The sequence below is a fragment of the Euleptes europaea genome, chromosome 10 (assembly GCF_029931775.1).
Source record: "Euleptes europaea isolate rEulEur1 chromosome 10, rEulEur1.hap1, whole genome shotgun sequence".
NCBI lineage: Eukaryota > Metazoa > Chordata > Lepidosauria > Squamata > Sphaerodactylidae > Euleptes > Euleptes europaea.
This window is the reverse complement of record NC_079321.1, coordinates 66212885-66444021: the sequence shown is the minus strand read 5'-3', so window position 1 is coordinate 66444021 and position 231137 is coordinate 66212885. Positions and strand designations below refer to the sequence as shown.

Sequence of the window (231137 nt, the reverse complement as noted above, 5' to 3'; positions counted from 1 at the left end):
AGGCCAGGGAAGAAGAAAGGGTAGTAAAGGCACACCTAAGTCATAGAGCTTGAGAGAACAAATGGGGAAGACCATATCTTCCTCTTGGGACAGGAAAAGAAAGATAACCCTCAAGGGGTGGCCAATGCAAAAATTATAAAATCCTGGACAGGAGGCAGCAGCTCTCTTCCTCTCTGAACTCTCTTAGCCATCTTGCATTCTTACTGGAAACTATCTCACACCAGAGCTCCATTGCAATGGCTGGTCACGATCATGTACTGCTGAATAAAGGGGCGAAACCCAGCACTTTATGACACTAATGTAATAGATCATTTCTGCAATGTGCAGCTTCAAGAATAAACAACGTATCCTTATTCTAACCATTTTTTAGGATATGTACAGTGTTTAGGGTTAGAGGGTTGCATTTCAGTTGCTTTATTTTGTTCTTTGCTCATTCCATTGTGAATTTAAAATGCTTTGTGTGCTTGTTATTTCTTTATAAAAATTTCTTAACATTTTGACTATTGGTAGATTGATCTCTGTACATATATCAAGTCTTATTCAGTCATGTATGTCAAGGAAGAGTAAGGGGAAAGTGCTATGGTTGATTTCTTCATCACAGAGCACAGCTGCATTTGTTTGTCCCTGCATTAACTAGAGCTAGCAAAGTGGAAGACACAAAACTGAACCTTTAGGCGGCAACACAACTAAGAGTGCTGGAGTCCTAGTCCTTCAGCAGGAGATGCTCTTGAGGACTAGTTGGTGACAGTATGAGAGAAGCAGTTTACGCTGGGAGTAAGTAGAAGAGTAGCCTCATTGTGATGGCCACTGAACTTTCAAACTCCTACATGGGCAGAAATGGGGCCTGTGAGTCAGTTGCCCCACAATTAGCACAGAATGATCTTTGCTTATCTTCACCTTTATGTAAGATATGCTCTGTGGGGAGACACTTCTTTTTTTCCCTTTAGTACTAATAAGGCTCTGATCTGGATGGGCTAGGCTAGCCCAATCTCATCAAATCTCAGAAGCTGAGCAGGATCAGTCCTGGCTAGTACTTGGATGGAACCCCATCAAGGAAGTCCAGGGTTGCTACTTAGAGGCGGGCAATGGCAAACCACCTGTTTGTTTCTTGCTTTGAAAATTCTGTGTCACCATAATTTGGCTGCAACTTGGCAGCACTTTTGATCACCAGCACTATGAGGTCCACGGTGACTTTTTACTTAGATCCACATGGAAGAAGCTCACAAGCTGTCTAAATTTCTGTGAGTGGAATAATAGTAATATATACAATGTACAATCTATTGAGGTTTGTAAACTTGTAAGCAGTGTTACAATCCTCGTATTTTATGTTACTTTTACTGTTGCAACAGTAAGTATTCTTATTTATTACAAATGCTACCAAAACAGTACTGTATTCCTGGAATTGCAAAAATGGAGTTGGAACTTTCTTCCCACTTTTGGTGGTTTCATTAAACGTAAAGGCATTTTAGTTCATTCATAGACCTTGTTCTTGTTTGGAGGTTCTAGCAGGGGAGTGCAGCTATCGTATACCCTTGACCGAAGCACGGTACACTCCGTCTATCTAGGATGGTCGTCCTCTTCCACCGAGCGCACGGCTTTGGGAGGGACGCACATGGAGCGGTGAGGGAGGTAGGGGACACCCGCCTAGCCAGCCAGATCAGCCGAATCAACCCTGGTGATCAATGGGGTGACAGATGTCGCAGCCAGATCGCCCTCACATCCAGGCATTTTAGTTAAAAATAAATCTCACTACTTAAAGAGTTACTAGGTATCTTTTGACCCCTTGTTGTGCTTACTAACATATTCAGAAAATAAATAAAGATGTAAAGGACAGTGGCATCTAGCCTGTATTTTACTATACTTGAGGTAACACAGCCATGAGGCAAGACAGTTCAAAGACCACACTGGGTCATAATATGTTCTAATGGAGTGAAGGCAGAATACTTATAAGGAAATAATGAGACAGTGAAGTGTAACGGGATGTGTGTAAGGCCAAACTAATTCATTATACAAGAGCAAAGGAAGCAAGACCTTAAAAAGTAATGTGTTTAATTCAACCATATTTTTATTCCGTCCTTCCTCCAAGGAGCTCAGGGGAGCTCACACATTTCTCCCCTTCTCTTACCATATCCCCCCCTTCTCTACTGTAGCCTCACAACAACCTTATAAGGTAGGCTGAACAAGAGTGATTGGCATAAGCGAATTGGGTGAACTTCATGGCTAATAACCAAACCAGCCACGCACTGATAGTTCTATGTTCAGATCCCTGGCACTTTTTCTAATGTTTAGGTGTACAGGGATCCCAATTCAGATAGGGTTCATGGTGCACAGGGAAAGGTGGATTGAGCCATTTTCCTGATCAGACCTGACCCCAAGGAGCTTCTATTTGCCCTGCTGGACTAAACATTTTATTCTCCCTGTCTGTTTCAGTTCAGGAAAATGGCAGGGAGGAGACTTAACCTTTCCTCCCCATAGCATTCATCCACAGGACCCACATGCCTGAAAATTGTTTTTAAAATTGCTGGGAGCTCTGAACATAGAACTGCTTCTAAATATCTGATTTTGCACTGATTGGGGATTTGAACCCAGGTCTCACTCTGAAAGAATAGGACTAGGTGTATTTGGGTTACTGCTTCTTTGCAATATTTGGATACACTTACTTTTCACACTTCTGGTGTAACAAGAAAAAAAGGAAATTCACATTCCTTCTTTCCGCCCACCTGAACCCCAAAATGGAATTGGTGAGCTGCCTCCAGTTGAAGATGTTGTTTGTCTTTGCTCTTTGTCTATTGCATCAGAAGCATGAAAAGCAGGTGCATGAGTCACTGGCATATCGGCTCTCGTTGCTTCCTTCTAACATGGGAAGCCACCCAAGGGCACTTTTGCCCGTACAGGAAGTGCAAAAACGACGATATATGAGTCACTTGAGGCTTTTTCAGAAAGAGGAGATATGAAAGAAAGCTATTTATAGTGTTTGCACTCACCTCATTTTTGCATGGTTTTATATTGTTTCAAAAAAATAAAACCATGACAAGATCTGGATCAGACCAAAGATCAACTCCATTACACCCATGTCGGCAGCCCAGGTGTTCAAAGAGTCTGGCCCCAATCTAGATATCCTAGTAAGCAGACAACAAGCATACACATAGTAACCATGTTAATGCCATCCCTCAGAAATAGGTGATTGAAGTCACCAAAGAGATGGCATCAATCATATGTTTAGAAGGAAGAGGAGAGATCCTTGCAAGTACTAACATGCACGCAGCACACTCTTGTGCACGTGGGTATCTGGATTAAGGCTGATTCTTATTCCAGGCTGTTCCTAAACTCTCCAGGTGCTGCTGTGAGATTTTCCCACAAATGGCATCCTGCCTTGAATGCAATTCCCAGTTCAGAAAGACAAGAAACCTATACCCGCATGTGAACCATCCTTGCTAGACTGGAGCACTCTAGGTATATAATGTCTAATCTTGCATTAAACATCAGAATAGCTTTTCTTAATGTTTCGTGCCCTTCATTATAAGTGTGTGTGGGGGGGTCCCCCCGAAGCAGTATATTCCCTGCTGCCCCCTACCGCACCAGTGCAGCACCATCTTTCTTTACTCTTGAAGCATGATTTCTCAGCAAGTGTCTCTGTCCTATTGTTTATTTTGCTCTACTTAATTGTCAAGTGTCTGCTGAATAATTATCAATGAACAGCTAATTAAAAACAAGAGGGAATAAAGCAAGCATTAGTTCATTGCTGATCTTAATTAAAGAGATATGTATGGCTGTGGGGAAAACTTTAATAAATAGTGATAGGTTTTTTATCATTAACAGAGAATTAATTGGACGTTGCTTATAAATTAACATAGAGACACTGTGTTCACGCTTTTGTAGGTGTCTCGGCAGGATGCAATACAGACCCAGGGGCCTTAAGGACTAAAAATTAGGAGGGTTCCGCTCTCTAGGAGTTGCAGCCGAAACTGAAAGGTTTTGATTTGTTTATCGGTAGAAAAATTGTAAATGAGTGACAGAATACTTCCACTGAAAACAAAGCATGCTAAAGTCCTTGTTTATAGAGTGGTCTCCTCTTTTTACTATGCAGCTGATCACTAGAATACTTCCATGGATATGAAACTTGCACTGAAATGTGAGTGGAAATCATTTCCACGTAAGTAGATTCAGATTACAGTCTCTGTCCAGCATCCCCTGGAGTCTGAACATGGGTTCTAGCCAGACTGGGGCAAACAAGTGGGCCACACCTTGACCTTAAAATAAGTCAGAGTAGTGGCATCATCATTTACTTTTCTTTTTTATGAGAGGAGAAACAATCCTTCCCACAGTGGGGGTAAAAACAGACTGAAAGTAGTGAATTTTGGCAGGAAGGATGAAAGAGTCTCAACTCCAGGTTCTGCTCTTCCTTTAAGTGGAATCCCTGCTGGTGAGGTCAAGGTGAGGCCTGGAGTTCTCCCCAATTACAACTGATCTCCAGACTAGAGCGATCAGTTGCCCTGGAGAAAGAAAGAAAGAAAGAAAGAAAGAAAGAAAGAAAGAAAGAAAGAAAGAAAGAAAGAACGAACGAAAGAAAGAAAGAAAGAAAGAAAGAAAGAAAGAAAGAAAGAAAGAAAGAAAGAAAGAAAGAAAGAAAGCTGGCAAGAACAGGAAGCTGGCAAGAACAGGAAGCTGGCAACCCTAGTTAAAAGCCATTTCTCCTTGGTGCAATCATGCTAAAACTAGCATGAGGTTGAGTATTCTGTGACAGCTACACACACATGGCTAGCATATTCCACAGTAGTATAGGATCAGAGCAAGATTAAGACAAGTTGAGGCCCTAAACTATGTCAAGTTTAAGGGACCCTATAGCATTACCAGAAAAATGCCAATTTCATAATTTCAGCAATTTTCTGTATTTATAGTCTTTTTGTAATCTGAGGGCCTAAATTGTAGGCCGTTAACACATGGCGGTTTATTAGGGTTGCCAGGTGCCCAGTGGTGGCGGGCAAACCCCCGGCAATTCACCTCTCTGCCCGCCAACCATCTGAGAGTCAGTGGGCAAAAGTGCACAGGCCAGAAGTGCTGCCTCTCGAGGGGCGCAATCGCGCACACAGCCCCATAGCCTCCCGCCGGAGCAGAGGAGGGACCTGGTAAGCCTACCATTTATCCTGCTAAACTCCCTGGCTTGTGACGAATCTAATGAGCCTACACGGATGCCCTGCGTGATCGACCCACCCAATACCAGAACTTCCCTGGGTCTGCAAAGTGCTGGTTTGCAGCAACTTAAATGTAACACCTGCTGCAACCCCGAGAACGTTTCAGCATCCGGGTTGACTCCCTTACCAAAAGAAGCCTGGCAGGCCTGACAGCAGCACCAGCACCCCCCAACCCCGTGCCCCCCTCTCCCCCCTCCACCTGACGCCGGCTTCCTCTCACCTCCACCCAGCCACAGCAGCCTCCACTCCCACCGACTTCCCCTCGCCTCTGCCCGGGGATGGTGGGGTGGAGGCGCGCGGAGGTGCCGCAGCAGCCTCCACTCCCCACCAGCTTTCCCTCACCTCTGCCCGGCTTCCCCTCACCTCTGCCCAGAGACATCGGGGTGGAGGAGGGCAGAGTGGCGGCGGCTCCGGCTAGGCACTCCTTTTCGCCATGCATGCAGTTTTGGGGGGAAATTGTGCTATATTAGAGGGACAAATTAATCCGCACATGCCCATGCGTTAACGGCCATAGTTTCCTTGGCTTGTGCATAAATTCCATTGTGCATAGGATCACACCTCAGAGTAGTACCCATGACACAGCGTGAATTGTGAGAAGGGAGTCAGTCATAATAAAGACTGTACAGGGTGCCCTAATCTCACCTGCAGAATAACTAAAGGCTTTACCTCAAATGTCTAGGTTTATTGACCAGTGATTTCAGGTAGACTTTAAACCCACAAGCTGTTCTACTGCTGCATATTAAATATTGCCAAATTAGGCAAGGCACGTCATAAATACAGAAGGTGTAAGGATATTCCAGTCCCAAATCACTTGGACCATGTTATAATTACACGATCCCTTGCATTTCCCCCCTAAATCGTTTTTTCTTTTCCTCCCTCATCCAGCCTTCCCCTTTTCTTATCCCATCTTTCTATTTCTGTCTGTGCAGTTATGTTATGAAGCTCAGTTCTAGAACCATGATCACATCTTGCAAATTAAAGAGGTAAGACAAGTTGGAATGGATACAAGCACAAATGAAGCATGCTAATCTAACATGCCCAATTTGCATATTCATAATTTGCCTGACTTTTGCAGTCCCCATACTTTCTCTTCCATTTTGAACACCATTCAAGGGTGTGCCTTTCTGTTTCAATATGGATCCGAAAATTTATTTTCAATTTTCCTTGAGCACACTTTTAACCAGCATTTTTAAATCTGCATGCTGGGGTGGAAATCAACCAGCCTGGTTATTGTTTTTTTGCCTGCAGCCTGTGTAAATTCAGTACATTCCTTGTGCCTCTGGTATTTCAGATCATAACAGAGACTGTCAGCCTTTGCCATGTTGGAACACATTTTCTGCTTCATTCATTACCTTCCGGGCATTCAAAGCAGGCATGTGTTCAAGCAGCTTATGCAGTTGGGGGGTGGGGTGGAAATAAACTCCTGCTGCTGACGAGAAACTGCCTAGAAATGAAGCTGGTTAATAGTTCATGATTTCAACAAAAGTCACCGAAGGGAACAGTAGTGCGCTCATGCTTTCCCCCAGGCAGTCCTCCTAGGGGATCCTGACACTGTTTACTTATATTAGCAAGGGCATACAGTGAGGATTTTATCAGAGCTGTACAAGAAAAATTATTTTCTGTACCAGGAAATATATGAAATAATAAAGAGACAGGCCCTCTGAATATATACATGTGAAGTGTCTTTCTCCAATTAATGTGGCTTCAGACATTATATAATGAGAACAGGAAATTCAAGTAACATTTTTAGTAGTTGTTTATTTAAAATATGTTTACTCTGCAGTCTCAGTATGTTGACTCCTGGGGTGGCTAACAATAATCTCAAAACAATTTCTACAAAATACAGAAATACACATATAAACCTTTAAAAGTGAACATTGTAATAGCAGTGGAGTGAAGCTCAATGAATAGCACTTTCCTTTCATACCTAGTTAGCAAGATTTTCCTAACAACCAGTCTAACTTGGATGTGATTGGATTGTGTGACCAAATCATGATATACAACATTTGCATCTGCAACTGCCGCTGAACACACATAGTGAATTTCTCTGCATGGTTGTGGACATTCCTATGCAGTAGCAATGCAAATACACCACGCCGTAGATCCCAGAGAGGTAATGCACTTGCACAGTTAGGGTTGCCAACTTCAGCTTGGGAAATTCCTGGAGATTTGGGGACAGAGGCGGCGGGGGTGGGGGGACTCAGCAGGGAAGTGATGTCATGGAGCCCACCCTACAAAGCTGCCATAGTCTCCAGGGGAATTTATCTCTGTAGTCTGGAGGTCAGTTGTAATTCTGGGAGATTTCCAGGTCCCACCTGGAGGATGACAACCCTACCCACAGTGTTCCAGCCATGTCCCTGCCTTGTCTGTCTGCTCAGCTTTTCTCTCAGTCTCTTCCATAACCTAATCACTCCTTCACAGACACATCCCCCCACCCCATTCACAGAAACCAGACTCCAAACCCCCAATGGATCCCCTGAGAGAGGTGTTCCCTGCGTTGGTTCCAACAGCTCATATACTCTCAAATCCCTTGCAGAATACTCACAATAAATATGCTGTCACGTTTGGGCTCTATCTTGCAAGCAAAGCCCGTTTCCCCCCATTTGTGATCTTCCCCATTGGAAAGCCTGTGGAGTCATGAAACAGTCACAAGGTCAGTGACAGTGACCAGCATTCCCCTATCTGCTAGGCTATTTATTTATTTATTATATGTCCCGCCCTCCATTCCCGGCCAAGATTGGGCTTAGGGCAGCTAACAACATATAAAATCATACAAATTAATTAGATGCAATAACACAATCTCAATAAAAACATATAAATTCAAAAAAATTTAAAACCAGAAATTAGTCACCCACAGATGGCTCTGAATCCTAAATTAGCTCAGGCAGCCGGGGCCCCAGTTCTGTCAGTAATACAGAGATCAAATAAAGAATAAATTTAAAATTTTGGAGCTAATTTTCCATCCCTTTAAACACCTCTTGGCCAAAATATCACCTTGATCAAGGGCTGGTCTTCAAACAGGCAATAACCCTTGGTTTGATAGGGAGTGTCAATATGTGCTTACAGAAATCCATAGAATCTACTGAGCTTATAGACATACCAACTCTAGGAGATTTGTAAATTCTTTCCAGGAGATGATCTTTTTGTTTCATAAACATAATCAGTCCTACCCCTCCCCAAACCCCACCCTCCTCAGGCTCCACCCCAAAAATCTCCCACCAGGGGCGAAGAGGGACCTGGCAACCCTAAATATAAAACGTATATTGTCTTTCATTTGCCTTTTTGGTATAAACTCAGTTTGGTCTGGATGTATAACTTTGTTAGTACTCTTCTTAGGTCTTTCAGCCATTATGGCTGCAAAAAGCTTGTAATCCACATTCAAAAGTGAAATGGGCCTATAAAATTGTGGTAATAAGGAGTCATGTCCTTCTACATATATCAGTGAAAGATAAGCTTCTTGTCATTATGTAGGAATGTCTCCTTCCTTTGTTACTTTTTGTAGTTTCCGTGCTATTCCATCTTCAAAACATTTATAATACTTGGGAGTAAAACCATCTGGACCTGGTGCCTTCTCTATATTCAGGTTACCAATTACTTGTGTAATTTCTTGTACGGTTATACTTTGATTTAACAAATCCTTCTCCTCTGTTGTGAAGGACTCCAATTGGCCATCTTTAATATACTCCTCCATTTCTTCCTGATTAGTTAAATTATTTTTGTACAGTTTGGAGAAAAATTAATGAAATTGCTCTTTAATATCTTTTTCCATATAACTAATCACATTGGTCTTTTTTACTCCAATTATAGTTCTTTTCTCAATCAGTAAGAAAGATATCTTCCTGCTTTATTAGCATGTTCAAAAAACTTTTGTTTTGCGAATTTAATCTTATTTTACATTTCTTCTGTATCTAACATATCTAGTTTATTTTCCACTTTTTAACTTCCTTCATAGAATCATAGAGTTGGAAGGGACCACCAGGGTCATCTAGTCCAACCCCCTGCACAATCAGTATAGTCTTATTAAGCATTTTGTGGGGCTGCTACTAAGCTCTTCAACTCCTCTTTTAATCTTACCACTTTTCATGCAATTGAGCAGGTTAATAAATTTCGCTACCTTCCCAAGTTCCTGACTACAAAGAAGAGGGAAGGTTTACGTTGTTTCTGGAACCTGCCTGGATTTTACTAACTGAGTTTTAATAGACTTCTAGAAGGGCAACCATGGAACATTTGATTAAGCAGATGGAACAACTTTTGGTTTTGACGAGCACTTCATTTCAATGCCTTATTCAAAAAATGGACACTACCCTAAATGATGTTAAAGAATTAAAAACCCAACTTATTACAACTGGATCAGAGGAGACACCAAAGGGCCCTCCAGTTCTCAAGAAAAATGAAGAACAGAAGAATTTTGCAAAAGAAATGAGGAATTATAAAATGCAATCTACAACAGCCCTCTGGATAATAATGGAATTGAAAATGACTGATACCGACTTTTGCCACCTGGATCTCTCTGAGGAATTCTTCAAAGTGACTGATTTCGACTTTTGTCATTTGGAGCTGTCTGATGAACTTTTCAACAGCTGCTTGGAAGAACTGAGGAATAGGAAAACCAGGATTTCCAGAATTTTCCTTTCAGAATTTGGGATGGAAGACAACACAACATGGCTTTACTATGGTCCTTCTGCAGAAGAGTTTTTACCAACAGTCTTTAAGGATGCCCCTCGTCAATTACTGTTAATGTTGAGAAGAAGGAAATGCTGGAAATTCAGGATAAAGGGATTAATTTAAAAAGAGTCTATTTTCTTTACTGGTTATGATGGAAAAGCAATTGGTTAAAAGGATTGGCTGTAATGGAAATAGAATTATATATTATATCAATTTACTATAAAACAATATATGTTAAATGAGTGTTAGGGAGAAATGGAGGATTTATAAAACAATTAATTTTTAATGGAAATAATTAAAGGCTTTTTACTATACTAATCCACTTATATGTAAGGAGATTTACTATTTCTTTTCCCTTTCTTTTTACTTCTTTTTATTATTATTATTATTCTCTCCTTTATATGATATTATTAACTATAAAAATCTTATTTTTTCTTATTTTTCTTGTTCTGCTATGGAAAATACAATGATAAAGAGATTAATAAATATTAACAATAGTACTAGGATTAGAAATTTATGCAAAAGAGATTACCAATTTATTGTAAGACGTAGGGAGATGTAGGGGAAGTTCAATTTTTTATTATATATATATATTTTAACAAAGCTACCTATCTGTTACTGCTTCTTACTGTTTATATCTTTGTTAAACCCTGTGATTAATAATTTTGGAAAAATAAATTTTGTTTAAAAACTAAATAAATAAATTTCGCTACCTGGGTGTTTTTTTCTCTTATAATATGTCCTGGACAGGCCATATGACCACTGTCATGAAGCTAGCATCTCTACACTCAGCATCCCTCCTGAGATTTTTTTTTGAAACTCAGAAGGCAATTTATATACCAGCTGCTATCCAGGCATTCAAGGGTAAGGTAACCCCGCTATTATTATTTGGTGTACCTTTGGCTATTGCCAAAGTTAATGAAAAGTATGATTCCTGCTTAGTTTCTTTTTAACGCTCCATGTCCACCTTGCCAACATGTTTTTCTGGCCCAGCAATTCGTTTGGAATTTGCTAAACGTTCTTTGGATGCTAACGCTTGGATTGCAACATTTACCTTTACTTTAAAATGTCTTTATTCATAAGAGGGGTGCTATTTGCATTTACTAGCTAAAGATGGCTTTCAGAGTTCATGACAAAAATTAGTTGAGGATAGATTGCAGGGGTTGAATTTGTCCCTTGAGGTTATAAAGGAAATAGAATATCCCTCTGCATGTAAACTAGTCAGATCTAGAGTGTTGCACCTTGACAAATGAAGCACTGGCTGTAAAGCGCGCAGAGTATGCTCCTTGTACTATCTGGGCCTCCCCATTCCAATAATTCTACCTGCTTATTGTAAATTTTCAGCTGTTCCCCAAATATAGAGTGCTTTTCTCTGGGGCCAGATTAGATGCACTGCCATTGGGGGAGTTAGCAGGCAGGTTTTCGGGGGTTCCCTTTTTGGAGCGATTTTGTGATTGTGGATCAGGGAGTTTGGACACTGCTTGGCATTTTTTGTTAATTGTAAAAAGCATGATCTCACCAGAAATAAATGGATCATATTATACATTCAGAGGTGAGGACCTGCCCTAAAGCAAGAGATAGTTGTGAAGCTATTGGCTGATACCGATCCAAATGTAACCATTGCTGTGGCAAAAATTTTATCTATGTTTTTTAATGATACTTCCTTTTAACTGTACTCCTCAGATTTTGTATTTCTGTACGTTTGGTTATTTCTGTATTATTGAATTTATTGAATTTGTTTTGCTCATGAGCATAAAGAACCGGAATAAAGGAACAGAGGAAAAGTGAACAGCATTCCTCTTTGGATGACATATTCCTTCCCACGGAGCCTGGAAAGCTTCTGGGAACTATCAGGGAAGCAGCAGACAGCTCTCGGCTCATAGGGAGGACTCAGCCTTGTATCATACTCATTTTTATTGTTTGAGAAATTGCCTGAGAAATAAACATGCGACTTTTGCAAAATCCTGAGAGCATTTTTAACTCTAGAATGAGAACATTTCCCCAGTTTCAGTAGAAGAGGTAAATATAGCTCTCACATTGTAATTAATGGGACTTGTGTTTTGTGACCTTTTTATTAAGTAACGCTATTATTATATTTGCATAGAATTTGGCAGTGTGGTTTAAGAAGTGAAAGCCCATTAAGCTAGCCATCTCGCAAGACTTTGGGGGAATCTGAGGCTGCACTTGCAGCCTTGTTTTCTTTTCCCATTGCTCTGACTGGGCTAAACCTTAAAGGGCCCACACTCTGTTGTTGTTGTTGCAGCAATCCTCCTTGTTGCCACCTGTCACGGCAGCCTTCTCTGTTGTCATTACAGTGGGTTTCTGAGCAACCTTCCCACAGCTCCAGTATGAATCTGAGGTGGGGGTCTCATTTGCCCATTTATGGCAGGAGATGTGCAGGCAAGTGCTGCCTTTTCCTGCTGATGCTCAGCTGATTGGCGGGTGGAAACAGGGGTCAAAGGGGGAGGCGCAATCATCCGTGGGGTAAAAATCCAAAAGAAACATACGGCCTCATATACTTACAGGAAGTTTTGACCATAGAGTTCCTGCCGATTCCTAGAGCTACCTGGAAGTGACAAGTGTAGCTCTAAAAATTGCCGGAAATGCCATGGTAAGATCACTGTATTGTAAGATTGTCATAGAGTTTCTGGTGATTGCTAGACCTACCCTTGTCACTTTCTGGGTAGTTCTCGGAATCATCAGGAACTCTATGGTCAGAACTTCCTATAAGTAGACAAGGCCTTATTTTTCTCTTTAATTTTTCTCCTGGGATGCTGTACCACCACCACCACCACCACCCACACACACACACACACACACACAACTCTCCTGCTAGTTGCCAGGCTCATTTGCCTAGCTCTGGCAGCAGCTCTGGAGATAGGATCGGGCCCATCCTGGACAATTACCTTATAAATAGAATGGGTCAGCAGGACTCTGGACATTTCCCCAAATGCCGTAGGACTCTACGGCAAAGGCCACAAAGACAGCAACACAGACGCAGCGACTAGAAGTGATATTGTTACGCCTGTGACATCCAGCTCTCCCCCACCCCGTTTTCTTCCACCATTCAGTTGCACAAGAACAGACAACTGGAAGCCCTAATCATTCATGAGGAAGTTATTGTTATATTTCCAAATATATTATGGGCCTATTAAAAACAGATCTCTGCTAAGCAAGAGTAATTTAATTAGAAAGACTGTTGTAGCTTCTAGTTTACCAAACTGGTGTTGTTGTTTTTAAATTCCATTCAGTAGCCATACAAAAATACAGCAATTACTTTCCACTCAACTCATAGTTACTAATGTAATGCCTATAATCTTCATTAGTATTGGAAATATATGCTTTTATATTCAGTCCGCATATTCACACTTATAAAGCGGCTAAGCCCGGGGTATAAGGGTTAGCATCTAGCACAATACCATATTCGGCACACACATATATATAATGGCAATACCCCATGCATAAGGGGTCAAGTATTATTCTTTGGTTCCTATTCACGCCCTGTGTGAGCACTGAGTTAGCATAAACTAGCAGCCATTATGAATCAGGTGCCAGTGAGATCATCCTTGCAGGCCTGGTACTGCCAGCCACCTTAACAGGGCCTAAAGCTTTGATTTAAGACACCAAGAATGTTAAGTTTCATTTCTTCGTTCCAGATCATGTAGCCACCTAAATCCCTGCCTCAACCCACACTGATAGGCCTATGCTAATCCAAAGGTGTCCATCATTGGGTGTTTGAGTATCTATGCTCTATATTACGTATATTGTAACACCCCTGACCAGAGATTATAAATGTTGTGGCAATCCTTTGTTCTGGTGTGCGAGCTGTCCTGAGCTTTTGGGAAGCTCCCACCCGGTATGTATTATTAAGCTTAATAAACAAACTGCTTTGAATTATCAACCTCTTCCTGTGTTATGGTTATTGGGACTTAATACTATAACGCAGGCACTTCACTAATATACAGTACTTACTAGCACAAATCTGGCTACAATACATGACACTTTAACTTCCAACTCCTCCTTCCCCCACTGCTGGCAAAAGAAACTACAAAACCAGTATTTTTCCAAATGGAGAACCATACAAGATAGCAGAAACTTTACTAGTACCATCCTGGTTTTTTATGAGTGCTATCTACTAATTAAAATGTTTAGTTCATTAACCAACTGCCTTTTATGTGACTTAATGCATTAATGGATAAAATTGTAATAGATTTGCATATCACTAAAACATTATCAGGGCTTTTTGTAGGATGTTGAATTAAGTATGAGATACCTTAAAGTTTAATAAGCAAAAGCTCCCAGTCATTATTAGAAGCAAAGAACACCATTTTTTTTCTAATTCCCCGTTACAAATGCATACTAGGGCAAAATGGCTTTAAAAAACCCAACAATCAAGGATGCCTTTCATATTCATAGCCATGCCGCCTCCTGAGCTGCTTGCTGGCCCAAAAATGCAAGTCAAAAATGTAATTTTTTCAAAACCCTATGAAACTGCTTCATTCAGTTTCACAAGGCTGCACCACCACTTTTGCTGGCGCACGATCACACTGGCAAAAGGGGGCGCTCCCAGGTCGAAAGGGCTCAGGGAGCTGCACCAGGGAACACCCCCTTTGGCGCCAGCATGACCCCTTGCACTGGAGAAACGCTGCTGTGGCGGCTGTGCCAGTACCCATGCAGGGCACTGACCAGTGCTGCTCCCCAGTGCTGGAGTAAGTGGCTCTGCGCTGGCGTTAGTGCCCATTTAGCCAGCTCAAGTGGCATTAATATCGGCGCATGGGTCATTCCTATGGCTATTCAGTCCCTCCCTCCAAAATTGCTATGCCTGTTCTGCGAGATCCCAGTTTGAATCACCAGTCTGCCATGGAAGTTTACTGGATGACCTTGGGCCCATCATTATCTTAGGCTAACCTACCTCACGGTAATTGTGAGGATAAAATGGAGGTGAGGAGAATGACGTAATCTGCTTTGGGTCCTCACTGGGCAGAAAGGCAGGGGATGTAAATGAAATAAATTACTTAGATACATCATCACGGGATAATGGGTCAGAAATTTGCTTCTTTAACTGGAATCTGAAATTCTCAAGTTGTTTAGTCCTGCATGCTATAGTTAATTCCAAGCTTGTGCAATGTAGGTCATTTATGCATGGTTGCTGTAACCTCCTTTATTCCCTTTTTCAGCCAGGATCTAACTTTTCAGTATGCACAATATCCCATTCCTTGGTAGCTTGATTCTGTTTCGACGCAAAACCAACCCAAGTCTTCCCGTTCCTCTGTTAATCCAACTTTTCCCTCTCCCCTGAGCTCAGTCTGGCTCAAAGCAGAGTGCAGATGACTAAATAGGGGAAAACACAGAAGATTGACTTCTCGCACAGCCAATCATGAAGCAGTGTGTAAAGAGGCGGGGATTCAAATGCTTTCTGTTTCCTGCTACCTCAGAGCTCTTTCTGAGCAAAAGAAAGGCTTTTAAAAATGAGGCTTGGATTCCCCCCCCCCTTCTTTCAGATTGCTCCATTTTTTTTTGTTTGTTCTTAAAATGCTTTTTTTTGCAGCAGTTGTGTTTGAGGGGAAGGAAACCTTCTCTCACAGTGAGCACTGCGAAGTAAGCCAATTACAGAGCAGCATTTAAAGGGGTGGGACTTGATTTGAGCTTGGGAAACTGCTTTTCTGTATTCATGGCTCGATTAGCACAGTTTCGTCCCTGATCAATCAAGCCAATGCCTACAGTTTCCCCCAGATCAGGTTACATTAATGTGTAATGAACCCAGGTCCAACCAGGGAGATCCAACCCGTGCATAAAAGGCCGTAATCTGAGAGTTGAGATGTACAGCTTGAATGGCCATGTGGCATCTCTAAGGGTAAATCCATATGACAAGTTCAGAAACCACTTTAACTATCCCAGGTCTACTGCTCCAGTCCTATGGCAGCCAAGCCTCATAGAACTCTGAAGAGCACAACAGCTGCAGCTGTAGCCCACTCCCACCCACCCCCACCCCATTCTTTGGCTGTTTTGCCAGGGGGCTCAGCTACCTCCAATGCCCATGGTGCCTTAAAGGGGTTGGAACCTGGCCCCAGGGCCACCAGCAGGGCACAGCATGGCACCAGATGCTCAGCAGGGCCATAAATGGCCTGTAGATAGGATGTGACATGGGCAGGTAAGTCCAGGGCTAGTTCTGTACATTTTCCTATGGGCAGTAGTCATGGTCTCCAGACTCCTTTAAACTGTAGGAAATAAGTGGGGTGGGGGTGAGACCTGAGCTCCACAGTCCAGACTTTCCAGAGCAATAATAATACTCCCAATATTTTATTATTGAAATGATCCTCATGTCTTTCCTAATTTTCTGATATGAAATTAAAGTATTTTGTCATGTGCACATCCTAATGCTTGTTGCTGGGTTGTTGTTTTTTAATGGAAAGCAGTCTTGAGACAATATCACTTTGAGCAGAGGAGGGGAGTGTTGAAAATATATATTGGTTAATACTGTCCCCATTGGCAATTTTTCTACTAAAAATTGGCCCCTGCTGGCTGCTCCCCACCCCCCACAGGGATCCAGATATGGGTTCATGCACCTGAGACACCTTTGGGCAAAATACCTGGAAGAAGTATTGGTAAAGCAGGTTAAAACAAATGGCAATGAAACAGCAAGGAAAATTATAAGCACTTCTTACCCTGGGACTGGTCAGCTCCAAAGATCAGCTTCCCGAGGGTGTGGTTTCTAAATAATATATATTACCAGGGTTGACAAGGACGAGGCAGCATTCATTGTTTGTAATGGGCATCAGTGGGAACATTTCAGGTTCTAAAGGCTTTCTCCGTTCTTGAAGACTGGCAGCACTAAAATCCAGGTCATTTTTTTAAAACCATAGAATGTATACTGAAAGATATGTGACATATTGCTTGAGATCACAGGCTCCCAACCAAGGGCTGGAACACCCCGGCTATTTGGGCTTGTGGGGGAGGGCCCAAGCAAGGATGACTCTGGGAGGATGGGCCCAGCTTTTCTATAAGCCAGGTAGCTGTCAAACTGCTTCGGGCAGCCTGCCTCTATGGGTAGGGTTGCCAGGTGCCCGCTGGTGGCGGGCAAACCCCCGGCCATTTACCCCTCTACCCGCCGACCACCTGAGGATCGGTGGGCAAACGTGCACGTGTGCGTGCATACGGCACTCGGCACTTCCGGTTTAGAACCGGACGTTCCGCTTCGCCAGGGGCCTTTACCTCTTAGTTTGAGTGGTAAAGGGCCGCTTTACCACTCAAATGAAGAGGTATAAGGCCCCTTGTGAGGCGGCGCTTGTGCATCGGCGCGTGTGCGCGCACACACACAATTACAAAGAAAAGCCTCTCTCCAGAGGAGAAGAGGCACCTGGCAACCCTGTCTATGGGGCTGGCCCAGCATTGTGGGAGGGGGACGGTCCTGGAGCCCTGGTTTCCCTCTGGTCCACAGCTTGGGCTGAAAACGAACTCGCAGAGGGTAGGGTTGCCAATCTCGAGGTACTATTATAAGTAGAACTTGGATTGCAAATTTATAGTTATTAAACGATAAGCAATCACTATGGCTATGATTTCTTCAATTACATAAAACAAACCAATGATATCAGTATAGATGTAATACTGTATTAGTCTTTTGTTCCTTCACAAAGACATTGAAACAAAATATTATTAGGACCATTCACAGACAGGCTTCCGGTAAATGTCCTGTTTCATATAACTTTTCATCAGTTAATAAATAATAGTCCATAAATGATAATTAATCTTCTGTTCTTCTTCTTTTATTATTTTTTTCAGATTCCTAATCTCGAGGTACTAGCTGGAGATCTCCTGCTATTCCAACTGATCTCCAGCCGATAGAGATCAGATCACCTGGAGAAAATGGCTGCGTTGGCAATTGGACTCTATGGCATTGAAGTCCCTCCCCTCCCCAAACCCCACCCTCCTTAGACTCTGCCCCAAAAACCTCCTGCTGGTGGTGAAAAGGGACCTGGCAACCTTATCTGGGGGTGATGTGCCATTCTGAAACTCTTGGCAAAGAGCCGCCACCACCCCCCAGCCTATCTTTTCAGAGTTTATTTTTAGTGTGCTACTCTTCCTTTGCTATGCCTACAGGGGTCGCTGGTTAACAGGGCCGGAAAGAAATTTTACCCAAGAACGTTATGCAGGCTGGACTCCCTGTATGACCAAAAAGGGGATCCCCTTAAGGGGCTTTGGGGTGGGGGCAGAGTGCAAGACAGCCAGCGATGGTTAGAAATAGCCGTTTCTGCCGCTGCCAGCCCTCTGCCCTTGGCTATCCCAACAGGTGGGTTGGGGAAAGTGCTGAGGATGGTTGAGCTGTCAATCACACCTGTTGTCTCCAGCCTATGCTGCACCAGGATGCAAGGAACTGGAAATCAATACAGTTATGGCCTGATCCTCCCAACACAGTGGTCGGTGTTATCCTTCTATTCCCCCCCCCCACGCCCACATGGGCTGGTCCCCACCCCAGGAACAAATTTATAAAACCTGTGTCAGAGGAAAATTAGGCAATCTACAGCAATAAATGATTTGTTTATTTGTTTGCATTTTTAACTATACTCTTGCCCTGTACCATTTAAGCCATGCTCTTATATACAAAACAAACACATGAAAGATACAGTAAATGTCCCCTGGGTCCTGGTCTTAAAATTCTCCAAATAGATATTTCAGATTGTACACTATAGCGATAAATGTTACTACTATTGTTTGATGTACTTGCTTTACTTCTCTCGTCATATTTATTTCAAAGGTGGGGGGAGGTTCCCTCCCCCCACCTTTGAAATAAATATGACGAGAGAAGTAAAGCAAGTACATCAAACAATAGTAGTAACATTTATCACTATAGTGTACAATCTGAAATATCAGTGCACAATCTGAAATATCATGCATTTTGAGGTTCCAGAATCTAAAGTGGATTTCTCTTTCCCCTACAAGTGAAAGGGTAATCGCTTTGCCTCCTGAGACAATTTCCAGTCAATTTTTAACTTTCAGAATAGTTCTCCGCTATCGACTGCATTCACCAGGCTTCCCTGTTGTCTGTTCAAACGGAAGCCCAATCTGTATTGGTGTGATTTGCATACAAGTCCTACTTCCTGGTACAGAGCCTGTTCAGCAACTTACCTGACAAGGAGAAAGAAGCAGAGAGGAAGAGAGAAGAAGCCAAGAAAGGGGGGTGGAGGGGAGTGACAGCTCCAGGAGAAGAGGAGAGGCCAGACTGGAAAAGTCAGACTGTCTTCCCTGGTCTGCTTGGGAGGTCAAGGTAAGCTGCTAAAGGCCTTTCCATCCCACTCCCCTTGCTGGCGGTTGACCCACTTTCTCTTGCGCCGTTTGTTTTTCTCTGCTTGGGTGTGTTTCCTTTTTGACGGCTCATTCTCTCCAGCATTGAAGTGGTAGAGTTTAAGATCCTAGTCTCACCCGCCTTGATATTTTGCACTTACATCAGGTTATCTGTGGAGAAATCCAGACACTCTGCAGTATTTTTCTGCCCGTCAAAGCATTTACATAGTAATCTGAAACGTGCCAATGAGAGAGGCCTAGCTGGGTTGTTCTCGTATACTTGTTTGCTTTAGATCCACACTCAGGCAGCCACATGCGCATTGCTGGGGTCCACAAGTACATTGTACAGCTGAGTCACAAATTATTGTGGCATACCTCTGAAGTTGCCCTCAATTAAAATGTCTTGGAGTAGTACTTAAAACCGACAGATCTTGGAATTGTACACTAGTGAGATTACAGTAATCAACAGGGGAAAAAACCCTGTATATTAGGAGATTGCTAGGAAAACTGTATGGTCATAGCTTTTATTGACTTGGTGAAGTGTGTGCATACTTTTCTTTTCTTGAGGACTCTGAATCAGATGAAATGAAAAAGTATGTTTGGGCTGCAGTCCTAAACAAGTTAAGTCCTGTTGAACTACATGGGACTCATTCTACCGGTAATCATGCCTGTGAATCTCTGGCATAAAGAGAGCAAAAATGTGAAGGGTGTACATCCTGTATTGTGTTTAAAAACTGTCTAAAGATGCATTTTTTACATAGCTCAAGATTTTATTGCTACAGGGGATTTAAAAAGCTAGGTACACAGAAATGTCAATCTGTGCTCATAGATATGGATGGCATGTGCCTTCACTGAGGGCAGTATAGGTGGGTCTTAAAATTTTTTAGATGGAGGGATCTGCAGTTGGATTTATTAGTACTGTGTGCTGTGTGTTATACACTGCGCAAAGCATCCAAAACCGTGTGGCGGCAAACAGAACAGCAGATTAGGAGGACTGTTAGAAAATGGCTTTCACGAGAACCTCTGAATTCCACAAACGCTCTCCCCTCCTCCCGTGACACCACGTAGTCTGCTCCCTGCCTTTGCTCCTGAGCCAGTGCTCTAGCTATGAGCCTGCCTCTTAGCAGTATTAAATGGTATGAAATATAAGCTTTTTGAAGCTGGAATTTATCTAGAATGCCATTCGTCACAGTACATTCTTTCTACCTTTTCCTTTCCTTTTCCTTTCCTTTTATCCCTTAGAAGCTCCTTGATCAATTGATCTTGAGCAGCATATATCTAGTGTTGGAGGGATATAAGGATTGAAACAAATCTTGCCACTGACAATGTAGCCTTGGGGTCCCTATCGCTTAGTAAAAAAGGCATTATGTCAGTCACAGAGGCATTGGATTTGCATGCTAAAAGGGGGGAAATATAGTGCGATCGAAGTTCCTCGTAAAAGCGGCATTCCAAAAGGGCCTGGGCTAATGAGCCAATAGAGCCAGAAGAGCAAGGGCAGATCCTGTCTGAGTAGGGGATATTCAGAATTCTGCCCTGCATTACCATAGAAGGGTTAGCATTCAATCTAGCCAAGCAAAAAGCTCTACAGAGACGAGGAGTTGTCAGATAATATGTATAGGCAGGCAGACCACGTGGAGGGGGTATTCCGAAGAACTGGGATGAACAGACGCGTCGAGCACGAAAAGTAGTGCTGTGATAATCGAGCTCTTTAATGCGCTTTTTAATTTTGGTAAAAGCTTCAGTTTTCCCAAGATCTGATAACATATCCTGTGAGAAGCCCAACAACGACAGTTTCTCATCTAAGATTTTTTGCCATGAGGATTTAAAAGGGTCGTGCTTCAGAGAAGCTAGGAACCCCTCAGTGCTAAAGCACAGTTTAAGGTGTAGTTTAAAGGCGGCCAACCACGCCCTAGCTTCAAGTGACATTTGGCCAAACTCGGAACGAAGAGTAACGCCAGCAACACATCGAGGGGCATTTAGGAATTTTCGTAAGAACTGAAGCAGTGGACGATCTATAGATTCATTGATGACTGTTATCCAGATGGCAACACCAAAGAGGATAATTGGGGTAATTTTCTACCTTTCTACTGTCAGAAACAGTTTAGTCAGAAGCAGCCTAGTTTAGTCAGTCTTATTCTTTGGGGATCTGTATGTTGACACAAGTCTTTAAATGGGAATCTGCATAGAATTCTTCTCAGCTAGTCTGAAATCTGTTGAAAACTAAAAATGGCTTGAACACAGAAGCTGCTTTTAAGTTTTCTTGAATGCTAAAATCTATTACACGTTGAATTTCAGCTGTCAATCTGGACTCATTCAGGATAAATCAGATGTAGCACACTTTCTACTCTTCCTGCTCCTATGAAGAGCCCAAATGGCGGCTTTTTCGCTTTTATTGACCTAAAATCTGCCTTCGACTCCATTATCAGAGATAAACTCTGGTCAAAGCTGTCTAGTATGGGAATTGACCCTCGCCTTTTATTCCTTTTAAAAAAACTCCACTCATCCACAACATGCCAAGTAAAATATTCCTCAAATGGTGGCCTTACTGATAAGATCCCATTTAATAAGGGTGTGAAGCAAGGTTGTATACTTGCTCTCCTTCTTTTTAATCTGTTTCTGTCAGACCTGGCTGGTTCTTTAGAGCCTATTAATGGACACACACCCTAAATTGGGAGGCAAAGCCATTCCTATTCTTTTATATGCCGATGACACCGCTATTTTATCCTACTCTAAAATCAGACTCAAACGCTACTTAAGAGCATTTGAGGAATACTGTCATCTAAATCTTCTTAAAAGTAATTACTCTAAGACCAATGTCATGTTTTTTTCAAAAAAAAATGGTTGCCCACCAGCTGGTGTATTGGTCAGGCCAAAATCCAACAGGTGAAGAGTTTTAAATATCTTGGCATTACTTTTAATTATAACCTTAAATGGGCAGTTCATAGATCCAGGATTACCAAACTAGGGAGAATCTCTTCGAACCAACTGATGTCCTTCTTTCTTTATAAGGGTAACCAGTATGTCCCCACCGCAGTTAAGGTATTCAGCTCCAAAATCTTACCCCAGATTCTGTACGGTGTACCTATCTGGGCCAATGCGTTCAATCGGGACGTAGAATCCATTCAAGCTAACTTTTTTTAGAAAAATTCGTCTCCCTCGCTGTGTCTCTTATTATGCTATTACCTCTGAACTTGGTCAAAGCTTGTGTGAAACCAAGGCATGGCTGCTAACCATTCGTTATTGGCTTAAACTGTTTTTTAGAACAGAGCGTGGTTCTCTGATGTCTCTGCTGCTAAAAGAACTTTATAATACCTCCTGGGATTGTCTAATTCTGTCCAAAATAAGATCATCTGGAGTCTCTGTGGAAGACCTGGCTTTAACTACGGAGACCCATATTTTTAAAAATGTTAAACAGCGTTTCTTGGATATAGAGCGTCAGAAGTTACTCCCCACTCAATCCTTGGTCTGCTGAACTTCCGGTAAGGATTTGCTGATCGAGGTGTGTTGCCTCACTGGCTCTTCCAGTGAAGGACTGAATTTACGTCTAAATAGGGGCATACAGACCCCTGCCCGCTCCTAAAAAGTGGAGCTGGAAACAGGATTTCTTCTGCTAGCCAGCGAAGAGCGGTGTTGACTCCTGAGTTTTCCGAGAGTGCTTTTTTAAGACTCCCGGAATCTCAGATGCTGTCCCGCATTTGGCTGAGAGGATCAGATCGCCGCAGACGTTTATTTCGGAATTAGACCTCGATCTCCCTTACCCAACGCCATCTAAGCAACTAATTAAGGGAACAAAAGCCTCACCCTCCGAAAATCAACGTGAGTAACGAGAATCTCTTTGTTTACATGGGAAAATAAGCAACCAAAGGTTTCTTTTAAAATGATTACTGTTCCCTGACCTCCCGACTGGGAAAATGACTTTATAAGACTGCGTTCAGTTTTGAATTAGATCGGCAGAACGTTTTTAAAAGCTATGGGAGATAGACTAAACAAACTGAATTGAAAATGGACATACCTGCTACCCAATAGCACAGCCGATCATCTTGAGAGAGAAGGAGGAAGTTCCCACCTCTAGCAATGGCCCCTGAAAGTTGATCATATTCTGTTGGTCTGCCCTCTATATGAAACACCCTGTGGGAAATGGTTAAAAAATTGGCTTCTTTCCAAATATCACCTACCTACCCAAGTAAAACATCAATTTTTATTGAATGATTCTGATCCGGAGGTTACTGTAGATGTTGCCAATTTTCTAGTGGATGTGATAAAAGTTCAAAAAGCCCAACGTTTGTAATTTCTGTTATTGGAATTTACTGGCCTATGTTTTTATCTTAATGACTGCATATTTTATGTACCTTCTGTAACAATTGTAATATTACTTATGCCATTAAAGGTTTTTCACAAGCTCACAAGTGGTGGCTCATTCTATCATGAATGTTGCTGTATAATATAGGGAAAGGCTCCCTTGGCTCTGGTGCTGCTCCTTCAACTGCATTGCCAGGCCCAAGGGAAGACTGGGGTTGCTACAAGTCAAGGCTGGGAGAGCAGCTCCCAAGAGTGTGCTGCAAACAGCTCACTGGAGACCTGAAAGGTTACTCACAGAACCAATCTGTGTTATGTAACTTGATGCTTGAGACAGGGAAAGGGGGAGAAAGCAAAAGCGCCAAGGCTATTATCGGGGCATGGCTGGTTTCCCCTTCCTAATCATTTCCTGCCTGCCACTAGGACACAGCCCCTGTCTTATTCTGCTCTTGGCTTCTCATGAATTTCTCTATCACACATGGTTGCCTTAGATTCCTGATCTTCAGACCATGATTTATCATTTCATATCACATCTGAAACCTTTACTAAAATCAATTATTTTTCTTAGGCTTCAGACTGCTGCTTCTCTGACTCATCCATTATGTGTAACGATCTAATTCATTCCAGTCCCTTACACAGTCCCTGTACCTGAAAGATTTATAACAGAATTCACACCAAACCTCTCTCTGCCCCAACCTCTCCCTTCCCCCTCCCCTTCCATATTTTTTTTCTTATAACAATGTGAAAAATGATTTCCTTTTCATTGCATCTGAAGAGGCGAGCTCTGACTCATTCATGAAAGTTCATGCTGGAACAAATGTTGTTAGTCTTTAAGGTATAGGGTTTCCAACCTCCAGGTAGTAGCTGGAGATCTCCTGCTATTACAACTGATCTCCAGCCAATAGAGATAGTTCACCAGGAGAAAATGGCCGCTTTGGCAATTGGACTCTGTGGCATTGACTATGGTTTTACCATAGAGTTTCCACCAATTCCTTGAGTGGCGTGACATCACTTTCTGCAATACCCTGTGTACTTTGAAAAAATAGTTACACGGGTGGTTTCCACATGGTTACCTACTTGGGTGGTTTCCATATTGATAGTGCAGATGCTGCTAAAGTGCACTGTCAAGGGGGCTTCCATGTGGCAGGTTTCCCTGCCCCATTACCCAAGAGGCCACCATCTCTCCTTACCAGCCCACTGGAACGTTTTCAATTTTAATAAGATTGGCAATAGAATATCATTAATAATAATTATCTCCCTTCCAGTACCCCCCCAACCCAGAATACACTTCCCACAATTACTATGAATACAGTGAGAGAATAGCTTATGTTGGGCTAGTGATATCATCCTGAACAGGGTTAGACCCTTCTAAGCCCATTGACTTCAGTGCACTTAGAAGGCAGTAACTATACACAGGATGCCACTTTTAATCTTCCAGTCTCTGCATTTTTACAGATCAAACATAGCCACAAATATGAACCAACAAGGGAAGCAAACTTAATGCACGTGCCATTTGAAGATCTTTAGTCACAATGTTATTTGATCATGCTATTTGCTGCTACCAATGTTTTCTTCAGAGGTTGGGATTTAGTCCTGGAACCTTTTGTGAAAGGGGGGAATTCAGGCTAATCATTTAGAAGCTTAGAAAACAATGTGCACATTTTCCATACTAGTCATCATGTTTCCTATATGTTTTTACTTATGGAAGAATTTTTACCACACCTTTGTGCATTCAGACTGACAGTGCAATCCTTATGAGAGTTACTCCAGTCTAAACCCATTCATTTCAATGGGCTTCGACTGGAGTAATTCTGCATAGGATTGCATTGTGAGTCAAATATATTTTGAACTGACAAGTTCTGAAGATGTGTAGGTTTTTACAGTTGACATCTACAAGTCTCTTGATATATACAAACATTTTTCAGTGGTTTCTCCTTTGCAGAAACTGAAGAAGTTAAATTTGTTGTGGTTTATATTGAACTTTTCTCTTTATGCAACTGCAGAATGAGCAAGGCTGGAAGGGACACATCAAATCATCTGTGCTGGAACACATTGTTGTTCTTCTAAACTTGGCAAGAAAATTAACCATGAAGAACATGCATTTCCTCAAATTAAATGCACTGGTTGTTGGACCAGAGAGCTGAACAGGTCAGAATGGAGAAACAAACATTCACTTGTCAGAACTGTAGCTTTATGGGCTTGCCTACTCAATCAAGGATGTGAAAGGCTGAATCAGAAATTGTTAATTCAGGTTATCTGGATAACTGTTGTCAATAAATCTATAGATCGTCCAATGCTTCAGTTTTTACGAAAACTCTTAAAATGCCCCTCAATGTATTGCTGGCGTTACCCTTCACTCCGAGTATGGCCAAATGTCACTCAAAGCTAGGCCATGGTAGGCCGCCTTTAAGCTACAACTTAAGCTGAGCTTTAGCACTGAGGGGCTCCTAGCTTCTCTGAAGCATGACCCTTTTAAATCCTCATGGCAAAAAATCTTAGATGAGAAACTGTCATTGTTGGGCTTCTCACAGGATATGTTACTAGATCTTGGGAAAACTGAAGCTTTCACCAAATTAAAAAGCACATTAAAGAGCTTGATTATAACAGCACTACTTTTCGTGCTCGCCGCGTTTGTTCATCCCAGTTCTTCGGAATACCACCACCACATGGTTTGCCTGCTTATATTTATTATTTGACAACTCCTCGTCTTTCTAGAGCCTTCTGTTTAGCTAGACCAGGGGTGTCCAAACTTTTTTCAAAGAGAGCCAGATTTGATGAAGTGAACATGCCTGAGGGCCGACCATTTTGCCTGACATTCTTAATTAAATTAATTAAATGCAAATTAACTATTTGATGCAAAGTTTATTGCAAATGGCATACTTATTAAGCCCATAACCACAGACTGCACCACAAAAACCATGGCTACATTCCTTCCTTTCCCCAAAGCCCCTTTCAGCTCACCGGACGCCCCCCAGCTTCTAAATCTCCAACCTTCCTTCTGTAGGGAGGGAGCAGGAACTCTTTCTCCCCCCTCCCCCCCCCACTCATGTGCCTCTCTGGGACTGTCGACTCTCTCCCTTCAACCATGCCGGGGGTATTCTGTCCTCCCCTCATCTGAGCCAGGAAATAAACTGGTTTTCATTCTCATGGAGTCCAAGATTCAAACACTCTGACATCTCCCGTGCAGGGAGGAATGTGGAGTTTTTCTCCCCATGAGAGCCAGCGTGGTGTAGTGGTTAAGAGCGGTGGAGTCTGATCTGGAGAACCGGGTCTGATTTCCCCACTCCTCCACACGAGCGGTGGAGGTTGATCTGGTGAGCTGGATTTGTTTCTCCCGCTCCTACACACAAAGCCAGCTGGGTGACCTTGAGCTAGTCACAGCTCTTTCAGCCTTACCTACCTCACAGGGTATCTGTTGTGGGGAGGGGAAGGGGAGGGCGATTGTAAGCCACCCTTAAGTGGTAGAGAAAGTGGGCATATAAAAACCAACTTTTCTCTTCTTTCCTTCTGACCTCTTTGCTCTCTGCTCGGGGCTTTGACCTCCAGAATGAACACGGGTGTCCTCTGCAGACTCGGCCCCGTCTGAACACACCTCGTTTCCAAACACGATACATGCCAGGAGTCATTTATTTCCCCCACCCCATCCCTTCTTTCGAAACAGCCACTTACCTTGGAGAGAACCTGCTGGGGGGTCTGACTCTAAACACTCCCTGCCCCCAAATCCAGCCCCCTCTCTCCCCTGCCTTTCCTTGACTCACAATCCCCCACCCAAGACCCATCCAGTCTCTCCCCTCCTCCCTCCCACCCACCCTGCAAATCTGGATCCCCCCCCGAGACCTCTGCAATGCAGGGAAGGGGCTCATCTCCCCCATCCCACCCCAGCCTTCTGCAGAGAGGAAGGAGGAAAGAGGAGAGCCAGATGGAGCAGCCCCCCCCCACCCCCAGGCTTTTCGGTGTTTGTGTGTGTGTGTGGTGGGGGTGTCTTTCCTCTCCCAGATTGGGGCCAGCCTCTGACCTCCCTTGCATTTCCCTTCCCCACCACCACCTTTCCCACCCTCGAGTCCCCCCCAACCCACCCTCAGGATCCCCCTTGACTCACTCGGGAGAAGCTGCTGCTGCTTTTCCAAGCGTCAGAACAACACGCGGGCTCTGGGTAAGAAGGAAGTGGCCTCTCTAGGGTTTCAGACTCGCTGGCCTTCATTCCGGGAGGTGGGGCTGAGACAGCCAATCGAGGCGACCCTCCGCCCAAGCGTCGCCCCCTCGATCGGGGATGCAAAGCACAGGCGCAGCCCCCACGTGCCCCCTTTTCTCTCTCTGCAAAACGGGCTGGGGGGCCGTATTAAACCGGCCCGGGGGCCGCAATTGGCCCCCGGGCCGGACTTTGGACATGACTGAGCTAGACTGAATGCTAACCCCTCTATGGTTATGCAGGGCAGAATTTTGAATATACCATATCCAGACAGGACCTGTCCTTGCTCTTCTGGCTCTATCGATTCATTAGCTCATGCCCTCTTGGAATGCCGCTTTTATGAGGAACTTCGATCACATTATATCTCTCCCCTTTTAACATACAAATCTAATGCCTCTGTGTCTGACATAATGCCTTTTTAACTAAGTGACAGGGATCCCAAGGCTACATTGTCAGTGGCAAGATTTGTTTCAGTCCTTATATCCCTCAAACATTAGATATATGCTGTTCAAGATCAATGAATCAAGGAGCTTCTAAGGGATAAAGGAAAGGTTGTGATGTTAAATTAACAACTTCTATTTACATGGGCTGTGAAATTCAGAATATGTTTCCCAGAGATGGTTCCAACTTGATGAGGTGACACAGGCAATTGCTTTGGAGACCAATTGTTTCTAGACTTCAAGGTGAGACGCCTCTCACACAGGCCTCGCCTTTCATTGCGTGCCTTCTTGATATATCTCACACAAAAGTGGACAAGCACAAAAAAGCACATGGAGGATCTCTACTGGAGTTTTCAGAACTTCCCAGCTGCTAATTCATCTCCAGGTATTCCTGCTTCATGTTCTTACACTTCCCAGCATGCCATTTGCCACAACCATACTTTCCCCATCCTGTCTGGCACCACCTTCTCAGACTCAACCAAGATGTAGTTTTCTGTAGTTTCCATCCATTTCAAACCCTCCCTCTCATTTTTGTACATTTCCCTTCAGAAGTGAAGTAGGTGGCCATGAAGAAATGGGTCCTCTTTAGCAACTGCTCCCTCCTCCTCTGGAATGCCGTACGGCTCTCCTTGCACCTCACACCTTTATTGAGCATCAAGAATTATTTATTTTTTAAAATTTCAACTGGGTTTTCGTTAATTTGATTGATGTGTGTCCCCCTGTTGTTGTTGGTTTTTGTGTGTGTTTTCTTCCCCCCACCCCCACCCAGTTTCATCTGATTTCAAAAGTGCTGCTATTTTTGAGTTGATGCTTAAAATTTTTATAGTGTTTCTTGGTCTTAACTGATGTTATGCTGACATGTTGTGGGATTGTTTTGTTGTGGTTTTGTTGTTTATTACACTATATGCTGCCTTGTTCACATTACTGAGAGGGAGTGTTTACTTAATACAAAAATTATACTCCACCTTCCTCAAGCTTCCTTTCCTGCTTTTTTATATTCCCACCTATCTCTCCACCCCAAGTCTTCATTTCCTCTACTTTGCCTTTTAGCCCCATCTCTCCTTCCCAGTCAAAGAGGATGCATTCATTTCAGGCCATGATCTTAAGGCCATTGGCAAGCATCCTAACTAGAATGGCAAGCAAGTTTGCAGAGATAAAATGGTGCTGAGTGGAGCCAGCGTTGGGTTGCACTCCTTTGGCCTTCTGGGAAGAAGAAGCAAAAAATGGAATCATACAACTCAAAACCTAAACGCTGGTAACTGATTGAATGTCAAGACCACCCTGTTGATGTGTTCAGAAGAACTTGAAAGTTTGCATACAGTATTGTGTTATTTGGGTTGCTATTATATGGCTTTTATTTTTGGGTTTTGCTTTACACGAATGTGGCTAACTTCAACCTCTGGGTACTTTAGAAATATTTGACTTTAATTGACAAAGAGAGGGATTCTTCATGAATCTGGAATGGAATGGTGATTATACTGGTTCTCTTAACACTTGGTAACATGACCTAATGTGGCTCCTTTTAACTTTTCCCCAGCACATCAAGTAAAACTAATCTCCAGTATTATGAATATCACAACTACCCGGTTTTTCCTCTGTCTGCAGCCTTTTAAGGGACCCTTGTATTCCTTTTGGTGTTAGACATTTGATCAACTACTTGTTTTTATATTTTACTTGGCTGCTTCCAGTTTTGCTGCTTCTTCCAGAAGACCAAATGTGTGCAAACTGACACCTCTTTCACCCAGCACCATTGTCTAGCACAGAATGCTTAAAAAATCCATTAACATTCCTGGCCTGAAACATCTTCCTTCCCTCCTTTTTTTCCCTTTTAGTTCTGAACATTCTAATGTTTACTTACTGTTTTGGTTGGTCTTAATAAAAGGTCTTCAGGCTTTTATTTTACTATTTCAGGGATCTCATTTCTAAAGGATTGTTCTCCGTTGTCTCTAACGCAACCCACTGTTTGTTTTTATTGACTGCTCTTTGTAGTTTGGGGTAGGGGTTGCAACAGTTTTATTTATGAAATTGCCATTTTGATCTGTTTCATTCTGTCCTAGCTTTGTTTAAGGTATTGCTTGTTTATGTCTCTGGTATGGTGTGTTTTTGTTTAGTTTTAATGGTTTTTAACATACGTTATTATTATTATTATTCAATCTCTTAGCTGCATTGGTGGCCCTGATGAGGACAGAAAGGCAGGGTATAACTTTTTTAAATAAATATGACCAGCATTTCAGAAATACCAGTATTTTGAGAGCCAGCATGATAAATTTGGGACAGGGAGCAGCATGTGTCTCTGAAGATCTCAGTTTGTATGCATATAAGGGTAGGAGTTCATTAAATCTAATAATGGTTTATTATGTGCATTTGCACATGAAAGAATGGTCAGGGGAAAGAAAGCTGTGTTATTTAGCTTGTGTTGTGTAGGTTTTAAACTCTGTTCTGCTGAACACTGCTAGGTTTGTGTTCAACAGCATATGACAAGTAGGGTAGGCTGCAGAATTGTCTAAGGTAACAACATATGTTGAGCCTTCACTGCATACACTCTTACTATCTCGTATTACTGTGCCATGTTAATGTTGATGTAGCTACTTCTCTAAAATTGAACATGAATGGGATTAAAAGCTCCTGACTGGCTGAGGGTAGCTGGATCTTGTCAGATCTCAGAAACTAAGCAGGGTCAGCCCTGGTTAGTACTTGGATGGGAGACTACCAAGGAATACCAGGGTCACCTGCAGAGAACGGTAATGGCAAACCACCTCTGTTAGTCTCTTGCCTTTAAAACCCTACTGGGTTGCCATAAGTTAGCTGTGACTGGACGGTAAACTACACACACACAATTATTCAAGGGATCTTCATCACTTTCAGCTAACTTCAACCTCCAATAAAATTGATCACATGAATATATGATACAAAATACGGTAAACAACAAATACTTAAGAAAGTAGTCTAATGTATCCATTTGTATACCATTTCTATGGATACAGTCAAAGAAAGAATGTGTAACTGAACTGAGATCACAAGTCTTCTGATTCCACACTCTTGAAGATACAGTGGGATTAGGATGTTCTCTAAAAAGCATATTCCTTTTAGGACTGGGTCCAAAGTGAATTCCATTCTATTAACAACAGAGCCTTCTGTTGGAGGAACACATCTCTTCCTCTGTTGGAAGGTTTCTTGTACCAGCAGAACATTCATTTCCACTCCTAGCACAGTGGGATTTTAGATCCTAGGCACTATACTGAAGATCTGATTTTGAGAAAAACTTGATGCTCCATTTCCCCCCCTCCAATTTTTGCTGTTATCCTCTGTGATAATCTTGTTGTCTTTCTCTTCCTGTCCTTTCACCTTTTGCAGTTTGTACAGACTTTCCAGGATTTCTTCAGAATATTGAAATGGCCTCTTCCACAGGTGAGTCCTTTTGTTCCAGCATTTTGAAAAAAAAAAAATTCTTCAAAAGTCATTCAGCTTATGCTGATTGTACACATTGCATTTTTGATATCCCTTGTCTATCAAATCTTAAATCACATAACTATTCAGATATAAAGCTTTAGAAAGCAAATCAGAAAATTATATCATACCATATTTCTTTTCCTTTTTTAGGAAATATGATAGGTCGAAGCATACCAGTTGAAGTTGATGAAACTGGAACTTGGTCCCCATTTCCAGAACACTCTTTGGAAGAGGCACTGGAATCTTCTGGTGAAAATAGAGAGAACTTGGTACCCAGAGAATCTTGCCCATGGCAAGTATCTTCTCATTCAGTGTCTGGGCAGACACATTTTTACAGGTTCCCTAACCATGTAGATTGTCACAATATTGTGCTAGAAGAGTGTGACTATAATCTCCAGAAACAGTGCCAGGATTCTGGGAGGGGGATGCCCCCTGACCCATCCAGTGAATCGGCAACCTCATTGGCCTCCTCATCAGAAATTCAAATTTTATCTATAGACAAAACAAACAAGCTGCTAAGGTCTCAACTGTTATCTGAGTCTCCTGATGCTGGACACAATTCTAGTAGTGTGCACAGAGGTTCATCTGACATTTGTCAGAATTCATTTGGTGAAAGTCAAGAGACAACAAAATCAAGTCAGACCCAGGATAATAGACCACCACTAGATCTAACAACAGAAGATGCAGGATATGACTCTGAGCCTCTGGATGTAATGGGCATCAAACAGCTAGAACCTCCATTGCCACTTACGTCTGTGTTTAATCTGCAAGACTTTCCAAGACCACTGATGTCCACACAGTTTCCACAGGCGGGACATCAGCCATATCCTGTGCTCCCACCAATGCCTCATCCTAATGCTTCCCCACAAGCTCAGTGGCATTCTAGATGCATTCCGGGCGACATATGCTGCCAGAATCCATGTAAGTTAATTTGCCAGTGTGCTTTTTTCTGTTTAGCTCAGGCTTTTGCAAAAGATTCCTACTGCATTTTGTCATAGGCACCATGTGTTGCTGATTTCCATTATGTGTTGCTGGCCATCTTATGTTCCCAGATCTTCACTGTGTCACTGAGGCAGAACATTCAGTTCAATAAATGAGTGCCAGGTCTCAAAGCTAAGCCAAGACCCCCTGCTAATATACGTAGTCTTGCCATTTGGTGCTGCAGCAGTTGGCTTCCTCGCCTAGGACTTCCTCTCCTGCTAACAAGAATTCAGTAGCTTGCCTTCCTATTGTATCCTGTCAGTATTATGAGTCCATTGCGAAGTGCATAAGCACGAGTGTGTGGCAATACAGAATTTTACCAATTCACTTATAATAATTTATCCTTTTTCTGTATGGGGTTATCTATTGTTTATTACTGAGTTTAAGACTGCTATTAAAATAGAACATTGTAATGTTTGTTGTATTTTACTAACATGCATGTTGATAAAGTGATTATTGCCTAGCTTTGCTAGGTTGGACATTTTTCCCCCCTTGAGGTGAAAATGAGTTTTGATTTGTCCTGATGAATTTGGAAATAGCATTTAGATTTAATTCTGTAGGAAGAGAACGTGGTATCTCTTTTTCTTCTGTCACGCCCATCCCAGCCTGTATGTTAAGAAATGCTGTAGAAAAGAACCTCTTCCCACAGCAAGGGAGGACCATTATCAGATGGTTCTTGTAGGTTATCCGGGCTGTGTGACCGTGGTCTTGGTATTTTCTTTCCTGACGTTTCGCCAGCAGCTGTGGCAGGCATCTTCAGAGGAGTAACACTGAAGGACAGTGTCTCTCAGACTTTGGCTATTTATCAGACTTTGGCTATTTCCCAACAGAAACAGCATGTGAAATAGGATGCTGGACTGGATAGATCCTCTCCCTTCCACCACCACCCAGCTTGCTGGATTCCTCAAGCATGTTGCTTCTGGCTAAAAGCAGTCCTAGTCTGTGCAAAATGACTTGTAATGTAATCTGAAGTACATTACAGTTGCATGGGGAAAATACTCATTCAGGCAGGTCTCTTTGAAGAGGTATGAGCAGGTGATAACAAAATTTGTAAATTGGTAAATCCTGTATTGCCATGTAGGAGTACCTAATGTCTGTTAATTGCTAGGCTTAGTCACTTCTAAAGGACTACTGGAAGGCTGGGCCCACATAACACCAGACAGCCAGACTACATTCAAGTATCATGTTAAACCATGATTTATGTAACAAACTCTAGTTAGCCAACCAGATATAAGTAACAAATCCTGGTACATAAATCCTGGCTTGCTTCTCACCTCCTCTCTACCTCCCAGCAAGGAGGACCTCCTCTTAATATTAGAGTATCAATGGCTTACTGGCTGCAAGAGGCAGTTCTACTCAACAAACTGTGATTTTAAAAATCAGATATAACAACAAACTGCACTCAGTTCAAACTGTGGCTAACAAATCAGGTGCAAGTTTGGTGCCAACCAATTCCAGTTTGTTGTATTATTTGCATTCAGGTGTCACGACTGTCTAAGGCAAGAGTAGCCAACCTTTTTGGCCCCAATGCCAACAGTGCAACATCTACCTGTGAATATACTGGCAAAAACAGTGGGGGGAGAGAAAATGGGGGCTGTACTTGGCCAGATATGTTCAGAGCAAGCCGTGCTCCATTGGTGCTGCCACCATCTCAGGGATTTGCTTTGGACTTGGCTGGCGGATGTGCAGATCTGAGAGAGAATGACAGACATAAGTCATGCCTGAGGCCTTGCACTACTGGCCCCAGCGATGCTGCCATTGCCTGGGTTGCTTGGGCAGAAATCTGGCCTTGAGTGCCAAACAAAATGGCCTGGTATGTTGCTGTTGCCATGCATGCCATGAGTTACCTTCTCCTGATCTAGGGTTTTATCAAACCATGCTTTAGAAACCATGACCTTTTGTGACTCTTGAAGACAACCCTGGTTTGCAGTACAGACTTGAACGAACTGCTTTGTCATTCTAGCTAGTGAAATTTGCAACATACAAACAAACATTACCAAATCAGATCTACATTCATATAACCCCCCTTGCTTCTTTTCACCTCTTTAACATTTCCTGGTTTAACAGCACTGCTCTAACAAAGCTTTCTTTTAAACTAGTATGTAATCGGAGCCACATTTCACAAGACCCCAAAATAAACCAGATGGTTTGTTCAGAAAGTAGGCTGTATATTGCTTTCTAACTTCCCACCATCTACAGCAAGGCATAAAATTGCTTCCTGACAGCTTTTTATGTTTCCAGTGATTACTGGGCAATCATCACTCACAATAAGGTTTTGCACTTAGTGTGTTCTAATATGTACCTTCTAGACAGAAGCAATCTATTATGTGGTGCTCACAGTCAGCAATCTAGCTTTGTTTGCCTGCTCTCTGATATTCATAATAGACTTGCAGCTGAATTTCAAGGAAAATCTCTCAACAGTACTTTTTTGGAAATTAGTGTTATGGCTGCAAAGGGATTCCTGATATCAAATTCTCCGGTGTATGAGTACTGAAGCAGGGGAGGGAGAGAAACCAGAGTTTACTCCGATTAAAATGTTATGATTGTGGAAGTGCAGCTTTATCATATTTTGTGCTCTTATCGTGAGTCTTGTAACTTTCTAGTGTGTAATCTAGCCCAAGTTAAGCACTTTGAGTCTCAATTATTTCAATAGGGAGTTAATCGTGTGCTTAACTCTCTCCCATTACAATGAGTTGGACTGAAAAGTGCTAAACTGTCTGTGTCATTCCCATAGGGTTTTCTTGAATTAAAAAGCAATAGTAAAAGCATTTTTAATTGGGTTTATTTGTTCTTCATTTTATCCTAGATGGACAAACGCCCTACCAACATTTTGCACGTCACCCTCAACTACAGCATCCTATTCCTGGTCCTTGCATGAGAGGTGTCCATCCTGCTCGTCAAATAATCCCAAATTATTCCAGTCCTTATTCTCCCAAATGCAATGAAGAAAGACTTCCCCAGAGAGAAATATCTTCTCCAGAAGGTCACAGACCACAGTAAGTTTGTGCTACTGAGAAATCAAACAGTAATCTCTGGGAAGGTTGGGAATGTAATTCCACATATGTCAAGCAGGATATGATGACTGAAGTAATAATGTCGACAATTGCCTACTAATAGCAAGCAGCCTGGGAGTAATTAAGACTGTCCTATTAGGTACCTGTTTAAGTAGTTGTGTGTGAAGTCACCTTTCCCCCCAGAGTTCTTTGGGTAAATTTTTAAACTTCAGCCCAGATTGCATGAAGAGATTGGTCGCCCGTCTAGGAGAACTATTTGATGACATCAAAAACAACCATCCAACTATTCCAGTTCTTATGGCTGGTGACTTTAACGCACGAATAGGGATGATAATACTCTCTTCCAAAATTTTATAGGGAATTTTGATGAGTCTTTCCTGAGCTCCCTATGGTACACTAGAACTTCCAGAGACTTGGTAATTACCTCTTCCGGCTTAAGTCTGGCCCAGTTCGCTATCCAGAGAAACCTAATAATAGTAAATGGGCGATCGCGGGTCGACCCCAATGGAGACTTTACTTTTTTTAGCCAAAATGGTGCCAGTGTTATCGATTATTTTCTGGTTTCACTAGATCTCTTACCTTTAATCAGTAATATGGAAGTCTGTGATTACATGGGCAGTGACCATCTCCCTATTTCTCTTTCGGCCAACCTACCATGTGTTCAACATCTGACATCGTCCCACCATCAAACATTGCATCAATCCCAAAAAGCCCTAGCACAAGTTTACTGGAGTCCTGAGTTTGACTTCTTGGTGCATGGCAGAATGCAGCTTCTGGAGGTGACTTCGTTGAGAGCTGCCCTCCTTGGGCAAGAGTCTGCAGCTACTGTCCTAAATGTTTTTTTCAGATTAATTGATTTATTTAAACCCTTATTTACTAAGGAAATTACCTCAAGCACACATGCTTTATCCAAACAAAATTCTTGGTTTAACCGTGAGTGTAGACTCCTCAAATGAGCAATAACCAGGAAACACAGAGAATTTAAAAGAAACAGTACTATTTCAGTATTGAAGGAATTGTTAACCATTAAAAAGAACTACAAGGACTTGGTAAACTGGAGGAAAAAAGAGGCCTTATATAAAAATTGGAGAAGCTTGATTACAGCTATAAACAACAATGATAATTCAACCTTCTGGCAGACTGTGAATTCTCTAAGTAATGGCTATATCAGAGTCCCCGCATGTATCCCGTCATCGGCCTGGGTAGCTTACTTCAAGAGCCTTTTCTCCTACTCTGTGGAAAACCAGGGTCTTATACCTGTAGCACCTTCTATTTTGCTGAATTCCTGGCCAGATGTGTCTCCTAATGAAATTAAACCGCTCATTGATCGCTTACGCTCTGGGAAAGCCCCAGGTTCTGATCTAATTCCCTATGAACTTTTTAAAGTCATAGTAAATGATGGGCAGACATTCTTGCTCCTGAATTTACACAAATTAATGCATCAGGAGCCATTCCAAAATCTTGGAGACATACTATTATCGTTCCAATCTTCAAAAAGGGTCAGCGCTCTGACCCAAGCTGTTATCGTCCAATCAGCCTTTTGTCTTGCTTAGGCAAATTGTATTCCTCCTACTTATTAAAGAGACTGTTGGACTGGGTTGAGAGTAATGACATCCTTGGCTGGGAGCAGATTGGCTTCAGAAGGGGTTGGTCTATTATGGACCATTGTTTAGTGCTCTCTCACTTAGCCGAGAAATATTCCTCCCCCCAAAATGGCACCATTTACGCGGGTTTTATGGATCTTAAGGGAGCTTTTGATACCATCCCGAGGGAGAGGCTATGGTTGAAACTATCAAATTCTACTATGGATAGGAGATTACTATGGCTCATTCAACAATTTCATACTGACCTCACTGCTCAGGTTCGCTGTGGCGACCAAGGAGAACTAACTGAGCCCTTTGAACTGGCCAAGGGAGTTAGACAAGGTTGCCTCCTTGCTCCTCTCTTGTTTAATCTATACCTGAATGATATGGCAACCAATTTCTCAGAGTCTTGTCACCCCCCAAAGCTTGCAAGTCATCCCACCCCAATTCTACTCTATGCTGATGATGCAGTTCTCCTGTCCCGTACAAGAATTGGTTTGAAAAGATCTTTACAAACCTTCTCTGAGTACTGCTCTAGGGAAGATCTTAAAATAAACCATCATAAATCTAAGATTATGATCTTAGGAGAAAAATGCCTCTTTTTCGCTGGGTATTAGACGGCTTTGAGGTTGACCAAGTCAAGGAGTTTGTTTACCTTGGCATTCTTTTTTCCCATAACCTAAATTGGAATTCCCATCTATTGTCAACTTTTTCCACACCAAAGGTGGCAAATATATTACAGGGGCTATTCAGGTTTTTAATCTAAAAATTACCCCAATTATTCTCTTTGGTGTTGCCATCTGGATAACAGTTGTCAATGAATCTATAGATCGTCCACTGCTTCAATTCTTATGAAAACTCCTAAATGCCCCTCGATGTATTGCTGGCGTTACTCTTTGTACCGAGTTTGGCCAAATGTCACTCGAAGCTAGGGCATGGTTGGCCGCCTTTAAACTACACCTTAAACTGTGCTTTAGCACTGAGAGGTTCCTAGCTTCTCTGAAGCACGACCCTTTTAAATCCTCATGGCAAAAATTCGTAGATAAGAAACTGTCATTGTTGGGCTTCTCGCAGGATATGTTATTAGATCTTGGAAAAACTGAAGTTTTCACCAAAATTAAAAAGCGCATTAAACAGCACTACTATTCGTGCTCGCCGCGTTTGTTCATCCCAGTTCTTTGGAATACCACCACCACATGGTTTGCCTGCTTATACATATTATTTGACAACTCCTCGTCTTTCCAGAGCTTTTTGTTTAGCTAGATTGAATGCTAACCTCTCTGTGGTTATGCAGGGCAGAATTTTGAATATACCATATTCAGACAGGACCTGTCCTTGCTCTTCTGGCTCTATCGATTCACTAGCTCATGCCCTTTTGGAATGCCGCTTTTACGAGGAACTTCGATCACATTATATCTCCCCCCTTTTAACTTACAAATTTAATGCCTCTGTGTCTGACATAATGCCTTTTCTACTAAGCGATAGGGATCCCAAGGCTACATTGTCAGTGGCAAGATTTGTTTCAGTCCTTATATCCCTCATACACTAGTTATATGCTGCTCAAGATCAATGGATCAAGGAGCTTCTAAGGGATAAAAGGAAGAGATTTGTCAAAGAGTTTCAATTGCAGTGTAGCAGGGTTGTTGTTGTTTTTAAATGGTCATTCTGTTTACGAACCTTGTCCTCAGTTGTAATATTGTCAGCTGTCATCAGTGTTGCTTCCAGCCTGCGTCCCATCCCGAGACACGATGGTAGGAGAGCTAGGAATTACCCTCCTAGCCTCCTACCATTGTCTCTTGGGATGGGACGCAGGCCCTATCTGCCCCAGAGATCCCCGGAATTGAATGTGTGGGCCTGGTGTGGGAAGCCAGGGAGAGCTTGGCTATCTGGCTAGTGTACCGGCCGCCCAACGCACTGGCAGATACCCTGCTGAGCTTGTTAGAGGCTGTGGCTGGCTGTGCCTTGGAGGTGAATAGTACTGGGGGACTCCAACGTCCATGCCGACGCCACTTCTTCATTGGAGGCTTTGGACCTGGTGTCATCCATGGCGGCCCTGGGGCTCTCCCAATTTGTTTTGGGTCCCACACCTTAGGCAGGACACACGCTGGATCTGATCCTCTGGTCAGAGTCAGTCTGATGCCGAAACAGGAAGTTCCGTGGTCAGACCACCTAGTCCTGAAGGCCTGGATTGACTTCCCTCTTCCACCATGTTTGAGCAACTAGCTGATTTATGCTTGCCTACGGAGACTCATGGATCCAACTGGATTCCAGAGAGCTTTGCGGGAGCCTATCCCTCCTGGTGATTCTCTCGATGCGCTTGTGGAGGACTGGCATAGCCGACTCTCCTCAGCCACTGATGACATCACTCCCCGATGCCCTCTTTTGCCCTTGCAGAAACTGGGCCCCTTGGTATACTGAGGAGCTCAGGGATATGAAGTGAGAGCTTAGACAGCTAGAGCGAGTTTGGCGGCGTACTTGTGATGAAGCCGCAAGAACACCTTATAGGACGTTTATGAAAGCCTACGAGGTGGCAGTGAAGGCTGCTAAAAAGGAATACTATGCAGCTAGTGCTTGCCCAGCACAATTGTTTAGGCTTATTAGGTCATTAATGTCCCTAAGCAGTGGTGCATCCACTCTTAAGAAAAACCATCGTTAGATCCTAGAGATCTTGCCAACTATTGCCCAGTATTGAATCTTTCATACCTAGGTAAGGTAGTTGAGAGAGTGGCAGCCGAGCAGCTTCAGGTTTTTCTGGAGGAAGTGTCAGTTCTAGACCCATTTCATTCAGGCTTCTGCTCTGGGCATGAGACAGAGATGGCTCTGGTCGCCCTCATGGATTAGCTCCTTCGACAGCTGGATCGAGGTGGGTCAGGCTTGCTGATACTTCTAGATCTGTCAGCAGCCTAAGACATGGTCGATCATGATCTTTTGAACTACCGCCTCGCAAACATTGGGATCCGGGGTTCAGCCCTTCAGTGCCTGCGCTCCTTTCTCCAGGGTCAGAGACAGAGTTGTGGAGCTAAGGGAGGAAATATCACAGCGGTGCCCTTTGGTGTGTGGGGTACTGCAAGGAGCGATTCTCTCCCCCATGTTGTTTAACATCTATATGCACCATCTCACCCAGCTTGTCCAGAGTTTCAGGCTGGGTTGTCATCAGTTTACTGATGACACCTAGCTTTATCTGTTGATGGACGGCCATCCAGACTCTGTCCCAGACACATTGGCCAGGTGCTTGGATGCCATGTCTGAATGGTTGAGGCAAAGCCGGCTGAAACTGAATCCATCAAAGACGGGGGTCCTATGGCTCAGCCGGGTGTTCTGGGGTGGGGTGCTGGTTCCCGGCTCTTGACAGCATTAAATTAACACCTATTCCCACTGTCAGGATCCTGGGTGTGACCCTTGATGTCTCCTTGTCAGTGGAGGCAAGGGTCACAGCCGTAGCCCGGATGTTTTTTTACCATCTCCATGGGGCCTGGCAGTTGTGCCTTACCTCTCCCGTACTGATTTAGCCACAGTGATCCATGTGATGGTCACCTCCAGATTAGATTACTGCAACTCGCTCTACATAGGGCTGCCCTTGAAACTGATCCGAAACTCCAGCTGGGGACCCTGCAGTGATTTTTATTATCTTTGATAGGGCTTAAGTTTATGACATTTTATGATATATGTATTAATATATGAGCTTCCCTGAGCCCACCTGTCGCTGGGGAGAGCGGGATATAAAATTGAATTAATAATAAATAAATAAATAAATCCAACCTTTCCCTATCTCTGCACGGTACTAAGACCTCTTAGGTATTCTTCAGAAATGCTTTTTGTAGACTTCATTGTATTCTGCAGTGGGCATGTGTCAGTCCACCAGCTGTGTTGTAAAGCATGTACAGGAACCTGGTCCCATGAGCCACAACATCTCCCTTCCATACATTATAGCCCCATTACCCCCCAGCCCCAGCCTTGCTCCTCTTGCAATTTGGTCTTGTCCACCCTTGCTCTTATCATTTCCTCTTCCAGCCGACAACCTCTGTCTATGCAGCAAAGCAAATCCTGTGCATGTCTTCTCTACTGAGCTTGTCTTGCTTGCTTTCCATCTGGGTCCATTTCTTCTTTTTCTTCTCTCAGACCCCTGGACTTGCTTCCTCTAGTGCTTTCCCCTTACCACGCCATCTTAGACTTCTTACACCAAAGGAACCTTTGCTGGCTTGCTAACCATAAATGTGCCTTTGCCCTTCAAAAATGTGGCCTGATCATCTCACTTGGTGAAGTTGGTGTATACTTTATGTTTGCTGCTTGTGTCCAAAAGGTTAACCCTTTCAGGGAGTGTTGGTCCTGCAGGAAGATGCTAGACTCATCCAGTTACCGGTCAGGGAACAAGTACACAGTCCTCAATCCAGCAGCTTCTCATACTTGGGGGAGGATCTCTAGGAGTTCTGATGAGGGGCCCTATGGAGCTCACATGCCCCTTCACTTTACAGCTTCCCCTCCACAAAGAGTATATGCAGAGCTATTTCTCCACTGAAATTAATGTGAAAGGTAGACATAAGCAGTTTGGGGCGGTTATCATTTTTTTAAAATCAAAACCGTTTTTGTAAAGGTTTCAAAAGTCTAAGCTAAGTTGCATGGAGTTTTGTTGCATTTAAATCTCTTGTCCATCCATACATTCCAGGACTGAAGGTCATTAAGGAAAAACTCTTGAGAATCTGACATTGCTTTAAAATCCTAATGGCCCATTTCTGTTCCCTGCTCTGTCAGAACAACGGCACATGGCTGGTGCAAGGGCACAGCTTGTGGGTAGGGTCCTTTGGTCCCTGCCTCCTCTTCCTCTTGCATCATACAACAGCTGAATCTGGAATAGAAGAAAGTACAAAAGTATTAAAAGGCCAAAAATATAAAACTATGTATTGGTAATAATAATAAAAATGGACAGCGGGAGAGCCAGGGTATTTCTTTCTTTATTTACAGCCATCATTTCTGAGATGAGGCGGATAGTAGAATATAAAGTTATGCATTCGGACAGCATAGTAACCAATAAGCAATGCAATAAAGCTAGGATTATAGGATTAGAAAACAATGCGACCAACAAACCGCCTGAGGCAAGGTATACTATAAACAGTGCAGAAAGTGGAATTACAATGGTATAAGAGATGCACTAAAAACAAGATGATACTAATAGTAATAATTGCAGTAGATTACAATCCTGTTCCATTCTCAAGGTGCCCTCCTGGACTGTTCCATTCTAGTACAATTCTAATACCTTTTTTAAAATGCCCCCCTGAACACTTCTATTTTGCACATTCTGTGGAATGGTAGAAGTGTGGGGGCCTTCCTGATCTTATCAGATAGGCCATTCCACAAGGAGGGTGCCACCACAGAGACCATGTGAATGGGCAGTTGCTGATCTTACCCATTTGCAGTGTGGTACCTTCAGAAGGCTTTGCTTGGGGAAAACTACACAGCAAAAACAGGGAAATAATTCTCCCCTCCCCGCTCCAGTGATGTTTCAGCACTGGAAAACAGCTTGGGGAGCCAGGAGCCCTTCTGTCACCCATGGTGGCATTCTGAGCCCATTTGGACACAGCCAGGTTTAAGTGTATGAGTGTACCTCCATCGCACCTATGTCACAGTATGTTACAGTTGTAACATGATGTATTTCAATTCATGTATTTAACTCCTTTTTTAGTTGTGTATGTTTATATTTTGCAAGCCACCTTGAGCATTGTGGAAAGGTGGGATAAATATCTAAGCATTTATTTATAAATGTTATATTAGATATTTATTTAGATTATTTTAAAGACATCTTGTATGAGCTTTACTTTTGTCAATTTCATGACACTTTCCTGTTGGCCATGTGTTGAACTATAGGAACTTCTATTTTGTTTGGGTTCCCCCCTCGAAATCTGTCTCTCCGCTAAAGTGTTTTTCTATAAAAAGACAATTCTTATTTTTAAGAAGTAAACCCGTAGCCCATTTATTGAACATCCTCAGCTTTCAGTGTTTCCCAACTGACCATTCTCTTCCAGTGGCCAATTACAGAATCAGCTACTTGATGGAAGAGCATTATCCAACACGCACGGTGCCTATGAAGATATCAATAGGTATCTGCCTGATTGCATGGCTCGGGTTAATAACCCTCCATACCCAGGCATTATCCCAAGACCTCCAAGTAATTCTGCAGTCAGGGGAACACTGAGGACAAGTAACTTGCCAGAAGAGCTGCGTAAGTTGTCGCCAGTTTTTATTTTACATGTTTTGTTATGTTTAATCTTTGAAAACTGTACATGAAGTTATAGGATTTTAAAGAATGAGAAGATCTCCTATTCCATCCTCCTGGCAGGAAAATGGCAACACATCTGAACCACACCCAGTTGACCCCTTATGCTAGTTTTGGTTCAGCGTGGTGTAGTGGTTAAGAGTGGTGGTTTGGAGCGGTGGACTCTGATCTGGAGAACCGGGTTTGATTCCCCACTCCTCCCCATGAGCGGCGGAGGCTAATCTGGTTAACTGGATTTGTTTCCCCCACTCCTGCACATGAAGCAAGCTGGGTGACCATGGGCAAGTCACTCTCTCTCAGCCCTCACCCACCTCACAGGGTGGGGAGGGGAAGGGAAGGTTTGAGTCTCCCTTAAGTGGTAGAGAAAGTCAGCATATAAAAACCAACTCTTCTTCTTCTTCTTCTTCTTCTTCTTCTTCTTCTTCTTCTTCTTCTTCTTCTTCTTCTTGGCATTCCTCATTACAACATCTTTTAATAGTGGGACATCACTTGTGGTCAACTAAAGCTGATGTCTGCCAGTTGTCATTAGATTCATCCTACTATCTTTTTCCTGAAAGCAAACTGGGGGGGGGGGCAAGTCCAAATCAATCAAGAGTTTCCATGATTCACCTGGCACTCTTCCCAATGGGACCTGCCTGGAAGCAACTATTATAGGTTGGAGGGTTCTAGGTACTCCCCAGATTTTGAAACCCATCCAGTGCACGCTGACATTAAGGGATGGAGAGACAAGTGTGGTCTACAAAGTAACCTACAAGGTCTTCCTTTCTACTGCAACCTTGCCAATGGGCTGTTCCCTCACTTTTTTTAATAATAAAAGCTTGCATTTATATAGTGGTTTCAGTGTTCTTATAAGGTGATTGTCAGCCCTGTAGGATAGGTCAGTAATATTCCTATTTGGCAGAGCAGGGTCTGAGTCAGAGAGTGCCTGTCACAGCCTAAGGGGAGACAGGGTTTGAATGAGGGAACCCCTGAATCTTAGCTCATTTTCTTAGCCACTGTACTACACCAGATTTTCCTGGGAAGACATGGCAATGTAACAACTTGCACATGCAGCTCCAAAATGGGGCAAATAATGGCCCTTCGGAGCCTTTTCAGCCCAGGAAAAGAGCAAGGGGAGGCAAGAGCTCCTCCTTCCCCCAATTCTGAAGTCCTGAGCAGAGTTGGGCCCCTGCTACTCTTTGAAAAACAGTTCCCCACAACTGCTGTGTGGTTGCAAGGAATGTGTCAGGTCCATGTTTCTCAGTAAAAGTCATAACATCTAGTTTCAGCTTGATCCTCAGTCACTCTTTCTCCTACCTATCCAGCCTACCTATCTACATTTCCTAAATGTTGAAAACAACTTTTAGATTCAGTGCACTTCTGATATTTGCAAACGGGATTTGGATCACGTCATGAAGTTTTGACTTCACATCCCTGTTGTGTATCCTTTAAGAAATGGATATGAGTCTGAAGGACGAAGTGAATTTGTTATTCCACCAGACCATAATAACTCTCTTGTAGAAATTGCTTTAGATGCTAGATCTAGGAATCATTTAGCTGGTTAGAGAAACAGCAACACTTGTCCACCAAATGTGCTCTTGTGTTCCCAAGACTCACGGGAACAGGATGTGAGACACATTAAAGTGTAATCCAGTGGATCCCAATGGAGGTGCCTTGCCATAATCATAAGACCACCAAGCCAGCTCAGTTTCTTTATATAAATAATCAAATAAAGTAGAGTTTGTGGTCTTCACAGTAAAAGTAAAGCTGGGAAAGTTGGAGCTCTTTTTCTTTTTTCCTCCTAGGAAATTTTTTTTTACTCATCACTTTCATGTGAACATCTTTCCTAGGTAAAGTGTTTATAACTTATTCTGTGGACACAGCTGCGGACATCATGAAATTTGTGAACTTTCTGTTTGTAAATGGATTTCAGACTGCAGTAAGTAGTCCATCCTAGAAGAATGAATTGCAGCCAAGGAAACTGGTGGGAGTTGGGGAAAGAGAATGTATCAGATAGGTCACCTACATGTTGAAAGTTTATTTTCATTCTGGTTAATGTTTCTGCCTATATTACTGAATGTTGTATTTAAGAAATGTGGGGAGGAGCTGCTTTGAATAGGATGTTGAAATTCTGTTATTGCAATCTATATTTTAAATAGGTACATTGCAGCTCTTATAGCAAGAGGCTGAATTAACAACTCTTAAAAGCAGTAAACTATTTCTGTAACACTGTCCATGTACAGCATGCTTTGCAATTTGTTGTGTGGTATCACATATATCTACTACTGAGGTCGGGTGAGAGGGAGAGGCAACTACATGTTTGAACAGTGCTCTAAACTCTGGTATGCAGAACTTGAGAATATTAAAACCAGTTTGTCCCATGGTCACCTTTACATACTGGAAGACCCTGCAATTACCAAGAGGTGCTTGGGTGCTACCAAGGCAATGCAGATCCTGCATTTTGCTCATTCCATGGCAGCTGTGGCCTGACCTTTGGTTGGCAAGAGGGTTTTTGTCTCCACCCACCGCAGTGTCTCAGGTGACAAGAGGGGGAAGAAACAATTACCCCGAATTTTCCTTGTCAGCTGCAGTATTGCTGGTATCAAAGGACAAACTAAGCTCCTGAAATATACTCACTGTTTCCTAGGAACTGACGGGACAGCATTGTTAGTATATATACAGGATTATCAACATTTGGATTCTAAGGGCTAAGTGATGACAGAGGAATGCATGCACTTGTATTTACTTACATGACCAAACTGTTCACTTTGAAAATGGCAGCCAAGGGTCTGTTTGTTTTATACAAAATAGAGTGCACTTCTGAGGGGAGCTAAACCCTCCATTATTCTCCTTCCTTACATTGCTGCAGTCCATTGAACACACATGAAGCTGCCTTATACTGAATCAAACCCTTGGTCCATCAAGGGCAGTATTGTCTACTCAGAGTGGTAGCAGCTCTCCACAGTCTCAGGCAGAGCTCTGTCAACGTAACCTACTGCCTGGTTCTTTTAGGTTTAGATGCTGGGGATTGAACCTGGGACCTTCCACATGCCAAAGAGATGCTCTACCACTGAGCCCCAGCCCCTACCTTCTTGAAGCATTTTTTTCTGTCAGCCACCTCCAATACTGTAACTGAAGCAGGCTGAAAGAAAAACATTTTCAGCCACGAAGTACCATAACTTAAGGATGGGGAAGGGTTTAGCTCTCCTCACCTGTGTGCTTTAAAAAAAAACAAAAACATATGCCCCTTTCCCTACTTCACACATGAATATTAAGAAATGTGAATAAATATACCTGACTTTGCTCCCCCTGCATCATGTCTAGCTTGGCCCTAACTGGAGGGCAAATCAAGGCCAAACACCTTGATATTCTGACAAATTTCTACGGGCTACCCTTGTTGGTTTGTTACAGCCTAAATAAAGTATTGTGTTTCTTTAAAGACTAAATGTAAGCAAGGGAAAGATCATGTCTGGTTTTATTTCCTTATAGATTGATATATTTGAAGACACGGTTCGAGGTATTGACATTATTAAATGGATGGAACGATACCTAAGTGATGTAAGTAAAGATGAAATGTAATCTTGCATGCTTATTTTCCCACACTGGCAGCTGAAAGAAAACCTGTAAGGTTGCCAATTAGAATACCATGAACTAAAATAGAAACTGCCCTCCCCTGTGGGTTAATTATTCATGTTTTTCCTGCCCTTGTCTACTCCCCCCTTTCTAATTTAAAATGTGAGCCTTTGAGACAGAGACACAGCTTTCTTCTGTCACTAAAACACTAGGAGTCTCTACTTAAAAACAAAATAAATTACACATGAATAAACACATCCTCATGCAGTGATGTATATAATTTTGGCCCCAGTCCCAAAGTACTTATCTGAAGATACCTTATAGAATCATAGAATTGGAAGGTACCACCAGGGTCATCTAGTCCAACCCCCTGCCCAATGCAGGAAATTAACAACTACCTCCCTCCCACATCCCCAGTGACCCCAACCCTCCCCCCACCATGCAGGATCCCACAATCAAAGCACTCCCGACAGATGGCCATCCAGCCTCTGCTTAAAGACTTCCAAAGTCAGGGACTCCACCACCCTCCGAGGCAGTGCATTCCACCATCGAACAGCCCTCACCCTCAGGAAGTTCTTCCTAATGTTTAGGTGGAATCGCTTTTCTCTTAGTTTAAATCCATTACTCCGTGTCCTAGTCTCTGGAGCAACAGAGAACAAGCTAGTTCCTTCATCAACATGCCATCCCTTCAAATATTTAAACATGGCTATCATGTCTCCCCTCAACCTTCTCTTCTCCAAACTAAACAAACCCAACTCCCTAAGTCTCTCCTCATAGGGCATGGATTCCAGACCTTTCACCATTCTGGTCGCCCTCCTCTGGACACGCTCCAACTTGTCAACATCCTTCTTAAAATTGTGGAGCCCAACACTGGACACAGTAGTCCAAGTGAGGTCTGACCAATGCAGAATACAGTGGTAGTGTTACTTCCCTTGATCTAGACACAATACTCCTATTGATACAGCCCAGAATTGCATTGGCCTTCTTAGCCCCCATATCACACTGTTGACTCATGTTCAGTTTGTGGTCCACTAAGACTCCCAGATCTCTTTCACATGTACTGTTGTCAAGCCAACTCTCTCCCATCCTGTACCTGTGCCTTATGTTGTTTCTGCCTAGGTGAAGAACCTTACACTTCTCCCTACTGAAATCCATTTTATTACTTATGGCCCAGCTTTCCAGTCTATCAAGGTCATTCTGAACTCTGACCCTATCCTCTGGGGTATTAACTACCCCTCCTAACTTGGTGTCATCTGCAAATTTGATTAGCATGCTCTCTATCCCATCATCCAAGTCATTTATAAAAATATTAAATAGTACCGGTCCCAAGACAGACCCTGTGGCACCCCACTGGTCACTCCTCTCCAGGATGAAGTTGTGCCATTAACGAGCACCCTTTGGGTTCGGTTGGTCAACCAATTACCAATCCACCTAACAGTAGCAGTGTCCAGTCCACATTTTACTAGCTTTGTTTCAAGAAGTTCATGGGGGACTTTATCAAAGGCTTTACTGAAATCAAGGTACACTACATCTACCTCCTTCTCGTCCATTTGGTTAGCACTATCAGCATTAACTATACCAACTCATCAGCTGAGGAAGGAAAGCCATCCTCAAAGAAATGCTCAGCCCCATCAGGAGCATGTCGGTTGAAAACATGATGGCTGACTAGACAGAGCTTTGGCCTTACCCATTGGTGTTTTTCACATATTCTTAAAGCTGACAAGACTACCGAGAGCCACCACGGGCCTCCAGACAAAGATTCCACCCCCATGTGACCCTGATTGAAACTGTGTGTCTAATTTTGTAATTTTATATTTGTACACACATATGTGTGTGTACCAATATAGGATACACTTCTTAGATCTAGTTCACAAAAACTTCATGTCACAATAAATCTTTAGCAAGTAAATCAGTAAGAAATCTATTTCAGCTTACCCTTGTGCCTTTACCTAGCACAAAATTAGGGACAAATTGATTATGTAGTGGTGCTGGATGAGCAGTATTAGGATCATTGGGATTTATTTTGCTGATATATTGTTTTAAAAGATTAGGTCATTTGCCATATAACATGAAGTGTGATGTCTACAGTAGCGAAGTAGCATTTACAAAGGGATATTAGTTGGCCCATCAATACAACAACAACCCATTACCTGGTCAATGTTTAATATGTAATTAAATTTAATGCCTTCCCTGTGCCCCTAACAGCTGGAGTACAGAAATGCATTAGAAGTAAAATAAATTGGAAAGAATTTGCTGAATGCAGCATGATGATGCTTTCAGGGGCCCTCCAGCTGACTTGGGCCACAGGAATGTTTTTAATTTTTTAAAATTGTTTTATATATTAAATACAAAAGCACAACAAACTCACATACACACAACAAACATACAGAAGTTTCCCCCCTTCTAAAATGTGCCTATACCTAACATCACATATAACATGGCTCGCTTAATTGCTAATAACACCCATATTACAGAAACGATGCTAAAGAATCACTAATATCCTACTAATTCTATGCAACTGTTTTAATTTTCTAGTTTTATACTCGCTATTTTACCTCTTAATACTAATTCAATAACATTACTATATTTAACATCTCTACTTAGTACTTATATCTGCTTAACAATAAATTCCCCATAAAAAGGAAATTTTAAAAAATGTTTTAGTTTTCTAATTTTATACTTGTTATTTTGCCTCTTGGTACTGATTCAATAACATTCTACATAAAAAAACTGATCAGTAATGAAGTTATTATATTTAACATTTCTGCTCCATCAATACCTTATAAGATACTTATAACATATCTACATAGCAATAAGTTCCCCAAAATTGCAATTTTGCATACTCAAAATAGCATTTCTATTATTATTTTTTTGCAACTCTCCTAGAGGCCTTTGGTTCAGCAAATGCGTCAGCTTGGCCATCACCGCGCATTCTGCCATTTTCTCTTGCCACCTTTCAAAGAATTTTGGCCCCCACCCCCCACAGTGGTTTTGGTGTTTTTTGTTCCTGTCCTTGTACAGCATCCATGTGCAGTTCTGAGTCCTGTAAAGAACATGTGTGCAAAAGCCCTCTTTGTGCACAGTTGTCCTTTGTTTTATCAAGACCTTCTGAGAACGAAATTTAAAGGATGAGTCTGGCCCCATTTTCCCCAGACATAACTCCTGCAGTTGCCTTCTTTGTGTTCTTATGATATGTGCCTATGATATGCGTCTCTTCCAAAGCTGGAAATATTTTTCTGTGGCTAATTACCTTGTTTTTCTTACCTATCAACCATGACCAGTCCTGTCCCAGCTTCCATAACTGCATGAACAGTATTAGATGTGACAGTATTTTTCATCCTTCTGCTTGAAATTGTTTCATTTTGGTTACACGGGAGAGCTTTATGATGGGGGGGGGGCAGTCTGCTTGATACTGATTAAAAAGGCTTTCTGTGTGAAATAATATTGTTACAGCTACAGATTTGAAATGTAGCATAAATCTAACATTTTATTATTGGATCAAGCAAGGGTGTGCCTTTTTGTTTCCATTTACGACACTTCGTTCACTTTTGTCCATTATTACACATTCCCGTTGTGAATGGAGAAGAATCGCCACCTTCTTTCTCCCCTCCCCGTTCCATCGCACTTACTCTGCTGCAGCGATGGCTGTCATTAGTCTTACTGCTGCAACAAAGCAACTGAGATTCAAAGCAGTGGCTGCCCCGATCATGGCAGGCTGCCAGCGCTCTCTCTCTCGCGCTCTCTGTTTATTTCTCTCCCCCCACACACACCATCTCCCATCCTCTGCCTTCTTCTGGCACCTCCGTGTACCTTGGGAAGAGTAGTCTTCAGGGCACGTCTGACAGAACACCGTCCTCAGGGTGTGCCAGAGTGCCATTATAGGCAAGGTGGGAGAGAGCATCTGCCGGCTGGCCCAGCATTGTGGGGGGGAAGGGAAGGAGAAAGAAAGGAAGGAGTAAAAATGCATTTACGAATGGCATTTGTTTGTTCTTCGTTATTCCCTTTCATTGTTCAGACTAATGAAATCATTTTTTCCTCATTCATTTTGGAATGAATGCTGTGGCAAAAGAGGCCAGAAGCACCTCACTGTGCGATTTTCCTGTTTTTACCAGGGTGCTGTATCTCTAGGGTTGCCAGGTCCCTCTTCGCCACCGGAGATTTTTGGGGCGGAGCCTGAGGGTGGGGTTTGGGAAGGGGAGGGACTTCAATGCCATAGAGTTCAATTGCCGAAGCGGCCATTTTTCTCCAGGTGATCTGATCTCTATCGGCTGGAGATCAGTTGAATTAGCAGAACTCCTGCTACTACCTGGCAATTGGCAACCCTATGTATCCCCAAAGGGCACTTCGCTGACCCTCTGACCCTTTCACCTACCTGCTGCTACCTCCACTCAGAACCGTTTTTTGACTGCACCCCTGACTATGTAGTATCACCTCTTTCAAGCTTGTTGTGAAGTCCCAGTTTAAGAAAAAAATCTTCTATCCCCAGGTGGTAATAGATATGAGTTTACCCAGTTTCTTTTAAAAAGGAAAAATGAAGAAACACACAATATTAAATTTTATGAAGAAACACACAAAATTAAAATGTATATTACTATTAAAATCTGTTTTAGCAATCTGAGGAAGTAGGTTGATTGAGAAGTGTGCATCATGCATACTTCTCAGCCAGCTAGAGCAACTGTATCATATCTCAATACTCTTAACATATCCTAAATCTTTCACTGTTTAACTCCCTAGATAATGGAGAGAAAGCTACAAAGGAGAGGGAGGGAGAAAAATTGGGGGTGGGACAAGTAGGATTTCCCTCCTCTGCAAATATTGTGGTTCCCTTCTCATTCATTCTAAATATACATGTTAAAAAGCTAAACCACATATTTAAAATATCTAAAATGGTGCAAATGCACCATTTTACAAATGCATATCCCAAATTCAGTTTAAAATCCCTAAATCTCTTGCATCCATGAATATTATGAATGGTTTACTGTATTTCATTCTCCTGGTAGCTGTAATAAATGTAGTAAATAAACCTTTATTCCCATATTCTATTGACGACTGGTAATTGACAAGAAGTGCAGGGTGGTTTAGATGCTGCCACTCCCACAGAAGGAATGCTCAGCAAAAGTTTAACTGCTCCTTATCTTGTGCATCTTCTACTTGCATGATACCTTTGGATGCCAGAACTACTGTGGATAATGTGTCACTGGAATGTATGCTCTGCATGTTATCAGAGTCACTGACGTGTGGAACATTCTGGTCTGTAAATGTATGTTAGGATCGCAGACTAAAGTTTCCAAAGGGGTCTGTATAAAATAAGAATCACCGGTGTGTGTTTATCTTCTGCAGTGGCATTGGGTAGGCACAGAACTAGTTCTGAACACAGAGACCAGTACCCTGACAATCTCTTTTTTTTCCCCTTCATTTTTACAATAAGTATATCTCTAGGCCTTATGGTTCTGAAAATAGGCTTAAAAGTATATATGCAACATACATGGAAGTTTCAGAAAATGTTAAGCAGCTGAGCAGGGCCTTTCTTGAAGCTCTGCCACCACTATAAGGATTAGGTGGAGCAAATTAAATATACAAAAGCCAAGAAAGTATGCATATTTATTTGCATAATGTTTGTACCGGTCACAGAAGATTAGTTTAGCAGAAAATTCAGTGTATTGAAAAAAAACACAACCAAAATGCAGCGGATGTGCCATCCTGACTAGAATTGCTGTGTCCCACCAAGGTAGTGACAGAGGCTGGTTCCAGTGGAGGGTGGGCAGGAAAAGCTGCTCCTACTGTGCAAGCATCAATGAGCGGGATGAAGGTATGGGGGACAACATTCACACACCCCATCTCCGTACCATTTGCTGTTGGTGTTGCCCTCCCATCACAAAAGCACAGACTTGAGGAAAATCTTGCTGTGTCCTTTGCAGCTGGGCAGTCCTCCCTCTCCAGAACAGATGAGCTGCAGCACAGTTAAAGGTGGGAGGGGGAGAGAGAATCCTGTAAAAGGGCTAAAAGTGGAAAGGGAAACACTGGAGCTTAGTGTTGCCATTTTTAAGGTGGTGCCAAGTTCCTCTCCCTGCTTCCAGATTGGCTACAAGTAGGATTTTCATATGGAGGCTCTGCCTGCAGCTGTTGTGCCATTTCCCCTTTAAGTTGGAGCAAAGGAGGGTTTTCTTTGTTCTGGCTTAAAAGGGGCAGCCTTGGGAGCCCCACAAGCTGAACTTGGAAGGTATGATATGGAAGCTCCCAAATAAATCAGGGCATGTTTGAGGAAGCAGCCAGACTTTCCATCACTAAAGATGGATATGCAGAATTGTACCAGTGCAAGCTACAAAGCTTGTGCTGGTGTGATTTTGCATGTACATTTTGAAAAAACTTAATGTTATTAATTAGTAAGCTTTTGGGAATAACCTGGTCAACAGTGAAATACATTTTCTGTCCCTTTTTACATATCAGTAGTGTAGAATTTGTGACATACAGTATAGAGATTAGTGTTGCTTCATTGCCAAAATGAACTCTGTTGTCTTATGCTGCCAGAGAACATCAGATCACGTAAAAATGCAGACTGGCAGGTTTCCAAGTTGCTTTGCCTAACCATACTGCATTTTACAATTTCATAAAAGCATTTTTTTCCTTGACAGAAGACAGTGATGATAATCATAGCCATCAGTCCAAAATACAAACAGGATGTCGAAGGGGCTGAATCCCAGCTGGACAAGGATGAACATGGCTTACATACGAAGTACATCCACAGGATGGTAAGGACGTGTGTGTGCCATTTCAAAAGAGGGTCTGCCGCTTTCCCTCTCCTTTGTGTCTTGTGCTGAAGTCCAGGAGGCTGAAGTTCATTCCCAGCTTCTAGTTCGTTCCTAGTTCCTGAATCCAGACACAAATATTGAGGTCAATTTAAAAGCTCTACACCCCAAAAGAAGGTTTAGACCACCACACATCATACACCCCCTCATTTGGGGGTCTGTGCCCTCCAAGGGGGACATGTGCTGGATCCTGGTATAAAGTCCAGTTCTTGTGCCAGCTGCTCCAAAGTGGGGTGCCCCCAGGACCAATGCACATACAGACATTGGGGCCCTGATGCACCCCCCAAAAATATTTGGACCACCCCACATCCCCACACTCCAGAGACTGTCCCCTGCAAGAAGACATACAGTGGTGCCCGGTCCAAACTCTGGTTCTGGTACCACTGGCTTCTATTGGGGTTGACCCCTAGAAGCCTGTGTTGCAAAGAAGATTTGAATAAGGAACAGGAACACCTACATACTGGAACACATCATACATCCCCACATTCAGGGGAATGTGCCCTCTAAGGAGATGTAGGCTGGTTCCTGGTCAAATTAGCCAGCTGCACCAAAGTGGGTTCCCCCCAAACCAGTGTTTGGACCGGGCCCCACTGTACTTCTTCTTACAGGGGACAGCCTTTGGATTGTGGGGATATGTGGTTCAGGGTAGTACAAAGATTTTTGGGGGTAGTACAAAGATTTTTGGGGGCTCGTGTCTGTATGTGCATTGGTCCGGAAGGCAGAGCTTTTAAAATGACCTCAATATTTGTGGTTGGATTCAGGAACTAAGAAATGCGAACAAGGAATTGGGAACTGGGAACCAACTGGGAACTGGGAACCAACTTCAGCCTCCTGTCTTGTCCGCAGTAAATCCAACAGTTAAGCACCGATCTGTCAGTGCTAGACTCTGCTCCCTGTTAGTGTTGAATGTGTTTTATAAGCAGTTCTATTTGCTTGCTCCGAAGTTCAGGTTTAAAGTGACTGTGTGTAACTTGCTGCTTCACTTTCTTTATGGTTTTTAGCTTAAATGCCTTTAAACCATTCTCAAGACCTTTTATATTATCTCATGTCTGTACTTCCTCACATTGACTATAAAAAGACAGTAGAATCCACAGACAACAATAAATCTGTCAGACCTGGGAAATTAAACATGAGGCATGGAAGGACGAAAATTCATATCTGTGTAGTCTCATGCGCTTCTGGGCTGATGCGTTTCTGGACTATTTGAACTTGTCTCCCTCTGTCCTACTGATTGCCACAGAAACTCAGCTTGCTAATACTTTAAAGAATTCTCTCTGGGGTTTCTCTTTTGATCAGACCTAATAAGCTGGCACAAAGCTGGTTCTTCCTGCTGCTGGGAGATCAGCACAATGCTATGCCGGTCCCTAGGAGCTTCTGCCAGTTCAGGTGAATTTGAATTCTTTATGCAACACTCTTTAAAGTTTTACAAGTAAAACTGTAAAGTTTTACATGAGCTAGGTCACATTGTAAGAAGGCTCAAGAGCTGTAGAAGATGTGTGGCTTAAAGCACTGTCACAAAAACCTTTCCTACGGGGGGGGGGGAGCTGTCTGGCCCATACCAGTACTGATGGTGTATTTATTCTTCAATCTAAAATTGTATTGGGCTAGAAGCAAAAAACACAGTCCAGCACAATATATTGGGAGTTGCCCCATTCCACTGCCTTCAGTTTGATTTAGTTGGGGCTGATTTTTTTATAATCTCACATGAACTGGATTATTGACTCAGATGTTCAATCTAAATCCAGATTAGTATTTTCACAGTACAATCCATTTAGATTCACATCCTTCTAAATCCCTTGAAGTCACTGGAGTTAGAAGGGTGTAACTCTTCTTGGGGTTGCACTATTAGTGTCTGAAACGTCCTCCACCTAGGGCTGCTAACTCTGGGCTAGAAAGGTTCTGGTGATTTGGGGGGTGGAGCCTGGGTAAGGCTGGGTTTATGGAAGGAGGTACCTCAGTGGGTATAATGGCATAGAGTCCACCCTCCAAAGCTGTTTCCTCCAGGGAACTGATCTCCGTTACCTGGAGAGCAGTTGTAATTCTGGGTGATCTGTAGGCCCCTCCTGGAGATTAGCAACCCTGTGTTCAAGAACGCTGTGTCCTCATTCCTGCACAAAGAGGTCTGCAGATCTCAGGTGCTACTGCAAGCTCAAGGCTCCCTATCCTTGCTGCCCCTCTCTGACACAGAGGGAAGGGCTGGGAGGGCCTAGTTCAGGCTACATGCTTCACCAAGGCCTTAGAAGCTTTTGTGCATATATGTTACATCTGAGGTTTACTGTAAGTGCCACTTATCTGAATTCACTTCAGATGGGCCAATGACTTTTAATAGTCTGAAGTCTAATCTAAAATTAATTCAGGAGGAGGGGCAGGGCCACCAAATCCAGTCCGGGTTAATTTTGAATTCAAATGCAATTCTGCTTTTCATTACTTGTAAACAAAACATAATTCCATAGTAAGCAATCTGTTCTTTGAAAAGGGCTTAAAAAAGAACATTATCTTTGGAGACGGTATTTAATATATCTGACAACAGTGCAGATGTGAATATATGCATAGGCTACAATCCAGCACAGAGTCAGATGTCTGTGGATTTCACTCAACAGCCAGCTACATGCATCAGTTCCCTGCACACTACAGGGCATATGTTTCAATTCATATCTACATACCTCCTGGGGCTGATAGAATTCAGTACCTACATTTCCAAATAGCTGATTGGCATTAGGGCTGTGCATTCGGTAAAACCCAAACCGGAAAAAAGCTGAATAAATGCCATTTCGGCTTTTACAGGCTTGGGTTTTACCAGAGTAGAAAAAAGGTGGGAAATAGCGAAGCCAAAATGGGCGATTCCCAGATAAGCCGAACATATACTGCTTTTCTGGTTCGGCTATTTTCCTCCCTTCAGATCCACTGCCCAGCAAGGCGGGGTGGGGGGGCTTCTTTAAGATCCACCCTGCGAAGCCTGTCAGGGTAGATCTTAACAAAGCGCTCCCCGTCCGCCTTGCCGGGATTCCCAGCAAGGCGCGCGCGGGGTGTGTGTGCTTCCTTCAGATCCATGCCAGCGTGGAGCTCTTTGAAGTACACCTCGCCCGCCTTCTCAGGTGTCCCGGGTAGGCGGGCGGGGAGTGCTTCACTGGCAGCGTGGATCTGTGCCAAATTTTTCGGGTTTGGGTTTATTGAACCCGAACATTTTTTTAAAAAATTCACATTCAATAAACCCGAACCCAAAAAATACCAGAAAAAAATTGGTTGACACCCCTAATAGGCATTCTCAAAGTTGACTGCGCTGACCATCTGATAAGGGAAGGGCATATGGCTTTTGATCCAGTATCAAGTATGCATACATCACCATGGTGCTCGTGCAGTTCACAATCCAGTACAGCAGCACATAATTCTGATTCTGCATATAGAATGTTTAGTTGTAAGCATTATGCTTTTTTTTAGATGCAGATTGAGTTTATACAACAAGGAAGCATGAATTTTCGATTCATTCCTGTGCTTTTTCCAAATGCAAAAAAGGTAAAACAAAAATTGAATTTATCTTGTTTTATTTTTGATGAATGCACAAGTTGAGATACATACAGAAAGCTTTCAATCACCTTTTCTGACCATTAGATAAAATTCTGTTAGTATTCAGAGCAATATCTGACAGAAATGTTGTACAGTGTTTTAGATCAAAGTCTAGTTTGCATCAAGAATATGAATGCACTAAAGCATTTTAGGTGCTGACATATTAAGAGCTAGTGCTCATTTTCACAAGCCATTGGATAAAATTGGATTTGAGCCATCTTTTGTTTTGGCAAGTTTCCCCGTATCCCTTATTTACTTTTGATTTTAAAAATATTACAATGCAGAGATTAGTATGGGTGAAGGAAAGAGCCTGGCACAGTTTTCCTTATTGAAGAGTTAAAGGATGGGTAGCCAGGGATCTCCTTGGCCTAGCTAGGGTGTTGTATTCCCCACAGTCTTAAGATGACAGTTGGTAAGAGTAGGTCACCAACAATGGGTAAAGTAGAAGAGTCTTTTATAGCTGTCATTACAATACCAGGAAATTCCATTTAATCTTTTCTGTGTAGCTAATGTTTTGTCAAAAATGGCTACTAAAAAAATCAGCCTTCCTGCTGCCATAAGCCTTGCCTATCAAGTGTAAATGAATTAAAGTTACCTAAATACTTGTCTTCTCCTAAACTTGGTGAAAGTATTTTCTTTACATTAGGGTGACCTAATATAACTAACCTTTCTTAAGCATATCTAACTCTTAATTTGATTTAAGTGCATGCTTTACAGTACAGTCCTGAGCAGTTACACCTTCCTAAGCCCATTGACTTCAAAGGATTTAGAAGGGTACAGCTCCATTTAGGATTGCGCCGCTAAATCTCTGCTGTTAATATCTGTGGATACAGTTTAGCTAACGTTAAACCTATATTTTATCCATTGATTTTAGTGGGGAGTTGTAAACATGCTTTAATTTTTCCTCTGAAATCAGTGGGACTTTGGCTGACTGATGCCTATTGTGTTTTTCTTTCATGTGTGTGTGCGCGTGTGTGTTTGTCAGACTTTTTGAACATGGGGGCCAGGCCTTCTACCTTCTGCCTCATCTCAGCCTAGGTGCCCCATAGTTTTAGAACCATGGGAATTTGGAGCCATATAGTTTCTGCTGGATTTTGATGGTAGGTTTGGTTGGCGCATTTTAACCAAATTAAAAGGAATTACAACATGATGGTTAATACCACAATGTCCTGATAAAATGTTACAACCAAATGATTTCCACAATGAATTCTTCAAATTACACCATAAGCTCAGAGAGGCAATCTAATGCATGACTAATTGCATGTTGTGTTCAGGCAAAGGCCCATGAGAGAGGATGAATCTCTGACTTGGTAAGACCTTGAAGTTGCTGGGAAATGATGGTAATGAAATAAAGGAAATTTAAATCTCCCCCCCTTCGCAGGAACATGTACCAACATGGCTTCAGAACACTCACATCTACAACTGGCCCCAAAATAAAAAGAACATTCTGCTGCGGTTACTTAGAGAAGAGGAATACGTTGCTCCTCCGATAGGACCTTTGCCGACACTCCAGGTTGTGCCATTATGAACGTACATTAAAGTACACATGAAGCAATTGTTGTATGGCTCTAACGGCTGGCAGCCAGGATTTTCCTGGCTTTCCCTTCTGAGTGATGAAAAGCATGTGCTCTCTTTCTCTCTCTCCCTCCTACCCCTGCTCATAGAATTGTCTTGGGTAATGCAAACCCATGTGTTTTCCCTTATCCTGAATGTTTCCTTCTGTGACTGATCAGGCATGCTACTTCTCCCTCTATGTTTAAACAAACTACAAATGGAAAGAATGTCCAGTCATTTCTCTTCTGTTTCTAACAACCTGCTTTCCAAGTCTGCAGCAGAACAAGCAAATACTGTAAATGATGTTGCAATAAGCAAAAAAACTGTACTTTGTTGTTTGCTTTGGGTTTCTTTTGTTGTCAGCCAGATGTTCTTGCATTGTACAATGATCTTCAACAGTCACTTTATGTTCATAATAAAGTACTTGCCTTTCATGTTGGCTGCCATCTTTATCACTGTTGAGAAATACATGAGGGTTTAACAATTTCATTGTAGATAAACTGAACTCCAAGGTTAATTTTTGGTTATGCACTTTTATAAGCTTTCTCATACTGGAAATAGGCTTCTTTACAGCTGCTGTTTGAAAGCATAGCCTAGTTATTTTATACAGTTTGGACTGCACTGGCATAAGAGTGCTCTAGCTGGGTATCTTACTACTTCATCCTTCTTAGGATGGAACTACACAGGGGCTACTGCCCCAAATAGCACCCCCATACCAAGTTTCCCCTTGCAACCTGGGCTCACTAACCCTGTGATTGTAGCATTTGGAGAGGGGCCAAGGCTCAGTGGCAGAACATATCGCTTCTGTGCAAAAAAGTCCCAGGACCTTAGACTTCACATGGAGAAGCAGGTGGCAAGCTTTCAGAAAGGTGTGTGTACCCTGTTAATCCCTAAAATGACTATAATGATGTACCTTTGCTGATAACTGTCAGCTTCCCACTGTGTAGGCTTCTTTTTTAGCTAAGTCTGGCACCCTTTAAATAAGAAAGCCAAGACCTGTTACTGTACAGAAAGCAAGATAAACAATGAAGGTTTGCGCAAAGAGCAGCTTAAATGAAAAGGACCATTGTTCAAGGTCTAGCCTGCCTTATCTCTAGTAAGCAGAGCTGTGAGGGTAAAGCAGAATCGAGAATGTTAATAAAAGGACTAATACTAACCAGCGTAAGTTCAAAGGAAGACACAGTTTGTAGCTATGCAACATACAAATAAGACAGACTGTTGAAGGGGAAAGATAATTACTATAATTTATCACATATCCACATTAATGAAGCTTGGGTGACTACCTGGTTTTAAAAGAAACAAAGCTATATATCCTTGTACAACAATTTTACCATGGCAACAGACAGCAACTAACCTCTCTGTTTTCTATCTGGCGATGGAGCAGGTTTAACAATTGACAGTAAATATTAATGTACTCAAATCCTGCGGGATTACTGAAAAGTAATATTCATATCATCCTCCCTTCTCAACAGGCACAATCTATTAATTTATTCCAGAATTGTTCTTTGTAGTAAGCAGCAGGTTGCCTTGGGCTGTAATGTTCTGATATTATTAAGAGGTCCAGGTCACAGCAGAAGAGGACTCTTGCCTCAGACACCTACAGATGGTACTGCTGTCCATCTTGCTTACTTATGGGGGTTACATCTAGGTGTGGGGGGGGAGGGCTGGAAATCTCTCCCAGATATCAATAAACATTTGCAGCTGTTGAAAGGTTCCCTTGAATTTAACAGGAAAAGAAAAACAACAACAAAGTCAAATGTCTATTGTTCATTCATTTCTACTCGCTTTCTAGAATTGTGGAGGTTATGAACTGCACTGTAACTACACGTTTTGTAAGATAATATTTGTACAATTAAGAAGCAGTGATATAGCAAAGATTATCAGCACAGATAAAAAGCACCCACTGGCTGTTCAGAAAGAAAGGTCACTTTCACCCTTAATGCATAACAAAATTGTGTTCAAACCAGGTGAGCAACCTGGTCTGTTATTGCTACTTTGCTACTACTGTAATTGTTACTGTGATAATTGGCATTTGAACCAGATCTGTTTTGCATTGTGCCATGATTGCAGCTGAGTTTTACCCTTATATTACAACTGTGTAGCACAGCTGTACCCAGACCTTCTCCATCATTCCAGTTTCTCTATTCCAGAGAGAATAGGTCATCTTGTCTGAGACTCCATAATAATCATAATCTTCTCTATGAATTCTTGGGTATTTTTCTTAGTCTGTTCTAGATATAGCCTGGGAGAAACTTTATGAAACCAGAGTTAGATATCCGACTCAGATTCAGATCAGATATCAACAAATAGTTTATTAAAATGGACACAGATCTGAGAGGAAACACTATATTAAACTTTAATTACAGCTGAAATGGTTATGATCGATATCCAAGTTTTTAGCTAGACATTTAGCCTTCCTGAGCAGCTGTCTTCGCCTCTTCTTACTCCCTTCCACAGGAAAATCCCTGTCCAGGGGAACCCTTTGCCATTTAATTTGTATTTTTCCACTTAATGTATTCCTTGTTTGACAATTTCACTGCCTAGTCAGATGAGCCACCTTAGCTCAAGCTAGAACTACATTGAAGGTAATTGTTTAGGCTACAGTTTACGCCATCTATAGGGGCACAATCATAATATCTTCATGGCATTGCTTGACAGCAGATGTTGCTTGTATCCAAAGTCAGATTAGGCTGCTTCTGTTCTTATATTGCTTTAATGTTTCTAATTTTTGTTACCCAGATAAAAGGTTTTCTCTTTTAGTATCAAATTCTTTATAAAAATGTATAATTACTCACACAGCATCATGTTAGTTTAAGGAATGTCAGTGCATGAACTGAGTGTGAGAATTGCAACCCAATAGTGAAACTTGCTACACCAACACAATGTACCAAATGCTAAACCACAATAACATCACAATGCATATTGCTGAATAGATGCTACAAATTTTAAGAATTACAGAAAAAGACAGATGGATTTCTAGTATACGCTTCCTTAAAAGAGCCTTTTCAAGTTCTCTGTAGCTTCTTTGTTCAGTTCTCGTTCTTCAGGAGCTTCCTCTCTGTTCTGAATTAGGATGGAGGAGAATGAACTTCCTGCATCATTCACTTTGCTATAAAGGACTCATTGTATAAGCAAAACGATTGTACATCAGTATACAGTTTGTGCTGGAGCTCGGAAGACTCCTCTTAGAGAATAGCTTATTCTCCCAGATCCATTCGTCTAATGAAGTGGATCCTGTGATAAATGTACATAATGCATTTTCTCAGTTGCCTAGCAGACAAAATGCTGCATCTCACAGGCACCGCTGTATGCATAACAAGCTAATCATACAGAAGGCAACTCATTCAGCAAATACTTCCTTTTCTTAACTAGAATTAATAATAAATGGTTTGTTTTCCAACATTAACATTTATTAGGCATATTGCCCAAGTACATGCACTCTTTGTTATGTGGGTTCTCAGTGGGGTTTTCTTTCTAACATGTCACACTGGAAGTTGATTCTGAAAGGGTGTGCTGCTGCCCAGGCAAAAGGAACCAACACTCCTCTGACTGATTGTTTTAACTGGGCATCTTTCTTTTGTTGCTATGAAAAGCTATTTTTTCCTCCACCTCCCTCAGAAATTATGGATAGTTTCTTTACTATATTTTGAACATTATACTCCATCTAAGATGATGTTCTCTGCATTTTAAAATTGTGCACAAATACATATTGGAATTTAAGAAACCTGCATGTGACTGAAAGTTTACTTTTCTGTCCAAGAGTTAGAGTAGTGTATGGTGTTTTGTTTGCCCACCCTGCCCCCAGCATATCATACCACCATTGTGGTTGGTCATCTGGGATAGGCAGTCTCTCCTCTCTTTAGCAGCCCTCATCTTGCAAGAAGAATCTTCCTCCACTCCACTAGCTGAACATAGTAAGACTAAATTAAAGTCTTCAAGTGTTAGTGTCAGCAGTCTGCGAAAAGGTTGAAGTCCAGTCCATGTTGTTGCAGTTCGCCTGTATACGAATTTTGTAATACTGTATTTTTTAAAATGCCATTATTAAGGGTTTACATTTCACTGTGAACATGGAAGAAAACTAACTTAAAAGTGAATGCTTTCTGGGCAGCGGGGTCATTCTTCTTTTTATAAAGAAATTTGCATTATAAAATTAAAGCTTAACCAACATAGTTGGATAAGTTTCTGTTTCAATACAGGTATGTATTGTTTGGAAGAGGGGTGTTGCTAGCTTGATGTTTCTATTAATCAATATCATTTGCCATAGTCATCAAAGGTCAACAATAGCTTGCACCCCCTTCACTGAATTGGTCATTAGCCAGCCCCCTCCCAACCAAACATGCATCAAGGAATGATAATCACTACCCAATATAAAGAAAGAATGAACAAATGATCAAACATTTAACTCTCCAAACCTTACCCATTTGAGGCATAGTTGGGATTATCTGAGGCAGGGTAGGGTAGAAACAAACCGGAGACAGGAGAAATATATTGAACAAGCTAAGGCTACATGTTTAATTTGCAAAGTAAGAGCAGAAAAGGACCACAATACTAATGCTCGAACTCTCTTGTGAGCTTACATGGGAGAATAAAGGTCCCCACTGTACAGTTTTCTTTCATATCACCTATCCAAGCACCTAAGGGGAAAAAAGAACCCAGTGTACAAACACAGCAGTCTGGGTTCACCATCTCCCACAAGGCCACATTCAATGGAAACCTAGATAGATCTTTTAGGAAAAACAAACCACCACCCCTTACCTAGGAAAACTGTTGACTCATTAAGTAATTACCATTAAGCATATAGGTTACAAGATGCTAAAGAAGTTGCCCCCCCAGGTTATTCATATACTATGCACATATGGTGGGGAAACAATCATACCCATACACCCAACACACAATGCCTTTTCTGTATGCTACTAGGGAGGGGTGGGATCCTAAGTGAAATTATCATAGTAAGAAGGTGGGTAGAATAAATATATCACCACCATATTTGTGCTGCTGCTGCTTTGGCCCTGCAAAGCAACATAGTAGGTGGGCTATATACAGTGAAGGCATCCTCATCATTTCAGACATGAAAAAAGTCCAACAAAAAAGGTAAAAATGACAAAGTGTTGATACATGTAAAAAAATGGGAGAGGAGAAGAAAAACAGATATTCAAAATTCAGTACAATGATCCACTTTAGACGATGGAACACAAGAAAACAGATGTGTACATTAACAACTATTTTTCTACATTTACCTGTGAGCACAGGTGCAGCTTTGGTCCATATCTTAAGAGCACCCATGCAAATCAGCAAGGCATTCCAGCAAATGTGGAAAATTCACCCACATTTCTAAATAAACTTCACAGTCTCTTTTACAAATTCAATGTCATGTTAAATAACACCAGGCAGTAGGCAGAAATAAATATGGAAAAATGTAACCAGTGAACTCCTCTAAGAATCTTAACTGAAACCAGTGCTATTTAATTGGGCAGATATGTTTTCAGCCATGTTGGATGACAGGACTCAGACTAATTAATATAAATTACAGCAAAGGAGGTTTCATCTAAATTTGAGGAAGAACTTCCAGACAGTGAGGCGTGTTCGACACTGGAGCAGTCTCTCTCATAAGGTGGCGGATTCATTGTCATTGGAGGTTTTTTAGTATCGGTTGGATACCTACTTGTTGGGAACATTATAGCTGTAGTTCCTGCATTGATAGGAGGGTGGAATAGATGATCCTGGTGGTATCATTCAACTCTGAGATTAAACAAATAAACAGCATTCATAAAGGATCTGGAGTCGGCAATGAGCCATAAGGCAGTGAAGTTTGCAAACAAAACCAAATTATTATGGCTGGACAATTTAAAGATTATTTTTAATTCTTCTTTTATTCCCCTTTGTAAATTTCAAACAGAGAAAAATTTACAACATCTTAAGAACATATAATTCCATAATACGACCAACAGGTTTATATATATATATATATAAAACACCTCATTCAACATACTAATTATTCAGATTACACATTCAAGAATGGGTAAATCTTGGGTAAATCTTCAGATTACACAGCACAGATGAGATGCTGTAAGCAGGATCTGTATAGTTTTATCATAGGATGTATATTTTGTTGGAGTGAGAACGACTCAGCATGCATTGACATTGGGGGGCGCTAACTCCTTCTCCTCCTCTCTCAGTAGCCATTTTGTCTTTTTCTTTTCCACATGGTCTGCATGGAGGCAGACATTTCTACAGATCTCTCCTGTAAAAGCCAATGCAATCATACTTGCACTCACATGACACTGGATGAGCTAGCCACTTGTATAGGGAAATGTATTCTTTAGATGAGGCTTTCAATCTTTTATCAACTGCAACAAGAATGCTAACTTAAATGTAAGTTTTACTTTTTGCAATTTACTTTTTGGGAAGATTTATTTTATTGCTTCCATGACTGGGCAAATTCTGCCATATTAACCATATATAAAACCAAATATATTTTATATTTTATGATGGCCTTTGGCCATGATAAAGATGTATATATACATTCAAGAAAGATTGTAAAAAAGAAAAAAATCCAAAAGGTTCTCTCCAAACTGCTGAAATTATCCAAAAGACAAAAAAAAAAAAATTAAAAGAGAAAAAAGAATAACCAAAATGGTCTGATTAAGGATTGTGGATGATCCAGGAAGCATGTCAAGCCTGTTAAGAGCAGTCAAAAGTCAATCAAGGGGTAGGGAGGGAGATGGCTGCTCAAGTCTCTTAGACTAGAACTAACAGAATTAGAATTACTAAAAAAAACTGAAGAAGAGTAAGAGTTGGTTTTTATATGCCGACTTTCTCTACCACTTAAGGGAGACTCAAACCGGCTTACAATTATCTTCCCTTCCCCTCCCCGCAACAGACACCCTGTGTGTAGGAGTGGGGAAACAAATCCAGTTCACCAGATTAGCCTCTGCCGCTCATGTGGAGGAGTGGGGAACCCGGTTCTCCAGATCAGACTGCACCGCTCCAAACTACCGCTTTTAACCTCTATGCCATGCTGGTGTAGAAGGACTTATTAGTGTAGGAGGACTTATTCCCCCACTCCCATGTTTCCTCATGGGTCCCTAAACTTCTCCATTTATAAGATTATGAAATTGCTTTATGAGTCAAAAAGCAAATGAAAGTTTTGAGCTCCTGGGTAGAGAGCAAGTAAGACCCAAATAACTAAATGAAAATGGCTTCTTAGAAACAGGTCAAATGTAAATTTGATCCTCTGCTTATGCGTCCCCATTTGAACTTGCAGGTCTTGCAAAGCTGTAAAGGATTACAACTCTTGCTATAACTAGACCAATATGAGTGGCTATTTTTAGCATTTTAGAAGTAAAGAGACTCCTTAGTTAGCTCTGACAGAACAAAAGCGTTGTGCTTTCAACTGTTTGTGAAACAATACATAGCTTTTTCAGACTTTAAAGCAATGTGCAACTTAGGGTGAAAGACATTCCAGGAAACCACATGCAGAACAATTTATGAAAACTAAACAGTAATTAATTCCAGATGGTTCTCAACTACTTAACCACTGTCATGAAAAAAATTATGAAAACTACTATACTGCTAGAATTGTCGATCAATAGCCAGTCCATGTTACTCTGTTCAACCAGTTAAGAAAGGGAACTTCTAGCTAAATAAATAAGTCAGCATAGTGGAAAACTGGAGGACTTCTATTAATTAGCAAAAAGCCACCAAAATATTTTTGTCACTCAATGCAAAATTCATTGTGTTTGAGCTTAGATAGCGACGTTTATTTGCATTCTGTTGTGAGGAAGAATAGTTCTTAGCCAAGGTCAGTCACCAACCTAACTTACTTCACAGGATTGTTCGATAATCCCTATGTACACCACTATGATTTCTTTGGTGGATGAGTGGGATAGGGTTGCCAACCCCCAGGTACTAGCTGGAGATCTCCTGCTATTACAACGGATCTCCAGCCGATAGAGATCAGTTCACCTGGAGAAAATGGCCACTTTGGCAATTGGACGTTATGGCATTGAAGTCCCTCCCCTTCCCAAATCCCACCCTCCTCAGGCTCCGCCCCCAAAACCTCCCACAGGCGGTGAAGAGGGACCTGGCAACCCTAGGGTGGGTTGAGAAATAGTGACTTACTGAAGGCTAGTGAGCACAGGGCCAAGCTAAGTGATTAATTCAGGTCCCCAAAGCTAATGTCAAACATGTTTCTCACAAGAGCATTTAGTTTTGGAGTAAATGCAGTCCCCAAAATGAAGCAAGCTTAATTTCAGAGGCACTTTACATATAGAAATGCTCAAACTGGGACAATAACTGGACTATAAGAAACGGGGCCACAAGGACTTGCAGGAGGCATTTTATTTTCCCTCCTTCACTATTTCCCCTTTCCCTTCCCTGAGAACCCCTGTAACTTTTCCCCTTTTCCTGCTTCCTTCCTTCCTTCCCGCCCACTTGCCAACCTACCTTTATCTTCCCCCGTTCTCCCTGCTTCCTTCCTCCTGCAAAAACTGGGTCTGAGTGATAGGAAGTCACCTGGTGGTTGTTACCAGGCTTGGCCCCAATAAGTTCTCCCTCAAAGACCAAAATAGGTCTAGAAAGGGCCCTGCTCCTTCTACTCCCTGCCTTTTACTGACAGACACCAAAGCTTGAAGGCTGGCAATACTTGCAACAGCCACCAAGAGGGCGTTTGTTTCTTAAAGCTACAGGCATTGCTTCTATCATTTTGGAGAGTGTTAACCCTCCAATTTTTTTTAAGATTCCAGATTTTTCTGCAAACCTGGGTCTTTTCTGTCCATAGCCACAATCTCTGAATTTAAGCATCCACAGAGGGGGCCATGTTGAGAATTAGATATACTGATGATGATTCTACACACACACAAACATTGATGATTCATATGGACTAAACAAAGTCATTGCAGCAAAAAAAAAAAAAAACTCATAAATTTGGAAATTTTCTGTACAGTAAGTAATACCTATTGGCCTGGCTTTCAATGAGACAGTTCTGTGTATATACCGTGTATTGTATGATTAAAAACTGAACAATCTCCCAAGTGATCAAAGCACCTCACATATATTACCTGAATAAACCTCATAAACAGATTTTAAAAGTATGCATGCAGAGGGATGGATGGCTAGCTGCCTAAGGTCATCCAGGGACTTTGTGGCTGAAACAAGATTTTAAGAAGGGACTTCTAGCTCTTAAACATTTTTCTATACCAGCTGCAAAGCAAGCATACAGGATTCTTAAATGACAGGTGAAATTCAATCTCTTATGGACTATAAAGAAATGTATAAATAAGTTCATGATATCAAAAGAACAGCGGGCCCCTGATATATCAATGATGAGGGAAAACTTAAAGGCTATTTGTGTATTGCACAAGCACCTATTGGCAACTTTGGGTACCTGAAGCCTGGAAAAACCACTCACAAGCATAAAAATACAAGTTATTTGCTTGTACAGTAACCCATTTTCATGAGATTAGATTCTTTCATAAGTACTTGGGGGCAGCATAGTCTTGTGACGTTACGTGAAATAATTTTGCCTCTAATCTGACTCCTCCCTTTGGAGTCTATCCATAGTCATTTGTTAGAATGCTACAGTGAATATATATAAGTCTCAGTACTCCTCTCTGCAAGCCAGTTGCAATTTGTTGGCAGAACTGAAAAACAGATGCCTGTTTAACTGCAAAAAGACATGAGCATGAACATTATACCAAAACAGCATCCATTTGGGGAGGGGAAACATAACACTGAAAGGGTCTGCAGCACCACTGCAGCACTCTTAGTATTGAAATCCTCAACCCAGAGAAATCTTTATAAAAGAAAGAAAGGTGCTGGAAAACTGTTCTACCATTTTAAAAATTGGATATTGTTTTAGCAAACACAGATGGGCACACTTTTTTGTTTCTGCAATATGCTTTTAAACAAAATATTACAGCAGGCAAGAGCAGAAATCACAGAATATTTCAAGTGTAATGAAGACTGTGGGGTGATGCCCTCAGTAGTATGCATGCATTTAAATCAGTCTTGCCAGCTTTGTCCCTTAATCGTTCTATCTCATAGGATAAATACTTTAAACTGACATTATACAACTAGCCATTATTAATTCATTCTAAATGTCATATAATCTTACATTGACTTTTTTGTAAATGCTATTGTATTCTATAACCATATATTGATTGAATGTTTCGTTTCAGATTATACATGATTTAAGCAACATATCAATTATATAATTTCCAGTTTTTCTTGAACTCTTCGGTGGGTTTTCTATTAACATAATTCATCAGCCTGGCCATCACTGCATACTCTGCTAGTCTGTCTTTCCAGTCTTCTGTGTTTGGACATTCTTCCAGTTTTCACTTTATGGCAATAACCACTCTTGCTGCCGTAATCACATATCTGAACAGTTCTTTCATATGCTTTCCTATTACTGTTTTCAGATTTCTGTAATCCTAGTCCTGTTACTTCACCTGTCAACTGTTTTATTCTATTGATAATGCTGATTTACATTGTGTTTTCTGCCTTGAGTCTCTTTAAGGGAGACTATAAATTATGCAAATGAAACAAATTCAAATGCAAGCCTTAAGCTTAGTTTCACATGGAAATAAAAATACACAAAAACACGCTATCAATTTATCAGAAAAAAATCACTTCTCTACTGAATTTGATGGACCTGTCTCAGAAATCATGAAGAATGAAGGATTTTAGTTAGGCCAATGTAGGACCCATAAAAGAACAAGCCAGGCAAAATCAGCCACAGTAACAGTGACACTGACTGAATGTCTTCACTGTATCACGTATTTAACATGATCCAGACTCCTGCAATGAAACCTCTGCTATATCTGAAAACTACAATCACTTTCCTAGTTTAAAAAAATACTTTTTTTTATTTAAAAGGGGGAAGTGAACAGCAGGAATCATTCGATCCAAATCCATCTGAATCTTGCCTTAAAGAAATTCTCAATAATCTATGCAAATAACACTTTCATGTTCTCATGTTGATTTCAGATGCAAATGAAAAGGTTAGTGTGCCAGGCCATCCCCAATTCATATATTTCACTCGCAATAAAATAAAAGGCAAGCCATTCAACAGGAAAGCAACAAGGATGGAGGTTCAATTATATGAGCTGTTGCTAAATATATTTGCTAAAGAGAACACAATGCGATAAAAGAAACCACCTAATGGAAATAAAATTTGTTAAGGCTAGAACCTGAAATCTAAAATAGACAATGCTGATTTTCATAAATGTAAAGCTACCCTGCAAGTGGTATTCTTGACCTCCTGGGACATACACATAGTTTAATGAAAGTCTTTTACACTGGAAATCTGACTGCCTTGCGAACCATGATTACTCTGAGTGGCTAGGAACACATGAAGGAAAATGGAATCCTTGGCTGATACGTGAGGTTTTCTTTATCAGGAGAAGAGGATCAGAGTGTAAGGGCTTCCAGGGTCCATGAGTCATGATGGGATTAATCTTCTGTTTTAACACATGCACACCCAACAAGCACCATAAGAAGGATTCTCAGTTTTATTTCCATACATATCTGAAGAATTGATGACTCAAAAAAGTTCATATTTAAATACGTTATAGTCTTCTGTTTTCCTTGACCAAAAGTAGCCTAGGAGTTGCCATAGGCAGGAGACAAGGTTTGTTCAAGACAACAGTGTGCACATTTTTGTATACCTCTTAAAAAAAAAGAAAATAAAACATCCTTTTCACTCCTGATAGTTATCTCTATTACTGAGCACCAAAGGGTTCTTACTTCCTCAAGTTAGGCTCAGAAAGCCTGTAAAAGACATCTTGTGTTCTAAGATTTGCAAGATGTTGTAAAAATTTAGTGCAGAAACGGCCAACATGTAATGAAACATTTTATTTATTCGTGTCCGTACTATTTTACCTCCATTTGGTGTTGGAAATGTTCTGAAAGCATTTAACGTCCGTGTTATCAGCAAACACTTACGACGGTGTTTGAATATGACAAATCCAGGACGACTTCCCCAGAGGTGCAAACATTTTAAAAATGCAGTTAATTACTCCACCCCCTCCACCCCTGAACACACCCACTGCATTGCCCACATTTGCTCTTCCCAATTCCCCCCGCTCTCCTCTCGCTAACCATTTTCAGTGCTTATTAATTTTTTAATTGAATGCAATTGGACAAGCAAAGGATCGTTAAAGCAAAGGAATGCTACAGTGTTTGATCATTGCACTAACAGTTCCTCCCTTCCCTCTTCCCTTGAGAACCACAGAAGCATGATCAGTCTTTCTCGGAAGCCCCATGTGGAGCTGCTTTGGAATGTGCAGCGGCCTCCTGTCCCGGAGAGCCCCGCCAACCCCGCGCCAGCCTCTGGTGGCCTTTTGCCACCTCTGTGACCTCCACACTGGCTCTGCAGCACCCATCAGGGATAGGGAAAGTCAGGGTGCAAGACAAAACACACAAGAGATGGGGGGTGCTGGCATTTCAGGGGTTACTTTTAAAAAAGGGAAACTAGCCCAGTCAGACAGCAGCCAATCACAGTGCCATTGTTAGAGCACATGCAAAACAAAAGCAAAAACAAGAGGAGAAGAGGGGGGAGCGTCCTAAGACGTCATGAATGAAGGCAAGCTCTCCCGGAGCAGAAAAGTGCAGACAGGTTCTCTGGTAGAAGGAATACCACGGCGAAAGGGACAACATGCAGACAGAAATTTTGATCAACTTGCCAAACCTCGCAGATTGATCACAAGGATAATATGCTGTAAGTGCTTAGTGTGGAAATGGCCTTTGGAGACTACATCAAAGCTAGCACTGTTCCCTAACAGAATTTCTCCCAAAGCTTTTATGAAGACTATCACTTTCTTTATTCACATAACTGAGTTTTATTGCTGGGAACTTTCACCTCTCGGAAAAGAAAGTCTGCATAATCCCAGTCCCGGTAAAACATATTAAAATATCTCTGCCGACAACTATAACCCTAAAATATCTGTAGACAGCTGATGGGTTTTTTTTCCTGTGGCTTATTCTGTCCTGCCTATACCCATTAACAAACTGCTTGAAAGACTGGATCTATTCCTTCCATCCCTATCCTGGCTATAAAGACTTGTTTCTTGGATGATTAAACATCCAAAGATTAACTGAGCGGAGTGGTAGGATATAACCCAATGTACTGTTGCTTTTCTGTTTCATAAGAATATGTGTGTGTTACGTGCTGTCAAGTGGCTTCTCACTTATGGCAACCCTGTGGATTAATGACCACCAAAATGTCCTATTAATATGGCTTCCTTTATTGAGTCGATCCATCTCATGTTAGGTCTTCCACTTTTCCTTCAACCTTCAACTTCTCCTAGAATTATTGTCTTCTCCAGCGAGTCTTGTCTTTCTTGTCTTTCATAAGAATAGTACAAAAAAGCCTCCCACAACCACTTGCAAAGCTTTACCATTCCTGTTTACAGTACTGTGAAATAAAACCAATTTTTCTTGCAATGAAAGCCAAGTCTTATATCATGGAAACATACCTGGAGAGTTGGTGTGGTGAGTGATTAGAATGTCAAACTATGATTGATCTGAGACACCCAGGTTCTAATCTGTAGTCTGTAATGGAAGCCTGCTGGGTGACCTTGGGCCATCCACACAATCTCAGCATAACCTAACTCACAGGGTTGTTGAGAGGATAAAATGGAGGTGAGGAGGAGAAGAGGTGGTTTTTATATGCCGACTTTCTCTACCACTTAAGGGAGACTCCAACCAGCTTACAATCACCTTCCCTTCTCCTCCCCACAACAGACACCCCTCCCCACAACAGACACCCTGTGAGGTGAGGCTGAGAGAGTGTGACTTGCCCAAGGTCACCCAGCTGGCTTTGTGTGTAGGAGTGGGGAAACAAATCCAGTTCACCAGATTAGCCTCTGCCGCTCATGTGGAGGAGTGGGGAATCAAACCCAGTTCTCCAGATCAGAATCCACCACTCCAAACCACCATTCTTAACCACTACACCATACTGATGTAAGCCACTTTGCATACTCACTGGAAAGAAAAGTGGGGTATAAATCATTTTTTAAAAAACAAAATCGTTGGCATGCGTCCAATGATCTGCAGACCTAGCAGAACAGAAATTCTCCACTTCCCCCTCCCATAGCAGGCCATTAACCACCCCTGTTTTGTTCCTCGGGTCAGTGGACCTTCAGGAATGCAAAGGGAGCGAAGTGGGGTCTACAGTGAGATGGAGGAACTGGAGGAAATCACTATTCCACTTCCGAAGCCATAAGTCATTGGATACATGCTGTTCTGATACTGACACCTAAAAATGGAATGAATGTAATACTATAACGTCTCCTACTTCACAGCAGTCCTGTTGTAAGAAAATAGGATGAAGAAATGGAGTTGAGCCAGGGAAGGAAGCAACAAGTTGTCTAAGAGCATAAACCCAAACAGCAAACATTGTATATAATTCAGTGATCATATGAAGGATATCAGCTGTTCCTTGAACAGTCTTGTTTAAAGTCTAAAAATCAAAACATATGTAAGTTCTATATAAATTCTGAGCAGCATCTGTTTTTATTGGATTAAAGCTTACTAACATATTCATATAGTGCCTCATTTAGTACCAGCCATTCTGCTCATGTATATTACCGAAAAACAAATAGAACTCAATTGGTTCTTGTAGGTTATCCGGGCTGTGTAACCGTGGTCTTGGTATTTTCTTTCCTGACGTTTCGCCAGCAGCTGCGGCAGGCATCTTCAGAGGAGTAACACTGAAGGACAGTGTCTCTCAGTGTCAAGTGTGTAGGAAGAGTAATATATAGTCAGAAAGGGGTTGGGTTTGAACTGAATCATTGTCCTGCAAAAAGTATCAAAGGTAATGTGCTAATCATTGTCCTGTAAGTATCAAGATAACGTGCTAATGAGGGTGTGGTATGTTAATATGGAACCATTGTATCCTGAAGTGATCTGTAAATGTGTGAAATCCAAAGCTAATCTGCATGGCTATTGTTGACTGTAGTCTTTGTTAGTCTGGAGGTTTTCAGGACAGGAAGCCAAGCCTTATTCATTCTTAAACTCTCTTCTTTTCTGTTAAAGTTGTGCTGATGTTTATGAATTTCAATGGCTTCTCTGTGCAATCTGACAAAATAGTTGGTAGAATTGTCCAGTCTTTCAGTGTCTTGGAATAAGACCCTGTGTCCTGTTTGTGTCAGTCCATGTTCAGCCACTGCTGATTTCTCAGGCTGGCAGAGGACACTGGTTTCCTGCATCCTAGTAACGGAAATGCACCCAAGGGCAACACAGGTAAGACAACCTGGAAACATCAGCTGGTTCAGACCATAGCAGCATGATTGCTGTCAGGGGCTACCCAATAGAAACATACCTTGCCTGTCTTAAAATAGATCCATTGGCTGCCCAAGATGCTGGTTATGACCTTTAAAGCCTTTCATGGCCTAGGACTCACATACCTTAAGGACTGTCTCCTACAATCAGGGTCAGAACTTTCTCTATGGTACTGCCCTGTTTATGGATTTTTTTCCAGAGCAAATCAACTAGCACAAAATTAATTACCTTGTAGGATCCAACAAAGCATTTTTATTCTCTCAAGCAGTTGATGCCCAAGCAGTTTGGATTATAGCCTGTTTTTCACCTCAAGATGAAATTTTTGATCCCTGTTTGTAGCAACACAAAAACAAAAAGGGCTTTGTGAATATCAAAACAGACATCTACACAGTACAATGGACAAAAAACTGAATGAAAGCAGTCTAATTAACAAAAGTTTCCTTCCCTGATATACATAATTACCCTAAAATTATATACCACAGAATTAAAAGCACTTGTTTGTTAACAACAAGGAGGTCTTAAGGAAATCCTGAAGTAGGAATTTAGGAGTTACAACAAGCAGAGGTTTCTGGTGGGTACAGGGGGTTTCCAGACAGGTGAGAAGGCGTAGTTGCCTGAAAACTAAACTAAGTCCCCCCCATTCCATTACCAAGATCTTCTGTGTACTTTGCAGGAAAGGTAGGGGAAAACCCACTGTTTAATAACTGAGCCACTATGGAAGAGGATCCCCCAATGTTACAGCATAAAACACAATGTATAATGCAGTCCTGTTTCCTTGTTATCTAGGATCACATGTTCATTGGGCAGTAGATATGTAGTATGTGCAGTGTCTGTTCTCTATCAAAAGAAAAAATGTGCTTACACCTCTCCTGTTTGAACTTACATGATTACTAATATCAAAGTTATTCAGCTGAGATTCATTTGCCATCTTGCAAAGTGACCTGAAAGTCCCTGTGTGCTTGAAGTTAAATTTTAACTGCAAGCTCAAACAAGCTAATCACTTCATCTGCAAGGAAGAGTCTTGTTGGAGGAGGGAAGGTGTCAGATAACTATCCCATTAGTGAATTAACAGCAAGGTATCCTTGGCAATGCCAGCCTGCATTGTCTGTTGGCCACTGCAATAATGTACATTTTCTGGAAATGTTGAAGCCATGGGTGAAAAAAATCTTCTACTACCCCTTTTTTTCTTGAAAGAAAACAGAAATTTGAGGGTAATGAAATATATATATAATACTCATTTTCTCATCAAACCTAAACTTATTTTACTGGTGTAAGATTGTAAAAGGTACAATTCATTAATTACTACAGAATATTGTACTATTGGCCATATATAAAAGTATAAGAAGAGTTGGTTTTTATATGCCGACTTTCTCTACCGCTTAAGGGAGACTCAAACCGGCTTACAATCACCTTCCCTTCCCCACAACAGACACCCTGTGAGATAGGTGAGAGAATGTGACTTGCTCAAGGTCACCCAGCTGGCTTCGTGTGCAGGAGTGGGGAAACAAATCCAGTTCACCAGATTAGCGTCCGCCGCTCATGTGGAGGAGTGGGGAATCAAACCCGGTTCTCCAGATCAGACTCCACCGCTCCAAACCACCTCTCTTAACCACTACACCACGCTGACTCATAAATGCCTCAGAGACAGGTTCAAATTGTTGCACTCTATGTTATATAAGTATAAAGGGCTGTATCCAGCCAACAGTCTGTTAATGAAGTAATGTGATTATCAATTTCCCCTCTTCAATACAGTTCCCTCAACCTCTGCAGCTTTTTATCTACAAGGATCCCAAGATCCTTAGCATCAGTTTTACAAGGTTGCAAGGTTTTTGCTGTAGTTAAGGAGGAGAGTGGTCTACCTTCTGCTGGAAGGATCGAACTGATACATTTTAGTTTTTAGCATCTTTGAAGTAGGAAAAACAACAAATTGAAAACAGAAACCATAAATTTTGTAACAAACTAAGAAATTTTATTATATTGACTTCGAAACAGCCTTCACACAGTCATAGTATTAATGACTATCAGCACATTTGGATTCTGAGTTAACACTACAGAAAATGTTGACCATTTTGAATAGTGTATTTCATCACACACACTGTATGCAATTAATTGTGAACAAAATTAATAACTTTTAAACATTAAACTTATTCTTGAAAAGTATGTTTAGAGTATATACAGAAATTTCCTAGATTCTTTCCTTACATAAAATTCATCATACTATTCAGTTCTTAGAAAGCATTGTGAACATTTCACTCATTCTAAAAGAAAAAAAATCATGATTCCCCACATCATTTCCCAGACTCCAGTTTCTGCACTGGTTTTAAAAACAACATTTCCGGGGGGTGGGGAGGAGATCCCCTAGGTTTTTCACCTTAGTATTCCCAAGGTCACCCCTCTCGGGTTCTTCATGTTTCTTGCCCTCTGTGGTGATAGGAAGGGCCCTTTAGAGTAGCACTGTCATCTTCATCACACCTGCCTGCCTACTTCTCCAAAGCTTGGTGACAGCAGAGAGGACTAGCAGGCTGTTCTACAAATTAACCTATTTCTGCTGGTATCTCATTTTTTTCCTTGCTTGACTGCATGCACAAGAATTTTTATCTTCAGCTGCCATGCCCATCACAACTAAGGCATATGACTGCCAAAATATTTTCACAGTGAAGCCCATAGCCACATGAAGTGATCTTATATTGAGTCACACCATTGGTTCATCTAATTCCATCCATTTCAGTAGACAGCAACTCTCCAGACTTCGGGCACAGAAAGGTCACCTGTTGCTGGAAATGTCAGTAATTAAATGGAGAACATCCTGCATGTAAAGCATAGCCTCCGTCTCTGAGCTCCAGCTTTTTCTTTACTCAAAGGGTCTACTCTTACTGTGTTACAAAAATGAAATGAGCCATCCTATAATAGAATTCTCTATGACTGTTAGAGACTGGAAAAATTGGTGCCCATGCCCTAGAAGTTAAAAAACCAAAGTACAGAAGCTTGTAACCACTGATTCAGTGGTAACAGAATAAGCTAGCAATTCATATGTCAAAGCTATGTCACTTTATTATATAAACTGGTATTTATAGCACATCTATAGTGCAAGAAAAGGCACAAAACAAACTAAAGTTGCATAAACACACAAGGTGTCGAGAAGTGTTTATTTCATTACTTGTAGCTTTACAGCAGGGTTCCCCAACCTTTTTCAATCTGGTGGACGCAATGACAAAAAGCATGGCTGCCACAGGAGGCAGAGCCAACCACAAAATGACTGCCACAAGAGACAGAGACAATCCCAAAATGTCAGAGAGTACAATTACGCATAACTCTAATAGTAACTCTTCAATATTTCAGGCAGAAGCACTGTTTAACAGCAAATTTTAAAAATATTTTCTTGTATACCCCCCTTACCGGTCTTTTAAATCTGTGTAATACACAACCTGATGAAGAATTCTGGTGAGTCCAAAAGCTTGCACCAGGTTTTATGTCAATTTGGTTGGTTCTAATAAAAAGTACTGCATGGATTTTGTTATGGATTTTGTATAAAAAATATTTCTGTGTATAAGTTTGTTTTTTTTAACCTTCAGGGATACTATTCTCTGTTTCAAGTTTGAATCTTCAGCCCGGAACACTCTTATCGATTTCAAAGGGGCTGGATGGGTAGGCAGAAAATCCCCAGCGAGGTCTCTTGTCAGGTATGTTTTGGTACCGCACACATGACAATAAAAATAAAATCAGACAGAGCACTGCACGGGGGGGGGGGGGAGAGAAGGGGTTCAACTTCACCTCCTACCCGAACGCCCACCCTAAAGCCTAACAGGCCAGTCGTAGGCCATTTATGCCCGGGAGGTTTTGCCTCGGATTCGCCGCTCTCGAGATGCGCGTTGTCTCCATCCAAATTCTCAAAGGATGGAGAATCTGGGTGGGGAAAACGTGCATCCAGAGAGCGGCAAATCCAAGGCAAAACCTCCCGTGCATAAATGGCCACAGCGTCGAGGACTGAGCTTTGACAACACGCGGGGGCTCTACAGCCTCCCGCGAGAACAGGCGAGATCCAGAGAGGAAAGGGGAGGGGGGGAAAGGAGCGAGAATTCCGCCTTCTTCCGCAGCGCGCGTCACGGCGCGCCTCAGGCAGCAGCACGTCCACCAACGACACCGGCCGCCGCCCTTTTATAGGCTGGGCCCGGCTCTCCATCCATCCTCCTCTTTCCCGCCCTCTCGCTAGGGGGTTTGAGCCGAAGGGAACGCGCGCGGGAAGCGTGATCCCGTGAGGTCCTCGTCGGCTCCTTCTCCGGCATCTCGTGACCGCAAACGGCACGAGATTTCCCTTTCATTCCTCCCCCTCCACGGACCGCTCTCAGGACTCACCTTTCCACAGCTCTGCTTCCGAAATGGCGCCTAAACGGACGGGAGACAAATAACCAGCCTTAAGTGACTGGCGGTTGGGCGTTCCTCAGCCCCAAGAAACGGAAAGCCGAGCAATCGATAACACCGTTCGAAGCCCCCATAGGCGTTCAAACGCCGCCTCGGGTGAGGGCAGAAGCGAGGAGGATGAGGGCCGGCTTCCCTACCGTCCTCGACCAACCACCCCTTCCCGCGAGCGAACGCTGGTGGTTGAGCCCGTGACATCATCATCATGGCAACAACCGCTGCAGTGGAGACACGACCGCGATGGCGCTGAGGGGAGAGGGCGGTTTCCGACCGTGAGGCGCACGCAGCTCCGCCTGGTCTGGGGGCCCCGCCGCGGCCGTTGGTGTTTCAACGGCGCGCCCGCGCGCGCGCTCGGCCGCTCCCCCCCGCCCCCCTGCGTGCTCCGTCCGCTCCCGCCTGGGCGCGCGAGCGAGCGCGAGACGCGGCGAGCGAGGGCGGCTGCGCTCGTGCTGCGGCGACGGCAGCAGGCTGGGGCGCGAGGAGGAGGGAGAGCCTCGGCCGCGGGGTGTACCCTACGGCCGCCCTCGCCGGCGCCGGCTCTAGCAACGGCGAACATGTTCTCAGTGAGGGTCGTGACCGCCGATTACTACATGAGCAGCCCTCTGCCCGGCCTGGACCCCTGCCAGTCCCACTTCAGGGAGGCCCCGGTCAGGAGGGTGCCGGTGGTGAGAGTCTTCGGAGCCACGCCGTCAGGTAAGAAGCGACGAGGCGCTCCCAAGGGAGGGCGGCTCGCTGCGGCGGAGGGCCCCCTTTGCGACCCTCCGCCGGCCGGGTTGGCCGCTGGACTCCCGCAGCCCTTGGCTAAGGACTGGCTCTCCCTTGACTGACGGGCGGGCGCTGCCCTCGCCCTTCCTTCCTGGGGTGTTGGGCGCCTCCCCGACCCGCTGCCTCCTCTCCCCCCCCCCTTCCTCCCGCCGCTGCGGTTGAGCGAACTCCTCCGCCTGCCGTTAACGGACACCCGCGTGTCTGCTCTGTGTTTGTGAACGCTTGCAAGCAAGGGGAAGAGCGCCTTCCCTTGCGCGGGGGCCCGGCGCCGCCGGCCCCTGCCTGTGGCACGAACGAGCAGGGGGCGAGAGGATGCGGGGCTGTCTGTACTTGTCTGTGTTGCTGCGTCTGAAGAGTGTAATCCTTGGGCAGACGCTGCAGGAAGCGGACGATCGCTCTCCGCTCCCCCCACCCCGCCCCCGTGTATTATAAGCCATAATGAAATGCAGCTGTATAAACACTGCTTTTGTCCTAGTGGCTGTGCAGAGCCATAACTCTTCTTGTTTTTCATTTTAAGCATAAAACGTCCTCAGGTGTACCAGGTTTGTGAGCTATGCTTGAAGGTTCCCTTGAGGATACATGGCAAGGACATCCTAGATCACTGGCAAAACCTCCTTTTAAATTGGCATTCTCTAAAGCTTATATATTTTTCAGGAGTATGCATTTATTTCTTTTTTTGTTTGTTTGTTTCTACCCTGCATTTTAATCCTGGAAGATCCCCAGAAGGAATATCCTAAACACGTATTGATACCTTCTTGGGCTTTGCTGTATTTGTAGGTTTTTAAAATCTCTTTTTACGCTTTCGTGGACTTGGATTCTCTACAGTACACTCCCCTCCCAGTGAACACCTGTTACTAGTTACACTCCCCTTCAGTCAACCCCTCTGTATCCTTTGTTTTCCCTTATGATATTGATCTCTGTTAAATTAACAAACTAGTTAACCTGTGGTAAGCGTACAGTGACTTGGGGAACTACAACTTCTAGCTGGACCACGTAATATGTATAAAACATAGTATGTATGTAATATTGATGGCATGGCAAAACCCGAGTCATACAGAAAAGGACTACATGTCGCTACTAAAGGCTGCTTTTGAAACTGAGAAGATATTTTCGGAGGGTAGCAGTGTTTGCCTGCAGTAGAACAGCTAGATATGAATCCAGTAGTGCCTTAGAGACCAACTGGAATTTTGGGGGTATAAGGAGTCAATACTCCTTTTGTCTGATATGCTATATCTGTATTGCTGTATCTGATGAAGGGAGCTTTGATTCTTATTGCTGAGTAAGGTGCTACTGGATTCATATCTGGATATGCTGGTGTGGAACAGCAGTAACTTTTCTGTTTGCACATATTTCGTATAATACATGTTGACACACACAGAGCTGCTTTATACTGAATCAGACCACTGGTCTATCATAGTCAGTATTGTTTATTCAGACTGGCAGTGGCTTTCCAGGATCTCAGGCAGAGGTCTTTCATATTACCTCCTACCTAGTTTTTTTAGTTGGAGATATAGGCATTGAACCTGGGACCTTCTGCATTCTAAGCAAATGCTCAACCACTGAGCCAGAGCCCCTCCCCAATTCTACATAATTTCTAATTGTACGTATATCAGTAGTTTTCCAGTTACTTTTAGGAAAGGAAGGTGTTTGAGTGTTATATAATGCTCTGCTTAATTGTTTGTTTAGTTGTTTGCTTAATTGTTGCTTAGCTCCTTTGAGCCCGGCTTTGGCTGGGGAGGGTGGAGTAGAAATTCAATAAAACAGTTAACAAACTTGGAGTTTGATGTTCTATTTCTTGATCTTAAATGTTGCTTCTCCTGAGGAGATTATTTTTAATTGTAATGGTGACATTTTTTGATATGTACATTGTTCCTATATTTAATTACTAGCAGTAAGTATCCCCCCCCCCAAAAGCTCGAACTGTTAAACACAAAAAGGCCCTCTATTTGGTCAGTATGAGCTACGGAGAACCTGGGAGGAAAGGATGAAAGGTTTTTGCTTTCCCTTCTGTGATGCCTAATACAAAAGCAGAGAATCATGCCTTCTTTATTTTAGTTCACTTTAGTTCATGAATAACTAGGGGGAGGGAAGGGGTGTGGTCACCATTCCCACTGCTTTTACAAAAGGGAGAAATATTGCTACTCTGCCTTATGTGAAAGACTACTGTGAAAGCAGAGAAAGCTTCTCAGTTCTCTGCACGTATCACAGGTCTTGGGGGAGGGGTTAGTGTCAACCACAAAAAACGTCTGTCTGTGCCTACTGACTGATAAATTTACATAGTGCTTTTCTGATATGTGAGGTGGGTCCCAATGCAAATTAGAGATTGACACAACATTAAAACATACCATAAAACTTTAGAAACCACTAGCAAGGTTGGGACGGATAAGGGGTTAACCAGCAGCAAGAGCTGACAGGCCAAGAGTGGGCGGAGCCAGAGAGCTGACACTCTTGAGTTCTGAGAGACAGAAAGCATTGGAAGCTTGGGACCAGCCAGAGAAGGCTGTGATAGATTCAGGGCTTGGGTGAGGAGACGAAGAAGATTATACTCTGTGAACCTGAGGGGTTCTGTGAAAGCCAAAGCTATTGACACACACAACCTGTGGGAGTGACAGGAATGAGAACTGGGTTAGAGACCGAGGGCCCATTCTCAAGTCACAAGGGGAATTAGTCTCTGAGGTAGAGCTATTCCAGTAGCAGGAAGGTGTGGAGGATTACAACCACTAAGGTGGGGGTAGTCAGAGAGAGAGCTAGGCTGGGGACAGAGTTTTGAGAGTCTGAAGCTGAATGACAGACTGAGAGTCTGAACATCTGAATAATAGTTCTGTGAGGTAGAACTAAGCTTAAGAACTGAGAACTGAAAGTAACTTGAGTAAAGAGAACATCTAAGCTATTTCTCTAAAGCAATCTTGCTTGTATCAATCTAACTCTGAGTTTTCCCTCCAAAATTTCTGCCTTTTCCTGAAAACCAACCTCTGTGTGTTCTCTTTAATAAACTTCCCTGTTTCCTCTGTTTAAGTTGAAAAGCCTCTTGTCTCCTATTTCTCACTGAGGTAAATAAGGGTGTGGGACTGGAGGAGAAAGAAATAATCTCCTCATAAATATACGCAGGCCGACGCTTTTCCCCTCAGCATATAAGGCCGGGCTGAGTGAGTGGGATATTGAAGTGGTTGGAAGGGGGGGTGCGTCGTAAAGGTAAAAATAATAGTATCAAAAACAGCTGACAAAGCCAACATCTTAAACACTTGCAAATGCCCTGTGGAATAAAAAGAGCTTCACTATGCTTGTAACAGGGTGGAGGGAACTACACCCTTTGAACATACAAGATTTGTGTGAGATTTGCTTTTTACTAAAATAAGCATGGAGAGTACATTATATATGCCCACAAAAAAAAAAACTCCTAAAACTGAAGAATTAAGTACCCTGAGGTCAAGAAACCACATGCAAAAGGTGTATAATAGAAATATAGAGGCTATATTAAGGCCTTAAGTTGTGGATTTTATTGTAATAAATATATTAGATAAATTTTCATAAGATTATTCATACTTTTGGCCCTTTTGCGTGTGGTTTCTTGAGTACATTATATATCTCACTGAAATAAGTCAGAACAGTCTTTATGATTGGGGCTGAACAAAAGTATGTAAGTCTGTCACATCTCATTACAGTTTTGATACATTTGTACTCTGTTTCAAAATAAATTCTTCAGCTGGGGCTTTGTTAAGAAATAAGCTTCATGCCTCGTCAGCTTAGTCAACACAGGCTGTGTTCATACGACATTTCTCATGAGATCCAACATGAAAACTTTGACCAGCAGTATTGCAATTTAAAAAAAACCTCAATATTGCTAGGCCACAAAAGAATTGTTAGTCTTTTGAATGAAAGTTGGATACTTGTTTCTAGTAGAATAGTGGCCACAGATGGGGAAAAACACAGGATTTTTTTCAGTGCAATAAACATTTATCTGCGGGTCACCTGATCATTATCTTATGATAGATGACATTTACAAACTTGCATTATGATATAAATTGTCCTAGAAGCTTCTATATGGCATCTTCCCTCGCAGTATACAAATAATCCCACAGCAAAGTTAATTATCACACCGTATGAATTGATACTTGTGTGAACGAAGTCAGAGGCATCTACCTAAAACTACTCATCTACATACATTCTACCAAATACATTCCTGCTAATATTGAATCTCTTCCACTAGTTGCGAACTTTTTTAAGATTAAGGGGTATATTCTATTGTGGAAATTATAACCATGTTATGTTCAAACTGACATTGGAAGTTTTCACTTTGGTGAACTGTATTGCCTTTCAAAGAAATCACTGTTAAGCTAATGTTGCCAAGAACAAAAACAGCAAATCCGGCCAATCTGCAGACAATGTTGGAGTCTGTCCATATTTTTGGAGGGGGGAATCCAATGCATGTAGGAACATATGGCTTTACAAATTAACTAAAAGATTCCTCACCCTGCACCCCACCAAAGACTCTAGTCTATTGACAAATAAATATGCTTCAGGAGTTGTAAGCACTTGTCCCTGTGGTAATCCCATAAACAACATCCACAGACCAGTAGTCCAAAAGAGAGTTGATTTATTGGAAAACCTACAGGTGTACAGAGCTAACAGGTAAATTGGCACGAGTGGGAACTGGTAGCACAGTACAGGGCCTGTATGGGAAAGCATTAGTCACAACGGGTCATGGCAACCCCCCTCCCAACGAGGAGCCGTTCCCATGGGAGAGAGCGCTGGAACAGGAATTCAACAGTTAGCAGGCTCGGCCTTGAGATGCACCTGGTGGAACCGAAACCAAAACATTCTCAGTCTGACAGGCTGCTGAGAGCAGTGGAAAGCAGGCCTGACATCCTGCCCTCCTTTAGCCCCCCCCCCCCCCACTGTTCCATCTGGGGGCGGCGGTTTGTGAGGGTAGGCAGTATGGAATTGGCGGACCAAACGGGGTGCAGACATATCACGTGCGCGTACCCACTCATCGTGAGCGGAACCGAAATGTTTCCAACGAACTAGATATTGGAGAGACCCATGATGGATACGGGGCTCCAAGACCTTTGCAATCTCAAAATGTTCCTCCCCCCCAACCATCACCGGTATTTCAGGAAGTGGTTCAGGATCCCACTCGGGAGAAGGTACATGTGGTTTTAGCAAACTGACATGAAAGACAGGATGGATCCGCCTGAGTGATTTTGGGAGTGAAAGTTCCACAGTCACTGGGTTAATGATATGAGCAATGGGGAAGGGACCCACGTACTTGGCACTGAGTTTGTTACACGGGTGGTTGGACTGTAGATTTTTGGTGGACAAATAAACCATGTCCCCCGCCGAGTAGTCCTTGCCTGGTGAGTGATGTTTATCAGCTTGAGCCTTGTATTTACGTTTAGCTCGCTCCAGGTTTCGTACCAGCCAAGGCCAGGTTGTCTGAATCGTGTGTACCCAGTCAGCAACACTTTCACCCCCCTCCACCCTGGAGACATCGTTATGGCTTATGGGTCCGAAGTCTTGCCTATAAACGGCCCAAAAGGGGCTAAATCCAGTGGATTGATGCACAGCATTATTGTACGCATATTCAGCAAAGGGTAACAACTCAACCCAATCATCCTGATGATAGTTAACATAACAGCTCAAGTATCATTCTAGTACAGCATTCACTTGTTCTATCTGGCCATCGGTTTGGGGATGGAAAGCACTTGAGAGACCTTGTTCTACCCCCACTAATTTTAAGAAAGCTTTCCAAAATTTAGCCACGTAGTTACTTCCGCGGTTGCTTACCACCTTGTGCGGAAAGGAATGTAGACGGAAGACATGTGACACAAAGAGGCGGGCCAGTTTTGGGGCGGACGGGATACCTGCTCAAGGGATGAGATGTACCTGTTTAGGGAACAGGTCAGTGATTACCCAAAGTACAGTTTTTCCTTTGCTGAGGGGGAGGTCAGTCATAAAATCCATAGCAATTACTTCCCAAGGTCTGGTGGGGTCTCTAATGGTTGCAATAATCCGGGAGGTTTCCCTTGGGCCCTTTTAACAGTAGCGCAGACTGGGCAACTGCGGATGAACGAATCCACGTCAGTTCGCATGCCCGCCCACCAAGGCTGTCTTCGTAACAAATGTAACATTTTTAGAAATCCAAAGTGTTCCGCAGTCTTGGCTCCATGGACTAGCTGTAGTACTTCCTTCCGTAGCCTTTTAGGCACATGCAACTTAGAGTCTTTGTACCAAAAACTTCCACGTTCAGTCAGAGTGGAGGAAAGGGTTTGTGCAGAGAGTTCGGCTTGGCAATCGGAACGAAGTGAGGTAAAAAAAGGGTCTGTTAGATCCACCCCATCTGGCGGTGTGGGCTCCGTGCTGGAGGGAGGGGAAGCTGATGTTCCCGAGGGGGGTTGGATGGCTAGACTGTCAGGGTGACCGGGTGCCAGCGAAGCTAGCGAAGGAGGCGGGGGTGGCACGGTCGGGTCGACTGGCGTGGTTGGGCTTGAAGTGCCCCCCCCCCGCGAAGGCTGTGGCGAGAGCTGGGTTTGCGATCGAGTTTGGACTGCTAGAGTGGGCAGCAAACCTCTTTGAGCAGGAGTGAACAGGGACTCTGTGGGGCGTTCAACCTTGGTTGGGTATTGGGGAAGCCTGGATAGAGCATCAGCCAGGACATTCTGTTTTCCTGGTACATATTTTAATATGAAACGGAACTGAGCAAAGAAGTCCACCCAGTGTACCTGTTTCGCGGGCAGTTTACGGCCCCCCATGAGCGCCTCCAGGTTCTTGTGATCGCTCCATACTTCAAAAGGGACTTTAGAACCTTCCAAAAACTGCCTCCACACCGTGAGGGCATGGTGGACGGCGGCCGCTTCCTTTTCCCAGATCGGCCAGTTGAGCTGAGATTGCGCGAACTTCTTAGAGAAGTAAGCGCACGGATGCAGAAGACCGTCCCTCCCTTGCTGTAAAAGTGCACCCCCCATTGCCATGTCTGAGGCCTCAACCTGGACTATAAACATTTGCTCGGGATCAGGGTGCTTTAACACCGGTTCAGAGGTAAACAGTCGCTTGAGAGCAGTTTGGCACTGGGGGGTCCAATTGATTGTAGCCGAAGGCAATGCGGCGGCACTTCCTTTTCCCTTAGCCTTAAGGAGATCAGTGATGGGGAGTGCGATTTGAGCGAAGTTGGGGATGAACCCCCTGTAGAAATTAGCGAACCCAAGAAATTGCTGAACCTGCTTACGGTGGAGGGTGGTTCCCTACTGGTTACAGACTGCACCTTGTCAGGGTCCATAGTGAGACCGTGGTGTGAAATTATATAGCCCAGGAAGGTCAATTGTTTTTGGTGAAATTCGCACTTGGACACCGTAGCATAGAGCTGATTGTTTCTGAGGCGTTGCAATACTTCCCTCACCAGGGCAATGTGTTCGTCCATAGTTTTAGAGTAAATGAGAATATCATTCAAATAAACCACCACTTCTCTATACAACAAGTCATGTAGGATCTCATTAATGAATTGCATGAAGACCCCCGGGGCCCCTTTTAATCCAAAAGGCATCACTAAGAATTCATACATGCCAAAGCAACTGGAAAAGGCTGTTAGAGGTACATCGCCTTCCCGAATCCTGATTCTGTAATAGGCTTCCACCAAGTCTAGTTTAGTAATTGTCCCAAGAGATCCGAGATCAGAGGAATGGCATAGGTATTGGATTGGGTGACTGTATTGAGTTTTCGAAAGTCGACGCATAAGCGCAAGTCAATCGTTTTCTTGCACACAAAGAAAGAAGGGGCTGAAGAAGGGGCGGTAGACGGCCGGATGAAACCCCGAGCCAAATTCTTGTCCAAGAAATCATGTAGTACGGTACGTTCGGTAGCGCTCATGGGATAAATCTTACTTTTAGGTAGTTTATCATTTCCCACCACTTTAATAGCACAGTCTGTTCGGCGGTGGGGGGGCAGTACATCACATTCCTGCACATCAAAAACGTCTGTAAAGTCCAGATATTCAACAGCTAGTGGAGAGGACGAGGGGGTGTCTGAGACTAAAGCCGAAGTTGATGGAGGTACAATAGCTACCTCGTGATGGTGTTGGTCGCAGTTAGGATCAGAGAACTTTATAGTCCCAGCCCCCCAGTCAATATATGGGCTGTGCCCCTTGAGCCAGTTAATTCCCAACACCACTTCGTATCTGATAGGGGCTATGGTGAAGTGAATTTGCTCCCAGTGGTGGTCAATGCCCATCGCCATCCCGCGAGTGCGACGATCTACTGGCCCACCCTTGAAGTCACTGCCATCCATTTGGGCGAACTGGATGGGAGCTGGCAGGGTCTCTGACTTGACTTTGAGCGCTTTGAAAGTGGCTTCGTTGATCAGGGAGCGGGCACACCCGGAGTCTATGAGTGCTTTGACTTGTAACTGGGGGCCCCTTCTATGGTGCTGTAACACTACGTCCACATACACAGTATCTTCAATCTCACTCACCTTCACTGGAGCTTTGGGTTTTGCAGGAACAGCTGCGAGGGTCCGCGGTGTCGCTCCACTCACCGCAGACCCTGCCCATTTTTTGACAGATCTAAAGGAGATTCAACATTCAAAGCAGGAGGGTCCCAGTCTCTGTCCTCATCCAAAGACGGTGAACTGTCCCCTATTGGGGCACTTGTAATCCAGAACCCCGATGGGTCCACCGGTGCAGACTCGCGAGGCGCATCTCCGACATGGAGAGCCGACGGCGTGGTTCGTCCTGGAGCAGAGCTACGGTTGGCCGCAGTGCCTCTTCGCTGAGGTCGCCCCCGATTCCGGGGTGGTCCATCCAGTCGAGAAGGTACCAACCGGTCCGGTCGAAGTGGGCAGGCTGCAGCAAAGTGGTCTACGGTTCCGCAAACGAGACAGGCTCCCCTTTGAAACCAAGACATGCGGTCTTGCGAGGGTAGAGCAGGTCTCCGCGGTGTAGGAGCTGCAGCCTTAGGCGGGGTCTTTTGGTTGCCCCCCTCCCTGGCTCGACGTCGGGCCAGCGAAAGGAATTGGCGGCTCTCCACCTCCTCAGCTAGTAAAATCCATTCTTCAAGAGTGTCTGGGTCTCGTTGCATATAAGCCCAGTTCAATATCTCAGGATGTAAGGCTTCCCGGAAATAATGTATTCGGGTGGCCTCCGTCCAGTCCACTATTTTACTGGCGAGCTTTGGAATTTGTCCGCAAATTCCCGCACTGGTGTAGAGCCTTGTCGAAGTTGCAGGAGGGCTGCCTTGGCCTTCTCTCCCAGGAAAGGGTCCTCAAAACGTCGCCGTAACGCTCGCATGAACTCATTGAGTGAGCGTATGGATTGGTCCCGAGTGTCAAACTGGAGGACCATCCAGTCGGCGGCTTTTCTAGTCAATAGGGAGGCAGCGAACCGCACTCGGCTGTCTTCAGTTGGGAAGTGCTGCTCCGTTCCCTCATATAACTGTCCACTTGGTGTAGGAAACAGGGCAGAGCCTCAACTGAGCCGTCGTAAGTCACCCTTAACCGTGGTTGTTTCCACTGCACGGGAGGGGGCGCTGGAGGTAGCACTGGCGGTTGCCCTGGGGGCGGCAAAACTTGCTGCCCTGGGGGTGGCAGAACCGGTGCTCCTGGGACCGGCTGAGCCGGATGTCTTGGAGGCGGCTGGGCTGGTTGTCCCGGAGGGGGGAGAAGTGGTGCCCTCAGCGGCGGAACTTGTGGTCATGGAGCCGGCAGAGTTGGCTGAGTTGGTACTGGTTGGACTGGGGGAGCTTGAGCTCGTTGTAAACGTTCATTTTCTCGAAGTAGCAATGCCATTTGGTCCTGCAGACGGGCCACACAATCAGTCAAGTCCTGGTTCTGGCCCCACAAGAGATGCATTTCGTCCCCAGTTCCCCCCGAGCGTCGGGACTGGCTGACCCGGAGATCAGTAGCCCAGTGGGATTCCTCACCATACAAGTCCTCCTCATCCGAGTAGTCTGGCTCGATCAAGCGACCTGCGAGCCGTCGTGTGCGTTGCACGTCGCAAGACGGGCCATAAGTCGGGGAAAACAAGGGGATAAACCCGAATCATGTGCTGTCTTTAGGACGCACGTCCATGACCGTTGTCGCGCGGCCTCGAGCGGCGGCCAAACATTGCTCCTCATCTTTCTTAGCCCGCGCTCGAGCTGCAGCCGCCTCTGCTGCCCGCAACTGTTCTTCGGCTCGCTTTTGGTCAGCGAGCACTTGGTTGGCCTCGAGCTTGGCGGCCATCGCCGTGGTGACGATCGGGAGGGCTTTTTGCTCCCAAAGCAGAAGGAGTTCAGAGGAATCCTTTAGGTCCAATAATGGTTGAACCCGAACTGCCAGAGCAGCAGCGTCTGCTCCAAACTCAGGGGTTAAACGCTTCGTGAGTTCGGCCACCGTGGCAGAGGTCAGTCCTACAAACAGGCCGTCTGGGCCGCTATATCCCGTGCTTCCTTCAAGCACAAGTTGGGATCAGGAACAGTTGAGATCGGGACCTCTTCCGCCCGTGCTCCCGCCATGGATCGGGGTGGATTGGGGCCGCTGTCGGCTCCTGTTGCGCCTCACGTACAGTTAACCCCGCTAATAAGCGGGTCAAGGCTGCTAAATCCTCCTGCGCCAGTCAAACTTCTTCCAACAAACCATCCAGTGTACGGAGGTCGTGCTGGGCACTTTGATCTGCGTCGGGGGTCGTCCAGGGGGTCATGTCAGCCAGGCGACGCCACTGAACTCGAATAAGTACAATTAGGCGATTGATCTCCACATCCGTCCGCAGCGCCTCAGCAAGAATGTCATTCAGCAGAGAAGGGTCATCGGGGTACTCGTCCGACGGTCCCAACAGAGGGTACCAAGGTTCAAAACCCTCCAGGGGTTGCAGCCTGGATTTCAGCACTCTACCCCCTTCCATCATCCAGATGAGGCTCTGGAGGGATCCTCGATTGCGCCTATTGGCTCTGATGCCACCTCTGAGTCGTCTCCCAACAACATGGTCAGAGACCAAGAAAGTTCTTCTCCTACGAAGGACTCTGCTGCTGCCCTTGAACTGGACGTCACCACAGTTGACAACAAGCCAAAGGACAGAATTTTAAGTAGACTGCATGCTGACTCTGCTGATCTGGTTCTGTTCCCGGTTTTAGAGGGGCTTAAAGACATCCAAGCCCCTATTTTCAACAAACCGGCCTCTACCCCAGCTACTACACGGAGGGTAGAGAATTTATACAGGGTGAAACCGGAATCGTTCTTGTTGCTGACAGCCCACCCTACCCCCTCCTCTATAGTCACAGAGGAAATGCAATCCAAACAAAAGGTGGGCCATCACGTGTCTCCCTCTGACAAGGAGAGCAAGAGATTGGATTCCTTAGGCAGGAAGGTCTACTTGTCTGCAGCACTAAGCTTTCGGATAGACAACTACAAAGCCATCCTGGGTGGCTATGAGCTTTTCATGAGGAAAAAGATCTCACTTCACCTAGATGACATCCCGGAAGAGCCCAGGAAGGCGATCCAACAGGTTCAGTCAGAAGCCATGAAAGTCTCCCTACAAGAGATTGCTGCAGGGAAACACGCGGCCAATGCCGCCACTTGAACCTTAACCTTGGCCATCATGCTGCGAAGGCAATCCTGGCTCCGGAATACCGCACTTCCAATCGAGACCAGGAGTAGAAGACCTGCCCTTTGACAGAGAGACACTGTTCGCTTCTACCACTAATTATTTTCTCAAAGAAAAGAAAGCTGACCCGCAGGCGGCTAGGTGTTATGGAGTCCTCCCCTCTACTAGTGGGAACGGAGATCGTTTTCTGTCTCAGAGGAGGCAAGGGTACTACACCTCCTATTACCGGCCTCCCCAGCAGCGGCAACAGTATCCTTTCCAGTTCCAGCAGTATCCGCCCCAGGGGAACAGGAGGAAACCTAATAATTATGGTAGCAGTAAGAACCGCTCTGCCTCGGCCCCTCCACCTCAAAGGGACCAGCACCAACAGCGTCGTAAATTTTGACTGTTCCAGGTCCAGGAAGGAGACCACTTCTTCCTGGACAGACTTCACCAGTACTTCCCACATTGGCAGGCCATCTGTGAAGATAATTGGGTCCTTAAAACTGTTATGTTAGGTTATTTTTTGGAGTTCAAAGGTTTACCCGTGTTACACCACCCTTCCTCAGCCATCGATAACTCGATGGAGGAAGTAGTGACTCAGTTGGAAGAGTTGCTTTCCAAAGGGGCTGCTCAGTGTGTTCCCCTCTCTTCCCAAGATTGGGGTTTTTTGTATATATAAATTTTATTGGGTTTTATGATAGAAATTTTCCATTGCATTAAACAACATCTATAACAATATCGAATTTCAATTCTAACCTAAAGTTGTTATAATTCCATATCATATAATAAAAAAGAGAAAAGAAAAAAGAAAAAAAGAAATGGAAAATTTTTTGACTTCCCCATCACCTCTATCTGCCTCTTAATAAAAAGTTCCTCCCGTCATAGGTAATCTAATCTTGATAAAATATCAATACCATATATAAAAAACCATAATCTGTTAGTAAATATAATTATGCTTATTCAATATAAAAAAAAATCAAAAATAATCCTCTGGATCAGATTAGAAAATATTCTTCCATTCTTCCCAATTTTAACTCATATTCACAATAATGCATCCACGCCCCCCATTCCCCCAAAAACCGAACGTCATTTTCTTCATTTAGAATAGCTGTGAGTTTTGCCATTTCTGCCACTTCAAACATTTTAACAATCCAGTCTTTTTTCTCTGGAGTTTCTAGCCCTTTCCATTTCGCTGCATAAAGCAGTCTCGCAGCTGTTGTGGCATATATCAAAAAGGTTCTTTGTGTTGCTAAGTCGTCTGGAATCATACTCAATAACATCATTTCTGGTGTTTTGGATATATTCTTTTGTAGTATTAATCTCAGTTCGTTATAAATCATGTCCCAGAAGTCTTTGGCTTTGTCACAGGTCCACCACATGTGATAAAAGGAACCAATTTCTTTGTTACATTTCCAACAAGTAGGGGACATCGTTTTATAAATCTTTGCAATTTTCTTGGGTGTTAGATACCATCTATACATCATTTTATAGATGTTTTCTCGCACTGACTGTGCTTTTATTCCTTTTAAATCTTTAGACCATAATCTTTCCCATTTATTTAAAACAATATCATGTCCCACATTTTGAGCCCAGTCGATCATAGTTGGTTTAATCGTGTCCTGCTCACAGTATATTGTTAAAAGGAGATTATACATTTTAGAAATCAGCTTTGTATTATTGTCTAGTAGAATCCTTTGAAAAGGAGATTTTTCTTTAGAGAAACCTTTTTTTGCATCTTGTACAAAAACTGATTTGATTTGGTAATATTGAAGCCATTGTAAATCATCCTTAAGCAGTTGAAAGTCTTTTAGTGAGCATTTCTTTCCTTCCCAATTAGTTAGATCTTGATAAGTAATAAATTTGTCTGGTCTAAGTGGGCGCAAAGTTAGCATTTCTTGGGGCGATATCCACATCGGTGTTTCTGGTTCCAAAATGTGTTTATATCTCATCCAAATACGAAGTAGAGAGGACCTGATTATATGATTACGGAATGTTGCTTGTAATTTAATTTTATCATACCACAAATAACCATGCCATCCACTTAAGTTATTATAACCTTCCAAGTCTAGCAAACGTACATTTGACAAATTCATCCAGTCTTTTAGCCATACTAAAGCTACCGCTTCAGCATAGAGTTGAAAGTTAGGCAGTGCTAAACCTCCCAAGATTGGGGTTTTTATTCAAGGTTTTTCCTTGTTGATAAAAAGGATGGCAGCTGTAGGCCTATTCTGGATCTCCGGGAGTTGAATAAATATTTGTTTGTTTCAAAGTTCAGAATGGTGTCTCTTCCAGGGGTCATGGAGTTACTGGCCTGTGAGGCCTGGTTTGTAGTGATGAACCTGAAGGATGCATATTTCCATATCTCCATCCACCAAACCCATAGGAAATTCAAGGTTCAGGCAAGGTGCAAACATCTATGAGTATATAGCCCTGCCCTTTGGATTAGCCACAGCCCCCAGGGTCTTCACGAAGACCATGGCTGTGGTGGTAGCACATCTCAGAACTCTGGGTTGCACCAGCTTCTCCTATTTAGACGATTGGCTTCTTACAGCCACTTCCCTCAACACTTTAGAGAACCACATCAGCTTGGTTCTGTCTACATGTTTACGGCTAGGCCTAGCCATAAATTGGAAAAAGTCCCACTTGATTCCTGCTCAAAGAGTCTCCTTCATTGGGGCTATTTTGGACTCCCACGAGTGTCTGGGGTTTCTCCCGGACGAGAGAACTGTTTCCCTTAAGAAACTAGTTCGCTTTTTAAGAGGATAAGATGGCAAACCATTAAATCAATCCAAAAGTTACTAGGCCTTATGGCCTCAACTATGGCTTTAGTCCCTAATGCCAGACTACACATGAGACCCCTACAGTTATGGTTCCTCAACTGTTTCAAGCCTACGATGCATACTCCCTTTCATCATTACTCAATCCCTAGGGTTGTCCTCAGGTCCCTGGATTGGTGGTTAGAGGATGTACATCTGTTCAAGGGTATCCCATTTGGGTACTGGTCCCATGATTTGGTGCTAACTACAGATGCTTCCCTAAATGGGTGGGGGGCACATTGTGCAGGCCATGCTGTACAGGGTTTGTGGACTGTGGAACAGTCTACCTTGCATATCAACATGCTAGAATTGATTGCTGTGCGTCTAGCCCTTACCTCTCTTGCAGATGTGGTTCATGGTTCCAGGCTGCTCCTGCAATCAGACAACATGATTACTGTCTTCTATGTCAACAAGCAAGGGGCCACTGGGTCCAGGTCTCTATGCGAGGAGGCCATCAGATTTTGGGAGGTGGCCCTATCCAACGAAGTCTTCATCAAAGCTATCCACATCACAGGGGTATCGAATACTTGGGCAGATACCCTCAGCAGGGACTATGGCACCAACCACGAGTAGTCCATACAGGACAAATACCTCCCACCTGTCTTCACTACATGGGGTTTCCCAGAGGTGGACCTATTTGCAACTCAAGAGTCCGCCAAAGCTCCAGATTTTTGTCCCCTGACAGGGAATGACAGGTTGTCTCTGGGAGATGCCTTCCAGATCAACTGGTCCAACCGTCTCTGGTATGCCTTTCCCCCTTCCCACTGCTGCCCAGGGTGTTAGGCAAGATAGTAGCAGACAACGCTTCCTGCATTCTCATTGCCCCCATCTGGCCCAGGCAGATCTGGTATCCAGAATTGATCAGACTAGCCGGTCCCGATGTCATCCCCCTTCCTCAGGTCCTGGACCTATTGCTGTGGGGAGAAGCATGGCATCAAGACGTACCCAGACTTCATCTGACAGCTTGGTTGGTCAGTGCTCACAAGGGGCCTTGAAGTTCAAGGGATTCTTACAAGCTAGGAAACCCTCTACCAGGGACTTCTACGCTAGAAAGTGGGTACAGTTTGAAAATTGGGTTTCAGAGAAAGGTTTATCCCCTTTCAATTGTCCCTTATCCGTAGTTCTTGAGTTTTTGCTCACATTGGGACACAGGGGCCTAGCAGTGTCCTCAGTGAAGGTTTTTCTGGCTGCAATTTCCGCGCACCACGACCCAGTTGAAGGGTCGACAGTTTTTTTCTCACCCCCTCTCAAAAAGGTTTATGAAGGGACTGTTGAATGTGATCGTCCAAAAAAGCTTATCAGGAATTAGTGGTTAATAAAAAGAAAGCCTATTATCAAAAAAGATGGGACCAGCTCTTTTTATCTCTGAAATCAAGTGACAGTAAAATCTTTTGGAGAACAATTTCTTGTCTATTAAACAACAAACCCTCTCCTGACTCAGGTATTATGCCTCAAGTATGGGTTGATTATTTTTCTAACGTCTTTGGCCATGCAGTGGCCCCTCCATCTGATAATGACGAAATTATTCCTGCAAATATCCCTCCATGGCATGCAGTAAGTAGGGAAGAAATTATGACCCTAATTTCTAAACTAAAAAGCGGTCGAGCACCAGGTCCTGATGGGCTCCCTGTCGAACTTTTTAAGAAATATGCTGACTGGTGGGCTCCACTACTAGCCAGTCTTTTTACATCAATTGATCATTATGGTATCCTTCCTGATTCATGGCTGAACTCAATATTAATGCCAATCTATAAAAAGGGAGACCCCAATCTACCGGGAAATTATCGTCCTATTAGCTTGCTATCAGTACTGGGCAAGTTATATGCTAGACACCTTGAGACCCGCCTTTTGGAGTGGTCTCAAGCTAAATCCATTATTGGCCCAGAGCAAATAGGATTCACTAAGAACAAATCATCTTTAGATCACTGTATCGTTTTATCCTTTCTTGTGGAAAAATACATGAAGATAGGTGGGGGGAAATTGTTTGCAGCTTTCATAGACCTAAAAAGTGCTTTTGACTCTATTCCTAGAGAGAAACTGTGGGACAAATTGTCAAATCTAGGAATTGACCCCAGGCTGCTAATACTTTTAAAGAAATTACACTTAAATACCACCTGCCAAGTTAAATACTCACCTAATGGTGGACTGACTAAGAAAATCTTAATTCAAAGAGGCGTTAAACAAGGGTGTGTTTTAGCTCCCCTACTTTTTAATATTTTTCTTTCTGATCTAGCGCAGTCATTGGGTTCAGTTAATGGTCATCCACCTAAATTAGGGTCCCAGTCTTTACCTCTACTTCTTTATGCGGACGACACCGTCATTCTTTCTTTCACTAAAGTAGGCCTCCAACGATATTTAGATGCTTTTAATATTTATTGCCATTTTAATTTACTTTCTATTAACTCCTCCAAATCAAAAGTAGTGGTATTTTCCAAAAAATGGTCCTCATACAAATGGCACATTGGGAAGGATTCAATTGAACAAGTTAAAAGCTATAAGTATTTGGGAATTACTTATAACTATAATCTCAATTGGTCTATACATCGACAAAATACTATTAAAGCCACCAGGATTTCCTTAAATCAACTCAAGCAGTTTTTCTACGCGAAGGGGAATCAGTGTGTTCCTGCAGTGATAAAAATCCTGAATTTGAAAATATTCCCCCAACTTCTGTTTGGAGTTCCCTTATGGCTTGGAACTCTTAATCAAGAAGTGGAGAACATCCAAGCCATATTTCTTAGACAAATATTGGGGATACCTAAATGTGTCTCATATTTCACAATTTGTTATGAAACTGGGCAAAACTTGATTGCCACCAAAGCCTGGATTCAAACAATAAGATATTGGCTCAAATTATATTTTCAAATTGAGCCAAGTTCCCTTTTATATTTCTTGAAAAGTGAACTTCATTATTTCTCATGGGACATATTGATTAGATCTAGACTCTGTCAAATTGGAATTGATTTAGATAATCTTGCTCTGGCCAATGAATCTTACATCTTTAAAAGAATCAAGCAACGTCTCCTTGATGTAGAATTGCAGAATTTTAACCCAGCTCTTCCCCCCATCTGCTCTCCGGCGGCCCTAGGCCTTAATAATGGATCGGGTAAAATGGCTAGGTATCTAGATAACCTAGAGATACCTTCTCAACGCCACGCTTTTCTATTAGCTAGGGTTAATGCATTCCCATCTAGGATGCTCTTAGGCCGATACCTCCAGATCCCTAGACATGAACGCCTATGCACATGCGGTTTAAACTTGTTAGATACAATTGACCACATCCTTTTAGATTGCCCCTTCTATGTGACTCTGCGGGATAAACTGCTATCTACTTTGCTCCAGTACAAGACATACAGGAGTAATGAAGTGAAATGCAAATTTCTTTTGAGTGACCATGATCCCAAAATTACTGCTACCGTGGCTGAATTTCTTACAGGAGTTCTTAAAGAACAAGAAAAGTTTTATTAACCCGACTGTAACTTATATGTATTGCCCTTTGGAGGTATTTTGTTGTTGTTTTTTCTATCTCTGTCTTTGGTATGCCAATAAAGGTTAATGAAATGAAATGAAAATGACTGTTGAATGTGTTTCCCCTGATACCTGTTCTGGTGCCCCAATGGTCCCTCCAATTGGTTCTTCTTAAGCTTACAGGGCCCCCTTTTGAACCTTTCAGTGGATGCCCCCTCTCCCTTTTGTCTAGGAAGACGGCCTTCCTAATGGCCATTACCTCAACCCAGAAGGGTGAGTGAACTGGCTGCTTTACGGTCGGATCTGCCCTTTCTGAAAGTCTTCGAGAAAAGAGTTGTCCTTCACCCTAGTTTGGAATTTTTGCCAAAGGTCATTTCTAAGTTCCATTTGGCGCAAGCTATTACCTTGCCCATGTTCTTCCCGAACGAGCCCTTCCTCTGATGCTGAAAGAACTTTACACACATTAGATGTTAAAAGGGCTATTCTTTATTATTTGGATAGGACTAAACACTTTAGAGTTGATAAGTCTCTGTTTGTTTGTTATGCTGGACCCAAAAAGGGAAAGTCTGCTTCCTCCCAGACAATATCCAGGTGGGTCGTGGCTGCTGTCCGGTCAGCATACAAGGCTGCCGGTGAGGAGTGTCGCTGGTCATCAAGGCGCATTCCACAAGAGCCAAGGATGCATCGGCTGCGTTCCACAGGAGGGTTCCTCTTCTGGACATTTGCAAGGCAGCGACCTGGTCGGCTGGTGACACCTTCGTTAGTCATTATGCCTTAGACCTGCAAGCGAGAAAGGAGGCTGATGTCGGAAAGGCAGTGCTCTAGTCACTCTTCCAATAGTTTGCCTCCCCACCTCCTACATTGTGAGTAGCTTGCTAAAATCCCATATGTGGGGCTGCACAGAAGACTGAAAATGAAAACACTTGCACTTACCAGTAACTGTTGTTCATTGAAGTCTTCGTGCAGACACACATCCCTCCCTCAATTCCCGCTGTGGCTCACTATTATTGTTTTATCTCTTAACATAGGAGTTCACGGCGGCTTACAAGAACTGAGGGAGGAGGGGTGCCCCTCCCATCGGGTCACGTGGTGGTTTGAGCGTGAACAAGCCACCACTCTTTCTCCCAAGGGGAGGGGCACCCCCTCTGTATCTAGGAGACTAGAAAATCTTCCACCGAAGGCTGGCCTGCACAGTCCCATATGTGTGTCTGCACGAAGACTTCAATGAACAACAGTTACTGGTAAGTGCAACTCTATTTTTTCCAAGTGCTTCGGTTTCATCAGATCCAAAAAAACCTGGGTCGGTTCCTATGACCCCAGAAGCCTCTGGTTCCATTCCAAAGGCTTTGAAACCTGGTGGCTCTAAGTTCCATAGCCACTGTTCCCTTGCTTCTTAGATATCAGCTAAAAAACTGAAGCTGAAGAGCAAGCACAAAGAGGAGGACAAATCTGCAAAGAAGAGCAAGGAGTCCCAGCCAAAACCTAGGACTCCATCTCCTGAAGTGATCCTTGTCCCCCTTAGGACACCTTCACCCCAGTCTGATTCGCCTGACAGGTCTGTATCTGAGCCAGAGCTGGAATGTTTGGCCCTTGAGATGGGTGCTTCCCAGACCATGTCATCTTCACAGCCTTGTGGATGCCTTATCAAGCACCCTCATTTATGCTGCCCCCTGCCCACATTCAAGGGTGGCTAGAATTTTGCCAGCAAAAAGAACTTGATCCCTCTGGTAGGCCCCTGCACCAGGCCTCCATGAAACCTCCTCAGACATTTCACCAGCCTTTTATCCAGACTTCCACATGTGTCAAACTCTGCATATGAGTAAGACCCAGCTGCCTCCTATAGCTCTGAGGCCATGTCCGAAACCTCTCCAGATGACAAGGTGGGAGAACAAGATTCCTCCTCACTAACTGAGGATTCTTGTCTGTGCACGGAACAGATTATCAGGATGGCCCAGGCATTGGACATAAACATCTCTACAACTTATATGCAGCCGAGGGATAAGATCCTCAGTAGACTCCATGCTGGATCTCCTGATATGGTGGCTTTTTCTATTCTGCAGGGTCTGGAGGATATTATGGGGCCTGTTCTCAAGAATCCTGCTTCTACTCCAGCTACAACCAGGAAAATTGAGAACATGAACAGACTCTTGCAGTTACCTAACAATGCACCCCCCATACACACACACCTTCTTCCGTGGTCACTGAGGGTTCCACTAGCTGACATATGCAGAGCCTCAATGTGGTCCGATGGTGATATCTTTGTGAAACACTATGCCTTAGACCTGCAAGCCAGAAAGGAGGCAGATGTTGGCAGGGCTGCGTTACAGTCTTTGTTCCAGAAGGTCACCTCCCCACCTCCTATTGTGAGTAGCTTGTTAAAATCCCATATGTGGGGCTGCACTGAGGGACTGAAGATGAAAACAGAGTTGCACTTACCTGTAGCTGTTGTTCAGCAAAGTCCTTCATGCAGACACACATTCCTCCCATCCTGCCCTGCTGTGGGCTGTCTTACTGTGTTCATATATTTTGCAGGAGCTTGTGGCAGCAGCCAGGAACTGAGGAGAGAGGGGCGCCCCCCTTGGATCATGGGACGATTTTGATGGCAAGATCGTCCAATAGAATCAAAGGGTGGGTGCCCCCTGCTATTGCTATGAGACTAGGAAAACTCTGCTCAGACTCAGTCCCATGTGTGTGTCTGCATGAAGGACTTTGATGCACTTGCCTGTAACTGTTGTTCAACTCTGTTTTACTGATCTTACCCAGTTGCACAGCTGCACCTTCAAAAGCCCCTGCTGAGGAGAGCAAAAATAGCATAGCATAATTGTATGAACTGATTCAAATCTCAGACCTGAACTAATTTGAATGTTTTCATTTCTTCACAGCATCAGCACAATATCTACAATATAGGTCTGCTTTACAGATTGTGTATGTAGAACTTTGAACACTCAAACGTTTTGTATAAATGCTAAATGTTATTAAGCCTTCTGCTCAATTTATTATTAACAGTGCATTCCTAGGGAGAGTTACTCCTGTTGAAGCCTATTGAAATGAATGGGTTTAGACTGGAGTTACTCTCCTTAGGAATGCACTGCAAGTCACCTACTTTGTAGAAATACTGTGTGTGTCCCTGTGTCAAATGGCACTCTTTAATGATTTGTGATCCATTGTCTAATCGCAGATAGCCCAAAAAATTCACTGCCTGCTACTGTGATTTTTTTCTGCCATTGCTGCTGCTTATTTGCTTTTCCTCTTCCTGTACCACTTGTGATTGATATAGAATACATCTCTCACTTTCTTCATGGGTTCATGTCACATTCAGCATCAATTTCAGGACTTCACTGTTTCACAGTTCAGCCTGGTTATATCTGTTGACATCCCCTAAAGCAGGGGTGGGGAACCTTTTTTCCGCCAAGGGCCATTTGGATATTTATAACATCTTTTGCGGGCCATACAAAATTATCAGCTTAAAAATTAGCCGACCAAGCCCCAACCAGGCAGCAGCCCCAGATGACCCCCAACCCCGCGCGCAGGCAAGCAAGCAAGCAGGCATCTAACTGTTGCACCAGCCGGGCGTAGCCGTCCAGCCGCACGCTGGAGTTCCTGCTCCGCATGGTCGGGGCCGGATTCTACAGCTGGCTCCTGCTACCTCCGCCTGGAGGGATGAAATGACGACACACTGGCTAAGAACTCCCCCCCCCCTGCGCTTTCTGGCCCTGCCCCCTTTAACCCCTCCATTGTCACCACTTCCACCCCCAGCTCTCTTGTAGTACAGAGGGAATACATTTCTCCATGGTCTGTGTGGGAAAGGGTTAACACAGTTTCTTGGGCGGTCCTAGCAGCTCCATAGCTAATGAGTCTTCTGCAAGGGGGGGAAAGGTTCCTTTTCTTAGCAAAACACAAACACAACTGCCTTGAATAGAGGCTATTCCTGTCTGCGGGTGGGGGCGGATAACCCGCCTTAGATCCTTCTGAGCTAGAGATCTGCCAGGACCCATGAAGGGCCAGACCAAATTATTTTGCGGGCCTTAAATGGCCCCCGGGCCTGACATTCCCCACCCCTGCTTTAAGATCTAATTAGCATTTCTGCAAATGCATGCTTCTGACTACACGTGAAATACAGGTACATCCACCAAAGAGCTGGGATTGGCTTCAGCTGGTCCATCTACCACCCCACCCCACCCCCGTGGTAAACATACATTACTGCTAAATAAAGTGAAATCAGCCCTTATTATAGTGGGCAGGCCATTTTTGAAGGGGGGACAGTTAGGCTGCGGCTGGGAGTGGCTCAGTCACGCCGCCTCCTCAGAGGCTTCCTGGCCATTGAAAATGAAATAAAACATTTTTTAAAAGTGTTAAAAGGGAAAATGCCCCAATTGAAAAGAGTGAGGCTATGCCACCAAAAAAGGTGGTGTAGCAACACTGCTGCTTTAGGAGGCATTCCTAGGGCAAAAGTGGTTAGGAAGCTGACTAACATTAGCTACTCCCCTTGGAACGCCCCCCCCACACACACACACCAGCATGGGCTCCCACTTCCAGGTTTTCGCTGCCAGTGTAGCAATGCCGGAGGCGGAGTCCTGCGCAGCAGCATGGCTTACCGGCGCATGAATGCCCCCATGCCAGCGTAAGTACCCCTTATCCTGGGATAAGTGGCCACTTATGTCGCTGAGGTGTCATGCCAGCTCCTAATCCAATTTGCCCCCCCCCATAGAATCGTAGCCTTCATAACCTTTCCTCATAATAAGGGAAAAGAAACTTTTTATTCCTAATCATTCCATTATATCCTAATGGGGGTCTTTATTTCAGCTTCTATAAATGGTAATTTAAAAAAAATACACAAAACTCGTATTGCACTTGTAAAAAAGTATAAGAAACTTGTAAAACAAAAAAGTTCATAATAATGCTGGTTTTCTGTTTTCTTTGTATATAGTTTGCTTTTGTGTTCATTTCCACTTTCCTCCAAATGATACAATACAAAGTTACAAAGGAATAAATAGTCAAAAATATCTTCGTACCAAAATCAGGGCACGTTACAAAGGAACTAGGTAGTATTATTTTTGTCATATTTATAGTTTGCCTTTGCTTTGGAGAGCTAAGGTCCCTTCCCACAACAGCTGTTGATGTTAGGGCAGGTAAAGACACAGTGACTTTGCTCAGTCACACTTCAAGGTTCATGATTCTGTGATTAAGACTTATTTTCATACTTTTGCTACAGAAGTATTTAAACTGAATTTTGGTATGCCTCTGGTTGTGGGAGTTGCTGCAGCAGAATTTCTAGAGATTCTCAGCTGAATGCATGGCTCCCAGGTGTGTACATATAACACTCTGGATTGCAACGTACAAGAGAATCAAAACTGTTAGTATTTACTTGGGGTTTTTCCTGCTGGGAGTACTGCTATAATTGTTGTTTGCTCAGAAAAATTCGATCCCTTGATATTAACTAGCAGCCATTTCAAGGAAATTCATTATAATCTTATATTAAGAGAAATACTGGATGCTAATATATAACTCAGTTCATTTGAAAGTTGCTTGACACCAAGGAGCAAAAGAAGTCATACCAAAAATTACAGTTTGGTATTTATTTTGCCTAACTTAGTTTGATTGCAAATTGTATGTTGGTAAAAGTTTAGATTTTTTCCAGAAGCTGAAATGTTTAATAAAATGGGAAGTTGGTGTTTTGCCTGATAGTTATCAAACTAACAAGGAACAAGATAGCAATTAGTGCAGTGAATGGAAGGTTTCTGTGGGATATCAGTGCTGCCCCCAGCAGTTTTCATTGGTCCTCCTTCTAAGCTACTGTCACTTAACAGATTTCTAGATTCTGTGATTTTGGATAGCCTCTCTAAATGTCATTTATATACATATATTTCTTGCTAAATGTTTACATGATGCTTACTTTCAATTTCTATTAGGGTCCTTTGATTACTAATCAGAATTAAAATAATAGTAGTTCTGGGTGGAAAACATCTTTTGAGCATTCAAAAAAGCCATCGTTCAAGCATGAAATAAACATGCATTAAGTCAGTAACTTATATTTATGTTCTCATTTTTAATATTTTCTTGCATTCAGGAATATAACCATCAAAGGAAGAAAAATTCAGAATTGGTTCTTCAGTTTTGGCTTTACGTAGGGGTGCAAGAAAAGGCAGCTGTCTTACAAAACAAAGGCAAACCCATTAGGTTGATTTAGTCCACAGATGTGATTTCTTCTGCCCCCAAAGCTGTTTTTGTTTTGGTTACCCTTTGCACCACTTTTTCAGATAGTTAAAATAATATTCCATTCCCAGTCTTCCCATATCCTGCCCCCTCCCCTCCCTTGATTGATGAGAGAGCTGAGTTATGGAATTCTGTAGAATATGTGATCAGACTGTTATATAAGTTGTATGGCATTACCTGCTTTGTAATAACTTCTTGCATTTTATTTGGGCATTTCATCCTATTTTTGAGCTCAGTGCAACTTACGATTTCAAAAACAACAACAGAAAACTACCTCAAATATTTAAACTTGGATTACTTAACCATTCTACCTGCCATCAACAAATTAATTCATAGGGTGGGGGAAGGGGCAAAGTAGGTAGTAACATCTCTTCTCTTGATGGCAACAGGCAGGCAGTCTCTCCCTTTGTAATTCTCATTAGTTTTATCCACAAGGCTTCTTCAATTTGTGACATGAATGGAGTCCACCAGCCATATATTGTGCCCTGTCATGTGTTTGACAGCTCTTACAGTTGCAGTCAGACATTAAAGACAAGTGGAGAATTGCATATTGTGCTCTGTTGGTACACTGCTGTAATGCCATTGTTTGATTCACATGGGCCTGCTCTTTTTCTGTCAAAGCAAAGCAGATGGAAAGCATGCAGTGTGTATCCTATCTTATTCGTATGTGCAAGCATCCATAAATTTTGTCTGGGCTTACTAAAGAAAGGTAAAGGTCCCCTGTGCAAGCACCGGGTCATTCCTAACCCATGGGGTGACGTCATATCCCGACGTTTCCAAGGCAGACTTTGTTTACGGGGTAGTTTGCCAGTGCCTTCCCCAGTTATCTTCCTTTTACCCCCAGCAAGCTGGGTACTCATTTTACAGACCTTGGAAAGATGGGTAGCTGAGTCAACCTTGAGCCGGCTACACGAAACCAACTTCCGTTGGGATCGAATTCAGGTCGTGAGCAGAGCTTGGACTGCAGTACAGGAGCTTACTGGGCTTACTAGCCAATAGTTATTTTGTACTAGGTAATTGTAAAATTCTACCCTACCACAATATTAATTAAAAATAAGTTAATTCCTAGACTGATCAGGACTTGTATTAACTGTGTTAATAAAAATAAAACGTTTTTGCCATCTGAGACATATGGAAAAATGAAAATTGAAAGTACAAAACAAATTCTATCATAAATAAAATGTGTATTATTGAGAGAGGAATCTTCTCATATAGTCACAATAGGTAGGATTACTGGCAAAGCACTGAAAACACTGAATTTTTAATAATGTACTATCATTAAACACATTACAGCATATTATTTGTTGCCAAACCTATTTACGTATCAGCAAAAAATCCTGAAAATGTTGTATATGTTATAGTTTATGTAGGTATTATCTAATGCTGTAGATAGGCTTAGAAAAAAATCATAATACATATTCTAAGTAAAACTGTCTTTCATTTAACTTTCATTTAATACATATTCTAAGTAAAACTTTCATTTCATAAAAGAGAATACTTTTGTTTTTAGTGTTTCTCAAAATGTTTTGATTTTTCCATCAGAAAAATACAAAAAAGTTCTTATTGTCTGGTAATCTCTGCTGTAGATTTTTCTTAGCAACAAGTAAGAGGTGATAGCTTTCTGGACTTTTGTGTTTGACTGAAATATTTGACTTTTCTCCTCTTGTAGGTCAGAAGACTTGTCTCCATTTACATGGCATCTTTCCTTATCTGTATGTTCCCTATGATGGTTATGGGCAACAGCCAGAAAATTATCTTCGTCATTTGGCATTCAGCATTGACCGAGCACTCAATGTAGCTTTAGGAAACCCATCCTCTTCTCTTCAGCATGTGTTCAAAGTGTCACTAGTTTATGGAATGTAAGTACTGTTTTGTTACAACTTTTGTACTTGATTTTTTTCTTTGTTACTAACAACATTGAAAAACATATTTGCTGTTCAAAATTTAAAATATTTTTAGATTAAAAGGGGTTTGGGGGCTGGCTTTTGAATGTCTTTATACTTGAAATATACTTCTTCCCAACCACAAAGGCATAACGACTCATAGCACCTTCTGAGTACCCTTTTCGGTGTCACAAGGGATCTGATGTCCTTAGGGTAATGTGGATGTCTCTGACAGTACCTCAGACTTCAGTACTGACAGTCAAACCCTTTTCTCAGATAGAAAAAATGTTGATTGCCTAGATTTTCAGTAGTACTTGGATTTTAAACTTCAGCTCAACATCTAAGAAAAACATCTTTATGTTCTACCATAGAGTGAATTGTCTCATAGTCCTTGTTTTCTAAATTGTGGATTTTGAGAGGGGGAGGGGGGAAGGCAAGTGGTGGTGAGTCTGAAGTATACTGAAGAAAGCATGATGGCGAGAGAGGGAACATGTATATACTTCTGAAGTATGAGTTTGCAGGAATGCTTGGACCCTGAACAAGAATGGATGTGAGGCCATGAGTATGGAGGAAGAAGTAAAAGAAAAAAGAAAAGACAGGAAGCAGTAAACTAAAGGTGCTTGACCAATAAATACCTTCTCTCTCAAATTAATGACATGCACATACTTGGAGGTAGAATATGCATTACCATAACCTGATAATTCAGTTGTGGTACCGTTTCCTATTAAATCTCTGCCCACTCTCTCTCACTAGTGTTATGGTATATGGTTTTCAGACTACTTCAGTCTTCGTCCTGAAGTTATTGTGATATGCTCATAGAAGGATAAGGCATTCTTTTAGAACTGCAGTGGTAAAAGAATTACCTGGATCAAAAGTGGGAGGAAGTAGAGTAAGCACTTTACCTTTTCTTCTAGCCAGTCCATTATGGGAGGAGCTGTTATGTGTTAGCTTAATGTGATAAAGTTCTGCATGTCTAATGGCTCACCTTTTCACCTTCTGCTTGAGTACTTGTAATGTATGGAGGTACCTGATGGTGGGTGTATCCACCATGTTCCTGTTCTGCTTTTTTTAATTGGATGTACATTTTGTGAAGAGTTACCGTATATACCCATGTATAAGCCGACCCGCGTATAAGCCGAGGTGCCTAATTTCTCCCCAAAAATGGGGAAAAATTAGGCACCCGCGTATAAGCCGAGGATCGGCTTATAACCCCCCCCCCCCGCGCGCGCAGGCTTACCGTTCCTTCTGGGCTCCTGGCGGCGGGGCCGGCGGGGCCGGCGTAGCGGCCTCCCTGCAGCCGCAGGGGGCCTCTGGAGGCTGCTCCCGGCCGGGAGAAGGCGGCGGGGGCGGCTGGGCGGCCTCCCCGCGGCCGCAGGGCGCCTCTAAAGGCCGCTCCCGGCCGGGAGAAGGCGGCGGGGGCGGCTGGGCGGCCTCCCAGCGGCCGCAGGGCGCCTCTAAAGGCCGCTCCCGGCCGGGAGAAGGCGGCGGGGGCGGCTGGGCGGCCTCCCCGCGGCCGCAGGGCGCCTCTAAAGGCCGCTCCCGGCCGGGAGAAGGCGGCGGGGGCGGCCTCCCTGCGGCTGCAGGGCACCTCTAAAGGCCGCTCCTGGCCAGGAAAAGACGGCGGAGGTAAGTTCCCCCCTCCCTCCTCCCTCCTCCCTCCCCCCTCTACCGTATTGACCCACGTATAAGCCGAGTTCGGCTTTTTCAGCCCTTTTTTTGGGCTGAAAAACTCGGCTTATACGCGAGTATATACGGTATGCTAACTGTAGCTTCAGCTTGCATGTGAATGCACTAATTACAACTATGTGTTGGAGTAAGGACCTAATGTGTTTCTCATTCACTAGTAACACTATGGGGTATGTTCAATATTTTGGCAAAACATGAAACTACTCTGAGAAGGCTGCAAGTGAATATAGTGGGATCTTAAAAGCATTAATTTCTAATTTGGCTATGAAATCAGAATCTTATTCAGCTTTTAAAATAAACTTCATTTAATGTAACCTCTCTTTAATTCATTTTGAGCACTTTTATATAGTTTGTATGGTAATTGGTGGTATTTTGTTGTTTGGCCTTTAGATTAACTAGCAAATAACTGCAACTATAAAAGACAAGGAAACATCCAGAACCAAAATTCAGTGGAAGGTCTGATGTGCAGGATTCCCATACATGTGGTTGACTCTATGCACATATGGATCCACTAGATCATAGTGACTGTCAAAAGAGCATATATCCATGATATAACATCTTGCTGGATATTTGTTTTCCAGGCCTTTTTATGGTTACCATGAAAAGGAAAGACAGTTTATGAAGATCTACCTTTACAATCCTGCTATGGTGAAAAGGTAATCAAACACCTTTGTTTTTGTTAATGGAGAATGCTTTCCTATTGATATTAAAACGGTAGAAAGACTGCTATAATATGCTTTACTTGAGGCTGTTCTTAAAAGCAGTTCAGAAGCTGCAAGCTTGTTCAGAATGGTGTAGCCTACCTGATGATTAACATAGGTAGGTGAGGATATATACAGCCAATTCTGTACCAACTGTAGTGAATGGTGGTGTACTTCCAAATTATTGACTCTGGTTCTGACCATTAAACCCCTAGTGTCCTAAGCCAGTATATATTTATAGAATGCCTCTTGCAATAAGAGGCCAATCACCTATTCTTCACCTATTCTATTAGGCCAATCACCTAAGTGAAGAATTCAAGTGTCTGATATAGCTACCTTCCCTTATGGAAGCTTGTCATCTAGAAGGCATAGTGAATTCTTTGGCAACATAAGTTCTTTACAATTATTTCCCTTAAATATATATTTTTGTTCTTTTCCCATCTGGTGTTTATGCTCTTTTACAAGGCTACTTTGTGTTTGAAAATGTTTGTTTATGAGCAGAGAGGAACCTGTTGTTGGTCTGGAATGACTTATCCTGCTGTTATATTTTATTTATTATTTTTACTTATTTAAAACATTTTATGTCAGCTTTCCACCCAGTTCATGGTCACCAAGGTGGCGAACAGTCAAAACATCAAAATAAAATTTTAAAATGCATATATATAAAACAATTTCACAAAACAGGAAGGAGGGTCACTCAGGGTCATTGAAGGAATGCTTGATGTTCTGACACGTAGTAGACTTTTGTTTTTAATTTGGTTTTGTATATACATTTTTAACTGTGTTGCAAGATATCGTGCGTTATCGTGAAAATTGGGGTAAAATGCTTTTAATACATGTAAAAAACCTGTTAAACATTATTTTTGTTCAAGTGGGAGACAACCGTTTGCGGGAAGACAATATAGTTATATATCTATAGTGTGGGCAAATAAACCATTTGTACTAAAATGGTTTGCAATTTATTAGGGAAGCAACACAGCCAAAAAATCTCTCATGAAGTAAGAAAATAATTTCATGGATGTATAATTGGAAAAGTGTTAATTTGTAGATTATACCTATACATCCATATATACTTGAGATTGTCTGTAAATACATCAGACACTGCCAATGTTCTCTGATTGTGAATTTTGCTATTCACTCCAACACTGCACATTTGATAAAGCTGAACGTGTTGCTGAAAAAATACTGATCTTGCCAAATATTTGCATTTATTCTTCTGCCAGCTGCGGTTTCTCAGTGCCATTTTCCTTTGTCCTCACAGTTTCCAGCCTCATTTGCCCACATTGTGTTTGAATTGGTCCGGTTGTAATAATCTGTACGATTTTGTTTGGACATTTTGATGATGTCACATCAGACATAGTATAATGAAATCATTGACAAAATTACTACAGCCAGTAAGACTGAACGACAGCATGAGCAAATGAGGTAGAGATCTACTAGGTCAAAGAAAACAGTTATCTGCATATTTTCCCTCCAGGGGGCTGAAGGCAGTCGGTATAGGGAAGAGAAACTTATCTCCTTGGCTCAGATCCATCAGAGCATTTCTGCAGACTGAAGGATTTCCACCCATGGATTACAACTTTCTTGCCTCCGCCCTGCCACTGTATCCTAAAATGTCCTTAATGAAGGATAGGGCCTCTTAGGACCTCTTAGGACCTCCCAGGAGCAGCATTTTCAGAGGTATTTTGGGCTGCAGTGAGTGGAGGAGGAGAGAAAGCCACATTCCATGGGCAGAAATCTTCCTGTCACTGGAAACACTCCAGTAGATGCAAGCCGGTGGTTGCTCTTTCCACTTAAATACCAGAAGGCTTGATTTGCAGGTTTTCCAACTCTGCGATTAGTTTGGGTATTTTTACTATATAGTTAAAGGATTTTGTTTATGTGCATTTGGAGATCTGTACATGCAGACTGTCATAGTTCCAGAGCGGCAACAGGTGTCCAGTTGTGTGGACAGAATCTCTTTAAACTAATGAAAACCTCTTATTTGCATATTCAGATATTTTAAGATCACATGTTAGTAATCTTAGCATTTAGTGGTCAAAATTTTGTGTTTGTTTATAATCTGAATTACATGCTGAGGACGTCTTAAATATTAATATATGGGATTATTACTGCAACATTAAACCTATCATTTAAAAACAAGCATTCAGCAAATGCTAATAAACTTGTTCAAATGTGTTATTTCATCAACTAACATGTTAACTTTTATTTCTCACTTTTATTGTGATTAGAGTATGCGAGCTTCTACAAGGTGGAGCCATAATGAATAAATTTTACCAACCTCATGAAGCTCATATTCCCTACCTCCTCCAGCTGTTTATAGATTACAACTTGTATGGAATGAATTTAATAAACCTGGCTGCTGTGAAGTTCAGAAAGGCAAAGAAAAAAGGTGTGCATAAAGTCCAGTTCGTAGAAAACATTTTAGACGTCTCTTGTATACTAGTTATAAACTACTGCCTTTGTAATAATTAATGTATATTCCATACTATTCTTTACTGTTAATCAGTGCCATTTAGTGTGAAAACAAAGGTGACAAGAAACACTGAGTGCGTGTGGGGGGGATTGCATCACAAAATTTAAAATCAGTATGCCCACTTGAATTCTGTTAGTGTCATTTTTCTAAGGGATAAAAGACATAAAACTGGATCTAAGATAAACAAAGCAGTCTTCCTGCCAGTGGATCATACTGTTGCCCGGAATACGTTGCTCCTCTGCTTTAGAAAATGCGAAAATGCGGAATGAGTGTTGGCCCATTTTGTGAAGCACAGAAGTATTCTTAGTCTGTTGTGAAAAAACCTTTTTTCAAAGCTGTGTTTGTGCAACATAGATCAGTTATAGTGGACAGAATATTGATTGCGCGCCCCCCCCATTCTTTCATTGAGCAGTTTCTAGGGGAATGCTTGTAGCATGTGCAGCAAAGGGGTGAAATCAACTGTTTTCTCCTGCAAAAACCATGCTAGGAAGGAATGGAGCAGCAAAATCAAGGTTTTCATGTGGAAAACATCTGGGGGGCAGCAGGAGCCCTTCTTCCTCCTGTGGTGCCATCCTAAGACCATTTGGCTTTCTTTCTTTCTCCCCCCCCCCCCCACGTTAGATGCCAGGAAGAAGAATGCATTAGTATGTGACTTAATGCAATAAAATTTGAGAGCTGAACCTCACAAGTATTTTCTCTGTGTGTAAGAGTGTGTGTTGTTGGTGCCAGATTATTTTGTTCTGATGCTACTTCTTGTATTCCCTCAGTTAAAAAAGTATCTAGATTAAAATAATAAGGCGCAAACAGATTTGTTGGTATAGTTCTCTTGCATGACTTCAAGTTCTTCTACTTGAACAGACTTCTGAAGAACACTGTCTTTTCTTCTCTAGACTAGACAGCATTTACTTTCATGACATAATTCTACCTTCATTCTCACTCTGCAACTGGAATTTACTTCTTTATTTAAATTATTTATGTACCTTTTCTTTCATGCACCTGGAGCTGTTTATATTGAATGTGTAGTTCAAGAAATGATACATGAATGATTTTTCAAAAATGCGGTATTTATAGTAACATTATTAATTAGTAGAATCCAATTATAAGTACTGGAAAGTGCTTTTGTTTTCTCTTTGTAGGTGATTCGTTGGATGGAATTGAATGTGTTAGAGATCATTTATCAGGACATTCGACTACCAGTGCCCTTCTTCGATGGGAAGATAACCAAATACCAAGGTTGGCATAATTGAAGACTTTAAAAAAAAAATCAGTTTACTGTGCCTAACTACAGTTAAGAGATTATGAATAGAAACAGGGATGCATGCACCCTCCCTTTTCAGATTTTTCAGGAGCAGATTAGTAGAGTTACTCACAAGTAGCGAGTAGTGCTACTCACGAGAAACCGTGGGGAAAAGTGGCTGGGGAGGAAAGCTGCCTGAGAAACCTGGGACACCAGCCAGAGCGCAGCAAAGAAAGCTCACTGGAGCGCCAGGGAAGCAGCAGAGGCAAAGCAAACAAGAAAGCCCCACCCCGTCAAACAGCTGAGTGATGGTAGGGCGGAGGAGCGAATCCAGCTAATTGGAAAGATAGGAACAGGAGGAGGCAGGGAAAGCCTCACGCCAGCAGTTGCAGTTATACTGTAAGTTTCTAACCAGCCTGTTTCCTCCCCCGCCCTACCGCCACTCAGCTGTTTGGCGGGGGTGGGGGCTTTCTTTTTTGCTTTACGCGGCTTCCCTGGTGCCCCAGGTTTCTCGTGAGTAGCACTACTCACGAGTAGGAACAGGAGGGGGCAGGGAAAGCCGCACACCGGCACATCCAGTGAAACTATGTGACGTCATCGGTTGCCACCCCCAACCCTGCCTCCCTAAATCTCCCGCTGGTTGCAAGGTAGGACCTGGCAACCCTATCCCTCGAAGTAATATCAAAGAATTGTGAAACTCTAGCTGGAGTCTTGAATGTAATTGAATGTCTTCTCCCACACAACATGGTGTTGCTGCCAGGTTTTTTATTTTTGCCCATTTCTGCTTCTCTCTTCAGTTCTTTGTTTTGTGTCTAGCATGACAATAACTGGGAAAGGCAAGGGCCTGGTCTACAGATACAGAAGTATGAGGTGTTCATCCTGAGGTGGCAGAGAGTAGCCCTTATATCAGATTAGGGCTGGGGATTTTATTTTAAATGGTTCCCCCTCCCCTCTGAAAAGTTCCTTGGTTAGAAATATTGGCATGGAAGAGGGAGAAGTTCTAGCCAGCCTATCTGGTCTGCTAGTTTCCTACTTGTGGGGGCTTTTATATGGCAGGATCCACAAATAATATCTGCTGTCTGAAATGGGCACAGTTCTACCATCTTGTTCTGCTGCAGGTGTAGATCCAGCCTGAGAAGAGTATGTGTGTGAGAGAGATCTTATTTCTGTTCCCCTGTCCTTTTGCCTTTCTGAGCTGGCTGTGAGCCAAGGTCAAACAAGAACAGAAAAGTCTGTGAGCTACAGAATTCTCTCATTCATGCTGCCCTCTTACTAAGGATGAAGACATAGAGGGAGGATTAGCAACCGATGGTGGCAGACTTTTGCCCATTTCTCCCTCCAGTTGCAGATCCCTGTTTCATACCAAGTGCTATTCTTGGGGATCCCTTGACCTTCCACAGGGACAGCTTTTTGTGGGGGTACAGAGTGGACCAGTACAGTGGGAGGAAGAAAAGTTGCAGCTCTGCTCACAATACTTTGGATCCAATCCAGTTATTTATTGGTTTTTATAATTAAATATGGGCAATACAACTAACATGGGAAGCATCTATGGTCAGTAAGCCACAGTGGTAATAAACACACTGTATACCAAATATATCTTGCATTATAGAATCCCCATATTCCAGAAATGAAATTTAAATTACTTTATCAAGTCCCTTTCATGCTAATCACTTGGAAACAGCCTTGCTTCTGATACTACTCTCCTGGACTCATTTGTTTGTCTTGGAAATGTGACCTTTTTGACGTTTGTGCGATCAATAATTCAATACAGCATGACTAACCTCTCCTTAGAATAAATGTTATTATCAAGACTAAGCAGCTGTTCTGTTGCTAACTAGTCTCTTACACTCCATTGACTGACTTGTGCAATTTTTTTAGTCTTTAAACTCCCTAGATGTGTGACCAGCAAATCAGTACTGAAACATTCACACTCTTTATCTTCTGTAATAACAGCAACATGATATCTGCTTTAAAACTTTAGTGTGGAGTCTCACCAACTCCCGATAGCCTTATTCCCACAACTTTTTTAAAAAAAACTCTCAACCTCATGGAAATACAAGCAGAAAACAGTCCTGAAAGGTTATTACTGCCTATATCTTAAATGAATCATCAATGAAAATGCAGCTATTGTGGTGATACCATAATTGTTTGCTAAGCATTTATCATAATTTAGATGCCTAATATCTTGTACGTATAATGCTTTCCTCAAATGAAAGAACTAAACTTGAGTCTAGAAGCATCTTGGAGATCAACAACATTTTACAGGGTATAAGCTTTCGTGTGAAATTAAAGTGTGCGCATGGAGGGGATGAAACATGACACAACTATTTAGTTCCTTATTATGTGGCAGTATGTTGAATGTGAAATAGCACAGGTTAGGAAAAGATTCAAATGGTTTTTGTAAGTACTTTATGACCACAAATATATAGGAGTAGGGCTTTTTTGTTACTGTATTCACCAGTACTGGCACTTTTCTGGTTCTCCCAAGTACTGATCCTCCTACACCAGGTCTGCTTACTCAGTCAGAGAAAGAAGACCCTCACGGACCTCCAAGTGAGGATTATAGAGGGAGGGGGGAATTGGTGGAAATCGACACAACCCTAGATATGAGTACTGGCATCTTTTTAAAAAAGCAAAGCACTGTATAAGAGTATTACATTTTAAGTAGTTGATCTGTTGGTAAAAGGCTAATTATCAATTAAATATTCTTTACTTGGTTGACAACTATATACAGTTTTCCTGTGTACCAATAGACAAAACAACTCATGTGAGTTAGTGATGTCCATTTCATAATGTGCATGATGCTCTCGCTAATAAATATTTAAGTATGAAACTTAGGATAGGTATTAATAATTAGAGGTTCCTGCTTTAAAGGTTAATATTTTATGTAAATAATAAGTTGTAGATTTTTGTAATTTATAATGTCAAAAAGGACACATTTGTAGTTCTTTAAACATCTGCTTTCCCATACATCTCCTGTGTTTAAACTGAACCACAAATCTCTGCCCTTGCAGACAGTCCCTCTTGCATAATCATGTGCATCTGTGCCCTCTGAGTATAATAACACACTCTTTATCTTGATTATGACCGGGTCATGACTTGGTTCTTCGGCTTAGCCAGTGTGACATGATTCCATTTTACTTTCCTTATATTCCTTTTCTTCTCTCACCCACAGATCTTGATGAATGTATTCAGATATCACAAACAAGCTGATATTGGATGAGATTATGCCAGCTTTATAATGGCTCTCAGATTCTCCTCCATTTTCCACTTGTAAGCAGAGCTGAGATGAAAAATTTCCTAAACCAGGAAGTCTTTAACTTCAGTTTGTGTAACATCCAAATTCCAATTTTTTTTTCTTTTCTTTTTATTTATTTATTTGCTGTTTATAAACCAGGATTCCAAGACAGATTTTAATCCTGGTGTAGAACCTTGATTTCTAAGTAAGAAACAAGCTAATTTTTAAAAATCCAATGTAGAAGAAATTATGGTTAGTTTTTAAAAAGTCTTCAAGCTCTGTTCAGTGCACAAAGGATGGAGGGAGAATAAACCATCCTCATTCTCATCACCGTTTGTTTGTGATATCTGAATGCAGCTTTTGCCGCCTGTCTTTCTGTGCTGCTACAGTTTGGAGCCTCTGCCAGTGTTATTGGTGTGGGTATAGTGATGACGTGGGCACTGCAGCATTTGGGTGTATAACTGATGCACCAGCCAGTCATCTACGTCTTTTGTATGAATGACAAGACTTTCTCATTTTAACTACAGCCTAAAATGCTTTGAACCTGAAATTACTGGATTGTTTATTTAAAAATGTGTTCCGGTTTTAAAACCGATAAGGATGGTCAGTCATATATAATTACATGCAATTTTCCTAATGAGTTTAGGTAAAGAGAAATTTCATAATACTATACTAATCCTCCAATTCCAATTTAACTGCAGCTCTTTAATACTAGAGGACGTTGAACCACAGAGTACCTGTGAGTTGGAAGTGGATGCAGTGGCTGCAGATATTTTAAACAGATTGGATATTGAAGGTAAATATTTTTGTGAGTAATCCATCAGGATGGTGACAGGTTCAAATTTCATTATTTATATAGCACCATGATGACTTAGGTAGTAGGAAAAATGACAGGGAAGGTGGTAATTCTGTACTTTTTGTGAGGAAGAACAGGTTAAGTTGTTTAAGTAGTAGGAAAGCTTTGGTCAAGTTGAGGGTAGTAAATGAACACTATGGGCAGGGGCAAAATGAGGGAGAATGGCAGGGAGGGAAGAGGGAGAGTTGGATGAAGCTGTGGAGATCTTTAGAGGTAAAAACAGAGTTCTTGCTGGACATGGTAGAGGAATGAAAGCTAATGAAGTGTTACAACAAGTGGTGTTGCATAGAATGGGAGAAATTTAGGTTGAGGTTTGAAAAAGTTATGGTAGTCAAGGCAGGAGATGACCAGAGAATGAATGAGAATTTAGCCAAGGGAATAGAGAGTAATGAATGGATTCTTAAAATGTGTAGCATGAGTCCAAGTAACTAATTGGGGGGGGGGGAATGGAAAAGGGTCCAAGGGCACATGATGCAGCAGCCTGGCTGAACCTAAACAGGTATGTATCTATCTGTGAGAGTTATATGAGATATACATACAGTTAAATAAGATAACACCAACGATGCATGTTCAGTATTGAGGGTCATGCCAACAGATACAGATTGAGATCAAAGACAGTGATACTTCAGTCTTGGATATGTTGAGTTTGAGATGGCAGTGAGACACATACAAGTGGCTGTGTATCAGAAGAAGCAGGACTAGACAAACAATGGAAAGTCTGAAGTAGAGACGTTCAGCTGTGTGTTGTATATATTTTAAGTGGCACTGAAAGACATGGAATTTGATGAGGTCACCCAAACAGTGAATGTCGTCTTAAAATAGCAGACGATCAAGAATATGGAGACATTCCCAGCGAAGATAGGAAAAGCAGAGGAGTAGCTTCCCAAATGTAACATTTCTCCAGTACTTACACCAGTATTTCCTCAGACTGAATTATAATAAGCAATGTAAATATGCTACATAAGCAGTAAATAAATGGAATTGCAAATGCAGTTAACAAAGGTCTAATATAATAGAAATCAGGGTAGAGAATACTGGTAATGCCACTCATATGTTCTTGTTGCTTAATAAGATATAGAAAAATACACACAATATTAATTCTTTTACAATCCTGGGGGCATGGTATTTGTATAAAACTGGCTTCATATGCTAGAGAAGTTAACTTTTATGAATTCTTTGCTGCAAAGAATGAATCCTTATAATTATGTACTCTGTTACTTGCAAAGAAGGAGGTAATTCTTATGCCCTGCAGAGAATGTATTAGCAAAAATTAGTATTCATTTTAATAAGCTTGGTATTTCTGATGCTGATGCTGTGTTTTATTTTTTCAGCCCAGATTGGTCGGAATCCAGGTTTGCAAGCAATATGGGAAGATGAGAAACAACGTCGTAGAGAGAACAAGGAGTCCTCTCAGATTAGTCCTCCTAATTCCCAAGGTAAGCAGTGACAAACTTTTCTTCTTTGTCAGTACAGTCACTGGATAATTTAACCATTGTTTTTGCTAATGCATATAATGCTTGTCAGGTTTTTATTGTAAATTGCCTTGGGAGCCACTGTGGTTGAAAGGTGGTCCATTCATGTCATTCTCCAGTGGTTCTGTGGATGGGATACTCTTCAAGATGTGGAGAACTCCTTCTCTTGGGGCTCTCTCTCGAAGCAGCAAAAAACGAGAGACTCTTCCCCTCCCACTGACTGACTGGCAAACAGATGAAAGATCATAGTTTGGCTCTGTTTCTAATGGAATATTTAGAGCAGCAGTTGTTATTTTTCTCTTCCTTCCCCCGTTCCTTCGGGTGATTTGGGGTCTTCTCCATAAAGCTGAAGGGAGAAAAAAACATTCCGTTCCAATAGCTGTTTCCTCTTCACCAGCATTGCTCCATCCACCAGAGAGACTGTGCCTGGTAGGAACCCCTGACTCCACTTGCTGCCCTGGCCAGAAGAAAGTATTATAGTGGCTTCAGCTTGGGACTTAAGCTTTTAAATATTCCATTAGCACTTCCTTGTCCTTTCTCCGTTCCTGATCAAGAAAGAGCATTCTGAGGGTGATGGCATTCTGAAGGAATATTAATGAGTCATCAATAATCTCATTGACCTTTCCTCTGTTAAAAACGGAGGGGGGAGGGGGGAAGGCAAGTATCTCTTGCTTTCCCTGTTTATCTTTGTGGTTTTCTGTGCAGTCCAACATTGGTACCATGCTTGCCCAGTCCTGCTGGGGGGAATCTTCTAAAGCTCTTAAAAAGACTCAAAACACACCCATGCCCCCCACACACTATCTTTTCCTGCCTTTCTGATGGATTTGTAGGGAGAAGTGAACACTCTCCCTTAGTTCTTTCTCTGCTTCCACAGAGAAAGTGCATTCTTGGCTGAGTTCTTCTTTATTGTTTCTATGTGGTGGTTCGGTTGTCCTATGGTTTGGAGATGGAAGAGGACTTTTGTTTCAGACAAATTGCTTTAAGCAATAAGAGAAATATTTCAGTCTTGTGAATGACTGCCATAACAAAAAGGCATTATTTAAAGAATGTACTGGGTCTGGAGCCAAAATCCCACAATGGGATAAGTACTCCTTGTGCTTATTCGGCTTGGGCAAGTGACATGATGTCTCAATTTTAATTTTTATTTTTAATTTTATTCATTTATACCCCACCTTTCTCCCCAATAAGGACCCAAAGTGGCTTTCATTGTTCTCCTGTCCTCCATTTTATCCTCCCAGAAGCCCTGTGAGGTAGATTAGGCTAAGAGAGTGACTTGGCCAAGGTCACCCAGTGAGCTTCCATTGCACAAGTGGGGATTTGAACTTGGTCTTCCAGATACTAATTCAACACACTTAACCACTACACCACACTGCTTGCTGGAAATTTACATGGAAATTGCCATGATAAAGCTTTGAGGCTGAAAGCAGCACTTTGGAAGAAGACACTTTTAAGTTCCAGTTCCCTCAAAGGCCTTGACATTGAGTACCTCTATATCACCTCAGACACAGGCTAGATCATCCTCCATTCTGACAGGTTTGAAGCTGGTGTTTTTGAATCTGGCTCCACCACCTTTGGTTCCATCCAAGCCTGCTGTCCACGGTTGCAGCTCAGCTCCTAAGTGACAGCATAAATATATGGGGCCAGCACCTTTGGAACCAACCAAGCCTAAATGCCATCATAGCTATTACAAGCTCTCCTTGAGCTCCAAGACCCAGGAGGCCCGAGTCCTGGCCAGTTCCAAGGACACAGTCACTCATTCAGACCAGCACATCCTCTCTCTGTCAATGGCTGGTGTGAGGGAGGGATTGAAGCTGGCATTTTAAGCTTGTGAGATACAGGCTTCGGGAGCGCATCCAAAAGATCCTTGTTGGATTGAAAAATACTATATACTTATATGAGAGGAAGGTACAAGAAGTTCCTTCTGTTCCTGCACAGCAGCAAGGAAACAGCACATCTGAAGCAGGGAGGAGCAGCACATGACCAACTTTCCTGCCACAACTGGCGGGTGATTTACAAATGACTTTGAAAATTCACCTCAGTGACTGACCACTCAGAAATAGCTAGATGGTATTAACATAAAAGAAAACATGAATACTATTCTACGTGGACACAGTTTGTCTACTGGGATTTCTATCAAGTCCTTGAGATTTCTATCAAGTCACATGCCCTTCTGGCATAATTTTGCAGAATTTACTTCACATAGCAGCTCCAGCGTGGTGTAGTGGCTAAGAGCAGTGGTTTGGAGCGGTAGAGTCTGATCTGGAGAACCGGGTTTGATTCACCCACTCCTCCACATGAGTGGCAGAGGCTAATCTGGTGAACTGGATTTGTTTTCCTGCTCCTACACACAAAGCCAGCTGGGTGACCTTGGGCAAGTCACGCTTTCCCAGCCTCACCTACCTCACAGAGCGTCTGTTGTGGGGAGGGGAAGGGAAGGTGATTGTAAGCCAGTTTGATTCTGCCTTAAGTGGTAGAGAAAGTCGGCATATAAAAACTAACTCTTCCTTCTTCTAAGGGTTCACCTAACTGCCATTGCAGCTTTCCAATCTTAATGTTTTTTGCCCAGAGTGAATCTAAGATTTTTTTAAAGAGCCTATGGAATAAGTTTTCATGTATTCCTGCCCTAGTTGCACAGTGGAGCCTTTTCTTGTATATCTAAGCCTTTAAAGCCACTGGCAGAGTGTTCCCCTCACCTCCTATCCTGGAAAGTAGCATTTTTAAGAGTTATTGCCTGTGCAGTCTCAAAATTGCAGGTTCGGCAACATGACTCCACCCCCAAAGTTTTTCAATTTGTTTTTCCTAAGGTGGTTTCAGCATTTCACTTGGCTTAGGGCATCTCCCTCCCTCCCTTTTTCCTAATCCCCATGATCAGACTTAACTCATGTTACATGCTGCGGATGTGCGCAGGGCCATTCAGGAAGGATGCTAGGCTTTTTATTGCATACAGTGGCCCAACAATAGGTCCAAAGTCTCTCCTCTATTCCTCATTGGATTATGTCTGTAATCAGGCTCTGCTATGAGCTGTCCAAGGTTCCATCCCATCCAGGTGCATGGTCCATTCCACTAGGGCACAAGCTTCTTTGGTTGCAGTGAAGTCAGCTCTACCTGTCGAAGCAGTGTGAAAGGCAGCCATGTGGTCCTCCAGTTCAACATTTGTGAAGCATTACACCATGGAGGTTGATGTGGCAAAGGAAGCAGAAGTTGGAAAAGAAGTGTTACAGTTGTTGTTTCATTAACAGCATCATACCCACCTTCTTCAAGAGGGTAAGTTAGCTCACTAATCTCCCATGTGGGATTGCACAGAGACCATGATGATGAAAACATGGTTGCACTTAACCTGAATATTGTTCATCGAGTGACTTCTGTGCAGTCACACATCCATCCCTCCAGCCCCTCTGATCTCTCAGCTGTTCTATGATTAAGTGTGCGTTGGTGAGCTCTTAGCGGCAGCAAATTAGAACAGGGGGGCATTCCCTTCCCTCTACACATCTGTAAAAAAGGGTGGGAAAGATAGCACAGGGGAGCATTCCATGCCTTTTTAAGAATTCTAGAAGTTTCCCCATGGTGAGCCTGCACTAGCACAGTACTCATGTGTGACTGCACAGGAGACTACCCATTGAACAACATTTACAGGTAAGTGCAACTATGTTTTCCTCTCTCCTCCCCTATCTAGCTTAACCAGTGCAGAAATTCTGAATTGTACTTGTCTACTCCAGGCTCTTTAAACCCAGGCTGCTCCTTTTTCAGAAGCATTTCTCACATTGTAGGCTATCATCTCTTCTTTTTAAACATCCAACCTTCAAATTTCCCTCAGAAAAAGGCAGAATTATTGAAAAAGAGGTTTTCCCTTGTGAGTTTTCCCCAAGCTCCTTAGTGCTTAAGATCCTGGAGTTGTATAACTTCTGTAGAGACATTAGATGAGACACTAGAGGGGTGGGCAGCACCTATTCATAACAAGACTTATATAGACTGTCATAGATTTGCCTCTAAATTTTATACTGTACTTTATTCTCCAGCTGTTCCAAGAGAAACTGATGGTTTGCCTCAGGTTCCCTGTGACAAGCACCTTGGTAGGTCAGAGAGCTCATTCCAAGTTCTTGAGGGCTCAAAGTCACTAGACCGAACCAAACTCCATCCTATCAACTAATTAGAGCTCAAGAGCCATTTGTCTGCTACTATTAGAGTGCCAGCTTCACCTGAGGGATCACAGAGTTCTCTATATATACAGTGCTTTAGCCCAAGTATACATACATTATCAGGAGGCACAATATCCAATTGTGTTCACAGCAAAGGCTAGGGAATGCTATCCTAGCCTGAAATTCATTTAAAATTGCTCAAGGCAGAACACATAGTGGGAAGCAAGAGTTCAAACATGGGCTAGCTCAGCAAGTCATTGTTGAACCAACCAGAATGGCATCTTCACTTGGCACTATTCAATCACATTCGCAGAAACTGGAAATCTGTAGCTTGATCTCTTTGCCTTATCAGAGGCAAGTTCTTCTCCCATTACCACTATCAGAAGGCATTGAGAACAGATGCTTTAAACACGTGGCCAGAAGGATTGTTATATTCATTTCCTCCTATCAGCTTCTTCCCCAGGGTTGTAGAGAAATGAAGGCAATTAAGGGCAGAAGTGATCCTGGTGGTACTTCCCTTGCTGAAGAGGTCATAGTTCACAGACTTCTAAGAGTCTGTCCAGAAACCATGGTAACTCCCATGTTGTAGAGATCCGTCTCGGAGCCCAAGCCAGAATTCTTCCATCCCACAGCTTGGAGATCCCACAGCACCATATCAAATTAGGCTACTCCAAAAGGGTCAGATATTTTTCTTGCCTCACAAACGGTATCAACTAATAGGATTTACGACACCAAGTGGTAGACCGTCTCTAGATAGTGTGAATACCACCATAAAGGTCCTAACGTTCTGCGTGGATCTTTCATAGATTTCTTTCAAAAAGGTTCAAGAAAAGTCTGAGCTTAAGCACCTTGCAATGCCAATTATCAACCATTTCTAACTTTTTGGTCTCTGATAAAATCATTCTCACACTACCCTTAAATTTGTAGATTCCTGAGGGGGGTATTAGTAATTAAACTTTTTATAATTCATAGGTTTCCATCATGGAATCTCAGTTCTTTCAGCACTAAGCAAATCCCCTTTTGAGTCTTTGGCCACATGTCCTTAAAAATTCACAAAATAGTTTTCTTGGTATTAAAATCACATCTGTGCACCACACAACTTTGTCGTTTCATCTCAGATAATGAGGCAACAGAATAGAGCCTCTAGAGATTGCCCCAGGATTATCTAGTCCAACCCCCTGCACAATGCAGGAAATTCACAACTACTTGCCCCTACACCTCCAGTGACCCCTGCTCCATGCCCAGAAGGTGGCAACAAAAACCCTCCAGGATCCCTGGCCAATCTGGCCTTGGAGGAAAATTGCTTCCTGACCCCAAAGTGGCGATCGGCATTACCCATGGCATGTAAGAAAGGGCCAAAAGGGCCAAACACTGACACAACCCTTCCTGCCCTCCCTCTCATGATTGCCTAATTTCACAGAATCAGCATTGCTGACAGATGGCCATCTCACCTCTGCTTAAATACTTCCAAAGAAGGAAAGCCCACCGCCTCCTGAGGAAGCCTATTCCAGTGAGGAACCGCTCTAATTGTCAAAAGGTTCTTCCTAATGTTTAGCCAGAAACTCTTGTGATTCAATTTCAACCCATTAGTTCTGGTCCGGCCTTCTGGGGCAACAGAAAACAACTCTACACCATCCTCTATATGACAGTCCTTCATGTACTTGAAGATGGTTATCATAGCACCTCTCAGTCATCTCCTCTCCAGGCTAAACATACCCAGCTCCTTCAACCTTTCCTCATAGGACTTGGTCTCCAGACCCCTCATCATCTTCATTGCCCTCCTCTGGACACATTCCAGCTTGTCTACATCCTTCTTAAATTGTGGTGCCCAAAACTGAACACAATGCTCTAGGTGAGGTGTAACCAGAGCAGAGTAAAACGATACCATCACTTCGCATGATCTAAACACTATACTTCTGTTGATACAGCCTAAAATTGCATTTGCCTTTTTAGCTACCACATCACACTGCTGACTCAGGTTCAGTGTTTGGTCTGCTAAGACCCCTAGATCCTTTTCGCACACACTACTGCTCCCCCATCCTATAATTATGCATTTGATTTTTCCTACCTAAATGCAGAACTTTACATTTATCTCTGTTGAAATTCATTTTATTAGTTTTAGCCCAATTCTCCAGCCTGTCAGGATCATCCTGTATCCTAGCTCTTTCTTTTATCGTATTTGCTACCCCTACCAATTTAGTATCATCAGCAAATTTAATAAGCATCCTTTTTATTCTTTCATCCAAATCATTTCTAAAGACATTGAACAATACAGGGCCCAGGACAGATCTCTGAGGCACTCAGTCACTCCTCTCCAAGTGGATGAGGAACCATTAACAAGCACTCTTTGGGTGCAATCTGTCAACCAATTACAGATCTACCTAACAGTAATAGGATCTAAACCACATTTTCCCAATTTGTCAACAAGAATATTATGTGGAACCTTATCAAAAGCCTTACTGAAATCAAGATAAACTATGTCCACAACATTTCCCTGGTCCAGCAAGGTAGTAACTTTTTCAAAACAGTCTGACTTGACTTGTTTTTGAGAAACCCTTGCTGGCTCTTAGTAATCACATGCCTCCTCATTCTTTTATATTATATTAATTTTTATTAAAACAATTCTTCACAGTTTCTCTCCAAATGAGTTATTGACCTGGAGAATGCATCTTATAATGTTTTTGTGGGACTACAGAATATATTGCTAAATACATAGGAATGTTCTAAACAAAATACTACACACTTTGGAATTGGCTGTGGACTGCTTAAAACTCACAGACCATGTATTGTGTGCTTGAACTTAAATTATTTTAAAAATTCTATGAAGAGGGAAAATAGTTATCGTCCAATCAGCCTTTTGTCTTGCTTAGGCAAATTGTATTCCTCCTACTTATTAAAGAGGCTGTTGGACTGGGTTGAGAGTAATGACATCCTTGGCTGGGAACAGATTGGCTTAAGAAGGGGTTGGTCTGTCACGGACCACTGTTTAGTGCTCTCCCATCTAGCCGAGAAATATTCCTCCCCCAGAAATGGCACCCTTTATGCGGGTTTTATGGATCTTAAGGGAGCTTTTGATACCATCCCGAGGGAGAGGCTATGGTTGAAACTATCACATTCTACTATGGATAGGAGGTTACTATGGCTTATTCAGCAATTTCATACCGACCTCACAGCTCAGGTTCGCTGTGGCAACCAAGGAGAACTAACCGAGCCCTTTGAGCTGGTCAAGGGAGTTAGACAAGGTTGCCTCCTTGCTCCTCTCTTGTTTAATCTATACCTGAATGATATGGCAATCAATTTCTCAGAGTTTTGCCACCCCCCAAAGCTTGCAAGTCATCCCACCCCGATTCTACTCTATGCTGACGATGCAGTTCTCCTGTCCCGCACAAGAATTGGTTTGAAAAGATCTTTGCAAACTTTTTCTGAGTACTTCTCTAGGGAAGGTCTTAAAATAAACCATCATAAATCTAAGATTATGATCTTCACTAAGAGGAGAAAAATGCCTCTTTTCGCTGGGTATTAGATGGCTTTGAGGTTGACCAAGTCAAGGAGTTTGTTTACCTTGGCATTCTGTTTTCCCATAACCTAAATTGGAATGCCCATCAAAAAGCAGTGTCCAACAAAATTAAACCTGGGGTTGGTGCTATTGTCAATTTTTTTCACACCAAAGGTGGCAAATATATTCCAGGGGCTATTCAGGTTTTTAACCTGAAAATTACCCCAATTATCCTCTTTGGTGTTGCCATCTGGATTACAGTCATCAATGAATCTATAGATCGTCCACTGCTTCAGTTCTTACGAAAACTCCTAAATGCCCCTCGATGTGTTGCTGGCGTTACTCTTCGTTCCGAGTTTGGCCAAATGTCACTTGAAGCTAGGGCGTGGTTGGCCGCCTTTAAACTACACCTTAAACTGTGCTTTAGCACTGAGGGGTTCCTAGCTTCTCTGAAGCATGACCCTTTTAAATCCTCATGGCAAAAAATCTTAGATGAGAAACGGGCGTTGTTGGGCTTCTCACAGGATATGTTATCAGATCTTGGGAAAACTGAAGCTTTTGCCAAAATTAAAAAGCGCATTAAAGAGCTCGATTATAACAGCACTACTTTTCGTGCTCGTCGCGTCTGTTCATCCCAGTTCTTCGGAATAGCCCCTCCACGTGGTCTGCCTGCCTATACATATTATCTAACAATTCCTCGTCTCTGTAGAGCTTTTTGCTTGGCTAGATTGAATGCTAACCCATGGTAATGCAGGGCAGAATTCTGAATATACCATACTCAGACAGGATCTGCCCTTGCTCTTCTGGCTCTATTGACTCATTAGCCCATGCCCTTTTGGAATGCCGCTTTTACGAGGAACTTCGATCGCACTATATTTCCCCCCTTTTAATATACAAATCCAATGCCTCTGTGACTGACATAATGCCTTTTTTACTAAGTGATAGGGACCGCAAGGCTACATTGTCAGTGGCAAGATTTGTTTCAGTCCTTATATCCCCCCAACACTAGATATATGCTGCTCAAGATCAATTGATCAAGGAGCTTCTAAGGGATAAAAGGAAAGGTATTTATTTAGAAAATTTCTATGCTGTCACACCAGTGATCCTGCTCAATTGTTAATAGACTATCCAGTGAAGTTTCATTTCCTTTTTTATGAATTCTCAGCAGCCTTTCTTTATTGCTACATTAAACATTCAGTATAACATTATTTTCTTATTCAAAGATCGTGGATTTGTGACTGCTACGGAGAGTGAAAAAATCTTTCAGAAGAGGCTTAAAGAAATCCTCAAGCAAAGTGATCTCTCTGTGTAAGCATTTTTCTGAATATTTATCATCTTTGTTTGTGAGCCTTAGTGTCACACTGACAGTTTTCCATTACGTTAATTAGGACATTATCTGGATCAGTAAATTGTGGCAGTGGATCACCAGATTTCTCTGCTGAATTAACACTACATTCTGAGGTAGAATCTCCAACTGTTGTTCCATGTTCACCAGCCAGTATGGTAGAAGTGCATAGTGATAAAGAACTAAACAAAGGTTAGTACTGTTAGTATTGTTAATTTTTAGCTTAGATTGGTCCTAGCTCTAATTATTTTTGTGAAGAAGCTGTGGGAAATATTGTTTTATGTCTGTCTCTGGCTGGGAGAAGTGAAACGGGGAAGGGAAACATAGACATATAAGAAATAATCTCTTACTTTTGAAATCTTCTGCCTATTTTTCTGAGCCAGAAAACACTTGGGAAAACAAAAGAGTGAAATCAAAGTGCAGAAGGTAGAGGCATCTTCTGGTCCCCTAACTTTCTTCTCTCCTACTCACAGTAGGGGAAGGAGGGCTGTAGGGGGAGCACGAAGAAAAACATCTTTCTGATCTTTGGGCTCTTCTGTTGCTCTCTCTAAATTTCTGCTCGAAGCAGAGGGGAGATATGGACTTTGGTACCCCTCCCCTGCCCGTGCCATTTCCCAGTGACTCGGGCCCCCTTCAGCTGTTGTTTCTCTGATAAGGAACATCTATGATTACCTGTCTCATCTAGCTTGGACTTCAGTGTCAGTTTCTCCCTATCTTTCCTCTTCTCTTTTTTTGGGGAACTTTTCCAGCTGGGAAGACCAAAAAGGACAAGAAAAACATTTCAGGAAAAGACCTGTTCCTCATGTATCTTTAATACCCTCCCCCATATATACTTACTTACTTTTCCAAATAAAAATGGTTGGGAAAAGGCAAGGGAGAGACTAAGACCTAGTCTATACATGCAGCAGAATGAGGAGTTAAGAAATGGTAGAATAATCTGTACTGTTTGTGCCTGGAGGCTGGAGTCCAATTTTTAAATTGTCCCTCCAGTTTAAAAAAAACAAACCCCTGTGGCCAGAAAAATATCAGGAGCTGGCTAGAACCTATCTGCTTAGCTAGTTTTCTGCTTGCAAGGATTTTGCTTTTAAAATGGCATCATCCACAAATGTCTGAAGTGGTGGAGTCCAATCTGTCACCTCATTCTTGTGCATGTGCAGACCCACCTTGAAAAAAAGCCATGGGAACGTGGTTGGCAACTGACAGTGGTTGTCAGCAACTTTCAGGGTAATGGATTGACTCTAAGAGCTTGTAACTGCCAAACCCTACTGTGAGGAGTTATACTAAACATAAATCACTAAGTATTTCCATTGTTTCTTCCGTGATCAGCTCTAGGAGTATGAAGTCAGTCTACCACCACTAAATGACTTTAATTCATTTATTTTGAAAATCCTGTTCAAATAATTTGAATATGCTAGAGTGAATAAGCATAACCTCTGTTTTTAAAAATTACATTCACAGTTCACGTACATACTGTTTTATCTGATTTTAGAGGAAACTAGTGATAATTATAAAGAAGAAGAAGCTCTTATTAATGAAGAAGCCATTCTGAGTGTTATGGAAAATAGTCAGCATTTCCAACCTTCATCTCGGAGATTAACTAAAACGCCAGTTTTCAGTAAGTACAGTACAAACCATTGTAGCCTTTCCTTTAGTAATAAGTGTTACTGTTCACAGTGTTGGCTGTTTTATTATGAATGTCCTGTATATTTTGCCTAAACTTAAAAGTTTGACCACCTTCATACATCAAAATATACCTCTATTTGTCCATGGTAGGCATGGGCATAGCTTGTTCTTATGCTCATGCATTCCCTCCTGCAACTCCTTGTGCATAGAGTGTGACTGAAATTTTCTGATTTGGGAAGCCTTTTTTCTTCTCCACAAACCTGGATTTTAAACCACAGTTCAACGCCAGTCAAGAATCTCTGTCTGTGAGCAGAAGACGAAACAACAATTTGTGTTCATTCAGACGCCATGGCAAATTGGAGTTCAAAGGCTTCCCAAATGGAGTTTTAGATCGTACTCTGTCAAACAAGCAAAGAAGAGCCCTAACCCTGGCGAGAGGCTCAGCGCTAACGTCAGCTATTATAGATGGAAAATTTAGGAGGTTAGCAAAATCAGAGTGGGGATGCCCTTGTAAAACAGGAGAAATAGAGAATGTAGGTCATGTTTTATTCAGATGTGTCCTCTATGAGGAAATGCGCCAGAAATTGATTTTCCCACTTATTAATACAACCGATTTTAGCTCAGAGGTGCAGAAATTGAAATACCTCTTGTGGGAAGGAGATTGTAATAGACTGTTTTAAAAAAGGTAAAGGTCCCCTGTGCAATCACTGGGTCATTCCTGACCCATGGGGTGACGTCACATCCCGACGTTTACTAGGCAGACTTTGTTTACGGGGTGGTTTGCCGGTGCCTTCCCCAGTCATCTTCCCTTTACCCCCAGCAAGCTGGGTACTCATTTTACTGACCTTGGAAGGATGGAAGGCTGAGTCAACCTTGAGCTGGCTACCTGAAACTGACTTCTGTCGGGATCACACTTGGGTCGTGAGCAGAGCTTTTGACTGCAGTACTGCAGCTTACCACTCTGTGCCACGGGACTCCTGTTACAGGTAGCTAAATTCTGTTCTGTAGCGATTAAAATTCACTCAGAAAAGGTGGGTAGAGTCAATAATTTTAAATCCTAAGTTATTAAAAATGTGGCAATTTTTTTAGGGAGAGAATATTTTATCTTGGTTTTTAGTAATTGCTCATTTTCTATTTATAGTGTATTTAAGGTATGTTTGTTCTCTTTTGCTGGCAATTGCTGTATCAGTAAATTGAACTGATCGTAATCTGGGCCAAACGACACATTTGTGTTTTAAAGAGTTGGGTCTGTGTTCCCCACTGCCACACAGCAGCTGAGGATAATGGCTTATAGAAAATAAGGAAGAACCCAAACAGGCTCAAAATACTGCTGCAGGGAACCAAGGGCTCCTGCCTCCCTCCTCCAGCCATTTTTCCATGCTGAAACAGAACTTGGAGGGGGTGTTATTTCCCTGTTTTTTTCTGCTCCACATGCAGTATTCTGTGCACATGAAGCAGAAAAAATGGGGTAATGACTCCCCCCAGGGCTGTTTTGCCATGGGAAAACAGCTGGGGTGTGGGGAAGAGAAGCTTTTCCTGTCCTGTTTCAGCAGGGGTTTTCAAGTAGGAGATCAGTAGCTCTCAAATATACTTTGTCCTGTGGCACAACTCTGTTCTTCCACTTATCTGTGGCTTCTACGTTTGTTCAGAGTACAAATCAGAGACACCCTAATACAGAAGGGGACCTTGGCCTCAGAAGACTCACCTGAGGGTGCTGATTGTAAGCCCATGGAGAGGTCAAGAGACAGCTGCAGTGTGATTGAAAGGGTCTTGTTGTGCTCATAGTTGCAGCCCAGAGCCCAACCACTCATGAGCTTTTAGCTAGACCCTATTATTATCCGGTGAAGATGAACAATATAGGGTTACACAACCCCACAACTCTTTAAGAGGTTTTGCCCTTAAGTGTTATCTCCCACAGGGACTCTCCAAATAGACTGATTTGAGCCATCTTGGGTCAGAATATCCTCTTTCTGATTTAAACCAAGAAGAGGGAGCATCAGATGTTACCATTTAACTTCCTTCTCACAGATTATTCCAACATGATTTAAAATGCTGGAACTGAAGCTAAATTAAATGCAAATTAAACCAAGGGGAATGAGTGAAGCTTTCCAGGGTTTTCCCTTCAGGTCTCAATATTCCTTTTCCTGAAGTGTTTGATCAGAAACTAAGAGAAATGAATACTCACATTCTACAAAGATATTACTAATATTGGCAAAATGTTATGAAAGTTGTTAAAGTGCCACCTAGCTGGCATAATATCAAGAGTTTAAGGATGAAGATGATCAATACATGTATTTTGCGGAAAAGAAAAATGAATTGTGCTTTACAAAGCACACAAAGCCATTCCTTTGTTTATATGAGCATCTTCAGCTAACTCTGTTTTTCAAGAAAGAGAATCAGTCCTCTGATCTAGATACCTTTTAGCTGAAATTTTGTCATAATTCATTCAGGAGTGAGAAAGTTGGCTGAGGCAGCTGCCTGTTATGACAGCTTTTTAAACTCCAAACCTGAGACCGCAAGGTCCCACGGTAGAGGTTGTATATGACTCTCTGAACTAAATGGGAGGACTTACCTATAGAATGTTGTCCACTTCCATGAAAAGAAAAAACCCTCACTGAAATCTAAGTTATTTTTCCTGGTGGGATCTCAAAGCATTAACTCAAACCATAATTGTATATACAATGTTTCTAGTATTTTTAGTTTCTATTTCAGTGGCCAGAGAAGTCAACTGTCTCTCCCTTAAAAAGGGCGTTGTGTAAATTTTTCTAATATTGGATAGGTTTAGACATTGGCCAAACCCACAATTACTAAGAAGGACAGTTAATTTTAACTGTGGATTTGTATGATGTGAGAGCACAGATATCTTGGAATAATCCTATTTTCCCCAGTGATGCCATAGGCTATGGAGAGAAAACAATAAAACTGGCACTTATCAGAGTGAGCCAGAGCTTCAGTAATGAACTGTGTTTGCAAACTGAACATATTTAAAATGAATAAACTCTGGTTTCATGGGATATCTTAACTGAGCTGAGTTCATCTTGCAAATGTAAAGCATGTAGACCACTTAAGAAAAAGGGCAGGGGTGTAGAAATGTGGCTCAGATCACAAGAGTAGTAAATGAGCTATAAGGTGGAAAAAACACACAGACAAATGCAGATTTTGCTTAAAACTGACACGGTACGTACCTGAACTTATTCTTGTGTTTACTACAGTGGACAGTAGTGCTGATCAAGCCGTGATGAATCTCTTGGCTGGTTTGGAGGATGAAGGCTATGAAATTGGAGAGCAAAGAACTTTATTGCAACATTTTTCTCCTGGAAGCTGTAGGAATCTCCACAACAGTGATGATGAAGAAAATGAGCCACAAATTGAAAAGGAAGAAATGGAGCTCAGTTTGCTAATGTCCCAACGATGGGACAGCAACATTAATGATGCCAGTGAAAAAAGAAGGTATATCCTTTATTTGTTGTGATAATCACCTTCATTTATTAAATTATGTTCAGCTGAACTACCCGTATTTCTAAGAAAAAATCAATCTGGAGATTTAAGCAAGCTATGAGGATAGAAATCTAGGATTAGAAACATGATCAGTTACATGAATCTAGATGGCTCAGACAAGTAGGTCAGTGAAAAAACCCAAGAGCTAGTAGCTAATCTGACCTTCATTGGATTGGGATAGATTCTTCATTGGTCTATAGAGACTGTGCTAGAATCTTTTCTCTCAGCATGTACTGCTCTATGGGCATGTTTGCTAAACGAGTACACAATGGCAAAGAATAACAGAGACAGTGCATTCCCGCTCTGAGGGTAAGGGCATCTTGCAGCTCAGGTTTTCCCATTGGTTGCTCGGGGAGGCAGGACTAAAAATCTTTAACTTCCTGTCTCCCAGGGCTGGAAAGCCCCAACTTCCACTTTCCCTCCTGCCTTTGCCGGGGAGACAAGCTTAGAGCAGAGCTCCTGCTAACTCTAGGATAGTGTAGGGATTCTTAGCTTCAACCATAATTTAGCCCTGATTTGAGTGTCACAGAAAACTGCTAAACAGTTATAACATTAGACTTATTTGTCTAAATTCCCACTTTTACTTTTTTAAAATTAAGTGTCTAGTCCTCCGTTTTTTGCTTTCCACAAAAAAATGGCTGAGTCTTTTTTTAAAAGAAAGCTAAGAATTCAGATGAGCTAGTAGCATTAGATCATTATCATGGCAATAGATCATTGTAAACTATACTACAGTCACAACTGTTATGAGCTATAGTGCAATCACAACTGTTGATTTTTTTTAAAGCACTCGGGCAGTAGCAGGGCAGCAGTGAAAATGGCAGTTGTAAGGGGCTGATAGAAGGGATAATGGTGCCCATGTGGGCAGGACTTTCTAATGTTCATACAATGATGCCCAATATGGTAATGAGGAATAAAAGTTACAGTAGGGATGAAAGTGATTTGAAATATAGAATTGTTTTACACATCTTATATGAATTAACATTCAGCATATCACAAAAAAATATAGTATTCTTCCCAAAGGAACTTTGTATTTCTGCACAGTATAAAGGCACAATATAAATGAGGGGGTAACATATTGCTATTGGAAAAGCTGTTTTGGGGAACGGCAAGGGCAGAACTTTCTATCAGGTGGCTGGCCAAATATTTTGTATGTCTAAAATAGGTTTCACTTTTAGGTCAGTTGGCAGAAGTAAGAATCCGAGCTCAACTGAAGACAGCTCTTCAGAAGATGAGATGGATTGGAGTGGTAATGATTTGCTTCTGGCAAGTCTGTCTATACCTCAGTTAGATGGAACAGCAGATGAAAACAGTGGTAAGACTTTAAAAACTTTTGGAATTTCATTTCTTCCATGAGACAGTAGTCTGTGTGTGCCAACATTTATTCTTTATGAAGTTTCGCCTGTATTTCTGTACTTCTCTCATTGTAGTCCTGGCCTACCCTTACCTGTGCCTTTTCCTCTTCATCCTAGTACAATTATTTGGCCCAATGCATTTTTTAAAATGGCTACCGTCCTATTTAATGTATGAGAAAAACAATAAAAATAATTTGCCATATCTGTTCTGTTTTAGACAATCCTTTGAATGATGAAAGTTCTCGAACGCACACATCTGTAATTGCAGCAAGCAAAACTTCTACAAAGACTTCAATTTTTCACAAAGATGATGCTACTCTGGAACCCCCATCTTCAGCTAAGATTACTTTTCAGTGTAAACACACAAGTGCCCTTTCTTCTCATGTTTTGAACAGTGATGACTTGGAAGGGCTTTCTCAGCCAAACAAGAGGGACGCAAGACCCGACTTTTTGATCAGTTCTTTTACAAAAGAAAGCACTTACAATGTGAAATACCCAACACCCTTCAACAGTATCCTCCATTCTGAGAATGTACACAAGGAAAGTAATAAAAGTGAAACACTCCAGGTTTTGTGTGAAACCACTTACGAAGACCTCTCCTCAGCAAGCAGACACCTGCCTAGCAGGAAGTACACTGGCATCAGAAAGGCTACCAAGGATATCTCTTTGTCTGTGAACCACCAAATGGATGAATGCAGTTTCCTTAAAAATTCTGACTTTTCAGATTTTGACCATTCCAAAAATAAAACATTATCTGAAGCAAATAAAAATGCTGGTAGCACAACTATAAATAGCCTTTGTTCAGCACCAGAAAATTGTGATTTAGTGTCTTTCTCAGAGGTTAATAGAACTATTATTCATTCCGCTGTAAGTAACACTGATGAAGACAGCCTTAATAACCTTAAAATTAGATATGAAGAATTTCAGGAACATAAAGCAGAAAAAACAAACCCTAGCCAACAAACATCACATTACATGTTTTTTCCTAGTGTTGTTCTTTCTAATTGTCTCAGTCAGCCACAGAAGTTAGGTCCTGTGACATATAAACTGCCACAAGGCAAAAAGCAAACTAGGTTAAAACTAAATAAGAAGAAATTCAGTCTTAGCCATCAACAGGAGTCTGCAAGTCTCAATGCATCCACAATAGAAAGCTGCTATTTACAAGGTGATGCTAATAATGATATTCCTGATAAGTTCAGTCTGCTACCAAATGATATTCAAGTTCCTCAAGGTGCTTTTCTAAACAAAATGTCTATGGATACTAGTAACTGTATTGACTGCCGCTCTGGAGCTGAAACTCAAGAAGCCGAACAATCATTTGGGCTGTGTGGAAATAAATACACACTACGTGCTAAACGTAAAATAAATTATGAGACTGAAGACAGTGAATCTAGCTTTGGCATGCACCGTTCAAAAATTAGCCTACCTCATTGCATAGAAAATGATGAAAATGTAGATGGGTCTAAAAAGTCTCAAAAACGAAGAAAACTTTCTAAAAAATTACCACCTGTTATTATAAAATATATAATTATTAATAGATTTAGAGGGAGAAAAAATATGCTTGTTAAACTTGGGAAAATAGATTCTAGTGAGGAGCAAGTGATACTTACAGAGGAAAAGATGCATTTATATAAAAAGCTTGCACCTTTAAAAGACTTTTGGCCAAAAGTTCCTGATTCTCCTGCAACCAAATATCCTATTTATCCATTAACACCAAAGAAAAGTCACAAAAGGAAAGCAAAATGTAAATCTGCTAAGAAGAAGATTGGGAAACTACAAAATATGAAAAGTAAGAATATTAAGAGAACTCTATATTTCAGAAAAAGAACACATGCTTTTCTTTCTCCCCCTCTTCCATCATATAGTGCTGAAGCTGAAGACTGTGATTTGAACTATAGTGATGTTATGTCTAAACTAGGTTTTCTCTCCGAAAGAAGTGCAAGTCCGGTTAATGTATCTCCACCTCGCTGCTGGTCTCCCACTGATCCAAATGCAGAAGAAATTATGACTAATCTAGAAAAAGAAACTTTGGTGTTTAAAAATGCTAATGTTTACAGCAGTAAGACTGTTATTTCCGTGCATAAAAGACATAGCCAATCAAAAACTCAGGTTAAGAAATGTAGAAAGCAATTTGCTGGTGCTACTGTACGAACTAATACAAAGAACAAGAGCAACCTAACTAATAAAGCAGGAAATGAAGTTAAGAAGAAGCCTAGAGCAAAACTGAAACAAAAAATAGAAAAAGTCTCCAAGTCCATAACAGCTACAGATGAAAAACATAATTATCTTCCAGGAACAGAAGTTAAACTTGTACTGAAGCACCATGATTTACCTGAGAACATTCAGAGCTTGGGAAACTTTCAGCCACTCTTTACACAGAAAGATATGCCTCCCACTGGCTATTCAACAGGACACCTACCATCAACACCACTCCCACTAACAGCTACTGCTCAAGGAAATCCACTGATGTATTTCCATGCACTCTTGGAAAATGAAAAACCTATAGGGTGCCAAGGTTCCCCCTTGACACAGGAAAACCTTCATCCGGCCATAGCTTCTGTGGTGTCAGGAAGGGAAAAAGCCAAAATAAACTTCCAAAGATCTAATAGTCAAAGTGGTATATTTAGAACAAAAGAAACCACCTTAGTTCAAAATAACGTGTTCGACCAGTCTAATCATATATCTCAGGTAGCACTGAATATGTACAATTCTAAAGACATGTCTAAAAAAGCAGATGAGATTACAAATGCACAAAGCAGGCTTTTATGTTCTGCTGGTAAGGCGATCGAAAATGTCAGTACTTCAGACACAATAAAAACTGATCAGATGCATTCTAGTAATTTTTTGCACTGTAAGGATAGTCAGCAGCAGATAGTTTACCTTCCAGAAGCAACAAAACATGCTGATCATATTTCTTCTTTTTTTAAAACTTCTGAGGAAAGCCATGGACCTTTTCAGTTGCCAAAAAAATGCTTTGTAGCTTCTTTGAGAAGTCCAGTTAAAAAACTAGGATGGGAGCAGAAACAGAGAGGATTCATTTTGGATATGTCACATTTTAACCCTGAAAAAAACATAAAACAGCATGCTGTATCAGAAACAGTCTCTCAAACCAAAATGGATTCCCAGTGCATAGGTAAGACTCTAGTTCCTTCTGCATTTGGTGAAGCACATTCTGGTTTGGCTGTTCTAAAGGAATTGCTCCAAAAGAGGCAGCAAAAAGCACTAGTTCATAACATGCATGAACAAATGTCAGTTAAACCTCAGCTGACTAGTGGTGTTTCTTATCCCCTTGTTCAAAATAAATTAATCAAAAGAACACGTTCAGTCGTAACACCAAGAAAACCTCGAGCTCCTAAAGACAAGAAGCCTAAAGAGAAACCACAAAAGCTTCTAAAAGAGCCTGCGAAGCAACATAATAGTAAAACTGTCCATATCATATCTGATAGTCCTGTTTTTTATTCAGACCCAGGTTTTGAGAGCTGTTACTCACTTGAAGACAGTCTATCGCCTGATCATAATTATAACTTTGATATTAATACCATAGGGCAGACTGGATTTTGTAGTTTATATTCTGCCAGTCAGTTTGTTCCAGCAGATCAAAATCTGCCACAGAAATTTCTGAGCGATGCTACTCAGGATCTTTTTCCTGGACAAACGGCAGAAACTGATTTTTTGAATCATAATAGCAAAATGTCTAAAGAAGAAAATCATTATTCAGATCCAACCACATGGTTAAGATCTGGTCCACTAAGTCCTCAAGTGTTTGATAAAAGGCTTTTGGATAACAATGAAAACCATCTCCACAGTGTGTGGAAAAATAATGTTCTTCCATCAGCATCTCAGCCTAGCTCACCAGTAGATGTGCAAGGGGAAGAAATATGCCAGAAGGAACAATTCCAGTTGGACAGAAATACTGTGAAGAAAGGGATTTTTCTTAATCTTTCATCACCAAATAGTGAGTGGAGTCAAAACCACTTTAGAAAGGAAGCTGCTTTTGAATCAGGTCAGCCACTTGACTCTGTTAGCATCTCCTTTTCTTCTATATTGTCTTCACCAGATGGTGAACTTATGGATGCAGCTTCTGAAGATTTAGAGTTGTATATTTCAAGAAATAATGGATTAACACCAACCCCAGATAGTTCACCAAGATCTACAAATTCACCTTCACAGTCAAAAAATGGAAGTTCTCGTGCTGCACACATCCTTAAACCTCTAATGTCACCTCCAAGTCGTGAAGAAATCATGTCAACTTTAGTGGATCATGATCTTGCAGAAGCCATATATCAAGAACCATTTTGCAGCAATCCTTGTGATGCACCAGAAAAGCCCAGGTAATGTGGGTATGGCAGGGCTTTGTCTTTCTGTAGTTATCGTATTTCTGATGCTGAATCTGGACATCTGGGTGTAGATCGAAAAACCCACACCCTTGGGGCAGGTACAGAGGTGACAAGGAAAAAAAAGTATAAGACAGTTGCTGTCAGGCGAGCAGGCAGGTGGGTACTTGCATGTGGCAGTGACCAGAAAAGCAGTAGGGAAGGAAGGTGAGCAAAAGAGGAGGAAGTGGGCAGGAAAAACATAAGAAAGGGGAGGGGAAGTATCACGGGGTGGGGAGTAGCAAAATAAAAGGGTAACACTTCCCCCACACGTCTCAGGGGTCCCGTTGATATTTTGTATGAATGTATTTTTCTTTGCCTCTTAAATTTTGATGTTAAAGGGAATTTTATGCATAACTTTCATGTATTCTCTTCTTGTGCCACAAAAGAGAGTCTGTGCTGTATAGTATTAGAATAATCCTTTGATTAATTTTTTGCTTCATTTTTGCAGATTCTGAAGTTTGGGTCACTGTAGGGAGCTTAACATGATCTTGTGTATAAACTTTAGCCTTTGTTACTGGGGAGAATACTAAAATAAAAGCCAACTTTACATGCATGTTTTCTATTCAGTTTTAATTCCCTCAAAATTATAAGAAAAACAGCAGTAATTTTTGAATTCCATCTTTACAGAAGAATAACTCAAAGCCTTATCTTCACAGAGAGATTGGAGGAAGGCTACTTACCGTTGAAACAAGACTTACAAATGATCTGCTTGAATTTGAGGGAGACTTCTCACTGGAAGGACTACGGCTGTGGAAGACTGCTTTTCTTGCAATGGCTCAAAGTCCTAGACCTGGTTCTCCTCTTCGGAATAGCCAGTCCCCTGCTGATAAAAAACAAAGAAATAGCCATAAAACTGGTGAAGAAAAAAAAATAGTGATTATGCCTTGTAAATGTGCACCAACTTCCCAACAAGTTGAATCATGGCTTCAGGCCAAAGAAGATTATGAACTCTTCAGGAAAAGAACTGCCATTATAAGGACTGAGACAGCAACAGCTACTAATAATTTGAAACATATCTCTTTACCTAAAAATCTATGTTTTGAAATGGCCAAGGGAGCTGAGTGTTCTGACTTACCCAGTGTTGAAGTTAGCAAATCTGCTGTGCATTCAGAAGTTTTTTGCGTTTCATCAAATCCTACACCACCACAGACAACGGGAAACAGTGATACAAATAATGCAGAACTGAATAAGAGTGGGCTCAGAAACAGGCCTCTGCCACTTGTCCCTGCAGCGATAGAGACAGAAAGAAATGAGGAAGAGGAGGAATATGTTAATTATAGTTCACCTGATTCACCAGCTCTTCCTCCTTGGCAACAAGTAGCATCCTCTGATTCCAAACAGTCTTGTTCGGAGGATTCAGAGGATATATTGTTCTCTGTGGAAGAAAGTAAAACACTAGCCAAGAAAGCACAGAAGCTTGTCAAAGAGGAAGGCAAGGTACCCTTCAGGGTGTCCCCATCAAGAGAATGTGATGGCAATTCTGAACCAGTTTGCTTCCACAGCACACCAATTAGGGAGAAAAAGTGTCAAGAAACAGTACCAGAAGCACTTACATTTACCCCATTCTTACCGGGTAAGCTTAAAAAATAAGTCATATGCACATACTGAAAATAAAAATTGTAAGAAATTTAATTTTAAAATATGGGACAGTACTTGTTCTATAATGAGCAATGTGAGAGCATGATCAGCAAATGGCTGAAAAGGTTACTAACGTAAAGTGATAATTCATATCAGAATATGTTGAGTTCTCTAAAATAAATTTAATGTGTAGTTAGTATGACTAACTAGGGCACTTTCACACATGCTGAATAATGCACTTTCAGTCTACTTTCAATACACTTTTAACAATTGTTTGCAAGTGGATTTTGCCGTTTCACACAGTATAATCCGGCTGTAAAGTGCATTGAAAGTGGATTGAAAGTGCATTTTTTGGCATGTGTGAAAAAGTCAAGGAAGAAAATTGATGAGGCTTAGAATAATTGTCTCTAACTTTCAGCACATACACTATTTAAGACCTGCAATATAAGGTGCTGCAGTGTCAGATCATGCCTTGCATCAAGATTGTGCTTAACACTGGTTAAGAGTGCCATTCTTTATTTAAAAAATCAATATTTCAGTAGTTCACTATATAAACATCATTTAAGTTATTATATGATATTAATACTAATTACCTGTTTCTCACCCCATGCCTAGGACCAAAAATCCAGAAATTGAATCACAGAAGAGGAAGTAATGTTGATGCTCTTCGAAAAGTACTTTTAACCACACAAGTTAAGGTAAAAATGGAATGGGAACTTTCCCTTTTTATTAGGTTCTCCAGGTTGGGTTCTGTACAATTATTCTTCCGTTTCAGATCTTCTGTTTCAAATGTTCTGTTTCTTCAGATCTTATGCACATTTTCTTGGAAATCATGCATCTTGTTAAAAATATGTACACATACAAAATAGGTGTGGATTTGAATTGTTATTGAAAGAAATAGGAAACAGAACAAAAAGTTCTATTGATATGGTAGAATTCTGCCAAGTACTAATGCCTCTATTCAGTGCTTCATTGCTGTTGTTTTTAAAAAGTGGTGGTACTCAACTATAAAGTTGGACTGATTTCCATCAATTCCCCCATCAGACCTTGGGAGAGCCCCCTCCCCCCACTAAAGGTGGCGGTGCTCAGTAGCAGTGAGTATCACTACAACAAAGCTCTGTTTCTCTTTAAGGAGGGAAACCAGTTGATGTGGATTGAACAGTGGATTCAACGAATGATAATTGGAAGGGAAATAATTGCTAGCACCGTTCTGGAAATACTTTGACAACAGCTAGTAGAATACTTCGAACAGAGCTTTAATAGTTTTACAGAAACTCCCATGTTCCATTTGCGCAACAGCTTACACAAGCAGAAGAACATCCTTGGATATAAAACAGTATGTCTGCGAGTGGAAAAACACTCAATCTAGTGTATAGTGCATCTAATGCTATACCAGTACAAAATTTGAAGCCAACAATGAAAGATGAGCTAGCACAGAAATGCAGGTGTGCAGTGTTAAGATATATAACAGCATTGAAAGATGGTGGTGAAGAATATTAGTGTAATTTTTATGCTAAATTCAGAAATTGATCATATTCTAAATAGTACAAGAGGGCTGCATGTTTGGCATCCTAAGCCCGACGTTGTTAGATTAAAGGTTGCCTTCATGCACAGCATCATAGGATCTATTTCTCTGAGGTACTATCCCATGTAGTTGTGCCACAAATAAGTTTTGCCATTCTTTATTACCCATGCACAAAGAAGGGCAGTAGTTGGGTAGGAAAGTGATTTGAGGGGACATTGGAAAGTTTAATGATATGCTGTGGTTCCTTTCCCAGAAACTGGTATAAGTATTTAAATTACTTAGATTTGGTAATTTAATAAACATGAATAATCTGAATAATGAAGTGGTTAAATGTGTAAAAGCAATATATTAATGGACAAATTATTTGTTGTGCATCTCTCTTTTGACAGAATCAATTCACTGCCAGAAGTGCTCCAAAGAAAGAGACATCTCAGATTGAAGGGCCGTCTTTAAACAACTCCTATGGTTTTAAAATAAGTATACAAAATCTTCAAGAAGCAAAGGCTTTACATGAGGTAACTGATTCTCATCACTAAAAATACTTTACTCTTACATTTGGTTTCTTTCACAGATAATGTTAAGCATTTAGGGTAGGGGTGGGGAACATCAGGCCTGGGGGCCATATAACGCCCACGAAATCATTTGGTCTGGCCCTTCGTGGGTCCTGGCAGATCTCTAGCTCAGAAGGATCTAAGGCTGGTGATCCACCCCCTTGCGCGGACAGGAGTAGCCTCTACTCAAGGCGGATGTGAGTTTGTTTTGCTGAGAAAAGTAACCTTCTTTCCCCTTTGGAGAAGAGTCGTTCACTATGGAGCTGCTAGGACCGCCCAGGAAACTACATTAACCCTTTCCCACCTGGGCTGTGGAGAAACATATTCCCTCTGTGCTACAAGAGGGCTGGAGGCAGAAGTGACAACAATGGAGGGGTTAAAGGGGGCAGGGCCAGAATGCACGGCCAGCGAATGATGTTATAAATATCCAAATGGCCCTTGGCAGAAAAAAGGTTCCCCACCCCTGATTTAGGGTTTCATTTGTACAAGAACTCCTCAGGTGGTGTTCAAGTTTTGCCTTTAAAACAGAAAATGAAGGTGAAGTCTGAATCTCAGAAATCCTTGTATCCAAATTTTGTTAATTGATAATTAAAATAATGCAAACATTAAGAACATAAAGAAATTGATAAATATTAATAAGAGTTAATGGTATTGGTATAAACATTACATTATAATAAAATCCAAATATCAGTTAATGAAACTGAATTATCAAACATTAGTGAAGAAGACACGGAGTTGACAAAACCATTAAAAACATTCAGACGTTTAAAAACATTCAAAATTTGAGAACCAGTGTTGATTCTTGTGAGATAGTTAATCCATAAAACTCAGAAAGCAATTTTTTTGAGTGTTGAGTCATCATTCTTTCAAATTTGCTTTTTTGCCTAACAAAAAATCCATTGCAGGTAAGAAAACTCTTCATTTGAAGATATTCAAACCAAGTAATCTGACTATTTCTTTCTTCACTTCTTCATATGGGATAATAGAACCAGAGATAATAACTACCTATATATCTTTCCCATTTTGCTAGAGAAGGTAATTTAAATTTTTGGAATACATCCAAATCTCTGACAATAGAAGCACAACAACACAACACAAGCCTTTATTGGCATATAGGCAACAGAAGCAAGGGGTGAAGTCCCAGGAGAAAACTTCTTCCTATATATTTATCCAAAATCTTCATCAGATTATCTACAGTTAAATCCCCCTTTTTATGTATTTTCTTCATAAGAATTGGAGTGGCCCATAAAAAGGTTCTATGTGGCATTCTATTTACCAGTTCTAATGAGGAATTCCCCTCATTAGTCCATGCTAACAACCACACTAATTTAGCCACATCATAGTATGCTTTAATATTTGGAAGACCTAACCCTCCTGAGGACCATTTAGATTGAGCAGTAGAACATTTTATCTTGGGTCTCCTAGCTTTCCACATACATTCATTAAGCAAGCTCTGCCAGTCCTTCAACACTTTGTCATCTATTACTATGGGAATATTCTATTACTCTGAATTTAATAGCAGCTGTGCACTTGGTATTTGCACAGCATTGGAAATCGAAAGATATTCCTGATGTAAACCAGTAGATAGAAAAGGTAAAGGAGGTCTATCTAATGATTAAACTCGCACCCTTCAAGGGAATGAAAATCCTTAGGAACGGAGGTCCAAGTGGTTAAGGGTCATTAATCATATTCAGATCCAGATTGTTGAGTTATAGTGAAGAGTTTGATAATCGTGTATATTTTTGAAATTTCATGATGGGATTTCATGATGTGTTTGCCACTAGCAGTAGAAAAGAGTAGGAGTCCATGAGCACCTTAAAATTTCTGGCAGAGTATGAGCTTTTGTGAGCCACGTGAGCTTTCATGGCTCACGAAAGCTCATACCCTGCCAGAAATTCTGTTAGTCTTTAAGGTGCTACTGGACTCCTACTCTTTTCTACTGTTCGAAATTTGTTAGTGAATTTATGAGCAACCAAAAAATATTTTAATTTGAAAACCAGTAGTAAATAGGAACTTAACCACATTAGTGTAAACATTGAATACCATTCAAATATTAGTGAGAAGAAAGCAATAAGCATATTAATTTTATAGGGTATTAGTAATAAAACAAACCATTATCATATATTATTGTTAAAATTAGTTAAAATGTAAAACATCCCAGCCAATATATTCTCTAGGTATATTTTTAAAGCATTTGTTAAATAAGGTTCATTATTTCTGCAGAGTTTAATATATGGAAACCATTTTTAAAAAATTATTTGCTTTATCTTTTTTTTTAACACATATGAAGTTGGTCAGTTTTGTCATCCCACAGTTTCCTTAAATATTGTCAGGCTGGAAGAAAGTTTGAATCTCTACTGTGACTTAGATAATTGTAGCAGCAGTAGCCATATAAAAGGTTAGTTCTTTGATTTTGAACCACAGATAGAACAACGGATCTAAATTACATTCAAAGCCCCAAACTTTTTCCATTCCCTTTTGAATTCCAGTCCGGCAGTCCATTCACTAGTCATACCTAGGTAATTGTTGGCAGCCCTGTTGACTCCCCACTAGCTGGAGGTGTTGAGATCTGCCTCAGCAAGCAATAGCCAAGGAAAGCACCCCCTCCGCCCCGGTGGATCCTGCTGCTTTCCTCCATCGGTGGCAGGACCTCTTTCTCCTTCCCTCAGATGCTGTGCAGCTCCCAAAGGCTGTGCTGTGGCTTCCTACAGCACAAAGGTATGGGGGCGGGGAGGAGAATGGGTGATGGCTTGCTTGTCATGCCTTGCTATGGTAAATGCTGTGAGGGGGCAAAGAGAGGGGGTGGGCAAAGAGAGGGGGTGGTGGCTTCCCAGTACAGTGGGGGCGGCAAGGATGGGGAGCGGCGACTTCTTGCCATACCTTGCCTTGCTGCTGTGATATAGGGGCAAGGAGGGCAGGGGGAGGGGCAAGTGGTGGCTTCCCTGTGGTGCAGGAGGGGGTGGCGAAGTAATTTTGTCACCTGGGGGCACCAAAAATTCTTGGGCCAGCCCTCAGAATTTCTTAGCGTAGGGGCATCTCTATCAAAGGGGGGAAAGCATTCCTACCCTTCTGACACAGAAATGTGCACTGTAATTTTGGTCTATCTTGTTTAAGAGCCCAGGTGTAATAATCTCACCTTGATAGCATCTAAAAGTAAGAATTATTGTATGCTGTTATTAAGAGTAAAATAATAAACCTCATGCCCAAGATGTTCCCAGGTACAGGTATACTTTTTCCCATTTCAAGGTTGACTTTTGTGCATCTTCATTCTTGTTTGCTTATGTGTTTATTTACTAATTAATTATAAATAGATATATCTATTAAAAATGTAATTTAATTCTTGTTCCTCAGTTCTACCTACTAAAAATCATATACAAATTGTGACCACCCATTATCACAGTTAACTAAGACTGCAATAGAAGTTTCCTTGAGTGCAGTTCCTTGTATGGCCATTTGTTAAGTAATGCTTAAATCTCTCATTGTTCAGTTTTGGCATTCTGCCAACAGCTTCTTCTGGGAAAACTGATATATGACTCAACCTTTACAAGATATTCACATACTTTAATGCACCAGGTAACATGACTGAAGCTTTATTCTTATCCGATACCTGCTGCAATATCAGTATAGCCCGAAGCCTTTAAAAATAAGTTACATTACCAGTGGATCTTCTGTGGTGCAAAATGAAAAGCAGTCTGATTTCAGAATATCTGTTTCCTTCCTTTTGACCCTGATTATTAAAATGATCAGGGTACATGTAGTATTTCCATTTTCACAAGCAACTGAGTCTTACAATCTTTATATTAAGCTGTGTGTAAAACAAATTGCTCTGCATACAATTTATTACTGGTTGTAATGCTTTCATTTGTAATACTGTCTATTTCAAAGGGGTGTTAAAAGAATCTCATGATGTATACTTTTTTGCATAGGTTCAGCACCTTACACTCCTCAGTATAGAATTACATGCTCGAACAAGAAGAGACTTGGAGGCAGATCCTGAGTTTGATCCTATCTGTGCTTTATTCTACTGCATCTCATCTGACACACCAAGACCAAATACTAATAAAATGGAAATTACTGGTGCTATAGTGATTGATAAAGACAGAGCACGAACAATCATATGCCAAGGTTCTTCTATTTTTTTTTCTTTAAAAATTTTCACCGACATATTCATTTTATCACCTCCAAGTGATAAAATATGATAAAATGTGGTTGAAGAGTTTTTGGCTAGTGTTTAAATTAATGTCCTCTTGTTGAATGAAAGGTCCATAGGAGGCATAGTAGAGGTTTCCACCTTACATCTTCCTATGAACTTTTGCAAGGGCTATAATCCTCAAAGTTCAGTTAAATATTAAACTTTGTTTAGGCAATAGATGGCATGCTCCTGCAGAAGTTGTGAAGTTGTAAAGAGGAAAGTGTGTGTTAGATTCAGTCCTCAAAAGCCCTTTGCCGGAATGCTCTCTTAGTCTTCAGCTGGTCTGTTCAAGAATTGCAACTATGATAATTTGTCAAAATTGGTTTACGTTGCTGCAGCACTTTAATTATATTAAATGTCAGGGTTGTATTTTGGTTTTCTTATCTTTGTAGGGTCTAAACAGGGCCCTTATTGTATTGTACCTTTTTGGCTTTGTTTAGACCAGTGATACTCAACCTGTGGCTCTAGAGCCGGATGCTCTTGAGGCCCTACAGGCGGCTTTCGCAGTGTAGGCATCTGATCGGCGCTCCACTCTATCAGGCAGCGCGGGGAGCACTGACCAAAGGACCGGCAGTGTGGGAGTCGCTGAAGTACCTCCTCCCATAGGAGGAAAACGAAGGAGCTGCTGGGATCCCCCCACAGGTAAGAATAGAAATCACCTCAAACCCAGCAGCGATGGGGGGAGAATGGGGAAGTCTTCCTCTTTTTCCCAGCAGCCAATAGGACATTAAAATAGTGGTTTTGGAAAAGATTATGGTCAGGTGATGTTAATGTGGTGGCATAACACCATTACACATCGCAGTAGCAATGTGATGCAAAGTTGCAGTGTTAATATTTGATATTATGCTCTGCAATGGTTAATAGTTGAAGTGGCTCTCCAGCTGTTAAAGGTTGAGTACCACTGGTTTAGCCTAGTTAAAATGTTAGATGTGATCTTCAGTAAAATGTAACATAACTACACTGACTTTCTGCAGGGCCAGCTTGATAAATTCTGAAGAAATAATTTTTAAATCAACTAGTATGTAAAGTCATATTATATAGAACACAGTAATATTAAATGCTGTAGAATTCTTCCTTGTATTGGTTCTAAGCTTTCTTGCCATTTTTTTTCTTTGAAGAATCTGTTGGGCTTTTTGTCATTGTGGTGGGTTTTTTAGGGGGTGGGTGGGAATATCTGGATAGCAAATTTAGATCGACTTCTTAAATTTTCTTCCATGTGACTTCTTAAATTTTGAAAGCACACATGGCTGTTCATGTTTTGCCATAAAAAATAAATAACCCCAACTAACAGATACTAAAAAGGGGGGATCTTTGTAGTGACTTGATTTAGCTTTAGTGTAAGTATTTTAGCCTTCTTTGATTGAAAACACTTTTCTAATGTTCTGAACATTGTGTTCAATCCTACTTACCCCATGTGTGGGAAGCAAGGTTCAGAGCAATTTCCTTAGCCTGGCATAGCCACCCCCTTGTTCAACAGGTTTCTTCAGTTCCTGGCTATTGCTACTTTTCTCCCCAGCATAATGTAAACATTCACTTCAAACACAGGATGCCTCTCACTGAAGCCTCACACTAAAGCATTGAGTAGCAACTTCTAGCACAGGTTGCTGATTTCCCCCCCTACTTGTGTCAAGGACAGTTTACACACCAGGAGCCTGATCAGAAGCTTTGTCTCTAAATGCCTCGATGTAAGAGGCTGGAAGTGTCTCTTTGAAGTGAACACTAAGGTTGGAATGGAATTTGCACAGGAGCAGTAGCAGCTGTGATGTAGGTCAAGGCAGCAGGGATGTAGGTTAGGCAGAGATATAGTAGCATCTGGTGGGGTCTTTCTGCAGCCTGAATTTTTTGTACTTTTGCCTAATATTATAACTTTGTTTTAGTTGAGTAAGTTAATTCAAACTTAACTGCATAATGATACAGGTTGTAGTTTAGCTCACAGTCTTTAAACTTACTGGTCTCACTGTTGTGGTTGTCCATTGTTTTTTGGGCCACACAAATTAGAAATTGAAGGATGTTGAAAGAATGTATATATTGCAAAATGTAAACAATATTGAAAATACAGAAAATTTAAGAATACTTTTTCAATTGAGGTTGGCTGTTTCCTTATCTTGGCTACACTGTGCATTAAAGTAAGAGAAGCTTAGGTGGTGACATATCTTAACTGTGCCCAACTTCTGCTTGTGAAAGTACATGAACATTTGTGTGGTGGAAAGTTCCAGTCAATGTAACTGAAGTATGCTTCCAGTGAAAGAGAGCTCTGTAAGTGTCAACAGTTTTTTGTATGTTTTCCAACAGAATTTGATCAAATGAGATTTCCATAAATCATGGCACATCTTGAGTATTGCAGTTAGGAGGCAGTGTAATGACAAAATAGGGTTTCAGTCAGTGTAGGGTTATTCCTTCAGTATTGACTTTTCTAGAAATAAATACATCTTAATTTGCTTTTTAGGTAACAGAGAACATGCACCTTTGCTTACAAGATCTGGTATCTCAGGATTGGAAGTCACCTATGCTACTGATGAGAGGGCACTTTTCCAGGAGGTAGTGAATATTGTTAAAAGGTAGTGCATCTGTGTTCTCCTTTTTGTGGGATTTTTTCAGCCTTGGAATTGTTAATTTAAGATTTTTGAACTCTTTGTCACACTTCTTTTTCTTCTCCCTCCAAGTGTACATTTCTTGAAAAAGTCTGATTTTCCTGCTGATAACAAATAAATTTAACTTCTGAAGGTATTTTACATAAGCCTCCAAACTGAGCTTTCACATCGGTCTTACTGAACTTGTAATATCCCTTACCAATGTCCGGAATACATATCAATCTTAAAACTAGAAGACTTCTGAAGTTTAGATCTTCATATGCTAGGAATGAAAAAACCCTCTCATAAGTAGGTAGATATTTCTATCAGAATGTATCAAAAACCATTCTTTGCAGTAGTACAGATAAATAGACATTCATAGGTCTGGAGCTATCATCTTTGCATATATTTCTCTTCTCCCAATGGGAAACTCGTGCTTCCTCAGGTATGGAAAACTGCTTGGTCTGCCTTTCCCAAGTTTCTGACGTGTTTTTAAGAACTCTGTGGTCATGCACCTGTGGAACTTCAGATGCATCTTTCTTCTTGGTCAACTACCAAAGCTTCGAAGCACTTAATTTTACCAAGAAAACTAAACTTTGAAACATCTGGCTGGAATACATTCTCAAGGAAAATTTGTACTAGGCGGAGTACATTTGCAATTCTCTCTCTCTCCAACTAGAAAACTTCTGATGAGAATGGCATTGACAAAACCCAGGAAGCCAGAATACAAAAGAGTTGCCGAGAGCAACCAACACAGGGTGGGTCCTGACGAAGCAGCGGATTCCTGTTCAGAGAAGACAAAATTACAGGTAAGGAAATTAATTTTATCTTTCTCTTTTTTGGGAATCCGCTGCTCCGTCTGGCTTGGGAAACAACTAGGAAGTAACAAGCTGCTGCTTTTATTTTATTTTTGTAAAATCCTCCACCATTTGGGAAGGGTAAGGGCAAACATCATTTGAGTACACATAAAAACATGCTAAATAGCATGCTACAATTCGTTTATTTCTGAAGATCACCAGAGAAGACTGCCATGCTGAAGGTTTCATTGGATGAAGAAAGTAACAGGTTTTAACATGGTAGAATTTCTTCATCGTAGAAAGTAATAGCAGCTGGGTTGCTATATGTTGAGGCGCTATGCATCCACTTGCAGTGTCTGACAACTACTGGAGTACAGTTTGTTCCTATAAAGATTATGATCAGGACATTTTTACCTCTGAATTGGGAGGTTTATAACCTCTCTACAGAAATTGGCAGGAAACATCATTTTTTTCCACTCACCACAATAACAGTGGTTTCCCCCCTTTTTCATTCTCAATTAATTTCAACAAAACACTGATTCTTTTTAGGGCAATCTCCATTTTTTTAAAACCAAATTAAAAGTTGGTACTCAGAAATCCACATTTTAAAAAAAATCTGTGTAGCTATTTGGAAAATTGACAGTTTCTGTTGCTACTGCTAGATGAATCGAGCAAAGAACTTTTAAGAACAGCTTAGTTAATGTTTTCACGTGAGTAACTAAAAGGGCTGTTAGGGCAAATTCTGTACCATAATTTCCTCTGAAATCGATGGAATTTACTTCTAAGTAAATTCATTCAAGATTCAGTTAGGAGGCTCTGATATTTGGCCTTGATAAAGATGACACTGGGCAAAATCCAAAATGTCTCTTGGTGCCTGTCTTTATCACAGATTTATTTCCCCAGATTTTTAGTTGTGAGACTACTGATTGTAGAAAATCCCGGGTATAGGCCATTATTTACTTCACCTCAGGGAACCCATTTACCAAAAATGGCCCCAGATGAGTACTGTTTGCAGTACAGCCTCACAATGGTTCAGATAGTGATCCCCTGGGACAACTCATGTTGTGGTGGTCCCAATTCAAGCCAAGCCCCTACATACTTACTGCATTTAGAAAACACTAGCTGCTCCATACATAGAATTCCCAGTGTATCATGTAGTTAGGTCCTTTTCCATATTTGAATAACCTTTGTGATTGATTTTAGGACTAGTGAAGTTGATACTCAGTTTCAAAGATGATGGCATACAGGACTTGGGGTGAGGGAGATGTCCCGTAAACAATACGTCTGGTGCAAACCGATGATTTATTTGCTACCTGAAATATCTCAGCAATAGGATGCAGGGACATAGTTCAGTAACTGGATATCTAATCAGTAGGTTAACTAATAGCATAAAATTCCTGATGGACAATTTTAGATGTTCCTATTCATATGACTGATTATATCTTTCTTGGCTATAGCTGAATATGTCTATTTCCACATTTTCTGGGAGTAACTTGAACCAATTATTTAAATCAGCTACAAAGGTAACCTTTGAACATCCCCTGATTCTGAACAGATTTTCTTAATTAAGTTTCATTTGATAAATTATAAAAGGATAAAGAAACCATGCTGTGCATTAAGATTGCTAAGATTTTGAGTGCAGATGTGGATCTCCTCAATATTGGAGGTGATGAAGTACATCTAGTCAGAAAAGTGTAGCATTTTGATTCCCAAACTGTAAGTTTAGCATTTTGATAACAAACCAATCAAATAATCCAGTAGACTTGTATATTTTTACCAAAATGTTATCTGGAAAGAAACTAATGTAGACACCCTTTTGTCAAAAACAAGATTCAGTTCAGAAAGATTTCCGTGGGTTGAAGAAAGAATGAGGCAAAATGAAATAGAGTTCAAATGCTGCTTTCTGTTGAGTCATTATTAAAATGAAAATACAAAATTGAAAATATTCCTTGAGGTTCCTGGGGCATTAAAATTATGACATTTTCTTCCATCAGTTTTAAGTCTGAGTATAATCCAGCTACTCATTTACATAGAGCAATAGTAGTTTAAAGCTGTTTATGGTCCAAAACAATACAGCAGTCTTCACTAGTAGTTCAAGTTTTATATAAAGTTAAATTCCTGGTACACCTTGACAAGATTTGACAAGGGGTTTAGTGATCTAGAGAAAATAACCATTTTCATCTTGAACTTCCTTTGGACAAATGTTTAATGAAAACAAGTCATGTTAACAAGAATCCGAGATAGTAGTATTCATAATAAAAATGGTTGTATTCAAAGATGCCAACTGATTAGCAATTCTGGTATTTTGAATTCTTCACAGCATGCTAAGAGAAACTAAAGATGACAAGCATCAGAATTACTTGATTCTTTATCATTATTTGTAGAATAGTACAAAGGACACAAAATATTTTGAAATATCCAAAATACCTTTACATTAATTGTGAAAGTCTCACCAAGTAATTTTCTATACAAATGTCCTGCTGCTTCTTCTTCTATAAAGTGCAAATCTCTGTGCCCATTTAATTTTCCCTATACCCCTTCCCCATGCTATTCCCTCTTTCTCTCCCCCTAGCATCATCCACATCCTCTCCCTTTTCCCTTCTCTCCTTCTCACTCACCAGTCGACTGTTCTTTTATCTACCCTTCCCCCAGTCTTCAGCTTAAGTATTTATTTAGTTCAGTTTATAGCCCATCTCTTCCCCCAGTGAGAACCTAAAGCAGCTTACATCATTCTCCTCTCCTCTGTTTTATTCTCACAACAACCCTGTGAGGTAGATTAGGCTGAGAGCATGTGACTGGCCCAAGGTCACCCAACAAGCTTCCATGGCAGAGCAGGGATATGAACCTGGGTCTCCCAGATTCTAGTCTGACACTCTAACCCTGCACCACATTGACCCTCAGCTTTCCCTCCTTTCCTACCCCTGGAAGCCTCTTCTGGGGAAAAGTCATGCGGTAGCAAGTTGCTCAAGTGAGTTGTGTGGTGCCCCCTGCCATACTAGGGTGAGTTATGTGGCATCCAAGTCATAGCCACCTGGCTGAGTTGTGTAGATTGCATGGTAGCAAGTTGCCCAGTGGTTGCTGCTAGGCCTTGCCCTAGTACCCTCCCTTCGGGGAAAAGGGGGGGGGAGCAAAATAGCCTTGGAAGGGGACTTGTCCACCCCCACCCCCTGCCTTTTACAGAAACCAAGGTTCAAAAAGGCTGGTAATATTGTTGTGGTTACCTAGCAATCCCCACAATGGCCACTGAAATCTCAGAAGGCATCTGTTTCTTAGAGGTACAACTGTAGAAAGATCTGTCTTGTCTGTTCATGGCTCCAGTCTTTGAATTTAAGTATCCACAGATGGGGCCACATTGAGAATTAAATACATGGGTAGTTACAGAGGCGATAATTGTGTTAGCTCTGTTGCAGCCAAAGCGTCAATGTTACAGTGCCTTCCGCTAAAACACAAATGCATACACATATAAAACGAAAGAAAAGGAAGGGAAGGGTTATTAAATATTGTGTTAAGCAGTTCAGTTGAGTGAATGTGCTGAGCTGAAATGTGTATGAAATTTTGATACTATCAGGCTGTGTAGGACCCAGAAATAGTTCACTCAGTATAACAAGTCACTGTTACTCTGTACAAGTTAACTATTCATCTTACTTCATCTGTTTATTATCATTTGGGTCAACACCACCTCTGATTGGATTGTTTACTTTTTTTACTAGATCTTGTTTTCACACATGCTGTTGAGTTGTCATTACAACTGTTAAATTGTTGGCAATGTGTGAAGTTAGGCTAAAAGGATTTTCCAGCCCATTGGTCAAAAGGTTTGGTGAGAGAAAGGACAGACAGACACATTTGATTGCTGAAAAGAGTGAGTGGTATCTTTGTAGAAATACTTTCAAAAAAATATCATACCTGTCATGGAGAGAAATCAGTGTACCAAGTAACAAGAGTTTCCTCCTTCTAACCACAAAGTAGATAAGAAAAGCAGAATATTCAAGCAAATGGCTTTTGTTAAGGATCAGCATGGTAGATCATTTGCTGAGGCCATGGCCTGGTAAAGAGCTGACCATAAACCAGAGATGTTTGGTCTGTCTGTTCCCACCAGAAATGGGAGATTGCCCCAAAGGTGCCTGCTATATCTTGGGGGGGGGGGGTGATTTCTCATTTGGCACCTGGATGTTAGAGTACATGACTCTAGCAATCCTTTGTGCCCTATTAGCATCAGTGAGGCATAAAGGATTATGAAAGAATTGTTGCTGCTGCAATTCACAGAGCTTCAGCTCATCCTGCTATGGTAGAGACTCCTTGTGAAGTGACTTAAGGCTGTTCCTGGAACTGAAGCCTTAGAAGGCCTGCTCTGCTCTGTGTGCACAATCTATCACAATGAGATGTGATTTAGAGGGAGGGACTTGAAAGAATTGTCAGGGGCTAGACTGGGAAGCACTTCCCCCTTCCTCTCCAGAGCTAATCTTTCTCCTGCTTCTCTCATGAAAGCTTTGCAGGGTTGGGTGGTGGTGGTTTCACCGGGCTTTTTACTATATGCAAATCTAAAATATGTTTGTAGGTCCTAACTTAGGTCTGGATATATTTTCTGTTCAGTTCTTACCACTTTCATGCTACTATTTTAAAATGTTTCATCGGATTCCATCTATTGAAAGAACAAGCATGAAGTTTAAGCAAGCTAAAAGTTGATATACGTTATATTTACCTTGCAGAATGCACAGCAGGAACACTACATCCTGTCGCGTGATGAAATTATATATATTCTTCCCCTACTCATATGTATGATTTACAACTTATTCTCACTGAAGTGATAAACCTGTGTCTGGGTTGTATCCACATCAAACTGGAAGTGGGGACTTGCATGAATGTGTACTTTTCCGTTCAAATGATGCCTTCCACTTAAAAAACTCATCAAAGTCATGGGGCTGCCAATCTTGATGAGATCAAGACCTCTAGTATTCTGAATGCTGCCTCAAGCAGATTCTCTGAAGAGATGGCGCAGAAGTTTTCTAAATAAAATAATGTAGACAATCTTTTTGGTATAAATGAGCCCAGGTGACAAACCTGTACATTACCCAGGTGGTTGGGTTTGAGTCAGTATTGCCTGTGAGCCAGACAAAGGATTACTAAATATATGCGTGTTCTTATCCCCTCAGTGGTCTATCTGTAAAGTGTGAATAACAATGACTTTGGATTTTCTGCTTGGTTGAAAACGGTAGAATGTTGAATGCACATTATATCTTTTAAAATGATATATACATATTTGTATCCTGGATTGCCTGCTTGGTTGAAGACACAGCAAATTGTTGAATGCATGTTTTAAATGATATTTGCGTATTTGTGGGTCTGGTAATGAACATTTTCACAATATCTGTGGAAGGTAAGGAAATAAAAATTCTTAGAGTAACTGTATATGTGAGAGTTAACAAGTTTTATAGGGGACACCTTAAATCTGTCCCATCTGTACAAAACTTTTTCTTCATCTAGAAACAGTGATCTGCATACCAGTGAGTTTCCAAGAATATTTAAGAGAAATATTGGCAAGGAGAGAATATTGGCCAAGGAGAGAAATCTTCTGTTAGTTAATATATATTAGTGATTCAGAAAAAAACTGTAGTAAGATTCATTTATTTCATAATGGATTTAATAGACTATATATGTGTGTGTGTGTGTGTCGAATCCATTATGAATACACACACATATCTATATATATATAAATTTGTCAATTGAATCCATTATTAAATAAATGAATATAGCCACAAAGTTTTTTTGTGAATCATTTTTTCTCTTTCTGAAGCATTCCTTATTTTTGTAATGCAGGGTGCATGCATCTTCTGATCCCCGTCCTTACCCTCTATCCCTAGTATACTGTCAGCAGTGAGGGACATTCCTTCTTTGTCTCTGAAAGGACTGGAGAAAGACTGGTCTTCTCCAAGCCTTTTCACCATGAAGTATAGTGTCCAGATCACGCGAAGTGATGGTATCGCTTTGCTCTGCTCTGGTTAGACCTCATCTAGAGTATTGTGTTCAGTTTTGGGCACCGCAATTTAAGAAGGATGTAGACAAGCTGGAATGTGTCCAGAGGAGGGCAACAAAGATGGTGAGGGATCTGGAGACCAAGTCCTATGAGGAACAGTTAAAGGAGCTGGGTATGTTTAACCTGAAGAGGATAAGATTGAGAGGGGATATGATAACCATCTTCAAGTTCTTGAAGGGCTGTCATATAGAGGATGGTGCCGAGTTGTTTTCTGTTGCCCCAGAACCAACGGGTTGAAATTAAATCAAAAGAATTTCCGTCTAGACATTAGAAAGAATTTTCTAACACAGCACTTTCTCAGTGGAACAGGCTTCCTTGGGAGGTGGTATGCGCTCCTTCCCTGGAGGTTTTTAAGCAGAGGCTAGATGGCCATCTATCAGCAATGCTGATTCTGTGACCTTAGGCAGAAGCTGAGAGGGAGGGCATCTTCTGGGCATGGAGTAGGGGTCACTGGGGGTGTGTGGGAGAGATAGTTGTGAATTTCCTGCATTGTGCAGGGGGTGGGACCAGATGACCCTGGTGGTCCCTTCCAACTCTATGATTCTATGACCCTTTGGTGACTTGCCATTGCCACCTGTGGCTACCCATTTATAGTCAAATGCTTTTCTTTCCAAAATTTGCAAGCATTTGTGCCAATAAAGTGAGCTACTATGGGAGTTGGACACAGATACATAGATATCTGTGTTATACACATATATATGAATGTCACACTCAAGCTTGTATATAGTTTTCCACATGGGATATGTATGAAGTTACACATGTTACTGGATGGCTAAACTCATTGTGGCCACTTCCCTTGGCATATTTTGCATATGCTCTACCACTGATCCATGTGGTTGCCAAGCACCTATTGCATTTTCTAGACCTGTTTGTGTGATTTATACTTCTGGGGTTGAAACCAGCAGTTCAAATTTATGTGCTGGCTTAAAATTCACTAAAAATTATTAGAGCACTTTATTCTATGAACAAAACATCTTTTCTGTTTTTAGGTGTGATCCGGATATTTTATTAGGCTATGAAGTCCAAATGCATTCTTGGGGATACCTCTTACAGAGGGCTGCTGCCCTAGGTGTTGATTTATTCCAGATGATCTCTCGTGTTCCAGGTGTGTGTGTTTAATGTTCTGTCCCTCTTAATGATTGTGAGAAACTATGACTTTACGTAAAGTTATATGGAAGCATAATATTCTGAGTCCTACCCCCCTCAGCTCTTTTTTCAAAATGAATGCTTTTCAGACAGCCATGTACACTGCTTCTGTTCATCATCTTGATAAAGAATGATCAGGGATCCTTACCATTTGTTTCTTTATGTTAGTAACTGTTTGTCCTCTGTTTGAGTAGATAGGAAAAGCAACAGGGGATGAAGCTAGCCATGAAGTGCTGAAGTATAGTATATGGGGCACTGGTTGCAATGAACATAGCTCTTATAAATCCATGATAACCTGCTGCTTGCCTCATTTTATTTACACTCCACCCTCCCCAGCTGAAGGCCGGGCTCAGAGCGGCTCACATAATATTCTGACATCTATTAAAATAGAATAAAACATTTAAAACACAATTAAAACAGCCCTATAAAATCATAAATAGCATAAAAAATCCGATCCAAAACAATGTAGACCTAAGTCCTGAAACTTAGAAGTTTAAAAAATCCTGATAGTAACCACCTCTGAAAAATGTATCAGTAATACATTAAGAGACAGGGAAGTACTCATAATCACTGTTTGAAGAAAATGTAAAATGAAAAGTGTCCTGAAACTTTGGATCGTTTATGTAATAATGCTGTATGAGCAAAGCACATAAAAATTCAAATAAAGTAACATGAACACATCTGATTTTATAGTTGTGTGTGTGTGTGTGTGTGTGTGTTCCCAGGTAGGTTAGGCAGTGATTTTTTGGTATGAGTAGACAAGAATGGAAGAGTCTGCAAACATGGCTATGGCATAGGGTTAGCAGGGCCTGAACATAATTTCTCTGAACCTGGTATAAATAGGGGGCTCTGTCCCCTATTTATTAATGAAAGAAAATATCCTGTTTTTGAAATACCATAAATCAATCATACCAGTTTATGATAAGGTAGACCTGTTTCCCCCTCTTCACCCCCCCCCCAATGCTTGAGAGTCAGATCTGCATTCCTTCCTCTCTCTCTTGCTGCACACCACTGCATACTCTGGCTCAATGACACAAAAGCAATTCACGGTGGTATCTCGTATTATAGAGTTGAGATGTGGCATGCATATCTTACTTTTCTTCCACGGAATTTGGAGATGCTGTATACATGTTCCCAGGCAAGTTCCATCGAGGCACTGACCAGGCTTGCTTAGCTTCAGCACAGTTGCTGCATTACGTACCTTCAGGCCATATCCCGGCATGGTTGTTTTCTTTTGATTAATCTTATTTTCAGATTTGCAATAATGTTGATTGAGTTATTAAAATATCCTTTTAATGTTTTAGATGACAAAAAAGAGAATAGATTTGCTTCAGAGCAAGATGAATATGGGTCTGATACAATGAGTGAAATAAACATTGTCGGACGGGTTATCTTAAATATCTGGAGAATTATGAGAAATGAGGTAAAGTCTGGCAAAATTACATTGAAGATAGTAAAGAAATTTATTCATAATATTGCTAAATTTAACCTGTAGTATACTGCTTTCACTTGCACTGTACTGTTAGAAATAACTCTTAGATCTTTCCTATAATATTTTCAGTAATAAAAGAAAAAAATCTATTTGTAATTTACAAATTTTCTCCTATTTCATAAGGTTCTGTCAGTACAGGAAATGTGAAATCTTTTTAGATGTTTTGAAAAATTGTAGTCCTGCATTTTTTAAAATGTATTTCTGTGTTCTATAACATATTTCACTCAACCAACTTTTATCTCTATTTCCTTACCAAAAATAGTACTTGCAGTCTGCTGCCATAACTTCAGTTTTCATTAGCATAAATACACTATTTACACCTTTCTGTTATAACTGGTGGTAATGGTGATTCCTTACAGTGCAATCTAGTGCAGAGTTACTTCAACTTAAGTCCGCTGATTTCCTTTTCCTTCCTTTTATCCCTTAGAAGCTCCTTGATCAATTGATCTTGAGCAGCATATATCTAGTGTTGGAGGGATATAAGGACTGAAACAAATCTTGCCACTGACAATGTAGCCTTGGGGTCCCTGTCGCTTAGTAAAAAAGGCATTATGTCAGTCACAGAGGCATTGAATTTGTATATTAAAAGGGGGGAAATATAGTGCGATCGAAGTTCCTCGTAAAAGCGGCATTCCAAAAGGGCATGGGCTAATGTGTCAATAGAGCCAGAAGAGCAAGGGCAGATCCTGTCTGAGTATGGTATATTCAGAATTCTGCCCTGCATTACCATAGAAGGGTTAGCATTCAATCTAGCCAAGCAAAAAGCTCTACAGAGACGAGGAGTTGTCAGGTAATATGTATAGGCAGGCAGACCACGTGGAGGGGGTATTCCGAAGAACTGGGATGAACAGACGCGACGAGCACGAAAAGTAGTGTAGTTATAATCGAGCTCTTTAATGCGCTTTTTAATTTTGGCAAAAGCTTCAGTTTTCCCAAGATCTGATAACATATCCTGCGAGAAGCCCAGCAACGCCAGTTTCTCATCTAAGATTTTTTACCATGAGGATTTGAAAGGGTCATGCTTCAGAGAAGCTAGGAACCCCTCAGTGCTAAAGCACAGTTTAAGGTGTAGTTTAAAGGCGGCCAACCACGCCCTAGCTTCAGGTGACATTTGGCCAAACTCGGAACGAAGAGTAACGCCAGCAACACATCGAGGGGCATTTAGGAGTTTTCGTAGGAACTGAAGCAGTGGACGATCTATAGATTCATTGATGACTGTAATCCAGATGGCAACACCAAAGAGGATAATTGGGGTAATTTTCAGATTAAAAACCTGAATAGCCCCTGGAATATATTTGCCACCTTTGGTGTGAAAAAAATTGACAATAGCACCAACCCCAGGTTTAATTTTGTTGGACACTGCTTTTTGATGGGCATTCCAATTTAGGTTATGGGAAAACAGAATGCCAAGGTAAACAAACTCGTTGACTTGGTCAACCTCAAAGCCATCTAATACCCAGCGAAAAAGAGACATTTTTCTCCTCTTAGTGAAGATCATGATCTTAGATTTATGATGGTTTATTTTAAGACCTTCCCTAGAGCAGTACTCAGAAAAAGTTTGCAAAAATCTTTTCAAACCAATTCTTGTGCGGGACAGGAGAACTGCATCGTCAGCATAGAGTAGAATCGGGGTGGAATGGCTTGCAAGCTTTGGGGGGTGGCAAAACTCTGAGAAATTGATTGCCATATCATTCAGGTATAGATTAAACAAGAGAGGAGCAAGGAGGCAACCTTGTCTAACTCCCTTGGCCAGTTCAAAAGGCTCGGTTAGTTCTCCTTGGTTGCCACAGTGAACCTGAGCTGTGAGGTCAGTATGAAATTGCTGAATAAGCCATAGTAACCTCCTATCCATAGTAGAATGTGATAGTTTCAACCATAGCCTCTCCCTCGGGATGGTATCAAAAGCTCCCTTAAGATCTATAAAACCCGCATAAAGGGTGCCATTTCGGGGGGAGGAATATTTCTCGGCTAGATGGTAGAGCACTAAGCAGTGGTCCATGACAGACCAACCCCTTCTTAAGCCAATCTGTTCCCAGCCAAGGATGTCATTACTCTCAACCCAGTCCAACAGCCTCTTTAATAAGTAGGAGGAATACAATTTGCCTAAGCAAGACAAAAGGCTGATTGGACGATAACAGCTTGGGTCAGAGCGCTGACCTTTTTTAAAGATTGGGACGATAATGGTATGTCTCCAAGATTTTGGAATAGCTCCTGATTCATTAATTTGTGTGAATACAGGAGCAAGAATGTTGGCCCACCATTCGCTGTTGACTTTAAAAAGTTCGTAGGGAATTAGATCAGGACCTGGGGCTTTGCCTGAGCGTAGGCGATCAATGAGCGGTTTAATGTCCTTAGGAGACACATCTGGCCAGGAATTCAGCAAAATAGAAGGTGCTACAGGTATAAGACCCTGGTTTTCCACAGAGTAGGAGAAGAGGCTCTTGAAGTAAGCTACCAAGACCGAAGACGGTCTGATTTCAGTGGGCTTAAACTAGAGTAACTATGCATAGGATTGTACCATTAAAAACTTAACCAGTTTATGACAGTAGATTAGAGCCCCACAACATCAGGTGTAAAGTGTCTCATCTGTAATGTGGGCTGAGACCTACAAGTTTATTTATGCAACTATTCTTTTTGTCTTATTCAATACTAAAAAGATATTGGGATTCTTATACTTGTGAAAAGCTCTTATTACACACATAATCATGTCTGCTCTTATTCTAGGTGACTTTAACTAATTATACCTTTGAAAACGTGGGCTTTCATGTACTTCACCAGCGCTTTCCACTGTTTACCTCTCGCGTTCTGTCTGATTGGTTTGACAACAAGTCAGACATTTATAGGTAATTATGTTACAAGTATGTTTCTGCTTCAAAATCTAGCCTGCATGTATCAACAGGAATGACAATTTAATAAGCAAGATTTTAAAACAAAAAGTGGTTCCTAAAGTAAGTAAACGTCTTCTCTAAGTCCCAGATACATAATCAGCCTTCTTATCCATTTTCTCAGGTCAGTCAGTTGAAACATATTATAAACAAGGGAGGGACTCATTTGTTTATTCATAGAGGATCCTATCCCCCTCACTTCACTTGTTCACCCATCTGCCCCCAGGCTCCTGCTCCCCCCCCAGCACCTTTGAGAAACTCGTGGTTTCTAAAATTAAAAGATGTTCACAATTTTTTTTTTAAAAAAAGAGAAACTCGTGGAGATGGGGGAGTCTGTTTACTCACCTCCTCCTCCCACTCTGCCTGCCCAACTGTCCCTTTCCCTGCTTTTCTGCCTGACCTGACCACCCATTCCCGTCCCTACTGTTCTCTGTGTAGGGGTGGTGTGGAGGAATGGGGGGGGACAACAGTAGTTTCTGTTTACCCACCTTCCCCTGCCCACCTTCAGTTCTGTCATCCATGTCTTGCCCATGTGGCTGTGGCAGCTCCCCCTCCATCTTACATGGCAGCCAACAGAGGTACCTTGTCTACACAGGCACAGACAACATTCCTGTATTTAGGGGATTAAACCACCCCCTTTTTAATTTTTCATATTTTTCTGCAAACCTGGGAGTCTCCCAAGCTGGCAGAAATATTCCCCTTCTTTCTACATGTCCCCAGTGCATATGGGGCCATGTTGAGCCTTAGATACAATGATATCTTCTTTGCAGGGTAGTTACCAATAATGCATGGCCACGTTCCACATCGTGTAAGTTATTTGGATCAAGTGCCATTTCAGCATAGTAGAAAAGTGGAAAATGTGAGACATGCTTTTGATTCTGCACTTCAGGCATTACTTAAATAATATGGGAGCTGAATGTACTAATAGCTATGCCACAAGGGAAGCATATATACTAAGTCTTTCTGCTGTCTCTTCTGAAATATAACAAAAATTTACAGTCTTCTTTCTGTTTCTTATCTCAAACATTAATTAAAACAATTGCAGTTCCATTTCAGTAGTCAGGGAAGCTAAATGTAATGGGTTCGTTTCAAAGTTGAGTTTCTGTTCATGGAAGGTACTTTGTCAGGGGAACAGAACTTCCCTGCCACTACTGCCTTTTGTTAACAGAAAACTCCGTCCATTCATAACAGAATACATGATGGTGGTGTAAAGGAAGCAAAAACTAGCAATAGGGATGAAGAGTGAGAGTACAATGGTTGATAAAACAATCTCATTGAATAGAAAGTAGTCATGGTTCCATCCAGCCTATAAATGGTGTAGTAGGACACGCAGCTTTTAAATTTAAAATATGTGTAGCTTACTAATCCAGATGTAAATAATTTTTTATGTACAATGATCTCCAAAAACAAGTAGGAGTCTCTAAGGTGGCACAAAACTAATAGATCTGTTGTGGTATAAGCTTTCACGGACTAGATACATCTTTTCCACATTCTGTCTCTTGCTACTCCATAAAACTGCTGTTACTTTCAGGCCATTAGGAAGCAGACTATGCGTTGGACCCAGTGGGAAATTTCTTGTGATCTTTTCCTTCCATTTCCACTTGCACAATAGTATTCCCACTTGCATTTCTGCTTGCACAAGATCTTGTGCAACCAATTTCTAGGCTCTATAATATATAGGGAGAGAAGTACTAAGGGTTGTGTAAGATCTTGGGCAAGCAGCACTGCACTAAGGTAATGCAAGACAGACTTTTTCTCCTTGAAAAACTAGATAGATAGAATGTTGGTCTTTAAGACCTGGGTATCCCCGCCTCCCATCGTGCCTTGACCTGGATCGCCCCAGATTAGCCTGATCGTGTCAGATCTCAGAAGTTAAGAAGGGTTGGTCCTGGCTAGTATTTGCATGGGAGACCTCCAAGGAATACCAGGGTTGTGATGCAGAAGCAGGCAATGGCAAACCACCTCTGAAAGTCTCTTGCCTTGAAAACCTTTTGGGGTTGCCATAAGTCAGCTGTGAGTTGATGGCAAAAAAAAAATCCCTTCAGCAGACCAAGGATACCTACACAGCTGTTCCCCCTCAGGGATACATTAGCAACTCAGGAATTAGACTTATACCTTTGGGTATTGCTTTTGAACAGTTATTACGAAGTGAATGGATGGAATTGGCTTGATGAAAGATTAACTCTCAGGAATTAAGTCACCTTATCCAGTCATGAGCTGTCCCTCTCGCAGAATACGCAAAGCATGTGCCCTGTATATAAGGTATACACTGCAGCTCTGTTCTGTGACCATGCAGCACCCCTGGAAGGGGAGGTCTAACCAAAGGACTCCACAGATTACAGAACTGAGAGCACTTTGAGGCCCTATCCTAAATGTTTTAGTGGCACATTTTTATTTTGCCAGAGCCTTATTAACCTGAATAGAGGAAAGATGCGTATCACATACAATGGGGGGAAAGCTAGCACTTCCCATAAGTAGGTTCATTAATAGTGACATACCTTGCAAGTCTCATGGGTCTGGCAGACTTTATGCCATAGGGTTGCAGCTAGGGACAATTCTGAATCAAATACTGAAGCACTGGTTCATTCCCTTTTCGTCTCCCTTATGAAGGAGAAAGACTGTTTAGTGACCCAGTCATAAGCAGATAACTGGAGAGGTGGGATATAAATGTAGTAAATAACAAGTCCTTCATAGACCAAGCAGAGATAAAAGGTCTCTGCATTTGGCTATACCAGATTCTAGTTGTATCCCTACCAGATAACATCTGAAATACTGAGGCTTCACAGATTTAATTCCCAACCAATCAGCCTTCTAATTTCCAACCATATCAAAGATTCTGTTAGCATAAAGTGGACAAGATGAACCAAGACACAACTTCTTCAGCAATGCCATTAGTCTCAGAACAAATGCGATGATCTAGGAACAATTTCTCCTCAGCACATCCAAGTAGAGGGGTGACAATCAATTCTTTCAAATGTGAACATCATCATCCAAGGAGACAGTTGATAAAATCTCCAGATAATGCACCATAGAATTTTGTAGAGTTATCCATCATTAGACTGCTTCACTTGGTTTTTCCTTATCAACAGGTTTTTCCTTATCCTTTCCAAAAGCTAATTTCATACAACATTTGCAGTAACTATATACTCAGTGGTATACAAGGCTATTCTGTGTCCAGACAGGAATCTAGACTGGGGCCTTTGATAAAGATAATTTGGAAAAGAGTCTCCACCCTTCGAGGCCTGTAGTTAAAAGTATTAGGATCATACCATAGACATACTTCTATCTCCATTCATGATACCAGAAAAATCAGTATATATACCGTATTCACCTTGTCACCCTCTTAAGCTGGGGGAGCAAATACCTACCCAGAAGAGAACTTTAATGATACAGTGCAATCCAGTTTGAGGGGATAGAGGCCACCTGTTTGATGTCACTCAATAAAAACAACTTTGACCTTATGGTTCATTACTTCAAAACCCCTGAAATGAGATTTGTGTCTCCAGACACCATGGAAATACTGAGATAGTCTTCAGCTGGCCCAAAGTCCTGTTTGCTGTGGCAGCATATTCCTTATTTCAAAAGTTGTTCGAGACTATTGTTTTTCCCATTCTGCCACCTCAAGAAAGAGTAGAACTAGAATCCAGGCAGGAAATGCATGTTGGCCTCACAGACCTTTGTTTCTGAAATAGCAGGATCTAAAATTGTAACCACTTAAGCGAGAAGTCTTTCTAAAAATACTAGTGGAAGAACTGGCATCCATTTTATACTGCAATTCAAACCTTAAAAAGAATCATTTGTGGGGGGGGGGGGAATGAAAAGTTTATTTTGCTTGAGGCTTTCTCTTGTTTTCAGACTCTGAAGGTTTTTTCTCCCTTCAAATTTAAAGGTGGAAAATGGTTGATTATTACATTAGCCGTGTTCGTGGGAATCTCCAGCTGTTAGATCATCTGGACTTGATTGGCAGAACAAGCGAAATGGCAAGGCTGTTTGGCATTCAGTTCTTGCATGTGTTAACAAGGGGGTCACAGGTAAACTTTCCTTTACTTTTTGAATAGTCAAAGTATCTAAGGGGACGTTTGGTAAATTTGATTCTAACCTATTTAAAAGAGTGTCTGACCAATAAGATTGTGCCCTTTCTTTTGGACTGTAGTCAGGATCCGCATTTGAAGGAACAGTCCTATAACAGACCATCACTTGGCTACAAACCCATCATTCATATTAGAGGAGTGCTGAGCTACTGATTAAATAACATTATCACATATATAGTAGTTTTAGCACAATGTCTGAAAAACACAGATAGTGTTTTGCTTTGACCAGTAATTCTTACATATTCTTGTTTTCTTTTGTAGTACCGTGTGGAGTCAATGATGTTACGCATTGCTAAACCAATGAATTATATTGCTGTGACTCCTAGTGTCCAGCAGCGTGCTCAAATGAGAGCCCCACAATGTATTCCTCTAATAATGGAGCCAGAGTCTCGTTTCTACAGTAATGCTGTCCTTGTACTAGACTTCCAGTCTTTGTATCCATCTATAGTAATAGCATACAATTACTGTTATTCTACGTGCTTGGGACATGTTGAAAACTTGGGAAAGTAAGTATTAATAATTTAAACTTTGGCACTAAACTGCATGCCATAATTTGTCCATGTAGAGCAGAATAGAACTGACAAGAAATGATAAATGAAGAAGAAAAAGGTGAGACAGGCAAGCCAGAAAGAGAAATGATAGACAGCTTAGAGAGCCCCACAATGAGATCTCTGAGATTGAATCTGGAGCATGAGAAAGGCTGGCAGGATTCGCATATTATGACAAACAGGTTGTTGTTATGGGAATGAACCTGGGGGGTTCTTGAGCTTATCAGGTACTAACCCTTTCTTCCCTCGCCTAATTTGTGGCTAGGAAGCTAAATTGTTCTACAGAAGTCATAGTTCGTCATCTTGTCTGAACTGCAAACTGGTTTATTCTGTTTCCCAAACTAGGATTCTAACTACAGTTTATGTTCAAGTTTGGGAGGGCAGAGAACAAATTATAGTTTGTGATTTGGACAAAACATCTGTGGTTTGCCACATAAGTGTTTTAATTTTGCAGGTGCACTCAAGGGGCAGGGAGGAGTGGAAAGGAGAGTGAGAATCCCAAGGTAGCTTCAGGATCATCTCTGTAATGAGTTAAACAATGCAGATGAGCTGAGGGAGTGATGCAGAGAAAGTAAAAATAAAAATGCTTTAAAAAACAGCCACAGTTTCCCTAAATAATGTACAGAATGAAAAGAAGTATGATCGGTGTTACTGTAGAATAGCATCAGTAGTTGGTTTGTATTGTTACTCTGCATTCATTCCTTTTTCTTTTATTTGTAGATATGAGGAATTTAAATTTGGATGCACATCTCTGAGAATAACTCCAGATTTACTGTATCAACTCCGGCATGATATTACAGTATCACCTAGTGGAATTGCTTTTGTCAAGGTAATAACTTTACTCAGAATGGTTATGTTGCATTGACAATGGTGTGATAGTCATTGGGGTTTGTTGCTTTTTCTGTATTTGTTCTTATTACATTTGAATTTATTACAATCCAAAACTTTAAAACATTACTGATAATAAGTTGAAGGTAGCATCAAAAAGAGCTCTCGTGAAATATCTTAGATGTAGGCTATATCTTTTTATTAAAGTAGCACTTTAAATTTTACCTGGAAATACACTAGTAACCAGTAGACCTGATATTAGTATAATGCAGCCAGATCCTTACAACAGTTGAACTGCCACATTCTGGACCAGTTGAAGCTTCCCGTCTACTTTTGATCTTATAACCTGTTGTCATGACATTTAGATTAAGGCTGAACTGAACCAGCCCCCTGACTTTGCAGCCCAGATCACAGCAGCCACATATGGCATCTCTCTTCTCTGGCACTTGTTGTGAGTGAAGATAATATTTTCTGCCTTTACTTTGAATTTGTTGTGTGATGTTGCCACATAGTCACATTTACATGATATTATTATAAAACCGAATCATAGCAAGAGAATCATGCTGATATTCATTGTCATCCTCGAGTTGTTATCCCCTCTGAGGTATTTAGAGACTTGGGATTCCACCCCTCCCCCCCATCACTTGAGAAGGTGCTGGAGAGGGGAAGACAGGCCTTCGCGATGGCTTCAAAACCCCTGTTCAAGAACTGTGTTAAGTGCAGCACAAAAATGACTCACACAGATGGGCACCAATTGTGTTTATTGTGCTTGGGGGAGACACACAATGTTCAGGCTTGCAAGATCTGCCTAAAATTTACTCTGAAAGCTAGAGCTGACAGGGCAGCCTGCATTAAAGCCACTCTTTGGGAAAGCTCCATGAGTGCAACCCTCCCATGTGATCAGACTCTATTGGTTCTGAAAACCTTGTCGGTTCCAATGAAAAGTTCCAACATTGAGACCGCTTTGGTTCAGTCCTCGGCCTCTCTGAAGGCGGTTCCGAGCACGTCCCATTCCATGGTTTCAAATGCACAGCCTATGCAACCTCCTCGATCGGCTCTGAAGAGGAAAGACAAGGAATACCATTCTGACTCGGAACTGGTATCAAAGAAACACAAAGACAAGTCTAAACATAGGGGAGCATAAGAAGAAGTCCTTGGAACTGAGCACCACCTTAGCCCCATCTCTGTGCTCATCTTCTCCTTCTACCCCAACCCCCTTGGATACGGTGCCTGATGTCATTTTTTGCGAAGACGTCGAGGCGGAACCATCTGGAACTGAGGTCGATTTTCAACAGGAGCAGGACGTCCCTCCACTTGATCCCCTACAACAGAAGTGGGGAACCTTTTTTCCGCCAAGGGCCATTTGGATATTTATAACATCATTCGCAGGCCATACGACCAAGCCCCAAGCAGGCAGCTGTCCCAGATGACCCCCCCCCCGGCGTGGGCAAGCAGGCAGGCACCAACCGGTGGCACACTTGCCCATCTGGTGGCACAGGATGGTCTGTTGCACCAGCCAGGCATAGCCGTCCAGCCACACACCAGAGTTGCTCCTGCTCTGCATGGTCAGGGCCGGATTTTACAGCCGGCTCCTGCTACCTCCGCCTGCAGGGATGAAATGAGGACACACTGGCTAAGAACTCGGGGGGCCCTGCGCATTATGGCCCTGCCCCCTTTAACCCCTCCATTGTCGCCACATCCGCCCCCAGCCCTATTGTACGTTTCTCCACGGCCCCTGTGGGAAAGAGTTAACACAGTTTCTTGGGCGGTCCTAGCAGCTAATGACTCTTCTGCAAGGGGGGGAAAAGGTTCCTTTTCTTGGCAAAACAAACTCACATCCACCTTGAATAGAGGTTATTCCTGTCCACGGGAGGGGACGGATCGCCAGTCTTAGATCCTTCTGAGCTAGAAATCTGCCAGGACCCGCAAAGGGCCAGACAAAATGATTTTGCGGGCCTTAAACGGCCCCCTGGGCCTGACATTCCCCACCCCTGCCCTACAAGTTGAAGACTGGATTGGCTTCTGTTGGTTCTGTCAGATGGAACGGGATGCAGGACAGATGCTGGTTCCTCCAGCTCCATCTTTCAGGGGCTCTTTTTTTACACAGTTGTCTTCACAAGGTGATTCAGAACCAGATCTGGAAATGGAGACCCTGCTGACTTATGGCTCAAAGCTGTTCAGGGACATTTCCTGATGAGAATGTGGAGGACCCATCTCATATCTTGCCCAGAGGGGACTCCAGATTGCATACTGTACAGATGCTTCATATGGCAGAGCCACTAGACATTGATGTCTACATCGCCTAAGAGAAACCCAAGGACAAGATTCTCAGTAGGCTACATTTGTGAGCTAACCAGAGAGATTCCTACCAACCAGGAAGTGAAACAGGGATGTGTGTTGTCCCCCTATCTCTTTAACCTCTTTATAAATGACCTTGACCCAACGTTAAGAACAGTAGATGGCCATTTGCCCAAGCTGGGCCCTTCCTCCATCCCTCTACTATTGTATGCCGATGATGCTGTGGTATTATCTTTAACACAGAAGGGGCTAAGGCGGCTGCTGTCCATGTTTGTAAGCTATTGCAATGCCAACTTATTATCTATCAATTACAAGAAATCTAAGATCCTAGTCTTCTCTAAATCTTGGAGACGTCACAGTTGGACAATTAAAGGGCACGAAATTGAACAAGTGAAACAATTTAGATACTTGGGCCTGAATTTCCAATACAACAGCAATTGGACAACTCACAGGAACTATGCTGTGTCCTAAGCTAAACGTAACAATGAGGCCACAATTCGTTTCTTTTATGTTTATGGTGGCCAATTAGTTCCTGCTGCCTTACGAGTGTTTAAGGCTAAATCCATCTCCCAACTCCTATATGGAGTTCCTATTTGGGTAACTGCCTTTAATCAGGACATTGAGAGGATTCAGTCCACCTTCTTATGCCGCATTCTTGGTGTCCCCAATTGCGTAGGGTATGCAGCTCTGTGCCTTGAGACGGGACAGGATTTTTTGGAGACCAGAGCTTGGATTCAGACCATTAAGTTCTGGTTACGTCTGCACTTTCTAACTTAATATCCTGGCTATATTCCTGCATTGCTGGGAGATTCTTACATAAGCCAGTGGTTGAAATTAATTATCAGGAAAATCAAGTCTGTCGGTATCCCATTTGATTCTCTTTTGATGCTTGGGAAAGAGCAGGCATTTAGATTGATACGTCAGCGCCTACTAGATATAGAAATGCAGACCCTAACCTCCCTAGCTAATAGACACTGTTCCCCCATGTTTCATGGTATTCCTCCGGCTTATGGAGCTGCAGCTTCCTACTTGTCTTACTTGGAGTCACCGGACATTCGCAGAACGTTCATGCTCGCTAGACTTAACATTCTTCCCTCAGCTATCCTACAAGGAAGATACAAAGGAATCCCTTTTATTGATAGGTATTGTCCATGTAAGACTGGGGATCCTGAACACTTAACTCACTCGCTGTTGTACTGTCAGCTTTACATGAGGCCGAGGAATACTTACATTAAACCCCTACTGCCTAGTGAACAGAGTCTTTCAGATCAGCAGTTGGTGATGTACCTTTTATCTGATAGAAACCCTACCGTTACCCAACAAGTAGCTAGTTTTCTCCTGTCTGCACAAAGGATTCGCAAGCAGTTTGTACGTACTTCTAAGTAATGTCCTTTTAATGTAATCTGTTTTAACCGATTTTGTAATTCTGTTTATGGTATACTGATGTAAATGCCTAATAAAGGTAATGATGATGATGATGAAGTAGGCTGCATTTGGAAACCTGTGGTGGCCTTCCCTGTCCTCGAGGGTTTGACCGACTTGAAGGAAACCCTCTGCAAAAAACCAGCCCCACCTTCTACCAAGAAGATGGAAAATTAAACCAGGGTTTGCGGAATTTTTGGCTGTCCATCCAACAACTTCTTCAATAGTGGCTACTGAGATGCAACCCAGACAGAAACTGGGGCAACATGCATCCCCTGCAGATAAGGAAAGCAGGATACTAGATACCTTGGGCAGGAGGTTCTACACTGCCTCGGCCTTGAACTTTAGGATAACAAACTACCAGACAATCATGTCTGGCTATCAACTACACCTGTGGGAGAGCCTGTCGGCCCACCTGAAGGATATTCCCTTGGAGGCTAGAAACTCCATCCAAGCTGTCCAGGCAGAAGTGATTAACCTGTCAAAGCAGGACATTTCAGCTGGAAAGCACTTGGCCAAGGCTTCTGTCAGGGCATTGACAGCAGCAATTACCCTCCGTAGGCATTCACGGCCACATACCACAGCTCTCCTGATCCATGCTAGGGCTCAAGTAGAAGACCTACCCTTTGAGGGAAACACACTCTTTGTCATCTCAACAACTGAGTTTTTGAAAGCCATCACAGAGGAATTCATATGGTGTCATGCCTCACGGCAGTCAAAACAAAAACAAGCCCCCTCAGAGGCAGCAAGTTTACACCACCCCCTTCTATAGGGGGCAGAAGTTCCAACGCTTCCAGGGCCCACCACAGTATCCTCAATCTGAGCCATTCCAAAACCAACAATACTACCCCTCCTATCTGTACCAGCAGGGTGGTAAGCGTAGGAATAGCTCCGGATCTAATCAGGCCCTCCTGCACAGAAGGAACACCAGAGGCAGGGTCCTCAGATATTCTGACTATTACCCCAAGAGACACTGGCAGTGCAGCCTTTTGGGGATAGATCGGCGTCCTTTTATGCCCAGTGGTCGCTAATTACAAATGATTCTTGGGTGTTGAAGGTGGTCCAGTTGGGCTGCAAGTTAGAGTTTTCCTGAACTCCGCCTTGTTTATCTCCGGAGTTTGCCAGAGACAACCCGTTCCCTGAATTAGCTGAGCAACTGGAAGAGCTGCTAGCCAAGGGAGCATTGGAGAGAGTTGAATCTCGCCACACCAACAGAGGATTTTTCTCTAGGGTGTTCATGATCCCAAAGAAGGTTGGTGGACCCAGGTTCACCCTGGATCTTAGGAAGCTTAATAAAAGTTTAAAAGTTTCAGAGTTCGGAATGGTGTCTCTCTGTGACGTTTTAGAACTACTATCTACTCACAATTGGTTTGCTGTGTTAGATTTGAAGGATTCGTATTTTCATATAGCTATCCATACAGAGCACAGGAGATATCTCAGATTTAGGTACAAGAACTACACTTACCAATACAGAGTATTACCCTTTGGATTGGCAACAGTACCCAAGGTGTTAACCAAGTGTATAGCTGTGGTAATGGCACACCTCAGAGAGAAAGGGTGTCATATTTTTCCTTATTTGGATGATTGGCTTCTAGTAGCTATATCAGCTTGAGGCCCTTCATACCTGGCTAGCCCAAGTGGTAGAGCTGTGTGCTCAGTTGGACCTTATGGTCAATTGGGAAAAATCCAAGCTTTATCCCTTTCAGAGGGTGCAGTTCTCCTGGCATGTATCGTGTTTGGAAACGAGGCGCGTTCAGACGGGGCTGAGTCTGCAGAGGACACCCGTGTTCATTCCGGAGGTCAAAGCCCTGAGCAGAGAGCAAAGAGGTCAGAAGGAAAGAAGAAGAGAAGGGTTGGTTTTTATATGCCCACTTTCTCTACCACTTAAGTGTGGCTTACAATCGCCCTCCCCTTCCCACAACAGATACCCTGTGAAGTAGGTAAGGCTAAGAGAGCTGTGACTAGCCCAAGGTCACCCAGCTGGCTTCGTGTGTAGGAGCAGGAGAAACAAATCCAGCTCACCAGATTAGCCTCCACCGCTCATGTGGAGGAGTGGGGGAATCAGACCTGGTTCTCCAGATCAGACTCCACTGCTCCAAACCACCGCTCTTAACCACTACACCACGCTGGCTCTCATGGGGAGAAAAACTCCACATTCCTCCCTGCACGGGAGATGTCAGAGTGTTTGAATCTTGGACTCCATGAGAATGAAAACCAGTTTATTTCCTGGCTCAGATGAGGGGAGGACAGAATACCCCCGGCATGGTTGAAGGGAGAGAGTCGACAGTCCCAGAGAGGCACATGAGTGGGGGGGGGGGAGGAAGAGTTCCTGCTCCCTCCCTACAGAAGGAAGGTTGGAGATTTAGAAGCTGGGGGGGCGTCCGGTGAGCTTAAAGGGGTTTTGGGGAAAGGAAGGAATGTAGCCATGGTTTTTGTGGTGCAGTCTGTGGTTATGGGCATAATAAGTATGCCGTTTGCAATAAACTTTGCATAAAATAGTTAATTTGCATTTAATTAATTTAATTAAGAATGTCAGGCAGAATGGTCGGCCCTCATGCATGCTCACTTCATCAAATCTGGCTCTCTTTGAAAAAAGTTTGGATACCCCTGTTTTAAGTGATCTAGATCAAAGCTTTTTAAACTGTATATGGGGTTGTGAACTGAATGTGGGGGTCGCAAAAAAATTGGCAACAGTATAAATTTCCTTATGATTTCTTATCAGTAAATGTTTGATTTGTATACCTGTTTTATATACCTATGTACCCATGGTCACGTAAAAATTTCTCAGGAGAAAAGGGGTTGTGAGTGGAAAAAGTTTAAGAAGCCCTGTTCTTGATAGCAGTCTGTGAGAGCTATACAGAGGTTACTAGGCCTTATGGCATCCACTACGGCTGTAGTAGAGTTAGGCAGATTACACATGAGGCCTTTACAGAGTTGGTTCCTGGAACTCAGTTTGGCAGCTGCGCACCGGACAGAGTGGTTACTACTGACGCTTCCCTACTGGGGTGGGGAGCTCATTCAGGGGATAGATCTATTCAGGTTTTGTGGGATGAAGACTCCACAGGTCTGCCTATTAATGTTTTGGAACTTTGTGCAGTATATTTTACCCTTACCATTTTTGCAGATTGTGAGGGTCCTTCTTCCCTTTTGAACCCTCACAAACTTTCCTTATGTTACCAATGTGAGGGGGTTTTAATATTTCTTAAACCCTACACCTTGTCACCTTTGTTTGTGTGAGGAGAAAGCTTCCCTTTCTTCCACCCAGATGAAATTGAGAGGCTTAGAAGCTCTAGCTGATTTTATAAATTATGAATATAAATAGAAGCTTATTATTTACAGAGGTAGATAGCTTGATTGCTTTTCTTCAATAGAGGCACACAGCTTAGTTGGTTAGAAACAGTTCAAATCTTAAATGGTTACAGGCACAGTACTTAGTACATATATCCCTCCAACACTAGATATATGCTGCTCAAGATCAATTGATCAAGGAGCTTCTAAGGGATAAAAGGGAAAGGAAAGTACTTAGTACAGTCTCTTCAGGCTGTTCAGTAAATATATTCAGACTTTGTTCAATATATTCGTTACACTAAATATACTCAGTGTGGACTCCGTTTACCCTAGCACAAAGAATACCAGAGAGTGGAGGTTATCCACAACCTTTCCCACTCCTCTGATTTGCCCACCTCCTGTGGAAAACAAATATTTCTCCCCAAAACACTGAATCAGGAGTCTCCCTAATTCAGGAACCACCTCCCACTTAGTGACTGAAGAAAGGGTTATCTCTCTACCACAATCTTCCCCTTGTCACCACTCAGGTTTGGTTTATACAAGCTAGCTAATACTTGAACGAGGAGCCCCGTGGCACAGTGTTAAGCTGCAGTACTGCAGTCAAAAGCTCTGCTCACGACCTGAGTTCGATCCCATCATAAGTTGGTTTCAGGTAGCCAGCTCAAGGTTGACTCAGCCTTCCATCCTTCCGAGGTTGGTAAAATGAGTACCCAGCTTGCTGGGGGTAAAGGGAAGATGACTGGGGAAGGCACTGGCAAACCACCCCGTAAACAGAGTCTGCCTTGGAAACGTCGGGATGTGACGTCACCCCAGGGGTCAGGAATGACCCGGTGCTTGCACAGGGGACCTTTACCTTTACTTAATATTTGAACGCACAGGTTCTAAGAGCCTCTACACACAACTGCACAGTTCAGGAGCTCAGAGCTAAAAGATCAAGAACTTCACTCTCCCTCCAAGAAGACTCCTGTCAGCTTGCCAGACTCCGCCCACTGCCTGCAGGCATTGGCTGACAGATTTCCTCAGTCTCAGAGTTTTCTTTTAACTCTGTATCCGTCACACAGATATACTCCGTAATTGCTGTGTCCTCATCCAATCAGACAACACATTTACTACAAAAACAGGCAGGAGGCACAGGTTCTCCTGCCTTATGCAGAGAAGCACAGTGGACATGGGGGGTAGCAGCGCTGCATGGCATGTGCCTAAGAGCGTTGCATATAGCAGGAGTTCAAAATACGTTGGCAGATACCCTGAGTCGTTCTTTCCAGACGAACCACGAATGGTCATTATGAGAGTTGTACTGGAACCAATATTCAACGTATGGGACTTCCCAGGGGTAGATCTGGGAACAGACACAACAAGAAGGCAGAGCTCTTCTGTTTCCTGGCTGGTCATGACATGGGGTCGTTGGGGGAGGCTTTTCAAATAATGTGCTCAGGAATCCTGTTCTACGTGTTCCTTTCCTCTTATTCCAAGGGTATGGGGAAAGATTGTCAAGGATTAGTCTTGGGGCATTCTAATTGCACCGTTTTGGCCAAGGCAAATTTGGTTTCCCCTGTTATGCAGCCTAACGGGGAACAACTTGGTCCATCTCCCAGGTGTTCCAGACCTGCTCAAATGGGAGGGTCTCGCTCATCACGACAGCCCTCATCTACACCTCACAGCTTGGTTTTTGAAGCAAGGGAAATAGGTCTATCATCCGAGGTTCACCAGATCTTGGTAGAGTCTAGAAAAGCTTCAACTAGACATTCTTATAAGGGAAAGTGGAGACGTTTTGAGGAGTGGACAACCTTCAGGAAGGTTTCCCTGTTTGTGTGCCCTATCAACTTGGTTTTGGAGTATCTGTTATCCTTAGCATGGAGTGGCCTGGCTGAGGGGTGAAGGTCCACCTGGCAGCTATTTCAGCTTCTCACATGGGAATGGATGGGAAGTCTTTTTTCTCCCATGAGTTGGTCAAAAGGTTCCATAAGGGTTTATAATAATAATAATTTATTATTAGGTCTATGATCGCAGTCTTGGACCAAGGGAGGAGGAAAGGAAGGGAAGACAAGGGAGGGTAGGAAGCATAATACATAGTAAACATAATAAGGATAATACAATCTTAAGTTAACAGTGCTAAAAATTAGGCGTCAGCCCAATAAGTAAAATTTCTAGCTAAAATAAACTGGGGGCTGAGTGAACTGACTAAAAGTTGCCAGAGGAAGGCGTTGGGAGTTCTTTCTTCTTAAGAGCAGCCACTCTGGCCAAAAAGCGGGCAACATTCAATGTGGCTGCACCATTGGTTGAGTTGCCAAGCAAAAAAGGCAACACCCAGGCATGTGAAGGGAGGTTCAAGCTGGTGAGGATTGGAGCAATACGAGCATCTCTATCTTGAGACCAGCGAGAACAACGGAGCATCAGATGGTCCAATGTTTCAATTTCACCCGTGTTACATGGGCAGAGACGGTCCGGAAAAGGTATCTCGGTATATCTGCCCAACATGACCATGGATGGAAAAGCATTTAAACGTGCTAAAAGGAGAGCCCGACGATGTGAGAAGATTGAAACAGTAAAGTGGAACTCTGGAAGCTTCTCTGGTGGAGGGAGTCCCAAGACCAGACCGGAGCAAGTATGTCTGGCCCTCCCAACCGTACTGGCCCAATCTAACTCCTTCAATCTCTTTAAGATTGCCGCTAAATGAGATGGAACCAGGTTGTCCGAAGGAGTAGAGATTGGGAGTCCCAGTACTTTTAGTTTTTCCGCTATCAGATTCAGCCAGGGGTTGGGGGTCGGGTCCTTAAGAGTAAGATAGAGAAACCCCGCCTGGGACACCATAAGGGTTTAATGAATGTGTTTCCCCCTGCTCCAAAGGTGGCTCCACAGTGGTCCCACTCCTTAGTTTTAGCTAAGCTACTCTCTGCCCCTTTTGAGCCTATGGCCTCCTGTTCCCTCTCACATCTTTTGATGAAGGTCTCCTTTTTAGTGGCAATCACTTCAACAAGAAGGGTTAGTGAATTAGCAGCACTGAGAATTGATCCCCCATACCTGAAGATAATTGGGGGCGTGACATTACACCCTAACTTAGTATTCTTGCCTAAAGTTGTACGAGGTTTCATTTAGCTCAAGATATTTCCCTACCTGTGTTTTTTCCTAACCCCACTTTGGATGGAGAAAGAGCCCTTCATTTCCTAGATGTTAAGAGAGAGTTGCTCTATAACTTAGATAGCACCAGACATTTCAGAAAGGGCAAATCCTAATTTATTTGCTATTGGGGTCCAAAGAAGAGTAAAGCAACTTCATCACAAACCATCTACAGATCGGTGGGATCAGCGATATTAGAGTCCTATAAATTGGCTCAGAAACTATGAACGTGCATTCCACAAGAGTGCTGGGGGGCCTCTGCAGCATTCCATCATCGGGTCCCTCTCCTAGAGATCAGTAACCTGGTCAACGGAGGAGATGTTAGTTAAACACTATGCATTGGTTATCCAGACTAGGAAGGATGCAGAGGTCGTGAGGGCGATCCTACAAACTCTGTTCCAGTAAGAGTACTGCCCTCCTCCTTCATCAGGTAACCTTGCTAAAATGTCCCAGTGTGGGGCTGCACTGAAGGCCAAATATGAAAACAGAGTTGCACTTACCTGTAACTGCTGTTCATTGAGGTCTTCTGTGCAGACACACATCCCTCCCTTCTGCCCCGCTGCGAGCCCTCTTACTGTTTACTTCCCTTATCCTGCTATCTTTTGGGTTTGCAGCAGCGGTCTGGAACTGGGAGTGAAGGGGAAGCTCCTCCCATAGCATGTGACAAGTTAGGCAGGAAGACTGCACTTAGAAACTATGGGGAGGGGCTTCTAGAGGCTAAAAGTTAGAAATATCAACTCGTTGGCAGGCATGCGCACTGGTGCAGTCCCAAGGTAGGGCTGCACAGAATACCTCAATGAACAGCAGTTACAGGTAAACGCAGCTGTGTTTTACTAATGTATCCATATAGGATAAAGTAATCTTGAGGATAACTGTTATAGATTACGGTAACAATTCCATTTATCTTGTTTTATTTGCTCCTTGCATAGTTTGCTTTATAATTAGAAATTTGTTGTAACTAATTACTTAAATAACAAAGACACATATTGAATTAATCCTTAGACTCAATACTTTTGTGCTATCAAATTTAATATTAAGTAATGAAGATTACAAAGCATACTGGAAAGAGTACTTTGGGCAATTAAGATAAAAGCCTCAAATGGTATCATTTTCTGTTTGTCCCCATTTGTCACCATTACATTTTATTCAGAAGTAACAACCCAGCCCTCACAGAGACATGCTGAGCAAGATTAATAGTGATCCTCAGCGGCCATACTACACCACACTGGAAATGTCATGGTGACAGCCCCCATACTTGGCAGAACCCTTCTTTTCAAAACAGAGTCATCCTGTGCACCAGGCAGAATGCAGGCCCAGATGCCTTGGCTCATGAAAGCACAAGGCAGGATGAGGGGGAAGGAGGCACCCACAGATGATCTTGGTTGGCAGCACCAGTTGTCAGAAGCCCAGCAACAGCTAGATGCATCAGGCTGGCTGGCTGAAGGCATATGGTGGCTGAGGAAGAGGAGCTTGCTCTGGGGTGGTGCTGAGCATTCTGTATAAGCTCCAGATAACAAAGCTTTTTACTGTACTTATATGGCAAGCAGTAATCGTGTAACCAACAAGGTGAGAGGATGGTATCTAATGTTTCTGTCTTTGTTTTTCTGGCAGCCTTCTGTAAGAAAGGGTGTATTGCCAAGAATGCTAGAAGAAATTTTGAAGACTCGAATAATGGTGAAGCAGTCAGTGAAAACTTACAAGCATGACAAAGCTGTCACTCGAATGCTTGAGGCACGGCAGCTTGGTCTTAAACTTATAGCTAATGTCACTTTTGGTTATACCGCTGCTAATTTTTCTGGAAGGATGCCATGTATAGAGGTGAGTGATTAAAATGCTAAGAATTGGGGGAAAGAAAACAAATAAGTTAAGACAATTGCTAATTCTCACACTTGTCAACCAGGAATAACAATCCGCTTCAGAGTGTTCTGATGAGGACATTTTAAAGATTTAAAACACCTTGTATGGTGAAATGGCTACATATATTTGTTAATTGTTTGGAAAGACTTCCTTGACAATTATTTTCATTCATTCAATTCATTTAAATTATTCAGTACTACCAGTCCAGAGAGGTATTTAAGTGTGCCCAAAGTGCAGTCAACAGACTTTTGACCTTTCTTCCTTTGAACTTCAGCTGAGTTTCAGAATTAGTTTACTTGGGGAGGAAGGGTTGTGATTGTGGGAGTGGTTGTGATTTGTGAGAGTACATCCACTCCTAAAGAAATGTACTCTGGACCCAGGAGAGTTGAATAACTACCATCTAGTTTCAAATATACCATTCTTGATCAAGGTGATTGAGTGAGTGTATGCTGGCTACCTTAGAGATTCCTGAATGAAGCAGATTAGATCCATTCCAGTCTGGTTTCAGGCCTGGTTATGGAACTGAAACAGCCTTGGTTGCACTGGTTGGTGATTTGCACTAGGAGATGTACAAGGGAGTGTGACTGTTAATTCTCCTAGACCTGGTATCCTTCTGGATTACTTTTTGAGACTGGGAGGCACTGTTCTGTGGTGGTTCTGGTCCTACCTTGAGGGTTGGTTTTAGAGTGTGCTACTAGGATACTGCTGCTCTGCCCCTTGGCCTTTTGCCTACAGGGTTCTCCAAGGTTCCATTTTGTCCTCTATGCTTCTTAACATCTGCAGGGAGATCCCATCCAGAGATTTGGGCCACCAATGTGCAAATGACACTCATCTCTATCTCATGCTACCAGCAGATCCCAGGGAGGTTAAAAAAACTGTGAACAGGTGCTTGGAGGCAGTTTTGAAATGGATGAAGGCTAACAAGCTGAATCCTGACAAAATGGAGGTGCTACTGGTGGGGGGGAGGGTCTGACCCAGGAATGGGTTATCCCCTGTTCCGGATGGGGTTGCACCTCCCCCTGAAAGAGCAGGCTCTTAGCTTAGGGGTGCTCCTGGACTCAGGCATCCTGTTGGTTAAGCAGATGGCAGCAGTGGCCAGGGGTCCTATTCACCAACTTCAGGTGGTGAGAAGCTGCAGCTCTTCTTTGGGAAAAATGATCTGGCTGCTGTAGTGAGTGCCCTGGTAACATCTAGATTAGATTACTGCAATGTACTTTATATCGGACTGCCATTGAAGACTGTCCAGAAGCTACAGTATAGAAGACTGCAGCCAAAGTGACTGGAGTGGGTCATAGGGACCATATCACTCCAGTCTTTTTCCGTTTTCACTAGCTTCAGTTTGGTATTGATCTTTGAAGCTTTGTACAGCCTGTGACCAACATACCTGAAGGACTGCCTTCTCTCCTATCTGCACACTCCAGAGGCCCTGCTTCAGTTTCCCCTACCATCTGAAGCTAGACAGGTGGCAACCCGAAAAAGGGCCTTGCTTGTGTCACCAAAATTTTGGAGACCCCTCCCCAGGGAGCTTTGTCTGTCTCTCTCTTTCGATGTCTTTCACCAGCAGGTAAAGACTTTTTTTTTTTGGTCTGGTATACCCTCAATAACGGTTACTGACCCTTCTTCTGGTGTTGTTTATTTATGAGGTTTTAATTTAATTACTTTATAATTTCAAATGTATTTTCAGTTGCTCAATTTTAAAAATGAGTTTTATGTTCGCCACCTTGTAGACCCTGATCAAGTGGAGTGGTGGCATAAAAATGGTTTAAATAAATTAAATAAAGTGTGGAAATAAATTAAATAAATTAAATAAAGTGGAAAGCCAGTGTGATGTAGGGGTTACGGTGTTGGACTAGGACCATATTCAAATCTTCATTGAGCCATGAAATTTACTGGGTCAACTTAGGCATAACCTACCTCATAGGTTTGTGATGATAAAATGGAGGAAGGGAGGACCATGTACAATACCTTGGGTTTCTTTGAGGAACAGTGGGGTAAAAAATACTCAGTTATTTTTAACAGATCTAGAGAGTCCATGAGATATATACAGAGTGGATCCTAGAGTTCTGTGGATTGTTGGTGGAATATCATAAACTTATTTCTTATTTCTAGCCTGCCTTTCTCCCAGAAGACTCATGATCCAGAAAGAGAATTCTTGTAAACATTATTTTCAATCTTTAATCTACAGATTGGCGACAGTATTGTGCACAAAGCCAGAGAAACTTTGGAGCGAGCAATAAAACTGGTGAATGATACCAAAAAATGGGGAGCAAGAGTTGTGTATGGGGACACAGACAGGTAATTAAAAACCAAACTTTCATTTGGGAGGCTTATTAAAACACGGTATGTAATAGGCTACTCTTCCACCCCCGTCACCAGCTTGGGGCGTGTTTCTGCATCTGTGTGGTTTTTGCCAGGTGTTCCAGTATTAAAGCATACTCTGTATCAAGCCAGAATCTCTTTTTCTCCCCTGTGTAGACTACCAGCTAAGAGTGTAGCTGGTTAGGTGGAATTGGAGGAAGCACATTGGCAGTCTAAGCTTACCAGTATCAAATGTTTGAGTCAGTATCAAGTCAGTGCATACAGTAGAAAGGAAGAATATGTTTCTTTAACCCTAAGGTTAAAGAATCCAGACTGCTGAATTACAACTAATCATGAAGCTCAAGACTATGCATTCTCCGGGACTTAATAGAGTTCTGGGATTCCTGTCTCACTACCAATACTGATTTCTCCACGCGTACTATCCCTCTGCATATCACACTTAATCCAGTCACACCTGCTAATGTCATTTACTTGCTTTTGACATTTACATTGCCATTGTGTGTCTAATTCACTCATCTCTACTTAAGGATAGATGGAATCACATTCAAGCTGTATCTGAAGAAGTGAGCTGTGGCTCACAAAAGTTCATACCCTGCGAGAAATTTTGTTAGTCTTTAAGGTGTTACTGGACTCTTGCTCCTTTTAACCTCAGGGGTTTCATTAGAGAAGGAGAATTATCAGGGCTGGGAAGTTGGATGGGCGAGAAGTCCAAGATCATGTTTTCTCTTCTTCTCTCTTCCTCATGGTCTTTAAAAATATAATAACTATTATTGATTCTCTGAGGTTGGATATCCACAGTGGTGAGCAATAATTTATCCCTTCTTCTCTTTAAAACAATTGTGTGCTTCAAAAAGTGTATGTCTTTCTCTTGGACACTCATGCAGCCACAATCCAAACTAAAATTGCAGTAGGTGACTTACCTTAGAGGAAAATACATTTTCTTAGCAGTCAATTATTGCATTTTGAATGATGGGAAAATTCACTTTTCCTGCAACAGAAGTGCTTGAAGGAAGAAGGCCTGAATTGGCAATTGAATTTATTGTGTTAAAAATTGATAAGGCTTTTAAACTTTCTAAAATTTATCTTTTCACATCTTATAATTATTAGTTATATAGTCCTGGTTTTTACAGAGAGAGGATTGACTCTCAAGGACTTTCTGCCATTTGAGTGGAATGTGCAAGACGCTCTCATTCACATGATTCTCTACGGACAGTCACTTAAAGAAAGCTTTCACTTTTTTACTTGTGATCTTTGAGCTGCCAGTATGATACCAGACTCTGCTCTAAGAGGGCTTTAGTGTCAGCATTGGACTGGTACTTCGAGTACTCGCAGTTGTCAGCAGTTGCATGTGTACAAAAGCTATGCATGGTTGTATCCAGTTTATCTTTTCATGAGACCTATCGCCCACTATTGCAAAAGGCACAGATATCAACAGCAATGTTCTTGTGTGACAGGTCTCAAAATATCTGTTTTGATTAAGTTGTGGTCAAGTTTCTAGGTTTAGTCCTAATAAGAGAAAACTACACCATATGTAGGATTAATGATTGGGAATTTTTTGGAATACATTCCTAATATTCAGTCTTTTATTTCAGCATGTTTGTACTTCTGAAAGGCGCTACTAAGGAACAGTCTTTTAAGATTGGCCAAGAAATTGCTGAAGCTGTAACAGCTACCAACCCCAAGCCGGTAAAACTGAAGTTTGAGAAGGTAGGAGAATTTGCATTTTTACACAAAAAGGCTGAGCTAGTATTTGTAATCTATTTTCTTAGGAATATATAGAACTCATAAGACATTAATTGTTACAGTGTTGCTTGACCACAACATATTAACATTGTGTTTCCAGAGGGGACATAATGAGCAAATATAACAATATATTTTTTAAAAGACATGAAGATTTTGTGTATTGATACTTCATGTCAAATTTAAAGTCAGGTGTGTATTCTTTAAAACAGATATCTCTCACTGTCATTCTTATGAAGAAGAGCATGGCTTCAGAAATGTCCATCTTTTATTTTTAAAAATAGGTAAATGGATACAGTGAAGTCTTCCTATTTCATGAATGTGTCAAACACAGTTAATATAGTTCTTGTAGGTTATCTGGGCTGTGTAACCGTGGTTACACGGTTACACAGCCCGGATAACCTACAAGAACCAATGAACTCTGACCGTGAAAGCCTTCGACAATACAGTTAATATAATTTCACTAATCACAATATTGAGACTGATTTTAACGTCTATTGATTTATAAATTTATTTCTAAAGTTAGAGTTCCAGTCTTATTCCTGCCACTTGTATGTAGCCCTAGGCTCTATATTATTCCTCCCCCGGCTTAGTCAGCATCCTGGCCATTCAGGTCTGTAGTATACTAAAATGTTGCTTATAGATTAAAATCCACAGCTTACAGCAGGAACAGCAAAGTTTTGCGCAGCAGCCTGTAGAATCCGTCAGACGCTGCTGAGAATGTCAGTATGCCAATAATTTTAATGGGTAGTATATTAGAGTTTACAACAATTGTGCAAATAACCTTTTTACAATTGGTATAAACCTGTGGATAGAGTGTAATACTAAGAGTTTCAGTGGTAAATTGTGAAAAGCTGTGCTGGTCTATGACTGTTTTAATAAAGATTGATTGATTGATATTCCTGCTATGATATTTGTAATCTATACTGTTTTATATAAATGGCACCTTCACTGCTGAAACCTTCATTGAACAACCATTGTTGTTTTCAGGCTTAAGGTTTTTTTTTTAATACAAAACTGACCAAGAGGTTTTTATATTACTGCTTTAAAACTCAGTGGGCACCCTGCGCACACAATAACTTTCCATAAACATATTTTTCCTTCATGTCATTACTGAAGAAAATGTATATACATATGGTGCGTAGATGTCATAGTCAGAAGTCCAACCGAACGTACAGAAAGAAGCTTATCACCTGGCTTTTGTGCTTAAGGCCTAAATGTCTTAAATCAAAAGTGCTGCTGAAAGCTAGCCAATGTTTAATATCTTATTTTTATTTTTTAAAAGTCTTTTCTGAAATGTGAGGATAAGAAAACATTCCATCATTTAGTTTTCCTGCATTTTGTAATAACTAGTCTAAGTCAAGTATTTTGTAACCCTACAGGTTTATTTGCCATGTATTCTACAAACCAAGAAAAGATACGTTGGTTACATGTATGAAACACTGGACCAGAAGGACCCAGTATTTGATGCCAAAGGCATAGAAACTGTTAGAAGAGATTCTTGCCCTGCTGTTTCCAAGGTAAAATGGCACATGCATTTTGTTGTTTAAATTCATTCTTGATTGATGGCAGTAGCAGCTCTAAACATGGAAACCTACTCCACAGAGCAAAAATGCACATTGCAAGATGCAGAAGGGCAAAATGTTACACTTAAATGGCGTGATTGTCAAACACTTGTGTTTGTTTTCCAGATACTTGAGCGTTCTATCAAACTGCTGTTTGAAACACGAGATATAAGTCAGATCAAGCAGTTTGTACAAAATCAATGCATGAAGTTATTAGAAGGCAAAGCCAGCATGCAAGACTTCATCTTTGCAAAGGAGTACAGAGGAAGTTCTGCTTACAGACCAGGAGCCTGTGTTCCAGCTCTAGAAATCACAAGGTAATTAGGCACATTATAGCAATGAAATATTTTAATGCTATTCAATAATGTTCATAATGTGAGTATTATAGCAAATTCAAGAGTGAGTTTAATGATGCCTGTTAAAGCAGGACTTCTCCGTTCAAGGATGTCAAATGCTTTTATTTACAATACGTGTAAAACAAGTCATTGTTAGTAAGGGAGTAGACAGGAAAGCAAACTCTGGAGGCTTACTGACTAGCCAGGTCTTAACCATGAGAAGGCCCCAGTACCTTTTTACAATGTACCCAGTGGGGAGAGCCTTCCATTTGTGGCTTTGTTAGTCATAGTACTGCAGTTTGGCAGCACAATATAGATTGCAGTATATTCTATTTCAGACTTACGGTGTGTCAGTTCCAAAAGGACAAATGAGATATGCTTTTCAAATCCACATGTATTTAGACATATGTCCACCCATTCACATCTAAAGCCTGTTTAACAAAATGGAGGTACAGGCGAAGGAAGGTCAATGCTGCCCCCTCCCCTTTACTTCACTGTGATGTGGTGTCTTCAGTATTTGATTTGTCTGACTTGGCTCAGGAGTTGCACTAGGGAAAATACTGAAAGCACCAGGCTACAGCAAGAGGAGGGGTCAGTGTTTAACTCCCTCGCTCACACCCCCACTGTTTTTGTTAAATGGGCCTCCCACCCACTGCTTTAATCATGGGCACATGTATAAATATATAGAGCTGACACACACACTCATCATGTCTGGTTTGGCCCCAAAAGAGATATTTTATATTCAGGTGTGAATACCTGAGTACAAAATACACGTGACATGTGATCTACACCTCTGTGTAGCATCTGTAAATCATATGTGTTAAAAATTTAATTCTAGTTTTTTCAAACTTCCATTTAAGACAATAGCTTACAATTTCACACATGCTCTAAAAACTAGGAAATTGTACGTTATGGTTTCTCCTTTAATTTCATGCCACATGCATTGTAGATGTACAGTCTGACACTGTGTGCTCACTTAAAACTTAGACTAAATGTAGTTGCACTTTCTCTTGCTCTCAAATTTGTTTTGCAAACAGGCATTGATTCTTCTTTCTAAATTTCAGCATGATGGGGAAATTTTATTGATTTCATAACTAGTAGAATTTCCAAGGCATTATAATGGTAGGATTATGAAGAATTCATGTGCCATAATATGCTGCCACTTTTGTGGCTTTATATTACAATCAGGAATAATTCATATTCATATTTCATGTACCGCTTACGTGTTTTGTATTTGGATATTCATGCCTAGAACAAGACGTTTCCTAGGAACCAACCCTAAAGAATAATGCTAACACTGATAAGGAAGAGCAACATTTCTCAGACTTGACAAGATGCAGTATCTGCACATAGTAAACTTGTGCTGGACACAGAGGGCTGTTTAGCTTGGAAAAAATGTAGTTAAGGGGAGACATGATAGAGGTCTATAAAATTATGCATGGAATGGAAAGAGTGGATAGGGAGAAGCTTTTTCTCCTTCATAAGACTAGAACGCGGGGTCATCTGCTGAAGCTGGAGGGTTAGAGATTCCAAGCAGATAAAAGGATGCATTTCTTCACACAACACATAGTTAAATTGTGGAATTCCCTGCCCCAGGATGTGGTGATGGCTGTCACCTTGGAAGGCTTTAAGAGGGGAGTGGGCATGTTCATGGAGGATAGGGCTGTCCATGGCTGCTAGTCAAAATGAATACTACTCATGATGCTTACCTATTCTCTACAGTATCAGAGGAGCATGCCTATTATATTAGGTGCTTTGGAACACAGGCAGGATAATGCTGCTGCAGTTGTCTTGTTTGTGGGCTTCCTAGAGGCACCTGGTTGGCCACTGTGTGAACAGACTACTGGACTTGATGGACCTTGGTCTGATCAAGAATGGCTTTTCTTATGTTCTTATGATGTCTTCTCCTATATACGTGTGTGTGAGAGAGAGAGAATGTGATGTCATGTTTGTGCAAATTACAAGAATGATGGATTGCAGGGATACATGGCCCAGGCTAGCCTGATCTCGTCAGATCCAGAAGCTAAGCAGGGTCAGCCCTGGTTAGTAGTTGGATGGGAGACCACCAAGGAATACCAGGGTTGCTGTGCAGAGGAAGGCACTGGCAAACCACCTCTGTTAGTCTCTTGCCAGGAAAACCCCAAAAGGGGTCGCCATAAGTCGGCTGCGACTTGAAGGCACTTTACACACACACACAGGGATACATCGAAAATACAGTGTTTTGTATAATAAAGGAAATGTTTAGATGTGGCCAACTTTGAATGCAGTTTATATCTTTTGGTTTACTATCTTTCATATGTAGGAAATAGATTCTAAGATTAATTTTTTTCCTCTCTAAATAGGAGGATGCTTGCATATGATCGGCGGTCTGAGCCAAGAGTTGGTGAAAGAGTGCCTTATGTCATTGTGTATGGCATTCCAGGATTACCTCTCATACAGCTAGTAAGGCGACCCATTGAGGTTCTACAAGATTCTAACCTAAGGCTGAATGCAACGTACTACATCACCAAGCAAATTCTTCCTCCATTGGCTAGAATACTGTCACTTGTTGGCATTGATGTTTTTAGCTGGTATCATGAATTACCAAGGGTAAGTACAAGAAACAATTATTCAGTACATGACTGCAGCCATGGTAGCACTTAAATGGGTACCTTTTGTAAAATAGTTATAATTCACAAACGTGAATCTAGAAGAGCAGAGGTCTGCCTCTTTTCCAGAAGTTTTGGCTGCCATGTAGATTTCTGCAGAATGCATTGACTTGTTTTGCCTGCTTCCTGTATCTCCTCCCTGTTCCAATGCACCAGTGTAGCTGTATCCTAGGTGCCTGTCCTGGTCCTTGCTCATTAGAGTTGAGGAGAGCTACCAAATTACTAAGACAAACACCCTCTGCTCCCTTCCTTGGTATGTAGAATGTTTTGTTCTGGCAGCTTCTGGGTATGTACAGAGTTTATTCAAAGAAGTCAAGGGTATTTCTGATGACATACATTGCTAAGACCCAGAAAATATTGATTTGGGGAGGTGTGAAATTTGATGAACTACCTTGGCTAAAATTTCCTTAGCATGAAAAAAGCTATCATTCACCATATATTCTATGTATTCTACCATATAATTATTTCTTATAGATCCAGAAAGCTGCCACCACTTCCCACAATGAGCAAGAAAGCCGTAAAGGAACAATTTCCCAGTATTTCACTACTTTACATTGTCCAGTTTGTGATGAATTGACTCAACATGGGATCTGCAGTAAATGTAGGAGTCAGCCTCAGCACGTAGTGGTGATTCTTAATCAAGAAATCCGAGAACTGGAGCGTAAACATGAACACCTGACTAAGGTATGGAAAAAAACAGTTGAATCATGATCTTTTGCGCTTTTACAAAACAAGAGTGGAAGGTTTCTGAGCTCTTCTGAGGATAAAGTGTTTTAAATCCCAGCACGTTCATCTTTATTTGTAGCAGTTTATTTTCAATAATACCAGCATGGCGTAGTGGTTAAGAGCAGTGGACTCTAATCTGGAGAACCGGGTTTAATTCCCCACTCCTCTACATGAAACCTGCTGGGTGACCTTGGGCTAGTCACAGTTCTCTCATAGCGCTCTCAACCCCACCTACCTCACAAGATGACTGTTGTGAGGAGAGGAAGGGAAGGGGATTGTAAGCCACTTTGAGACTCCTTAAAGGTAGAGAAAAGCAGGATATAAAAACCAACTATTCTTCTATAACTAATGATCAACATGGCCCCTTCTATGGATACTTAAATCCAGAGGCTGGATCCATGAACACACAAGACAGATCTTTATACAAACCTGAGGAAAGACTCAGGTTTGCAAAAAAAAAGTCTGGAGCCTAAAAAAAAACACTGGGTGTGTTTTTTAAAATCCACAATAATAGAAGCAGCACCTGTAGCTTTAAGAAACAAATGCCCTCTGCAGTGCCATTGTGGGGGTTGCTAGGCAACCACAAGAACAATTGCAAGCCTTCAAGCCCTTGATTTCTATCAGTAAAGAGCAGGTCCCTTTCCAGACCTGTTTCAGCTTTTGAGGCAAGATTTAAACTGGTCCAGAGCCATTAGCAATTGCTACTCATGTTTGAATGTGCACTCTACCATGACATTCATGGCAGATGTGAGTTGGGATTTTTCCAGGCCTTCTAGCACAATGACATTGTTCTTGGTAGTGATACATAATCACTGGCGAAAGAGCTGAGAAGTAGACTGTTCCTCCAAAGCCAGTCTCACCATCTCCCTATTTATGAGAAGAAAATTAATCGGATATGTCTTTCACAGTATCATACTAGAGGAGGGGGATAGAAAGAACATAGTGCCTTTATAGTTGTTTTCCAGGACAAGAGAGTTGAGGGCCCAGAATAGTCCTTTCTTTCCTTTCTCCCACACCATTCTTGTATGGTGAGAATGAAAAAAACAGCACCACACACACATACCCCTTTGTGGGAAGTGGAAACCATCACGGCACCTCTTGACAATCAAGGTGATAGAGGCAGTATCTTTGCAAGAACAGTATTCAGTAATATATTTGATCTTGTTTTACCCTGCCAAAGAAGAACGGCAAATGAAAAATTCTGGACATAAAATTCTTGAACCAGTTCTCAAAGAGGAAGCATTAAGATTGATTGCATCGGTGTCTCTTCGTTCCAAGTTTGGCCAAATGTCACTTGAAGCTAGGGCGTGGTTGGCCGCCTTTAAACTCCACCTTAAACTGTGCTTTAGCACTGAGGGGTTCCTAGCTTCTCTGAAGCATGACCCTTTCAAATCTTAGATGAGAAACTGGCGTTGCTGGGCTTCTCGCAGGATATGTTATCAGATCTTGGGAAAACTGAAGCTTTTGCCAAGATTAAAAGGCGCATTGAAGAGCTCGATTATAACAGCACTACTTTTCTGTTCATCCCAGTTCTTCGGAATACCCCCTCCACGTGGTCTGTCTGCCTATACATATTATCTGACAACTCCTCGTCTCTGTAGAGCTTTTTGCTTGGCTAGATTGAATGCTAATCCTTCTATGGTAATGCAGGGCAGAATTCTGAATATACCATACTCAGACAGGATCTGCCCTTGCTCTTCTGGCTCTATTGACACATTAGCCCATGCCCTTTTGGAATGCCGCTTTTACGAGGAACTTCGATCGCACTATATTTCCCCCCTTTTAATATACAAATCCAATGCCTCTGTGACTGACATAATGCCTTTTTTACTAAGCGACAGGGACCCCAAGGCTACATTGTCAGTGGCAAGATTTGTTTCAGTCCTTATATCCCTCCAACACTAGATATATGCTGCTCAAGATCAATTGATCAAGGAGCTTCTAAGGGATAAAAGGAAAGGAAAGGAAAGGATTGCATCGGTGTTACAGAAGGATGAATTCCTGAACATCCTAATGATAAATACAATCAATCCTTATACACAACAGCCTAGGCAAGCAGATGTGAAAAAGTTTGTAGTGGACAATTTGTCCAAAAGGAAGAACTTCCTAATAGAGCTCCAAGTTAAGGTGACCATGGAGGCATCTTACAGGCTGAATCATTCATAGCCATGAGCTCTCCAGTCAAGAGCAATAGCAGAGAAGAGGACTGATAGCATACTGGGTAAAACTGAGATTAATCAGATTAGCAGTAACATCTTCCCTGTCTAGGATTCAACATCTACAAATACCGATAAAAACAGACAATAGTATAGTAAAGGCCCATGTCAGTTACCAGAGTAGAACCAGATCCTGGTGACAGGAGGCAACCAGGTAGATTGATAGAATGGGTGGAGCAACATCTGTACTCCATCTCCAGAACACATCAGCATAGTACACAATATTCAGGTGGGCCAGCTGTGTCTCCAGTTGATCAAGAGGAAGCAAGTGCTGAGCAGATAATGCAGATTTGGAAAGATTCTACATTATGGATACTCAGGGGTGGTTCTGGTAGACTCCCTGAATCTATTTAACCACAATGATCACACATTCATTTCAAATTCCATTCATTCCTTGTGTGATCAGGAATCTCAAACTGGAGAAAGTGATTCTTATGTGCATAACCCCTTACTGAGACCATGGTTTTCCAGCGTCATAGTTCTGTCAGGTGTTTTTGCAGGATTCCTGTGGAGGAACCTAATTGTCACCTGAAGCTGGGCTCACTTCATCTGGCTACCTGGAAATTAAGCAGAATTTTTTGAAGGAGAGGCTACCTAGGAGTTGCGCTTACCATGTGCAAAACATCTACAATACAGTGTGGATAGCATTCATCAGTTGATATAAACAGAAGTATCTTAAACTACTACAGGTGCTGTCATTTCTACAGTCGTGCTTAAATCAGGATCTGCAACCAAATAGGTTGTACAGACAGGTGGCAGCTGTAGTAAGCATGGAAATTGTAATGCTGCTCACTCAGCACCCCACACAAACCGTTGGAGGGGGCTCCCTTTTATATCCAGCCATGGCTTATGTATCTCCAACATGATGTATTCATAATGTTCTGGAATTCTCAGCTGTTTCCTTTGGGCCTCTTGGCACTGAAGATGCTTTTTCTAATGGCAGTAACATCATTTTGCTTTGGACTACACATCTTCCACAGAGATAAAGTATCACTGTGAATGGATTCTTCCTTCTAAGGCTGTTTCCACGTGGGGATGTGCACCTGGGTGGAGCACAGCATGCCCTGCTTTATTGGGGAGCTTTCCAAGCTCAATTTGTGGGGCTCAACAGCTCTGCCATGACTCAGGTGTTGAGGCAGGGGGAAATGTCAGACCAAGAGGGGACCTAGCAAGACTTTTGTTCATTCAGCACTTCTGTGTCAACACAAGAAGGAATAGGTGCCAGCAGTGAGCAGTGTGGTGACAGGGTGTGCTGATGCCATTGCCAGAATGCACCTGTCCCACTCACTGAAGTTTCCACAGCGGCTTTCCCCACCCCTATGAGGAAACAACCCAAGGTGAATTGTTTCATTGCAGTCAATAATGTTCTATTCATTTTGCCCTAGGTCTCAGCACTTGAAGGAGGAAGTAGCACACTCTGGATATGTGTAGAATTCACAAGTTGTAGATAAAAAGAACATTCACACCATTTCACCCCATTGTGTGGGGGACGTTTTCTAAGTCATTGCTGAACAAATGATGGAAAGACTATTGCACTAGTATACTCAGCATAAGGCAAACTACTATTAATAGGTGGTGTCACAATAGGCTCAATTAGAGGAGCAGCCTTCAGCACTCAAGCTCCTGTTGAAGAGATCTATAGAATGGCAAAATGGATGTCACCTTTAGTGTTCATTTGCCATTAGATGGATACCCTCACCTCAGCCAATGCAGCATTTGGTTAGGGTCCTCCAGCTGATGAAATAGCACTTGACCAGTTGTTTGAGCAGCTGTGGCATTTTGCCTGATGGGTTATTGCAGTTGGCCATCTCTTCAGTAACGATGTTGTCCTCCAAGTGAGAATGGAACATTGAACATGCCATAGAACTTGTTCTGCTCTGAAGTAAATAGAGCTCCCTGCCCTATTCTTAGCTGAAGGTTGGGGAATCAGCGGGTGGCATACAGAGGCTTAAGAGTTTTCTCTTGTAGTCATTAATATGGTATTGCCTACATAGTACAGGGTATTATCTCTCAGTTCTTCTACTCTTCCATTTCACATTTCTATTAGGTTTAAGTTTGTTTTTACAGTTGTCGCTAGTTTTTGGAGTCATAGGGTTATTTTGGCTTACTTTACTCTGCTATGGAAGTATTGAACTAAAGGAATAACCACGTCTTGGTGAGGCAGGAGGTTGGAGAATCATCTTGTTTCTTGATTCTGATGGGAGGGATCACTTATCAATTGGGATGCTCCTAGATTCTCCCAAGTAGAAAGCACGCTGACATAAGTCCAATTTCCTGTTCATTTTACAATAAATGACGCCATTCCATTCATGTTGTCAGTATATGCAACTACTGATCCTAGGAAGGTATCTTACTGTGATTTGCATCTTTAGTGCAGAGATTGTGTATTGCCAAATAGTCGTAAGACTGTATTATGCAGAGATTTGAGGAACACAGCAGTTCTCAGTAGAATTTGGCCTGAAAACGAAATAAGGGATACAGGTGGCCATCTTATGAAGACATGAAATATTTGATGAATTGTACAAGAATGCTGATGTGAGGAACTTTGTAACTGTAAGGAAGGAGGCCACAAGAATTTGGAAACTGCTCCCATAATTATTTTTAGAATGTTCTGTGTTTAGAAATTGGTATGCAACTGAAATCTTACACCTGATAATTTTACCTGTTACATGTATTTTACACTTGTCTGTTTTATACACTTCTAGATATGCAAGAACTGTACAGGTTGCTTGGATCGGCAGATACCATGTGTTTCTCTGAACTGTCCAGTACTTTTCAAGGTGTCCAGAGTGAGTAGAGAATTATCTAAGGCACCCTATCTTCACCAACTACTTGACCAGTTTTAGATTACCTTTTTCACAAGACTCCTGGTGCTATTATTTCAATGTTTACTACTCTTTGCTATCATGCATGGTCCATCTATTTCATCTTGTCCAGAATTTTCATTAACTGATGGTTTATTCTGAAGAATAATGAATGTGTGTCCTAAGTAAATGAAAAACATTTCTTAGTCTGAGTTCTCACTTTTTAAGATGTACAACTTCATTTTTCTGCCTTTTTAACATACTGTTTTATAATGCAGATGTTGAAATAGCTGTTAGCATCTTGTAAATCCATTTCAAACTAAAAGTTTACTTCTCTGTAGGCTTCTGAGAAAGTAGTTCTGAAAACCTCTTAGGAAAAATACAATTCTGTTTTATCAGACTGTCAGTATCAGGAGATGTTACTTATAGATATCTCATTCGCTTTATAATTTTGACTGCAGAATATTTTGTAAATACACTTTTTTACTTTTCAAACTGAGTAAAATAATGTGCAATGAATTTTATACAGACAATTTTAAAGTTGGTTGGGGTTTCCTCTTATGTTTTGCTTGATTTCAAATAGATTTGTTGTTTTGACCAGACTGTGCAAACAGTAGTATGTGTAGCATTTTTGAAACACTTTCTAAAAATCACTGTCTTGCTTTAGCTATTAATCAGGCATTGTGAGGAACTGTGCAAAAACATTTTTGTTACAAACCTGTGGGACTGTTGCAATACTTTAATAAATTTATTCCATTTTTGCTTTTGTATAGACATTTCTATTGCTTCTAAATATGCTTAATATTTCATTATGTACTGTACAGTTAAATCTTATTTGCCATCATCCTGACAAAATGTGTATTTAGAATATTTGTATAACTGTATAAAAAGAAAAGGAATTATGTGGTCACGGTGCAGTTTTTTTAAATTGGAAATCATTTTCTTTAATTAATGGAAAGCATAGCAAAATTGAATAAAATAAAATGGTAACTGTATGTGCATTTTTATAATTCATTATGAGCCTTTAATTGTATTGAACTACAGTCCCATCACAGGAGCCCACTGGGCTCCTATGCTAATCGGGTGCCACCACTGCACAGGCACTGCTAGTTGGCATCCTGTGACCCTTCAGCAGAGGAGAGAGAAACCCTTTCCCCACTGCAAGAGCATACTTGTGCTCCCTTTGACACACACCCCCATTCTCCTCCTCATGTCCCCTACATGCTGCATACAGTAGAAGTTAGGAATGGGGGAGATGGAGCCTCTAAGTTAAACCACAATCTTGCAGACATAATTGTAGAGTACTCCAGGCATTTACTGAACAGCAGCAGGCAAACAGTAAGGAAGTCTGGTTAATGCAGTTGCCACCTCCCCCAGCTGAGCAGCTCAGAATGGTGCAGGAGCTGGACTGGGTGACTCCACAATCTCACAGCGGGGTGGTTAGAGGCATGCTGGTCACTACAACTAGTAGTCCTGCTGTAAGGAGTTGGTTTTTATACCTTGCTTTTCTCTATTAAGGAGTCTCAAAGTGGCTTACAATCGCTTTCCCTTTTCCCTACAACAGACACCTTGTGAGGTAAGTGGGGCTGAAAGAGTTCAGAGAGAACTGTGACTAGCCCAAGGTCACCCAGCAAGCTTCATGTAAAGGAGTTGGGAATCAAATCCAGTTTTCCAGATTAAAGTCCACCACTCTTAACCACACCACACTGGTTCTCAAGTGGTTTCAAGTGGCTTTCAAGCTCAGCAAGTGGTTTCTACCATACCACGAATGGCATCCTTCTAAGACTCCACTGTTAAACGGCTGACTGCACAGAGATCAAAGAGATATGGGCAGTAATGTATCTTAACTTACCTATGTGGGGTGCATTATCCATTTATCCAACTTTTTATCCAACTGAGGGGATAAACCCACCTACTCTTTCACATTGCAGCCTGCTCTACTCCAGCTGTGGGGTTCCTAGTGGATGGGGAGAAGGGGGGGCAATGTGTGGGGGCAGGAATCAGCAGCAACCTCACAAGTAAAAGTGCTGCTTGTGTGAGCAAAACAAAGCTGAGGCTCCAAATGCACCAAATCAGTCCCATGGAGTCATGATGCACTCCAGCAGTCAGTACCAAAATTCTAGACATTCATTCACACATCACATGAACTGAACTTTATTATATGTAGACACCACTCTTTACAGATCTAGCCACTGTAAAATGTTATAACTGTGAATCACAACATTGTACAAATGTGACGTGATTTTAAAAAGTTCAAGTTCTTCTTCCACTTTTAAACACTAAAACGTTTTACTATGTTTTCAAAACATCCTCATGAGGTAGGTTTTTTACATTAACTTGACAGTATTTCCCCACAAAAATTAATGCTCAACTTACAAACTTCAATCCCGCCAATAAGTCTCAGTGAAGTTCCACAGTACCATTGCCACTTAAACTTAAGGTCACTTACTAAGTAGTGCTGCTGTGATTGCAGCAACAACAGAGCACATCTGCCCAGGGGTAGCTTATGCATTACCCTTTGCCACCACCCCCATTCACTTCCTTCTGCAATCCCTCAGCCACAGCTACCAAGTATATCTCCACTGGCCCCAACTCTAGTTTCTCTTAGTGTTTCAGGCAAGTTTCTGTTTCACAGCAAGGACAAAGAGCTCTCACTTCAAAGCAACAAACCCTTTTGGATCACATTCATTTTGATTAAAAGAATACACAGGCAAATTTAAATTGCAGCTTTCTTCCTTATTGGTGTTAGGGCATCAGTGCAGCTCTCTATCTCCAAAACTTGATCATTTACAAAATCCCATTTGTTGCAAAATATAAAAAACAAATTTGTGGAGACTTATGTTATCTGACAGAAACTGCTGCACAAGATCCTGACTTTAACATTACTGTTCTGAGTGCTGGCATGTTGAAATGCACTCCTATCCTTCTACCTGTTTTTAACATAAAAAAGGCCCTGCTGGATCAGACCAAGGCCCATCAAGTCCAGCAGTCTGCTCACACAGTGGCCAACCAGGTGCCCCTAGGAAGCCACAAACAAGACGACTGCAGCAGCACCATCCTGCCTGTGTTCCACCGCACCCAAAATAATAGGCATGCTCCTCTGATACTAGAGAACCGGTATGCAGCATGACCAGCATCCATTCCAACTAACAGCCATGAATACCCCTTTCCTCCATGAACATGTCCACTCCCCTCTTAAAGCCCTCCAAGCTGGCAGCCATCACCACATCCTGGGGCAGGGAGTTCCATAATTTAACTGTTGTGTCCTAACCGCTCCCCATAGGAGTTGCTCTAGTCCCTTAATCATTTTGGTTGCTCTTTCATGTTCTGCATCTTCTATCCCTTCATGTTCTGCATCTTCTATCAAGTATGCTTCCTCACTGGAGCATGACTGAGAGTGAAAGCAGTATCTTCTGGAGAAGATGCCACATTTCCCTGCATTGATTTAAATTACAGCATTTCCCTTCAAGTACAGCCTAGCATAGCACTGTCACACTGTGCTTTCAATAATAAAATAATATGGACTTAAAAGCTGGGGAAAGAAACAAAACAGTGTCCCCCCCTTAAAGGAAGAATAATATACATAAGGTACCACTGAAATGAACAATGAAGGCTTGGTTAAAGAAAAAGAAACTTTTGTGACTTACCCATGAAACAATACCATACTGCTGTTGATTCTGAACATTTCATACAGCAATTATACTGCAAGAATGGCCTATATAGGTGAGAATCAAGTAGTTTCAAAAGGTGATGCAGATGCAGTTTTTTCAAACAGCAGTAACTTTAAATAAAGGAACTTTTTCTCAGATTGTTGTTTAAGCTCAATTGATCTCAGCAACTATATTTTTATACTGCTGGTCAAATGACCGTAATAAATGAAATGAAATATATTTTGATTTAAAAATTATACTCCGCGTCTTAGGAACACCATGCAAACCTTATCATAGCCATAACTCTGGTTAAAAGTATGGTGTGATGCTTACTATGTAAAGGTTACTCTCATTTCCAAAGATCAAAAAGCCTACAATAAGGTAAGCATATAAAACTGCACATATTGGAAACTTTGATCTTTTCAAAGACCCCTGCTTCCTCATTTCACCGTGACACTCGGGAAACATTGCGAAACCCTGCATTTTGCCATATCACGCCCTCCACTGCATGATTACCCTTTGGTAGCTGCTTTCACACACAACCAAGAACCTTAAATGGGATATGGCAAGTTTATCCCAACTTGAAGCATTTTTAGAATAAAGCTCCTACTAAAACTCTTATTTTGTGTAAGACAGCCTTAATCATTTTTATCCTGGTCTGTACTTGAATTTTTTAGTGTTGGGGTGCTGACAGCAAGCACCGGAGAAGAATTAAATGTTGTGTCTCCTAAAGAAGGATGGCCAGAGTTGGCAGCTGAAGATTCCCCTTGGATCTTTTTAGACGTTTCTACGACAGAGTTCCTCAGAGTGTCATTCATCTCAATTACTTCAAAGTCTACGTCATTCCATTCTCTGCCGTCTTCATCTTCATCAAGAGGAGAGCTGGACAACAAGGCTTCCTGGACTTCGCTGTCTCCAGGATCATTTGGCTTAGCATCAAAGTGTGATGTGGCTAATTTATACATCACAGGAAACAGGATGGCTGTCATGACCGCTGCTCCCACAGAAGTATACATAAGAATAGGGAAAGAGGAAAAGTGTCCTTGAAGGGATCCAACCACTGCCGGAATGCACATTTCCCCCAAAGCTGCACCAACAACAAACATGGATGCAGATTTCCCTTCGATGGTGGTATATTGTTCAAGCCAGGAAATGCCGCTGGGGAAGATAGTAGCCATTGAAGCGCCATACACTGCAGAGCCAACCCACAGGGAGAACGGGTGTGTATTGAACAGTGCTAGGAACAAAGAGGATACAGTAGTGCCTATGATACTCAGCAAAATAATAGTTCCAGGGTAGGAGCATGTGGCACAACAGATGGCCAGTCCCCTGCAAGCTGCAAAACTTCCCCAAAAGAGAGAGTTCAAACCAGCTGCTTCACTCTCTTTCATACCGAGGAAGGTTTTTGCATATGTAAAAATATAGGAACCATAAGTTACTTCCGCTCCAACATAGAAGAAAAAAAATATGGAAAGCAGAATTATGAGGGCATAATGATATTTGACAGTCTGGTATTTCTGCACAGAAAGCTTTGTTCTCTCTCGAACAAGACTTTTCTTCAAGTATAAGATAAAGAAAGTCAATGCAACAAGCAAGAGATAAGAGCCTATAACAACATAAGACCACATAAAGTTCATGTTTAAATGCAGCTTCAGCCCCAAAAGATCAGCAGAATTTGGATTCGAAGAAGTCTCATTGTCAGCACTGCTGTTTAGATGGACCTCGGAATCAGTAGTAGAGCTGCTCAGAGCCATCTTGGCCAGGATGGGCGCTACAAAGGCGCCCAGGGCAAAACTGAAGTGTAAGGCTTGCATATGAGGACCAACTTCTTCCTTCCATGTAGCCAAGGCAAGAACATTGCCACCTGCAAAGGAAAGAAAGGGTCAAATTCACAAGCATATAATGGATTCTTAGACCCCAGCTACATGTCACTATGCCAGAGCAGTCTGCCTGCTGAAAAGTCTGAAGACTCCGGCATACTTAGGGGCACAAAGCTGAAGAGGACACCAGTTAAGCATAGAGAAGGAGCTGCCACTAGCCAAACACTCTCTCTTTCTCCTTAGCAGCTGATTTTCCCTATTCTTTCCCTCCAAGCGCCCAGGGAATACCAGTCACTAAGGAGACAGAGATACAAAGAAACTGTGGATGGGCCAGTAGCTTCACCTTCCCCAGGCCTCTTGTCAAGATCCCTTCCAACAGCCTCTGCCTGTCAGTGAGGGGAGCCTTCAGAATGCTCAACAGTTGGAACTCGGGTAACTCAACCAAAGGAAGCAGACCATGCAGCCTGGTCCTTAAGTCAATTTCATCTATCCATACATATGATGCAGAATAAAGCCAAGTTAGGAAAGCATACTGGATTTAAACGACAAACATTATTTCCACAATATTCAGCACAGTAGCTGCAAAGTTAATTGTGATAAAGTTCTGTAGACGTTTTCTTATTAAAAAAGATCTGATCGTAAGAATCAAAGGCAGTAACATACAATTGTGCTTGAATAAGAGACCTCTCCTTCCAGAGTTACTATGCCTCCCAAAGGTCAAGTGCTTGGTTGACAGACTGTGCCCTCATTCCTTGGTCCCAAGCGCTACAGGGGGAAGAACTCAAATTCAAAGGAAAGCATTGCATTTGCCGTAGAAAAGCTGTTGATTCATTGTTAGGTAGAAGGTCACGTCCAGCCACAGTTCCATGGGGCTTACCAGTTTCTCCTGACAACTTAAACCCCCAGACAACTCTCAGCCAGCCTACAACCTACTTTACAATGCACAGAGCTCTGCTATCATCACGTTCCCCTCTCTCTCACTCAAGGCACGGCTTGCTCTCAGGGGCTTCTAACCTATACTCATATCACCAGTCTCCTGGTAGGTTCCTTTAACATCACAGCATCTATCGTCCAATATTTCCTCTTCTCATTGTCCCTCTTTTCAGTATTAACAGGTCCATTAAGCCTCCATTTTGTTGGCCTCTTTGTCACCCTCCATATTCAGTTCATGATGATCAGTACCTCCACTCATACTGAGGCCGGAAAACATAGTTGAGGGTGATTTGCAGAATTAAATGAAGTGAGTTGGCAGAAGAATAGGCTGGAGTGGAAATATCCATCCAGGTTACATCATAGCCACAAAGGTTTTACAGCAAGCCAATAAAGATATTCCTTAACAGCCTGCTAAGCAAAGAGGAAATATCACCTGGCCCAACAAAACTGCAGAAAAAAGTATACTTTCAGGCACTAAAAGCTTTTGAATTATTGTTAAAAATATGCTTGGAATAATTCCCCTCTCCTGCGATTTTCCTTCTAACAAAAGTAACATCCCTAAGGAGGGATCCTTTAAAGAATTGTGTGTTTCACACACACACACCCTTGAGTGCCAAAACTTAAACCTGCAGCTCCTTCAGAACAGAAGTGAGAGGTGACTGAAAGGAGGCTTCTTTCTCACACTTTACTGTCCCAGAGTAAATCTGAACCCAACTGGGCAACAGGCCTAATTCACATGGGTATGAGCAAAATACTTCTCAATCATACACGATAACACCAGAACTGCTAATCCTTCACCCAGAAAGCAGATTATCCTCCTCCTTTCAGTTTCTCATCCTCACCAAACTCTGGGTCACATCCTGCCCTTTCCCACACATCTAGCTCCAAAGGCCAGCACAGCAGCATTGGCCATTGTCATGCCAAACCCTGCCAGTTCTGGCCCCTGCCAACAGCCATCCCTATCCCGTTTCTCACCCTCTGAACTTCATTTCCTGGATAATGTTACTCCCCTTTCCCACCCCGCATATTTTCTCCCTGCCCCCTCCATTCAACTTCCGTTTCAAGCCTTGGCAATGGGCTGGTTTACTTTCCAGCAAAATTCCAAACTCTTTCTTTAGCAACTTCAACATTCAGCCAGTGATCTCTCCAGCCCCTTACCTGCTCCTTCGGCCTTTAGACCAGGTTCACAGTGAAACGTTTGCAGTGTTCTACCAACCATTTCCCCTTCTGTCCCCAGACCCAGATCACTTCTCCAGTGACTCTCTCATGCAGCACAACAGTTCAGGGGGAAGATCAAAAGACATAATGATATGTTTTAATTTCCTATTTCTCATCTGCTGTCTTCCCAGCTAAGAAATACTACATCACCCCCCTAACCACACCATTTCACACCATCTCCACAGGACTTTCCTCTTTCAAAAATAAAATCAAAACTCATTCTCTAACTCCCTGGACTATCCTTTCCCTCTTCTCTTAATCCTTTTCTTATTCCCACATCAAACTCAAATGTTTCATCTACAAATATTCTCTGACTGTAGCAATCACAATACAGGTACGTTTAATAAACCACTGAGTTTATTAAATTTAATAAATTTTCAATACCTTAGATTTGAACTAGTTGACTAGATTTAATTCTCCCACTAAAATCAATGAGGTACTTAAATGCATTCCACTTCACAATGTGATTATATTTGGAGCAGGAGAAAGGGTTACTCAGCAGCACCTGTACCAGTTCAATTCGATTTATTACGGTCATTTGACCAGCATTATAAAAATACAAGAATGAATATCGTCGGCCTTACTAAGAAGGTCAAGACAAATTTTAAAACAAACCTTAAGAACATTATCAAAAAGGAGTATGACCATTATTGAAATAAATAAATTAGAATTAAAAAGTTACAGCTGTAATTTCCGAACCCTACATATCAACATACAGTATCTAGCGACCTTGATCGAGACCTGGGGATTATTGCCTGCTAACAAGTGATCCACTTTAGTTTCGTCCGTTTCTCCAGAGTTTTTTTCTAGCAAAGGTTTAATCATTTTAATTCTAGCCTCCCTGTAGAAGATACACCGTGGGAGCATATGATCGATCGTTTCCACCTCATGGAGCAGGCATGGGCACTTTCTTTCTATAAAAGGGATCTTCTTAAATTTGCCTTCAAGAACCGCAAAGGGGAGTGCGGCACACCTGGCAAGGGTGAATGCTCTCCTGATGTTATTAGAGTCCAATGTGGCCAAATAGGCCACTGGGGTGACCACATATTTGGCACTCTGTGGGCATATGAAATCTGGTGTTCTAGATATATCAGCTTGACGCTCAGTGTCTTCGATCCTCTGCCTGGTCAGCTGTTTTGCTTGATCAAGCCCACTCCTTAGGAGGGCTTGAGGGGATAAACCTCAGTTCCTAACATAATTCAAAACAGCCTGTAGCCATTTTGACTGGAAATTATCTCTAAATATCAGGGGGGAAAGGCCCTTAGAATTCAGATTTCCTTTTAGCCATAAATAAGTGGACATAATACTGACCCTGGCCTCCATCCTCATCATTCCAGGTTCTAATCTGATCCAGGCATTTGAGACACATTTTGGAACCTGTAAGATCGCTCTCAGAAATTTGGATTGGACTCTCTCCAATGGGGCTTAACAGGAGGAGGGTGGGCACAAAAAAGAGCCATATAGGAACTGAGCCATAGTTTTCGCTTTATACAGTTTCAAGGCTGCGGGAATAGAGTGACCATGTGATCGTAGAAATCTAACTATACTATTTGCAGATCTTTCTCCCTGATCTGCCACATGTTTACAATGGTTAGTCTTAGATCCCGTTGCTTGAACCACAACCCCCAGGTACTTAAAATTGGTCACTTGCTCTATCTGATGCCCCTTGAGTGCCCATAACCTAGTTTTCTGATTTTTCCCAAAAGCGATAATTTTGGTTTTCTGATAATTAATTGTGAGATATTCCTCATCACAATATTTTGCTAGCCTCTTGAGGGCTCTTCTTAGCCCTATGGGGGTTCTAGAGAGTATAACTGTGTCATCAGCATATAACAGCCCTCCAATATGCCTTTCTGCGAGCTTGGGGGGATGGAATTCAGAATTTCCCAGGTGATTTATCAGATCATTTATACAGAAGGCAAACAGCGAGGGCGCCAGCGGGCATCCCTGTCGGACCCCTCTAAAAGTTCTAACTGGGTCAGTAAGATGTCCTGTCGCGGTTCGGGCCGTTAAGTGCCTACACTCTTAGAAAGGACCCCTTCCTGAGAAGGGATATGTTATCTTATTCAGCGAGACACCACTAGACCGGAATCAACGGTTCCTAGAAACTTGTTATTGCTCCTAGGACATTTCTTGAACACGCCAATAAATTTATAATAATGGACAAGAGTAGAAGTATATAAAAACACATTTATTTACATTATATAATATATGCTTTTTGGTTGCAAAGCCTTAAAATATCATATAAGGATAGACATCATTAGTCTTAAACATGTTTATGTAGCAAGTAATTATTCACATTCTCTATGCCTCCATAAAGGAGTATTTTAGTCAGAATATACTCATAAAGTATCCTTAGTGCAATGCACCTTCATTCAGAATATAAGGTTACAGAAATCCTGTCAAAATATGGTTAATTCTTTGGAGAAAGATTTGGTTAGAAGCATCCTAACTTAAACCATTCAAAACATCATAACATTTCTGTACAGAAGACACACTATACCTTGCTGTGTCATCTGGAGTCCTTTAAGAGTCTAAGCTCTATGAGAACATATGAAGTTATCCCAGAGTATCTGTATTTGCTAAGTCTTGAATCCTTTAAAGACTTCTATTAATATTCTTAACTGATCATCAAGATCAGGCATTTTCTATGTACATGCTATGCATGCTCTTTCTAGTTTTAGACAGCAATGTTGAATGTATAAATACTATGTGTTAGCTTAAAGCTGTTTACAGTCTCTTTGACTGTGCCAATCTGTGTATGCGCATTGTGCATATCTCACAGAGTACAGAGAGTCTCCTTTCCCTTCTCTGGTCTCTTGCTCTGAGGAGGTTCAGAAGTCCCTCTGTTAAGTAGAGGACGTTCTGACACAATCTCAGAGGTCTAGCTATTAGCCCTGTATTCAGGATGCTTCTTAGCATTGGTAAGCCAAATAGGCTTAGTTTGTAAGAATCCATAAATCTGATGGACTCTCAGTGTTCCAATACATGGAAAGATCACTGCACTTAAGATTCCTATTCAAAGAATAGGAATTCTAAGGGTCTCTATCCTCTTCTAGGAATAGAGCAGTCTCACAAGAAGACTGTAAGTAAGATATGTTGAAATATCCAGATCTTGATACTTCAAGATATCTTAGAGAACTGCTGTCCACGCAAGGACAGAGTTTCAATGTTTTACATCTCAAGCCTTTTGAGATGGAGAAGTGTTACTTCAGACAGCTGCAGTCTGCCAGCTATAACACTCTAAAAGTGCTAGCTGTTCTGCAGCTGTATTTATGCTGTTTCTAGACCCATTAAGAGTGTTCCTTAATCCCCTCTTCCTTATCCTTCAAAAGGGTACCTTTATTCTCTCTTATCAGATACCAGGAGCTTAGTGGCATCTGCTCCTGTCCTCTGATATCTTATTGTCCAAATATGGACATCCTTCCCTTTCACTCCTCTGTGCTTAAAGTATAAACCCTCATTTCTGAGGTACATGATCACGTTACATATTTAATTTCTATACCATTCTCTTCGTTAGGACAATACGCATTAAATGAGACTACTAAGAAATCTGTAGCACAACGTTTAACTATATAGCTCATGAAACACAATTATTGTTTACATTTGTCATTTTGTAACATCATTTAGTAACTGACAGCCTTGGGCAGATTACAGAAGAGCAAGTAAGCCTGTTACTCTTATCTTTAAGAGAACTTAAATGCCTCAATAGCACAGTTTCAGCTATTGAGACCTTGAAAAGGCCAAGTATTCTGCCTTTGGTATTCTTTGAGATTCTGACATCTGGCAGCTGAGTCAGAAAGGTGACTTTTGCACACTTTATGGACAAAGTGCTTTACGCTGCCCCTTCAAGGGAAGGTGCTCAGCTCTGCCCCTTCAAGGACAAAGCCAGAGTAACTTTAGTAGTTAGCTTTGATAGAGCTAACCTTGAGCTAGCCTGTCAGCATGACACAGAGCTAGCCTGTCAGCATGACACAGACATTCATTATACATTACACAATCCTCTATAGTGGCTCAGTTTGCATGATGTGTTTAAGCTCTATATGGAATTAATTCTGCACATGTTCACAAAATACCATGATCATGTCAGAGACTGCTACAGTCCATTCCTGCTACATCTAACCCTTACAAATGTTTGGTCGTGTAGGATCCATATAAGAAACAGTAGTCTTCTATCTATATTTGATGCCATCAGTTTGCTCCATAACCTGGACCTTGACACTGAATCAAAAGCAGCCCTCAAGTCAACAAAGGCAGCAAACAGAGATACTGGGCCTGAAGAAGCATATTTCTCAATTAGATGTAGTAATGTAACACAATGATCTAAAGTGGATCTACCTGTTCTGAAGCCTGCTTGCTCATCGGCTAGGATCTTTTCGTGTTCCATCCAAAGAATCAGTTTGTCTAATAGATATTTTGCATACAGCTTAGCTGTTATATTCAACAGACTGATTGGCCTATAATTTGCTGGGTTCTTTTTTTGGCCTTTTTTATAAAAAGGAACTATTATAGCTGTACCCCACAATTTGGAAATAAGGCCAGTCTCATTAATGTATGTAAAAAGAGGGGCCAAAAAAGAGGCCCACCACTCCTTGTTCGCTTTTAAGAACTCAGGGGGAATTCCATCTGGCCCTGGGGCTTTGGCATTCCTCAGCTGGCTAATGAGGGATTCAGCTTCCCTTGGGGTTACAGAAGGCCATTTTGAAAGGTTCTCAATTTCAAAGGGAGGAAGGGAAGGCACTTCATCCTTATACATTTTGCTAAAAAAGCAGACCCATCTATCTGGAGGGATACAAGATGCTGTTAGTGACCCTGGTTTAGCAAGCCGACCGGAAACCAGCTTCCAAAACAGTGACGATTTTTTATCTTTAGCTGCCTTGATAAGCTCTTGTCATAACTCTCTAGAGTATTCCTTTTTTCTGCACTGAATCAGGGCTTTATATTCTCTTTTTAGGATTAACAGTGAAGAGTAAGCTTCCGTCTTTGAGTTTTCTTGTGTATTTCGACAGCGCTGGTAGACTTTCTTCAACTCATTTTTTGCTACTATGCACCTTGAATTGAATCAAGGGTTATTAAAATTTCCGGGTCTTACTATCCTATCTGTAAAGGGATGGAAGAGTATAGGCCTTAGTTTGTCCACCAGTATTTCATAATCTGCTATGGGATCCAAAGCTTCTGATTGTCCCACCCCTGGATGGTCACACAGAGGGGGGTCATCCCTAATTAGGCAGTCCTTCAGCCTCTGTGCAAGTTTTGAGGACCATCTGGCTCGGCAACCAAAATGAGCCGTGGGAGAGATTTGTATGGGGAATCGAGTCACAAGATGCAGGTCCTCTGCACCTAGACAGATCTGTAAGAATATGGGGAAATGATCACCCTCTAGATAGGGCAGGACTTTAAATTTTCCTACCTGGGGAACCAGGGCTTTACAGACTAGCACATAATCGTGCTAGCCCTAGTCCCTGCCATAAAGGTATATTCACCTGGAATGTCCTCCCCAGCTGAGCCGTTCAAAATATATAACTCCAATCTATAGGCGAATTTGAATAAGCAAGCCCCAGCAAAATTTACATACGGATCTTTAGAAACCCTGTGGTGGTGTGGATATTCATGACCCTCATCAGGAGCACTGAAGGTCATCTTATATTTGGTAGCTAAACAGGTATCATTAGTACCTAAGCGTGCATTTAAATCACCTACAAACATGAATGTGGCCTGTGGATGGTCGAAAATTAATTCTCTTACATAATGTTCCAAAAGCCGCCAGTTTTCCTCAATCTCTACCTTTTGTACTTACAGGCGGTAAATAAACATTTATTAAGACCAGGCTTCCCTTCTCCCAAGTTACAGTAATTGCCATAGCTAACTGTTTTAGGGAGGGTTTCATTATACATTTCACTCTCAGGGCGGTTGAAATGAGAATAGCGAGGCCCCCTTTTAGCCTTCCCGGGCCCTTTCCCGGTTCTGCGTTAATTTTAAAGACATTAAACCCATCCAGGACCAGATCTGCATCTGACCATGTTTCCTGCACAGCAATGATATCATAACTGCGTCTGAAGAAAGGACTGTCCGGATATTGAGACAGGCAGCGAGTCCATCCTGCCACGTTCCACGAAAGGATCTCAATATCACTGGGGGGTCTCTTCTGGAGTCAATCTGCCTGCTGTACCAGTTAACACTGAATCAATTTCTTTGAGGTCTGACTATGGATTTTATCGTGATTCAGACTTTTGGGAACTGGAAATAGATTGATGATCATCTTGTTACAATCAGTCACATTAGAGCATTCTAACCCTCGCATGGAGAATGATGGACACAAAAGAGTTTAACTTTGCTGGGTTTTGTACTCTTATTTCATAGAACGGCCCTGATCCGACTGGGGGAGGAGGTGGCACTGGCAGCTTCCACACATACTCTTTCCTGCTAGCAATAATGTAGGTAGTCTGGAAAAGTATTCCTTTGTGAACACAAATCTGCTCAGACCCAAAGTACACGTTACATGAGACAGAGAGAGAAAAAAAGAACATGCCTAAAAGTTGAAGAGCCAAGACTCTGAATAACACATACACAGATGCATTAGTAGTACAATGATAGCTGGGGTGTTTTTTTTACCTGTATCTAGGACTCCCATTGCAGAGCCAATGACCCACATCATTGCTGTCAACAAAAGTGCTTTCTTACACCACGGGATGGCATACAGACCTATCGCTGTACCCAACATTGACAATCCTACACAGCAGAAAAAGTTTAAGAGAGGAAAAAAACCACAGAAGTTAAGCATTGCATATTCATTAAAAACAAAAAAATTAACTTCTAACACAACTGTATGTTCTATCATATTTTTATCCTGCCACTGAGAAGCAGCTTAGGCTGACGTGATTAACCCATGTCACTCAGTAAGCTTCATGATTCCATGGGAGGTTGGACCCAGTTACCTGGGTTCCTAGTCTAAAACTCAAACTACTGTGTCAAAAATATATTCCATTGCATTTGGATTTATAGCCATTTCTGCAGTGGGGTGGCATTATTAGAATATCGCCTTTTTATTTCAATGGTATTGATGCTGCTGTTTTTAACTGAATATTTATGTATCTAAATAGTTTTTTTATTAATTATATTGTATTTGAATGTGTTGTAAACCTCTTCAGGAACTTTTAGTTGAAAGGCAGTATACAAATAAACAACCTCACCAACTAACATGACAAAGCTACACAAAATGTTCTTTTCTTTGGTATATCTGACATCATAAACCTACAATGACCCTGATTCAAACCCCTCTGTGCGCAACTGGAAAGCACTTACACACAGCGGGGGTTCCTTCAGCCAGTAGCTACTCATGCATCATGTGGGGCTACTCTAGAGGGCCACTCTGATCTTCACATTATGTGCACAGAGCTGCTAGTGGAAGGAGAGCCAAAAAGCCACAGCAAGCAAGAAGAAAATCAGTTTAGACCCCAGATAATGTACCTGTTTAGATCAAGCTGGTTTAATACATAAAAGCCTTAAGCAAAAATGTACTATATCAACTACACATTAAGAAGGAATCTCAGAAAAAAAGAAGCCTGTTTTATAAAGACCTTAGAATTGAGGAGACCAATGAAAATGAACATATGCCTCATTAAACATTATAGCTCCCTTACTCATGTTACTTTCTGTATCATAGCCTTAGCAGAGTTCCACCTTTTTAAGTTTATCGCACTGTATATCATGTACTGTGCTAACATCTAGTCTGGCACCATATGATTTAAATCTGTTTACTCTCTCCAAGGAATATAGAATTACTGGCAAACTGTAATTGATGCATGTATAAATGCATTCTTTATCCTCTAATGGATATGCATACGTATGACTGGCCAGTCAAAAAATAGTCAGGAGAGGGGAACGATATCCAGCACCAGCCTCTTTTTTTTCTCTTTGGAACAGATTATGGGCAACATTGCAGTTTTGTTTAACAGGCTGCATGTGCATATCCTTGGCTGTAGCAACATTCTCCAACAGAACGCTCATTTGCATTCCAGCTAGGATGCAATGCAGCGGGCTTCCACATGCATAAGCATAGCCCTAGCTATTCAGGATAACCACATATAAGAGGTATGTGCATTTCTGTGTACTTACCCAAGAGAAGGTGAGCATTCATACAGTCAAAGAGTATCCCACCAATCAGAGAACCACCAAAATAGCCCGCTGCTCGGCCCACAAAGATGTAGGATATTTGACTAACGTTTCTGTTCACATTTGTAGCCAGGTCTTGAAACGTAGGCCCTAGGACAGCAATGGCCATACCCTGGAAAACAAAACTATAATTTATGGTAAATCAAACTTACCTATCATATTAACAAAGACATGCAGCAACAAGTTACAGCTCAGTAGTCAACGTACACCTCTTATAATCCTAGTACTTAACTGAAAGCAAGTCCTATGGAAATGAGTGGGACAATATGGGATTACACTCTATTACCCCATGGGCCAGGCTCTCAGATCAATGCTTAAGTACATAGCTGGGTTCCCTTCACTGATCTCCCAGAAGAGCTATGCATCCTTTGTATTTTGTTTCTCTATTTGGCCTCTACCAAAGTTCGGAATAGTAGATTGGAATGTATTTCTCTAATCTGGGAAACACTGCACTGCAAATCACACTACGTCAAAGAGAGGACCTCCAGGTTTGTGAAAAGACAATTGGCAGTGAGCTCTTTCCCCACCCCCATTCAAAAGTAATGACAGTGTCTCTGTTAATTACATTCAGTATTCCACAAACACTATCAGGATCTGTCTAACAGTTAACAATGATACATCAACCCACCAATCTCTGATTTTGATGCATTTATTTCCCTCACAATGTCCCCCTAGCAATTAAACCCAAAAATGATAACCATATAATCTAAGCTTGTTACTCCATTTGGGCCATAAACTTCATCAAAGAAGTAATCGATAGCCCCAATTTCCCCCTCCTTGTTATCTTACTGACCTACCAATGAGGTCTGCAACTTCCGACCTCAAACCCAATCTGCTTTGAGAAGTACCTTATCTTCACACTTCTGGGGTATAAAGTTAGCCTCAAGAACCCCAGCTTTGGGGTTTCAGCTGTTGATTCCCATCCCAATACTGGGCTCCAGTAGCTGGCTCTGCCCCTTGGACCCCCCCCCCCACACACACACGTAGTCTGCCACTTCTGGGATTTAGGTTCCGGCACAGCAACTACGGTGGAGGAGGCCCATGCCACTCCGGAGTGCCCATGCACCGGCATGTATGCCACCCGGGACAGCACAGGGTCACGCCGGCTCCTATGGAGCTTCACTCCCCCCCTCGGAATGTGCTCTTAGTGTAGGAAGGGAGGGGGACAATAAATAAATATTTTCCTGCACTTGTTCCCTCTCCAAATCTCTATTTACCTTAACAAATCTCTTTGTTTTTCCTTATTGTGCTAAAAAATACATTTTAAATACAAACTCTATTCGTCTAGATCTGGGGAAATTCTATTTCTTCAGCTATACACTACTTAAGTCCACTTTAGAAAAAGAAATTTGAAATGCTTTGATTAAAGGTTTCATTTTAAGTTTTTGCAGTAGTTTAGGTATTACTTATGGAGTTCACAAGCTCTACTACTAGTTTGATTCACTGTCTGGATTCTTTTTAAAAGAGAGAATGTAAGAAGAGCTCTGTTGGATTAGATCAGTGGCCCATCTCCCACAGCACCCCATTTCACACACCGGTTGCCCCGGAGTCCCAAGTGATTTTTAAGGCCAATTAATTCAAGGACACAATGGGTAGCCGTGTTAGTCTGTCTGTAGCAGTAGAAAAGAGCAAGAGTCCAGCAGACCAGCAAAATTTCTGGCAAGGTACGAGCTTTCGTGAGCCACAGCTCACTTCTTCAGATTACAAGCACAGTTTGCCATGCACCATTGCGAGGCAAGGCCTGCTGAAGCTACACAAACTCAGAGCCTCCTTGGCAGTGCCGGATTTACCAATAGGCTTGGCAGGCTGAAGCCTAGGGCCTCAAAATCTCGGGGGCCTCCGGCCAAGGTGTATAATATTTTTGTATTTTAAAGAATATAACGGTAAACTCACGATTTCATTTTCCTAAAAGTTCCTGCTTATTCCACAAAACGTTTACAAGGTTCGGTTATTGCAATCGTTTTTGACAGTGGTAATTTTAACTTTTATGCTTTCCCCCACCAATTGCTACAGTATTTAACAATAACATCTTATGGCCTTTAGAGAAGGAATTGTGAATTGCAGCATTTTAAATACCCGTCGTCACCCCTTAGGCTTCACTGAGGGGGTTACCGCACTTTGTATTCCCAGCGATGTATTAAGAGTTTGAAAACGTTATAAAAAACATCGCTTTAAAAGGGTTTTTGGATTCCACGGCTTATAAATGGTTGGAAGACGTCTTCACAGCTAAAGGGGCCAAACCAAATGCGAACAGTATTTTTTATAACATTTTCAAACTCTTTATACATTGGTGCGAATACACAGAAAGTGCGAACAGTATTTTTTATAACATTTTCAAACTCTTATACATCGCTGGGAATACAAGTGCGATAACCCCCTGAATTTTGTTTGAAACACTCTTCCAGCTTCCTCTAGCCATGAGGGTGGTGTAATGCCTGATTATATAAAGGCATGTAGTAATTATATTATATATACACACACACATGTACACTCACATAGAGTTTGAATAAGTTGGCAATCCCTATTATGGATTGCCAGCAGAGTGCACTACTTAGAGGTTGGTACGACCTTGAAAATGACAGGTCTGAGTTAATGCATCTGCAAGAAAGTAAAGTTTAGTTCCCTAATGAGAAAAACAAGACATTATCCTATGCTACGCCCTCGGGCCATTCTCATAGGGTATGTTAATTTATTAGAAGATGCTACTAATGTTTATTGGTTCTTTATTATACGAAATACTACCATGTAAGGCAAATGCCATCCCCCCGATCCTGGGGTATAAAGACTCAATCTTATGCTTTGTTCTCTGGTGAGTAACCCTGCATTTTATCTGTGGTTATTTCACCCCAGGTCTGTGTTTAGCTCAATAAAGAACTGTTGCTTAACCTTCTCCTGGTTGTCTATCATTGGACTAGATGTCAGGGTTCTGACTGGAGTCTTCCCTGCCTTTGGTCAAATGCCGTGCTGTGCCGTGCACCATGTTTATTCATGCTGTTCAAATGAATCATGTGGGTTTGTTTCTCTGGGTGACGTCAAGCAGTTCAGGCAGGCTCTTGACACGAGTTAGGCCCATTGCTGTTCTAGTGTTTCCTTGTGGTTTCGTTTCCATGAACTATTCAAGCAGCCCACTCTCCCATCCTCCCTCCCTGCTCCGACCTTGAGCCCCTAGCAGGCCTCACAGTATTACGGCTGGCTTACTCCCCTGCTTCCTACCCGGCACTGTTATCTTTTGCTTCCCGAGCCGCTTCGCCCTGCACCCGGGGATGGTGTCCTGCTTAAAGGGATGCTTTGTCGTTCTGGTCGCCGCGAGCCGCTTTGACTGCGCGGATTGCTGATGCTGTATACCTTTATGCTTCTCAACAAACGTTCACCTGCTTTCTGATTCACCTGTCTGAGCAAGTGACTTATTGGGGCTGCCGAGGGCAGCTGAAGAAGCTCACGCTAGAAAACAAAACAGGCATTTTCAGTGGGAGGTTGGGATAGGGGCGCCTCTTCTGAAACAAGAGGCTTTCTCTCCCCCCCCCCTTCCTCTTCGCAAGATCAAATGATGATGGTCAGGTCTGAGACTGAAGCTATTTAAATGCGCAGAAAAGAACCGCGAGGCAGTGCCTCGCGGTTCTTTTCTGCGCATTTAAATAGCTTCAGTCTCAGACCTGACCATCATCTTTGATCTTGCGAAGAGGAGGAGGAGGAGGAGGGGGGGGAGAGAGAGAGAAAGAAAGCCTCTTGTTTCAGAAGAGGCGCCCCTATCCCAGCAAAGAAGTTCTGCGGCTCCTCTCGTGCCAAGAGGCTTCTCTCCTTCTTACCAGGCCCAAGAAAGCCGCGCAGAGAGCCGCTGAAATGCCCCATTTCCGCGCCCGCTGCCCAGCCGCCGCCACTTCCGGGAGTTGCTGCTGCTGCTGCTTGGTCAGCCCGCCGCCGCCTCCTGCCCGCCTTCTTCCGCCAGCCACGGCCACCTGCGGCTGGAGGGCTCCCCGAAGAGAGGCCGCGCCTGAGCCCCGCGCCTTGGCGGAGGCGGCCGCCACCAGCTCCTCCTCCTCCTCCTCCTCCTCGTCGTCGTCCTGCTCCTCTTCCAGGCGAGCGAAGCGCACCTGCTTCTTCTTCTCGAGCGCCCCCGCCATCTCCGCCACAGGCGCCTCCCCGCCGCGCGACCTTCCCTCACGCCACCTCGCCTCACCTGCGAAGCGACCGTTTCCATTAAGACTACAACTCCCGACGGGCCTTGCGACAGCTCGCCGCGCCTGCGAAGCGACCGTTTTCATTAAAATTACGATTCCCGACAGGCCTTGCGACAGCTCGTCGCGCCTGCGAAGCGACCGTTTTCATTAAAATTACGACTCCCGACAGGCCTTGCGACAGCTCGGCCGCCTGCGAAGCGACCGCTTCCATTAAGACTACAACTCCCGACGGGCCTTGCGACAGCTCGCCGCACCTGCGAAGAGACCGTTTCCATTAAGACTACAACTCCCGACAGGCCTTGCGACAGCTCGCCGCGCCTGCGAAGAGACCGTTTCCATTAAGACCACAACTCCCGACAGGCCTTGCGAAACGTTCGGGCGCGTGACGCCCTCGCTTCGTTGTTGTTGTTTTTTAAGCCTGAAGCGGGCTGTCGGTTACGGGGGGGGGGGTGTTTCGCTCCGACCGCCCAGCGTGGCAAAAGAAGCCGCCTTCCCGATTGAAGCTTCTGATTGGATGCGTGATGGATCTGGGCCTCGCCGCGGCCGTTAAGCATCCGCTGAAAATACGAGGCGAGGGAATTGAACGGCGGCCGCGTCACGGCGACTTCGCTCGCAACTGCCGCTCGCCCAACCGTTCGTGCGTTGCGGGAGAGCCTCAGTCACGAGAGAGCACGCGTCGTGCAGGCGGCTGGTTCCAGTGGGCACTAAAAATGTATGTGTTTTGTCACTTTGCCTCAGAATCCAGGCCGGGAGAGGACAACCAATGCACAGAGATAGAAGCATTCGTTAGATGGGCATGGCAGGCGGCCAGGAAGAGAGAGGACTGGGCCACAAACCGTTGGTTCTGGAATTCCCTTAAGAGTCCCTAAGGAATTAATTAATTTTTTTAAAGCATTCCATTAAGGAATACCAAAAATTCTTATGGCTCTATTGGCTCATTAGCCCATGCCCTTTTGGAATGCCTCTTTTACGAGGAACTTCGATCGCACTATATTTCCCCTCTTTTAATATACAAATCCAATGCCTGTGGCTGACATAATGCCTTTTTTACTAAGCGATAGGGACCCCAAGGCTACATTGTCAGTGGCAAGATTTGTTTCAGTCCTTATATCCCTCCAACACTAGATATATGCTGCTCAAGATCAATTGATCAAGGAGCTTCTAAGGGATAAAAGGAAAGGAAAAAGAGGTAAAAAGGATTATGAAGCAATTAAAAGGTAAAGGTAAGGTCCCCTGTGCAAGCACCGGGTCATTCCTGACCCATGGGGTGACGTCACATCCCGACGTTTCCTATGCAGACTTTGTGTACGGGGTGGTTTGCCAGCGCTTTCCCCAGTCATCTACACTTTACCCCCAGCAAGCTGGGTACTCATTTTACTGACCTCGCAAGGATGGAAGGCTGAGTCAACCTTGAGCCGGCTACCTGAAACCAACTTCCGTCGGGATCAAACTCAGGTCGTGAGCAGAGCTTGGACTGCAGTACTGCAACTTACCACTCTGCGCCACACATATACAGACACAAATCTGTATAGACACAATCCTGGACCCTTCACCAGGCACCTTCTGTTTCCTCCCTAAACTACCAATGCATAATTAATGTTCTGCAACCTACCCTGGATAATTCTCTTTCCCAGGTCTTGGGTGGCAGGCCTTTTCTTGCATACAGACAGCCATGTAACCTAACACAACCACTCATCTACCACAGCGAACCACCAAAAAGAGACATTAACTTAGGAACCAGGTCACACAACAAAGATGCCAACTTTTATCCTTATATCAACTCACACAACTTAATCACAGGACCTTGAAATGTTGTGCCTCAGTTTACCTTAAGTTACCAATCAAGACAACTGAGCTGAGATGCAGTGAAATTCAGTTTGTTTATTGGTTTTGAGAATAAACAGAACTGGGTGCACAATCCCTGACTGTCAAGCCGAAGGATTGCAAACCCACATAAGCAGGCAGGAAGAACTTTTAAAGACTTTTCAGCAACGACGTTTGCAAATAAAGATACAATTCTGATCATCCCAGCATTACCACATAGTGTTCCATTGTTCTACTGAAATTGACATGTAAGCTATTCTTTAATACACATGCGCTAGTTCTAGCCAAAGATTCCCTTTTATCAGGGAACAAGCAGTACTTTCGAGGTTACAGAGGAACGGAAGAGCAGAGAGAGAAAGTTAGCTATCTTGCCAATGACATTCCAAGAGGGAACAGGAGGACAAAGGGAGAAGCAGTTAGTATTTGCAAAGATTTGTGTGCTGCTTTGAGGTACTTAGAGAGTGTGCAGAGTGCTTATGCATGTTTATCTACACATGCATCTTACAAGAGGGGAGGATTTCATAGGCACTTCAGTAACAGCAGCTATATGATCTCAGGCTCAGGCACTTGTTCATCCTCCAATGTAATATATGCCACCATGTACCAATAATGCCCTTCTACTCTGTACATTGGACAGACAGGTCAGCCCCAACACAAAAGAATAAATAGACATAAATATGACATTAAATATCACAGTATTCAGAAATCTATTAACAGTGTAATCTTCCAGGCCTGGGCATTCTGTTACTGATTAAAAAGTGTTTCTTCTTCTGCAAAAGAACTTCAGTGGGAGAATCCAACATGAAACTACTAAATTAGAATTCATTAAAAAGTTCATTACTACCCACACCCCCTGTAGGTCTTAACAAGGACTTGGTATTTCTCACTCACTATAGATTGATTTACTTCATTTAATAAGTTGTGTTAGTCTCTCAGATGCTACTGTACTCCTATTTATTTTGCTTTTATGGACAGCAAGAAAAGAGGGGGCAGGTATTGGGCCACTTACCTGCCCTAGGCCTAACCTGGCATCCACAGGTGAGGGGTGCAGGAATGCTGATTCTATTATCTTAGGCAGATGATGAGAGAGAGGGCGTCTTGGCCATCTTCTGGACATGGAGTGGGGGTCACTGGGGGTGTAGGGGGGAGGTAATTGTGGGTTTCCTGCATTGTCCAGGGGGTTGGACTAGATTACCCTGGTGGTCCCTTCCAACTCTATGATTCTAAGTGAAGTACAAGAGCAGGCACTGCTGTGCTACCATATATAAGGCCCGAAAGGATGTAATGTACAAATAGGTACAATTTGATAAACACATCCATGACTCACCCTGTGTCTTTCCTGAGAACAGGTCTCACAATATCTTTCTCCCTCTAAAAATCTATGGCAGATACTTAACTATACTTAATCATAACCATTAGGGTATTGTCTCACACCTTCCCTTGTCTCCTTTCTTTTCTCGAAGCAATCAGCCTTTGTCCACTCTCAATGCCCACCATTTCTGGTTTAGTTACCCTGCTCAAATGTGAGATAGGTTACATATATGGGTTAATAGATGAACTATCACTAAATTCAGCTGCTGTACCAGAAGACTGGAGAGGAGCAAATGTTACACCAATTTTTAAAAAGGGATCCAGTGGTTTGTAAGCCACTTTGAGTCACCATTTGACCATGATAAAGGTACAATAATAAATAGAATGTTTTAGCAGAGGGGGACCGAACCTATCCATCTCATACCCAATGGGTGGTGGCTGCTGTCAAAGCTGACCACAACTACTGACTCTTATGCTTGCATACACAAATGGCTCCGGGAAACATGGAGTTTATTTTTTACCATCTTGTAATAAATTAGGATGATAAAGGGTTAATTACTAACTTTTGATTTCAACTACTGTTAACTGGTAGGAATAATTTCTCTCTCCTCTGGCTCCTGTGTTCCCTTTACCTCCTTTGCTATCATCTTGTTTTCTTTACAGCATGAGGCCCATAGCTCAGGTGAGAGCAAGATGGCCACAGCCTCTGCCCCATGGAGAGAGAGCAAACAGATAGCAAAGAGAATAAAGGGTACAGGCTTCCCACTACAGAGACCTGCTCTGAGCCAGCCAGTGGCATTGTGAAGCCCCTCTTCACAAGAAACCAGCACACCCCTCTGCCTTCTTGCTCTGTCTTCTCAGAATTAGGCACAGCTCAGGTGACAGAGTGAGATTGCCAAGGTGCTCAGAGGACAGCCATGGGGAAAGGGGAATAAAACTACCACTGCACCTCTGTGGCCAGCTTGCTCTTCTCATGGGTTGCTGCTGTGGTGGTTTAACTTTCTCTTCCCTGAGACCAGCTTGCTCTCCTCTTGAAAGCTGGGATGAAAGTGCAAAGGCTGTGGAGTAGGGCAAAGGTTGTTGGAGAGGATGAGCCATTTACTTCTATACTTGGCACCAGGCCCTATCTCAAGGAGGCTCAAAGCTGATCCCTCTGCTGGTTCATGCAATGGCAGCTACTTCAAGGTGGGAATTGCCTACTAACCACAAGCTTCACTGGCCTTGCCCACTTTCTGGACACAGGGGACTGGTCCTATATTGTCAAAGAACCATATGTGACTCTTGAGCCACTGAGTTATCATTGGAGCAGACAATACCAATAATTTCTTCATATAAGGCTGCTTCATGTAAAAGAGCAGCAGTGCGGCCACGTGTACAGTACAGATTTGTTTTTCTACTTCAAATGCACTTGTCAAACTGGTATTGAAAATTGATGGGAGCTTAATTGACTAAACTGTTTGCTGAAATAGTCATTTGACAAATTATACTTGAGCCAGCTGTAAGCTTAATTAAGCTTGATTTGCCTAATTTGTTGTAGAGCTATATTAATAATGAAATGGAGCCTGGAGACAGTTTTGGAGTGGATGCAGTGGATGCAGGCCAATAGACTGAAGCTTCATCCTGACCAGATAAAAGTGCTATTGGTGGGCGGAATTAACCCATTCTGGATAGGGTCGCACTCCTCTTGAATGAACAAGCTATTAGTTTGGGGGTGCTCTTCAAACCACACCTACTGCTGAATTAGCAGGTGGCAGCTGTGGCCAGGAGTGCCTTTTACCACCCTTGAATGGTTAACCAACTGCAACTGTTCCTGGGCAGAAAAGATTTGGCCACTGTGGTGCATGCCCTGGTTATATCTGGATTACATGTTTACTGCAATCCACTCTACACAGGGAAGCTCTTGAGAAGTGTTCAGAAACTTCCATTGGTACAAAAGGTTGCATCCAGGATGTTGACTGGAGTGGGTCATAGAAATCATATCACGTCAGCCTTGGCCCATCTTCAAGGTGCTGGTTTTGACCTTCAAAACACAATATGGTTTGGGACCAACATACCTGGAGGACTGCTGTGCCGAACAAAAATCTCTTGAGAGCAGCTCAGGGAAAAAACCTGGCAGGGAGTGGGTGGAGCTGAGGAGTTCATTCTTTTTTTCTCTCTGAAAAAAGGGAGTTTTTTGGTATCCTGCATGTTCAGTAGCTGTTTTTGACTCTGGGAACCTGAGGGTTCAAATTTGCCTAATTGGTTGGTGAAACAACTCATGTGGAGTGACAGGCAGAGATTGGGAGGAAAGGGACCCTTTCTCAGGTCACTGAAAGGGAATAGCCTCTGGGAAGGAGATATTCCAGATAAGGGGTTTTGTTCAGGGATTACTGCCACAAAAGTGGGGTAGATCTATAGAGAGAACTGGAAGAGAGATTTGAAGAACAATCTCCATACTACTTTGTTCTCTGGGGGAGAGAGATTGTATAATCTCCATACTTCCCTGTTAGCTAGGCAGCAGAGTCTGAATAGGAATATCTATAGGAAGTTCTATGAACTGAATTTGGGAATTTAATTTAAGAATTGTAATTCTGTACTAACTAAGCCATCTAAGACCTATGCTTTCTCTCTAGTAAAAATTATAAACTAGCTCTGGTTCTATGCCTTCCCTACCTACTGTTTTCTCTCCAAGTTCATCCCTTGTACAGTGTTTAATAAAATTCTGTTACTTGGTTGTTAACTTGAAAAACCTCAGGTGTCTCATTTCTACTGAGGCAAAATAAGTAAAGGGACGAAGGAGAAAAATTAAAAGTTCCAATTGAATATTTTGGAAAGCAGTCTCTCTCACTCGGTACGCACAGATTGTGATAACCGCTTACTGCCTTATGAACCGGCCCACCACTACAGTCATCTTTGGAGGCCCTACTTCAGGTGCCCCAATTTTTTCTGAGATTAGATGGGTGGCAACCTGGGAGAGGCCTTCTTGGTCATGGCACCAAAGCTCTGGAACTCTCTCCCCATAGAGATTAGTCTGTCCCCTTCTGTTGCCATCTTTTGCCAGCAGGTGAAGACTTTTGTTTCATTTGATGTTTCTTCAATGATCCCTCCTTCCTGACCAATGTTTTGTGTGTGTGTTAAGTGCCATCAAGTCGCTTCCGACTCATGGCGACCCTATGAATAAAAGTCCTCCAAAATGTCCTATCTTTGACAGCCTTGCTCAGATCTTGCAAATTGAAGGCTGTGGCTTCCTTTATTGAGTCAATCCATCTCTTGTTGGGTCTTCCTCTTTTCCTGCTGCCCTCAACTTTTCTTAGCATGACTGTCTTTTCCAGTGACTCTTGTCGTCTCATGACGTGACCAAAATACGATACCCTCAGTTTAGTCATTTTAGCTTCTAGGGTCAGTTCAGGCTTGATTTGATCTATAACCCACTGATTTGTTTTTTTGGCAGTCCATGGAATCCTTAACACTCTCCTCCAACACCACATTTCAAAGGAATCTATTTTCTTCCTATCAGCTTTCTTCACTGTCCAGCTTATAATAGGGAATACGATGGCATGAATTAATCTAGTCTTGGTGGCCAGTGACACATCCTTACACTTCAAAATCTTTTCTAGCTCCTTAATGGCTGCCCTTCCCAGTCTCAATCTCCTTCTGATTTCTTGGCTGCAGTCTCCCTTTTGGTTGATGGTGGAGCCAAGGAATAGAAAGTCTTGAACAATTTCAATTTCCTCATTGTCAACCTTAAAGTTGTGTAATTCTCCTGTAGTCATTGCTTTTGTTTTCTTGATGTTCAGCTGTAGTCCTGCTTTGGCACTTTCTCTTAACTTTCAGCAGTAGTCATTTCAAATCTTCCCTATTTTCTGCCAATAATGTAGTGTCATCAGCATATCTCAAATTATTAATGTTCCTCCCTCCAATTTTAACTCCACCTTCATCTAAATCTAATCCAGCTTTCCTAATTATATGTTCTGCATACAGATTGAAGAGATAGGGAGATAAAATACATCCTTGTCTGACACCTTTGCCAATTGGAAACCATTCCGTTTCTCCATATTCTGTTCTAACTGTGGCCTCTTGTCCAGAGTACAGATTGTGCATCAAAACGATCAGATGTAGCGGCAGACCCATTTCCTTTAAAACCAGCCATAGCTTTTCATGATCCACACAGTCAAAAGCTTTGCTGTAATCTATGAAACACAAGCTGATTTTCTTCTGAAATTCTCTCGTATGCTCCAGTAACCAGCGTATATTTGCAATATGATCTCTAGTGCCTCTTCCTTTTCTGAAACCAGCTTGAACATCAGGCATTTCTCGTTCTATATATGGTAACAGCCTTTGCTGTAAGATTTTGAGCATCACTTTATTTGCATGAGAAATTAATGCAGTGGTCCGATAGTTGCTGCAATCTTTGATGTCTCCTTTCTTGGGAATTGGAATGTAAATGGATCATTTCCAGTCTGTGGGCCATTGTTTTGTTTTCCATATCTGTTGGCATATTCTTGTCAAGATTTTGATGGACTCCGTTTCTGTGGCTTGGAATAGCTCTATTGATATCCCATCTGCTCCTGGTGATTTGTTTCTCCCGATTGCTCTCAATGCAGCTTTCACTTCACTTTCTAAAACTGTAGGTTCTTCTTCAAAAGATTCTTCTTGGAAAGCTCTTCTGTATAGTTCTTCAGTGTATTGTTCCCACCTTTTCTTTATTTTGTCCTGTTCCGTTAATGTATTTCCATGCTGATCTTTCAGCATGCCTAACCGTGCTTTAAATTTCCCTTTGATTTCTTGGATATTGTGGAACAGATCTCTTGTTCTTCCTTTTTTGTTGTTCTCTTCTATTTCTTTACACTGGTTATTATAATAAGTCTCTTTGTCTCTACGTGCGAGTCGCTGGAACGTTGCACTTAGTCTTTTGATTCTATTTCTGTCACCTTCTACTTTTGCTTCTCGTCAATCTCTGGCAATTTTAAGAGTTTCCTCAGACATCCATCGAGGTTTTTCTTTTCTTTTGGCTACAGGAATAGTCTTTGCACATTCTTCCTTGATAATATCTCTAGTTTACATTCACTTGAACTCAGTAATGCAAATCTGTTCCTTACATGGTCTTTAAACTCTTCCGGAATATTCCTTAGATTGTATTTTGGTGCTATGAATGTTTTGGTGTTTTTCTTAAGCTTTATCTTGATTTTCGATATTAACAATTCATGATCTGTACCGCAATCGGCTCCTGGTCTTGTTTTAATTGCTGTTTTTATGTCTTTGTAAATATTTTAGCTCAGTTTTTAATTTGTTTAATGAGGTGTGTTGGTGGGTTACTTTTAATGGTTTTAAAATGTGATTTTATCATGTATATTTTAAATTGTTAGTCAATTGGTGGCCCTTTTGAGGGCAGAAAAGTGGGACATACATATTGAAAATAAAATAAAATAAAGCCTTTAGAGAGGGGAGGCACCAAGTAAGCTGCATGTTTAGTTTTGGATTCATTTTCTATTTTATAAGTTGAAGCTTTTCATAGCATTATGATTTTACACTGAAAAAGTATATTTTACCCTCAAATGTCACACACATTCTATCCTAATATGTATTTATTTGTAGAATCAGACAATTGGGCACTGGGGGTGTTGGGTGGGATTGGAAGATATGTGGTCGGATCCATGCCTTGGCAACAGGCTTACTTTGTGTTCTGTGTGCACAACTCCCCCAGTAAGTATAATTTTAATGTATAAAACTTTATGCCAAGATAATGCATTTATTGAAGTTAAATATAAATATATAAATATAAACCAGCATTCTCAGTGATTTTAACTGGAAACATTTCATAATTAATAAAAGCTTTTGTAAAACATTCTAAATGTTGATCAGCCACAGATTAAAGATTTTTAAAAATCACAATAATTGGCAGACAAAGACAATGTATGTGGAGCTCTTCATGATCTTGTCCATAAATATAACATTCCATTGCTCAAGTTTTCATTTGTGCTAGTTGAGATTCTCCTATCACCCCAGATAATCATTCAGAACAACCATAATTTTAGCATACAGTGGCCACAATTCAGTATAGAGACAGGACTGCAGTCCAAAAACTCCTGTGTTGAACTGTGACTGTAAATTGATAGGACGTTGAAGATGTCTAATTGGTACATTTTCATTTGATAACCACTAACAATGTAACATCCACTCTAAACAAGAGGACACCTGTGTGAACACAAAACATGTGCTTAGAAAAATGTTGTTGGAACAAGTAATTGCTTATACTTTGATACCACCCTTTGTCCTAGAGAATCTATAAAAATTACACATTTGAAGTTCAAATTATAATAATTTTAGCACCATGAACAAAAATATTTACATACTCATTTAATAGGTTTCTAATACTGCAGATTTTAGAAATATGGAATTTGAATTACTTTATGCAAGAACTTAATTACTACATTAGTCGGAAGCATGTGCACTCACACAAGTTTAAACACGTCAGCCACACATGTTCTAACCTAGATTGCCACAAAAGTTGGCTTGTTTTCTTTGTATTATAGTTGGCAGTTGCTAAAACCAGAATAGCATGGGCATAGTTCAAGCTGGGAGGCCATTTGTGTGAAACAGGGCAGGCACAAAAGTATGGGGGAACCATGTCAAACAAATAGCATACACCTGTTTTCTGCTGTAGCTGCCATTTTACAAAAGTAACGTGAATCAATTCTAAATTAAATACTAATATTCTTGTTTCTCAGTTCTTATCTCATCCAATAAACTGAAGTACAGATTTTCAAAACCAATCAATTCTCTTGTTCATTTTGAAATCTAAATAGTATTCTAACTTTTATAGCAACAGTCAAAGCATCTTTTAGTTTCTTCTGTCAAACTGGCAGGGTGGCTGGGAATACGTCAGCAGATTCTGATCTGAGAATGGGAATGTCAAATAAAAATGTTGGTTTATTGGATCATATTCCTGCACAATTTCCTGTATAAAGTAAACCATACATTAGGATTGTCATAGGAACAAGATGTTAGTTACTAACAAGTTAACAACCACGTAACAGAGATTTATTAAAAGACATGCGTTATGCCAATGAAATATTTTAAACAATTTTCAACAAGCATTTTCCAAGTTACTGTGCACAACATTCTGCACATTTACCTTATTGCTGTTGAACCACTTTATAGGGTAGATTAGGCCACTTTCTCTCCCAACTGTTTCTCAAAACAATATGTTCCATCAGTAGGCTCACCAGGTGCCCGCTAATGGGGGACAAACTCCTGGCAATTGTTGTTGATGCCACTGATGCTCATCTCGTCGGCTGGCAGAAGCAGGCCGTCAAAACGGAGGTGGTGGGCGTGATGATCTTTGTCGCCACACAATGACGTCACTTCTGGCATGACCCATAAGTGATAGCATTGCACCAGGGTGACACTCTAGTACCGTGTTGGCGAACCTATGGCACGCGTGCCCATTCCGGCACACGTAGCCCTCTCTGCTGGCACGTGCGGTTCCTCCAAGCCGCTGGCCTTTCCGGCTCTGCCCCTCCCCGGATGGGGGAGGCTATAGCCCAGGGGTGGGGAACCTCCGACTGGCGGTGGCCCCCGGACTCTCCCACAGAAGCCGCCGCTGGAGGGAGCGTGTGCGGCCGGCCAGGCGGGTGGGAGAGCGGGGAACAGAAGCCGGGCGCCCACACTTGGCATGGCCAGCGGCTTCTCCGGCGCCCTCTGGGCCTGTGCGGGCAGAGGGGCGTGGTTGGCCGGTGGGCGCGAAGGAGGTGCCCTCTGCCCTACTTCGCTCGCCTCTCGCCGCATCCCCCCTTGGGCAGGCAGGCCGGATGGGAGATCCCCTCTGGGCGGGGGGCTTAGGGTCCTGGGCAAGGCAGGCAGGCAGAGAGGGGCGCTGAGCTAGGCTGGGCTCCCTCCCTCCTTCCTTCCCTCTGCGCCAGACAGGCCTCCTTTCCGCCGGAGCTCCCCTCTGAATGGGGTGGGTGGAGGCGGTGGCGGCGAGGCCCGGCCGGGCGGGGGATCCTCCTCCTGCTGCTGCTCACCCCGAGCACGTGGGAGGCGGCCGGAGGGGGGGCCAGTCCCGTGCACAGGCGAAGGGCGCGGTGGCAGGGCTGGTGGCTGGCAAGCCACGGGGCAGGAAGTCAGGCGGAGGCTCTGGGGCGCCTCCTTCCCCTCCCTTGCTGGCGGCGGGCCCTGCTGGGCATGGGCAGCTGTCAGCGGGGCAGGACGCTGAGCCTCCGAGGGAAGGGAAGGGTCTCCCGGCGCCCATGCGCTGCAGGCTGTTCTGCGCGCGCGCGCCCCTTCTCTGCTGCGGGCTGAGGGAGGAGGGGGGCGTGTGTGTGTGTGTGAGAGAGAGAGAAGCGGGAAGGCTTTCCTGTCTCAGGCCATTAATGCATGGGAGGTTTTGCCTTGGATTCACCGCTCTCTAGATGCACATTTTTCCTAATGCAAATTCTCAGAACTCAACAATTAGCCCCCATGCAGAGTTTTGAGAATCCGGATGGGGAAAATGTGCATCTGGAGAGTGGCAAATCCAAGGCAAAACCTCCCATGCATAAATGGCCTCTTTCTTTCTCTGTCTCCCTCTGTCCTTTTCTTTCCCTACTTTTCTTTCTCTCCCTCGCTCCATTTCTTTCTCCCTTTCTCTCTCTTTTTCTTTCTTTCTTTCTCTCCCTCCCTTCCTTTCCTTTCCCCCTCCCTTCCCTTCTTTCCTTCCTTCCTTCCTTCTTTCCCTCCAGCGGCTTCTCCAGCGCCCTCTGGGTCTGTGCGGGCAGAGGGGCATGTAGTCCTGTTCCACCTTTGAAGGGCCCACAAGCCATCCTCCAAACACCTTTCCATTTGTCTTGATATGTAGAGAGAAAACACTAGTTGCCAATCTCCAGGTACTAGCTGGAGATCTCCTGCTATTACAAGTGATCTCCAACCAATAGAGATCAGTTCCCCTGGAAAAAATTGCCACTTTGGCAATTGGACTCTATGGCACTGAAGTCCTTCCCCAAACCCCGCCCTCCCACTCATGGTGAAGAGGAACTTGGCAACCCTAGCCTCTCCCTCTGGGCCCCCTCTGGGGGTGGTATTCAGGTTAAATTGCCGCATTGGCACTCGGCGATAAATAAGTGGGTTTTCGGTTGCAGTTTGGGCACTTGGTCTCTAAAAGGTTCGCCATCACTGCTCTAGTACTTGGCCAGAAACGCCATAAGGTTTTGGAGCAAGTGCTAGAACGTTGCTCCGGTGCGATGCCAGCACTTCCATGTTGTGCCAGAAGTGACATCATCACATGGTGACGAAGATCACCCGCCTCCACAGTAAGTACCCACCTCCCCCCATCTCCCACTGGTTGCCATGCCATGCCTGGCAACCCTATCCATCAGCCATTTTCCTGTCTCAAACACCTACATCACTCTGTAGAAAGCACAGCAATCAACCTGTAGCCAATAATGATCAAGCAATCTGAAAGCAGCGTACTTAGCCTTCTACAAGCTGCTCAGAATCCACCCCACCCCCGAAGCCTTGTGCATTTTGTCTCCTAAAACAAGCTCTGAATGGACTTCCCTCCATCTGTTAACAGCTGAGGTAAGTTGTTTCCCCAGTGTGTTTCCTTACTGTTGGTTTATCTAATGAGAAAGTGCATTGGATATTCACTGGTTAGAAACTAGAAAGAGACCAAAGCTCCTGTGGCATGATATTCTCAAACCACTGTGGAAGCTGAAGCTCATTCCAAGAGAGACGGTGCTGCTTCTACCCATAGATGATGAGGGACGCATAAAAAAAGAAGAGAAGTACACAGGATACTAAAGCAGGTAGTAGAATATTTAGCAAGGTACAGGTTCCACTGGTAAATACGTGACAAGCAAAATATGAATGCTTATATATTGGCCTCAGCATCTATCTTGAGTCCATTCCTTCATCTTCAGAACGTGGAGGACAGAAAGAGCCACATTTCCTGGAAATGTGATATTGCAGAAGGACCTGTAGACACAGGTTAGTCTTGAAACCAGAATAATTTTAGTGCAATCTTGAGTACATCCTTAGATTTAAAATTAAAACTGATGTAAAGTTTAACTTTACAACGTTGTGGCCAAATGGAAATAAGTCCAATTTAAAAATGTCCTGTCACTGTACCATTCATATTAGAAATGGTTCAACATTACTAGCAGCTCATTAAAAACAAAAGCTTGAAATGTAATACCTACATACTAAATAAGACGCAGGAATAGACTTTGGGGGAGGAGGAGTATACTCCTTTCCAAATATATAAAAATAAGTACTTTAATTACTGGAATACATTCAAAATAGCACACCGTAATAATTTCCTGATGCAGTCCACCTTCAAAATGTGAAGATATATGGAAGGAAAGGCCCATTGCAGAATTAAGCAATTGAAGATATGGTATGGTTACAGATATATAGAAAGTATCAGTATTGCTTTATAAAATTATGTTGCTTAATGCATAACAATGGTTTCTCCTTTCTCCTACTGAGGCTCCAGCGTCTTGATTTGTGGGTTATTTCCTTCCATCATCGGGTAGGCAGGACCAATTCTTTTGACTTCCTGTCTCCCCCTGGTGGGAAATAGCCTGCAAAACCCCAGTTCCGTCCTGCCTCAGAAGGGTACGCAGGTCGTAAGCACAGCTCTGTGCTTGCTCAGCTTAAGTTAGCCTTTCAGGTTTTCTACCGTAGCTCCTTATCGATTTGTGTTTTTTGTCTGTTTGTTTGTAATATCCTACTGTTTGGGTGTTCCCTCCCTCCCTCATTGCCGTCCCTCGTTTCCCTTGTGAGATTGAGTGAATAGGAGCCCCGGTGTTAATCCCGGAGATTCCTATGGCAAACGCCTCAGAGGAGAGGGAGGATGGCCTCCTCTCAGTCTCGGACTACCTGCTGATCCAGCCTACTCCGAAGAAGTCCGAGACGCCCACTCCCAATGCCCACAATGTTGGTGCCTTAGGGGGTAGGGATTTGGAAGGCTCAGCGCAGAGTGCGGATGATGCGCCTAAAGAAAAGGAAAAAAAAAGCGCGAAAAGCAGCTGCGGCTCTTAAAAAGTCGCAACGAGCTTACATGGCGTAAAAAAAAAAAAAAAAAAAAAGAAAGAAAGCGCTGTCACAGAGCGGGGGGCATGTCGAGAGCCGGGAAAAAGGATCCCGCCTACTCGCTGCATGCCGACGGCACAGAAGGCGCAACCCCCACGGTTTTCCTGACGGCGACTCTGGACTTCCATCTGGAATCGGTAATGTTCAGCCACTGGTCCCGGGGGCAGGTGGCCATTTTCCCTCCTCCTTCCCGGCGGGCGGCCATTTTCCCTCCTCCTTCCCGACGACAGGAGTACAGGCTTCTACTGCCTTTCCAAAGGGGGGCGCCCATTTTCCCGCCTTTTATTTGCCAGTGCCAGCACAACCCCCACCATTTCCTTCAATGACGGGGGGGGCAATTCTCTCCCTCTGCTCCTAGGGCAGCTGCCCCGGTGCTTACCAGGGAGGAGGCAGATGAGTGGATTAATATAGCCTTGCAAAGACAGTGGCAGGCTTTTCATGCATACTTAATGAGAATTCCCCCTCAGGGACCGGTTGAGTCAGCAACTTCCTCGTCTACCAGATCCCATTCCTTTGAGAGTGGGCAGGTTACAGGCCCTGGGGGAGGTCCTTCTACCAGTTCACAATGGCCTACCAAGGCAGCACTAAAACAATCTACTGATCTTACTATTGCTGGCACTAGCTCCCACACTTCCTCCCTCAATACTGATGTGTTTGACTCCGTGGACGAGTCAGCCCCTGTGGAGGAGTCACAGAGCCGCCTATTCAGTGGGGAGGATTATCAGGCCCTCCTGGCAAAGGCTATATTAGCTTTGGACCTGAATGAAGAGGCCTCCTCTACAGAGGACTCTAATTCTAAACTGAAACAGGAAGTGCCTGAATGCTTTCCTAGAAAGCAGCCATGTCATAATTCAGTACCATTCCCAGAGTTTTTTCTCAGAGCCATTCAAGAGGAGTGGACCAGTCCTGCGTCCAATAAGCAGACGCCTCAGTCCATCAAAACACTATACACCCTCGCTCCTTTTGAAAGTACCTCTTGTGGATGCACCAGTGGTGGATTTGCAGTCCCCTGGCCTTGCGCCTGAGGACGGCATGGGATCCCTGAGGGATCAATTGGATCGAAAGGCTGAGTCTTTAAGCAGAAGGGCCCACGAGAACGCAGCATTAGCTATACAGGCCAATGCTACTACATCAATATTTGCTAGAGCCTCCTTCCTTTGGGTAAAGAAGCTCATCCAGTTGATTCCTTCAGAACATCATACAATAGTGGGAGGATTACAAAGGGTCCAGGACGCCATCACCCTAATAGCTGATGCCTCTCTGGACTCCATGTCCTTTACAGCACGATCCATGGCATCGGTAACCTCCATAAGAAGGGCACTGTAGCTCAGAGCCTGGCCAGCAGAATTTAAGGCAAAAACAAACTTAATAGCCTACCCCATTCAGGAAGGGCGCCTGTTTAGAGAGAAATTAGATAAAATATTAGTGGAGACGAAGGATAAAAAGCAGGCCTTTCCTAAACAATTTAAAAAGGAACCACGTGTCCCTGGTTTCCAATCCTTTCGTGCCCCACGAGCAACAAACAGGTATCGTTCTGACTTCAGAAGGGGATTGTGGAACGCTTCACGACGCTTCCGTAGGGGGGGCAAGTTCACCAGACCTCAGAACCAACCGCCCCGGTCGAACAGAGGTGACAAATTCCCAAAGAATAATCCCCAGTGACTCCCTTCTGTCTCCAGTGGGGACAGATTTTCTTTTCTTCAGTGCCAGGTGGACCACCTCACAACCAGACCACTGGGTCTATCAGATCATATCCAGGAGTTACCTCCTGGAATTCACATCTCTAAAAAGGGATCACTTCTTAAGATCTCCCATGACACACAGGGCAGAGAAACATTCCAGAACATTAAAGGCCATTCAACATCTATTGTCTATTAGGGCCATAGAACAGGTCCCTGCCCTCGAAAGGGGCCTCCATAGTTTTTACAGTCCCCAAAAAGAACGGGAACTGGCGAGCCATCCTTAACTTACAATATTTAAACAGGCGGATGGCTCGAAGGCACTTTGTATGGAAACGGTGAAGTCAGTAGTGGATTCACTGCTCCCAGGCACCTTTATGATGGCAGTGGACCTGACAGAGGCGTACCTACACATACCTATACACCCTTCACACAGATGCTTCCTCAGGTTCACCTAGGGACAAGACCATTTTCAATTTCGGGCCCTCCCCTTTGGGTTGACATCCAAGACCCTAGTGACAATCATTGCCACTCTCAGACAGGAGGGCGTCCAGGTATACCCGTACCTGGGCGATATCCTGATCTGTGTTCAATCAGAACACCAGTCCATACATCACACAGCAAGGGTGGTTCACGTTCTTCAGGAACATGGATTCTTATTCAATTTTCAAAAGAGCTCTCTCATACCCTCTCAGTCAATGTTACACCTAGGGGTCAGAATAGATTCCTCTCTCAATGCCCTATCACTGCCCCAGGAACGCGTTCAGAAAATAATCAATGTCTTTTCATCCTTAGCCAGAACAAGGAAAGCCGGGGTCATGTCCCTAGCGAAGTTGCTGGGATTAATGATGGCCTGTATAGCGGTCGTTCCCTGGCCCAGATTCCACTCCAGGCCTCTGCAGTGGCTGATTTGACCGTACCAGAGGGACATCGCAAAGAAGAGGAACAGATCCATTTCCCTATCCTCAGAGACTCGGAGGAGTCTTCGATGATGGACTGATCGAAGGAACCTGGTCAGGCACACCTTCTATATACACGGGGAGCCCACACAAGTGATCACAGACACCAGTCTGGAGGGTTGGGGAGCCACCTTGGCCACCAACTCTACCCAGGGACGAGGGTCCACAGAGGAGACATCGTTACATATCAATGTCCTGGAACTGAGGCCGGTACGGCTTGCCCTCCGAGCCTTCGCCCCACTCCTCAGGGGGTTGCATGTCCTGATAAGAACAGACAATATAGTAACCAGGGCTTACATAAAGGGGGGGGGGTCCCGATCCTCTGCTCTGCATCGGGAAGCGGTGCAGATTTTTACCTGGGCCCAGTCAAACCTTCAGTTGATTCGGCCAGAACATATCAAGGGAGCTCTGAATGTGCAAGCGGACCATCTAAGCCGCCAGTTGGCAGATGAAGGAGAATGGTACTTAGACCATGCGGCCTTCTCTCAGATTACAACCGTCTTCGGAGCTCCCTTAGTAGACTTGTTCGCCTCCGCAGAAAATTGCAGAGTAGAAAGGGTTTTCTCGAAGGGTTTTACCACCCGGCAGCAGAGGGCATAGACGCCCTTCTGAGTCCTTGGCCCTGGGGACTTCTGTACGCTTTCCCCCCCGCTGTCCATTCTTCCCAAGGTTCTAAGGAAGACTGGGCCGAAGTCATCTTGGTGGCCCCCTGCTGGCCACACTGGCCTTGGTTCGCGGCTCTTTGTCAGATGTCATGCCAGGAACCTTGGGCTATTCCAACCCATTGGGGAACATTGCGCCAGGGCCACTGGTGCATTCAGATCCTCACTGGTTCTCCTTGACCGCTTGGCGCTTGAACGGCAATCTCGCCTAGTTAGGGGCTACTCAAAGGAGGTAGTGATCACCATCTTAGTGGCTTGCAGACCCTCCACTTGACTCATATACAATGCGTCGTGGAAAGCATTTGTCCGATGGGCCAGATTGAAGAAGGTAGACCCACTCCGTCCGGGCATTCAGAGGGTACTGATTTTTTCTTTACAGGAAGGTCTACAGCTTAATTTCTTAGCCTCAACCTTAAGGAGACAGATAGCAGCGATGGCCACAGTTATTCCAGAACTGGATAGGGTACCTATTTCCAGGCACCAGCACGTCATGTCCTTTTTTAAAGGGTGTCTCTCAGACTCAACCACCGGTTATACACCGTTTTCTCTCATGGAACCTCAATTTGGTCCTTAGAGCCCTCACAAAGGCTTCCTTCGAGCCCATATGTACCATAGACATGAAGTTCCTTCAGATGACTGTCCTTTTCCAGATTGCAATCACGTCTGCGCGACGGGTTTCCGAAATCAGAGCTCTGTCCATTTGTGAAGGTTTATGTACCTTCTATAAGGACAAAGTAGTTCTGATACCAGACCCTACCTTTACTCGAAAGATAAGTTCTCCCTTTCACAGGTCGCAGGAAATCAACCTACCTTCCTTTTGTCCTAAGCAATCAGGATCAAAGGAACAGGCCTGGCTTACGTTAGATTTACGTAGGGCTCTACATATATACATAGACAGAACCGCTGACATCTGTCAGACTGATTATATGTTTATTGGTATCAGCAATCCCAGTAAGGGCAAAAGGATGTCTGCAGCATCTATTAGTCATACCCTTAGACTCTGCATCATACAGGCATATAAGGCCTAGGGAGTTATAGCGCCACAGGGAATAACTGCTCACTCCCTGCGTAGCGCGGCCTCATCAGCGGCCTTCGATAGACAGGCCCCGGTTGAAGAAATTTGCAAAGCCGCTACCGGGGCATCTATTTCTACCTTCGTTAAACATTATAGGGTTAACACGTGGGCATCGGCTCAAGCGGCCTTTGGCCGTAGAGTTCTTCAGCACGTGGTGGAATAGGGTGCTCTACCCACCCAGTTGGGAGCTCTTGGAGGTCCCACAAATCAAGACGCTGGAGCCTCAGTAGGAGAATGGAGCATTGTTTACTCACCGTGAATGCTCCTTCTCTCCTGAGGCGAAGGCGTCTTGCCCACCCGGCACAGGTTAGAATTCTTAGTTAAGGCGGAAACGTTAAGGTCAAGGTTCTGGAAAAATTTTCGAGTTAGGTTCCTGAGATGACCGTTTTCAACCAGTTCAGTCCTCCTTGGTCTTATTACTGTGGTTGTTGTCGTCAATTATGATTACATGTTTTTTATCAAGGAGCTTCATTCCTGTTGATAGCTAGGCAAGACTGTAACTGAGGTTTTGCAGGCTATTTCCCACCAGGGGGAGACAGGAAGTCAAAAGAATTGGTCCTGCCTACCCGATGATGGAAGGAAATAACCCACAAATCAAGACGCCTTCGCCTCAGGAGAGAAGGAGCATTCACGGTGAGTAAACAATGCTCCATTCCAAATATATAAAAATAAGTACTTTAATTACTGGAATACATTCAAAATAGCACACCGTAATAATTTCCTGATGCAGTCCACCTTCAAAATGTGAAGATATATGGAAGGAAAGGCCCATTGCAGAATTAAGCAATTGAAGATATGGTATGGTTACAGATATATAGAAAGTATCAGTATTGCTTTATAAAATTATGTTGCTTAATGCATAACAATGGTTTCCTGAAGGACTGAACATGGTTCAGATGTAAACAAGCCTACAAGATCTTTGGATTTGTACACTCACTCTACATTCTCCCCCCTCCCCCGGACTTCCCCCACATACAGCAATTGAATTTAAAAGACTTCTGCCTTCAAGGCAAACCACAGTGTATTGTTACATCTGAGCTACAAACTATGGTTTGCACATTCCTACAAACCACAATTCCAAGCTGTGATTTAAGGCTGCCTGTGCAGTGCCTAAACCCACTGAAATCAATAGCCTTAAGCAAGCCTAATTCAGCACTTGCTTAAGTTGTAAAGAGCTTAAAAGGTCTGAATGCACACACAATTAAAATATTTAAAAATTTTTAAACATAATATACTAAAAATCAAGTGTGAATCAATATAGTGGCACTGGATGGATCAGAAGCTTACTGAAGTAAACTGAAAGGATCCATTAATAGGTAGGC

At 42.3% G+C, this 231137-nt stretch overlaps 3 protein-coding genes across 3 annotated transcripts; 2 read left to right on the top strand and 1 right to left on the bottom strand.

Annotated features, from left to right (window-relative positions):
* The first annotated feature begins 31419 nt into the window (after positions 1 to 31419).
* On the top strand, positions 31420 to 59222 carry TRAF3IP2 (TRAF3 interacting protein 2). Its single transcript, XM_056856957.1, has 9 exons — positions 31420 to 31469; positions 31662 to 32432; positions 35299 to 35488; positions 43107 to 43303; positions 45187 to 45275; positions 46826 to 46894; positions 53542 to 53658; positions 57154 to 57228; positions 58661 to 59222. The coding sequence occupies exons 1-9, from the start codon at positions 31454 to 31456 to the stop codon at positions 58805 to 58807; spliced, it is 1671 nt and encodes a 556-aa protein (XP_056712935.1). The 5' UTR covers positions 31420 to 31453; the 3' UTR covers positions 58808 to 59222.
* Positions 59223 to 79081: 19859 nt separating this feature from the next.
* Positions 79082 to 191412, top strand: REV3L (REV3 like, DNA directed polymerase zeta catalytic subunit). The gene is made up of 32 exons (XM_056856958.1): positions 79082 to 79227; positions 105011 to 105200; positions 107492 to 107566; positions 109843 to 110003; positions 111224 to 111320; positions 115264 to 115358; positions 116750 to 116854; positions 125746 to 125830; positions 125911 to 126059; positions 127357 to 127482; positions 130703 to 130940; positions 132164 to 132300; positions 132558 to 136671; positions 137373 to 138289; positions 138910 to 138992; positions 140209 to 140334; positions 144297 to 144495; positions 147009 to 147120; positions 154950 to 155065; positions 156411 to 156529; positions 159323 to 159441; positions 163373 to 163514; positions 163836 to 164080; positions 164843 to 164951; positions 176687 to 176893; positions 179118 to 179227; positions 180844 to 180958; positions 182374 to 182511; positions 182683 to 182873; positions 185234 to 185480; positions 186014 to 186223; positions 191187 to 191412. The coding sequence occupies exons 1-32, from the start codon at positions 79089 to 79091 to the stop codon at positions 191325 to 191327; spliced, it is 9357 nt and encodes a 3118-aa protein (XP_056712936.1). The 5' UTR covers positions 79082 to 79088; the 3' UTR covers positions 191328 to 191412.
* Positions 191413 to 195573: 4161 nt separating this feature from the next.
* On the bottom strand, positions 195574 to 207222 carry MFSD4B (major facilitator superfamily domain containing 4B). The gene is made up of 3 exons (XM_056856212.1): positions 207022 to 207222; positions 205519 to 205635; positions 195574 to 196799 (listed from the first exon to the last, which is right to left on the bottom strand). The coding sequence occupies exons 1-3, from the start codon at positions 207185 to 207187 to the stop codon at positions 195574 to 195576; spliced, it is 1509 nt and encodes a 502-aa protein (XP_056712190.1). The 5' UTR covers positions 207188 to 207222.
* Between the last annotated feature and the right edge of the window lie 23915 nt (positions 207223 to 231137).

Excerpts from the sequence above, each read along its gene's own strand:
- MFSD4B (XM_056856212.1), bottom strand. The coding sequence starts at position 207,187 with ATGGCCATTGCTGTCCTAGGGCCTACGTTTCAAGACCTGGCTACAAAT. Across the intron at positions 205,636-207,021 it reads GAATGCTCACCTTCTCTTGG|GATTGTCAATGTTGGGTACA; the intron begins GTAAGTACACAG and ends TCTGCTGTGTAG. Across the intron at positions 196,800-205,518 it reads AATGGGAGTCCTAGATACAG|GTGGCAATGTTCTTGCCTTG; the intron begins GTAAAAAAAACA and ends TTTCCTTTGCAG.
- REV3L (XM_056856958.1), top strand. The coding sequence starts at position 79,089 with ATGTTCTCAGTGAGGGTCGTGACCGCCGATTACTACATGAGCAGCCCT. Across the intron at positions 138,993-140,208 it reads TTTTAACCACACAAGTTAAG|AATCAATTCACTGCCAGAAG; the intron begins GTAAAAATGGAA and ends CTCTTTTGACAG. Across the intron at positions 182,874-185,233 it reads CCAGCTCTAGAAATCACAAG|GAGGATGCTTGCATATGATC; the intron begins GTAATTAGGCAC and ends CTCTCTAAATAG.
- TRAF3IP2 (XM_056856957.1), top strand. Across the intron at positions 43,304-45,186 it reads TAACTTGCCAGAAGAGCTGC|GTAAAGTGTTTATAACTTAT; the intron begins GTAAGTTGTCGC and ends CATCTTTCCTAG. Across the intron at positions 53,659-57,153 it reads CGAAGTACATCCACAGGATG|ATGCAGATTGAGTTTATACA; the intron begins GTAAGGACGTGT and ends GCTTTTTTTTAG.